The sequence below is a fragment of the Taudactylus pleione genome, unplaced genomic scaffold, assembly GCF_031769625.1.
Source record: "Taudactylus pleione unplaced genomic scaffold, aTauple2 ptg000653l, whole genome shotgun sequence".
In the NCBI taxonomy this organism is placed as follows: Eukaryota; Metazoa; Chordata; class Amphibia; order Anura; family Myobatrachidae; genus Taudactylus; species Taudactylus pleione.
The window spans coordinates 529,891-806,621 of NW_028285055.1; the positions used below are offsets into that span (position 1 = coordinate 529,891).

At 43.6% G+C, this 276,731-nt stretch overlaps 2 protein-coding genes across 5 annotated transcripts; one reads left to right on the plus strand and one right to left on the minus strand.

Moving 5' to 3' along the window:
- Positions 1–31,122: 31,122 nt before the first annotated feature.
- On the plus strand, positions 31,123–156,002 carry LOC148478444 (interferon-induced very large GTPase 1-like). 4 transcript variants are annotated; one of them, XM_088455391.1, is made up of 8 exons: positions 31,123–31,166; positions 37,810–38,033; positions 39,127–39,262; positions 48,732–48,947; positions 65,390–65,560; positions 70,399–70,674; positions 112,803–113,117; positions 150,717–156,002. In XM_088455391.1, exons 2-8 carry the CDS (start codon positions 37,848–37,850, stop codon positions 155,432–155,434), a joined length of 6,018 nt encoding a protein of 2,005 aa, XP_088311517.1. In that variant the 5' UTR covers positions 31,123–31,166; positions 37,810–37,847; the 3' UTR covers positions 155,435–156,002. The 4 variants fall into 4 exon arrangements, with proteins under 4 accessions (XP_088311517.1, XP_088311519.1, XP_088311520.1 ...); XM_088455393.1 differs by having other exon boundaries at positions 48,735–48,947; XM_088455392.1 differs by lacking the exon at positions 31,123–31,166 and adding an exon at positions 36,541–36,582.
- An 88,608-nt stretch (positions 156,003–244,610) lies between these two features.
- LOC148478445 (uncharacterized) lies at positions 244,611–258,485 on the minus strand. Its single transcript, XM_088455397.1, has 3 exons — positions 258,401–258,485; positions 246,552–246,875; positions 244,611–245,116 (listed from the first exon to the last, which is right to left on the minus strand). The coding sequence occupies exons 1-3, from the start codon at positions 258,483–258,485 to the stop codon at positions 244,611–244,613; spliced, it is 915 nt and encodes a 304-aa protein (XP_088311523.1).
- Between the last annotated feature and the right edge of the window lie 18,246 nt (positions 258,486–276,731).

The window sequence follows — 276,731 nt, forward strand, 5'->3', positions numbered from 1 at the left end:
GCTGAGAGACTGGTGCAGACAGGAGAAGGGCTGAGAGACTGGTGCTGACAGGAGAAGGGCTGAGAGACTGGTGCAGACAGGAGAAAGGCTGAGACTGGTGCAGACAGGAGAAGGACTGATAGACTGGTACAGACAGGAGAAGGGCTGAGAGACTGGTGCAGACAGGAGAAGGGCTGAGAGACTGGTGCAGACAGGAGAAGGGCTGAGAGACTGGTGCAGACAGGAGAAGGGCTGAGAGACTGGTGCAGACAGGAGAAGGGCTGAGAGACTGATGCAGACAGGAGAAGGGCTGAGAGACTGGTGCAGACAGGAGAAGGGCTGAGACACTGGTACATATAGGAGAAGGGCTGAGAGACTGGTGCTGACAGGAGAAGGGCTGAGAGACTGGTGCAGACAGGAGAAGGGCTGAGACACTGGTACATATAGGAGAAGGGCTGAGAGACTGGTGCTGACAGGAAAAAGGCTGAGAGACTCGTGCAGACAGGAGAAGGGCTGAGAGACTGATGCAGACAGGAGAAGGGCTGAGAGACTGGTGCAGACAGGAGAAGGGCTGAATGACTGGTGCAAACAGGAGAAGGGCTGAGAGACTGGTGAAGACAGGAGAATGGCTGAGAGACTAGTGCAGACAGGAGAAGGGCTGAGAGACTGGTACAGACAGGAGAAAGGCTAAGAGACTGGTGCAGACAGGAGAAGGACTGAGAGACTGGTACAGACAGGAGAAGGGCTGAGAGACTGGTGCAGACAGGTGAAGGGCTGAGAGACTGGTGCAGACAGGAGAAGGGCTGAGAGACTGATGCAGACAGGAGAAGGGCTGAGAGACTGATGCAGACAGGAGAAGGGCTGAGAGACTGGTGCAGACAGGAGAAGGACTGAGAGCCTGGTGCAGACAGGAGAAGGGCTGAGAGACTGGTGCAGACAGGAGAAGGGCTGAGACACTGGTGCTGACAGGAGAAGGGCTGAGAGACTGGTGCAGACAGGAGAAGGGCTGAGACACTGGTACATATAGGAGAAGGGCTGAGAGACTGGTGCTGACAGGATAAAGGCTGAGAGACTGGTGGTGACAGGAGAAGGGCTGAGAGACTGATGCAGACAGGAGAAGGGCTGAGAGACTGGTGCAGACAGGAGAAGGGCTTAGAGACTGATGCAGACAGGAGAAGGGCCGAGTGCCTGGTGCAGACAGGAGAAGGGCCGAGAGACTGGTACAGACAGGAGAAGGGCCGAGAGACTGGTGCAGACAGGAGAAGGGCCGAGACACTGGTGCATATAGGAGAAGGGCCGAGAGACTGGTTCTGACAGGAAAAAGGCTGAGAGACTGGTGCAGACAGGAGAAGGGCTGAGAGACTGGTGCAGACAGGAGAAGGGCTGAGAGACTGGTACAGACTGGAGAAGGACTGAGAGACTGGTGCAGACAGGAGATGGGCTGAGAGACTGGTGCAGACAGGAGAAGGGCTGAGAGAGTGGTACAGACAGGAGAAAGGCTGAGAGACTGGTGCAGACAGGAGAAGGGCTGAGAGACTGGTGCTGACAGGAGAAGGGCTGAGAGACTGGTGCAGAGAGGAGAAGGGCTGAGAGACTGGTGCAGACAGAAGAAGGGCTAAGAGACTGGTACAGACAGGAGAAAGGCTGAGAGACTGATGTACACTGGAGAAGGACTGAGAGACTTGTACAGACAGGAGAAGGGCTGAGAGACTGGTGCAGACAGGAGAAGGGCTGAGAGACTGGTGCAGACAGGAGAAGGGCTGAGAGACTGATGCAGACAGGAGAAGGGCTTAGAGACTGATGCAGACAGGAGAAGGGCTGAAAGACAGATGCAGACAGGAGAAGGGCTGAGAGCCTGGTGCAGACAGGAGAAGGGCATAGAGACTGGTGCAGACAGAAGAAGGGCTGATACACTGGTACATATAGGAGAAGGGCTGAGAGACTGGTGCTGACAGGAGAAGGGCTGAGAGACTGGTGCAGACAGGAGAAGGGCTGAGACACTGGTACACATAGGAGAAGGGCTGAGAGACTGGTGCTGACAGGAAAAAGGCTGAGAAACCGGTGCTGACAGGAGAAGGGCTGAGAGACTGATGCAGACAGGAGAAGGGCTGAGAGACTGGTACAGACAGGAGAAGGGCTGAGAGACTGGTACAGACAGAAGGGCTGAGAGACTGGTGCAGACAGGAGAAGGGCGGAGAGACTAGTGCTGACAGAAGAAGGGCTGAGAGACTGGTGCTGACAGGTGAAGGGCTGAGAGACTGGTACAGACAGGAGAAGGGCTGAGAGACTGGTTCTGAAAGAAGATGGGCTGAGAGACTGGTTCTGAAAGAAGAAGGGCTGAGAGACTGGTTCTGAAAGAAGAAGGGCTGAGAGACTGGTGCTGACATGTGAAGGGCTGAGAGACTGGTGCTCACAGGAGAAGGGCTGAGAGACTGGTGCAGACAGGAGAAGGACTGAGAGACTGGTGCAGACAGGAGAAGGGCTGAGAGACTGGTACAGACAGGAGAAGGGCTGAGAGACTGGTGCTGACAGGAGAAGGGCTGAGAGACTGGTGCAGACAGGAGAAGGGCTGAGAGACTGGTGCAGACTGGAGAAGGGCTGAGAGACTGGGGCTAACAGGAGAAGGGCTGAGAGACTGGTGCTGACAGGAGAAGGGCTGAGAGACTGGTGCTGACAGGAGAAGGGCTGAGAGACTGGAGCTGACAAGAGGAGGGCTGAGAGACTGGTACAGACAGGAGAAGGGCTGAGAGACTGGTACAGACAGGAGAAGGGCTGAGAGACTGGTGCAGACAGGAGAAGGGCTGAGAGACTGGTGCAGACAGGAGAAGGGCTGAGAGACTGGTGCTGACAGGAGAAGGGCTGAGAGACTGGTGCAGACAGGAGAAAGGCTGAGAGACTGGTGCAGACAGGAGAAGGACTGAGAGACTGGTACAGACAGGAGAAGGCTGAGAGACTGGTGCAGACAGGAGAAGGGCTCAGAGACTGGTGCAGACAGGAGAAGGGCTGAGAGACTGGTGCAGACAGGAGAAGGGCTGAGAGACTGGTGCAGACAGGAGAAGGGCTGAGAGACTGGTGCAGACAGGAGAATGGCAGAGAGACTGATGCAGACAGGAGAAGGGCTGAGAGACTGGTGCAGACAGGAGAAGGGCTGAGAGACTGATGCAGACAGGAGAAGGGCTGAGAGACTGATGCAGACAGGAGAAGGGCTGAGAGACTGGTGCAGACAGGAGAAGGGCTGAGAGACTGGTGCAGACAGGAGAAAGGCGGAGAGACTGGTGCAGACAGGAGAAGGGCGGAGAGCCTGGTGCAGACAGGAGAAGGGCTCAGAGACTGGTGCAGACAGGAGAAGGGCTGAGAGACTGGTGCAGACAGGAGAAGGGCTGAGATACTGGTGCAGACAGGACAAGGGCTGAGAGACTGGTGCAGACAGGAGAAGGGCAGAGAGACTGATGCAGACAGGAGAAGGGCAGAGAGACTGGTGCTGACATGTGAAGGGCTGAGAGACTGATGCAGACAGGAGAAGGGCTGAGAGACTGATGCAGACAGGAGAAGGGCTGAGAGACTGGTGCAGACAGGAGAAGGGCTGAGAGACTGGTGCAGACAGGAGAAAGGCGGAGAGACTGGTGCAGACAGGAGAAGGGCGGAGAGCCTGGTGCAGACAGGAGAAGGACTGAGAGACTGGTGCAGACAGGAGAAGGGCTGAGAGACTGGTGCAGACAGGAGAAGGGCTGAGAGACTGGTGCAGGCAGGAGAAGGGCTGAGAGACTGGTACAGACAGGAGAAAGGCTGAGAGACTGGTGCTGACAGGAGAAGGGCTGAGAGACTGGTGCAGACAGGAGAAGGGCTGAGAGACTGGTACTGACAGGAGAAGGGCTGAGAGACTGGTGCTGACAGGAGATGGGCTGAGAGACTGGTACAGACAGGAGAAGGGCTGAGAGACTGGTGCAGACAGGAGAAGGGCGGAGAGACTGGTGCAGACAGGTGAAGGGCTGAGAGACTGGTACAGACAGGAGAAGGGCTGAGAGACGGGTTCTGACAGGAGAAGGGCTGAGAGACTGGTGCTGACAGGAGAAGTGCTGAGAGACTGGTGCAGACAGGAGAAGGGCTGAGAGACTGGTGCAGACAGGAGAAGGGCTGAGAAACTGGGGCTGACAGGAGAAGGGCTGAGAGACTGGTGCTGACAGGAGAAGGGCTGAGAGACTGGTGCTGACAGGAGAAGGGCTGAGAGACTGGTGCTGACAGGAGAAGGGTTGAGAGACTGGTGCAGACAGGTGAAGGACTGAGAGACTGGTACAGACAGGAGAAGGGCTGAGAGACTGGTGCAGAGAGGAGAAGGGCTGAGAGACTGGTGTAGAGAGGAGAAGGGCTGAGAGACTGGTGCAGACAGGAGAAGGGCTGAGAGACTGGTGCAGACAGGGGAAGGGCTGAGAGACTGGTACAGACAGGAGAAAGGCTGAGAGACTGGTGCAGACAGGAGAAGTACTGAGAGACTGGTGTATATAGGAGAAGGGCTGAGAGACTGGTGCAGACAGGAGAAGGGCTGAGACACTGGTGTATATAGGAGAAGGGCTGAGAGACTGGTGCTGACAGGAGAAGGGCTGAGAGACTGGTGCAGACAGGAGAAGGGCTGAGACACTGGTACATATAGGAGAAGGGCTGAGAGACTGGTGCTGACAGGAAAAAGGCTGAGAGACTGGTGCAGACAGGAGAAGGGCTGAGAGACTGATGCAGACAGGAGAAGGGCTGAGAGACTGGTGCAGACAGGAGAAGGGCTGTATGACTGGTGCAGACAGGAGAAGGGCTGAGAGGCTAGTGCAGACAGGAGAATGGCTGAGAGACTGGTACAGACAGGAGAAAGGCTGAGAGACTGGTGCAGACAGAAGAAGGACTGAGAGACTGGTACAGACAGGAGAAGGGCTGAGAGACTGGTGCAGACAGGTGAAGGGCTGAGAGACTGGTGCAGACAGGAGAAGGGCTGAGAGACTGATGCAGACAGGAGAAGGGCTGAGAGACTGATGCAGACAGGAGAAGGGCTGAGAGACTGGTGCAGACAGGAGAAGGACTGAGAGCCTGGTGCAGACAGGAGAAGGGCTGAGAGACTGGTGCAGACAGGAGAAGGGCTGAGACACTGGTACATATAGGAGAAGGGCTGAGAGACTGGTGCTGACAGGAGAAGGGCTGAGAGACTGGTGCAGACAGGAGAAGGGCTGAGACACTGGTACATATAGGAGAAGGGCTGAGAGACTGGTGCTGACAGGAAAAAGGCTGAGAGACTGGTGCTGACAGGAGAAGGGCTGAGAGAGTGATGCAGACAGAAGGGCTGAGAGACTGGTGCAGACAGGAGAAGGGCTTAGAGACTGATGCAGACAGGAGAAGGGCCGAGAGCCTGGTGCAGACAGGAAAAGGGCCGAGAGACTGGTACAGACAGGAGAAGGGCCGAGAGACTGGTGCAGACAGGAGAAGGGCTGAGTGACTGGAACAGACAGGAGAAGGGCTGAGACACTGGTACATATAGGTGAAGGGCTGAGAGACTGGTGCTGACAAGAAAAAGGCTGAGAAACTGGTGCTGACAGGACAAGGGCTGAGAGACTGATGCAGACAGGAGAAGGGCTGAGAGACTGGTGCAGAGAGGAGAAGGGCTGAGAGACTGGTGCAGAGAGGAGAAGGGCTGAGAGACTGGTGCAGAGAGGAGAAGGGCTGAGAGACTGGTGCAGACAGGAGAAGGGCTGAGAGACTGGTGCAGATAGGAGAAGGGCTGAGACACTGGTACATATAGGAGAAGGGCTGAGAGACTGGTGCTGACAGGAGAAGGGCTGATAGACTGGTGCAGACAGGAGAAGGGCTGAGAGACTGGTACATATAGGAGAAGGGCTGAGAGACTGGTGCTGACAGGAAAAAGGCTGAGAAACTGGTGCTGACAGGACAAGGGCTGAGAGACTGATGCAGACAGGAGAAGGGCTGAGAGACTGGTGCAGAGAGGAGAAGGGCTGAGAGACTGGTGCAGACAGGAGAAGGGCTGAGAGACTGGTGCAGACAGGAGAAGGGCTGAGAGACTGGTGCAGACAGGAGAAGGGCCGAGAGCCTGGTGCAGACAGGAGAAGGGCCGAGAGACTGGTACAGACAGGAGAAGGGCCGAGACACTGGTGCATATAGGAGAAGGGCCGAGAGACTGGTGCTGACAGGAAAAAGGCTGAGAGACTGGTGCAGACAGGAGAAGGGCTGAGAGACTGGTACAGACTGGAGAAGGACTGAGAGACTGGTGCAGACAGGAGTAGGGCTGAGAGACTGGTGCAAACAGGAGAAGGGCTGAGAGAGTGGTACAGACAGGAGAAAGGCTGAGAGACTGGTGCTGACAGGAGAAGGGCTGAGAGACTGGTGCAGAGAGGAGAAGGGCTGAGAGACTGGTGCAGACAGAAGAAGAGCTGAGAGACTGGTACAGACAGGAGAAAGGCTGAGAGACTGGTGTACACTGGAGAAGGACTGAGAGACTTGTACAGACAGGAGAAGGGCTGAGAGACTGGTGCAGACAGGAGAAGGGCTGAGAGACTGGTGCAGACAGGAGAAGGGCTGAGAGACTGATGCAGACAGGAGAAGGGCTGAGAGACTGATGCAGACAGGAGAAGGGCTGAGAGACTGATGCAGACAGGAGAAGGGCTGAGAGCCTGGTGCAGACAGGAGAAGGGCATAGAGACTGGTGCAGACAGGAGAAGGGCTGATACACTGGTACATATAGGTGAAGGGCTGAGAGACTGGTGCTGACAGGAGAAGGGCTGAGAGACTGGTGCAGACAGGAGAACGGCTGAGACACTGGTACATATAGGAGAAGGACTGAGAGACTGGTGCTGACAGGAAAAAGGCTGAGAAACTGGTGCTGACAGGAGAAGGGCTGAGAGACTGATGCAGACAGGAGAAGGGCTGAGAGACTGGTACAGACAGGAGAAGGGCTGAGAGACTTGTACAGACAGAAGGGCTGAGAGACTGGTGCAGACAGGAGAAGGGCGGAGAGACTGGTGCTGACAGAAGAAGGGCTGAGTGACTGGTTCTGAAAGAAGAAGGGCTGAGAGACTGGTGCTGACATTTGAAGGGCTGAGAGACTGGTGCTGACAGGAGAAGGGCTGAGAGACTGGTGCAGACAGGAGAAGGACTGAGAGACTGGTGCAGACAGGAGAAGGGCTGAGAGACTGGTACAGACAGGAGAAGGGCTGAGAGACTGGTTCTGACATGAGAAGGGCTGAGAGACTGGTGCTGACAGGAGAAGGGCTGAGAGACTGGTACAGACAGGAGAAGGGCTGAGAGACTGGTACAGACAGGAGAAGGGCTGAGAGACTGGTGCAGACAGGAGAAGGGCTGAGAGACTGGTGCTGACAGGAGAAGGGCTGAGAGACTGGTGCAGACAGGAGAAAGGCTGAGAGACTGGTGCAGACAGGAGAAGGGCTGAGAGACTGGTGCAGACAGGAGAAGGGCTTAGAGACTGGTGCAGACAGGAGAAGGGCAGAGAGAATGATACAGACAGGAGAAGGGCTGAGAGACTGGTGTAGACAGGAGAAGGGCTGAGAGACTGGTGCAGACAGGAGAAGGGCTGAGACACTGGTACATATAGGAGAAGGGCTGAGAGACTGGTGCTGACAGGAGAAGGGCTGATAGACTGGTGCAGATAGGAGAAGGGCTGAGAGACTGGTACATAGAGGAGAAGGGCTGAGAGACTGGTGCTGACAGGAAAAAGGCTGAGAAACTGGTGCTGACAGGAGAAGTGCTGAGAGACTGGTGCAGACAGGAGAAGGGCTGAGAGACTGGTGTAGACAGGAGAAGGGCTGAGAGACTGGTGCAGACAGGAGAAGGGCTGAGAGACTGGTGCAGACAGGAGAAGGGCTGAGAGGCTGGTGCAGACAGGAGAAGGGCTGAGAGACTGGTGCAGATAGGAGAAGGGCTGAGAGACTGGTGCAGACAGGAGAAGGGCTGAGAGACTGGTGCAGACAGGAGAATGGCTGAGAGACTGGTACAGACAGGAGAAAGGCTGAGAGACTGGTGCAGACAGGAGAAGGACTGAGAGACTGGTACAGACAGGAGAAGGGCTGAGAGACTGGTGCAGACAGGTGAAGGGCTGAGAGACTGGTGCAGACAGGAGAAGGGCTGAGAGACTGATGCAGACAGGAGAAGGGCTGAGAGACTGGTACAGACAGGAGAAGGGCTGAGACACTGGTACATATAGGTGAAGGGCTGAGAGACTGGTGCTGACAAGAAAAAGGCTGAGAAACTGGTGCTGACAGGACAAGGGCTGAGAGACTGATGCAGACAGGAGAAGGGCTGAAAGACTGGTGCAGAGAGGAGAAGGGCTGAGAGACTGGTGCAGACAGGAGAAGAGCTGAGAGACTGGTGCAGACAGGAGAAGGGCTGAGAGACTGGTGTAGACAGGAGAAGGGCTGAGAGACTGGTGCAGACAGGAGAAGGGCTGAGACACTGGTACATATAGGAGAAGGGCTGAGAGACTGGTGCTGACAGGAGAAGGGCTGATAGACTGGTGCAGACAGGACAAGAGCTGAGAGACTGGTACATATAGGAGAAGGGCTGAGAGACTGGTGCTGACAGGAAAAAGGCTGAGAAACTGGTGCTGACAGGAGAAGGGCTGAGAGACTGGTGCAGACAGGAGAAGGGCTGAGAGACTGGTACTGACAGGAGAAGGGCTGAGAGACTGGTGCTGACAGGAGATGGGCTGAGAGACTGGTACAGACAGGAGAAGGGCTGAGAGACTGGTGCAGACAGGAGAAGGGCGGAGAGACTGGTGCAGACAGGTGAAGGGCTGAGAGACTGGTACAGACAGGAGAAGGGCTGAGAGACTGGTTCTGACAGGAGAAGGGCTGAGAGACTGGTGCTGACAGGAGAAGTGCTGAGAGACTGGTGCAGACAGGAGAAGGGCTGAGAGACTGGTGCAGACAGGTGAAGGACTGAGAGACTGGTACAGACAGGAGAAGGGCTGAGAGACTGGTGCAGAGAGGAGAAGGGCTGAGAGACAGGTGTAGAGAGGAGAAGGGCTGAGAGACTGGTGCAGACAGGGGAAGGGCTGAGAGACTGGTACAGACAGGAGAAAGGCTGAGAGACTGGTGCAGACAGGAGAAGTACTGAGAGACTGGTGTATATAGGAGAAGGGCTGAGAGACTGGTGCAGACAGGAGAAGGGCTGAGACACTGGTGTATATAGGAGAAGGGCTGAGAGACTGGTGCTGACAGGAGAAGGGCTGAGAGACTGGTGCAGACAGGAGAAGGGCTGAGACACTGGTACATATAGGAGAAGGGCTGAGAGACTGGTGCTGACAGGAAAAAGGCTGAGAGACTGGTGCAGACAGGAGAAGGGCTGAGAGACTGATGCAGACAGGAGAAGGGCTGAGAGACTGGTGCAGACAGGAGAAGGGCTGAATGACTGGTGCAGACAGGAGAAGGGCTGAGAGACTGGTGCAGACAGGTGAAGGGCTGAGAGACTAGTGCAGACAGGAGAATGGCTGAGAGACTGGTACAGACAGGAGAAAGGCTGAGAGACTGGTGCAGACAGAAGAAGTACTGAGAGACTGGTACAGACAGGAGAAGGGCTGAGAGACTGGTGCAGACAGGTGAAGGGCTGAGAGACTGGTGCAGACAGGAGAAGGGCTGAGAGACTGATGCAGACAGGAGAAGGGCTGAGAGACTGATGCAGACAGGAGAAGGGCTGAGAGACTGGTGCAGACAGGAGAAGGACTGAGAGCCTGGTGCAGACAGGAGAAGGGCTGAGAGACTGGTGTAGACAGGAGAAGGGCCGAGACACTGGTACATATAGGAGAAGGGCTGAGAGACTGGTGCTGACAGGAGAAGGGCTGAGAGACTGGTGCAGACAGGAGAAGGGCTGAGACACTGGTACATATAGGAGAAGGACTGAGAGACTGGTGCTGACAGGAAAAAGGCTGAGAGACTGGTGCTGACAGGAGAAGGGCTGAGAGACTGATGCAGACAGGAGAAGGGCTGAGAGACTGGTGCAGACAGGAGAAGGGCTTAGAGACTGATGCAGACAGGAGAAGGGCCGAGAGCCTGGTGCAGACAGGAGAAGGGCCGAGAGACTGGTACAGACAGGAGAAGGGCCGAGAGACTGGTGCAGACAGGAGAAGGGCCGAGACACTGGTGCATATAGGAGAAGGGCCGAGAGACTGGTGCTGACAGGAAAAAGGCTGAGAGACTGGTGCAGACAGGAGAAGGGCTGAGAGACTGGTACAGACAGGAAAAGGGCTGAGAGACTGGTACAGACTGGAGAAGGACTGAGAGACTGGTGCAGACAGGAGAAGGGCTGAGAGACTGGTGCAGACAGGAGAAGGGCTGAGAGAGTGGTACAGACAGGAGAAAGGCTGAGAGACTGGTGCAGACAGGAGAAGGGCTGAGAGACTGGTGCTGACAGGAGAAGGGCTGAGAGACTGGTGCAGAGAGGAGAAGGGCTGAGAGACTGGTGCAGACAGAAGAAGAGCTGAGAGACTGGTACAGACAGGAGAAAGGCTGAGAGACTGGTGTACACTGGAGAAGGACTGAGAGACTTGTACAGACAGGAGAAGGGCTGAGAGACTGGTGCAGACAGGAGAAGGGCTGAGAGACTGGTGCAGACAGGAGAAGGGCTGAGAGACTGATGCAGACAGGAGAAGGGCTGAGAGACTGATGCAGACAGGAGAAGGGCTGAGAGACTGATGCAGACAGGAGAAGGGCTGAGAGCCTAGTGCAGACAGGAGAAGGGCATAGAGACTGGTGCAGACAGGAGAAGGGCTGATACACTGGTATATATAGGTGAAGGGCTGAGAGACTGGTGCTGACAGGAGAAGGGCTGAGAGACTGGTGCAGACAGGAGAACGGCTGAGACACTGGTACATATAGGAGAAGGGCTGAGAGACTGGTGCTGAGAGGAAAAAGGCTGAGAAACTGGTGCTGACAGGAGAAGGGCTGAGAGACTGATGCAGACAGGAGAAGGGCTGAGAGACTGGTACAGACAGGAGAAGGGTTGAGAGACTTGTACAGACAGAAGGGCTGAGAGACTGGTGCAGACAGGAGAAGGCCGGAGAGACTGGTGCTGACAGAAGAAGGGCTGAGTGACTGGTTCTGAAAGAAGAAGGGCTGAGAGACTGGTGCTGACATGTGAAGGGCTGAGAGACTGGTGCTGACAGGAGAAGGGCTTAGAGACTGGTGCAGACAGGAGAAGGACTGAGAGACTGGTGCAGACAGGAGAAGGGCTGAGAGACTGGTACAGACAGGAGAAGGGCTGAGAGACTGGTTCTGACAGGAGAAGGGCTGAGAGACTGGTGCTGACAGGAGAAGGGCTGAGAGACTGGTGCAGACAGGAGAAGGGCTGAGAGACTGGTGCAGACTGGAGAAGGGCTGAGAGACTTGGGCTAACAGGAGAAGGGCTGAGAGACTGGTGCTGACAGGAGAAGGGCTGAGAGACTGGTGCTGACAGGAGAAGGGCTGAGAGACTGGAGCTGACAAGAGAAGGGCTGAGAGACTGGTACAGACAGGAGAAGGGCTGAGAGACTGGTACAGACAGGAGAAGGGCTGAGAGACTGGTGCAGACAGGAGAAGGGCTGAGAGACTGGTGCTGACAGGAGAAGGGCTGAGAGACTGGTGCAGACAGGAGAAAGGCTGAGAGACTGGTGCAGACAGGAGAAGGACTGAGAGACTGGTACAGACAGGAGAAGGGCTGAGAGACTGGTGCAGACAGGAGAAGGGCTGAGAGACTGGTGCAGACAGGAGAAGGGCTGAGAGACTGGTGCAGACAGGAGAAGGGCTGAGAGACTGGTGCAGACAGGAGAAGGGCTTAGAGACTGGTGCAGACAGGAGAAGGGCAGAGAGACTGATGCAGACAGGAGAAGGGCTGAGAGACTGGTGTAGACAGGAGAAGGGCTGAGAGACTGGAGCAGACAGGAGAAGGGCTGAGACACTGGTACATATAGGAGAAGGGCTGAGAGACTGGTGCTGACAGGAGAAGGGCTGATAGACTGGTGCAGACAGGAGAAGGGCTGAGAGACTGGTACATAGAGGAGAAGGGCTGAGAGACTGGTGCTGACAGGAAAAAGGCTGAGAAACTGGTGCTGACAGGAGAAGTGCTGAGAGACTGGTGCAGACAGGAGAAGGGCTGAGAGACTGGTGTAGACAGGAGAAGGGCTGAGAGACTGGTGCAGACAGGAGAAGGGCTGAGAGACTGGTGCAGACAGGAGAAGGGCTGAGAGACTGGTGCAGACAGGAGAAGGGCTGAGAGACTGGTGCAGACAGGAGAAGGGCTGAGAGACTGGTGCAGATAGGAGAAGGGCTGAGAGACTGGTGCAGACAGGAGAAGGGCTGAGAGACTGGTGCAGACAGGAGAATGGCTGAGAGACTGATACAGACAGGAGAAAGGCTGAGAGACTGGTGCAGACAGGAGAAGGACTGAGAGACTGGTACAGACAGGAGAAGGGCTGAGAGACTGGTGCAGACAGGTGAAGGGCTGAGAAACTGGTGCAGACAGGAGAAGGGCTGAGAGACTGATGCAGACAGGAGAAGGGCTGAGAGACTGGTACAGACAGGAGAAGGGCTGAGATACTGGTACATATAGGTGAAGGGCTGAGAGACTGGTGCTGACAAGAAAAAGGCTGAGAAACTGGTGCTGACAGGACAGGGGCTGAGAGACTGATGCAGACAGGAGAAGGGCTGAGAGACTGGTGCAGAGAGGAGAAGGGCTGAGAGACTGGTGCAGAGAGGAGAAGGGCTGAGAGACTGGTGCAGACAGGAGAAGGGCTGAGAGACTGGTGCAGACAGGAGAAGGGCTGAGAGACTGGTGTAGACAGGAGAAGGGCTGAGAGACTGGTGCAGACAGGAGAAGGGCTGAGACACTGGTACATATAGGAGAAGGGCTGAGAGACTGGTGCTGACAGGAGAAGGGCTGATAGACTGGTGCAGACAGGAGAAGGGCTGAGAGACTGGTACATATAGGAGAAGGGCTGAGAGACTGGTGCTGACAGGAAAAAGGCTGAGAAACTGGTGCTGACAGGACAAGGGCTGAGAGACTGATGCAGACAGGAGAAGGGCTGAGAGACTGGTGCAGAGAGGAGAAGGGCTGAGAGACTGGTGCAGACAGGAGAAGGGCTGAGAGACTGGTGCAGACAGGAGAAGGGCTGAGAGACTGGTGCAGACAGGTGAAGGGCTGAGAGACTAGTGCAGACAGGAGAATGGCTGAGAGACTGGTACAGACAGGAGAAAGGCTGAGAGACTGGTGCAGACAGAAGAAGGACTGAGAGACTGGTACAGACAGGAGAAGGGCTGAGAGACTGGTGCAGACAGGTGAAGGGCTGAGAGACTGGTGCAGACAGGAGAAGGGCTGAGAGACTGATGCAGACAGGAGAAGGGCTGAGAGACTGATGCAGACAGGAGAAGGGCTGAGAGACTGGTGCAGACAGGAGAAGGACTGAGAGCCTGGTGCAGACAGGAGAAGGGCTGAGAGACTGGTGTAGACAGGAGAAGGGCTGAGACACTGGTACATATAGGAGAAGGGCTGAGACACTGGTACATATAGGAGAAGGGCTGAGAGACTGGTGCTGACAGGAAAAAGGCTGAGAGACTGGTGCTGACAGGAGAAGGGCTGAGAGACTGATGCAGACAGGAGAAGGGCTGAGAGACTGGTGCAGACAGGAGAAGGGCTTAGAGACTGATGCAGACAGGAGAAGGGCCGAGAGCCTGGTGCAGACAGGAGAAGGGCGGAGAGACTGGTGCTGACAGAAGAAGGGCTGAGTGACTGGTTCTGAAAGAAGAAGGGCTGAGAGACTGGTGCAGACAGGAGAAGGGCGGAGAGACTGGTGCTGACAGAAGAAGGGCTGAGTGACTGGTTCTGAAAGAAGAAGGGCTGAGAGACTGGTGCTGACATGTGAAGGGCTGAGAGACTGGTGCTGACAGGAGAAGGGCTTAGAGACTGGTGCAGACAGGAGAAGGACTGAGAGACTGGTGCAGACAAGAGAAGGGCTGAGAGACTGGTACAGACAGGAGAAGGGCTGAGAGACTGGTTCTGACAGGAGAAGGGCTGAGAGACTGGTGCTGACAGGAGAAGGGCTGAGAGACTGGTGCAGACAGGAGAACGGCTGAGAGACTGGTGCAGACTGGAGAAGGGCTGAGAGACTTGGGCTAACAGGAGAAGGGCTGAGAGACTGGTGCTGACAGGAGAAGTGCTGAGAGACTGGTGCTGACAGGAGAAGGGCTGAGAGACTGGAGCTGACAAGAGAAGGGCTGAGAGACTGGTACAGACAGGAGAAGGGCTGAGAGACTGGTACAGACAGGAGAAGGGCTGAGAGACTGGTGCAGACAGGAGAAGGGCTGAGAGACTGGTGCTGACAGGAGAAGGGCTGAGAGACTGGTGCAGACAGGAGAAAGGCTGAGAGACTGGTGCAGACAGGAGAAGGACTGAGAGACTGGTACAGACAGGAGAAGGGCTGAGAGACTGGTGCAGACAGGAGAAGGGCTGAGAGACTGGTGCAGACAGGAGAAGGGCTGAGAGACTGGTGCAGACCGGAGAAGGGCTGAGAGACTGGTGCAGACAGGAGAAGGGCTTAGAGACTGGTGCAGACAGGAGAAGGGCAGAGAGACTGATGCAGACAGGAGAAGGGCTGAGAGACTGGTGTAGACAGGAGAAGGGCTGAGAGACTGGTGCAGACAGGAGAAGGGCTGAGACACTGGTACATATAGGAGAAGGGCTGAGAGACTGGTGCTGACAGGAGAAGGGCTGATAGACTGGTGCAGACAGGAGAAGGGCTGAGAGACTGGTACATAGAGGAGAAGGGCTGAGAGACTGGTGCTGACAGGAAAAAGGCTGAGAAACTGGTGCTGACAGGAGAAGTGCTGAGAGACTGGTGCAGACAGGAGAAGGGCTGAGAGACTGGTGTAGACAGGAGAAGGGCTGAGAGACTGGTGCAGACAGGAGAAGGGCTGAGAGACTGGTGCAGACAGGAGAAGGGCTGAGAGACTGGTACAGACAGGAGAAGGGCTGAGACACTGGTACATATAGGTGAAGGGCTGAGAGACTGGTGCTGACAAGAAAAAGGCTGAGAAACTGGTGCTGACAGGACAAGGGCTGAAAGACTGATGCAGACAGGAGAAGGGCTTAGAGACTGGTGCAGAGAGGAGAAGGGCTGAGAGACTGGTGCAGAGAGGAGAAGGGCTGAGAGACTGGTGCAGACAGGAGAAGGGCTGAGAGACTGGTGCAGACAGGAGAAGGGCTGAGAGACTGGTGTAGACAGGAGAAGGGCTGAGAGACTGGTGCAGACAGGAGAAGGGCTGAGACACTGGTACATATAGGAGAAGGGCTGAGAGACTGGTGCTGACAGGAGAAGGGCTGATAGACTGGTGCAGACAGGAGAAGGGCTGAGAGACTGGTACATATAGGAGAAGGGCTGAGAGACTGGTGCTGACAGGAAAAAGGCTGAGAAACTGGTGCTGACAGGACAAGGGCTGAGAGACTGATGCAGACAGGAGAAGGGCTGAGAGACTGGTGCAGAGAGGAGAAGGGCTGAGAGACTGGTGCAGACAGGAGAAGGGCTGAGAGACTGGTGCAGACAGGAGAAGGGCTGAGAGACTGGTGAAGACAGGAGAAGGGCTGAGAGACTGGTGCAGACAGGAGAAGGGCTGAGACACTGGTACTTATAGGAGAAGGGCTGAGAGACTGGTGCAGACAGGAGAAGGGCTGAGAGACTGGTGCAGACAGGAGAAGGGCTGAGAGACTGATGCAGACAGGAGAAGGGCTGAGAGACTGATGCAGACAGGAGAAGGGCTGAGAGACTGATGCAGACAGGAGAAGGGCTGAGAGACTGGTGCAGACAGGAGAAGGACTGAGAGACTGGTACAAACAGGAGAAGGGCTGAGAGACTGGTGCAGACAGGAGAAGGGCTGAGAGACTGGTGCAGACAGGAGAAGGGTTGAGAGACTGGTGCAGACAGGAGAAGGGCTGAGAGACTGGTGCAGACAGGAGAAGGGCTGAGAGACTGGTGCAGACAGGAGAAGGGCTGAGAGACTGGTGCAGACAGGAGAATGGCTGAGAGACTGGTACAGACAGGAGAAAGGCTGAGAGACTGGTGCAGACAGGAGAAGGACTGAGAGACTGGTACAGACAGGAGAAGGGCTGAGAGACTGGTGCAGACAGGAGAAGGGCTGAGAGACTGATGCAGACAGGAGAAGGGCTGAGAGACTGATGCAGACAGGAGAAGGGCTGAGAGACTGATGCAGACAGGAGAAGGGCTGAGAGACTGGTGCAGACAGGAGAAGGACTGAGAGACTGGTGCAGAGAGGAGAAGGGCTGAGAGACTGGTGCAGACAGGAGAAGGGCTGAGAGACTGGTGCAGACAGGAGAAGGGCTGAGAGACTGGTGCAGACAGGAGAAGGGCTGAGAGACTGGTGAAGACAGGAGAAGGGCTGAGAGACTGGTGCAGACAGGAGAAGGGCTGAGACACTGGTACTTATAGGAGAAGGGCTGAGAGACTGGTGCAGACAGGAGAAGGGCTGAGAGACTGGTGCAGACAGGAGAAGGGCTGAGAGACTGATGCAGACAGGAGAAGGGCTGAGAGACTGATGCAGACAGGAGAAGGGCTGAGAGACTGATGCAGACAGGAGAAGGGCTGAGAGACTGGTGCAGACAGGAGAAGGACTGAGGGACTGGTACAGACAGGAGAAGGGCTGAGAGACTGGTGCAGACAGGAGAAGGGCTGAGAGACTGGTGCAGACAGGAGAAGGGTTGAGAGACTGGTGCAGACAGGAGAAGGGCTGAGAGACTGGTGCAGACAGGAGAAGGGCTGAGAGACTGGTGCAGACAGGAGAAGGGCTGAGAGACTGGTGCAGACAGGAGAATGGCTGAGAGACTGGTACAGACAGGAGAAAGGCTGAGAGACTGGTGCAGACAGGAGAAGGACTGAGAGACTGGTACAGACAGGAGAAGGGCTGAGAGACTGGTGCAGACAGGTGAAGGGCTGAGAGACTGGTGCAGACAGGAGAAGGGCTGAGAGACTGGTGCAGACAGGAGAAGGGCTGAGAGACTGGTACAGACAGGAGAAGGGCTGAGACACTGGTACATATAGGTGAAGGGCTGAGAGACTGGTACAGACAGGAGAAAGGCTGAGAGACTGGTGCAGACAGGAGAAGGACTGAGAGACTGGTACAGACAGGAGAAGGGCTGAGAGACTGGTGCAGACAGGAGAAGGGCTGAGAGACTGATGCAGACAGGAGAAGGGCTGAGAGACTGATGCAGACAGGAGAAGGGCTGAGAGACTGATGCAGACAGGAGAAGGGCTGAGAGACTGGTGCAGACAGGAGAAGGACTGAGAGACTGGTACAGACAGGAGAAGGGCTGAGAGACTGGTGCAGACAGGAGAAGGGCTGAGAGACTGGTGCAGACAGGAGAAGGGCTGAGAGACTGATGCAGACAGGAGAAGGGCTGAGAGACTGATGCAGACAGGAGAAGGGCTGAGAGACTGATGCAGACAGGAGAAGGGTTGAGAGACTGGTGCAGACAGGAGAAGGGCTGAGAGCCTGGTGCAGACAGGAGAAGGGCTCAGAGACTGGTGCAGACAGGAGAAGGGCTGAGACACTGTTACATATAGGAGAAGGGCTGAGAGACTGGTGCTGACAGGAGAAGGGCTGAGTGACTGGTGCAGACAGGAGAAGGGCTGAGACACTGGTACATATAGGAGAAGGGCTGAGAGACTGGTGCTGACAGGAAAAAGGCTGAGAAACTGGTGCTGACAGGAGAAGGGCTGAGAGACTGATGCAGACAGGAGAAGGGCTGAGAGACTGATGCAGACAGGAGAAGGGCTGAGAGACTGGTACAGACAGGAGAAGGGCTTAGAGACTGATGCAGACAGGAGAAGGGCTGAGAGCCTGGTGCAGACAGGAGAAGGGCCGAGAGACTGGTACAGACAGGAGAAGGGCCGAGAGACTGGTGCAGACAGGAGAAGGGCTGAGAGACTGGTACAGACAGGAGAAGGGCTGAGAGACTGGTGCAGACAGTTGAAGGGCTGAGAGACTGATGCAGACAGGAGAAGGGCTGAGAGTCTGATGCAGACAGGAGAAGGGCTGAGAGACTGGTGCAGACAGGAGAAGGGCTGAGAGCCTGGTGCAGACAGGAGAAGGGCTGAGAGACTGGTGCAGACAGGAGAAGGGCTGAGTCACTGGTACATATAGGAGAAGGGCTGAGAGACTGGTGCTGACAGAAGAAGGGCTGAGAGACTGGTGCAGACAGGAGAATGGCTGAGACACTGGTACATATAGGAGAAGGGCTGAGAGACTGGTGCTGACAGGAAAAAGGCTGAGAAACTGGTGCAGACAGGAGAAGGGCTGAGAGACTGATGCAGACAGGAGAAGGGCTGAGAGACTGATGCAGACAGGAGAAGGGCTGAGAGACTGGTGCAGACAGGAGAAGGGCTGAGAGCCTGGTGCAGACAGGAGAAGGGCTGAGAGACTGGTGCAGACAGGTGAAGGGCTGAGACACTGGTACATATAGGAGAAGGCCTGAGAGACTGGTGCTGACAGGAGAAGGGCTGAGTGACTGGTGCAGACAGGAGAAGGGCTGAGACACTGGTACATATAGGAGAAGGGCTGAGAGACTGGTGCTGACAGGAAAAAGGCTGAGAATCTGGTGCTGACAGGAGAAGGGCTGAGAGACTGATGCAGACAGTAGAAGGGCTGAGAGACTGATGCAGACAGGAGAAGGGCTGAGAGACTGGTACAGACAGGAGAAGGGCTTAGAGACTGATGCAGACAGTAGAAGGGCTGAGAGCCTGCTGCAGACAGGAGAAGGGCTGAGAGACTGGTACAGACAGGAGAAGGGCCGAGAGACTGGTGCAGACAGGAGAAGGGCTGAGAGACTGGTACAGACAGGAGAAGGGCTGAGAGACTTGTGCAGACAGTTGAAGGGCTGAGAGACTGATGCAGACAGGAGAAGGGCTGAGAGTCTGATGCAGACAGGAGAAGGTCTGAGAGACTGGTGCAGACAGGAGAAGGGCTGAGAGCCTGGTGCAGACAGGAGAAGGGCTGAGAGACTGGTGCAGACAGGAGAAGGGCTGAGTCACTGGTACATATAGGAGAAGGGCTGAGAGACTGGTGCTGACAGAAGAAGGGCTGAGAGACTGGTGCAGACAGGAGAAGGGCTGAGACACTGGTACATATAGGAGAAGGGCTGAGAGACTGGTGCTGACAGGAAAAAGGCTGAGAAACTGGTGCAGACAGGAGAAGGGCTGAGAGACTGATGCAGACAGGAGAAGGGCTGAGAGACTGATGCAGACAGGAGAATGGCTGCGAGACTGGTGCAGACAGGAGAAGGGCTGAGAGCCTGGTGCAGACAGGAGAAGGGCTGAGATACTGGTGCAGACAGGAGAAGGGCTGAGACACTGGTACATATAGGAGAAGGGCTGAGAGACTGGTGCTGACAGGAGAAGGGCTGATTGACTGGTGCAGACAGGAGAAGGGCTGAGACACTGGTACATATAGGAGAAGGGCTGAGAGACTGGTGCTGACAGGAAAAAGGCTGAGAAACTGGTGCTGACAGGAGAAGGGCTGAGAGACTGATGCAGACAGGAGAAGGGCTGAGAGACTGGTACAGACAGGAGAAGGTGCAGACAGGAGAAGTGCTGAGAGACTGGTGCAGAGAGGAGAAGGGCTGAGAGACTGGTGCAGACAGGAGAAGGGCTGAGAGACTGGTGCAGACAGGAGAAGGGCTGAGAGACTGGTGCAGACAGAAGAAGGGCTGAGAGACTGGTGCAGACAGGTGAAGGGCTGAGAGACTGGTACAGACAGGAGAAGGGCTGAGAGACTGGTGCAGAGAGGAGAAGGGCTGAGAGACTGGTGCAGACAGGAAAAGGGCTGAGAGACTGGTGCAGACAGGAGAAGGGCTGAGAGACTGGTGCAGACAGGAGAAGGGCTGAGAGAGAGGTACAGACAGGAGAAAGGCTGAGAGACTGGTGCAGACAGGTGAAGGGCTGAGAGACTGGTGCAGACAGGAGAAGGGCTGAGAGACTGGTGCAGACAGGAGAAGGGCTGAGAAACTGGTGCAGACAGGAGAAGGGCTGAGAGACTGGTACAGACAGGAGAAAGGCTGAGAGACTGGTGCAGACAGGAGAAGGACTGAGAGACTGGTACAGACAGGAGAAGGGCTGAGAGACTGGTGCAGACAGGAGAAGGGCTGAGAGACTGGTGCAGACAGGAGAAGGGCTGAGAGACTGATGCAGACAGGAGAAGGGCTGAGAGACTGATGCAGACAGGAGAAGGGCTGAGAGACTGATGCAGACAGGAGAAGGGTTGAGAGACTGGTGCAGACAGGAGAAGGGCTGAGAGCTTGGTGCAGACAGGAGAAGGGCTCAGAGACTGGTGCAGACAGGAGAAGGGCTGAGACACTGTTACATATAGGAGAAGGTCTGAGAGACTGGTGCTGACAGGAGAAGGGCTGAGTGACTGGTGCAGACAGGAGAAGGGCTGAGACACTGGTACATATAGGAGAAGGGCTGAGAGACTGGTGCTGACAGGAAAAAGGCTGAGAAACTGGTGCTGACAGGAGAAGGGCTGAGAGACTGATGCAGACAGGAGAAGGGCTGAGAGACTGATGCAGACAGGAGAAGGGCTGAGAGACTGGTACAGACAGTAGAAGGGCTTAGAGACTGATGCAGACAGGAGAAGGGCTGAGAGCCTGGTGCAGACAGGAGAAGGGCTGAGAGACTGGTACAGACAGGAGAAGGGCCGAGAGACTGGTGCAGACAGGAGAAGGGCTGAGAGACTGGTACAGACAGGAGAAGGGCTGAGAGACTGGTGCAGACAGTTGAAGGGCTGAGAGACTGATGCAGACAGGAGAAGGGCTGAGAGTCTGATGCAGACAGGAGAAGGGCTGAGAGACTGGTGCAGACAGGAGAAGGGCTGAGAGCCTGGTGCAGACAGGAGAAGGGCTGAGAGACTGGTGCAGACAGGAGAAGGGCTGAGTCACTGGTACATATAGGAGAAGGGCTGAGAGACTGGTGCTGACAGAAGAAGGGCTGAGAGACTGGTGCAGACAGGAGAAGGGCTGAGACACTGGTACATATAGGAGAAGGGCTGAGAGACTGGTGCTGACAGGAAAAAGGCTGAGAAACTGGTGCAGACAGGAGAAGGGCTGAGAGACTGATGCCGACAGGATAAGGGCTGAGAGACTGATGCAGACAGGAGAAGGGCTGAGAGACTGGTGCAGACAGGAGAAGGGCTGAGAGCCTGGTGCAGACAGGAGAAGGGCTGAGAGACTGGTGCAGACAGGTGAAGGGCTGAGACACTGGTACATATAGGAGAAGGGCTGAGAGACTGGTGCTGACAGGAGAAGGGCTGAGTGACTGGTGCAGACAGGAGAAGGGCTGAGACACTGGTACATATAGGAGAAGGGCTGAGAGACTGGTGCTGACAGGAAAAAGGCTGAGAAACTGGTGCTGACAGGAGAAGGGCTGAGAGACTGATGCAGACAGGAGAAGGGCTGAGAGACTGATGCAGACAGGAGAAGGGCTGAGAGACTGGTACAGACAGGAGAAGGGCTTAGAGACTGATGCAGACAGGAGAAGGGCTGAGAGCCTGGTGCAGACAGGAGAAGGGCTGAGAGACTGGTACAGACAGGAGAAGGGCCGAGAGACTGGTGCAGACAGGAGAAGGGCTGAGAGACTGGTACAGACAGGAGAAGGGCTGAGAGACTGGTGCAGACAGTTGAAGGGCTGAGAGACTGATGCAGACAGGAGAAGGGCTGAGAGTCTGATGCAGACAGGAGAAGGGCTGAGAGACTGGTGCAGACAGGAGAAGGGCTGAGAGCCTGGTGCAGCCAGGAGAAGGGCTGAGAGACTGGTGCAGACAGGAGAAGGGCTGAGTCACTGGTACATATAGGAGAAGGGCTGAGAGACTGGTGCTGACAGAAGAAGGGCTGAGAGACTGGTGCAGACAGGAGAAGGGCTGAGACACTGGTACATATAGGAGAAGGGCTGAGAGACTGGTGCTGACAGGAAAAAGGCTGAGAAACTGGTGCAGACAGGAGAAGGGCTGAGAGACTGATGCAGACAGGAGAAGGGCTGAGAGACTGATGCAGACAGGAGAAGGGCTGCGAGACTGGTGCAGACAGGAGAAGGGCTGAGAGCCTGGTGCAGACAAGAGAAGGGCTGAGAGACTGGTGCAGACAGGAGAAGGGCTGAGACACTGGTACATATAGGAGAAGGGCTGAGAGACTGGTGCTGACAGGAGAAGGGCTGATTGACTGGTGCAGACAGGAGAAGGGCTGAGACACTGGTACATATAGGAGAAGGGCTGAGAGACTGGTGCTGACAGGAAAAAGGCTGAGAAACTGGTGCTGACAGGAGAAGGGCTGAGAGACTGATGCAGACAGGAGAAGGGCTGAGAGACTGGTACAGACAGGAGAAGGGCTGAGAGACTGATTGAGACAGGAGAAGGGCTGAGAGCCTGGTGCAGACAGGAGAAGGTGCAGACAGGAGAAGTGTTGAGAGACTGGTGCAGAGAGGAGAAGGGCTGAGAGACTGGTGCAGACAGGAAAAGGGCTGAGAGACTGGTGCAGGCAGGAGAAGGGCTGAGAGACTGGTGCAGACAGAAGAAGGGCTGAGAGACTGGTGCAGACAGAAGAAGGGCTGAGAGACTGGTACAGACAGGAGAAGGGCTGAGAGACTGGTGCAGAGAGGAGAAGGGCTGAGAGACTGGTGCAGACAGGAAAAGGGCTGAGAGACTGGTGCAGACAGGAGAAGGACTGAGAGACTGGTGCAGACAGGAGAAGGACTGAGAGACTGGTGCATACAGGAGCAAGGCTGAGAGACTGGTGCAGACAGAAGGGCCGAGAGACTATATAGTACAGAATATGCAACCAATCTCATTATAGTGCTTAGTTAATAAGATTAAACCATTGTGTTTATCCTATATAACATATTCTGCTAAATGTTAGAAGTAGAGATTGAGAAAAAATAAAGCATTTGTTCTAAATGATACCTAATTTCTACTGTTCCCTGTGTTCTATGCAGTGTGTCATGATTCGTTGCAGTACCACTCTCCTACCAGTGGTGCCTATTCTGAATATTCCAGCTTGCTCAGGGCCTGATTCAGACCTGGTCGCAAGCGCTGAGCGCTCGCAACTGGGTCGATGGTGGCCCACAGTCCCATATATATCCACAAATTATCCACATGTTTTCCAGAAATTGTCTGTAGGAGACAGGGCTGCCATCAGAATTGTGGGGCTGGTACTGACAAAATAGGCAGAGACCCCCCTACCGGGGTTGAGGCAAAGGTGGGCATTTGGTTTAGGTGGGCAAAGGGCAGGGAAGGCCGGCTGGACTGGGGGAGGGGGCAGGGCAGCTAAGTCAGGCTGGCTAGCTAGACTGGGGGGTTACAGGGAAGGCTGTCTGGACTGGGGGGGTGTAGGAAATGCTGGCTGGACTGGTGGCGACAGGGCAGGGAAGGCAGGCTGGCTGGACTATGGGAGTGGGGACGCAGGGAAGGCTGGCTACTGTGGGTGGGTGGAAAAGCAGACTGGCTGGACTAAGGGGGGGGCGTGGGGAAGGCAAGGCTGACAAGACTAGGGGTGGCAGGGAAGGAAGGCAAGCTGGCTGACTGGGCTGGGAGGTACAGGGAAGGCTGGCTGGACTGGAGGAGGGACAGTGCAGGGAGGCTGGCTGGCTGATCTAGAGGGGGCACAGGGTAGGGTGAGCATACCTGGGTCTTGTTGAGGTGGCGGAGCCTGAAAAAATTACCTTTCTTCTATTGGCCTCCTGGGTTGCGGGGTAGAAGGCCATTGAAGTCCACTGAGGACAGGGCCAGGGAAGGTGAGGAGGAGGATCCTTCCATCGGAGAGTGTGGATGATGCTGCTTATTGAGAAGGAGGGGTCTTTGCTAGACCATGGCAGAGACTGGATTTGCTACTGTCATCACTGATCAGGACCCCTGAGGTGATTGCCACCTACCGATTACTGCAAGTGCATTACCTAGCCACCGGAACTGCTGGGAAAAGTGCCCTGTGGTCACGGACCCTCTAGAAAGACTCGCACTGAGAGGACCTAAATTGAAGCCGGACTGCTGAAAAAGGGGCTTCATGGGGAAGTCTGCTGTTGACTGCCGGGGAAGAAGAGGTCAGCGCCGAGGAGGAGGACACCACAGTTGCACTGAAGACTGCCTTCAGCGTTGCCCTACCAACAGGACCCCAGTGTGGGATGTGACCTCCTGGAATAACCAACAGAAGGAGGTCATAGATGATCAGAGGAACCTGGAAACAGCCTTGCCCAGTGTAGCCTCGAGGGGTGGAATGGCTGGGTGATCCAATCCGTGATGCAGAGGCCATGCAGGATCATCCAAGGACAGACCAAAGATCTAGATCCCCTGGGAAGAGAAGCCAGACCCAAGTGACTGGATTTGGATTAAAGAGAGACGCGCATGTCATCACCAGGGAGCATTGCTGGCAGGGTGGGAGCCAGGGTTGGTATCAATATACGACAAAGGGACCCAGTCTCTGTCGTGAACCACCTGGGCCCCCTCTCTCTCTGGCCCGGGACTGGAGTCCCTGCAGTCCCCCCTGATGGTGGCCCTGGTAGTAGATAATTAGTTCTTAAATTCATCAAATGTCTGTGTGTAGGGTTTTCATATAAATCTCAAACTGATTAAAATGTTGTCTGTTGGATGGGTGTTCTGATTAAGTCTCAGCCCTCTTCACCTTTCCTTTCCACCTCCAATGTAATATTATGCACAGTATCAGGAACTTATAAGGACACTATTAATGCAGTTTAGGTAAGTGAAAATGTACTTATCCGTATAGTGTGATGCTCCTCTTGCTGGTCCTCTCAGTCCCGATGCTTCAAGTGGTGGTGTGTGAAGTTTACAGGCTATACCACAATGTACTGCATTGTGGTGTATCACCAAATAAACTGAATATGCACTCATGTTTAATACAACACATTTATTGGTACAATAGATGAGTTAATAACTCAAGTTACTGGTTCAAAAGTGGTCATAAAAAGTCTCTATTCAGAGTATATAGAGCTACAGTATATCTTACTGTTAATATTCTATGATGCAAGTAGGTAAGGGCATTTTCCAATGCATTTCATCCATTTTCCAGGTCACCCAGCAGGAGCACAGATGTACTCATTACTCACTGACACATGCCCAGGTCACCCAGCAGTAGCACAGGTGTAGTCATTACTCACTGACACATTCCCAGGTCACCCAGCAGGTGCACAGGTGTACTCATTACTCACTGACACATTTCCAGGTCACCCAGCAGGTGCACAGGTGTAGTCATTACTCACTGACACATTCCCAGGTCACCCAGCAGGTGCACATGTGTACTCATTACTCACTGACACATTTCCAGGTCACCCAGCAGGTGCACAGGTGTAGTCATTACTCACTGACACATTCCCAGGTCACCCAGCAGGTGCACATGTGTACTCATTACTCACTGACACATTTCCCAGGTCACACAGCAGGTGCACAGGTGTACTCATTACTCACTGACACATTTCCCAGATCACCCAGCAGGTGCACAGGTGTACTCATTACTCACTGACACATTTCCCAGGTCACCCAGCAGGTGCACAGGTGTAGTCATTACTCACTGACACATCTCCCAGGTCACCCAGCAGGTGCACAGGTGTAGTCATTACTCACTGACACATTCCCAGGTCACCCAGCAGGTGCACATGTGTACTCATTACTCACTGACACATTTCCCAGGTCACACAGCAGGTGCACAGGTGTACTCATTACTCACTGACACATCTTCCAGGTCACCCAGCAGGTGCACAGGTGTAGTTATTACTCACTGACACATCTCCCAGGTCACCCAGCAGGTGCACAGGTGTACTCATTACTCACTGACACATTCCCAGGTCACCCAGCTGGTGCACAGGTGTACTCATTACTCACTGACACATTCCCAGGTCACCCAGCAGGTGCACAGCTGTACTCATTACTCACTGACACATTCCCAGGTCACCCAGCAGGTGCACAGGTGTACTCATTACTCACTGACACATTCCCAGGTCACCCAGCAGGTGCACAGGTGTAGTCATTACTCACTGACACATTTCCCAGGTCACCCAGCAGGTGTACAGGTGTACTCATTACTCACTGACACATTTCCCAGGTCACCCAACAGGTGTTATCATTACTCACTGACACATTCCCAGGTCACCCAGCAGTTGCACAGGTGTATTCATTACTCACTGGCGCAGTTTAAAGAGCCACAGGTGTAGCTAATTATTTTACTTGTGATACTGTGAGGAGAACTGGAAAACATGCACTATTTTTTGTCCTGAGGATTGAGTTTGAGAACCTGTGATATGGACTAAACTCTGTTCCTTGTGAATCACACCAGCTGCAGACTGCAATCAGTTCTCTGTTCAGCAACTCCAGTTTCCAATATTCATTCTAACATTTGTCCTGTTGGTTCTGAGTTCTATTTTCTACACTGCCAATCAGTTTGGTTATCCTGGTACATCTTGGTAAGACCATATCCAGCTTCTTCAGTTATTACCTGCAATCTACACCTCCTGTATACAAGCTACCGGCTGCCATCAGTGTACTGATATTAAAGCATTATCTCAGTTATATCAGGACTATGGGCTCTATTTATCAACATTATTTTTACTAAAATAATGTGAAAAAGGGTGTTTTCACACCCTTTTCACATTATTTTAGTATCACCTATAGTTATTACAGGGCAATTGGAGTAGAATTCGTAAAATTCTACTCCAACCCCTAAGTATCACTTATTTTTAGTAAAGCAGATCGCATTTCCTATAACTGTAATGGGAAATGTGATCCGACCATAGTTACTAAAAATAAATGTGAAAAACATATCGGGGAAAGCCCTGTGATAATAATGCCACCTGGAGGTGGCGTTATCCAGGGTCTCCCCCAGTTACCAGACTCCTGGCCTGCTCTAACGGGGAGAGCAGAGCCGGGAGTTGGTCCCTGTAATCAGCTGTGTGGTCTAAACAGACCGCAAGCTGATTACTGTAAATAAAAGAAAAAAAAAATAGTAAAAAATAAATGTACTTACCTGACTCCAGGGACCGGTGATAGGGCCTCCGGTGATGTCTCCCCTCCGGTCAGCTGGTCTCCCACAGTGCATTGCGGCCCGGTCATCAGGTGATCGGGCCCCAGTGCAGTATGGGAGATCACCTGACCGGAGGAATGGAGAACATCACCTGAGGCCCGGAGCATGCAGGTAAGTGCTATTAAGGGAGGGGGGTTCGCGGGGGGGTCCGCGATCACGGGGGTGGGCTTAGCGGCGGGGGGCGGGGCTTAGCACCGGGGGGGGTAGCAGCGGCGACCGGTCGGCACATGCGCGGGCACTTGATCACTGTATTTTTTGCAAAAATACCGTGATAAGACTCCGGAGGGGATTCGCAGGAACAGAGCTTTATCGCAAGCTCTGTCCCTGCAAGGGATTTGTAGTATATCCCTGTGATATTGCCTGAATTCGCAATGCGAATACAGTCGGTAATATCACACTACAATCTGCATTCAATATGCGGATTGTAGTAAATAGAGCCCTATATGTTGTTATGTTCTTAGTTCTTCTGCTATTTCTGGACTTAGACCATCGCGACCATCGGGCTTGCGACGACACCCTGCTGTAGGGTCTCGCTGCCGCAAGCCCAGGAGTGATTTTGGGTCTATCAGAGCTAAAGTTACTCCCACTGACATCATTACTGATGTCAGTGGGGCCGGACTCAGATGGTAGGCGTTCCCATGGGAATGCCTCCGTCTGGCCGGCACGCCCACCAAAGAGGGCGTGCTGTCAGTCACCATCGACAGCACACCCCCTTTGGTGCGAGACCCCGAGCGATGTATTTCTCGTCGCTCGCCGGGTCTCACGCATGCGCACGATGGAGCTCTCTCCGTCGTGCGCATGCGCAGTCTCAAAACATCGACCCGCTAGCGAGCAAACTTTGCTCGCGAGCGGGTCTGAATGACCCCCTGTGTCTTGAACCTGGTATTGTGTGTTATTGCTTCAAAGGCTCCTGGCTCTAACCTTAATTCTGCTAATTGTTCTAAATATTTTGTTAAAACCAATTTTGCAAGTGCCCTGTTTTGTCTGCAGCACATTCCATGTGCATTTCTAAGTGCCTTTGATTCCGCCCTCAGCACAGTAGTACACTTAAGCTGGCCACACATCTAAAAATTATCTGTCCAACCAGCCAACTAGTTGATTGGTTGAAATGAAAATCTGGTAAGGAATACAATCAGCAATTTGCTCCCAAACGCTGGAAAATGGACCAAAACTGTTGTTTGAACAAATAGTTTAGATCAAACATTTAACAAACTTGTCTGACCGACCATTTTCATCTGTTTTCTGGCAATTAGGAGCAAATTGCTGATCATCATTTACTCCCATTCGTTACCAGATTTTCATTCCAACCAATCAACAAGTTGGCTGGTTGGATGTAAGTTGGTCTAGCGTGTGGCCAGCTTTAGTCTTTTATAGACTAATTCATGATTGATCATTGTTTTATCCTGTGTCTCTCATCTGTTATGTCCTGCACTGAACCTTGTATGTGTTTGTGTGAATAAACCTGCATTGCTTTATCTACATCTGTGGTACATCTGATCCCTCAGTGCACACCCACAAGGAGAATTTCCCTCTGGACTCCTGACAGTGAGCAAGGATTGAAAGTGATGATGTCAGAGAAAATTTTAATTAATAAAGTGCTGTTGAAAGTCTGGTCCATGGAATACCCAGAAGTGTCAAACAGTGCAGGTCAACTCATTAGTTTCCATGGGCAACATCTCCACTTCTAAAAACCCTCACTTTAATAAATATAAGTTAAATGCTTCTGTACAATGGACAAATCTCACAATTGTGCACTGACTGCACATGCATCTAAAACTACAAACAAGTTAGGCGCATGCATCACCTGTTGCATCCGAAATAGCAGGTGTCGCATCTTGAGTGGTTGGAGCCTAAAATAAAATAGGTGTTTCTGGGCTGCAACTGGGTGGTGACTATTCGGACACATGGAATAACTGCGGCTCCTGGAAGTGTCGTGGGCATGTAGCGTTACTTCATGCTAGTTTTAGGACCAGCTGAGATGCCTTTTTCTGACTGATCTTTTGCACCCACCATGGGGAGAGCACAAGGACAAATACTAATGATAATGGTTGCAACACAGTCTCATAAACAGTGGGTAGCCTGACTTAGATGTATGCAGTTGCTCAGATTTTCCATTCATTGTTCCATTAATGCTCTACAGCGCAATTGATACTAGGCGGTAAATTTACTAAGATTTGTGTTTGGTCGAGATGTCAATCTCGGGTGAGTTTAGGCATGTTTTTCATCTTGCAAATTTACTAAAGACAAACTCTGGTGAGATCGAAAACTCTAGTCGATGGTGAGTTGATTAGAGTTTTCATGAAAAAGATTCAACTCGGGAATTTACTAAGAATCGAGATTACAATCTTGGGTGAGATTGGAGCAAACTCACGTATAAATTGAAGTTTCAAACACTCCACCTCATGAGCTGCGAGTTTGGCAGAAACATACAGAGATCAGTGTGATTTGTGTATGTTTCTGCCTGTATACCTAATGTAAAGTGTTTTGTTTAAAAAAAATTAAAAATTACATAGGGTCCCCCCCAAAAGACATAACCAGCCCCAGACAGGATAGCCAGTCCTGGTTTTAAATATAGGTGAAAAAATGCATCGGGGTCCCCCTATATTTAAAACCAGCACCGGACCCAAATCGACTGGGCTGTAATGCCACAGCCAGGAGACCATATCACCAGGGCTCCATTGCCAAAGCATTCACACACCAAGCCAGTCAGCCCAAGCCGGGGATCACAAAGGAGTTAGGGACTCCTACAAGAAGGAGTCCCCCCCTCTCCCGAAAAACTAGGCTTGTGCTGAAGCACGGGACTCTCCCCGCACCCCTGAGCTGTGGGTATAGGGGTAATAATGTGTTAAATAGTTGTAAACTATTGTATTTTGCAGTGGAACTACAGGTGCCAGCATGCCTGCCCTTTGGCACTTGTGGAACTACAAGTGCCAGCAGGCGGCCGGCAGCCATACTCCCACTATAAAATAAATAGTTGAAAAACCACAGTACACACACACCGTACACAGTAAAAGTTTATTACATACACCGACCGATGTTCGCACAACTGCGCATGCGTACGGATTTTAATACTCATGCGCGAACCAGTCAGTGCAGCCGAAAATCGTTTGTTCGCTAAATAGCGAATGCCTGCTATTTTGAGTGACAGAAAGAGGCGTATGTGGGTGGTAACAGGGGAAGGTGCTTGAAAACGGGGAGTGGAAATCAGAACGCAGGCGTGCTTAAAGGTCAAAATGGGCGTTTTATGGGTGTGAATAATTAATACTGGAGCGTCATTGACCACGTCACTGGGTTATTTTATAGCCAGAACTGCTCGCAAATTTGTGGTAGCAAACACCAGCCCCAAGAATAGCGAGCAGTTCATAAGAATAGCGAGCTGTTCGATGTACTCGATTAATCTAATAAATAGCGGACATGAGGTATGCTGCGAGCGGCCAGGGGGCGTATTTTTCAACATTACGACCGCAAGTTTTGTTCGCTCGTTCAGACATAGAGGCGTGAACAGACCGCAAAGAGCGAACGGTTCATTTGAATAGCCAGCCCTTTTTGTTGAACGAACAACCGCAAATAGCGACCGGCTCTGAATCAGGCCCACAGTCCCGGAAATAATATCTGCAAATAGGATATCCAATAAAAATTTGTAGCATGATAGGTAATCACATGGGAAGCTTCCCTGTAGCATCAGAGGTATAGGCTGGAGACAGGGACACCCTTAAATCGTTTCGTTCTCTATGGGAATTTTTTCAGAAGGAATCAAGTTTGATGTTGTTAATATTATAAAATAACTTTGAAGAATAGAAAGCTTTGACAAAATGATACTTCCGTCCTTTGTAAATAATGTTTTTTTGCTTTAATTTCTTCTGGAATGGGCCAAGGAATGAAAAGAAGATGAACTTTACTTTATATGTGTAATAGAGAAAGTGAAAGCTCTTCTTGTATCTCTGAGATAATCTCAATTCCAGTTAAGGGCAGTCTGTACTGATTTGTTTTTGGAGGCTGATAAAACTTGGTCTCCGCCTCATCAGACAGACATTCTACATAGAGGAGTCATCTGCACAGAGCTTCCCAAGGAACAAGAAGAGAAGGTACATGAAACAAGATCTTCTTATGTATACTGATTTTATTCCTGAAAGGCTGATAACATGTAGCGTTCAGTGTAGTAACCACAGAAGATCGGGTTTGTACAAGTGTGAACAATCATATAGCTCTATTTATTTCTTCTTTAATCCGTTTCTTATTTGTAGCCAGAAAATTGATCAGGTATTTGGGAAACCTAGTATGCGCTTTTCACTTGTGATGTCATGTCTAATGTTTATTACTAGCAACAGTGTTATGTTATTTACTGAATGTAACTGGTATACAAGAACATAAGGAACTTGTTAATATTTTGATTCTAATGCTGGGCATACACTATACAATTATCTGTCAGATATCTGTCCAATCTGGCTGGTTGGAATGAAAACCTGGTAATGTATGGGAAATGATAAGTGACCATTTGCTCATGAACACTGGAAAACAGTCAAAAATGTTTGTGCATACAAATTAGTTAAATCAAACATATTTAACCAAATTGAACAATCGTTTTTGTCCCTTTTCATGTGTTTAGGACCAGATGGTCGAATCTCATTTGCTCCCAAACATTACCAGGCTTTCATTCCAACCAGCCAGATTGGACAGATATCTGACAGATAATTGTATAGTGTATGCCCAGCATAACCTTTAAGATTGCAATCTAACAACTATGTATCAGACATCATCGAAGTGTAGGTAAAAATGCAGAGCAAACAATGCCAAAATATTTCTGTTCTAGATATAGCGAGATTTATTCTGTCCGGAAGCATTTTTTGTATACATATTACGTTTACGTTGCAATTTAACTGGTACCCAAAAAAATCCAGATGAAGTTGAATGTGGACATATTTAAATGCTGTTGCTTACTTTTCTTAGCAAAAGTAATGGACCTATCTAGCAAAGGGTCAGTGCTCTTGTTTGGCTACAACTGATAAAATTACTCTATCCCACAGGTTCTCAAACTCCGTACTCAGGACCCCAAACAGTGCATGTTTTCCAGATCTCCTCACAGAATAGCAAATTAAATAATTAGTTCCACCTGTGGATTATTTAAAATGTGTCAGTGAGTAATGAGTATACCTGTGCACCTGCTGGGTGACCTGCAAAACGAGAACTGTGTGGGGTCCTGAGGACCAAGGGCCCGGTTCAGACCCGGACGCTAGACTTCGTTCTCTTGCAGCCGTAATGACGGGTTGTATGCAAATGCCACAATCGCACAACATTAGGACGCTTCGTATGTCTTAACATGTGATCGCCGGGCGATGTTAGATGCCCACCGGGCTGGAGTAAAGACACCCTCGTTTAGACGTCATCTCCAGGAAGTGTCTGAAAACATTGGTACCATCATGCGACATCAAACCAGCACACAGTGCATGAGGTAGACCCTAGCCTGCCGCAAGCACTGCGATCACCACTGTGTGTAAAACAGCTCAGTGACATGTATGCTGATGGTGCGTCTTAATTATACATGCACTAAAAATTGTGTAAAAACACCCAGCCATGCCTGTGTTTGTGCAAGCACACCCCTGTTCTCATAGACCTGCCTCAGCCACCACCCACACACGCCCTGTTCTGTCACTCAAAATAGCACTCTGGAAGTATGCTGAGAGCGATCATCACCCGATCGCAGTGACTGATTCACGCCTGCGCACTGCGACTTTTACGCATGAGCAGTTTGCAACAATCGGACAGCTACGAATAAACGCAGCCTAGCATCCGGGTCTGAATCGCCCCATAAGTTTGAGAACCACTGCTCTATCTGGATCCCAACACAGCTATAAATAGCCCACCTGTTAGGATCTGTGGGCCTGATTCAGACCCGGTCGCTCTGACAGAGTGCTCGCTCTGAATCAGGGCCGTGTTTTCTTTTTTTTTAGAATGGCCTCCTGGCTGCTCGCATAGCTGTGTGTGACCACCCACAGCTACAGCGAGCGGCCAGTATGATGGTCAAGACCATCACGACCATCGGGCTTGCGATGAGACCCTTGTGGTAGGGTCTCGTGGCCACAAGCCCCAGAAAGTTTTCAGCTTTAACAGAGCCGAAATCTCTCCACTGACATCACTTGTGATGTCAGTGGGGCCGCCCCCAAACGACATGCATTCTCATGGGAATGCCTCCATTTGGGAAGCCACCACCACGGCCTGCCCACCAAAGGGGGCGAGCTGTCACTCAACATCGACGGCTCGCCCCCTTTGGTGCGAGGCCCGGAGCAACGGAGTGCCCATCGCTAGCCGGGTCTCGCGCATGTGCTGTGGGCCACCATCCACCCGGTTGCGAGCGCTCAGCGCTTGCGACCGGATCTGAATCAGGCCCTGTGTTTGTTGTGGGCTTGGTTGGAAACAGGAGCAGACACCGGAATAGATTTAAAGGTGGGTTGTTTAATGTAAATACTAGTACACAAGCACAAGAATACACTGATTAACATCTGTGACCGAAGGAACAATAGTGATGCAATGAATGAATGTCCAGATCAGTGACAGAACTAAAATAAAGTCTTGATTACTGATGTAATTGTGAAGCTGAAGGAAAAGTCCAGAAAGTCAGTGGTAATAGCAGGGTAGGGAATCCAGGAATTCTGTTATAATAGCTGAAAGGGAAATCAGGCAATGTAGAGACGACGACTGAACAAGGTTATCCAGAAATGCTGTAATAGTTGCTGAAAGGGAAAGCAGGTAATGCTGAGATGATGGCTAAACAGGGTAATCCAAAAATGCATAGAGTTGACTGCGCGGGGTAATCCAGAAATGCTGTAATAGTTGCTGAAAACTCAGCATTACCTGCTAAGGTAATTGGGAATAAGGTTCAGGAAGGAATGTGTAGGTCTGGGAACTTCAGGTTCAGGGAGGAGTGGGTAGGTACTGTAGAAAGAGCAGGACTTGATCCACAGCAGGAAGCAAGGCAGGGTAGCAAGGTGCAGGTATGCAGGGAGTCAGGGACCAACCAGGAGTTAGGGCAAGCAACCGGAGCACAAGACTAATGTCAGGAGCGCAGAACCTCTCTTATAGCTGATGCTGAAACACACAGTAGCACTGGCACCTACAGGGAGCTCCAAACCCCCTTAAGTACCCAGCAGCAAAGCGTGAGTGGCTGGAGAGATCACCTGATGCATCAGGATAGGCCCACTATGTCACATGACCTGTGGCAAGATGACCGCTCCCATGTACCTGTGATGCTAAGACACTGCTAGACTTACCTTGCCAGGATGGCCCAACGCTGGCAGACCCCCGGGCACACACAATGCCAGTATCCACGCGCCAGCTCCCTCACTGGAAAGACCGCGCCACAGCTCCCCCACCGTCAAGGACTGCAAAAGCTACGCCATGAAACCCTGGTCATGACACCACCTGGCTGACATCAACTAATATCATAAGGATCATTGCTATACAGAGCAATAAGGACGCCACTGAAAGTGCAATGTATAGGATAAAGCATCTATATGTGAGTGTACCACATTACTTTTAATAGGACTTGCTGTATTTTCGGAATGGGATAGTATTGCCGACAGCTGCTGCCCAAAGGGAGGAAAACCTGACAGGTGGTACCCTCCCCTCTCCCCCCCTTAACCCTAAACCTCCTTTTGGAGTGCCTAGGCATGAGATCAAGACACGGACCTCTCTGCAACACACGGGAAGGGAAACAGTCACAGCCTGATGACGCTGGACACTCACATGTTGTGAGTGTCCAGCGTCCGCAGGCTGTGACTGTTTGTTTCCTTTCCCATATGTTGCAGAGAGGTCCGTGTCTTGCACAGGGAAGGCAGCAGCAAGAGCTCACAGTAGGTGCTCTCCCAGTCATCCATTTCTCCCCGTACATGCTGCACCTAACGGGATCATCAGTTTGACCAGCATGTACGGGCGATGATAGATGGAATAAAACGACCAGCGGGCATGCGCATTGCTGGTCGTTTTTGTCATTTACATGCCCGATTTGCGGGCGATTGCACGATAACGACGTCGTTATCGCCTGTCAAAATCGCCTCGTGGATACCCACCTTAAAAGGCACTTTGTTATCATTTGGTCTGATACAAAATAACACTTGAACATTACCTGCTGATATCTGAATGATTCATTTGTATCTACTGAAGTAATTCCGAGCTGTCTACATGGAGGACAAGTTCACTGCTTATTGCTGCAGGACGGTTAAGAGACTGGTGAAGGATTAATGTCTCCTGTAGAAGTTTGCAATATATAGTATTTCTGGTGCATTAGTAATAAGTCACAAAGGCTAAAGTATATACATTGTATAGCTTCTCTCAGTATTTATACTAGACTAAATATGCCGTTGATTGGATTTCTAACTATTTCTAATATCTGGTTCATCTAGGTTGATCTGGGGCATTTTTTTATACAATAAATACATATATATGATAACATTTTATATGTGTAATTTAAACTGGCAATTATTAGCTAAATACTCAGACATTGCTTCTTTTTGCTGTTGTTTTCTATCTCTGATATGTATGATACGACCTATTTTGATTCTGAAGCAGCACCTCATGCGATATCCCATTTCCTAAAAGCAGCACTTGGACAGGATAATTCCTTTTATCTACCATTTGATCCACAATTAATTACTGTTTGGATAACATTATAGCCATATGGCTATTTCACACCTGCTGTATTTGCCCAGCCGGCAAAGAAACAGACATTTTCTTGCCAGGTGTAGACTTTAATTAAACATGGAAGCAGGGTCATTTCAGACGGCACGGGCAAGTCAGTGGAGTATAGGAGACCACGTTTCCTTTCACTCACACCAGCCGGATTGTCTCAGCTTGCTGCTGCGCATTCCCAATGGATGAATAAAAATAAAATAAAAATTTAAAAACGGTTCAAAGCGGTTGCATGTGGAAGGTATTTATCAACAAGTCTATTACTCAAAATGAGTGATAAATGTCACTGTGTATCATAAATGATGCTCCAGCCAATCAGCTCCCAACTGTCATTTTTATAACAGATGACAGTTGGGAGCTGATTGGCTGGAGCATCATTTATCATACACAGTGACATTTATCACTCATTTTCATGAATAAACTCGTTAATAAATAAGGCCCTGAAAAAAAACGGCTATCCTGTTGTGAAATAGCCCATACACTCCTGATCTGACAGTTCTGTTCTGCCAACACGAGCATAACTAGACTATCCCAATTACCAGGCAGTTGGGGATGTGTGTCTGTTCGCTGCAGATCTACATAGCAGAGCAGATGTGAGCAGGTGTTATGTATACCAGGCAGTGGTGAGGATAGCAGAAGGATTGCTGTTGTCCTTGTATTAACATTATCCATGTTATTATATAGGCAGCTACAGGGAATTGGTATGAAATACCGTTGGCCGCATGGCCGGCGGTTCGATTCCCGTCAGTGGCAGCCCGACAGAAGCAGAATGCGACGCAGCGGAAGCCCAACAGCGTTGGAAATCCCGAACGTGGATAGGTAAGTATAGACTAACCTAATCCCCCTAACCCTCCTTAGGGGTGCCTAACCCTAACTTCCCCCCCAAGTGCCTAACCCTAATCCCCCCTCTAAGTGCCTAACCCTAACCACCCCCTTCCCCGCTGCCTAAACCTAAGTCCCCCGGGGGGGTGCCTAATCCTAAGTCCCCCCGGGGGTGCCTAACCCTAACCCTCCCTCCCCCTCGCCTAACCCTAACCCTCCCGGGGGGGTGCCTAACCCTAAGTCCCCCCCGGGAGCCCTAAACCTAACTCTCCCCCCCCGCGGCTGTCCGCTCGCGGCGCCCGGCATCACTACGATCGTGATGCCGGGCGCCCGTCTCCCGGCGACGGGGAAATGCGGGCGTCTACATCTAGACGCCTGGCATTTCACCCTTGCCAGGATAAGACAGTCGGGAAGCCGGCTGCCGGTATTTAGGCAGTCGGCTTCCCGATTGCCTCCCAGCTACAGTACCTCTAGAGACACACAGCACATATTATGCTAGTGAGAGTTACCTCCAGCACAAGTGCAGATTAGATTTCCTAATTAGACCTGTGGAAGCAGAGAAAGGGACAGTCACATGGGATGTGTCCGTGTCAGGGGAAGTGCCAGTTACTGGTTATGGGAAACCCTAGTGGAAAGGAAACACATTATGTAACATGATTGGAGGTTTAGTTTGAGCAGGTCCCAGCCAGTCATGTTTGGGAAAGAGAGCATCATGTGGTCAGCAGCACACATATTATTATGTGACACTTCTTCTGGCCAATCACACTTTTCTGCTGTTGAGCAGTATTGATGATTGCATTTCATAATGTGATTCAATTTAATACATCAATTAGACTCTGTTCTCTTAAGCAATAAGTTTTTGAAGTCAACTCAAGAAAATGATTGTCAGTTCCAGGAAATATCTAACTTTACGATATTTTAATGATGATTGTATAGTTTTTCCCTGTAGCGTAGCCCCAAACTCTGACACACCAATCTTGCCTCATCCAGAGAAACAGGAGGCAGCAGGGTTACTTAGTGGCAAAACAGTTGGTGTTCAGTTTTGCTTCCCCTACCACAACAGGGCATCCAACTACATTACTGCTAACTTGAAAGGTGGATGATGTATCTTAACCCCTGGACAAAGCAATTGCATCTGTCAGTTACAAAGCAGAGAAAACAAGGCAGGAAAGTAGAATAGGATGGTCTGCTTTGCTTTAATAACATTTATGCTTAACTTCGCAGGTGCATCTCACCTTCACTTCAGTGCTTGCTGAGGCTTCATGGACCAAGGAAAACGGCAGCAGACCAAGGCCAAGCATGGTAAATTTAAAAATATCAAGCGGGCCTGTCTTCCAAAAAAGACACAAACTTCAAAGCAACACTCTGGAAAGAAGACCCATGCTACTTCCATGGCAATGGCATCGTCAAAAATACACAAGACCATCAATCCGGATCAGGGAATACAGGTAGTAGCATTTCATTTACTCAGAATCCCCAACTCAACCCATCTTTTAGCTTCAGAACATAAACCCTAATAATCACACTAGTCCCTGTTCCCTGCTGTAATGGTGACCCATTCTGCCCTACTTCAGGGCTGACCTTGTGTGCAATGAGTATTGTCCTAGCTTGTCCAGTCCAGCCCCCACTTTATGGCCTACCACCACTGTTATGTTTGTGACATCAGACCTTGTACAATTGTTGGTTACGGAAACCCTCACTGACATTCCACATGCTGCTTGCCCATGTTATTTGTTGTCAGTGTTCTTCTCTACCTCTCTCATGATAAGTAACCATAATCTGCACCAGGGGCCTGATTCAGAGCCGAATGCTCTGAGCAGAGCGCTCGCTCTGAATCAGGGCCCTCCTCCATTAAAATGGAGCGTCCTCCTGGACGCTCGTATAGCTGTGGGTCACCACCCACAGCATATACGAGCGTCCTAAAAGATGGTCGCGATGGTCTTGACCATCGCGACCATCGGACTTGCGAAGGAGACTCTGTGGTAGGGTCTCCCAGCCGCAAGCCCTGGAGTGATTTTGGCTCTATCAGAGCCAAAATCACTCCCATTGACATCACTAGTGATGTCAGTGGGGCTGGCTCCAGACGGTAGGCGTTCCCATGGGAACGCCTCCGTCTGGCAGGCACGCCCACCAAAGGGGGCGTGCTGTCAATCAACATCGACAGCACACCCCCTTTGGTGCGAGACTCCGAGTGATGGAAAGACCGTCGCTCGTTGGGTCTCGCACATGCGCACGACGGAGCAGTGGGGAACATCGACCCACTTGCGAGCGTACTGCCGCTCGCGAGTGGGTCTGAATGACCCCCCAGGTTCATTAGCTCACCACACATGGATGATTCTCTATCACTTTCATCAACTGCCACATGATTCAGTCAGCACTTTTGCCACCACAGGTTCCATATCTTATCACATTTCATATACCTTTCCTGGAAATTACCCCACTTTGAGTTACTTTTACAACATCATTTTCCACCAGCATACATCGTCCCCAGGTCCCATAGGTAACCTATATAGTAATTCTAAGAATGTTTTGTTCCATCAGAGCACAGAAACTGAAGAAGCTAAACAACGATTGGTCACTGAGGTATATGCCTCAGGCAGCAGGACAACCAATCTAAGAGGAGAAAGAGCAACTATAACAGCAGAACTGAAACCAATTGTAAAGACAGTAATCACAGGTGAGCTTAAATTTGCTGCTCTGATATATCTAGTTAGCATTATAAGTATTATTAGCATATAGTAGTGTTAGTAAGGATTCAGGGGGTCATTCAGACCTGGTCGTTAGCGCCGATGCGCTCGGACCGGGTCGATGGCCCCCCACAGAGCATGCGCGCGCCGGTGCCGGCGCCGTCGTGCGCATGTGTGAGACCCGCTACGACCGACAGCGCCGGTCGTAGCGGGTCTCGACCCAAAGGGGGCGAGCTGTTGATGTTGATTGACAGCTCGCCCCGTTTGGAAGGCGGGCCGGGGGGTGGCAACCCAAACAGAGGCGTTCCCATGGGAATGCCTACTGTTTGGGGGAGGCCCCACTGACATCACTAGTGATGTCAGTGGAGAGCTTCCGGCTCAGACAGAGCCAGAAGCTCTCCGGGGCTTACGACAAGGGAGACCCTACCCTAGGGTCTCGTCGTAAGCCCCGATGGTCGCGATGGTCTCTGACCATCACAACCATCACCGGAGCGGTCGTTAGAGCTGTGGGTGTTAACCCACAGCCTAACGACCGCAACAGAGGCGGGCGGTCAGGATGCAAGTGGCCGCCCAGTTTCTGAGCGACCGCTTGCATCCTCCGACCGCCTCTGAATGAGGCCCTCAGACTCATCTGACTCAGAGCAAGCACTTCAAATTCTGAATATATTGTAGAAGTTGGAGATACAATGGTGGTTGGGGTTGTACTGTAGTCAGATTGCCGACAATGAAAATGTTGAAAATCAGAAGGGGGCAGCGTGATGTCAAGTCATGCCGACATGTTATTAATGCTGTCTACAGCACTGCAACCGTGTCACCTTTACAACCTTATACATAATGCTTTGCCATCAAAGTTGTAAAGCTGACATTGTTATAATGCTGACTATCGCTCTAGTAACATGTCACCATACTGGGTCCGACGTAACACTGTCCCCTTCTGATTGTTGACCTTTTAATCACCGATCATGCATAACGGGAATGCGCTAGGGGCGGGATGCGTTATGCATCGCATTCGGGATGCTATGCATCCTGCCACTCTTTGTATGCATGTCGGCATTAGTTACGCCGGTATGCATTGAAGAAATTCGCAAAGGACAGCTCCCATTCCTGCATCTCATCCTAGGACATGTACTCTTGTTCCAACATAACAAAAGATAGAGCAAACTCAGGAAAATTGTAATATACTGATGCGTTTTCATAATGACACTCAGAAAAAAAAGAAAATGAGTGAGAACACAACCTGACAAGTGGCTTAGCGGGATGTAACTATTTAAGGCATATTATCTCAGTACAAGATCAGAGCAACATGTATATGTCAAAATATATGAACCTGAGCCACACCAGTTACACAAGTAAACCAGGAGTACATAGGGAGTACATAGGGAGTACATAGGGAGTACATAGGGAGTACATAGGGAGTACATAGGGAGTACATAGTGAAGAAGTATGATGAAGCCTTTCACAGAAATAGGAACACAGGAGCTCATTCAGACCCGCTCGCTAAGATGCATACTCTCGCTGCTGCCGATGGCATGCAGTGTATATGCAGTGTGTGTGCAGTGTGCGCATACCTTAGCAAAAGTTCACAATGCACTTGCTCGCTGCACATAGACAGCCCATCAGAGTCAGTGACAGGAGAGGCTATTTGTACGTGGTAACAGGGGCTGGCCATTAAAAACAAGGGAGTGGAGGTGCAAACACAGGCGTGCCTGAGCATCTCAGAGGCGTGTTAGAGGTGTGCATAATTATAACACAGCATCATAATACACGTCACCTGGCTGGTTTATATACTTAGGTGATCGCAGTGCTTGCGGCAGGGTATGGTCAACCTCAAGCGCTGCGATAGCATCCGATGTTACCCGATGTACCGATGTTTGCTTACACTTCCTGTATATGACGTGCACAAGTGGGCATCATAAAACATGCTAGTGGGTGTCTGCATACACTATTGGATCGCTGTCTAAGAAATACTGGGCGTGTTAATGCATTGCCTACGCAATTTGCATACACATCGAGTGAGGTATCGCATCTAGCGAGCAGCTCTGAATCAGGCCCAAAGTTCACATAATTCAATTTCATACAAACCATACAATGCAGGATAAATGTCTACCAGACACCAGTGTAGAAACTACTCATCCATGCAATTTTATGATGCTCAGTAAAAATTGTGATGTTGGACATGATTGCTCTTCTGACATGCTGACTAGCTCTAGACATATGTACTTGTATAACTGGTATATAACATTGTGTGCCTCACCTTTCCAGGGATAATCAGGGTATGTCCTGTCCAGCTTGCCACTGTCTCCTTTGATTGACAAGTGGGCAGCTGCTAGTAATCACATTGGTGAACTGAATTTGTGTCTGTATCACACAATGTGGGTAATACCTTCACTTGGAGACAGTGGGCCTGATTCAGACCTGGTCGCGAGCACTGAGCGCTCACAACCGGGTCGATGGTGGCCCACAGCGCATGCGCACGACGGAGCCGGCTCCGTCGTGCGCATGCGCGAGACCCGGCTAGCGACGGGCAATCCATCGCTTCGGGTCTCACACCAAATGGGACGAGCTGTCGATGTGAGTGACAGCTCACCCCTTTTGGTGGGTGGCCCGGGGGGGGTGGCTGCCCAAACGGAGGCGTTCCCGAGGCAATGCCTACCGTTTGGGGGCGGCCCCACAGACATCACCAGTGATGTCAGTGGGAGAGCTTCCAGCTCAATTTGAGCCGAAAGCTCTCTGGGGCTTGTGGCCATGAGACCCTACCACAAGGGTCTCGTCACAAGCCCGCTGGTCGCGATGGTCTTGACCAACGCGACCATCACCATGGCCGCTCGCAAAAGCTGTGGGTGGTCACCCACAGCTATGCGAGCGGCCAGGAGGCCGTCTTTAAAAACAAAAGCTCGGCCCTGATTCAGAGCGAGCGCTCTGAATCAGGGCCAGTGTCCCCTGATTACACAGGTGGAATGGTTGGGACAAGGTGCTTGTTTTCTTTACGAGGCTTTCTCCAAGGAGAAGTCTCTGGATCTCACTGTGAGGTTGCTGCATCAAAAACTAGAGATGTTCAGATTCTTGGAATACGAACACACCTGAATTTAGGGGTTACGAGTTGATCTGAGTGCTAGCTCAGGTCTTCCAGCCATGTTGGAATTCCAAAATGAGGCAAAGCATCATCTTCCTGGAGCCAGATCTTGCATGTTTTGGATTGCATATAAAAGTCCCTCCCTTGTAATTGGGTGCCATTTCACACAGGAAACCCGATGGAGAGGATGTAGGACTGTGGGCTGGTGCAGGTAGGCATTATGGGTCTGATTCAGCATGGATCGCAACTGCAAAATCACATGCAGGCAGATGATTGTTCCCATCTGCACATGCGTATGCATCGCACTGCACATGTGTGAGTTAGCAGCGCAATCGCCTAGTGATCGCACATGCAGACTGAAAGCCATAACAATAATAATGATTGTAGGCATAGTGGAAGACAGGTGCAGAGATTGCTGCTAAAGAAAGTCATGTTGGAAGGTATGAATGCATACACACTTGAGCTCACCTTGATAAAGACTTCTGTAAAGCCAAAAAACGCATTGGAAGAGAGAAGGTGACTGATCCTTTATGTTCTTTCATAAAGGAGGACATTATCGCCGGAACCGCTACTATCGGCCTCCAGTCTTCAGGTCAGGTGATATCACATGTTTTTTTATCTTGAATCCCCGTGTTTGTCTGAATCATTTAGGATCAGTTCACCATTTTTAGATTTAATAAATCTTTTTTTTTTTTGTACATTTTTACGGACTGTTTGGCTTTCCTCTATTACACCATTGGTTCATGAGAGTATTGAAAATAGTTTATCTCTTTGAAGGACAGATTCCCTGACATCATAAAGAAACCGCTATATGATTTGAATGGAGATTATTCGTGTGAGTACGGATACCACTCCTATGAATTGCTGACCTATTATGGTGATGTTCTGAATTCCTTATTCACGCAGTGGACAAGAGCCAGTGTAAAAGATACCTTTATTATTCATCATTGTGATTGGGGAATGCTGCCTTTTCTATACATATTGGTATATGGACTTTCATCATACCTCAGCTGTTGAATTTATTCACTTATGGGTGTGTTGTGTTGATAGATATACTATACCATGAGCCTTTTTTCTGCATTTCTTGTTTTATGAGTGAATCGTGAATAAAGACACTGAATAGACTGAGGAAAATTCCTGTGGACCTATCTGGATACTTTACAGATTGCAGTAAATTTATTTGGATTGTCTGAGTATTGGTCTTTTGGACTGTATTATATGATTTTTTGGGTTGGAACAGGACTGAGCGCCGTACCTGTGTCTTATATTGTATATAAGCGTATGAAAGTTTAGGTGGTCTAGTTTCACAGGTGTCAGCACTGTTTGGTTTACGTCTTGGGATACATTATACATATATATATATATATAATTTTTTAAATAATATATCCTGTCAGCTTCTCTCTTCTACCATGTATGCATGGATGTTTATTAATATATTAGACAGATCCAATCTGTCTCCACATCAGAGGTTCCTTATTGGACTCTCACCAACTCATGCTTTAAATTAGAAATGAGTGGGTCTGGTTATCTGAGAACCGCACCTACCCGTACATTGCCATTCTGAGTCGGATCCAAGTTTTCTCGCCTTACTCTGATCCGAAAACAAGGCACAACTTCATCATCCCGCTGTCGGATTTTCGCGGGTTTTGGATTCTATAAAGGTGCCGGTGATCAGCACCATTTACACTTCAGCTGTGGAGAGTATACAGAACAGACATACTCTGTTCTTATCTGTTGTTCAAGTGACCCTGTCGGCCATACCGCAGTTTATCATCCACATATTTGTGACTCTGCAGGTGGTCCGTCCGCACTCCACTGGGGTGCTTTGTCATCCATAAAGGAGTGCTGTGTTAAATAAAATTAGCATTCAATGAAAAATAAAAGATCTTTTTTTCAGGGTTTTTTTTGTGTGTGCTAGCTACGCTATTATTGTTCGTTGACACTGCAGGCCAGACCGCAGTTTATCATCCACGTATTGTGACACTATAAGTCGTAGTGCAGTGTATTCTTATTCATAAAAAATATTATGACACTGTAAATGGTAGTGAAGTGTGTTATTATTTTCTTCTTATTCATAAAAATCTTGTGACACTGTATAGTAGGTCATTGATAATGCAGTGTAATATTTAAAATTGGTACAAATTGACGTGTGCTGTACCCCACTTCATTCGTGTTTGTTGATATGGAGAATGATCAGTTGAGAGGAGAGCAGGAACCACATACTAGTGCTGGAGCTGCTGCCAGTGCCACCAGTCATAACGATACTAGTTGTCTACATCATCTACTACAGCTGTAGGCAATTCTTTTAGAACCGACCAGATGTCAAAACTTGGTTGTATTGACTCATCTGCATCACCAGTGGGTCTATTGGGAAAGTTTAGTTTAGTTTATTCTCGGCAGATGCACTTGCTGGAGAAACTGAAGGAAAAGCCAGCGCTGCATCATGTGCCACTTGAGCTGACCATTTACTTACCAACAGCTCTTTGCATCTCTTCAGATCTGTGTCCATTGGGAAGACACAATGTATGACTTAAACCTAGGATCCAGCATGGTCACCAAAATGTATTGATCCGATTATAAGATCCTGACAACCCTTGGATCCTAGTGAAGCAAATAAAGAACTTGATCTAAAGTCCGACAAACTTAGCAGAATTACTTTGTTTCAGCTCTTCCTTCAGTTTCTCAAGCTGCTTTTCCAACAGTCTAATTAGGGGAATAACCTGACTCAAGCTGGCAGCATCCGAACTCACTTCAGGGTTTCAGCACTTTGCACAACATGGAAAGTATTTTCCACTGAAATTGAGTAAGGTATATTCCCCCTCCTCTTCATATGTCATAATATGCTGTGTAGCTTTGGATGACTTTTTGCTGTTCCTCCATCCGCTGAAGCATATAAAGGATTGCTTTCCACCTTGTAACTACCTCTTGCTTCAGATGGTGACCGGTCAAATTCAACATTTCCTGCAGGTGCTGCAATCTTCTACATGCACCAGCTGAGTGCCAAAAATGGCCAGAAATGTTTATAGCCACACACATCTTCTGCATGTCTCTTTAATTTTTAAAAATATTCTGAACCACCAAGTAGATTTTGTGGGCAAAACATGGGACATATTGTTCACCCATGCTCTCCCCTAGTCCCTCCTCCTCCCTCATAAATTTGATTCGGAATCAAAATTTTTTATTAAATTCACTACTAATCAACCCTTTCTGTCCCTGCCTTCAACTACAGTACATACATATCCCATCTTCCTCAGGCCTCTTTATTAGTGAAAACATTTGTTTCCTGATGTGCCATGTTGGAAGTTGAACTGCCACGTGTTTGTGCCACCCACTGCTGCCGCTTAGCTTAGTCAGCCAGCTAGCTTGGTGCTAATTTTGGGCCTAAACCGGATGAAAACAATATTGTGAGGTGGTCAAAATTGACTGAAAATTAGTGGAAATTAATGTTATTGAGGTTAATACTACTGTAGGAACAAAAAAAGCCCAATTTATGTGATTTTAGCAGTTTTTATAAATTTTTTAATAAAAATACAGATCCAAAACACGCAAGGTCGGTTTTGGCAAAACTAAATCCAGATCCAAAACCAAAACACGGGGGCAGCCGCACACCCTACTTAAAATGTGGTACGCACTAGGCTGATCTATTCCATTGTCTATGGTGTCCTGCTCATTAATTTGCAGATTCTGGCTCAGAGCACTTGGTGAATTATCTGCCCCTAACTCCTGAATGAGCACTTTTTGTCATTCTTCCACGAGAATTTAGAGTCTCCAGTGGCAGTGAGCAGCTGTTATTGGCAATTAGTGCAGCAGCTAAGAAATCTATCTTGCAAGTGTGGATACACCATGAGACCCCAACTATGGGCCTGATTCAGAGCCGCTCGTAAGCGGCCGCTCGTTTGCTCTGAGCGATGTTCGCACAACTGCGTATGGGTCATAATGCGCATGCACAAACCAGTCATTGCGGTCAGAAATCGTGCGCTCGCAAAACAGCGAGGGGCTGCTAATTTGAGTGACAGGATGAGGCGTTTGTGGGTGGTAACAGGGGGAAGGTGCTTGAAAACGGGGAGTGGAGATCCGAACGCAGGCGTGCCTAACGGTCAAAACAACGTTTAATGGGAGTGCATAATTAGTAAAGGAGCATCATCGACCACGTCACTTGGTTGTCTTTTATCCTGAACTGCTCGCAGTGATAGCGGGAAGAAAATCCTACCACAAGCACTGCGAGCAGTTCAGATGCCTTTCGATATTCCCGATTAATCTAATAAATACCGGAGATGACGTGTGATGCGAACGGCAAAGGGGCGGTTTTACAAAATAGCGAGCGCATTTTTCGGACGCTCGCTCAGACATAGAGGCATCAACACACTGCAAAGAGCGAGCACTCAATTTAAATATCCGGCCTCTTTTTTAGAACGAGCGTCCACTAATAGCGTCCGGCTCTGAATCAGGCCCCATGTCCCTTTTCAGAAATTATTTTATATTTTCTGAATGGAATGGGGAGAGGTTTCCATTGAGAAGGAGATTAGGGCTAAAAGATTTTTTTGAAATGTGGGAAATTTATCTAACGACCCTATCTGCAGATTGTTCATAGTTCTTCCTAGTATATTCTGTGGATGGTGGATGGTGATCCTCCTATTGCACTGTGATCTTGTAGGATGGGGGTGAATGAGCGAGGCTTGTTAATGACTACAGTATGTATATGTTTCTCAATTATTATCCTGTAAATATTGTGGACCCAATATTACTTGCTGTAATGTTTCTTTTCCACAGAAGGTATTTTTTCTTTTTGCCCACTATCCTCTATAAGAATTGAGTACACTAGAGAATTTTTGTTTTGATATAAATTTAGAAGCAATTAGATGTAAGAATATAATGGAAGTAGTATTTTGTTTTGCCAACTTTACCTAACTTTTATTATGTAACTTAAGGTTCGTATCCACTACACGAGAGTGGAACGACTGTACAATTACACCATTGTAATCATTCACCATCCTTTGCAGTGGATATTGTGCCCACACTGATTAATATGTCGTTCAGTGCAAGACACCCTCCCTCATCCCCGAAAATGCCCAACCTGTCTATCGGCAAGTAGGCCTGCATGTTCAGGCGATGACAGATGCCAGCAAAGACCAGTGGGAACACGCATCACTGGTTGTGGCCGGCATTTTACTGCGCGATTAATGAACGATTGAATGATAATGATGTTGTAATCATTCAGTCGCTCATTTTTACTCGTGTAGTGAATATGTGCCTTTACTCTATATATTACTGCCTAATAAGGCATATTGGGCCCTTACTTTAATGTTTCTTTTGTAATTTGTTCTGTATTATTTCTCTTGATCAGTGTATTACTAATTGCTTCATTAAAAATACATAATTTAAAAAAAAAAGGATTCTAATTATGAAGGCAGCAATCGGTGACCTTCTGATTGTCTAGAAGTAGGCCAATGGTGTCCATGTCTGCTGGTACTGACAATAACCCTGTGTCTCAGTGCACCAGGACACCTACCCCTCTTACAGGGTCCAGCAGTGCTGGCTTCCTGCAGAGTCTGTGATCTTGCAGTGGGTGCTGCAGTGATCTCTTGATAGCCGGTGGCAGTGCAGTGGACAGGGAGTCCCCTGTGGCCACCGGTGAACTCTCCTGCAGGCTTCCCTCATCTGGCATCTGTGATATGGTGGCTGCGGCTCTCATAGGGAAGCATGCGCGGCTCTGTGTATAATTTAAAGGCCAGGTGTGCTAAAGTGTGACATCACATTGGCACCAAATTTGAAATCCCTCCCTATATAAGGTTGTCTCTGAGCACTATTCAGTGCCAGAGTATAGGCTTAGTTACCATATTCCAGCGATTAGCCATAGCGCTTCCAAGTGCTGTACCCATGTGTTCTGTTCCTAGTTCCTGCTCTTCCTGTGTTCCATCCCTGGTTCCTGCCTGTGCTTTTTTCCTGCCATCCTAATGTCTGCTCCTTGACTCCATACCCATGCCTGACCTTCCTGTCCAGCTTCAACTGAATCTATCAGTCATCCTCCTGTCTATCCGCCTCATGGCTAAATTACTTTACCAGCTTCTGTGTATCCCAGCCCCATACTAGAAAACACAATCAGAGGTTTGTGACCTGTGTGTTAGGCACAGCGAAGCCCAAATCTCCTGGCAGGGGTCCCTGGTGAACACCACTGGCTCATTATACTCCATACCTCTGTACCTGGTCCCAGCCAATTTGGTAGCATGGGTTTTAATATCCATTCATTCCATCCGTGAAATGTGACACCCTGGTTATGTTGATCTTTTTAACTATATTCTATTTGATTGTATAGACGTGTTTTTACGTGGATTCAGGGCTGTTGTTGCTGCAGTATTAATCTATGTACCTATTGGATTTCTCCTCAGCAGCACCACCTCAATGGTTAGCTCCACCTGAACCGCTCCCAAAGCCAATACTCCCCGGCCGTCCTCATCGAGTAGGAGCCACGTTCAGCACCACCTTTGGAGATGGAAGGTCCTCGCACACACCCTTCTTTACACAGGGATCCTGGGATCAGCCACTCCATCACCACGCCTCTTCTCCATTTCCTGCTGCCACTCTGACGTCTACTTTCATCCACGGTAAGCCTCTTACTGCCTAACTCACGCACTCTGCTGTGTTTTCTAGATATAACCACCAGTCTCATACACTTTATCCTCCCACTTTTCCCATGTGAAACTCCCCTCCGCAGGGATAACAAAGACACCTATAAGCTTCCAGTCACAAGCCCTTTTAGTACATTATAATCAGGCAACCATGCTTCAAATGGTACCATTGTAAAGATAGCAGTTAGCCTATCTATTTTCATCTCCCAAATGCCTTAACACACACGTTCTTAAACTCGGTCCTCAGGACCCCAAACAGTGCATGTTTTCCATGTCTCCTCACAGAATCACAAGTGAAATAATTAGCTATAGTACACCTGTGGAACTTTTAAAACGTGTGAGTGAGTAATGATGAATACACCTGTGCACACTTCACTTTATTTAAATTTATCTACATATATATATATATATTATATAAAAACTGTTACATTTCAGTGTGTCAACTACTTGGAATCAAATTTATTTCAAGACCTTGTAGCTGCTTTTTAAATATATATTTATATTTGTACTCATTATTTTTATTTTTCTAGATTCTTTTTGTTTATCTAATTTTTCTTTATAATGAGAGTCTGAACGACTCCTTTTTTATGTACTGCATATTAGGTTCAATTTACATATATTTTTTATGCATATATTGTGCTGATATTCAGCTTTATATTCAATAAAATCTATCCTTCTTAACTATTGATGTGTGATATACTAATGTCCCAGCATAGGTATTAGAGCGCAGTATCTTTTTTTTGTGTATTTTTTCTTGTGAGGTTGACAATAACCTTTTTTATATATACTGGTGCATTACTACTTGATCCTCCTGCTCTATCAGTGCTGGGTTCTTTCTTTTCAACCTTCTGACCCTGACGACCTTCAGTCCATCGACCTTCATACCTGTCAACCTTGTTATCAGTCGACCTTTAGTGTGTCGACCTTCAGTCCCTGTCAACCTTTAGTATGTCTACCTTCTGACCCTGTCTACCTTCTGACCCTGTCTACCTTCAGTCCCTGTCGACCTTCAGTACCTGTCAACCTTGTTACTATTCGACCTCTAGTGTGTTGACCTTCAGTCCCTGTCTATCTATTGCCTGTCTTATCTTCCATTGTCTATCTAGACAATGTAGCCCTAATGACCAGATACTATTATAAACACCCAATTTGCATGACTGTATGAAAATGGATAAGAAGGGTTTGGCTGGAAAGAGAACAGGAGGTGGGAGAAAGAAAAGAAAGGACATACATAAAAGAGAAAACAATTCTGTCAGGAACCAATAGTAAAAGGAGTTGGCCATGGAGGAAAAAATATATACCAAAATCAAATAATATAATTTGAACATTATGAAAATAAATGTATATATTATAGGTGAACCTCGACTCAAATTTTAAGAGTCATATAATATGAAGATAGAATAATTTAACTAAAGTAAAGACAAATAGCATATAACATTCCCAGTGAGAGAAAACATTCCCTGAAAAGTATATTCATCCCTAAGGGGGAACATACTATCAATCGTAATATCTAAGAGAAAGATACATTTGCTAAACATAACAGTAAATGTATACGTATCTGTTGGTTATTGAACAATTAGTTAGTTAGAAGTAGCGGCATCCTCTGCTGTAGTGAAGTCCTTATATTCTTTGCCTTGAAAAATTCTCAATCTCACTGGAAACAACAATGCAAACTTCCTCTGATCTTGAATTAGTTTGAGGCAAGGTGGAGTCATCTCCTTGGGGGCTCTGGTCACCTCTGCAGAGTATTCCTGAAAAATTAATAAGCAGCAGTTTTTCCATTCAACACAGTTTAGTTTGCGGGCTGCCGACCAGATTATAGTCTTGTGTGCAGAATTGAGGCAGCAGAAGATGACAGTCCGAGGTCCTTTAGAATCGCTGAACGATCCCAGTCTATGTGCCCTCTCCACAGCAAAGTCAGGGATATCATTAGCTACCCCGAAAATTTGGAGTATTATTATTACATTTTATTTATAGAGCACCACAAGTGGTCCGCAGCGCTGTACATACAGTAAAGGGTACACAGATCATTACATTACAGTAACCAAAATATAAACAGTACACAAGTAACAATTAGCAACACAATTCTCCATACACCGTACAGCTGGGAAGGTGAAGGCTGTCATAGAAGTGCTAGAGACGAAAGTGTGAGACAGTGGGGAGGAGGACCCTGCTCCTAGGAGCTTACAATCTAGGGGTAAATCAGTGCAAAGAAACCTGGACAGATCAGGGCCTCTGAGGCTTTCAGGCAGTCCAACTATTCTCAAGTTATTTCTGCAGGAGCAATTCTCCAGGTAGTCCACCTTATTTAGAAGTTGATCATTTTGTTTCTGCAGTACTTGCATCTGTTGTTGCATATCGTAAATGGGCTGTTCATGTTCCCCAATTTTTGTTTCGTTAGTGACCACCTGTAGGTCCGTGGAAGCTAAATGTGCGTTAATATCTTTAATTGCTTCAGAAAATGTGGTTGCTTGTTGTGTCATTATTGGAGCCATTGTATCTTTGATTGCTCTGACCATATCTTCATACATTAATGGATAGGCTGGTGTTGATGAGGGACTATGAGCTTGAATCAGAGGCACTCGCTAATTGCGAGCACACGCTCTGAATCAGAGCGGGGAGTATTTTTTATTTTTCTCCTGTCTGCTCACTAAGCTGTGGGTGCCTGCCCACAGCTAGTGCGAGTGGGTAGGAGATGGTCGAGATTATCGCGACCATTGGCATTGTGAGTAGACACTAAGGTAGGGTCTCAGCACTCGCAAAGCTGTCTTGACTTCCTGCTCTAATAGATCACGAGTGATGTCAGTAGGGCCACCCACAAATGGCAGGCGTTCTTTCGGGAACGCCTCCGTTTGCTCAGCCACCACCCCTACCCACCTACAAAATGGGGCGAGCTGTCAAACAACATCGACAGCTGCCCCGTTTTGCTGCGAGCCCCGGAGCAAGTGAAGTTCTCACTCGCTACGGGGCTCGCGTGAACGTGCATTATGCACGCCGCACGTGCGCACTGGGGCACCATTGACCCGCTTGTGAGCGGGTCTGAATCAGGCCCTATGTTTGAGTGAAGGAGAATTTGAATCTGACAAGGCAGAATCAGCAGAACTTATAGAGCCCACAAAGTCAGAATCTAAATGTTCCATTGGTGTAGTGCTATCCCCTTTCTTGCCAGCTTTTGTACGTTGGGTTCTTGCTGGTGTGTATGGCATAATGAATTTATCCATATCCCCACTAGGTGGCATGAGAGTGAGATTGAAAAAGGACATTTGTATATACTATAGTCTGTATGCTCAATTTGATGCAATTTATCTTCTGTCAGTAAACTTCATACTAGAAATGCAGCATGGAAAACTTTAGAAATATACAGAGCAGATCTCTGTGAGAACACTTCATAGAGATGGTATTGGGGCCCCCCTTGCATTGAGCAATGGATCCTCCTTTATCACACAGAAATGTTTTTGAGCAAAGTAGAAAAAAAAAATAGAGGGTGAGAAAAAACAAAAATATATCTTGGCTGGGCAGCTGTATGGATGCTGCTATTAATCTAAGCCACTGAAGTCTGCTCCTCAAAATGGCCACCAGCGTCTCCTGTATCAGGGATGGGAGTGAGGATGTGTGGACAATCCTGAGTGTAGCCTGCCAGACTCAGCCGAGAAGATCGGCTGACAGTGATAACAGGGAAGTCCGGCGGAGTTAGGACCCGTGTATGGCGTTGGGAATGCGAACCGGCACTCCCCGTGCAGTGCAGGATCACGGTTCCAGCGTTCACGGCTGGGAGGCAGCAGAAGGCCCGATACCCGGTAAGTCACAGTGGCGGGGGATGTATATGGCACTGTTAAGGCAGGAGCAGCAGAGAGGGACTGCGGGATCAGGGTTTGTCTGAGTCTCCTACACGGAGCTCCGATCACCCGCATCTTCCCTCAATGGCGTCCAAGCCCCGCCCACCTAATCACAGCATTTTTAATGACATGAGATCTAAAGGGTGGGGGGCATAAAAATTAAACAGAATAATTAAGTAGATTGATGGAGGCACGTGGAAAAACAAATCTACCTAATGGGTCAGTCTGGACCTGCAACACAGTGAGATTCACATGTTTATGAATGTATACAGATACTGTACACTACAAGAATTAGGATAATAAGTAGAAAGACAGGACCATGTTACCCAATGTTTTCTTAAGGTTAGGAAATTAGAACCCTATTCAGATCCTTTAACACGTCATCTCCAGGAAGTGTATGAAAACATTGGTACAATCGGCTGACATCAAACCCATACGCAGTGCTTGTGGTTGACCCTAGCCTACCGCAAGCACTGCGAGCACGGCTGTGTGTAGGACAGCTCAGTGACATGTATGCTGACGCTGCATCTTAATTATGCCATGCCCTTATAAATGTTGTTAAAATGCACTGACACGCCTCCATTCGAAACTCCACACTCCCGTTTTCTTTGTCCTTCCCCTGTCACACCCCACAAATGGCCCGTTCTGTCACTCAAACTAGCAGTCTGGCTGTGTGCTGTGAGCGATCACCTCCCGATCGCAGTGACTGGTTCCTGCACGCACATTGCGTCTTTTAGGCATGCGCTGTATGTCAAAATCAGCCAGCTACATGCGAATGCAGCCTAGCGAGCGGGTCTGAATCAGGCCCTTAGTACAAATAAGATGCGTTTCAAGTAAACAGATTATATCTAGATTATAAGGGGTACACTTAGTAAGATTCTCATTTTTTACCGCGTTTTGCCACTTTTAAACTCGATTGGACTCTCTGAAATTCAAAAGATTTTAGGCTTTTTAAACACTCAAATTTACGAAGACTCGTGTTTTGCTGAGAGTGTGTTTTCCGATGGTGTATCTGATTGAGTTTCTCACCCAAGTTTGCAGTGTCTTGTCTCTCCTAAACTCTCCCAAACAAGCAGCCTTCACAAATCAGTGATATATGTGAAGGCTGCTTGTGTGTTCTACCTGTAAAAAAAAGTGTTTTCATTTAAAAAAAATTTAAGGTCTCCCCCAAACAGCATAACCAGCCACAGGCTGCTCAGCCAATCCTCGTTCCAAAAAATACAGGGAAAAAATGAGTAGGGTTCCCCCATATTTTAGAGACCAGCATTGGCCTGCTGAACCTGTCCTGGTTTTAAAAATAGGGGGAAAAAATTGTGTAGGGATCCTTTTATATTTAAAACCAGCACCGGGCTCAAATCCAGCTGGGGTGTATTGCCACAGCCAAGGCACCCTATCACTGGTTCTTCCCGGCCAAAGCATTATCACCCCAAGCCAGGGATCTCAGGGGAGGTGGGGTCACCCCAATAAAGGGGTCCCCCTCTCCTGATCACCCCAGGCTTACGCTGAAGCCCAGTGCTCTTTCCTGCACTCCTGGCCTATGAGTACAGGGGTAATAGTAGTGAAAATAATTATAAATTATTGTTTTTCATAGTGGAACTACAGGTGCCAGCATGCCTGGAACTAGAAGTGCAAGCAGGTGGCTGGCACCCATACCCCTGCTGTAAAAAATAGTTAAATAACAGTACACACACATCATAGATTTTACTACTTTATAACAAACACTTACCACACTCATACATACTTACCTGCTGCCAGATGTTCTGTCCCCTTGACCAGAAGAATTCCAATAGGTGTACCTGTAAATAAAAATGCTATCCTCACCTCCATCCTTGCGCTGGTCTTCGTAGTATCCCTGGGTCTTGACAAAACAAAAACGACACCCGGACCATGTTGGACATGTATAGGTATTTGTGTTATCACATAGAGCGCGGGTCCTTCAAATATGAGGGAACCCTACTCTTTTTTTTTTTTTTTTCCCTGAAATTTTAGGAACCAGGACTAGCTGAGCAGTTCATGGCTGGTTATGCTGATTAGGGAAGGACCCTACATTTAAAAAAAAAAAAATTAACTCTTTAGAGAAGAATTCCATGCAGAAACATACATGAATCACACTGATCTGTGTATGTTTCTGCCAAATTTGCAGCTCAGGAGGTAGTCTATTTGAAATTTCTATTTAGCGGCAGTTTGCTACAATTACACCCGAGATTGTAATCGCGTTTCTAAGTAAATTCCTGAGTTGTACTTTTTTCATGAAAAGTACTTCAGAGTTTGGCTGATGGTGAGTTTAATCAAGCTTGAAATCTCATCCGAGTTTTACAGTGAAAAGAGATAAATCTCTCCCAAACTCAACCGAGTTTTCCTTTTAATACATTTGTAAGTTGAAAAAAAATTGCTTAAACTCACCCGAGATTACAATCTCGACCAACATGAATATTAGTAATTTTACCCCTAAGACTTAACATATGAGAGTACTAGGGACCTCTTAATGTGGTAATTAATTCTACGGACAATCCAAGAACAGACCGTTACCCCCATAATAGAGTAAACTCAGATACAGAAATTGGAGAAGGAACAAGGAGGTACATGTGAGCTCCCAAGGAGTCAAAACAACAAACACACGGATGTTTACACATAAACCAGTAACAGCCAATAACAAAGCAAGAAAAGCATAACATGATGCTAGAAAAAAAATTATACAAATTCCCACCACTAACCACCTCCCTGCAAACCAGACCCAAACACAGTATACCTAGTGCCAAACTAAATGAAATTAAACTCTTACCCCACTACTAAGACTGGGAGCAGTACGGGTAGAGGAAAGAAAAACAAAAATAGTAAACGGGTGGCAAAATTTAAGTTGTAAGGACAAGCACCCTCCAGGCCCAAGGAAAGAGACCCTGCCAAACATAACAAAAATAAACATAAAAATTGTGCCAAATGGAACACTAATAGTATATGCAATCTAGAAGCAATAGTCAAAATATATTAATATACTGACAAAACAGCATATATAAGAATACAAGACTATACTCAAAGGCTGTCACGTCAGTCCGTTGTGTCATGGTGAGACTGCCATCTGTTCTTCAGCCAAGATGCTGCATTCCTGCGGGATTCAAAAAACTGTGTCCTCCCATCCACAACCACACAGAGCCTATATGGGAAGAGAACAGCATAAGAAAGTCCAAGTTCCCGAAGTTGCTACTTTTACAAACTGAGATATTGTAACTCAGGAAATATATCCACACTCTGTCCAATGTGTTCCAAGGAGCCTTTAAGATGGTCTTGATGGAGAATAGCATCTCTGTCATGAAAGTGCAATAAAAATATGTGGAGAGGCACCAGGTGGATGATTGTGAGTAGTTATATGGTGCGCTCACTTTATAGTATATTGAGTGGTAAAAAACATCTGCCAAATTACTGTATAAACCAGTCCTCCAAGAATTTTATGGGAGAAGAGCCTTCAAGTTTTTCAGGGAGACCAACAAAACATACATTATTAAGCTGGATATGGCCTTCAATGTCTGTGAGTTTCGATCTAGACACCTCCATTTGTGACTCAAGAGCAGAAGATATATCTTCCTTTCAGATGGACAGTAGAGTCCTCCGATGTAGAAATCCTAGTCTCGGCCTTGCCAACTCTCACCTGGAGTTTTTACATATCTTGGCGTAATAAAGTAACGTCCATATGAACCTTTGTGATTTTATCACACTCTCCTTTCAGCAGATGAAATAGCCTTCAGTAGCTGATGTATAGTGATTTCAGGTGGAGTAGAAGGGATCATATAAGAAGGGAAGGGAATGAGGAAAAATATCTGCACAGCTAATAATATATATTGTAAAACCCCTATATAATATTGGCTCTATGGGTCATACAATAACGGGGGTGCAGCCCTAATCAACTAAATTGAATCGTATGATAAGGAAAGAGATAAAGAGTTGTTGGTGGTGGGCACAGAGAAAAAAGTATATAGTAAAATAAAATGTAACTTTTATTAGTTAAATTCCTAAAAAAATATATTCCCTAATTAGAGGGAAAAATACAGTGAAATATAAGGATTAAAAATTGATATCAAACAAAACACACATATATGATAAAAAAGAAAGGCAGATCCACTGATGTATTGTTGTATGAGGTGTGACTACAACTAAATGAAAATATCGATTATAATATTTATCAGTAATTCTGATTGTTGATTCGATTGTTAACTGATTATTGATAATTCTAAATAAATCTAATTAATTCTTCATTGTAGATGCTATGTATATAAGCGGCCAGACAACCTCACTTTATAAACAGAATCAAGGTTATCACTTTATTATTACGTTCCGCTGATACAGAATGAATAGTAATAATATCATTACCACACATTTACATAGTGCATTTAACCGCAGTTCCCCAACTAATTGTCTTTAATATGGGTGAAGTGTCCTTCATAAATTACCACAAGAGCATATTGGCATACTTTTAACTTAATTGCTGGTTGTTGCCAGTCTACAATATGTCACAAAAACTGCTCAAACTACGCAGTAGTTCCCAATACTATAAATAAATGTCAATTGTTTAGCTCTAGTAGACAAACAATTAGTTGTATGTTAATCTGCAACAATCTATCTTGTTCCACATGTATCAATTTATTGATATATAGTACAATGTGTGCTACAGATTTCATAGGTGTTACACTATATTTGATATCATACAGCTACTCAGGGCATATAGCAAATTTGAGGATCTCAGTGTCAGCTCGTTGGCTCTAATGGTCAGACAACTGACTACATGCTGATTTACAGCATTGCATCTTGATCTGCAAACATCAACTTGTTAACATTGATATTAGAATAATTGACACTGCAATATGTTGCCCTGAGATAGACTAATCTAATCTGTGGTGTCTAACACAGTACATGCCACTACATAGCATCTGGTAATCAATTTAGTGTAGACATGATTCTCCCTTTAACAAACAACAAAAAACATGGAGCTGCCAGTAACGCCACGCCGACGCGCGCGTTTCACTGTAAGCAGCTTTTTCAAGGCTGAACCCGATTGTACAGCTCGGCCAGCTATTTATTCAAAAATGAAACTCCAATCATGTTAGTGTCCTATGTCACATGGAATCCCCAACCAATAGGGGATAATTCTCATCAGCAATCACATCTATTGTTACATGATCTATACAGGGGATCATTGAAGGTAGTACCAATCATGTGATAGGGATTCCATCCAATAGGAGGGGGAGTGTGTCCTTCGATCTATTTTGTAAACAAACTGTAGAAATGAGCAATCAGTGTATTAGCCGGTAAGTAAAATATAATACTAATAAGTGCATTGACAATCTGGATCTTGCAACTATCTACAGGTATCAATTGAGAATAGATAATATATAAATACTAACACTTCGAATAATGTTAATAGTCCACCTAAACTTGAAGCTGCAAAAACTTGTTCCTTAGTGTATTAATAAATGATTAATGTCACAAGGAATCCCCATCCAATAGGAAATAGTTTTCATCAGCAATCGCATCTGTTGTCATATGATTTATACAGAGGATCATAGACGATAGTACCGATCATGTGATCGGGATTCCATCCAATAGGAAGTGAGGTGTGTCCTGTAATCTATTTTGTAAACAAACGGTAAAGACGAACAATCCATGTAGTAGCCGGTAAGTGAAGGATGATACTAACAAGTGCATTGACAATTTAAATCTAACAACTATTTATAAATATCAATAAAGAATTGTGAATACTAACACTTAGAATAATACTAATAATCCACCTAAGCTTGAAGGAACAGCAACTTGTTCCTTAGTGTATTAATGAATAATGTGATGAATTTAATACCCTACCAAAATGTGAAGAAAAATAAAAGAAGAAAATATATATAAGTATTTAATGTGAGAAATTCCCTTTTAAATATAATGAAAAAAATGGGGAAGGAAGGGAAAGGTTTAAGTGAATCCTGAATATAATAATCACAAATAGGTGTATTAATAAAGCGCAAACATAATTTGTGATAATGAGTGAGAAAAAATAATAAACCAACTATAGTGAACAAAAAATAAATGTGTGTGAAAAATAGTGTTTGCTACTCTTATGAAATAATGACACGATAAAATTAAATTATCAGATGGATCATGATAAATAATTATATACGTAATATCTGTTATCAACATGTCCCTAATGTTAAAAAGATGTCAACAACCTCTAATTCAATTTTTATAATATCACATAAACATATAGCTAATAATTCATCTTTATTGATATTTGTAAATAGTTGTTAGATTTAAATTGTCAATGCACTTGTTAGTCTAATTCTTTACTTACCGGCTACTACATGGATTGTTTGTCTTTACCGTTTGATTACAAAATAGATTACAGGACACACACCCCTTCCTATTGGATGGAATCCCGATCACATGATTGGTACTACCTTCTATGATCCCCTGTATAGATCATGTAACAATAGATGTGATTGCTGATGAGAATTATCCCCTATTGGTTGGGGATTCCATGTGACATAGAACACTAACATGATTGGAGTTTCATTTTTGAATAAATAGCTGGCCGAGCTGTACAATCGGGTTCAGCCTTGAAAAAGTTGCTTACAGTGAAACGCGCGCGTCGGCGTGGCGTTACTGGCAGCTCCATGTTGTTTGTTGTTTGTTAAAGGGAGAATCATGTCTACACTAAATTGATTACCAGATGCTATGTAGTGGCATGTACTGTGTTAGACACCACAGATTAGATTAGTCTGTATCAGGGCAACATATTGCAGTGTCAATTATTCTAATATCAATGTTAACAAGTTGATGTTTGCAGATCAAGATGCAATGCTGTAAATCAGCATGTAGTCAGTTGTCTGACCATTAGAGCCAACGAGCTGACACTGAGATCCTCAAATTTGCTATATGCCCTGAGTAGCTGTATGATATCAAATATAGTGTAACACCTATGAAATCTATAGCACACATTGTACTATATATCAATAAATTGATACTTGTGGAACAAGATAGATTGTTGTAGATTAACATACAACTAATTGTTTGTCTACTAGAGCTAAACAATTGACATTTATTTATAGTATTGGGAACTACTGCGTAGTTTGAGCAGTTTTTGTGACATATTGTAGACTGGCAACAACCAGCAATTAAGTTAAAAGTATGCCAATATGCTCTTGTGGTAATTTATGAAGGACACTTCACCCATATTAAAGACAATTAGTTGGGGAACTGCGGTTAAATGCACTATGTAAATGTGTGGTAATGATATTATTACTATTCATTCTGTATCAGCGGAACGTAATAATAAAATGATAACCTTGATTCTGTTTATACAGTGAGGGTGTCTGGCCGCTTATATACATAGCATCTACAATGAAGAATTAATTAGATTTATTTAGAATTATCAATAATCAGTTAACAATTGAATCAACAATCAGAATTACTGATAAATATTATAATCGATATTTTCATTTAGTTGTAGTCACACCTCATACAACAATACATCAGTGGATCTGTCTTTCTTTTTTATCATATATGTGTGTTTTGTTTGATATCAATTTTTAATCCTTATATTTCACTGTATTTTTCCCTCTAATTAGGGAATATATTTTTTTAGGAATTTAACCAATAAAAGTTACATTTTATTTTACTATATACTTTTTTCTCTGTTCCCACCACCAACAACTCTTTATCTCTTTCCTTATCATACGATTCAATTTAGTTGATTACGGCTGCACCCCTGTTATTGTATGACCCATAGAGCCAATATTATATAGGGGTTTTACAATATACATTATTAGCTGTGCAGATATTTTTCCTCATTCCCTTCCCTTCTTATATGATCCCTTCTACTCCACCTGAAAGCACTATACATCAGCTACTGGAGGCTATTTCATCTGCTGAAAGGAGAGTGTGATAAAATCACAAAGGTTCAGATGGACGTTACTTTGTTACGCCAAGATATGTAAAAACTCCAGGTGAGAGTTCGCAAGGCCGAGACTAGGATTTCTACATCGGAGGACTCTACTGTCCATCTGAAAGGAAGATATATCTTCTGCTCTTGAGTCACAAATGGAGGTGTCTAAATCGAAACTTACAGACATTGAAGGCCATATCCAGCTTAATAATGTATGTTTTGTTGGTCTCCCTGAAAAAGCTGAAGGCTCTTCTCCCATAAAATTCTTGGAGGACTGGTTTATACAGTACTTTGGCAGATGTTTTTTACCACTCATGTAAATGTGTGGTAATGATATTATTACTATTCATTCTGTATCAGCAGAACGTAATCATAAAATAATAACCTTGATTCTGTTTATACAGTGAGGGTGTCTGGCCGCTTATATACATAGCATCTACAATGAAGAATTAATTAGATTTATTTGGAATTATCAATAATCAGTTAACAATCGAATCAACAATCAGAATTACTGATAAATATTATAATCGATATTTTCATTTAGTTGTAGTCACACCTCATAGAACAATACATCAGTGGATCTGCCTTTCTTTTTATCATATAGGAGTAGAAGGGATATCAGATGGAGAGGGCACATGCTGTTGAGGGGTGAACTGGGTCAGTTGAACCTGAAGTAGTGTGAAACAAATATCTCTAGCCGCACAATGATGGCGTTCTGAATTTGCTTGCCTATAGCTATGGAAGAAATGTCGACATTGTTAAGTAGAGTGACACAAGCTAGAACAACTAGTGTACTGCAAAGTTGGGGATATCCCAAAGTTTAGCAAGTCCAAAACAGGATTGAAACTGCAATCAGGATATACAGTCCTGCAAAGGATGGTACAGTGAAGTACATTTTTAGTATGTAAAAAGGTACTGCAGGGTAGATAGTCAGTATCTCATAAAGTATGAATGGAAAATGTACACCACAATATGAACTTCCAAGTTGTATACAATACAGTTCCACATGATAAAATTAGGCAAAACAAAGTCCAATATAATACAGGAGATTCAGGCAACCAGACTTTGAGGGAAACAAATATTTTATTTTAAAAAGGGAGCAAGGGAGAGACAGCATACCCTCTTGTGCAATATCCAATAAAGAAACAATGATGAAGATACAGTATTTGTAATCTCACAGTTGGCAATGTGAGGCAGGAAAGTCAGGGTTGTACCCCTAATGTAAGTTCCACTAGGGTAAAGATGTCATAGAAACCATGATTGTTGTCCCTCAGATGGTAAGATGGCACAGAAGAGCCAGGGCAGTGCACCTTGTGTATTCTCCAGTGAGGAAATGATGGTGTAAGTACAATGTTTGTAACTCCACAGGTGGTGGGAAGAGATACAGTAGAAGAGTCAGTGTAATCTCTCCAGCACAGTCAACGATGAGACAAATATGGTATCTAAGCAATATTTGTAGTCTCCCAAGGGAAGGATTGGAAAAAGAAAGAGATTCAGAGCAGCCCCCCAAGTGCAGCAGACAACGAGGGCCCAGTCCAGCACATGCGTGAAAGAGCAGATAGGAGAACTCGCCCCAAGGACACCAGCAGGATCATGGAGCCAATCAAGGAAGTCCCCATTCAGGCACAGGAGAGGCCAATTCCAGCAGATCAGAGTACCCCACCAGTAAACTGATACCAGCCAATGGGGAGTGACTGCAGTGTATGTGCACAGGAGCGGCCAGGATAGTTGAGGCACCAAATAGGAGGTGTACAGGGGGGGTTCAGGCTGAGCAAGATAAGTGTTCACAAAGCTGTAACTAGACTATTTGGTGCCTTGTGCCAGAGAGAGCATTGGCGCCAACCCCCCCATTTTTTAAATAGGGACACAAGAACCTGAAAAAGGGCCATGGACCCATTGGGAAGGTCCAGGGAAGAGATAATTAGCTACAAGTGAGAATGATAATAAGCAGGAAAATTCACAGGCCCAAACAGCGCCCCTTGTCCTGCTGTGCCCTGTGCTATGGAACTGATCGCACCACCCTAGTTACGGTGATTGTTCAGGATAGTTTAGGCCAGAGAGCATGAGGAAGAAGCTCCTTAGAAATGCCCATCCAGGCCAGGCCTCCTGACTTCAAAAATAAATCTAAATTGGTGGCAATCATTGTAGGTGTTCCCCCTATTTCGTCCTGCATTTCTGTATAGATCAGAGTTACCATAGGAATCTCTTGATACTCCAGTTGGGCTCTCTGGAAATAGTAACTACTAAATACTGTATCCCAAGTATGGATACTTTTGTTCACTAAAGCTGGCCATACACTACTGTATACCAACTTTCATGCAACCATTAAACTAGTTGGTTAGTTGGAATGAAAATCTGGTAATGTATGAAGCAAATGACAATCAATAATTTACTTTAAAATAACAGCACAAATAACTTGTATGACTTTATTATCTGAGGACTCCGGTAATCGCACATTCCCAGGTGCCGCATAGCAGCGTGGACCAGGTCTCCCCAGCCACACTCTGTCTTACCTGTTGAGTATATCCAGATTTGCCTGAGAGATCTGTTCAGCATACAAGCTGCAGCATGTGTCTGTGTTGCTGGATTCCCTTTCAGGCTGATTATGCACCCGAGAGTCCCTTTGTCCATGAGGTCTACAGAGTTTGCAATCCAGCCGGTAGTGTTGGACCTGAACTGCAGAGTTCATGTGGATATATTGTTTTCAGTCCTTAGTGCTTGCCATTTTCTCTGCATATTCACAGTGTTCCAGAGTTCCCTCTATAATCAGAGATGTGTGCAGACATGACAGTCAGGATCAGGTGATTAGCCAAACACCAACTAGAAGCCAGTCTACAATCAAATAATACTCTCAGCCATTCTTGGACAGCCTGGGGTATATAGGGAGCTTACTGAACACTGCCAGCGGTTTGTTGTTCTATCCAGTTGCAAGCTGCTAGAGTATTTTCTCCAGATTCTCCAGCATAGTTATTTCTAGTGCAGTTTCCATCTCCAGGCCTCCAGCTATACCGGATCAATCCTGGTGTCTAGCATTCCAATTCTCACCGAGCACTCAGTATGCAAGAGTCCAGTATCAGTCATTACCACACCACTCCCCTCTAAGCCACTCGACCACATGAGGAAAGGTTACATAAAGCCTCACAGCTTTTGGCCAGACCACTGAGATGTCACTCCAGCTATAACACTTAGGAGTAAATTTACTAAAATGACAGTTTTTAGAAGTGAGTTTTAGAAGTGATGTTGCCCATAGCAACCAATCAGATACTACTTAACATTTAACTAGCACCTCCTAGAAGATAAAAGCTAGAATCTGATTGGTTGTTATGGGCAACATCACTTTTAAAACTCACTTCTAAAAACTCTCACTTTAGTAAATTTACCCCTCAGTCCGGGTCCACAACCAAACATATCCATGACACCAGACATCTATTCTGTAGTATCCCTCTCTGTTTTCTCCATTCAAAGGTCATTCCCAGAGATGCTATTCATGCTTAGTTCCCTTATAATAGGCTTTTAGTTGTCTTTCTAAGGATCATAGCTCTTACATCCAATTGCTTTATTTAACAATTATGAATTATTTATTCCAATAATGAATGCTATAGATTATTATAGTGCTTTACAAATAAAATGTCCTCTGGCCATTTTAAATGTTGGTGCACATATATAGAAATTATTTAACCCAAATTATGTAGATTTTTTAAATTATATTCCATGAGTATTGTTGACATAAGTATTGTCCATCTGGAAGATACTTTCTATAAGTGTACTGGGAATGGGATTTCCCACAGTTTTCCTTACTTTGATATATTAAAATCCTGACTGAGGGCCTGATTCAGAGCCGGACGCTCTGACCAGAGTGCTCGCTCTGAATCAGGGCCCTCCTACCTAAACTTGGAGCGGCCTCTTGGACGCTCGCATAGCTGTGGGTTACCACCCACAGCTTATGCGAGCGTCCATGATGATGGTCGCGATGGTCAAGACCATCGCGACCATCGGGCTTGCGACGAGACCCTGTGGTAGGGTCTCGCTGCCGCAAGCCCAAGAGTGATTTTGGCTCTATCAGAGCCAAAATCACTCCCACTGACATCACTAGTGGGATGGGAACGCCTCCACTGACATCACTAGTCCCATGGGAATGCCTCCGTCTGGCAGCCACGCCCCCATCGACAGCATGCCGCCTTTGGTGCGAGACCCCAAGCGACGGCTACCCAGTCGCTCGCCGGGTGTCGCGCATGCGCACGACGGAGCAGCCTCCGTCGTGCGCATGCGCATTCGGGGACCATCGACCTGCTTGTGAGTGAGTCTGAATGAGACCCTGAGTTTACACTGAATGCAGGGTACTGTATGTCCATTTGATTTGTCCATTTCATGGACTCCTGGTGGTTTTTTTTCTGTTGCTCATTCCTATCCACTTAGAAGTTGGTGCTTAAAGTTATAAGTCCCACACATTTTATAAATGTCTCTCCTGGCTGGCTTAAGCTTCATTTGTGTTAAGTCAGGAGGCAAGTTACATTATCCTTTAGCAGGGTTTGATGGGTCCATTCAGCTGTATACAACCAGACTCCTTAGTATAGTTCCTGTAGTCCATCTGAATGTATAGACATGAATTTGATGTGGTGCCTCAGTATTAATCTTTGTACCTCAATTGGATTTCTCCTCAGCAGAACCACTTCCTTTGACAGCTCCGCCTGAACCACTTCTCAAGCCGATACTCATCGTTCAGCCTAATCATTTGGTAGCCCCCTGCGGCACACCCTTCTCCACACAGGGATCCTGGGATAAGTCGCTCCATCACCACATCACTTCTTTGTCTCCTGATGACACTCTCCTCACCGGTAAGCCTCTCACGGACTGACTCACACACTCTGCTGCGTTCTATAAATATATCTGTATCAGTCTCATGCTCCATCTTTTCCCACTTTCCCTGCATGAATCTCTCCTCCACAGGGAGAACGAATTGTAATAAACTGGTAATCACTCCCATATTGTACAGGTTGAGTCTCCCATATCCAAATATTCCGAAATACAGAATATTCCGAAATACGGAATATTTTTGGCATGACTGAGATAATAAAACCTTTGATTTTTGATGGTTCAATGTACACAAACTTTGCCTAAAGCACAAATTATTTAAAATATGGTATAAAATTACCTTCAGGCTGTGTGTATAGGGTGTAAATGAAACATAAATTTATTTCATGTATGTACACAAACTTTGCTTGAGCCACAAAATTATTGAAAAGATTGTATAAAATAAGCTGCAGGCTATGTGTGTATAAGGTGTATATAACACATAAATGCATTCTGTGTGTATATTGGGGTCCCATTCCCAAAATATTTCATTATGGAATGCAATTATTCCAAAATACGGAATATTCCATTATCCAAAACACCCCTGGTCCCAAGCATTTTGGATATGGGAGACTCAACCTGTATTAACTTTTCCTTCAACAGTCAAATGTGCACCAATATGATATCACAATTGTTGGAGAATAATCACTGACACAATCATGATCCTTCACTCGAACATTGAAGTGCCAATCTATCTTGGGCTGTGAACTTCTTGACTGGTCTCTCTTTCTTAATCCTTCCTTAATGTCTATATTTTTTACTTATTGACTCTTTAACTGAGAATATTTGATCATTCACATCCGTCCCTGCCCCAGTGGAGCTTACTGTACAATCTATAATTCCTACAAAACTAGAAAAGAAAAGATAGTATATTTGGCACACTGGAGGAACTATACTAATATATATTTCCAGTGATAAAGAATCATTAAATGTAATGTTACATACTGTATACAGTACTGGAGATCACTGCCAGACTAGTGTTTTGGTTTTGCTTTTGGATCAGGGTTTTATTTTTAAATAAAAAAAAAACAGCTAAAATCATGTAATATGGACCTGTTTTCATGCAATCCAAAACCCAAGTCGAGTTGAGCTGGGACTTGTCAGTTCTCAGGGAACCGGACCCACACATCTCATATACACACTATTGTTCATTTCTGTCATTATCCAATTCACCTAAAATTATGTTTTTTGATTTGTGAGAGGTAACCACAAAAACACAGGGAAATATCCACACCTTTAGCCTTGGGGGAATTGGACAAATGATCTCAGTGCTGTGAGACAGTAAATGCTAACCATTAGAACAACTGTGTTGCCCATGTGATGTCACTATGGTTTTCTTGGAAACTTTGAGCTGGTCTTTGTAGTAGGAGAGTGAATGAAGCTGGGCAGCTAAATGAAGCTCCTCATCAAGCAGATCGGTTACTGTAAAAGGGATGAGAGGAAAAATATGGAGCACAGTGGGAGTCCACCTTATGACCTGGAGATAACTGAGGCAGTAACTGGATCAGTCTCTGGTAGATAAAGACTGTAGTTGAGATAGAGACTGAATGATATGTCTGAGTGGCATGAGCACAGACTGAGTCTGACAGCTGAATGCTGGATCAGACAGGTGAATGTTGGGTAAACTGGAGGAGACTGAATCTCAGACACAAAGCTGCTCCAAGACGGTCACAAGACTGCCAAGGTGCCATTGATTTAAATGCATACTTGCATAGTGCGCAGTGGTTCCCAAGTCCCTAGAGATTGACGACATGTCCATGATGCCAAAGGTACTCGGAAACCACTCCACATGCACCATGCTGTGGCAGCCCTGTGTGGATGCCTGGAAATCTTCAGGATCAGAACCCGTCACAACAGGTGAGTACGATAGGGCTTTCACTCTGTGTGGCATACTGGGGACATAATATTAATACTGAAGAGGGCACTGGGGGGCATAGTATTTAATACTGGGGGCATAATATTAACTATGGAGGGTGCACTTTGGGACATTATATTTAATACTGGGGTCACTGTATGTATAATACTTATACTAGGGGCATTGTGTGGCATAGTGGGGGAGTTGTGGGGATTAATATTTAATACTGGAGCATAATCATTCTGAAGGGGGCTCTATGGGGCATAACATTTAATATTGGAGGCACTGTGGGGCATACTTTTAATACTGGTGATATTGTGTGCATATTAATACTGGGGGGCATTGTGTGGCATAGTGGGGGCATTGTTTGGTATACTGGGTGCACTGAGTGGCATAATGTTTATACTGGGGCACTATGTGGTATAATGGCAACATTTTGCTATGGGACCCCCATAGGTCTAGCTACGCCACTGGGTGTGCTGCATACCTTTCAGCTAAATCAGAGTCACTGAGGGTAGCAGCTTCATGGTAAATCCACAAGAGTAAATCCTTACTCCTCGAGGCTCCATTATATCCACCAGCACCAACATGAACTGTAGATTGGGCAGCCCCACTGTCTGAAAAAGGTAGGAACCCCAATGGTTGTCACGCTTGGTTATAAATGTGAAATAAAAATGTTATGAACTGTGTGGATTGCACTTGTATTTTAACTTTTGAATTGGTCAGGGAGTAACTGAATCTGAGTGGTGACTAAACTGAGTGGTTAATAGTGAGTGTAAGATAGTTTGAGAAGATTTTAGTAATTTTTAGACAGATCTGGTGAATTTATTTTGAGTCCTGTTGCAAGGTTAATGACAGGCAGGAAATATAGAAACCTAACCATGTGACATGCAAATGGCACCTAGCTCTGTATGTTCCTGAAAGGACCTAATTTCACATTTCGGAGCCACCGCTTAATTTTAAGAATTGTTAAGTGTAACATATGACTGTCACATAATAATTATTCTTTGAAGTATACAGGACAGGAAGACCTTTTGGTTAAAGTCAGTCAGAATAGCTCAGGTAACGAAGTCAGGAAATACTAAACAGTTTTGTCTTGCTTAGAACCCATCTGCCAGTTCATTCAATTATGGTAACATTGTTAACAGGACATGCATATTGCTCAGCCCTTTGTGTTTGTATCTATAGACAGTCAGCACCATAGGGGGTAAAGCAAATAGTAACCAGGCCGACATTCAGGTGTGATGTGATATGGCTGGATCAAGGATCAGTCATATTTGAGATGGTTTATGAGATAAAATTGATGTATTAGTGGTAGGTGGAAGCTGGGAAAATCATAAACACATAACTAGAATCAACATCCAGGTTGGGTGCGAATCTCAGATCACTGAGACATACAGTTTTAAAGATATAAGATATCTCAAGAAGGCACCATCACAACCCCATCATATCTATACTTTTATAATAGATAAAATAAGGACTGGTAAGATGAACACCCCACACAGAGCCGTAACTAGACTTTTTGGTGCCCTGTGCCAGAAAGAGCATTGCCCCCCCCCCCTATTTTTTAAATAGGGAGATAACTTCCAAAAAAGGTCCATGGTCTCATGGGGAAGGGTCAGGGAAGAGATAGGGGAGGCCAGGAGATGCTGGGGATAAAAGAAGAGGAAACTACAAGTGAGAATGATAATAAACCGGAAAATTGACAGGCCCGAACAGAGCCCCCTGCCCTGCGGTGCCCTGTACCATGGTACTGGTCGTACCACCCTAGTTACGGCCCTGACCCCACATTTTAGGTAATCTGTTCGCAGGAGAAGTTATTAGGATTATTCTGTTCTATGTGTAAAGGGATTTAGAAGCTAGCTGGGAGGTTCCTGTCCTCCAATTAGCTAATCCTATAATCAGAGCGGACTGGTATGACATCACCTTAGGTGTGATGCTCTTCTGATAAATGGGATTGAAGTCCTGGATTCTGTGTTCAACCTGAGGGGTCAGTGGTACATTTAGGCTTAACCTACAGTACTTGCATTTCTTCCTGTCCCTTCCAGGCATGTTAGCTGAGTGTTAATTTGTAAGTATTCCGTTTTTATTTAATATTGCTTGCTATAGATGTATGTACCTTTTGTAACCATTCTTTTATCTGTAACATTCTTTTTAAACATTGTACTCCTTTTTTGTAAATAAAGTATTCTTTATTAGTTTATTTCATATATGCTCCGAAACCTAGTCTTTGAAGAGATTATTAGTCTGCTAGGGTGACGCTACATCTATTGTTAAGTACAGGAAGCAGAGGGTGGGCTCAGCAAACTGTGTGGTCGTCTGTGACGCCAAGTCTGCGCAATTGTAGAGAGGTTATGCGATAACTGTGATAATTGCTAGAAGCAGCAAGCAACAGATTAACTGTGTGGGAATCTGGTTACCGAGTCAGTGCAATTATTGGGGTAATAGAGGACCAGTGGCCACTTTAAATCATTTCTATCGGTGGTGGCAGTTGGTAAGTAAGGTATTTATAGCAGAGGTGCGCCCCCACATCAGGGAAACTGTGTACGGTATATTATGGGTTAGACACTGGGGGGAGGGGGTTAGGGTTTGGCACTAAGGAGGGAGGTTAGGTTCAGGTAATAGGGAGGGAGGATTAGGGATAGGGGGAGGGTTAGGATACCTACCCTGTCAGGATGCCGGCATCTGTATTCTCAATGCCGGCATCCTGTACCCATTCCATTTATTTGTTATTTATTAACAGTTTATTATATAGTGCAGCATATTCCATTGCACTTTACAATTGGAAACAGCATTAAGAGAACAAAACTGGGTAGTAAGAGACAGACATAAAGGTAAGCGGTACATACTAGTAATGACAGTAATTTCAACTTTCAATTTCTTTTAAATCATTATTTTAATCAATACAAGTAAAACAATGTATACTAACAAACTAATCACTGGGTTTGTTAAATCTATATTTTCCAGAGGGCAAAACTCCGAAAACAATAACTGCTCTCAGCGAAGCCTCTCAGACTATTATACAATTGGCATGGAAAATAACAGAAGTGTATGAGGAGAATGTGGAGGGTTTGTGTGATGAGCTGGACTCTCTCCACCTCATTACTCCCCAGGAGTATATAGATCTGTATGAGGCTGTGACCCCAGCAGAGAGAGCTGACAGGCTGATATACATTATACTACAGAGGGGAGAACCGTTCTGTGAGACCTTCCTACACCATCTAGAGAACATCATTAGAGACAGTGAGTAACTTTTGTCATCACAATCACTTGTAATTCACAGACATTTCTCACAATGGCAGGGGTGGACTCAGGGGGTAGGCATGGGCACGTGACCCCTGTCATTCTATGGTAAATATCATTGAACATTATATGGTAATTCTCTATTGGTGCTGTGGGACACAGATGGGGACCACATATTCATGACCTCTGCATCCATGTTATTCACTTAAGCAGTATTGGCACTATAGGACTCCCATAGAACCAATAAGTTATAACTGAGTAATAGTGGGGCCAGCAGATTATTTCTGGGAAGGGGTAGTAGAGGGAAAATTGTGCAGTCATCTAAAAATGAAGAGCTTGTATGGAACATGCAGTATTTTCCATCACTACCGCTACTGCTCCCAATTCTCTTGTCCACCAGCAAAGTACATACTCCAGTCCAAAGTTGCCCTGTGAGCATGTGTAGGATGTGCGGGGGATGAGCAGTAAGTGGGGCCATGGCTTGGTGGGTGAGAAAATCCAGAGAACATGGCACTATTCCCTTTACTGCTCACACAAGGTCTGTTTCTGCATTTTCCCAACATTACTTTGACAGCCCCTATCAAATTATACATCTGCAGGTCTTGTTGTATTTGTATTATAGTGCCCATTGTGTAACTTTTTTCAGTTATGCCAATAATCATTGTTTAATGTGTATACAGAGCCTTGCCATAGTAGGAGAAATGTCGCAATATACAGATGTTTACAGTACATGTAGCCTCAATACAGCACACATCGTGACTTTCCTGGCATGAGTGAGCCACTAGGACCTGTGCAACACTGCTAGTGGCGGGTGTCTTTAGATACACCAGCAGACACTGCTAATACATTTGATATGTGACACTTGTATATCTGTGAGCACCTGAGTCTGGGCCTGATTCAGAGCCGGACGCTATTGGCGGACGCTCGTTCTGAAAAAGGGGCTGGCTATTTAAATTGAGCGCTCGCTCTTTGCGGTCTGTTGACGCCTCTGTCTGAACGAGTGAACGAAACATGCGCTCGCTATTTTGTAAAGATGCCCCTTGGCCGCTCGCATCATACGTCATCTCCGCTATTTATTTGATTAATCGAGTACATCGAAAGGCATATGAACTGCTCGCTATTCTTGTGGTAGCATTTTCCTACCGCAATCATGCGAGCAGTTCAGGCTAAAAGACAACCAAGTGACGTGGTCAATGACGCTGCTTTGTTAATTATGCACTCCCATTAAACGCCCGTTTTGACCGTTAGGCACGCCTGCGTTCGGATCTCCACTCCCCGTTTTCAAGCACCTTCCCCTGTTACCATCCACAAACGCCTCATCCTGTCACTCAAATTAGTAAGCATTCGCTATTTTGCGAGCACACGATTTCCGACCGCACTGACTGGTTGGCGCATGCGCATTACAACCCATATGCATGCGCAGATGTGCGAACATCGCTCAGAGCGAACGAGCGTCCGCTTACGAGCGGCTCTGAATCAGGCCCTCTGTACACAATGGAACTTGCAATGAAAAATGCTGCAGCCGCTACATTGTAGCACTTTGTGTACAGATTCAGAGTCTCAGTTGCAAACAGATATACAAGTCTCATTTATCAAATTATTCAGCACAGTCTGCTGGTGCTTCCTAGTCACATCTCATTGTAACTCGGACGCATTTTTGGCAAAAAAATGCATTAATTATGCACGGCGCTAGCAGAGTCTCTTGGGACCTGGCACACCGAGAGGGTGTTTTTGTTGTGACTGCAGAAAAGATGTGTAAGGATACATCTGTACTGTATGTCTCAAAATCAGCTTAATTCTGCCCCTGTGATAAATGGAGAGGTATGCCAATAAATTACTTGTGGTATCTTATGTGTTAATTTATTTAGAGGAATAATTCAATTTGCAGGCTATTTTCACCAGATGTAAGTAAATGAAAATCAACTGTAAACTCCTTTAATGCCACCTCAAGATATCTTTTACCTAAAATCCACTATCACGAGCCGTACATATAGCTTACAGTGCATCCGGAAAGTATTCACAGCGCTTCACTTTTTCCATGTTTTGTTATGTTACAGCCTTATTCCAAAATGGTAAATGTATAGTGTATATAGGAAGAGCTGCTACCAGGAAGACTATGAACCTCAATTATTTTCAATACGGTTTATTATTACATATAAATATGGCCATAGGTAAAACACATTCAAATAAAACACCATAAAACATCAATGACAATAGATTAAAAATACCCTGATGGTATCAATTACCTATCTCAGCATTCAGCTTGTAGCAGCAAATCTGCAGACAATCTCAAGCTACACAAAAATAGCTGTACAGTGAAGAAATAAAAATATGCTCCACAGTCCTCTGGATGTTTCTCCGTATTAGATCCAGACCACATATAAAGAGTCACAATCTGCTTGTACCAATGACCATTTGGTTTGGTCGGCAGAGAGATTTATAAAGCAATGCTTTCCATTCCTTATTCTATTTAGAAGGATTTAGTCATAGGCTTATGTGAATTCACAAGGTTTTCAGTTGTTTTATCCACTGTCAGTAAAAAAGCCTCTCAGCAAATAATATAGATCTTCCCAAGCTGTTTGAATGGGGTATGGACTCTCAGCCAGATACAGATATCTCAATGTCCTTAAACCAACCTTTTCAAAAAGAGGATCTTTGACAGAAATCCTATCGCCAATCAGATTGCGATACTCACTGAAAGTTCTCAATGCGGTTTCACACAATGCGTTGATCCAACAGAGCGCCCTGTTTGGTACGTGGAGATGTAGAATAAAGATACTGCAGAGCCTGTATCACATTTCCCTGCCTTGTGGTATACCCCAGTGGCTTCCTCAGACAGAATGGCCCCAGGTTTACTAATGGGGTTTTTTATACCTCCTTAATTTGATATAAGCAGCTCAATCAATATCTGCTGTGTCTGCTAGCACAGATTGCAGACTTTAGCCACACCCCTTCCAGGTGTGTGTTCCACCTGATGTCACACGTGCATTCCAGCAGCCATTTTAATATGTCACTTCCTGTTCTGCGTTCCACGTGTTGTCTCTTATACGTTCCAGTGGCCATTTTGTTTGGCTATCATCACTTTCTCTGATATACAGTCCACCCTTTTCATTATTTGTATTCCAGCTGGTAACTATTTATGTGTTCCAGTGGCTTTATCACATTGGTAATTCCCTACCACTAACTTAAAGTCTAAGCAATGGGCAAAAAAATTCTGACATAATAATAATATGGTAATAAGCATACATATATATGCATACTATAAATTCTATACTAATTGGGGAAGTATAAATATATATGATATATAGTATATTGATTATATATATATATATATATATATATAATCAAGTGTACCTGGTTGCATGTACACTCTATCTAAAATGAGAAATACATAAAAATAATAATTAATAAATAATTAACAATAAATAAAAATAGAAATGAGACACCAAGGTGTGGGGGGAAACTCCTCCAAGCTTTCATATCAAGATAATTAGACTCTGATTAAGGAATTTATCAGTACTGATGATAATCTATAGATTGTTAAGTTCAATAGAGTCATTGAGACCCTCTGGACTCAAAGTTTTTAAACTGTAGATCTAGATGGCCTCTCTTCTACATAATTGGTTAAACCTGTCTCCACCCCTTACAGTATTTTTAATTTGTTCGATTGCTTTGATTTTAATTTGGCCTATATTGCCTATCTGGCATTCTGCCATATGTCTATATAGAAAGTTTGTTCTAGAAATCATTAGTATGTTTCTCTTATGTTCCATGTATCTAATATGCAATTTTCTGGTTGTGCGACCAACATATTGCAGGCTGCACCCACAGTCCATGACATAAATGATATAATCTGACCTTTAGTTGAGAACACGTTTTACCCGGAATGTCTCCTTAGTTATAAACAAACTGAACTCAACCGTTTTTTTATTTGTACTTTTACACGTGAAACAACCCGTCTTGCCACATTGGTGGAATCCTAGCAGTCTGGCAGGGATCCACGTAGAGCCAATACTTTCACTTTTCATATTCTTCTTTTTAAAAAAATCTTGGGCTAGTTTTTATTTTAAGTTATCGGATTTCCTAAAGATCACATTGTCACTAAGTGATCCAGTGTTCTTAAGTACTTCGTCAAGTTTCAAAATATGAAAATTATTTTTAATACTCTTTTTGATTGCATGAGCTTCAGAATTATACTGCGTAACAAACATTAATGATATTTGTTGTTTCTAGTAGTTATTCTGTTCTTAAGAAGAGAGGGTCTGTCCATTCTTCCTACCTGTTCTATCGCCTGGTCTAAGAGTTCAACTGGGTAACCTTGATCGAGAAAAGAGTCTTTGCTTTACTTTTGTAGTTATCCAAGGATGAGCAGTTCCTTCTTATCCTTAGAAATTGTCATTTTGGGATATTCTGTTTCAATTTTGTGTGGTGACAGCTAGCATAGTTTTAAATATCTGTTTTGGACAACTTGTTTAATAAAAGTCTCTATGGTAATCTGTCCACCTGTAGCCGAGAGCACAATATCCAAGAATGTAATCTGTGTATTGTGCTCTGTGCTTGCAAATTTTATACCATAATTGCTACAATTGAGTGAACTAACAAAGTGCTTTACAGAATCTAAATCTCCATCCCAAACAAAAAATAAATCATCGATAAATCTACCATATAGGACCAGGTTCTCCCCACAGCTCTGCCATATATGGTCCTCCTCGAAGGATCCCATGAACAGATTGGTGAAGCTGGGGGCAAACCTGGTCCTCATCGCGGTACCACATGTCTGCAAAAAATGTGAATTTAACAAAAAATAATTGTGGTGCAGTATAAAGTGAATCAATGCCAAAATCAACTCCTTAAACTCATCAGTGATCATCTAATCTGATGTCAAATACTTATACACGAATATTGATCACACATTGGGATTATCAATAGTGGATAACACCTCCACATCACAAGTAATAAAACAATAACTTGATTTCCATTCTACATTCTCTATCATATTCAAAAGAATTGTTGTATCCTTATACATGATTTTAGAGATTTCACATATTTTTGCAAACAATTATCTACATAAGCTGACAGATTGCTTGTCATTGACGTCTACCCGGGGGGTTGGTCAATTACATGTATTTTGGGTAAAAAGAAAAACTTTGGGATGACCAGAAATTGTAAAGATAAAAAATTATACACATTCCTGGTAATCACACTCCCATCTAGGGCATCATCAAGCAAGTCTTTAAGCTTTCTCTTATAAGGTTCAGTCGGGTCCGACCTTTAACCTTACATAGAAATCCTTGTTGTCTAGTTGACGATATGCTTCCGTCAAGCAATCCTCAATATTTAGGATGATTATTCCCCCCCTTATCTGCCTGTTTGATAATAATATTGGGGTTCTCACATAGATTTTTTAGGGCTGTCCTTTGTTGTTTGCACAAGTTGTCTCTAATGAAACCTTTCTCTGCTTTTGTCACACATAACCTTAAACTGCTCCATTGTTGCTCTGAAAAATCTCTCTACAAAAGGTCCTCTATACTGTAAGGGATACAAATTTGATTTAGTTTTAAATTTATTGTACTGTAATAATTGGTAATCTATTTTAGGATCATATATTTTGACCCCTCCCATATTCTCTGCTTCTAGAGATTCTAATATTTCAACCATTTTCATCGTCCTTTTGGTCGAGGACTATTGGTACACCTTCTAAGCCTTCACTATTTAGCTTTTTCAGAGCAAAGTATAATTTCCTACTTAGAGTTCTAATGTACCTGTTTAAATCTATAAACAAGTTGAAGAGGTTGGGCTTAGACACAGGTGCAAAAATCAACCCTTTCTCTAATAATTTTATCTCATCTTCAGTCATTTTTTTAGATAATAAGTTGAAGATTCCTTTATTAGTTTTCTTTAGTTGAATTTTACAGTTTTTGTTGGTTGAACCCTTTCCTCTACTTCCCCTCCTTCTATATATCTTAGCCGTTTTGAACCCCATATTGGTTCTAGCTGGTTCCAACCCAGGTTGTTTTGGAACCTGTGTCCCTCCCCCCCAAAAAGATGATCTATCTTCCTTTCCATAATCAGTTGTTTCCTGGCTATTTTTTTCCTTTTTTGTCTGATATCCCCCCCAATCTTTTCTTCTTTCAAAGTCTGTTCTCCCTTTAGGGGACTCATACTCCCTGAAAATCTCAAATCTATTCCTTAATGTCAGAGGTGTATTGGGCCTAGATCTGGTTTGAGGCCAGTCCTCTCTAAATGGTCTACTTTCATATGGGTGTTCCTTCTTAAAGCTGTTCTTTATAGAGTAAGTGTTCCTTTGATTTCTCTGAGTTCTCCAACCATTTTGACCTTCATCTCTGAAGCCTCTAATATGGACCAACTTGTTCATTTTATTAAAAGAATGAATTTCCCCTCTATCAAAATCTTGTTTTTCTCTAGTCAGTTTATTATTTTTCCTTATAATGAGAGATTTCTCAAACTCCTCAATCTTTTTGTTTACCTTACTGTCTCTTTCTAAAAATGCTGGATCCTCCTTAAACCCGGTTAGTAAAGATAGTGTTTTGTCTATTTCTTCCTGTAGGTATTTTACCCTTGATTCTCTAAACCCAAAAAGCATGTTCATTAAATCTTAGACCATAAATCTAGCATCCCATTCCATTCTTTCCCAAAATGCATATTATCTTGAAATTTTGGTGATTTCAAGATCCTCAGACCTCTTGGGATGAGATCCTGATCCAGGTAATTTTGCAGCAAGATCTGATCCCACCAGTGTATAGTTTCATTGATGCATACATTTTCTAGGTAATTGAATAGGCCATGCATGTCTTCTAAATTCTCACTCTTCATATCTACATATTTTAAGGGATATATTTCACTTAAATAGATACATCTCTCCATTCTCTCTGACAGTCATTTTAGAGTAGCCATTTTGGTGATAGGCTGCCCGATGTAAAGCAATCTAAATATTCAATAAGAAAAAATACATGCACCTCGGTGCCTAATCAAACCAAATAATCAAAGACCATTATAAGAAAATAAAAAATTAAAATTATATATATAAATATCTCCCTCTGATCAGTCAGTGCTGCAGCTTCCTAATAGAGGTAAGTTGCCACATCTCTGATGAACAAAAAGTAAATGTATAGTGTATATAGGAAGCGCTGCTACCAGGAATACTATGAACCTCAAATATTTTCAAAACTGTTTATTATTACATATAGATATGACCATAGGTAAAACACCATAAAACATCAATGACAATAGATTGAAAATACCATGATGGTATAAATTAGCTATCTCAGCATTCAGTATGTAGCAGTAATACATTCATTTTGTCCTCAAAATTCATCACACAACACCCTATAATGACAATGTGTAAAACATTTTTTGAGCTTTTTACAAATTGAATAAAAAAACAACAACTAAGAAATCACGTATGTTTTCCCAGTCTTTGCTCAATACTTTGTTGATGCACCTTTGGCAGCAATTACTGCCTCAGGTGTATGTTGCCACAAGCTTGGCACACCTATCTTTGGGCAGTTTCCCCCATTTATCTTTGCAGGACCTGTCAAGCTCTATCAGGTTGGAGGGAAAGCATCGGTACACAGCCTTTTCAGATCTCTCCAGAGATGTTCAATCGGATTCAAGTCTGGGCTCTGGCTGGGCCACTAAAGGACTTTCACAGAATTGTCCTGAAGCCACTCCTTTGATATCTTAACTGTGTGGTTAGGGTCATTGTCCTGCTGAAAAATGAACAGTCTCCCCAATCTGAGGTCAAGAGCACTTTGGAGCAGGTTTTCATCCAGGATGTCTCTGTACATTGCTGCATTCATCTTTCCCTCTATCCTGACTAGTCTCCCAGTTCCTGCTGCTGAAAAACATCCCCACAGCATGATGCTTCCACAACCATGCTTCACTGTAGGGATGGTATTGGCCTGGTGATGAGTGGTGTCCGGTTTACTCCAAACATAACGCATGACATTCACACCAAAGAGTTCAATATTTGTCTCATCAGACCAGAGAATTTTGTTTCTCATGGTCTGAGAGTCCTTCAGGTGCATTTTGGCAACTCCAGGTGGGCTGCCATGTGCTTTTTACTAAGGAGTGGCTTCCATCTGGCCACTCTACCATACAAGCCTGATTGGTGGATTGCTGCAGAGCTTGTTGTAGCTCTGACAGAGTGACCATCAGGTTCTTGGTCACCTCCCTGACTAGGGCCCTTCTCCCCTGATCGCTCAGTTTAGATTGCCGGCCAACTCTAGGAAGAGTCCAGATGGTTTCAAACTTCTTTCATTTACAGATGATGGAGGCCACTGTGCTCATTGGGACCTTCAAAGCAGCAGATATTTTTCATTACCCTTCCCCAGATTTGTGTCTGGAGACAATCCTGTTTTGGAGGTCTATAGATAATTCCTTGGACTTCATGTTTGGTTTGTGCTCTGACATGCACTGTCAAGTGTGGGACCTTATATGGACAGGTTTATGCCTTTCAAAATCATGCCTAAATTAAATTTGCAAAAATCTCAAAAAAACATTTTACACATTGTCATTATGGGGTTTTGTGTGTAGAATTTTGAGGACAAAAATGAATTATTCTATTTTGGAATAAGGCTGTAACATAACAAAATGTGGAAAAAATTAAGCGCTGTGAATACTGTCTGGATGCACTGTACCTTTTAGACACCTACAGTAGGTGGCACTTCAAAGGTAATGTATGTACTGTACAAATCTATACAAACTTAAATATCAAGCAATACTGAAGAGAGAAAAAAATAGAGATGTCCACCGACTAGTGTGATTTCATTTTGGATCTTTATTTAACCACAATACCATTAATTTCCAGTAAATTTTGACCACCTCATGGCTTACAATATTGTACATCAATATTGTCCAAAGGCTGGCTGACTAAACTAAGCTACAGAGTAGTGGCAAAATACATGGCAATTTAAAAGACTATACCACATCTATGAAACATTGCCACACAGCAGTGGCAGACAGGATGGCAGGTTAATAAACTTAATGACCCCATAGAACCCAAGAATGTTTTCATTAACCAAGAGCTAATCAGAGGCCTGAGGACAGTACAGGGAAATGGAGGTGGAATATGTATGTAGTGGAAGGTCATTAAAAAAAGGAAGGATTGATTAGTTTAGTAAATTTTATTGTCTTCAATACTGTAGACAAAATACAGAATTATTGGGCTTATGTGGTATTATTCAGTAATACGCAACAGAAAAATTATTTGTTTACCATGGATAAGCAAAAAATCTTTCTGTTTGAACTAGATTTATTTAGGAGAAAAAACATGGTATTATTACAGTACATAATCAGACTCTTTGGTGTGCCTCATAAATGTACTACAAGGGTGTGTTACCCAATTAGGAAGGTGGGAGGGAGGAAAGAGGGGGGTAGTAGGGCTAGCAAGTCAGCCTCCTAATATTTTTTTGTGTGAGATAGGCTGATTTGGAGTTTGCAACTTTGCAGTGCAACTATTAATATTCTTGGCTTCTTATTTAATGCCTTGTCAGGAGACATGGGTTATTAACATTGTATTCTTTTTTGGTTAAAATGTTGGATGTATTTGTATGAAAACTTCATAGAGGGGTGGCATTTAGTCTAGGATGCCTAACTTAATAACTTGAAGAGTTAAACCTGGGCAACACCGAGTATTTCAGCTAGTAATCAATAAAACTGTTTATCCAATCCCCCTTAAAATACATCCCATAATTAAAAGAAAAGAGGTGCAAGATGGAATTGTCCTTGGGCCAACCCATGATTATATTGTATATTAAAAAGGACATTCAAAGTTTAACAAACCAAGCACTACAGTGACAGGGACTGCCACTTTTGTGGCTGAAGTGCTTGGTTTGTTTAGGCCACCATAAAACATGCTACCAGTGAGTTTTTTGGCAGTCCCATAACAGTGCTGTTAATGGTCTCTACAGTGACAAGATTAAATCATAATAGGCCTCGCCCTCATCAGTGTTAACATCATCATCACACAATATTAACTAATTCCCACTGGAATCCACCTTTACAGAAGTGTCTATACTTTTCCGTAGTTGGCTGTGTAGGTCTTTCTCATGGAATTTGTAGCTAATTTTTATGAACATCATCTTTTCCACATTTAGAAAGTATCATCCTACACTTTTTGCTCACAATTCCCAATGTGCTAAATACTCTTTCCAAGTACACACTGGAGGGTGGGCGGCTAAAGTAAAGCATTGCAAGTTGGTACAATAGGCTCCATATGCCTTTTTGTCCTTTCAGTAGTCAAAGAGACTGTCTGACATGCTCATTTGTACACTGTGATTAAAATAATCCTACACCATTCTATGAATGGTTACCATATCAAATTAAGTCAAGGTAGAGGTGTCACTAACTTGGGATAATTCTTTTAGACCTGACTAGATGTCAAAATGTTGTGTCACTTTACAGGAGAAATTTAAACATAAGTGTTTTTGAGTCATGTGCCACTTGAGCTGCCAACTTGCTCACAAGAAGCTCTTTGCATCTTTTAAGATCTATGTCAGTTGGAAATAAAAACATTATGTACAAATTAACCAAGGATCAAGTATGATCGCCAAAATGTAATGATCAGATTTCAAGATGTGACAACCCTTTTGATCCTGGTGAATCGAAAAAAGAACTTTATCTACAAGTCCAACTTTCTTTGCAGAATCACTTTGTTTACTTTCCTCCTTAAGTTTTCCAAGCTGCTTTTCCATTAGTCTAATTAAGGGAATCACCTGACTAAAGCTGGTAGTATATGAACTCACCTTATAGGTTACTACTTTGAATAGATTCAGCACCTTGCATAGCATTCTCTACTGGACTGGACAAAGGTAAATTTCCTCCTCCTCTCCCTATGTCATGGCTTGTTGTGTAGGTTTGGAAGGCTTGTAGCTGTTCCTCCATTCACTAAAGTATAGGGACATGTTCTGATTCAGCCAGTTATAATGCTCTCACAATATTTGTTTAATCATCATAAATGACAAATCCTGAGTAGTGTCCTTACAGGATAAGTCAATTTGCTATGACATCGATTAGTATTTCTAACAGGAAGACACTGGTATGCCTCTTACTGAAGCCGGTGATAGAGAGTAGCCTGTCTGTGAATGAGCTGGCATTTTGTGTTTACTGGTGCTGCCCACTCAGTGGGCTGTCAGTCAGGTATTCCCTTCTTCCGAGTCTTCCTGTCCTTCAGCCTCATGCTCAGACTATTCCCTTGCACTGGGATGACACTAAAAGTTGCCTGGAGATCGGGACGCCGGACCGGAGCACATGATGCTGGGAATACTGGCTAACTTTTTTGCTCTCACCTGTGGTTTATCCTCAATCACCTGCCTTGCTTGTTCTTTGGTTCCTTATCTTTATTAAGCCTATTGGTTCAACTCTGGCTATAGCGTATCTGTATGTGTCCATCCAGTTCTTGCCAGTCATGTCTACCTGTCTGTGCCTGAGTCTACCTGCAAACCACCATATCTTTACCTGCACCCTCACTCCTCCATCTAGAGACCTGTTTGTACCTCAAGCAGTGGGTGCCTCTGATTTGTTCTGTCTCTGCAGCCTTGCAGCTCATGTGGTTACAGCACTCCAACAGACCTTACCGCACTGAGCAGCCAGAGTTCAGCATGACTGCCACATCTTGCAACCAAAGTACACATCTGCTCTCAAGGCCACATCCAAACAGCCTAACTACATCTTGGCACTCGGGGCCGCATCCGAACAGCCTAAGTACACCCAGGCCCTCAAAGTCGCACAATAGCCCTCAAGGCCTTACCTTAGAGCCTAAAGTACACATCAGCCCTCAAGGCTGCACCTTGGAGCCAAAGTACACATTTGCACTCAAAGCTGCATCACGGCTCTCAAGGCAGCATCCTACAACTGATGTACACATTGGCTCTCAAGGACACACCACTCCCTCAAGGCTGCACCTTGCAGCCAGAGTACACATTGCCCCTGAAGGTCGCACCTCTGCTCCTCAGCCATACCTTAATTGATTTTTTATCTTGTACATCCCACCTTATCCTCATCAGTGTTACACCAGTCACATACATTCAGTGGTCCTCTTGGCAGTTCACAAGAGACCATAACAGTGGTTAAGTGAATAGTGGTTACAATTTCAATTTTGTAGGCCAAGAATTCATTTTTTGGTGTGTTTTTTTTATATCCTGGTAAAGGTGAGAAATTTATTTTCTGGTAAAATTAAACCAAGATGGAATTTGGTTGTGAGGGCACAGGACCTTAACTATCTGTCTAAAACTAGATGCAATAATGTCAGATATTGGATGCAGATGTAATACTAGCACAGCCATCATGGCTTCAGTGATCCGCTGTGCAACTGGATGGTAGTCATACTTGCTTCCTCTAGCAAAGGATTGTTTCACAGTCAATTGCTTTTTTAAAAATTAATGTACATCTTCTTAGTCCACTTCTGGGGTGAAGATTCACAACCAGCAGCAGCAGCAGGCTTAGCACTCAAGCATTCTTCTGCAGAATCCTGGATAAGGGCAGAATCGGTTGGCATTAGAAAATTGGATGCAGGACTACCTCCAACATTTAATGAGGAGATTGATTATAAAGGTGTTGGTGGTGGAGATTTCATGTGCTGGTATCTAGCTGAGAGAAGGGAGCTGGCTGATGCTGGACCACTTGTTATTACTTTTGCAGAATTTTCAGATTTTGCCAAAAAAATTACATACCAGGGAAAGTGTTCCTAGACATCAACTTACTATGGCTTTACAAATGCTACAGACGGCTTGACAATTGTCAGGATTTGGGTAAAAATGATTCCTCACATAAGAGGTGGATTTTTTTTTAGTTTTATATTCAGACATGACAATGGCCTTCTTATCACAGGCAAGAACTGCTTCTACTGGTGCCTCACTTACACAAACAACATCCTCATTAGTGCTGACATTAGCTACATAAGTATCCCCCTTATCCTGTTGCACTTTCTCAGTAGCACTGATTGGCCTGTTTAATTTTTACACCTCTTTCAACTCTGAGTAAGAAGGTGTTGCATCATCCTGTGAGGTGCAGTTGCATAAGCACCACTCACAAGTAAAGGCCAAGGCCTCGGGCTTTCCTTGCCACTGTCAATTATTTTCAAGAGGAAAAGAAGAAATCATCACTCTAAACTAACTAATTCTAAAACTTATGCTTTTATTGGTATGTAGTTAAATATCTTTTGGAGAATCGGTGAAATATTAAAAATAGCAGGGAATAAGTCTATGACTTATAGCATCTCGGCAGCAGCTTATTTCAAATTAAAGGAATTTATATTTGAGGTATTAAAATATCTATCCATATAATGGTGAATGGAATTCATGAGAATTGAAAACATGGTTATATAACAAACTACATACTTGGTCCTTAGGACACTGGTGCGGGATTTATGTATCAACAGTTTCCTTGTTACTGTGTCCGTTGTATGGCTTGTAGTCAATTCTACATTTTTCGTCGGGAAACTTTCCCTTTGTTATTAGAGGTGATGTTTTTTTTCTTTAACTTTGTGAAATATTGCTTTGATTTTAGATGCCCTATATTAAATCCTCTATGGCCTTTTGCACCGTATTTACAGTTGTGGAAGCTGAACTATTAGAATCATCATGACTGGCAACTGCAGCACTTGTACTTGTTTGCTGCATTTGCTCTTCTATCAACTGATCGTGACCCATATCGACTCACACATCTGATATTAATGGTGATCTGCACCCACTGTTATTTTATAACATTTACAGCACACTACCCACTGAACACAAATGCGTTTTACAAAAAAAAGGAAATTTATGTTTTTAAAACTTTTAGAAGAATGAAAGTACACACAGCACTGATATTCATGGTGGACTGCATCCACCATACATTATTTAATAATGTTTACAGTGCACTGCCCAGTGAAAACACAAGTTTTACAAACAAAATGTTTATGTCTTAAATCTTTTGGAAGAAATGACAACACACAGCACTGATATTAATAGAGGACTGTACTTACTGTATGATATTTTATGACCTTTACAGCGCACTGACCAGTGAACACACCCATGTTTTACAAAATATGCTTTTTGTTTTAAACTTTGGAAGAAATGACAACTTCACACAGTGCTGATATTTACAATGGACTGCACATACTATATATTATTATATAACTTTTACAGTGCACTGCCCAGTGAACAGACACACTTAAAAAAAAAAATCTTTTTTCCTTTTTTTAACAATTGACGACAACTTCACACTGCAAATCACACAGCACTTTCTTCTTTGGGTTCCATAGGGTCCAAAAAAATTACCTTAGGATGTAGCTGGAGTGATTAGGCACCAAACAGTCAACAAGCTATAGCTCCCAGGATGCACTGGGTCCTCCTCCATACATACCCAGCCTCTGGCTACAGAGTCAGTTTTTTTGCTGTTTGGTGCAGGAGCAGTCACCAAACAAATTTTTGTTTTGTTTTTTCTCCGATTGGCAGCGTGTGGACGGAGGGGAGACCTGAAGCAGCTTATCATCTATATAGACGATCATGCCACCACTTCGTCTTCCCCAGCCAGGCCGCAACTCTAGCATCAGGCTAGTACTTTTGGCGGGCCTAACCAGCCCAAGACTGCAACCGGAAAACAATGGGGACAGACAGGTATGGGGTTCCCTGCGGCCGCTGACGGGGAGGACCGGGTGTGGCAGTCTGTGCCTCCGGCAATAGGAGACCTGCTGGAGGATGCTGTTGTGCAGAGCCATGTGGAAACTGTATCCGGCACTAGGCCACCGGGACATGAGTGATCCTGACAGTCAGGGGCTTGATGGCGGTGGCCATGTCAGTGTGCCTGGTGGATCCATACAGCATGAGGGGAGGTACGCTATCCACTGGCGGCTCCTCCCCCGACCTGGATACTGGTTCTGTCATAAGATTTCCCACCTCCTGGGTGTTCCTCCCAGCCTTCATCTATATGTCGGCCAGAGATCACTCAGGTACTCTCGGTGGGTAGGTTCTCAGGAGGCTGGCTCAGTCTCCCTGTATTTATCTCTCTAGGGTGTCAAAGTTATACATAGCTCAATATACTACCAGACCTGTGCTGGTGTCATGTATGGCTATATGGTAATGGCTAAAAGAGCTTGGTGCATATGGTTATAATATATATATCAAACTATATCTATATGCATCGCATGTGACTATTTTGAAATCTGCTGTGTGTTATGCTGCCTTTATTTAACCCTCTGTGGCAGGTATGTATATTGGGTGTGAAACATTGTCACATTTGTACTCAGACTTTGCATATCAATAGAGATATTAGTATGTCCAAATAAACTGAAAGACAGGTGGCTGAGGCTCCTGTGCTGGTATCATGTATGACCTGTAAAACAGGGTTGTCCCCACAGGTTTTCCTACAGGATGGGTTATGTGGCCGCTGTGTCAAGGAGTCTCCACATCAGTCAAATTTACCAGCTTCTGGGCAGGAACCCCCCTGGGCTTCCTTTTCCCAGATTATGGCACAGGTTGTGGAGAGATTGGCAGCACCTGGGCCAGCTGCAATGATGGGGGTCTCGGCATTTGCAACCTGCTATGGTTTTCCCCCCGATGCATCTGTCCTGGTTGGACATGTATGCTAATTCAAGTCACAATGTGGCTTCATCATTAGCATCAGCTTTTCAGCAGCCTAAACAGATGATTTGGCCAGTACAACCAAAGTCCAGAAGGAGGTCGGCTTCACACACCATTCAACCTTCAGAGTCTGGTACATCTTCGGACAATGGGGGGATACACAGGGTTCATCTCAGGAATCATCCGCAGATGAGGAAGACCGTTTTCCAGCTGCAGATGTCCCTTATTTAATTAGGGCAGTCAAGGCTGTGCTAAACATTGACGAGGAGGAGCCAGTGCAAAAAAAGCCTCCAGGGTTTAAATGCCAGAGGGTTATAAAACCTGAGTTTCCCAAGTCTGAGCACCTTTCAAATCTCATGGGGGAAGCATGGAAATTGCCAGATAGGAAGTTCCATATTACAAGGAAGGTGGAAGCCTTATACCACTTTCCAGTGGATCAGTACACTAAATTGGAGTTTCCTCCGTCAGTGGACGCACATGTGGCACATCTAGTTGAGTGCCACATTGCCTATACCTTCTGCTTCCTTGCTTAATTGTCCCACAGATAGGCTTCAAGCTTCCTATCTTAAGCAATATTTTCTCTGTCGGGTGTGGTTACCCGACCGGCCATGGCTACAGCTTTGGTCTCTAAGGACATTTATGAATGGATGAAGACACTGGAAATTTCTCTTCCAGAAGCTTCCAGGGAACAGCTGACAATCATCTCCTATGTTAAGGAGGCAGCATCCTACTTGGGAGAGGCAGCTTTAGATGCGGGGATATTCTCCAAAGCATCAGCAGTTTCAGTGGTGGCCTGGAGAGCCCTCTGGCTGAGGAATTGGAAGGCAGATACAGGGTCCAAGAGTGCTCTGGAATCCCTTCCGTTCTCAGGGGACATTTTGTAAGCACAGAGTTGGACAAGATTGTGGCTACAGTGGCAACCTCTAAAATGGCTGGTCTACCTTTGGCATCCACGGTTAAACTTAAGCGGTCAGCCATTTGGACCTTTCGGCCACAAGGAAAAGCAAGAGGTCAGTCTTCCACCAGAGCCAATTCTTATAGGAAGCTACAGTCAAGGAAGTCCTGGCCAAACAGACATCCAGCTGTCGGGTCAGATGTCAAGCCTGCAGCTTGATGGGACTGCCTCCCTCTGCGGGATCCCAGGGTGGGAGGCTGACTTCTTCAGTATTCAGACGCCTGGCATCTTACAACAATGGATGCCTGGGTTCGGGAGGTGGTCTCCCAGGGGTACGCCCTTACGTTCCGGAGAAGTCCCCCACAAAGGTTTTTCAGCACAACTCCAGCAGCAGGTTCTGCGAAAGCCTTGGCCCTCCAGCAGGCTATACACTCCCTGCTGATATTGAGGGTTATAATCCCGGTTCCAGTGAATCAATGGGGAAAGGGATATTACTCCAACCTCTTTTTGATTCAGAAACCCAACTGGTCTCACCGGCCCATTCTAAACCTAAAAGGTCTCAACACGTTTATCAGGGTTCCCAGGTTTTGCATGGAAACTCTGTGGTTGATTATGTTGGCCATGGATTCAGGAGATTTCATGGTATCCTTGGATATCTAAGATGCCAATTGCACAATCCCACCAGCAGTTCCTTCAGTTTGCAGTCTTACAGGAGCATTTCCAATTTCAGGCACTGCCTTTTGGATTATCAACGACCCCTTGGGTGTTTACCCAGGACATGGCAGTGATAACGGCCTGCCTCAGGCATCAGGGAATCAGGATTCTGCCATATCTGGATGACCTGCTGATATCGGCTCAGTCATCACAAGAGTTGCAGCATCATCTCAGACTGACTGTAGCATGTCTACATAGACATGGGTGGATTGTAAATTGGAAAAAGTAATCGCTTATTCCAGTACAGCAGATGGTGCATCTAGGGGCAAGGTTGGATTTTCTGGTACAAAGGATTTATCTGCCAGAGGACAAGATTGCGGCTCTTCAGCTGAAGATATGCAAGATTCTTCTCAACCAATCAGTATCAATTCATGCAGCAATGCAAGTCCTAGGTTCCATGGTGTCAACTTTCGACATGGTGGAGTATGCCAAGTTCCACTCCAGACCATTTCAGAGATTAATACTTTCTCACTGGAGAGGGGAGTACGACCTAATAAAGGCACAGACAATCAGTCTCTCGCCAGAAGTGGAACTGTCCCTGTCATGGTGGCTGCAGATGGGTCGTCTCAACAAAGGTCACCCATTCTGGATTCCAGATTGGGTTCTCCACACAACCAATGCCAGCCTCCAAGGATGGTGTGCAGTGACAGGTCATCACAATTTTCAGGGAAAGTGGATGGCAAGAGAAAGTCTTCTGTCTATAAATGTCCTGGAACTAAGGGCAGTATTCAGAGCACTTGTTCAGGCTCAGAAAATATTAAAGGGCTGGCCTGTCCAGGTACAATCAGACAACACCACCTCAGTAGCCTACCTAAACTATCAGGGAGGCACATGGAGCCAGGCTGCCATGTTGGAAGCGTCAAACATTCTGTTCTCGGCAGAATGTCACCTCCCAGCAATATCGGCAGTGTTCATACCAGGAGTCCTAAATTGGGAAGCGAACTTCCTAAGTCGGCAAGATATACATGCCAGAGAATGGGCTCTTCATCCTCGGGTATTTCAGAACCTAGTGGATAGATGGGGTCTTCCAGAGGTAGACCTCATGGCCTCAAGGCACAACCACAGGGTTCCCAGGTATGGGTCTAGGACCAGGGATCCTGCGGCTGAATTTGTGGACGCTCTGGCAGTAAGGTGGAATTTCAGACTGGCATATCTGTTTTTCCTTCTTCCCACTGTCTACAGTAATACTGGTAGCTCCTGTTTGGCACAGACTCTATTGGATCACCGAACTGCAGAGTCTCTCCATAGACACTCTGTGGCCTTTTCTTCCAAGGCAGGACCTGTTTATACAGAGTCCCTGCCTGTATCCAGACCTTCCTCGGCTGTCTTTGACGGGATGGCTCTTGAGGCCTCCAAATTAAAGGCAAAAGTTTTTTCTGATTCTGTAATACAGACAATGTTGAAGGCATGGAAACTTTCCTCTGCCTGCATTTATTACAGAATTTGGCACTCATTTTTTTTGTGGTGTGAACTGAGGAAGTATGACCCTTAGATGTTTAGGGTCACTTTCTTTTTTTCAGGCCAGGCTGGACAGAGGTCTCCGTCTGACTGCTCTGAGGGTGCAGGCCTCGGCACTGTTGGTTTAGTTTCAGAGAAGGGTTGCCACCTTGTCTGATGTAAGAATATTTTTTCAGGGTGTTCTGAGGGTTCAGCCTCCCTCTGTTCACCCGGTAGCCCCGTTGGATTTGAGATTGGTACTCAGTGCTTTTACAGGCTCCTCCATTTGAACCCCTGAAATCCGTAGACCTGAAGTGGTTGACAGCAAAGACAGGTTTTTCTTCTATCTATCACTTTGGCCTGCAGGGTCTCTGATTTAGCAGCCTTATCTTTTTCGCTCTCCTTTTTTTAATATTTCATAAGGATAGAGCTGTTCTTCGTACCATTCATATGAATGATGAAATTGTGGTTCCGGCTTTGCAAACTTCTGGCCTTTCGGCTGGTGAAGCATCATTGGATGTTGTGCGGGCTCTACATATCTATGTAGACTGCTCTAGCTCCATTAAAAAGACAGATTCTTTATTTGTGTTGTATGGCTGTCATAAGCGAGGCTGGCCAGCTAATAAACAGACTTTGGCCAGATGGTTGTGTATGACAATTTCTCAAGCTTACTCACAAGCTGATCTTGTTGTTCCGGACATGGTTACAGCACAATGGAAAAAATTTCAGAAAACGCCCCTGCGCAAACAATTGAATCAGCAGCCCTTTTCAACAGGTCCCTGAGCATCACCCAACACTCAAATATCACAATGAAATACAAAAAATTGGAACCTGAAGGGGAGCGCTAAACACTAAAATATGGGAGAGGTCCACAAATAAAAGGAAATGGGTAAATCTACCACTATGGCCCTCATTCAGAGCCACTCGCTATTTGCGGTCGTTCGTTCTAAAACAAGGGGTGGCTATTCAAATGAACCGTTCGCTGTTTGCGGTCCGTTCACGCCTCTATGTCTGAACGAGCGAACAAAACTTGCGTTCGTTTTTTGAAAAAATACGCCCCCTGGCCGCTCGCATCCTACGTCATGTCCGCTATTTATTAGATTAATCGAGTACATCGACCAGGGTATGAACTGCTCGCTTTTCTTGGGGCTGGTGTTTGCTACCACAATTTTGCGAGCAGTTCTGGCTCTAAAATAACCCAGTGACGTGGTCAATGACGCTGCTGTTTTAAATATGCACACCCATAAAACGCCCGTTTGACCTTTAGGCACGCCTGCGATCGGATCTCCACTCCCCGTTTTCAAGCACCTTCCCCTGTTACCACCCACATACGCCTCTTTCTGTCACTCAAATTATCAGGCATTCGCTATTTTGCGAGCACATGAATTTCGGCCGCACTGAGTTGTTCGCGCATGCGTATAACGATCCGTACGCATGCGCAGTTGGGCAAACATCGCTCGGAGCGAACGAGCAGCGACTTACGTCCGGCTCTGAATCAGGGCCTATGTTCTCTGAAATGATGTATAGTCCTTTGCCTTCATTTCTCTTGAAGCTCTTTCAAAGTCCCTCCGAGATACGAGACATGTAAGAAAAAAATAAAGTAGACAGAACAACCAATGTGTATCTCTGTATGAAGGATCTTAAATGGTGTAAAAATCAAACGAAGTCCACTTGATCCCACACTATAAACTCATTAGCAGATGGTGAATCTTATAATTGTAAATAATAGGTCTCCTCTGTGCATACACCGTTATTTTAAAAATCTCCACGAAAGATGTCAAGATCTTAAAAAGGAGGCATACCCCACTCACTCTGGAGTCAATATATTTAAGTATATCAGGGTGTCTTTAATATTCATGCGTACCGTACTTGCGTGTAGAGAGGACGATACAATCACATCAAGGTATCTTTTGTGTGAATGGGCATTCCCCCCATTCCACAGAAGGAAGGAAAATCAATGTCCACAAAATTGAATGGTTCATAAAAAAATGTATTTATATAAAAATGCTATATAGATAAGATAGGCTACTGTATCCAGACATAACCAGGTATTGCAGAATGTAAAAACACAATTTTTACTCTCCGGATAGGTAAAAAAAGGTGTAATGATACCTATGCTGGGTTCCAATAAGCCCACCAATCAAAAGGTCCATAAATACAGCTACACAACCAACATGTTTCAACCCTGTGGGTCTTTTTCAAGGTTAAGTGCTGTATGTCATTTCACAATCTCTTAAATAGCCCTGGTATCTGGTAATTAAAAGGGGCGGGGCATGTCAAAACAGCCCGATTTCCCTGTGAATGCTGGAGCTACAAGTCCCAACTTTATATGTGGGACATAGCTAATATAATTACCTCTTTGCCAATAGGTTATCACCTTCTGTGAAGAAGGTGAAAACAATGTTTTCATCCACGCCGCTGCTTTGCGTTCCACCTAGAGGAATGCAAACACTTCCGGTATTGCTGTTTCCTGTTTTTCTATGTAAGCAACATTCGGGCTCTATTGTTCAAGGCTGGAGGATTGCGTGTCCGCTGTTGGAACACAACTCCATCTGGCCCTCCCGCTTCTGGTATCTCTATGTTCGAGGGGGATAATAGTTACAACGGGAGGTGATCATCTTCCAAACCATATATATGCACCCCAGAAAATAGATACAAAGTGGTGCTTGATGAAAATACAAATCTTAGAAATACATAAACACATAAATATACACAATAGGTACCAAATAAATAAAATAGGCATAATCAATATAAAAAGATTAAATCCAAAATAAAGATTTGAAAGTGAGAAACAGATGTTCTACATATAAAGGGTAATTCCATAGATCTGGAATGTATAACTAAAAGGAACTATAAGGTACAAAAATTCATATAAAAATGTTAATATATATATATTTACAAATCAGCAGAAATTATGGTAAAAACCTCGAAGTCCAAATTGAGCCCTTGGGATCAAGGGTCCCCAACTCAAAGATTGCCCTCATTTTGGCCTGAGCCAATTTCTCATCATTTTTTGCCAAGTCAACGGAACTGGTATAATCCCACAAAAAGTGGTAATATGGGTGGGATCCCTGTTATTATAGGTATCAAAATGTGCTGAAATATTGTGGATGGCAAGACCCTTTCTGATGTTGTGCACATGCTCACCCATTCTTTCCTTTACTTTTCAGGATATCCTCCCTATATATTGTTTTTTACATTTGCTTCTATGAGATTCACAAGATTTTTGCTATTGCATTTGATGAAGGAATTCATTTTATGCTTCTTTCCATTGGATGTTGAACAGTATTCTGTGATTGTGGTATGATCTGTCTTACAGGTTTTACACATCGAACACTCACCACATCTGAAAAACCTTTTTTTTCATGGTGCTCCATGTTATTATAGATGGAACAATGGAGACACTTTTCACTAGATCATTCCTTGTATTGTTTGGCCGGCGATAGACCGAAATTTGTCTATCTGCTATGAATTCCCTTTTCTCCTCATCTCTTTTTAGGATCCCCCAATGTTTGGCTATTACTTTCTCTACTTGCTGATATTGACTGTTGAATTTTGTTATGAAGGGTATCCCTATATCCTGGGGTTTCTTATTATTCTCTTTTACATCAATCAGTAGGAATCTATTACAGTCTAAATATTTTTTTAAGGACTTTTCAATATTGTCCTTATCATAGCCTTTTTGCAGAAAATGTTCTTTCATGGATATAGCTTGTGTTACGTAATCCTCTTTCATGGTACAATTTCTACGTACCCGATTAAATAGACTATTAGGGATGGAACATAACCAATTATTATGATGATTGCTCTAAAAATCTATATATGAGTTGCAATTCGTTGGTTTTATATAGGCTTTGGTATGTATCTTCCTGTCTCTAATAAAAATCGTTCGATCCAGGAAATTTACTGATTCTGAACTCTTCTGAAATGCTAATTTAATATTATTGTTGTTCATATTCAGATGGTCACAAAAGATGTTAAGGGATTCTTCACTTCCCCTCCATATAAATAAAATATCATCAATATATCTAGTCCAGAACACCAGATTTGCTCCTAGCTCATGGCCCTCATATACTTGAGATTTCTCCCAGAAGGCCATGAACAAGTTGGCATAACTAGGGGCGAACCTGGTGCCCATAGCTGTTCCATTAATTAGCATATAAAAGTCTCCAAACAAAAAAAAAATATTTAAGTATGAATTCAATGCTTTCCAGTATAAACATTTTCTTCTCTGAATCTAATTCTTCTAAATCCAAAAAATGCTTAGAGGCCTCTAAGCCCTACTGATGATTTATAATAGCATATAAGGACATTACGACCGCTGTTACGAGAAACATGTCCTGATCCCAATTAATCCCCTGCAAATTCCTAATAACCTGTACAGAATCTTTCAAATAGGATGGTGTTTTAATTACCACTGGTTGCAACAGGCTGTCCACATACAGGGACAGATTGGAGGATATAGACTCTATTTCTGCCACTATTGGCCTCCAGGTGGGTGGTGGCAATATTTGTGAATTTTTGGAAGGGTGTATAAGACTGGAATAGATGGTTTATTGATCTTAATAAATTTGCCATTTTTCTCACTTCGAATACCCTTCTCAATATAATTCCATACAAGATTGTCCAATCTTTTATTTATATTGTCAGTAGGGTTCCCTCTTAATTCCTTATTCGTATGGGAGTCTGACAATTGTCTGTGTATTTTCTGTTTGTAATCTAATAGATTTTGGATCACAACTCTTCCATCTTTATCGGCGGGTTTTATAACGATAGTGTCCAAAACTTTTAAGATTTTTAATGCTTCCCTTTCTAGTTTGGTCAGATTAATTCTAGTGGGTTTAAACATTGTCATCTCCAAATCTTCTTTGACTGATTTTTCAAAAGACTCTATCCAACAACCCTTTTTATGGGTCGGATAGAAGACAGACTTTGGTTTAAAGTTGGAATAATTGTAATTTTCTACTAAATCTTGATCTTTGAAAAATTTCTTTACAGTGAGTTTTCTCACGAACCTTTGTAGGTCTATGTATGCTTGAAATTTGTCAACCCGACTCGATGGGGCAAATTTCAGTCCCTTTTGTAGCACATGTGTTTCTGCATCTTTTAGAACATGGTCACTAAGATTGTAAATTTTCGTCTGATGTATCTCTGTCTGTTTGACTCTCACTTGATTCTACCTCTGAACTAATATTACTTAATTATTACTTAAATCTTTATCTCCTTTTTTCCTATTCTTAGTTTTTTTTTTCACAAGATCTGTGGGACCATCATGGGCGGTGCGACGGGGTGCCACTGCTGAACAAATTTGCAAGGCAGCCACGTGGTATTCCGTCCACACCTTTTGTAAAATGTTAAGCATTTGACACATTTGCCTCTCAGGATGCTTACTTTGGGCATAGGATTCTCCTTTCTACTGAGACACAGGAGCATCCCCACCCCTAGGAGGAACTGCTTTGGGACATCCCAAGGTAATTGCTGTGGACCTTATGGAACCCAAAGAAAATAAGAGTTATGGTATAACATACCTTTTGTTAACTCTTTTTTTTCCAAGGTGCATTGTTGTATTTCTATGATTCTATGATTCCCTCTTCTTACAGAGTGTGTCAGGAATGCAAGGGTACTTCCTTCCTTTTTAATTTTTGTTTCCAGCTTAGGCTTGATAACAAACTGACTTCCTGCAGTTTTAGTTTTTTGGTTTTTAAATTATTTTTTTTACACACTGCTGAGAATCACTGCACTTATATTATAGTAATGGTGGCACACTCCAAAAACTTTTGTGGCCACCAGTGTACACCAATAAAGGGTTAATGTGGCCCCTGTATTAGGACTCAGGAGCTCTAGGCTGCTCTGTGGGCAGTTAAGTTACAGCACCAGTATGACTGTGCAGTGCAACAATAAATGGTTAATGCCACAAAATCATCCATGTATAAAAAGGATGAGCCTCTGGGGCTGTGTGCACCAGTAAATAAATAATATAATGCTGCCTATATATAAGGAGGAGCTCTGGGGGCTGTGTGCATCAGTAAATAAACAATATAATGCCCTGTATCTTAGGAGGAGCTTTGGGGGCTGTGTACACCAGTAAATAAATAATATAATGCCCTGTATCTTAGAAGGAGCATTGGTGGCTGTGTACACCAGTCAATAAATAATATAATGCTGCCTGTATCTTAGGAGGAGCTTTGGGGGCTGTGTGCACCAGTAAATAATATAATTTTGCCCTGTAATTTAGGAGAAGCTCTGGTGGCTGTGTGCACCTGTAAATAAATAATATAATGCTGCCTGTATCTTAGGAGGATAACACTACTCCCTCTGAGGGTGTCTGATCTGGATACCCATCTCCCCTCCCCCTGCAGCCATGCTGGTGTCCAATATAGACACCAGCTCTGCTGCATTGTGGGTGTCTGTTATGCAGCAAACTGCATCCACTCACCTGGCTGTCTTCAACTGGAGAGTATGGCCGCATGTTTGCGGTGCCCCGGAGCTCTCAGTTCCAAAGATCTGCAGTGCAGACACAGCAGGGAGGGATCTTAATAGATCCCTCTACTGGCTGCAGTAGCTGAGCTGGCATCTAAATTGTCACAGGCTGCCATGTAAACAGCAGCATGTGAAGATTTTATGGGGCTGTATGCCATCTCAGTGTGGCGTAGTTTCTCAATCAAGTTCCAAAAAAAAGCTTTTTCAGAACTTGATCAATTTAATTTCTACATCCCCCATACTAAAGTATTGGGACTGTGAAAATTATTGAGGCTCAATTGTAACCAGGAGGTATCTGTGATATAACCTGCGTTACAATGATGAATGGAGCTGATTTAAATTATGGTGAATAGGGCCCTATAAGTGTGGCGCATGTCTAAAATGTATTATTTGTTCTGTGTCAGTTTTTGGAGATCAGTGGAATTTGAGGGCTGTACTGATATCGTAATGTCCACCCAGCCATCATAAGGGGTGCCAAGAGGGGGGGGGATACCGCCGCCCCTCCCAACAACCCAGCACATGCTGCTATGTGCTGGGCTGCAGCCCAGTAGTTGTGTTTCTTCAATGCCCCCTGTAGTTGTGCACCTTCTTCAATGCCTCCTGTAGTTGTGACCTCAGTACTAGCTCCCCCTCCCCGCCCACAACCCTGTGAAGAAACTTACCTGTCTTTGCTCCACGCCATCAGGGCTTCCGAGTCCCGTCATTGCAGGAATGGGATTGTAACGCCAGCAGCTGTTTAGCCATCGGTTCAAACCCCAACAATATGAGCCTGAAAGGAGGAAATCCCAACAGCCGAGGTAAGTAAAGCTAACCCTCCCCTTTTTCCCCTCGAATCCTGACCCTTCCTTAGTGGTGCCTAACCCTAAACCTAACCCTCCTGGGGGAGTGCCTAACCATAACCTTCCCCCAGTGGTGCCTAACCCACCCTTCACCTAGCCTAACCGTCCTTGGGGGATGCCTAACTAAGTCTCCCCTGGGAGCCCTCTAACCTAACTCCTCCCTGTGGCTAAGAGGACTTACCTCGGTTGGTCCCACATTGTCCTGGATTCCATCATCGGGATTATGATAGGCATCGTTATCTCAACGCCTATCATACATCCCACGCTGGCAGTCTGGCATCAGGATTGTGCCCAGCGGCCACCGGTCACTTATCTACATCCCCTGCTGGATCTAACTGGATCAAGCAGGTACGCAGGCTCCTCACATCGCAGGTAACGTCATGACGTCACTTGCACACTGAATCACTGGGAATGCTGGCCTCTGAAGCCATCAGAGGATTCAGTGGCCAGCATTCACAGTTGATTTTAAGTAAGTAGGCCATCATCTTAACAGCGGGAGCTCCACAAGCTACCAGTAGATCGCAATCAATCATTTGGCTGGCCCTGATCTGGAGAATGTGGCGGGGGACAAAGACAGTGTGTGGGGGCCCTAGGATGACTGCCCCTGTCGCCCTGCCTATAACACGGACCTGTACATAGTGTTGTATGTACAGTACAAAACAACCGCAAAGAGGGCCTGATTCAGCAAGAAATGAAGTTGACAATACGCATGCAATCGGTCGATTAATTCACATTGCATATGCATCACAGTGCGCAAACTAGCAATTGCATTGGGAACCGTGTTTGCAGAGGCTACGCAGACCCATCACAGATTGATTGACGGGAAGTGCCATTTGTGAGTGGTGACGGGGGTGGTGGGGCGAACACAGGCGTGTCAGTGCATTGCAACGCTGTTGCAGGAGCATACATAAATTATTCACTTCATGGCCACATGCAGCCTGAGGCCTCATAGCATGCGCTGAAGTTAGCAATTCCTGAGTGAGGTCTGACCTGCCTTAACTGTGCATATGGGTCTGATGTCACTCAATGTTATTGATGATTTCACTATATTGCCCAAGTATACGGATGTGAGCAAGGGGAAGTGGGTGTCCTTATGTTAGGCTGCGATCGTAATATGAATGCAAACATACATAGCGAGTGTATTAGCAGAATAGCGATCCTTGCTGAATAATGCCCATAGTGCACAGGAGAAATGCTTAATTGTATTCAATCCCTTAACAGGATATATTGTGCTGTTATTGCATAGTGTGTACACTCTGTGTTTTCTGGGATTTAATGAAATTGGGACGACCATTTGTTTGTTACATCCCATAGTGTGTACCCAGCTTTAGTCTTTGAAGAAACTTTGATCACTATTAGGCAACATTATATTTCTTATTGTGAGGCTAATTAACTAAGTGATACTGTAGTTTGTGTCACAGCAACTGTAAAAGGGACCTCTTATTGAGCAGGAAGCTCCCCACTGACGACATTGCTGATGTCAGTGGGGCCGCCCCCAAACGGCAAGCGTTCTGCCGGGAACGCCTCCGTTTGGCCTGCCACCCCCCCTGCCTGCCTCCCAAAAGGGGCGAGCTGTCACTCACCATCGACAGCTTGCCCCATTTGGTGCGAGACCCCTAGCGATGAAGCGCCCGTCACTAACCGAGTCTCGCGCATGCCGGAGCTGGCTCTGACGTGCGCATGCCCAGTGGGGGAACATCGACCCGGTTGCGAGCGCTCAGCACTTGCGACCGGGTCTGAATGACCCCCTATATCTTTTATTGTTCTTTTGTAATATATTTATTATGTATAGTGTTATTTAACTACATTAATATCACAAAGTTATGATGAAGGTATATTTTTGTTCTTATATATACATTCCTTTTAATTAATCTATTCTATTATCTCAGTCGATGTGGTATATTGATACATTTATTTCCTATTACATATATTTGATTATAGTTATTCATTAAGTTTTCTAACAATATTATAGTTTTAAATTTCATTTAGATGTAACTCTTCTTTGGAGCATGCACCACAAAAAGTTGCTATCAAATCAAATAAATTCCGTTAATTATATCCTTATTTTCTATGTGTTCAGTGCTTTTACCACATATACCATGGAGTCATTATCCATATGTCCTATATGCAGATCTTATTGTATACTTACCATTAATTTCTATCATTTCTAGGTTGGTGACATGAATCCATCATTATCTAATGTTAATAAATTATTTCTAATTGCTACTCCCATTTTTCTTCGTGTATCTTATATTACTAAAAGTAGTTTATAAAAATATATGTGCCAATACATCTTTTATAATATTTTATATAGTGAATATTTATTATGTGTAACATTTTTAAACCAAAATATAGTGAAATTGAATAAAGTGTAACCTACTAAAAGTAATAAATCATATTTATTCTGTTTATACATATTAAATATATAATATAGTATTCCTAAGAATAGAATGCAAATGTAAATATAATTTCTCTATATTCATTTTTAATATATTTAATTATGTGATTATAATTATTATAGTATTACAGTTGTTATATCAGCCAATTTTATAAAACTAAATGTGACAGTGTGAACATTCCCTCTTTATTCTTCAAGCCTAAAGTGTACCGTGTGTAATAATATTAATAAAATGATACAGTGCATTTGTCAACAAGGCAGAAACATGAATCTAAGATATAAGAAGGATATTATTAGTTACTCCCAGAAAGAGTGTTTTATATATATATATATATATATACCAAAGGACATAAGCATCCTAAATGTTGCGGCCTAGCCACCGCGGGCCCGCACCCTGAACCGTCGAATAAACACTTTCGTTTTTTCACCCATTTGGAAGTCTCCGGAGTGCTGCTTATGTCATTTAGTATATATGCAAGTTGTGATCTTCAAGAAGAGGGCACCTGGAGCAAGGTATAAGACCTACTGTGGTCTGCAGAGTGCGGGCTATATATATTTATATATATATATATATACATTGAATAAAGGGAAAAGGGGATTAGATGGTCATAGATGTAAGGGGAAATAAATAAAGTGAGATTCATAGGACATATGAATCAAGAATAACTGGAAACTATGGATTATAATTATTTAAATTCCAAATAATGAGAATAGAAGAATTTAGAAACAATTTACACTAAGGGACATTTCACTAAATTAACTATCACGTGATGCACTTCAATAGAGAAGTTATGTACTAATTTTTTATTAATATTATTACGCACAATTTTTCCTTTTCTTTTCCTTTTTAATATCAAGCACATACAATTTTTTAATATATTTCTCATGGTAAGGATATACACACGGTACACTTTAGGTGTGAAGATTAAAGAGGGAATGTTCACACTGTCACATTTAGTTGTGCAATATAGGCTGATATAAGAACTGTAACACTACAAATTATAATCAACTTAAGGAAATATATTAAAAATGAATAGAGAGAAATTATATTTAATTTTGCATTCTAGATTCTTAGGAATACTATATTATATATTTAATATGTATAAACAGAATAAATATGATTTATTACTTTTAGTAGGTTACACTATTCAAATTCACTATATTTTGGTTTAAAAATGTTACACATAATAAATATTCACTATATAAAATATTATAAAAGATCTATTGGCACATATATTTTTTTAAACTACTTTTAGTAATGTAAGATACACTAAGAAAAATGGGAGTAGCGATTGGAAATAATTTATTAACATTAAATAATGATGGATTCATGTCACCAACCTAGAAATGACAGAAATGGTAAGTATACAATAAGATCTGCATATAGGACATATGGATAATAATGACTCCATGGTATATGTGGTAAAAGCACTGAACACATAGAAAATAAGGATATACTTAACATAATTTATTTTATTTCAAAGCGAATTTTTATGGTGCATACTCCGGAGAAGAATTATATCTAAATGAAATTTAAAACTATAATATTGTTAGAAAACTTAATGAATAACTATAATCAAATATATGTAATAGGAAATAAATGTATCAATATACCACATCGACTGAGATAATAGAATAATAGAATAATTAAAAGAATGTGTATATATAAGTACAAAAATATATCTTTATCTTAAGTTTGTGAAATTAATTAGCTAAATAACACTATACATAATAAATATATTACAAAAAACAATAAAAGATATATAGGTCTACTAATAGGATCAGCTATGAATATAAATAACACTAATTGTTGGTAATTACACTACCTTTCAAAAGTTTGGGGTCACCCAGACAATTTCCTGTTTTACATGAAAACTGACTTTTATTTATCAAATGAGTTGCAAAATGAATAGAACTTATAGTCAACACATTGGCAAGGTTAGAAATAATGATTTTTATTTGAAATATTAATTTTGTCCTTCAAACTTTGCTTTCGTCAAAGAATGCTCCTTTTGCAGCATTTACAGCATTGCAGACCTTTGGCATTCTAGCTGTTAATTTGTTCAGGTTATCTGAAGAAATGTCACCGCACGCTTCCTGAAGCACCTTCCACAAGTTGAATTGGCTTGATGGGCACTTCTTGCGTACCATAAGGTCAAGCTGCTCCCACAACAGCTCAATGGGATTGAGATCTGGTGACTGCGCTGGCCACTCCTGACAGAATACCAGCTGCCTGCTTCTACCCTAAATAGTTCTTGCATAATTTGGAGGGGTGCTTTGGGACATTGTCCTGTTGGAGGAGGAAATTGGCTCCAATAAAGTGCTGTCCACAGTGTATGGCATGGCATTGTAAAATGGAGTGATAGCTTTCCTTATTCAAAATCCTTTTTACCTTGTACAAATCTCCCACTTTACCAGCACCAAAGCAGCCCCAGACCATCGCATTACCTCCACCATGCTTGACAGATGGTGTCAAGCACTCTTCCATAATCTTTTCACATGTTCTGCATCTCACAAATGTTTTCCTGTGTGATCGAAACACCTCAAACTTTGATTCATTTGTCCATAACACTTTTTTCCAATCTTCCTCTGTCCAATGTCTGTGTTCTTTTGCACATATTAATATTTTCCTTTTGTTGGCCAGTCTCAGATATGGCTTTTTCTTTGGAAATCTGCCTAGAAGGCCAGCATCTTGGAGTCACCTCTTCACTGTAGATGTTGACACTACCATTTAATGAAGCTGCTAGTTGAGGACTTGTGAGGTGTCTATTTGTCAAACTATAGACTCTAATGTATTTGTCTTCTTGCACAGTTGTGCACCTGGGCCTCCCACTTCTCTTTCTACTCTGGTTAGAGCCTGTTTGTGCTGTTCTCTGAAGGGAGTAGTACACACCGTTGTAGAAAATGTTCAGTTTCTTGGCAATTTCTCGCATGGAATAGCCTTCATTTCTAAGAACAAGAATAGACTGTTGAGTTTCACATGAAAGTTCTTTTTCTCTGGCCATTTGGAGAGTATAATTGAACCCACAAATGTGATGCTACAGATACTCAACTAGCTCAAAGGAAGGGCAGTTTTATAGCTTCTCTAACGAGCAAACCTGTTTTCAGTTGTGCTAACATAATTGCACAAGGGTTTTCTAATCATCCATTAGTCTTCTAATGCGCTTAGCAAACACCATGTACCATTAGAACACTGGAGTGATGGTTGCTGGAAATGGCCTCTATACACCTATGTAGATATTCCTTTAAAAACCAGACGTTTGCAGCTAGTATAGTCATTTACCAAATTAACAATGTATAGAGTGTATTTCTGATTAATTTAATGTTATCTTCATTGAAAGAAAACAGTGCTTTACTTTCAAAAATAAGGAAATTTCTAAGTGACCCCAAACTTTTGAACGGTAGTGTATGTCTATAACAATAAACGGCTAACTAACACGCTGGTTAGAGGACTCCGCGATGTCAGTCCATAGAGGAACCTATCAGAGAAGTAGACTGAATGGCAAATTCAAATTAACCAATAGGGTGCTCCGAGATAGGATAAAAGCAGGACACAGTAGGCGTTCGGGTTGCACTGCCTTGATAAAGCAGCCTTCTGGCAAAACGCGTGTTGGCCTACCACGCTGCCACTGGTCACAAGCACTATCAAATGCTATAACACCGTGAAAAAGTATACCTAACAATATAACAGTTTGTACTAAATACCGAACGTATATGGGAGTTGAATACAGTAGCAGTAGTATGACTATGCATTGCGGTGACAAGAATCAATAAACTGAGGAGGCTCGGCACCGTGTATACACAGGACTTGAGTGAATGCTGTGAATACGGGCATCAATAGCCACCTAGTATTATAGACACTATTTTTTTCCACCAGCTGATTTTGCTTAATAAAGGATAATTATTGAATAGAAAAATACAGTTACTAGAATTCCATTGCAGAGGAGTTATATTATAGTCTGCAATTGAAACATACTTGCTGAATAGTCTGTCCCAGGAGTGTCAGTGCGTAATAATATTAATAAAAAATTAGTACATAACTTCTCTATTGAAGTGCATCACGTGATGGTTAATTTAGTGAAATGTCCCTTAGTGTAAATTGTTTCTAAATTCTTCTATTCTCATTATTTGGAATTTAAATAATTATAATCCATAGTTTCCAGTTATTCTTGATTCATATGTCCTATGAATCTCACTTTATTTATTTCCCCTTACATCTATGACCATCTAATCCCCTTTTCCCTTTATTCAATGTATATATATATATATATATATATATATATATATAGCCCGCACTCTGCAGACCACAGTAGGTCTTATACCTTGCTCCAGGTGCCCTCTTCTTGAAGATCACAACTTGCATATATACTAAATGACATAAGCAGCACTCCGGAGACTTCCAAATGGGTGAAAAAACGAAAGTGTTTATTCGACGGTTCAGGGTGCGGGCCCGCGGTGGCTAGGCCGCAACATTTAGGATGCTTATGTCCTTTGGTATATATATATATATATATATATATATAAAACACTCTTTCTGGGAGTAACTAATAATATCCTTCTTATATCTTAGATTCATGTTTCTGCCTTGTTGACGAATGCACTGTATCATTTTATTAATATTATTACACACGGTACACTTTAGGCTTGAAGAATAAAGAGGGAATGTTCACACTGTCACATTTAGTTTTATAAAATTGGCTGATATAACAACTGTAATACTATAATAATTATAATCACATAATTAAATATATTAAAAACGAATATAGAGAAATTATATTTACATTTGCATTCTAGATTCTTAGGAATACTATATTATATATTTAATATGTATAAACAGAATAAATATGATTTATTACTTTTAGTAGGTTACACTTTATTCAATTTCACTATATTTTGGTTTAAAAATGTTACACATAATAAATATTCACTATATAAAATATTATAAAAGATGTATTGGCACATATATTTTTATAAACTACTTTTAGTAATATAAGATACACGAAGAAAAATGGGAGTAGCAATTAGAAATAATTTATTAACATTAGATAATGATGGATTCATGTCACCAACCTAGAAATGATAGAAATTAATGGTAAGTATACAATAAGATCTGCATATAGGACATATGGATAATGACTCCATGGTATATGTGGTAAAAGCACTGAACACATAGAAAATAAGGATATAATTAACGGAATTTATTTTATTTCAAAGCGAATTTTTATGGTGCATACTCCGGAGAAGAATTATATCTAAATGAAATTTAAAACTATAATATTGTTAGAAAACTTAATGAATAACTATAATCAAATATATGTAATAGGAAATAAATGTATCAGTATACCACATCGACTGAGATAATAGAATAATAGAATAATTAAAAGGAATGTGTATATATAAGTACAAAAATATATCTTTATCTTAAGTTTGTGAAATTAATTAGCTAAATAACACTATACATAATAAATATATTACAAAAAACAATAAAAGATATATAGGTCTACTAATAGGATCAGCTATGAATATAAATAACACTAATTGTTGGTAATTACACTACCTTTCAAAAGTTTGGGGTCACCCAGACAATTTCCTGTTTTACATGAAAACTGACTTTTATTTATCAAATGAGTTGCAAAATGAATAGAACTTATAGTCAACACATTGGCAAGGTTAGAAATAATGATTTTTATTTGAAATATTAATTTTGTCCTTCAAACTTTGCTTTCGTCAAAGAATGCTCCTTTTGCAGCATTTACAGCATTGCAGACCTTTGGCATTCTAGCTGTTAATTTGTTCAGGTTATCTGAAGAAATGTCACCGCACGCTTCCTGAAGCACCTTCCACAAGTTGAATTGGCTTGATGGGCACTTCTTGCGTACCATAAGGTCAAGCTGCTCCCACAACAGCTCAATGGGATTGAGATCTGGTGACTGCGCTGGCCACTCCAGACAGAATACCAGCTGCCTGCTTCTACCCTAAATAGTTCTTGCATAATTTGGAGGGGTGTTTGGGACATTGTCCTGTTGGAGGAGGAAATTGGCTCCAATAAAGTGCTGTCCACAGTGTATGGCATGGCATTGTAAAATGGAGTGATAGCTTTCCTTATTCAAAATCCTTTTTACCTTGTACAAATCTCCCACTTTACCAGCACCAAAGCAGCCCCAGACCATCGCATTACCTCCACCATGCTTGACAGATGGTGTCAAGCACTCTTCCATAATCTTTTCACATGTTCTGCATCTCACAAATGTTTTCCTGTGTGATCGAAACACCTCAAACTTTGATTCATTTGTCCATAACACTTTTTTCCAATCTTCCTCTGTCCAATGTCTGTGTTCTTTTGCACATATTAATATTTTCCTTTTGTTGGCCAGTCTCAGATATGGCTTTTTCTTTGGAAATCTGCCTAGAAGGCCAGCATCTTGGAGTCACCTCTTCACTGTAGATGTTGACACTACCATTTAATGAAGCTGCTAGTTGAGGACTTGTGAGGTGTCTATTTGTCAAACTATAGACTCTAATGTATTTGTCTTCTTGCACAGTTGTGCACCTGGGCCTCCCACTTCTCTTTCTACTCTGGTTAGAGCCTGTTTGTGCTGTTCTCTGAAGGGAGTAGTACACACCGTTGTAGAAAATGTTCAGTTTCTTGGCAATTTCTCGCATGGAATAGCCTTCATTTCTAAGAACAAGAATAGACTGTTGAGTTTCACATGAAAGTTCTTTTTCTCTGGCCATTTGGAGAGTATAATTGAACCCACAAATGTGATGCTACAGATACTCAACTAGCTCAAAGGAAGGGCAGTTTTATAGCTTCTCTAACGAGCAAACCTGTTTTCAGTTGTGCTAACATAATTGCACAAGGGTTTTCTAATCATCCATTAGTCTTCTAATGCGCTTAGCAAACACCATGTACCATTAGAACACTGGAGTGATGGTTGCTGGAAATGGCCTCTATACACCTATGTAGATATTCCTTTAAAAACCAGACGTTTGCAGCTAGTATAGTCATTTACCAAATTAACAATGTATAGAGTGTATTTCTGATTAATTTAATGTTATCTTCATTGAAAGAAAACAGTGCTTTACTTTCAAAAATAAGGAAATTTCTAAGTGACCCCAAACTTTTGAACGGTAGTGTATGTCTATAACAATAAACGGCTAACTAACACGCTGGTTAGAGGACTCCGCGATGTCAGTCCATAGAGGAACCTATCAGAGAAGTAGACTGAATGGCAAATTCAAATTAACCAATAGGGTGCTCCGAGATAGGATAAAAGCAGGACACAGTAGGCGTTCGGGTTGCACTGCCTTGATAAAGCAGCCTTCTGGCAAAACGCGTGTTGGCCTACCACGCTGCCACTGGTCACAAGCACTATCAAATGCTATAACACCGTGAAAAAGTATACCTAACAATATAACAGTTTGTACTAAATACCGAACGTATATGGGAGTTGAATACAGTAGCAGTAGTATGACTATGCATTGCGGTGACAAGAATCAATAAACTGAGGAGGCTCGGCACCGTGTATACACAGGACTTGAGTGAATGCTGTGAATACGGGCATCAATAGCCACCTAGTATTATAGACACTATTTTTTTCCACCAGCTGATTTTGCTTAATAAAGGATAATTATTGAATAGAAAAATACAGTTACTAGAATTCCATTGCAGAGGAGTTATATTATAGTCTGCAATTGAAACATACTTGCTGAATAGTCTGTCCCAGGAGTGTCAGTGATTTGCCGCCATGACAAAAGAAGCTAAAATTTCTTGTAGAGAAGATAACAAAGATGCATATATGTATCCAATAACTGATATTTAGAGGTTATTAGACAATAATAACAACAGCACTGTGACTGTACATTACTGAAGAATAAATTCTACATGAGCTGGTAGGACAATAAGATAGTGTGGAAGACAGCGGTTTCTCCATATGTCCTGGAAAAATAAAGGCATTTAATTATCACCTAAAGTACCTGATGTTGCATATCACTTATAGATTGGAGCATATATATTAGAGATGTGTGCACTGACATCCGTGTTTTGGTTATGGATCTGAATCTGAATTTGGATTTTTTTCCTTGGTGTTTTGTATCTGTATTTTTTCCAAAAAATGATATAAACAGCTAAAACCACATAATTTTGGGCCTGTTTTTGTTCCTACAGTATTATTAACCTTAATAACAATCATTTTCAGGCATTTCTAGGCATTTTTAACCACCTCACAGCTCACAATATTGAATTCACTATTTTTCACCAATACAGGCCAAAGGCTGCAGTGAGCTGGATGGCTAAAGTAAGCAACAGAGCAGCGGCACAAACGCACGGCAGTTTAAAAAAATATAGGACATCTATGAAACATTGCCACACAGCAGTGGCAGACAGGATGGCAGTTTAATAAACTATGATAATGTCAGTCGGCAATGCCCTAAATTGTGCCAAATGTAAGAAAAGAGGTACAAGATGGAATTGTCCCTCCCACCCACTGTTATGTGGGATATTATAAAGGACATACACAGTTTAACAAACCAAGCATTAGCCACTAGGACTGACACTTTCATGGCTGAACTCCTTGGTTTGTTTGGGCCCCCACAAAACATTTTTTGGAAGGACTACCTTCAATTATTAAGGAGGAGGTTGATGATGAGGGTGTTGGTGGTGGAGATTGCATGTGCTGGTCCAAACTGCTGGTAGCTGATACTGGACTGCTTGTTATTAATTTACAAATTATAATTTTGTTAAACAAATTGCATGAACTTGCTGCAAATGACGTAACAGGGAGGAGGTGCCTATATGGTTAATGTCTCTTCCTCTGCTAACTTTGGCTTTACAAATGGAACAGATGCCTTCACAACTATTGTCAGAATTTTAGATTAAAATAATTCCACACCCAAAATGTTGCTTTTCTGGCGTTCTTTTTATCATTAGCAAGAACTGCTGCCACTGGTGGCTGATTTACGCAAACCACATCCTTATCATCAACATCCACATCAGCGTCAGATAGGACACAACTTTCCCCCTCATCCTCCTTTTGCACATCCTCAACACTATCATCCTCATTTTTTATTATTTCACTATCTAATACTAGCACATCCGTCATGGCATCAGTGATCCGCTAAGAAACTGGGTGACAGTTGTTATACTTACTTCCTCTCTCTAAGGACTGTTTAATAGTCAATTGTTTTTTTAAATTACTTCTGATCACGAATGAGGATGTTGATGATGATGCAGATGTTGGAGATCGAAGGTGCTTAGATCCCACAGAGAGGGAGCAGGTAGGTGACACTGGACTTGTTACGTTTTGAGTTTTGGAACTTGGCGACATACACTTTGATATTTGATGAATGTGCTCCAAGTGACGTAACAAGGAGGAGGTTCCTAGGTGGTTTAGGTCCCTCCCTCTACTCACTTCTGCTTTGCAATGGTTACATATGGCTTGACAACTGTTGTCACACGTGAGAAGTGGATTTTTTTGTCTTTTGCCCCAGCATGACAACAATGGGCTTTGGCTTTTTCAATCCATGGGCAACAGCTGTTGCCTTACTTATACAAAGGACATCCTCGGCATCAACAACCTCATCATCAACATCCTCATCATCCTTAGCACCTTCCACTACCAAAATATCCTCCTCTTCCATGTGCAATTCCGCAGAAGCATTTTCACTGACTACATCTGCAAGATGTTGACTGCCCTTCCCCACATTTACAGAGGGCACACAAATGTTGGAACTTGGAGGATCCTCCAGTACACTAGTATTTAGGTCTGGCTCACACATGGCAACTGCGGACACACTTGCACTCTCCTCGGGGATTTGTGATTTTGATTTCTCAGGGCACACAGTTGTTTTTTCTGAAGGGCTATCAGAATCAGAACCAGCAGTCTTCATAAAGAAAGGCCAAGGCCTTATCCTTTCCTTGCCACTTTGTTAAGTAAATGGCATATTGCCAATTTTTTGTTTATTTAAAGGCAAATTTCCTTTAAATTTTTTTTCTTAACTTCAGTAAAAGTAGCTTTACCATATTGATGGCGTGACTTAAGCCCTGGGGCATGGGCCTTCATAGAGGATGAGGAAGTTGATGGCCTCGCACTGCTGGTGGCAGCTACAACATGTGGTTCTTGGCCTTGCTCTCCTGTTATGTAACAGCCCTCCATAGTTTCTGCGGTCTTGAAGCAGTGTCACAAGCACCAATAGTGTAGCCAAGGTGCGGTTACAAAATTCACAAACGTGCAGTTGTGCGCACACAGAAAAAAAATTTACAAAAAAATACACTTTTTTTTTTTTGCCGGTCCACAACTTGGGCCCAGAGCACAGATTGATGATGACTGGAGTCGGGCAGCACTAGGTTGCGTTGCCGACTTGCTAGATCTTGTGCGGCTAAGCCTAACACGCACAGACACCCAGATAATTATTTGAAAAAAAAGACAATGTTTTTTTTCCAGCTCCAGAACTTGGGCCCAGAGCACAGATTAATGACGACTGGAGTTGGGCAGCACTAGGTTGCGTTGCCGACTTGCTAGATCTTGTGCGGTTAAGCCTAAAACGCAGACCTACACATATATATAACACAAAAAAATATATATTTTTATTTTTTGGGGGGGTCCAGAACTTGAGCCCAGATGGATGCAGCAAACAGCACCAGCCCAGATGGATCAGCAACAGCCCAGATGGACACAGCAGACAGCACAATAACACCAGCCCAGAATGGATCAGCACCAGCCCAGGACACAGCAGACAGAACAGCACATCACCTCTCCATAGCCCTACACTACCCACCCTCCTTGTTCAGTCTCCACAGCCGGAGTGAAATGGCACCCGCCGTGTCCCTTATATATAGAGACGAAAGCTCGCGAGCCGCGAGATTTCGTATGTATGGTTTTACCTCGATTTGAGAGATCCGTGTAAGGCGGGAACATCCGAGCCGGCTTGGATCCGACTCTGATCTACAAAATTCGGGTGGGTTCAGATCTCTGTATGCATGTATATTTTTATATATATATATATATATATATATATATATATTATGCATGCATACAAAATATATATATATATATATATATATATATGTATATATATATTATGCATGCATACAAAATATATATATATATATATATATATATATATATATATATATAATATATATGTATATATATATTATGCATGCATACAAAATATCATAATCCAAGCCCAATATTGAATTATTAATATGGGGACACACCAAGGAAAGTGCATCAACAACTTTTCAGTAATCAGTATTGAAATATAATACGTGAAATAGACCGAAGACGTATGGCATTTTTAAACCACTTAAAATATATTGTTTTCTACATATGTATACACACTTTTCTTTGAACTCATTGATTTTAATCGTTATATATTTTATCTAATTTTGGACAGATATATTTTTTAAAACTATAGAAATAAGAGTTCTATTTTAGAATTAGGCCAGAGAATAAATTTTGCATACTATACTATATTAACCCAACAAGTGCATCAGACATTAGCCTTACCTTTTTCTTCTGTTTTTCTAATTAATGCAAATTATAACACTGTCAGGAAGCACCTCTACATGTACTGATTGAAAATAACAGCTATTAAGAAATATTGCTTAAGCTTTTGGGTTAATGAGAACTAACAGAATATCTTTTCTCTGAAGTAGATATATATTGGTGCGAGATCACTCTTGTTGGTTGTTTTGAATGACATGCTGCTGATGTTTGAGGGCAGCAGCAGGCATTGGTTCAGAAAATGGGGGCATTTATATTATTTTTTTATTATTATCCCTTACTTATATGGCACCACAAGGGTTCTCCAGTGCCTTACAAAGTACATAAAGAAATGAGCAAACAAGAAAACAGAACTAGACAATGCAGGGCAAGGACAAACTGCATAATTAGCGATCTTGGCACTCAAAAAAGGAGCAGGGCTTCAGCAACGAATTCTTAGGTGCCCTTGTTGGGAGTTTGGAGTAGACAATCGTCTGAGTGCGGAAAGGAGAAGCGCGAGAGGGTAGAGGGCTCTGCTCATGAGAGCTTACATTCTAAAGGGGAGGGGCAGACAGACAGGAGTGACACAGATGAGGTAGACAGGGAGGAAGACGCATGTAGCAGCGGGTTAAGGATGAGTGCTGGTAGGCTTTGATTAAGTAGTGGATCTTAAGAGCCTGTTTGAAGATTTGTAGAGAGTCTGATAGGGAGAGAGTTCCAGAGGTAGGGAGCAGCACAGGTAAAGTATTGGAGGGAGGAAGAGAGGCAGCAAGCTTTTGTTGAACAAAGTGGGTGGGCAGAAGTGTGAAGTGATGCCAGGAGAAGTTTCACTGCACCTGGCAACAGGGTTTTGCCAGATATTCTGAGTACCTGAGGGTCACTGAGATGCCCAATGTTCATGCAAAGGATAGGATACTGCATCTTTGGATGCAACAGCAGATCACGGAAGCCAGCAGCGGGTTTATTTTAACATAAGAGACCTCCTGCGGCTTTTGCATATTTTAGCACATCCACTACTGCAGTGCCTTTACTGAACATCTCTTATTCAGGCCCAGAGTAAGAAACTAGTACAGTCACTTGTTACGTCTGATAGTGGGCAGGTTGCATGACGCATCCCGCCACTCGCTGCATGCATGTCGGTGTCAGTTACTCCGGTATGCATAAATAATATTGCAAAAGTCCGCTATCTCTGTAAGAGCAGTCCTTTGCAAGTGAGGGACCTCTGGGTCTTTGACCCAGAAGTCCCTCTGGCATCCTTCTATGCACGCTATGGGGGATGCTCAAAGGGATCCGATCGGACACCTCCCAGGGGGCATCGCCAATAGAAACCCATAGGCTAAAGATCGCATTGCCCACCGGGTCCAAACTCTGGAATGTATAGGGGGGGTGTGGCCGCATCCCGCCCAGTATCAGTACAACACAAATCACATCTAATAATATTTAGGGTCAGAAATTTTGTGCTGTAGATATTAACATATCCAGGTTGCTTTGGATTTATTAGAAATAATATTATGAGAACTACATGAGCTTTGATTGCTCTTAAACAGTGCTAGAAGTGTGCCGATATGAAACGGTATGTCATACCAGCACTTCACTTCTGCACCTGACCACTGCTGGGACTGTCACTGTCTCTGCTCCGGTCAACAGGCTGCTAAAATTTGACTCCGGCTCACTCGTGGGACCGGCAGCCAATCGGGGCAGCTGGCAGCATTTTCAATTTGGCTCCAACAGCAAGCCAATCACAGCTCGTGGACTGTCAGCCAATCAGGGCTGCCTCTAATTGGCTGGGCTGAAGGTCTGCGAGCTGTATTTGGCTGATGGCTGGAGCCAATTTGAATATTCTGCCAAGGAGTGAGGGAAAACAGGGAGCCTGGGAGTGTCGCAGCCACTGCCAGGGCATAGCACAGCACAGTGAGGTGTGGATTGGTGCTGTGCAGTGTGGTGCTGTGGTGTGAGGTGTAGGATGCTGTGGTGTGCTTTTGAGGTTTATTGTGAGGTGTGGTGTGTGTACTGTGAGGGGAGGAAGTTGGGATATGTAAATATCGGTGGCTAAGGATTTGGGCCTGCCTAAGTAAAGCCCCCCTGAAATTTCCATATCCCCACTTTAAAATTTCCACTTCAACCACTGCTCTTAAAGGTCTCCAATGCTAAAATGTTACATTCATGTGTGATCAGCACAATTTTCTCTAAGTTACTAATATAAATATGACAAAAATGAATCACAATAAACTGTACACACTACAAATGACAAAACACTTCAGTTACAGCAAATAATTATGTGTTTTTATTTTTTTTCAGGCTATGACTCTCAGAATATGCTGTCCCCTATCAAAGAAGCTTCTGCGACTATTAAACGGCTGAGATGGAAATTAGTGGAAGTGTATGAGGAGAATGTGGAGGGTTTGTGTGATGAGCTGGACTCTCTCCACCTCATTAGTCCCCAGGAGTATATAGATCTGTATGAGGCTGTGACCCCAGCAGAGAGAGCTGACAGACTGATAAACCTTATACTACAGAAGGGAGAACAGGCCTGTGAGAGGTTCCTCCACCATCTAGAGAACATGATGACCAGGTTCCAGGCATTGTCTGATGTGTCCCAGCTCCTACCAGAAAGTGAGTAACTTCCCTCCTCACAGTCACTAGTAACCACAGACATATCACATTATATAAACATGGTCACTGGTTATAGAGAGATATACTATTATAGACATGAGAAAATATTTTCAAACTTGTATCAGTGAGAGGAGATTTGCATCTTATAAAATCCAGGGTTTAATATTGTGAATTTAAAGTCATAGGGCTTGATGCAGAGTTGTAGATTATTGCACAGCTGCTGTCTTTGGGCCTGATTCAGCACGGATCACAAGTTTGCACCTGGACGTTGCGAAATTATGCAAATGAATCTGATCGCAATGTGATATCGGCTCTATATAAAGTCGCCCACTTCCTATTACTTACATCTGCAATACCTTTGCAAATCTGCAAAAACATCAGTAACATCTGACCCATATGCACAATTGTGGTTGAGCTGACCTGACTCAGAAAATGCTAAACTTCCTGTCGGTATTTAGAGCTTTTTTGATTCTGAAGCAAATTTACGAGGGAGGAGGGGAGGCATTTACAAAAAATATTTTACTCATCCACATCAGTCCTTGCCCCAGAAGAATCCTTGAGCGCTATGCCTGCTGCTGCTGGGAGTGGATTTTCATCCCAGAAGGGGACCAGGAAGACTACAATTATACTTTAAAAAATAATTGACTATTAAATAATCCTTTGCAAGGGGGTCCAAGTATGACAACGGTCACCCAGTTGAACAGCGGATCACTGATACCATAACATCTATCCTGGTTTATATGCTGGTTACCCCAACCTATACCATCACCTCAGATTATACCAGCACCCAGGCCTATATCGTCATCCCATCCTGTGTTGTGTATAAATGTTAGATTGGGGATTCATTGTCCACTTTAGTGGATGTGAGCTTCATTCTCATCCATATCACCACAACCCCTACACATCTTCTGACACTAACAGTGATACAAATTTTTTTATGAATACACTGCATTTTCCACTTAGTATCACAATATTTATTATACACTGTGCTACCAATGATTATATTCAAAGTTGCACTACCAGTCACATAGGAGGCCATACTTGGCTAAAGAAACTGCATCTGCCATAGGGCTGGTGCAAGTTTTGATGGTGGCATCTAAGGATGCAGAGTGATGGAATGTCTTAAGATGGTGCAAGTGGGCATCCCAGTTGTTTCAAAATCAGATGTGGCATTGGTAAGATGCAGCAGAGTCTGTGTCCACCTCTGAATCAGGACCATAATCTTTAAAAGTTTTAGCACATCGTTAATTGGGAGGGAAATAAAATTGGTTGCTTGAGCTACAGTATAAGGATTCTCTTTGGAACTGGTGGAACTGCCGGCGGTTCAGCAGGTGTAGCGCACCTGAGCCTGCAGTGATGAAGAGGCCCACAGCTGGATGGCCTTAATATAGGACACACGGGGGGGCATAATAAAGAACATGTAGATGGAGGCTGTCATAATTAGAGATGTGAGGTAAAACTGAACACACCCGAGCTTAGGAGTTCCGGGTCTTAACCAAGAACTGGCTCTGGTTTTCCCACCAAACTTGGATCCCAAAATGAGGCGAAATATTTTCCCAGAATCAGATTTCATGTGTTTTTGGATTGCATATCAAGGATCTGAATCAGACCCGCTCGCAAGATGCTTGCCAAAAGGGTCCGGGTATGCAAATCAAGCGATCGCTCTTTGCGGCGTAAGGGCACCCTCTATATCTTAGTGAGCGATGGCATTGAGCGTACGCTGGTCTATAAAACCTCCCACCTGATTCTCGCAGCACACGTCATCTCCATTAAGTTGTTCAGTGGAATTAATATAACAGGCTATTGCAGTCATCTTGCGGGCTACAGAGAAAGGTGAGAGAATATTCTCTAGAGGAGGTGTGGACTATTTAAAATCAATTCCCTCTCCAGACTGCACTGTGGAGACTCTGGCAGCAGATTGAGAGGAGGTGGAATAAGTATGGATATACATTCTATTTATACTCCATGAATCTGGACAGTGAATAAATAGTATCGCTTGGATCTAGTAAGGAAGGTTGCAGAAACAACGCGGGATAAGCCATATGTGGTAACTATTAAAATTGATAAGTAATAAGCATGCTTAGTTACTAACATTGGATCCTACTAACCTTATTGGATTGGACTGAGATTACTACTAATTGAATTAGCCATTATTGGCAACAAAGGATTGTGATCAATTACTAATTAAGAGGCGTATTATATGATATATTGTCTTCAGAGATATTGAATTTCATTGGAATAGATTGAGATCATTCATTGACTGGAATTAATTATTGATTACAGGAGATCGTGATCTATTTAAATTGAGTGGTTATTACATATTGAATACTAATTATTAATATTGAGGGATTGCGGTTAATGTGGTTAAGTGGTTATATATCAAATGTATTGTTTTAAAAAACTAATATTCATTATGTGATAAAGGTATGTACGTGCATGTCTATTATATGGCCTTTTGGATTTAAATAATTCGAAAGGATTATTAACTTAATAAAAATATTTTTTAATAACATTGAAAATTCTTAATATATTATTTATATTTGAGCAGCGCCTCTTATTGTCTTTGTATCTCCAGGAAGTGTCTGATTAATTGGGAACATTGAGGGCCATCGGAGCTGCTCGGCACTTGTGGTTCCCCAAACCTACCCCAAGCACTGCGAGCAGTTCAGGCTAAAATACAACCAAGTCACATGTGTAATGACGCTACTTTGCTAATTATGCACACCCATTAAACTCCGTTCTGATGGTCAGACACGCCTGTATTCGCATATCCACTCCCCCGTTCACAAGCACCTTCCCCTGTTACCACCCACAAACTGCGCTATCACTCAAAGTAGCGTCCTGTCTGTGTACTACAAGCATTCAATTGCACACTGCAGATGCAAATTTGCGCATGCGCACTGCGACTTAGACGCATGCGCAGATGGGCGAAAATCGCTCCGAGCGAGTGCGAGATGCCCAGACACGCCTTTGTTCGCAGCACCACTCCCCCGTTCACAAGCACCTTCCCCTGTTACCACCCACAAACAGCACTATCTGTCACTCAAAGTGGCAACCAGTCTGTGTACTATGAGCGCACAATTCCTGGACGCAGTGACTGGTTCACGCATGCGGATTTTGAAGCATACGCAGATGGGCGACAATCACCCATAGCGTGCGTCCGCTACTTAGCGTCCAGGTCTGAATCAGACTATCTGTTCACAAACTTTACATATGTCTTAGGAGAGTCTAAGTGTGTCTATGACTGTTATGTGTGATAATGACTCTGAGGGTCTCATTCAGACCCACTCGCAAGCACTTCTGCGCTCACAAGCGGGTCGATGGTAAGCCCTGCGCATGCACAAGACCCAGAGCAAGAGAGAATTTCTCTTGCTCAGGGTCTCTCTACAAAAGGGGTGGCTGTCGATGGTGATCGACAGCTCGCCCTGTTTTGTATGCGGGCCAGGGGGTGGTTTCACAAATGGAGGTGTTCCCATGCGAACGCCTGCCATTTATGGGCTGCCCCACTGACATCACAAGTGGTGTCAGTTAGAGAGCTTCCGGCTCTGTTAGAGCCGGAAGCTCTCTGGGGCTTGCGGTAGAGGAGACCCTACCACAAGGGTCTCCTTGCAAGCCCCGATGGTCTTGACCATCGTGACCATCAACCAGGTCACTCGCTAGAGCTGTGGGTGGTCACCCACAGCCTAGCGAGTGGCCAAGAGGCCGGCACTTTTTACAGATGCAGCCGCCCTCATTCAGAGCGAGCGCTCGCATTTTGCGAGCGCCTCTGAGTGAGGTCCTGAGTCTTACATTTTTAACACACTAGTTGTAGAGAAGCCTTCTTCCACCATTTCCACACCCTCTTCAAATGTGGGTATTAGCTGCAGTAAAGATGGTGACTTAGAAATTGAGGATGATAATGTAGAAGTGCAGCAGGAGGATTAGGGGGATATTTATGCATCTGACACAATTGAGGATGTTGATGTTGAGAAGGATGTTTTGTGTAAAAGCAAGTCAGCCACTAGTGCCAGCAGTTCTTGCCCATGATAAGAAGGCCATTGTCATGCCTGCAAAAAAGCCACCTCTTATGTGTGGAATTATTTTTACTGAAATCCGGCATTTGTCAGACCATATGTACTGTTTGCAAAGCCAAAGTAAGTAGAGGTAGGGACCTTAACCATCTAGGAACCTCCTCCCTGTTACATTTGCAGCAAGTTCATACAATTGCCAATTCTTTTGGAAATTCTCAATAATCCTGTAAAATAATAACAAGCAGTCCAGGAACACCTAACAGCAGCATGGACAGTTAAACTATGCATGTCCTTTTTAATATACAACATAAGGGTGGGAGGGAGGGCCCAAGGACAATTCATTCGTGCATCACTTTTCATTATGAGCTTTGCGAAGACTGTCTGTTTGACAAATAGTGTTGTTTTGTATCTTGGGTGCTTTTTAACAGTGTTTTTCACTTCTCTAAATTTTTTTTATAGTAATCAATTGATCAATCAACCTATCACAATGCTTTACCAGCTTCCAATGAATAATCCATCTCAATTTACCTGTGCTGGCCTTGGGCCTCGAATCTAGTTCTTCATTAATTAAAACAGTCTACAGCATCATGTAGTTTATATTAAACTGCCATCCTGTATGCCACTGCAGTGCCACCCTATTCCTAGATGTGCTTTGTTTGAAGTTGAACTGCCATGTTTTTGTGCTGAACATTGCTGTCGCTTAGCTTAGGCAGCCAGCTAGTTTGGTGCAGCCTTTTGGCTTAAACTGGATGAAAACATAATGTGTGCTGTGATGTGGTTAAAATTGATTGGAAATTAATGCTATTGAGGTTATTAATACTGTAGGAACAAAAACAGTCCCAAATTACATGATTTTAGCTGTTTTTATAAATATAAAAAAAAACAGATCCAAAAATGTTAAGGGTTGTTTGGCAAAACCAAAATGCAAAGATTTATTAAAAAACAAAACCAAAACATGGGTGTTCGCATGCATATAAAATGATTGTCTTCTTCTTGAGTTTTTTCTTTACAATTGCTCAAAGGTTCTCAATTAGATTTGTATCTGGGCTGTTACCTGACCAGGGCCGGATTAATAGGGGGGCAACAGGTAGCGGTCATCCCGGGGCCCCCTCACATAAAAGGCCCCCATACAATGGAGCTCATTCAGACCCAGTCACTAAGCTGCATTTTCTTGCTTGCCAAAAGGGGCCGGGTATGCAAAGCAAGCGATCGCTCTTTGCGGCGTAAGGATGCCCTATATATCTTAGTGAGCGATGGCATTGAGCGTACACTGGACTATAAAACCTCCCACCTGTCACACGCAGCACACATCATCTCCAGGAAGTGTGTGATTAATCGGGAACATCAAGGGCCATCTGAGCTGCTCGCAGCACTTGTGGTAGACCAAACCTACCGCAAGCACTGCGAGCAGTTCAGGGTAAAAAACAACCAAGTGACATGTTCAGTGATGCTACTTGGCTAATTATGCACACCCATTAAACTCCATTCTGGCGGTCAGGCACGCCTGTGTTCACACATCCACTCCCCCATTCACAAGCACCTTCCCCTGTTACCGCCCACAAAAGCCATAATCTGTCACTCAAAGTAGCATCCTGACTGTGTACTGCGAGTGCTCGATTGTACATCATAGCCACTAGTTTGCGCACGTGCACTGCGACTTACAAGCATGCGCAGACAGCTAAAAGTCGCTCAGAGTGAGCGGCTCTGAATCGGCTTCATAGTTCTAAGAAGCAACCTGTCAGATGGCTGCAGATGCAGGAGTGGGTAAGTATTGTGGTTTTTTTTTGTGTAAGCAACTTCTCTACTGAGGGTATTACTCAGGGGCACTACTACTAGTGGGCATTACTCCTAGGGGCACTACCCAGGGTTGCATTACTACTGGGGTAACTACCCAGGAGGCATTACTACAAGGGGGCAGTACTGCTAGGTGGCATTACTACAGGGGGCACTACTGCTGGGTGCACTACTAATGGGGGAACTGCATAAGGGACACCACTCCTGGGGTTCTGCATAAGGGGCACTACCACTGTGAGCACTGCCACTACAGGGGCCATTGCATAAGGGGCACTACCACGACTAGGGGAACTGCATAAGGGGCACCACTACTGGGGGCATTGCATAAGGGGACCTGCTGCTGCAGGCATTTTATAAGAGGCACTACTTCTGTGGCATTATGTGTTTTAGGGGCACTACTACTGTGGGCATAAGAGTGATATGGTCCCCACTGCACATACCCCCATTTCATCCACTGTGTGTGTGTGTGTGTGTGTGTGTGTATATATATATATATATATATATACATATATATATATATATATATATATATAAATTCCATAGACAAAAAACCTTACATTTCATTATGTCCCATTAAAGCTGCTTAAACAAGATCTGAAAATTCACAAAACCTATTGATTTTCTGCCACTCAAACATCAAAAAGCAATGAAATTACAATAATTTAGAGTGACGCCTTAATGGACATGTTCCTTGCGCAATACAGATATGGTATGCCATCACACACTGTGGTTAAAGGTAGATTCAACACTCTCACAGAGTGAGATTGCTGTCACTCACAAAATGGTGGAGCTGCTATTTCACAGAATTGTGTGCTCATTGGAATACCCACATGCAGTCTATGCAACTGAGGTCAAAGCAGAGAATAGAGCTATGCAGATGGGATAAAAGTGGTGTGGATGGGGGAAGGAAACACAGCAGCGTGGATAGGTGAGACACAAAGGCGTGTAGAGGAGGGAAGATTAAGCAATACATGGGGGGTTGCCAAACCAATGCAGATGGGTGGAAAACAGTGGTGTGGATGGGGAGAAACAGAGTGGCATGGTTTAGGGGGACAGTGACGTGGATGGGGAAGAGAGTGGCATGGACATGGGAAGACAGAGCAGTGCAGATGGGCAAAGACAGATTGGTGCTGATAAGGGAATACAGACTAGCACAAATAGGAGAACACACAACAGTAGGGATTGGGGAAGACAGAGTAGTGCAGGTGGGGGGAGGAGAGAGAGTTGCACAGTTGGGGGGGATAGAGTGGTGTAGATGAAGGAAGAAAGAGTGCCACAGAGGAAAGGAAGACATCGGCGTGGCTTAGGGGAAGGCAGTGGTGCAGAAGGAAACAGGGTGGCATGGATGCAGGGCGGTGCAGATGGAGAAAGACAGATTGGTGCGGATGAGAGAACACAGACTACCATAGTTCGGAGACCACACAGCAGTAGGGATTGGGGAAGACAGATTGGTGTGGATGGGGAGGAAGACAGAGTGGTACGGGTGGTGGGGGTAGACAGAGTTGCACGGTTGGGGGACCAGAGTAGTGCAGATGAAGGAAGAAAGAGTGCCACAGATGAGAGAGAGACATCAACGTGGCTGTGGAGAAGGCACGGATGCAGGGCGGTGAGGCTGGGGAAAAACATTGGTGCGGATGAGGGAACACAGACTATCACAGTTGGGAGACCACACAGCAGTAGGGATTGGGGAATATATAGCAGCATGGAGGCATATAGGGGAAGAAAGTGTACATGCATAGAGAGTATGATATTTTTAAAAATAAGGGAGCTGAACGTGTATTCTAAATGAGATAAATGTATGCAGTGAGAAGGATGTTGGAAGTCAATGAGATTGTTTTGGTGATCAACTGGGAAGATTGTGGGCACTGAGTGGGATGTGGGAGACACATAACTGCTCAAACCTCAGTTGTATAGACTGCATGTGTGTATTCCAATGAGCACACAATTCTGTGAATTAGCAGCTCTATCATTTTGTGAGTGACAACAATCTCTTACTGTGAGAGTGCTGAATCTGCCGTTAACCACAGGGTGTGATGGCATACCATATCTGTATTGTGCAAGGAACACGTCCATTAAGGTGTCAGCCTTAGTGATCGTAATTTCATTGCTTTTTGAAGTTTGAGTGGCAGAAAATCAATAGGTTTTGTGAATTTTCAGATCATGTCTAAGCAGCCTTAATGGGACAATTGAAATCGTAAGGTTTTCTGTCTATGGAATTTCATAGCTTTTTTAAAATCTATTAACTATCAGGGTTTTGATGAGCAAACTGGGCCACCTGCAGGGAAGAAGGGCAACAAAATGGTACACTAATGCAGGTGGAAGAGGGGACAGCACATAGGAGGTTGGTTTGGGAGGTGCAGAGTGTGAGACGACTGTAGGTGTGTGGGGTAGCGGCAGCAGCAGTGGTGCAGTGCAAAGTGGGCGACAGAGGGCTCACTGGTAGTGCGTATACACCTGAGAAAATCAAATCAATAAGTCACAGATGGACAAATGCAGCAGTGTGATCTACGGATTGGTTAAAAAATGAATGTATACCATATGTCGAAGCCAGATGATTGACAAAGACAAAATCTGTTTACAATCGGAATCTGCACGACGCTATCTTGTGAATGGCAGACAAGATGCCATTTTGCGACTGATCGCTCATTGCCATTTTAAGCTACAACTCACTAAATAAGTACATACGGTGATGTTACTATGTAATATTGTGTGACTTTGCCGCACAAGAAGACCTTTTATAATCCTTCCAGAAACCATACCCTGATATACTTAAGCCCATCATAAAGATGACCTTGCATAACACATACCATGGTGAAGTACATAAACACATATGCGCACAACGCTAACTAGCGGCCATATTACTAATACTTACATACAACACAATCACATAAACAGGTTCCGCATTAATAAAGGTTATTACCCAAGGTTTTACTCGTATTTACAATACTGTTAAATGTAAGTTATATGATAACTATATTTTAGTACATAAGTAGACCGTGTTTGGTACCGTTCTAAACTACTGTGTCATTGCAGATCTCCGGTTCCATCAGTGAGGATATAGTAACTTGTGTCTGCGAATTAAGAACTATTAGAGTTAGGCATTAAAATGTACTATGTAATGTAGCCAGATTAGATTTACTGTGCAGCGGGAAAGTGGACACAATGGGCTGTTGGAGGCTGGATTGTGATTTCTGTACTGACCTATAAACTGTACTATAACAGAAGACGGAAGAAGAAGAACCAATGGGAACGTACCAACTTGCTATATTGTGTTGCTTATCTCGGTAAGGGTATATATGTGGGTGCTCCGTAACGGGACCCTCGGTCTTCCTGCGTTGCTGTTGACGGAGGTTTCATCTTGATGCCGGGATCTGTTTCCAGAGCGCACACGTATGTATCGACTGTACCTTGTGACTGTATGATTTACTTGCACTCATTGTATTAGATCACAGCGTGTCACTATCTGTACTTTTCTTGAATAATAATTTGTGTGTGTTGGACGACTGGCCCTGATTCAGAGCCGGATGCTCTGACAGAGCACTCGCTCTGAATCAGGGTCCTCCCTCCTTCTTTTTGGAGCGGCCTGCTGGCCGCTCGCATAGCTGTGGGTGACCACCCACAGCTATGCGAGCAGCCAAAATGATGGTCGCGATGGTCAAGACCATCGTGACCATCGGGCTTGCGACGAGACCCTTGCGGTAGAGTCTCGCTGCCGCAAGCCCTGGAGTGCTTTTGGCTCTATCAGAGCCAAAAGCACTCCCACTGACATCACTAGTGATGTCAGTGGGGCCGGACCCAGACGGTAGGCGTTCCCATGGGAACGCCTCCGTCTGGGCAGCCACACCCTTGGCACGCCCACCAAAGGGGGCGTGCTGTCAATCACCATACTCTGGGAGAACGTTTATTTTTCTGCGCAGGAAAAGTGTGTAACAGTGAGCATTTGTTGGCTTAGGGGGGAAATACGGTTCCTAAGGTTAGAGGTGTCGTATGACCTTTAAGCGTAAGGCGCAGGAGTTGGCCTAGCAGCTCGGTAGTAGCTACCGTTCTATACACATCAGCAGGTGTCTTTGTTGTAGGGTTCGGCTCTCAGTGTGATTGCAGCATTCAGTAATCAGTTAGGGTTATTTGAGCACTGTAATTGAAACGCACAGTTGTGGCAAACTTGTGATTGTGAGTAGAGGGTGGACAAAATCACTGAAAAGAGTAGGGATTATTGGAATTCCTACATGCTAGCAGTTGAAAGGTAGTCAAAAAGGGATTAGGTGCATGGAAGCAGCCTGGTTATTCTTCCATAGGTTTGTGGGCGCGTCCTGTTAAGACGACTACAGGTAAGTGAAAGTATCTTGACTGTCTTTCACTGGTTTAAATCTTTATTGAAAAACTTAGGGTTCTCCCAGGATGGAGGCCAAGCAAACAGTAGAGATGTTAGATGATTTACTGCTGTTGGAAGCGCCACTTGGGTCGGCACGGCATATTATGCATACTAAGTACGGTGTCTATGCAACTAGGTATTGTGATGTATGGTTTAATATGACTAGGAAGAGTGTTAGACCGTTTCCCAGAATTGGCAGCTTTGATAAGGAGATATTGAACAGTGTCCGAGAGAACATCCGTTTGGTGCATTCTCAAGTGAAAAAGATAAAGTATAACGATTGTTTAAAATTGCGGCAGCGCGAGAGGGACATGTGGATTAAGGGTGTGCACATGACGCAAACCAGCGTCGCAAGCACAACACAGGGCAAAGCGCATGTGACGCTAAACAGCATTGCGCACGCATTGCTCGATAGCACGCACCGCAAGGTAGCATTTCGGAAGGTAGTACCAGTAGTTCACATGCACCACCACCGCCCTATGCGGATGGAGGTGTAGGTACAGTCAATGTAAAAACCCATAAAAATGTAACAAGTAACTTACCCTCTCTTAAGCAATCACAAGGAAAATGTTTATGATGTGGATGATGAACATGTTGTTATGTCTGCCATTTCCCATGTTGTACACATTTTAGATGCTCCATCACAACAAGCACAAGTGGTGCCCCCATCTTCATCAGTGATAGTACAGGAAGTGTTAACATCCACTGCACCCATAGAGCAAGTTGTTAATTACATACGTAGCAGTAATAGATTGAACCCCCAGCCTGGTAGTTTGGTCAAAGGTAATCATGTGGCTGGTCTCTATCCCATCCGGCCAATAACTATTCCCAGTGGGAATGCGGATGTGAATGGTGTAATACCCACAAGGGACGTAGCAATGCACTGTCCTTGGACTAGAGCTGAGCTAAATTCCATAATCAACGATTTCCCTGACCCTAAAAAGGAATTACCAAAATGCCAAAAATTCTTGAAAAATTTGGGTAATGCCCACAAGCCAACTAATAAAGATTGGCGAGTGGTGTTAATGGCTTGTCTTCCTCATAATACCAACGTGAAAAAGTTTATCACGGATTGCGTATTGGACGGAGACGGTCCCTTAACCGACGAGGAAAATCAAGGTAACATTACCCGCATAATAACACAATTGGGTGTATATTTTCCAGTAGTAGTGAACTTGAGTAAAATTTTCACCATAAAACAAAAAGAGAATGAGTCCGCAGAAGATTATTGTACCCGAGCTCTGCAAGCTATCACCCAGTACACTGGGATAGAAGATATTAAAGATAGCACTCATTACAGGGAAATGGTCATCGCGGTGCTTATGGATGGTCTTAAAAACAATGTGAAGACCCGATTACAGACCTAATTACCCAGTTGGAGGGGAGTTACTGTAGACACACTCAGGGAGTCTGCTAATGAGCATGACAAAAACATCTTAAAAAATAGAGAGACCCAGAGCGAGAAGCTAATGGCTGCTAGTATTCTAGCTCTAGAAGGAATGAATGTAACATCACAGCCACCAAACACACAAGCACCTGAACAGCTATACGCCCTCATAAATCCCACTCAGCCACAAACACAACCCTATCCCACTTATCACACACAGCCACAAAGCCCATACTACCCTCAAAATCTTTATCCTCAGCCACCACATTCTCCTCAAACATCTTTATCCTCAACTGCAATCTTTCCCTACCTCTCAACCCACACAACAACCTTTTCACCCACCTCACCTACAAAGGTGCTTTAACTGCAACTAAGTAGGACACATAAGTAAGAGATGTAAGGTACAGAGGGTAGGACTCCCAAACCAGGTAGTACCTGAATATCCTGATAAGGGATATACACAGAACACAGGAAAATCCCAACGGTCACCCGCACCAATAGTAGCCTTAAATGCTGTATTGGAGAATTAAAGTCAGCGCTAGGGGTCAGGTCATACCTGTAGTCTACAGATAGTCAGGTTAACAGGAAGTACTAGGGAAGAACTGGCAATGATGGTTGATGTAGCTGGTACTATACATCCTTTTCTTGTAGACACAGGGGGGACCAGATCTGTGATAAAATCTCTAGCTAATTTACAGGTGACCTGTGAGACAATACCAGCAATGGGTGTAATGGGTAAAATGCTACATTCTCCTTTGACAGAACCTGCGGAAGTTACTATCAGTCCATTGCGTACCAGGCATTCTTTTCTCCTGGCTGCAGCAGCTTCTACTGACTTATTGGGAAGAGATTTATTGTGCAATTTGGGATGTTTCATTTATTGTACCCCTGATGGTGTATTTATAAATGTCCCAGAAAGATTTGCATATGAGGTGAGGGATGTGTTGGATACTCCCCAAAGGTTAATGTTTCATTCTACTGTTACAGGTAAAAATCCATCTCGGGTAGATCTAATGTTAGCCCAAATACCAGATTCACTTTGGACTAAGGATGGACAGGACACTGGATTAATGGCAAATGTAGCTCCCGTAATGGTAAATCTAAAAAGCGGTAGGCAAGCTCCAAAAATTCCCCAGTATCACTTAAAACAGGAGTTAGAATTAGGGGTTTATCCCATAATTGATCGGTTATTGCAGCAGGGAATTTTAGTCCGTACAGCACATGTAGCCAACAGTCCCATTTTTCCAGTAAAGAAGGCTGGTGGGAAGGGTTACAGGCTGGTACAAGACCTTAGAGGGGTTAATAAGGTGGTAGAGAGCCAATTTCCCATAGTGCCAAATCCAGCTGTCATTCTTTTGCAGATCCCACCAAACGCAACCCATTTCACTGTCATTGACCTCTGTTCTGCTTTCTTCTCTGTACCTCTTCATCCTGACTGTCAGTACCTCTTTGCTTTTACATACAGGGGGGTACAATATACATGGACACGATTACCCCAGGGTTTCATAGACAGCCCCAGTATCTTCTCCCAAGCCTTACACGACTGCTTACAATCTGTTCAACCTGCCAATGGATCTATTCTAATACAATATGTAGACAATTTATTGCTATGTTCTGATTTGTTTATGTCATGTTTAAATGATACTAAACTGTTGTTGCTTCATCTCTCACAAACAGGACACAAGGTTGCTAAGGACAAACTACAGCCGTGCCAGTCCAGAGTTAAATACTTGGGACATTGCCTAAACCAGGGGTTAAGACATCTGACTACTGATCGAATCCAAGCCATACAAAATATGACACTGCCACGTAACCAGCAGCAAATCCGTACCTTCTTGGGAATGTGTGGATACTGCAGAATGTGGATCCCAGGTTTCTCTATTTTAGCCTTACCTTTACAGGACTTAATTTCTTCCTCAAAACCCGATCGTGTCATACACACAGAGGAAACAGAGCAGGCTTTCCTTAATCTTAAGGATAGTCTGACAAAAGCTCCTGCATTGGAAATACCTGACTATGAGAAACCTTTTGATTTGTATTGTACGGAAGCTGACGGTTGTGCAGCAGGTGTCCTCACACAAAAACATGGTGATGCCAGTTGGCCCGTAGCATACTACAGTGCACAATTGGACACTTTGGCAAGATCACTCCCAACGTGTTTAAGAAGTGTAGCAGCAACTGCTCTATTGGTCAGTAAAAGTGAGGATGTGGTATTGGGCCATAATATGATTGTCTATACTCCCCATGCTGTATCTGCTCTGCTGAACTCTGCCCAAACCAGACACGTCTCTTCAGCTAGGTTCACCAAGTGGGAACTAGCTCTAATAGCACCTGCAAACATCACTGTTAAATGATGCAGTTCGTTAAACCCTGCAACATATTTACCATATGTGCCTCAGGATGCACAAAGGGTGGAGAGAGGTGAGTCACTGGCGGAAGGCGAGTTCTGCAGGTATATTGATGCACACGATTGTATGGATTATCTGAACCAGACCTTTACTGCAAGACCTGACATACGTGACACACCTTTAGAGAATGTGGATGTGACATTTTACACGGATGGGAGTTGTCATAGACAGACTGACACTGGAGAGTTATGTACAGGTTATGCTGATGTAAATGACAAAGACATCATAGAAGCTGCACCCCTTGGTCCTCCTCACTCAGCCCAGGTGGTGGAGTTAGTAGCACTAAGAAGAGCATGTGAATTGGCAGCAGGCAAATCTGCTAACATTTACACTGACTCCAGGTATGCGTTTGGAGTGGTACACAATTTTGGAGCTCTATGGCATCTGAGAAATTTTATGACAGCAGCAGGCACACCACTTGCACAATCCAGACATATAAAAGGATTACTGAAAGCAATTCAATTGCCTAGAACTGTGGCAGTAATTAAGTGTAAAGCACATACATGTGAGGAGGATGCAGTGTCACTGGGCAATAACAGGGCAGACAAAGCTGCTAAATGGGCAGCAGGTTTAAAAACAAATGTACCAACTGAACAAATAATGACGTTTCAAATGATTGACATGCAGAAATTAATTGAGATGCAAAATTTGTGTTCCATTCAGGAGAAAGCAGTCTGGAAGTCTAAGGGATGTGGGCAAGAGTCCTCTGGACTCTGGAGGAACGGACAAGGTAAGCCAGCGGCCCCCAAGGCGTACTACCCAAGCCTGGCTGAGGCAGCACACGGTCTGACTCACTTGGGAAAACAAGGTATGTGCAAATTGGTGAGGGCATACTGGTGTGCACCGTGTTTTTCTTCCCAAGCGGAAAAAAGAGAGCAATGTCCTGTCTGACCTGCTTGAGGAAAAACATTGGGAAAACAATCCCTACCAAACCATCCCACATTCCACCGACTGATGGTCCTTTCCAAGTAATACAAATTGATTTCATCCAATTACCACCCTGCAGGAATCTTAAGTATGTATTAGTTTGTACCGATGTATTTTCTAATTGGGTAGAGGCATACCCAGCTGCCACTAATACTGCTATGTTTACTGCTAAAAAGACTGTACTGGAATTTGTATGCAGATACGGTATCCCTAGAATTATTGAAAGTGATAGGGGTACTCATTTCACAGGTGACATCTTCCAGAACATGTGTAAGTTAATGGGTATTAATAGTAGGCTTCACACCCCATATTGACCCCAGGCCAGTGCCAAGGTGGAGAGAGTGAACGGCACTATCAAAAATAAATTAAGCAGGATCATTGCTGAGACCGGACTGGGGTGGCCAGAAGCATTACTGTTGGTCCTTTACAGTATCAGGACAACTCCTAGACCTCCGCTTAACTTTTCCCCCTTTGAAATTCTGTTTGGTAAACAACCTTATTTGATTATAAGTCCGCAGGAAGATCTTAAAGGTAACAATGAGGTCACTGTAAAGTATCTTAGAACAATGAGTAAACAGATAAAACAGCAGCAGCAGAAACTGAAATTGTTGTCACCTTAGATGCCAGAAACAAACTGTCATGATGTCAAACCTGGAGAATTTGTTATGATCCAAAATTTCTTACACTCAGGTTGTCTAGTAGATTGGTGGGAAGATCCGTATCAGGTGTTGCTGATGAGTACCACATCCTTGAAGGTGGCTGAGAGATACCTGGGTCCATTCCACTCACTGTAGAAAGGTCAACCAACCGGTGGAGATACAGGGCGGAGTCGAGGCAGATAACGAGGACATGTCGATCGCGAGCCTGTTCCGGGAAAGTTGAAAGGTGTGGTGAGAAATCTGAGCTAAAGAAATGTGTAGATCTTTGCTTCCAGCAATGGAATGGTCTGCTGTGGTCATCCTAGTTCTTTCTTCCAGAGCTTCTGTCATGATGATCTGTTTGGGGATATCCAGTTTCTGTGATGGAGGATGGATAACGGAGAGGGGTGCTGATGGCAACATTAATGAAGAGGAGTCTGGAGAAGGAGTAATACAGTCCCAAGGGCGGTATCTGACCAATCTTAGTACAGTAATTGTTAAGAGATTTGTAATACCTGAAACTCGGGGACAGTGTGAAGGTTTATCGTCTGAAGATTCCTGTATTTGTGAACTTTGTGGGTCCCTAGTTGATGAAAAATGTATCAAACGGTGCCAGCCTAAATATAACCCGTACTGGGGTGGGTATCCTTTAGAGGATTATCATAGCATGGTAGGCAAAGTTTTAAATCATATATAGAAAGGTAAAGACAAAAAGAACTCCTTGTATTTTGTTATCTATCTAAGAAAATAGATAACAAAAGGATATCAAATATTTAGAAAAGGAATTATACTAAAATTGAACCTTTATTAATACAGATCTAAAACCAAGCATAGACCAATAGGCAATAGTCAATCTGCAAACAAACAATAGTGAGAAAGTATTAAACCTGCAGATATATCTGCACATTAAATCTATTAGTACATGTACCAAAACCAGCCCATATCATAATGTTCCCTGAGCCAATATTGTAGCTACAGCGGCTGGTTAATAAGGCATGAATTGTTTAATACTATCTCAGTATTGTTTGTTTGCAGATTGACTATTGTCTATTGGTCTATGCTTGGTTTTAGATCTGTATTAATAAAGGTAAAATTTTAGTATAATTCCTTTTCTATATATTTGATATCCTTTTGTTTTGTTATCTATCTTCTTTTTCTTTTATTATCTGGGGCGTGCCTCATACAAGGAGTTCTTTTTGTCTACACCTTTCTATATACTATTATATATACTCCAGGGAGCACCCCCTGATTTTCTTCAACCCTATCCTGGAGATACTGCATGGTATTTACTACTGTGCAATTGTGTTTTCCCATTCCCCATTTCCCTTGCTTGTATAGTAAAGTTTTAAATCAGACTGATTGTTGGGTGTGCTCATACGTGCCTCAGGGACAGCATAATATAGGGTTGGTACCATTTCCATTGAATGTTTCAGAAATTTTAGAATTTCGAAAAGGGAAAGCATTGGATGGGAAATTTCTGATGTCCAAACCACCTCATTTTAAATTACACCAGTACCAAGTAGATAGATCACTCTTATGTTTGAACATCTCCAACCCCAATAAACCAGGGAGTTGGGAGGTAACTGGGAATAATCAGACGATGACCTTCTCACTAAGAGCGGACCATGTGCCTATGAATTATGATCTGTTACGCACAATTAGATGTAATGGGAGACACTTTAGGTATCGGTATACGCTTAGTGATACCAAAGAAATGTTTGGCAGGGTACCAGAAGGGCACTGTGCCAGGGTTATACAACCGGAAACATGTGTTAACCAGATGGGAGAACCTGAAATAGGATTATATGCTAGAGAAATGTTTTTAATGACTATGATGTTTTCAATCCCTTATGTTCTCCCTGATGACATATACTTTATATGTGGAAGAAAAGCATATAAGTGGCTCTCCCCGAGTTCAGAAGGTCTATGTTACCTGGGAAGAATACTCCCAGAAGTTATGACCCTTACACATGGTGAAATGCTTGGTATCCATAAAAACACACCATCTCCATATCTTCATACACATTATGAACATTGTGACAAAAGAAACATGATACCTGGTGACATACATACAGCAACACAGTTGATTAGTGAGACAACTGGTTTTCAAATTTTGGTAGCATTAGATCCCACCAGGATTGCTCGGGGTACTTTCAATTTTAGATATATCCAAAATCTTGCAAAATTAATAGACAATATCACCGAGATGTATGATGACACATTTAGGTACACAGGCCGGGAATTACAAGCTTACAAGAAAGAACTGGTGCAGCACTGGTTGGTGTTGAATTATTTAACAGCTGTCATGGGAGGGTACTGTGTGATATTGGCTACCCAGTTTGGTGTAAAGTGCTGCACATATATTACGAATAACAGTAGTGACCCCAAGGAGATGATAGACCGGAAGATGGATGAGATTCTACAGCTTAAATGGGAATTTGGATGAACCATAATGCTTCATTGACTGAAGTTGAAGAGAAGGTAGAGGTGTGGTTCACATGGTTGAACCCAGTGAAATGGTTCTCCGGTCTAGGAGAGTGGGTCCAAGAGCTTGTTGCTACAGTAGGTAAATTCCTGATCCTTATAGTGAGTGTCATCTTAGTAATTGGCTTATGTGTCAGATGTGTTCCTAATGTGTTGAAGTGCGGAAAACATACTAGGGCGAACCGAGACATTAAGATGACGGTGGTAAACAGCAGTGATATGGATACCAAGGTCAAGGAAGAACTGCATTACAATCCTGAGTTAGAGTGTATTGTATGACAATGTAAACTGAATTTGTGTGGTTGTGCATAAATATATCATTTATGTTATTTTAAGTCATCCTAGGTAATGCAGTCCCGATCACCCTTTCCAAACTTCCTTTATAAGTGAGATGAGTTCCCACATCCTGCCAATGGCCCCTTAAGGATCCACAGATGGCATATAAGGGTTGTTTTACCCTCCTGGAGACGCATTATCTAAATGGTTCAAATGACCAAACTGTGTCATACCATGTATAACATTAAACAGTATATTCTCATGCATGACTAAACAGATTCAGAATGGGTTGTGATAGCGTTTGATTGGCTATCAAAGGGTGGACTGTCGAAGCCGGATGATTGGCTAAGACAGAATCTGTTTACAATCGGAATCTGCACAATGCCATCTTGTGAATGGCAGACAAGACGCCATTTTGCGACTGATCGCTCATCGCCATTTTAAGCTATAACTCAATAAATAAGTTCATACGGCGATGTTACCATGTAATATTGTGCGACTTTGCTGCACAAGACCTTTTATAATCCTTCCAGAAACCATACCCTGATATACTTAAGCCCATCATAAAGACGACCTTGCATAACACGTACCATGGTGTACTACATGAACACATATGCGCACAATGCTAACTAGCGTCTTTTCCCCATATTCCTAATACTTACATACAACACAATCACATAAATAGGTTCTGCATTAATAAAGGTTATTACCCAAGGTTTTACTCGTATTTGCAATACTGTTAAATGTATGTTATATGATAACTATATTTTAGTACATGATATGTAGACTGTATTTGGTACCGTTCTAAACTACTGTGTCTTTGCAGATCTCCGGTGCCGTCGGCGGGGATATAGAAACATGTGTCTGCGAATTATGAACTATTAAAGAGTTAGGCATTAAAATGTACTATGTAATGTAGCCAGATTAGATTTACTATGCAGCGGGAAAGTGGACACAATGGGCTGTTGGAGGCTGGATTGTGATCTCTGCACTGACCTATGAACTGTACTATAACAGAAGACGGAAGAAGAACCAATGGGAATGTACCAACTTGCTATATTGTGTTGCTTATCTTGGTAGGGGTATATATGTGGGTGCTCCGAAATGGAACCCTCAGTCTGCCTGATTTGCTGTTGACGGAGGTTTCATCTTGATGCCGGGATCTGGTTCCAGAGCGCACGCGTATGTATCCACTGTACCTTGTGTATGATTTACTTGCGCTCATTGTATTAGATCACAGCATGTAACTATCTGTACTTTTCTTGAATAATAACTTTTGTGCGTTGGACCACAGTTCCAAAGTCTGAGAGCATTTATTATGGTGTGCAATTGTTCACAGCGCTGATTAGCGCCACCTATGGTCTAGAGGTTATAGGCAGGATTCTGTAGAGGTTTATAGGCAGGATTCTGTAGAGGTCATAGACAGGATTGTATAGAGGTTCAAATAGGCTATAACACACAAAAAAAGTAGCCTTACCCCCCTTAGAAAACAACCAGCCCAGGGCTTTGGAGCCCCAGTACTGGTTGTTCTACATACAGGGGACAAATGTAGGCAGTCCCCTGTTTTAAGCACAACCAGCACCAGGCTTTTGAGAACCTGTCCTGGTTGCCAAAATACGGGGGACAAATGACAGAGGGGTCCCCCGTATCTAGTGCAACCAGCACAGGGCTCTGAGCCGGTCTAGGTCTGGAAATAACTGGGGAAAAAATGCATAAGGCTCCCCTGTATTTCCCAGAACCAGCTCTGGACTCCGTCTAGTGGGGGGGTGATGCCACAGCCAGGGGAGCTCTTTCACTGGGCCCTCCAGCCGCAGCATCACCCCTAACCGCTAGTCAGCCCAGGCCAGGGATTCCTGGGGAGTTGGGGACCCCCCCAATAAAGGGGTCCCCTTCCTCAGGGCACCCCAGGCCCAGGCTAATAGCCCGGGGCTATCCCTGGCACCCCTGGGTGGTGGGTGCCGGGTTGATTATGTATAGTGTGGTGCATAAGAAAATATAAATATTGTCTTTTGCAGTAGTACTACAAGTCCCAGCAGGCATCCCCCGCATACTGGCCCTTGGAGAACCACAAGTACCAGCGGACAGGGCACTAAGGGCCTGCTGGTACCTATAGTACCCCTGCAAAAGAAATATTCAAATAAAACACAGACACCATTTTTAAATCTTTTATTTACTGGGACCTTCACCTGGAGAGTGACGGCCTTAAGCTCTTTTACATGGATGTCGCCCATCCAGGGCTTCTGCGGTGTCTTCACCTGGAGGGCGACGGTCTTAAGCTCTTTAACATGGCCATCACCATCCAAGGCTCCTGCGGCATCTTCACCTGGAACGCGGCAACCATTAAGCTCTTTTACCCGGCCGCCGCCTTCCAGGGCTTCCCGGCATCTTCTTTCTTCAGCTGGTCTTCTCTCCAGCTCCCCGGCTGACGAACTGATTGAACAGAGCTCGCGCTGGCTGTATTTAAGCTAGCCGAGTCACCAGGGTGATGACGTCGCGAGCCGTGATTGGCTCACGGCGGCCATCTTTGAATTTCAAAAATGGCGCCTCAGCGCCATTTTTGAAACGGGCACGCTCGGTTCTCACCATTGAATTCAATGGTGAGAACCGCTCATTGGCTGAGAGGCAGAAGGCTCGCGTCTCTCAGCCAATGAGCGTTCCTCACCGGGATTTCTGTACTGAAATGCTGGGCGGAGCTGTTATTCGGGCAGCTCCAGGTATCTTCGTTTTTTTTGCCAAGACCCTGGAATGTGTGCAGAGGACCTGATCCACGCATAGGAGGAGGTGAGTATGGAAATTTTTTTTACAGGTAATCCATTGGATTGTCTACTGGAGAAGAGGACAGATTGGCTTCAGGGATACATAGGTGAGTATGTGAGATAGTGTGTGCATGTGTGAGTACATGTGTGTGTGCATGTATGTCTTAATAAAAGTATACTTTTCTACGGTGTGTGTGTTTTTTTTCAATATTGCTTTTGCTGTGGAACTAAAACTACCAGCAAGCCCGTAATCCCCCATATGCTGATACTTGTGGTTCTCCAAGTACCAGCATGTGGGGGAGGCTTGCTGGGAACTGTAGTTCAACAGCAAAAGCCAATATTTATCTTTTCTAATGCACCACACTTTACATAATCAACCCGGCACCCACCACCCAGGGGTGCCGGGGATAGCCTTGGGCTATCAGCCTGGGGTGCCCTGAGGAGGGGGACCCCTTTATTTGCAGGGTCCCCAACTCCGCAGGGATCCCCGGCCTGGGCTGACTAGTGGTCAGGGGTGATGCTGCGGCTGGGGGGCCCGGTGAAAGGGCTGCCCAGTCTGTGGCATCACCCCCCACTAGACTGAGTCCGGTGCTGGTTCTGGGAAATACAGGGGGAGCCCTATGCATTTTTTCCCCCTGTATTTCCTGAACCAGGATTGGCTCAGAGCCCTGTGCTGGTTGCGCACAATACGGGCGACCCCTACGTCATTTGTCCCCTGTATTTTGGCAAACAAGACAGGTTCTCAAAAGCCTGGTGCTGGTTATGCTTAATACAGGGGACCCCTATGTCATTTGTCCCCTGTATTTAGCGCAACCAGTACTGGGGCTCCAAAGCCCGGGGCTGGTTGTTTTCTGGGAGGGGGTGGGGCCATGCCATTTTTTTTTTAAACACAGGCAGCTAGTCCAGGTTGTGCTGAAATGCAGGGAACAAGTGACATAGGGTTCCCCCATATTTAAGTACAACCAGCACTGGGCTAGTCAGAAACAGCCCTGGTTGCCAAACTACGGGTGACAAATGATGTAGGAGTCCCCTGTAAGTTGTGCAACCAGCACTGGGCTCTGATCCGATCCTGGTTGTGGAATTACAGGGAGAAAAAATTAGTAGGGTCCCCTGTAATTTTCAGGACCAGCACTGGACTATTTCTAACGGGGGCTGATGCCACAGTCAGGGGAGCCCTTTCACCGGGCCCCCCAGCCACAGCATCAACCCTTACCGCTAGTCAGTCCAGGGATCCCTGAGGAGCTGGGGACCCCCCCAATAAAGGGGTCCTCCTCCTCAGGGCACTACAGGCCCAGGCTGATAGCCCGGGTCTATCCCCAGCACCCCTGGGCGGTGGGTGCTGGTTTGATTGTGTTGTGTGGTGCATTCTAAAGAATATTTTCTTTTGCAGGTGAACTATAGGTCCCAGCTCGCCTCCCTGCATGCTGGTACTTGGAAAACCACAATATTGGCAGATAGAGCTGACTGAGGATTATAAGGGAAAACACCTTTTCTACTCCCTTGGGTTTGTTCCAATGGATTATTATGCCTTTTGGCCTTCATCAGGCCCCTAGAGAAAAATAAAACCAAGTGCTATTTGAGAAAGCCTATAGAAAAAGACTAGTATAAAAACAATGTATAAAAGCCCTTTTACAGACAATGTGAATGAGCGGTATCCCTCAGTATTCGATTGAATATAGTTTGTGAAGATTGTTAGCACTTGCCCTTACTATCCTTACCATTATGTTGCAAGTGGAATCTTCAGTCAATGTGCCAGACGCTTGGGATCTGGTGTTTGGTATCTTCTCGATATCCACTAGTGCCATGTGCCTTCTCTGTGGCGCTGTTTGATGACATCAGACGCCACTCTCCCTTGGATTTTCTTGTAAATACTGCTCTGCTCAATCCACAATGTTTAAAACCATTTTAGGTTCTTTATCAAGGATGGATGTGCTTGTCCATGACTGCTTTATATAGTAAAACAGGAAGGGGTAAAACCAGGAAGTCCTCAATGAGGTGGTATCCACATGTTTTTTCGAGTCTCCATTATTAAAATTTCAAAAACTGTAATAAGAGGTCTTTTCAATGCTTTCTCAGTGGTGATAGTCAAAAGTGTAAAAGGAGGGATGTATCTATGTATAATTGTAAGTTGGGGTTTAGATGGGTCAAATGAAGAAAATTCTACATAAAACTTTTACTTCTATATCTATATTCAACCCATTGGTTCAAGTGTATCTAAGATCCACTTAGTTTCAACTTTTTGTAAAAACGTTGAGATCTTCACCTCTTTAATGGTGTTCTAGGCAGTGGGCTCATACACTATGTGTCTTCAATCCTATCCTTATTTTATAGATATGTTTGGAGATTCTTGTTTTTATCTTACTTTTAGTTTGTCCAATGTATTGCAAACTGCACGGTCACTCAAGCAAATAGATTGATCCTTCCGTTTCACAAGAGATATTGTCTTTAGTTTTACATTTTTTTTTGTGTACTCTTTGATTGGAATTCCGGTACAGGTTTAGTTCAATTTGTGAGTTGTTTGCAGCCCATACATTTTGTACAGTGGTAGAAACCTTTTTTCTAATCTTTTGACTGTCCATCTCTATTGGTAAGAAACTTTTTGTCAAGTGTTGTTTTAAACTCTTGGCTTTTCAATATATAACTCTTGGTTTTGGAGGTATGAAGTCTTTTATTTCTTGATCAAGATGTAGCACGTGCCAATGTTAATTAAAAATCTTTTTTATTTCTTTATGGCTCCCATTGTATTGTGTCATAAATGTTGTTTGGATTTCTATTTGTTCTGTATTAGACGGTTTGTACGTGATTAATTTCTTTCTGTCCAAATTTGATATCTTGTCTTTGTTCATGATAACCGTTTTCCAAAACGTTTGTTTTTCAGTTCTTCACTGTTTGAGAAAAGTGGTATAATCTGTGCAATTTCTTCTAATTCTGCAAAATTTTCCTCCAAGAATATTTTTGATTCATCTTTTGTGATGGTTACTGTTAAATGGTAGCATGTTATTTCCATTACATTCTTTAATGTGTGTATTTTCCTGGGTATTTTCTGTGATGAAAATTTCAAGATCTATAAATATGATCTATGTGTTGTCCATTTTCATTCATGTAGTTTTTAAACTCTTCTAGATCTTCTTGGGAACTGCTCCAAAGAAAAGGTTTTATTTATTTATATATATATATATATATATATTGCCAGCATTTGATAATTCCTTGATATATGTTGTTGCTCCAGATCTATTGGTCCTCCCACTATGCCACGAAAAGATTGGATATAGTAGTCTCCGCCATACCAGTAATAGTTGTGGCGGAGGATGAAATCAATGTTATCCATGATGAAATTAATCTGGGTATTTGATCATTCTGATAGTGTGGAAAGGTAGTGTCTACTTGCTTGGCATTCTGCTTCATGCTCAATCACTGCGTATAATGATTTTATATCACTAGTGCACAGAAAAAAGTATTCTTCCCATCTCAATGTTTCTATCACTTGGAGGATACTCATCCTATCTTTAAGAAAGCTTGTCTGATCTGATACCAAGTCTTGGAGAAAGAAATCAATATATCTGGATAAATTGGATGTCAATAACCCAATCCCGGAGACAATTGGTCTTCCAGGTGGATTAGTAGGGTTCTTGTGGATTTTGGGGAGGTGATAAAATGTGGGGTTCCTCAGATGTTCCATATGGATAAATTCATATTCCATTTTTGTGACTATGCCTATTTTTAATCTTTCCTTCAACTGTGAGGTTAGTAGTCTTTGAAACTCTATTGTAGGGTCCTTTTTCAATTTCCTATATGAGTTGCTGTCTGACAAAAGTTACATGGCATCTTCTACGTAGGTTGACTGATTCAACACCACAACTCCTCCCCCCTTGTCAGCCAGTTTTATCACAATTTCTTAATCTTGTTGTAGTTCTTTCAAAGCCTCTTTTCCTTCTATCGTGAAATTTTTTGTTTTCAAATTTTCTGGCAATGCTTCAATGTCCTTTCCACCAACCTTTGGAAGGTTTCTATTTGTGCAGCCTTGATATGGGTAGGATAGAATGTTGATGGTGGTTTTAGAAGTGTGTATATACACTCTAGTGGAGGATGCTGTTTGTCTGGTGATGGGATCCTTTGCAAAAAATTAAACAGACTTTCCTTATACATTTTTGAGTGTCTATATACAAGTCATATTTACATTTGATTGTGGTGTGAATTTTAAGCCTTTTTTGAAGGACATTTGTTTGTTGTTTAGTAAGGCTATTTGAGCTTAGATTAAAAATCATTTTTTGTATCCACTTCTTTTAGCGTCTATTGAATATTCTTTATGACACCTCCTTTTGTTCCCCTCTTTCTATAGTTAGATGTCTTTTTCTGTTTGTATTTTGCTGAATCCAGTGGTCTCTCTTGATCCCAGATGTCTAAAACATCAGATTCCTCATCTTCTTGCCCCTGACTGATTCATTTCAGTGACTTATGAATGAGCTTCTTCAGCCTTATAAAAATTATGCTGCCACCTATTTGGATGATGTACTTATTTGCAGTACTCATTGGAGAGCACATTTGAGCCATAATCAGGCTGTGCTATAGTCATTACAGAAAGCAGACATAACAGTTAACTTTGGAAAATGTGCCCTGGGGAAAAAAAAGAGACCAGATACTTGGGTTACATGGTAGGCGATGGTTGTCCTAAGTCTTTGGTAAAAAAAAGGTACAGGTCTTGGAATACTGCACTGGCCACCACATAAAAGCAGTTGTGTTGTTTTCTGGGATTGGCAGGAAATTACTGGAGGTTTATTTCTAGATTCTCAATGGTGCCAATACACTTGACAATTTTTTTTAAAGAAATCTGCTGCAAAAAATCAGAAGCGATTTCCTGAGTGTGACTTAAGTTTTGATTCTTGCAAACAATTGCTTTGTAACAGCCAAATGTTGAAAGCTCCTGATTTCTCTAGGCAGTTCATTGGAGATACTTCAGTTTTACTTCATATGATTATATTTTGTAGTGGTTTTGGAGAGGAAAATAATAACTCCTGCACATATAAGTGTATATAATGAAAAGATTGTTAGCAGTGTTTTCCATATTTGATAGAAATATTAATAAAATGACATTGAGGGTGGTGCCTAATGACATCTTTTGTCACAATAAAAAAAGGAAAGAAAGAAAGTGTTGTACTGTAATGGTGCACCAAATTCAAAAACTTCACTTCTATTAATGTTTTATTAAAATTGTCCAATGAGGACAAAGACTAGCGAAATATTAAACAAAACAAAAAATAACATACAGTAGATAGAACAATAATAAATTACAATAAAGGGTTATTAAAAACCAAAAGTGTGTGTCGCTGTGTTTTTATTTTAATTAATATTGGAACTAATTGTACGTATACCTTGTGTCAGGGCTCAGCCGGGGATCGGCTCTCCCTTACCATCCCGGGTGGTCGAGCGGCTGTGGTGGAGAAGCTGAGTATTCTCCCCGCATGCAGTAGTCTGCGGGTGGTCCGGTGTCAGGGATCCCAGTTCCTGACATTGGCGCCGTCATGACAGTCGGCTCATGTGACAGTATCTTCATCCCAGGATAGGTGAGTAGTCAGCTGATGCTGTGCACCTATCAATGGGTTCCCCTGGTTATATATTTGGCCCACAGGCTACAGGAAGTAGCCTGAACAATGGTTGTCTCCTAGTGCTTTATAGTTGAGTTCCCGGTCCAGGTTCTTGCTTCATCGTGTCAGCAGCAGTGTGTACCATCTCTACCTGTGTGCCTCTCGTCTCTGGTGATTCTCCATGCAGCAGTGTGTTACCACCTCCACCTGTGTGCCCAAACGTCTCTGGTGATTCTCCGTGCAGCAGTGTGTTAACAGCTCTGCCTATATACCAAACATTCCTAGAGAAATCCGTGTCAGAGTGTAATTACCAGCGTGCTTTCTATACTACAAACATACTAAACATCATTATTGGAAGTATTGTTTAGTGCCTTATTCCAGGGCCCGTTATCTGTGTCTCCATTCCCACGGGGCTTGGGTACCTGGTCAAAGGACCGTGACCTGCTTACAGGGTGCAGCTAAGCCCAAATCCCGCTTGGAGGGGGTCACTGGCGAACACCATCCTGTGGGTTAGACTCCGCACCTTTGCCCAGGTATCGCCAACACCCAAGACCTGTGGATGAGAACATATATCCAGGCCCCCCGTCTCCGCTTCCTCCCACAACTAAGGCCTACAGTGCCCCATACTTCTGCTACAAACGTGACAGTTTGTTCAGGCCCAATGGAGGCTGCGGGGTATCAAGGTACTGGGTCCCTACAAGAGTTGACCTCTCGGATGGACAACCAAGAGGCAGCCCAACAGCAAGTGGCTCTCCATTCTTCCAGCTTCTCCGGCTGCAGCTCCTGCACCCCCTCCTCCGGTTCTTCCACAGGGGGCTCTGATACCCAAACCCCGCCTCCAGCTGGCGACTCCAGAAAGGTTTGACGGCAACCCTAGGCAGTGCCGAGGAGTCATAAACCAATGCGAGATCCATTTTGAATGCCTTCCGCAGAACTTCCACACTTTTCAGGCTAAGGTGGCATATGTGATCTCACTGTTAACCAGGGTTGCATTAGATTGGGTCTCCCCTCTATCGGAACGGGCTGACCCCATCATGTCCACCTATGAAGAATTTGTTTTGGCATTTAAAAGAATTTTTGATGAACCTGGTCGCTCTGCTTCAGCTTCTTCAGATCTTCTTCATGTACGTCAGGGAACTCGATCCGTAGGACAGTATGTAGTCCAGTTTCAGACCCTGGCATCTGAATTAAAGTGGAACGAGGAGGCCCTTAAGGCATCCTTCCTTCATGGACTTTCGGAGAGAATGAAGGACGAACTGGCCTCCAGAGATCTGCCAGAGTCCTTCTCAGATGTAATTTCCCTCTGCATCAAAATTGGCCTTCATCACCGGGAGCGATGGGCTAGTAGAGGAAGAGGTGAACGTTTTCAAGCTCATTCTCCTTCTACAAGTCAGCCATTTCCCTCTTTGGTTAGTGAGGAGGAACCGATGCAAGTCAATAGATCTAAACTCAGTCCTGCGGAACACAATAGACGCTTTCAAAATAAATTGTGTATCTACTGCGCTGCACCTGACCACATATTGAAGAATTGTCCTCTGCAGGTGGGAAATGCGAGACCCTGACTGAAGTAGGAAGCATTCAGTTGGGAGTCATTCTCAAGTCATCCCAAATATCAGATAGTCTTCTACAAGTGTCGCTTTCCCATAAGTCCAGGACAAGAAGGATCAAGGCCTTAATAGATTCCGGAGCTGCAGGTAACTTCATTTCACAAATGTTAATCCAGACTCTGGGTATCCCTGTAATTTCTCTACCTAATAAATTATTACTCTCTGGTTTAGATGGTAAAACCATTTTAGGAGCATCTATTTCTTTTCTCTACCATCCCGTATCTATCAAAATAGGATGTCTACACCAGGAAATGCTGGAGTTTTTTGTGTTGCCCGAATCCTCCTACGATCTAATGTTAGGATTGCCCTGGTTAAAAAAGCACAACCCTGTATTTGATTGACATAAGATGCAAATCCTACCCTGGGGTCCAAATTGTTTTCAGGAATGTTTGACCAAGGTAATTCCTGTACGTAACCAAGCAATGGTTACCAACCCTGCTCGGAAGTCCTCCTGTTCCGAGATTTCTAAAACTCCCTCTCAGTCCTATTTAACCGAGATCTATCAAGACTTCGCTGACGTGTTCTGTGAACAAGCGGCAAATAAACTTCCTCCGCATCGACCATAGGATTGTACCATTAATTTGCTTACTGGGAAGATTCCTCCATGTGGTCGTGTTTACCCCTTGTCCATTCCAGAGACCGCCGCCATGGCAGAATACATTAAAGAAAATCTCGCTAAAGGGTTCCTGCCAGGGCCGGGTTCTTTTTTATAGGGAAGAAGGATGGAGGGCTCCGTCCCTGCATGGACTATCGGGGCTTAAATCAAATTACCATTAAGAACCGGTACCCCTTACCTCTAATTTCTGTACTGTTTGACAAGGTCTGAGGGGCTCAGTTCTTCACCAAGTTAGATTTACGTGCTGTTTATAATTTAATTCGAATAAAGGCTGGGGACGAGTGGAATACCGCGTTTAATACCAGAGACAGGCACTTCGAGTACCTTGTAATGCCATTTGGTATTTGCAATGCACCAGCTATATTTCAAGGCTATGTCAATGAGATCTTCCTGGACATTCTCTATAAATTTGTTGTAATTTATCTCTCTGATATTTAGATTTTTTTCAGAGGATTTACAGAGTCATCATCGTCCTGTATGGGAGGTATTGTCCCGCCTTCGTGATCATTGCCTTTTTGGGAAACTGTCTAAATGTATTTTTGATCAAACATCGGTACCTTTTCTGGGACATATAATCTCCGGGAAGATTCTTCAAATGGATCTTGACAAATTAAAAGCCATTTCTGAATGGCCTCTGCCTACTTCAGTAAAAGCCACTCAGCGGTTTCTAGGATTCGCAAACTATTACAGTAGGTTCATTCCACACTTCTCTACATTGGTATCACCCATTACCTCCCTTACGAGAAATGGAGCCAATCCATCCAATTGGCCTGTTCCAGCGGTGCAAGCTTTTCAAAAATTAAAAGCTGCTTTCTCCAGAGCCCCAATTCTCTGCCAGCCCCAACTGGATAGGCCATTCACAGTGGAGGTTGACACATCCTCTGTTGGAGTAGGGGCGGTATTGTCTCAAATCGCCGAGGATGAGAAAACTCAGCCCTGCGGATTCTTCTCCCGTAAATTCTCTCCCACAGAGAATTAAATTATCGGCGACCAGGAACTTCTAGCTATGCGATTGGCACTGGAGGAATGGCGTTATCTCCTTCAATGGGCTAAATTTCCAGTTACGATGATCAGACCATAAGAATTTAATCTATCTGCAAACTGCACATCGGCTGAACGCCAGGCAGGCTCGATGGTCACTTTTTTTTCCTGGTTTAATTTGAAACTTCAGTTTCATCCAGATGTATTAAATAAGAAAGCTGACTCTTTATCACGCTCTTTTATGACCAAGTTGGAGGAGGAGGATTACTCACAAGTTCGCCCCATTTTTAACCCAATTGTCTTAGCTCCTACTCAAGCATTATCTCTGCCACCTGGGAAATTTTTTGTGGCCTCTAGTTTACGTAAAAAATTATTGACTTGGGCTCATGCATCCCTATTTGCTGGCCACACCGGAATCACTAAAACCTACTTCGGTCCTACTGGTGGCCCACCATGAAGGAAGATGTCAGGGAATTTGTTCTATCTTGCGTTAAATGCACTCAACATAAGACACCTTGTAGGAAGGTGATTGGTCCTCTACGCCCCTTACCAATTCCAGTTGCTCTATGGACCCATATTTTTATGGACTTTCTATGGACTTTATTTCTGAACTACCTCGGTGCAGGGGACATAACACTGTATGGGTGGTCGTGGACCACTTTTCTAAAATGGCACACTTTGTTCCACTAGTTGGTCTTTCATCGGCTCCCCAATTGACCAAAAGTTTTATTCAAGATATTTTCAGATTGCACGGTCTTCCAAAAGAAATAGCCTCTGACCGGGGTGTTCAATTTGTGGCCAAATTTTGGAGAGCCCTGTGCAACACATGTGGAATTAAATTGAAATTTTCCTTGGCCTACCATCCACAGACGAATGGTCAAACAGAAAGAGTTATTCAAGAGCTGGAGACCTTTATTAGGCTCTTTGTGTCATCCTCCCAGGATGATAGGGTGGATCTCCTACCTTGGGCAGAATTTTTTCACAATTATAGATACCACTCTTCCTCTAAGTCCACTCCTTTCTTCACGGTCTTTGGAAGACACCCTCGAATTCCAGATTTCCAGGATCTCCCACCAATGGATGTTCCAGCGGTAAACAAGGATATCCAGTCTTTTTCAGCCCTTTGGAGTAAGATTCACAATTCTTTAAAACAATCCTCAAAAAATTATAAAAAATTTGCTGACAGGAAACGTTTGTCTGTTCCACTGCTGAGAGTTGGGGACAGGGTTTGGTTATCCTCTAGGGATATTCAATTAAGAGTACCATCTATGAAATTTGCTCCACATTTCATTGGCCTGTATTGTGTCCTCAAGGTGATCAACCCAGTAGCTTATAAATTGGAACTTCCTCCTCAATTGAAGATTTCTAACACATTCCATATTTCCCTTCTACAACCTCTGGTGCTTAACTGTTTTCAAAATTCTTCCCCCAAGTTGCCTCAAGTAAGAACATTACAAGGTACTAAATTCGAGGTGGAAAAAATTCTGGACTCTTAGCACAGATTTAATACTCTCCAATATCTCATTGATTTGAAGGGCTATGGGCCAGAAGAAAGAACTTGGATCAAAGCCTCCGATGTACGCGCTCCACGATTAATTTGGAACTTCCATAGGAGGTTTCCGGATAAGCCTGATGGGTGTTCAGTACCCACCCTGAAAGGGGTGGTACTGTCAGGGCTCAGATCGGCTCTCCCTTACCATCCCGCCGGCTTCCTCTGACATCCTGTTCAGTTGAGCGGCAGGAGAGAAGCTGAGTATTATCCCTGCATGCAGTAGTCTGCGGGTGGTCTGGTGTCGGGGATCCCAGTTCCTGACATGGGCGCCGACATGACAGTCGGCCCATGTGACAGTATCTTCGTCCCAGGATAGGTGAGTAGTCAGCTGATGCTGTGCACCTATCAAAGGGTTCCCCTGGGTATATATTTGGCCCACAGGCTACAGGAAGTTGCCTGAACAACGGTTGTCTCCCAGTGCTTTATAGTTGAGTTCCCAGTCCAGGTTCTTGCTCCATCGTGTCAGCAGCAGTGTGTACCATCTCTACCTGTGTGCCTCCCGTCTCTGGTGATTCTCCGTGCAGCAGTGTGTTACCACCTCCACCTGTGTGCCCAAACATCTCTGGTGATTCTCCGTGCAGCAGTGTGTTACCACCTCCACCTGTGTGCCCAAACATCTCTGGTGAACCTCAGTGTAACCGTGTTTACAGCTCTGCCTATGTACCAAACATTCCTAGAGAACTCCATGTCGGAGTGTAATTACCAGCGTGCTTCCTGTGTCTCCATTCCCATGGGGCTTGGGTATCTGGTCAAAGGACCGCGACCTGCTTACAGGGTGCAGCTAAGCCCAAATCCCGCTTGGAGCGGTCACTGGCGAACGCCATCCTGTGGGTTAGACTCCGCACCTTTGCCCAGGTATCGCCAACACCCAAGATCTGTGGATGAGGAGAACATATATCCAGGCCCCGCTGTCTCCGCTTCCTCCCACATCTAAGGCTCACAGTGCCCCATACTTCTGCTACAGATGTGACACCTTGTTTGAGTATTATCATCTGGAATGTAAAGAGTATATAAAGGCATACAATAGATTGGGTGATATTACCTGTATGTGTCATGTAGGGATTTTGATTAAATAAGTGGAAAAATGCCACTATGAAATGTTACAATAACATCTGCTTGAAGCTGTCATTCATTATTCAGATACAAATAAAGGACAATTTGTAATATATATGTATTAGTATTTCTTCAATGTTACCCATGAAACAGTGTAGTCATACAATGTAGATAACAATAATACATACAGATTATTCTAATGATAGTTGTGATCAAAGGTTTGAATATAATTTGTATATTGCTATACTCAAAATAAACTGTCCACAATTAGCCTTATATTTGGCATATTCTTACATACTTAGACCTCACGATGTGCACAGACCCCTCTTCTGCTGTTATACTGCTATGTTGAAATACTGCTAAGCCATATTTGCCAACAGATGCACCCAGTTGGTGTTGCAGATCGTGGCACATACGTGCCCACGAATTGCGCTATGCACCATGCTACGATATGGTGTTTATGCGATCGCGGGAGTGTCTCCTTTCAAACCTATAGAGATGCACTCGCACATCCCCGATCGCGGGAGTGCGTCTTGATAGCACTGAATGGAGATGCTATTGCACATCCCCGATGGCGGGAAGGCATCTCGTGCCACACATGGCGCGATTTGCTGCACTATGAGAAACAATGCAGCTGGGCCTATCTGTACTCTGACAGAATCTGCAGGAGGCTCCCTCATTAGAGTAGGTACTACTCCTGCATCTCACTTACTTCCTAGTGAAGTGTGCAGAATGGGGATAATAAAACCAGAAATCTGTGGTCTAACAGGTGTGTGACCCACATCTATGATAGTCTAATTTGGCCACATCCCCTATTTAAATATGCGCATTCACACGGATAGTTTGGCTCTTCCACAGTCATCCCCCACCTGCATCTCCTCTCCGTGCTAAGCTGATGCTTTAACATTGCCATGTTACTGCTAAAAAACTACTGTGTTGCTGTGACTGCTAAATAAAGTGCAAAAGAGTTTATTTACAACTGTGAGAAAATTCTACTAGAAACTACCCCACTAAAAGTATAAAATATGCAGAGAAAAACAACAACGAATCTTCTTTTCTGCCACTGTTGTAAAGTAAAAAAAAAATCTCAAGAAAGAATCTATTCTTTAGTTTTAAGGCACAGTGGTAATATTTAAAGGATAAAACCTTATCCCCAAATTGACCTTACACAGGGACTGGCGTTGACAACATTTTGGAGTTATGGTATTGTAGTCCCTGGGTGCATCTGTCAATCATACTTTGTTTCCTTCACTTTCCGGAAAGCAGGTTATTGTTAGAGATGTGCGCCGACCACCGTGTTTTGGTTTTGGATCTCCCCTGGTTTTGGATCTGTATTGGTTTTGCCAAAACCTCACCTCCGTGTTTTGTTTTTCGGTTTAAGTTTTGGAGCTGAATTTTTTCTTAAGTCATAAAAACAGCTAAAATCACATAAATTTGGCCTGTTTTTGTTCCTACAGTATCATTAACTTCAATGACATTTATTTCCACTCGTTTCCAGTCAATTCTGACCACCTCACAGCTCACTATATTGTTTTTATCCAGTTTAGGCCCAAAATTTGCACCAAGCTAGCTGGCTGACTAAGCTAAGCGGCAGCAGTGGGCGGCACAAAGACATGGCAGTTCAACTTCAAACATGGCACATCAGGAAACCTGTTTATTATTCAAGAGAGGCCTGAGGGAGTTGGAGTATGTATGAGGTTGGGCAGGGACAGGAAAGGATGATTGGTAGTAAATTTAATTTAATTTTTTGATTCCGAATAACATTTTTGAGGGAGAAGGGGAGGGGGAAGAGGCATTTACAAAAAATTTTTATACATTCACATCAGTCCTTGCCACAGAATAATCCTTGAGCATGGCTGCTGCTGGGAGTGGTTTTTCTCATCCCAGAAGGGTACCAGGAAGACTTCTTGCAGTGCTTTCCACATGAGAAAGCATCTCCCAACCTGTACAGGGATATTAAAAAAAACATAGTTAGTGGCCTCAAACGTAAGATCTATGATTTAAGGCAGGGGTAGCCAACCCTGGTCCTCGAGAGCTCCCAACAGTGCATGTTTTCCAGGTCAACAACTGTAATAATTAACTCCACCTGTGGCTCTTTCCAAATGTATTGGTGAGTAATGAATACACCTGTGCACCAGCTAGGTGGTCTGGAAAACATGAACTGTTAGTAGCTCTCGAGGACTGAGGTTGGCTACCCCTGATTTAGGCCTTATGTTGTGTCTTTCTTGAGAGTCCTTCACCTGCTTCTGCGGCAAGGAGTGGATTTTTATCCCAGAAGGGGACCAGGAAGAGAGCTTATAAAAACAATTGACTTAAATAGCCCTTTGCAAACCTTCCATAAAGGCATTTCCCAACAAGTACAGGGACATTAAAAAAACAGAGTTAGTGGCATTCAAACTGCCATGTTTCCCAATGTCCACTTGACCATATTACAGATATGTGAACAAGCGCAACAGAGCATTAAATGCAACATTTCAGTTTAAGGTTTAAGATTTACGTTGTGTCTTACTTGGGAATTTTTGAGTGCCATGCCTGCTTGCTGGGAATAGATGTTCATCCCAGAAGGGATGAAGACATTGTTTTTTCTTCCCAACGGGGACAGATCTGAAGAGAAAGAGATACATGTATATTACTACTGGCAGGAAAAAGAGGCAATTTGGGGGTATATTTACTAAAGTTTCTAAAAACTAAAAGTGTTCATGTTGACAATAGCAATCAATCAGATTGTAGTTATCATTTCTCTATTGCTTTGTAGAAAATGATAGACAGGATCGGATTGGTTGCTATGGGCAACATGAACAATTTTCATATTTAGAAACTTTATTAAATAAATATACCCCTTGGAGGCCCTTACACAAAAAATTGCCTTTGCTTTACTTGAGCTGCCCACCTTCAGTGTGTACTCAGAAAGAGTTTTCAGCACAGCCGGGAACCTTGTCAGAGACTACTTCCCCAAAATGTTGGAAAAGATGTCCATCAAAATGAAATACAAAATCTACTAGAAAGACCTTTACCATCAATTACCTGCAAAATTACAGAGGCACCTGTAATGGTGGATTCCAGCGGGGACAAATTAATATTGTGTGAAGAAAATTATGTATACATCAGATTATACCATCACCCAAGCCTATATCATCATCCCATCCTGTATTGTGTATAAATTACAGCTGCGCTCCCTGTTAGATTGGGATTCATTGTCCACTTTAGTGGATGTGAGCTTCAATTTAGTCCATATCATCACCACACCCCCTACACATCTTCTGACCTGGGCTACAGGAGGAGCAGCTGCACTCTGGAATACAGTTGCATGGAGTTGCCCCTCTGACTCACTGAAAATCAGGTAGAGGGGCCATGGGTAGGGAGTAGGGACATTATAATCAGAGAACACAGTTTTAATTGATTTATTCCATTTGTTATACCATATCCTCTATTTTTTTTCTCCTTTAAAAATGTTTATGCAAATCTCAGCAGAGGCATTTGTGATGCTATGGCTTGCACACACACACACACACACACACACACAAACACACACAGAAAAAAAACACACTGATTGAATTAATTGTTTTGGGGACTTGGGAGGGAGAGCACCCAAAGGAGACAGCAGCCTCTTGATAAACAACACAGGCAACACCCCTGCACACCTACATTGCTGATAAGTGGGGCTAACAGGTGTGCAACCACACAAAAAAAAATGTGGTTTTATTTTTTTTAACACTGGTGGTGTTGCTGGCTAACACGCACACAAAAAAAATTGGTTTTTCTTCCACACTGGGGGTGGGTGAAGAGTACCCCTGAAAGAGGCAACAGAAGCCCCTTGACAGACAGCACAGCACCCTTATGCACCTACATTGATGACAGGTGTGGCTAACATGCACACACAAAAAAAAAAAAAATTCACACTGGGGGTGAAGAGCACACCTTATGGACAGAGTACCCCGTGGACAACACAGCAGAATAGCCAGCCTCTATGAATAACAGCCAGCCTCTATGGACTACAGCCAGCCAGCCCCTATGGACAGGACAACAGACAGCCAACGCCTATGGATGGACAGGACAAACTCAGTAACAAAAACAGCCAGCCCCTATATGGACAAAAACAACTATAGCCAGCCGTATGCACAGCAGCACTGCTCCCTCTCTCTTCACAGCCGGAATGAAAAATGGTGGCGATCGCAAGACCTTTATAGAATCCAAAACCCATGAGAATCCAACAGTGGGATGATTACGTTTTGCCTCATTTTCAGATCCGAGTCAGGCAGGAAAACCCGAGCTGACTTGGATCCCCTTAGTTCAGGTGAGTTCGGATCTCTGAGATCCAAACCCGCTCATCTCTTGTTATTGTTGGGCTATAACATCATAGCCTGCCTGAACAAAGGATCATCAGAAGCAGGACCTAACTGAGGGCCTGATTCAGAGATATACACTAACCTGATGGTTAGCACAGGTATCCGATGTTTAGGGTTCTGCTCATGTGCAGAATGGGTCCTGGAATCTTGCTCACAGACAAGCCAAGCTGCAGCATGATTGACATGCTGCAGCATTTGGGAGGGTGGAGCAGAGGCCGTGACTGGTTACTGTTTCCAGAAACAGAGGCATGTCACCCTCACTTCTGGAAAGAATGAGGCAAGTGGACACAGATTTCCTGCCCTTGCAAGTGACTAAATAATGGCCGGGCTGAGTAAGTCTCGGCTTACGCAGCCTGGGCGAAGGGTCAACCATTGTGACCATTGGTTGCGATGATGATCTGAGAAACCATTTATGGAGGCTGCACTCGGATCTCTCAGATGCAGCAAGGAGGTGCCTATTACTTAAAGATACATCCTGCTGCACTTACAATTTCTTGGACAGTATTGCACAGCCACTTCTGTGTCCATCTCTGAATCAGGCCCTGAGTCCATCCCAACTTTGTCAGGCCATACATCAGGTAAATACAATTTGTGAAGGACAATTTACTCTCATTGAAACCCATTTAAAAATATTTAAGTTTCTATATGTAAATTACTAAATATAATATTGTATGTCCAATTTAAACTACAAAGTAGATGAAAATGCTGAGCTACCTTACTGAAAAACTGCATAATTATGTACCTTTTATTATGTTAAACATTGTTTCATCATTTTAATATACACTTACATGCAATAATTTTCTTTTTCAGACAAAGTACAAACTTTTCATAGATTTCTGGAGAATGTAACTATACATCACCCAACTGTCTCAAAGCTAACCCTGAGGGATGTTCTAGAGATTGGGTCAGAGAACCTGGATGAGTCTCAGCCTCAGGACATAAAAGATATTCCCTGGCACTTTATAAGGAAGCTCATGGCCCTGAACAGAAATGCACTAAACAACCAGTTTGAAAAAATTCCACCTAACTCAGAACCAAATGAAAATAAAAATGTGCTTGATTTATCAATGATGGAAACAGAGGACGATTCATCTACATATATCCACCCCCTGGACATTGTGTGCGCTGTACTGCATTGCTCAGAGAGTTTTCTACAGCAAGAGATTGTATCAAAAATGTCCATGTGCCAGTTTGCTGTCCCTCTGCTGCTCCCTGCTGGTAATGGCCCAGAATGCACCTTCATGCTGTGGGCAATGAGGGACATTGTGAAGAGATGGAGACCTCAGTCATTAGCTGACAGTAAAGGATTCAGAGAAGAAAATGTTGTGAATATCTCCATGCCGGTCTTCTCCTTCGTAAAACTGGGGAAAAATAAACTATCCAAATCTAAAATCCTGAATCAAGTTCTTAATCCCCCTCGGCAACATCACGACTTTTTCATACATGAGAACATGGAGGGAGGAAATATTGAGAGGAAAATATCTGATGGGCTTGTGGAGATTTCCTGGTATTTTCCTTGTGGTAAGGCTGACGTCTTCCCAGAGCCCATCGCAGTGACCAACCTACGTGGTGACCTGGTGTCCAGCTGGGAACAGTTCACGTTTCTGACACGAGTCTCATCGGCTGTGTTTGTATTTATTGAGAGTATTAGTGAGAGAGAATTCAGACTGTTATCCACCTGCAGTAACACGGACACCGAGTATTATCTCATTCTTACTCCAAGTCCTGGGAAAAAAGTTACTACAGAGACTGAGAAGCACATAAACAATCTAATGTCACACCTAAAAATTAACAATACAAATGTTATTCTAAAGGGCAGCACAGCAAATGATGCAGCATTTGTGAGAAAGATACAAAACAACATTCAGAGTCTTTTAAATAATTGTCAAAAAAGACATTTGGTTAGAATTAAAGATGAGATACAAGGAGATTATATCTGTGTAGATGAGAACACGGCTGCATGTCAGCGTGCAAATGTCTATGCCAGGAACATCACCTCTGTAATACACGATGTGGCAGAGTATAAAAACCAAACTCTGAAATTACAGGGAGATCTGTGGAAACAATTGTCAAAAATAGACAAAGAACTTTGCAGAATGACGAAACAAGGCGGGAAAAATGCTCAAGATTATCGAAGTGACCTTATACAGCAAAAAAGTTCATTACACAAGAAACAACATGAACACGGAATTTCCGAAGGCATCTCATTGTTTATTAATGCAATTACACATTTGTCTCAAGTAGAAAAACATTATTTTTTGAAATGGATTAAATCTGAGCTGGATTCAATTGCCAGAAATAATATTTCTACACTGCAGTCTGAGTACAAGGAGAAATGTAACAATACATCATATAATGTAGAAGAACTGAAACAGCTAGATCAGAGAATCTCTGACAGCTCATTAGGAATTGAGCATTTCCTACGTGAGCTGGGGCAGGTTTATGAGGCTGAATGTGCAGTGATTAACAAGAAATTCTATGCTAATACAGAAAAACAATTTACAAAACTCCCAGGAATCGCTGCCGATCTTCTGCTGGATGGGTTCCCATTGGAACTGATTGATGGTGACGCCTCCAACATCCCCCTGCAGTGGATAACTGATGTCCTGACAGAGCTGGACACCAAGACAGGAAGACGCTGCAGAATGAGAGTAATAACTGTGCTGGGAGTACAGAGTACGGGGAAATCCACCCTTCTGAACACCATGTTTGGGTTACAGTTCCCTGTGGCCAGTGGGCGATGCACACGAGGAGCCTTCATGACCCTCATTAAGGTGAAAGAGACCTTCCAGGAGGAGTTGGGCTGTGACTTCATTCTGGTGATTGACACTGAAGGACTGAAAGCTCCTGAGTTGGCTTCTCTGGAGGACAGTTATGAACATGACAATGAGCTGGCGACACTGGTGGTTGGGTTAAGTGATATCACCATTGTCAATATGGCCATGGAAAATACATCAGAAATGAAAGATATATTACAGATCGTGGTCCACGCATTTCTTAGGATGAAAGAAATTGGGAAGAAACCCAACTGCCAGTTTGTACATCAGAACGTAAGCGATGTGTCCGCTCATCAGAAGAACATGAGAGACAGGAAAAAACTTCTGGAACAATTAAATGAAATGACAAAACATGCTGCTGAAATGGAGAAGAAAGGTGGAATTGCAGCTTTCAGTGATGTGATGGACTATGACCTAGAGAGACACAATTGGTACATTCCTGGGCTGTGGCAGGGAGTCCCACCAATGGCTCCAGTAAATTTTGGTTACAGTGAAAATGTTCATGAACTAAAAAAGTATTTATTTGAATTCTTAAAATCCCATCGGCTTGATAACAAGCAATGCCACATTCCTGAGTTTATTACATGGATAAAAAGTTTGTGGAATGCAGTTAAACATGAGAAGTTTATCTTCAGCTTTAGGAACAGTCTGGTAGCTGAAGCCTATAATAAACTGGCTGCACAATACTCTCAGTGGGAATGGGAATTCACCAAAGCCGTCCACAGCTGGGTGATCAGCACAGAGACCAGTATTAGGAATCAGTCTGTTGATAGACTGGATACAGAAACCTGCACTCAGTTTAAGAATGTTCTCCAACAGCTGCTACATGATGAAGAAAAGCAGATACTGGAAAAACTTGAAAAATACTTTGACAACAAATCTGACAATGTTCATCTTATAGAGAGATACAGAGAAGATTTCTTCATGAGTGTAAAGTTCTTAAAAAAAGATCTAGAAAGGAACGCACTCAGCAAGTTCAATGAAGCTGTTTCTATTCAGAAAGGCAAATTCAAGATACAGGATATTCAGAACACGTCTCAGAAGAAGATTGAGGCAAACATCACAGATCTCCTGAGATGCTGCAGAGAGAGTAACTGTGACCTGGGGCACATGGAAGTGAGGCAACAATTTGAAATCACGTGGAAAAAAACACTTGAAGATTTACAGATGGAGGAACTGAAAATACGTAACATTGACCAAGCAATGCTTCATTTGCTGAGAAATGATATGAGTGTAAAAGGTCCTGAGATAAATGAAATACTATCAAAAGTGGAGAGTTTAGTCGATTATAGCCACAGATCATTTAAGATGGGGAAAAGGTACATTGATATCTCTTGGTTTAGTCTAACACGTAATAATATATATGTTAGGCCAGAATACTATGATCACATAACAGATTTTGCTGATTGTTTGATTGATAAGTGTGATAAATATGTCACAGAGAAAGTGACATCTCCTGAAGACTATAATGACACTTACTGTCTGGAATTACTACACATGATCAATACTAAATTAGTGGAAGGAATCCGTAACAAGCTGCATTTCTCCTCTCAGTTTGAGCTGGACATTAAGCTTCTCATCTTTGGAAGAGCATCTTGGAAATTTCAGACGATGCACAATACCTTTATCCAAGAAAATGACCCAAAAATCTGCCTAGAAAAGTTAATGCCTACATATTTATCTACATTTGAGAGTATATTTCAGGAGAAAGACGAATGTCAGAACAGAGCCAAGAAATTATGCGAGCTTTGTCTGAGACCGGCACTAACAGAGTATATTCTGAGGCATCTTGGGGAGGAAATAATGGACGAGATACTAAACAGTCCTGATAAAACAATATTTATTAGCAGAAGTAATTTCCAGGTAACTCTGCTGGAGGAGCTGCTAAAGAAAAACACAGTCCAAAACTATGTGAAATACATTAATTCATATGAGACCTTTGTGAAAAATTGGATATTTGAGTACATTGCAGGAAAATATCAGAGTTCCCCAGCTGTAAATACTTTACAGGTGAATTTGTTGAGAGTGATCACTGGAAAAATAAAAGATGCTCTTAAAAGCAAAAAATGTTTAAAAATAGAAACAATTTCATCTTTTTTAGAGCAGTTTTGTGAATTATTCAAGAAAGAATTAGTAATATCACAGAATGAGATGCAAGTGGTCACTTTCCACAATACAGCAAATGTCGGGCAGTTCTCTGAGGACATTCTGTACTATCTCCCCACCATAGAGGAACAAATCCTTTCAGAGCTGGGATCATCAGACATTGAGACTGTACTTTCCAGGATCCCACTGAAGCCTCAGGATGAGCTGTGTAAGAAGATGATAGGATGTGGACATCAGTGTCCATTCTGTAAAGTCCCCTGTGAGAATGCAGGAGGTGATCACAAGGAGCATTCCGCATCTGTCCATAGACCTGATGGATTGGGAAGGTATAGATGGGTAAGAGATAAGACTTTGAGCATTGACATATGTTCTACTTCTGTTGTATCAAACATCAGATTTCTAAACTCAGACACAGATTGGAACCCGCACCCATACAAAGAGTACCGTACATATTACCCAGACTGGGTCATCCAACCTGACGCCAGCATCAAGTCTTCTGATTACTGGAAATACATTTTTGCTCAGTTTAATCAGCAATTTGCTGACCAATATAATGCAAAGCCGGCTGTACTGCCAGAGGACTGGGGGAAAATCACAGATCAACAAGCTTTAGAAAGTCTACAGGAAGCTTTTAATACCAAGTGACATACTAATTATATTATATTATATTATAATAATTATATTATATTAATCTTATCATTTATATAAGAAATTTAACTAAATGCTAGTGGGACATAAAGAAAATTTAAAAGAACTCAAATGCACCCTGTAATACAATAAATCATTTAATTCAGACAAACCCAAGGTCACAACAGCGATGCAAATATTGTCCACCTCTGAATCAGACCCAATCTTATTGAATTACCATGACATAAATTATCTAATTGGTGTAAAATACTTGTTTTATATCTGTTATACAACTTTCACACAGAATTTTCCCATATACCGGGCTTTTATCCAGCATTTGAGTGTTGGGTTGTTTCTTCAGTCCCGGCCTGAAGTCATGACATAAATCCTGTGCTATTTTTAAGCAGAAACTCAGTTCCTGAACCTCTTATTAACTTGCCTGGGCCAAAATGTATTCTAATAAGTTTGAATTTAAAAGCCCTTTTGAGAGCATTCATTTCTAAATACTATACATATGTATGTATATATATATAATGTGTAGATATATATATGTGTATATATATATATATATATATATATATGTGTATATATATATATATATATATATATATATATATAAAGAAATACAGCCCTCCAGCAGATAATGCAAACACCTAAGTATTTATTAAGACATAAGTCCAAAGCTAATATGCAGTGATGTTTTGGCCAACAAGTGCCTTTTTTTAAGCTACCAGACCAACTGCTAAACATCGATATATATATATGCACCATCTAATTAACAAACTAGTGCCAGCTGGCTAATTAACATTTTACTGTGGTCACAATAACGTAAGAGAAAACATCACCCATTACACCCACCATATTGAAATAACCTATACTGTATACATAGCTATTTGTGGACATCATTAGAAGAAATAGTGTGCTATTTCTTAAATATATCTTTTTATGACCAGTGATTTCCTTAATGCTTTACTTGGTTTGGATTGTTATTCTAGATTTTCTATGTTTGACACTTTTTTGGCTGTATGTATGTATTTTTGCCTGGTCTATGGAATTCACCGGCTTTCATGTTAATTTAATGGGTGATTAAGCTGTGCGCTACAGTATATATGTTGACCATGGAGATTTAAGTGTCATGTACATGAACACCTTCCAAAGGCACAGGTGACAGGTGGAAGTAGTTTTGTTAGTGCTCCTAAGTGTCTTACTCCTAGCTCGGATTCTGTGAATTTTTTGAAGTCTTCTCTGTTTATGGGTTACTCCACAACTAGTTTCCAAGGCTGTAATGACGCCGTTCCTGGTGTCCATTGAGAGCCTCTTACTGACACACTTTCCCCTTTGCTAAATTATCATAGGGGTTCTTCGGCAACTAGTTCCTGGACTCATGTACAATGCTGACAAGCAGTGTGTCTGCAGCATCCGGACTAAGGTACAATAACTACACCTTAACTTTGCCTTTATCATGTTTAGCAATTAGCTATGTCCTTACATGATGTTTTATGCAGCATACTATTTCTTCTATTGATGTCTACACATTGGTATGTATACTGTATATGTTTAATATGGTGGATGTAATGGGTGATGTATTCTCTTATGTTTTTGTGACCTCAGAAATATGCTAATTAGCCAGCTGGCATCAGATTGTCAATTAGATGGTACCTATAGTATATATCGATGTTTGGCATTTGGTCTGGTAGCTTGAGAAAGCGCAGTCAGTTGCCCGAAACGTCGCTGTATATAAGCTGTGGACTTATGTCTTATCAAACACTTAGGTGTTTGTATTATCTGATAGAGTACTGTTTTTCTTCTTTTTTATATTTTTTTTATCCTGGCACCCTAAGCCTATTTTTCCAGAAAAATAGCCCTGCATTAATCTGTTAATCAACTGACCTTCGGCTAATTCAGGTAAGAAGAATGAAAAAAGGAAGGTTCAAGAGCAGAGAGAAATCCCAAATGGTAGGCTTATTTCTCTGTGGTAATAGTGATCAAGTCTTTCCAATTTGTACTATGATAGAAGTGGTTTATTCACAATGTACATTTTCATTAAGCTTAATTACATATAATAATGCAAAGCTTTACCATAACTTCTGCAAGGCTTTTACCGTACCCAGTGTGCTTTAGCTGATAGGTGCAGGCATAATATATTATTTATGTGTCACCTGTGAGAGGAAAATATGAGATGTGTCAATTTGCTTCTGTAGTTTCTCTCTCTCTACCTGCCTGGAGAACAGACTGACAGGCCTTCGGAAAGACACAATTGCTGGTGAATGTAATTTTTTCTGTTTACTTTGTGATTTTGTGACTTGGACATTAGGTTCTTCCACCCACAGAAAGGGTGTTTAATAACTGCCAGATAAGCTGCTTAATAAAACTAATTGTGGTTACCAAAGCACTGGACTGGTGTGGTATTAATTGGCTGCTGTGCGTGACAAAGTGTTACTGTAATATATATATATATATATGGCACTCAGATATCTTAATTTAAAAAAAATCACAGATTGTATTCTAAAAAACAATCAAATATCCAATTATTACATCTGATGCTTGCTAAAAAATAACAGATCAGTCATAGATAGATGAAGGATCTTCTGAAAATTAACTTTCTTGAAGGTATCTTTAGAGATTTGTTTTCTCCTTCCAGCGGGAAAAATGAATATTGAAACAAAGCATTTTTCACCCAAATTGAGTTTTTCCTGAAAGTATACCCTCACACTAGAAAACAGCCAGACAGAATAGGCCCAAAAGGCAACAATTAGTACTTTAAAATGTTAAATTAACAAGTGTTTGACAAAAACAGCAATACATAGCAAGAGACTGTCAATTCAGCTTACATCAAGTGCGATGTTACATATACACTGTAACCGGGTTGTCCACTGTTGCACCAAATGATGTAAAGTGTATTATGATGGACCCCAAGAAATCAACCAATAATACCCATTGCATTTCATCCTTATAAGGACTACATCAGGGGTAAATCACAGCTTTAATACAAAATAACATTCAGTCCGAAATTAGCGACTGGATACACTTCTCATTCGGTCCCAAATACAATGACCGTATACAATTTTCACCTGATAATACTTGTTGGATATCAATCTCCCCAGAGACAACGGCTTTCACCTTCAAACTTTGGCTAGCAGCAAATCACAAGGTCCAAACCTCAGACATTGTGTGTGCATAGGAAAAACTCAATTTGGGTGAAAATTGCTTCGTTTCACTATCCATTTTTCTCCACTGGAAGGAGAAAACAAATCTCTAAAGATACCTCAAAGAAAGTTCATTTTCAGAAGATCCTTCATCTATCTATGACTGATCTGTTATTTTTAGCAAGCATCAGATTTAATAATGGGATATTTGATTGTTTTTTAGAATACAATCTGTGATTTTTTTTTAATTAATCATAATTCATCATCTTCATCTATCTATGACTGATCTTTAGCAAGAATCAGATTTTAATAATTGGATATTTGACTGTTTTTTATAATACAATCTGTGATTTTTTTTTTTAAATTAAGATCTGAGCACCTTCTCTTCTTATATGTTTACATTATCTCTGGATACCCATCTAACAGGGTGTCAATAGAGGGGTGTAGCAGGTACATTTACCGTGTCTAATATATTATTAATATTTAGCTTAAATTATGGGCATTTTGTGTGTATGTGTGTGTGTATATATATAATATATATATATATATATATATATATATATATATTATATATGTTATGGGTTGGTGGATTTTCCTTCTTTTGTTTGTATGTTTGTTTGTACCTACGGTTGCTTGCATTAATCTCATATGTCCGAAGCAAAATTGCTAACAGTTTATAATTGATATCTTAACTCACAAAGTTTTATCCTGAATCATATACCTTTGAATCATTAGAATAATTTAATTTCAATAAGACATTGCACACCAGATGTACTAAAGTAGAAATGTATATATATATATAATCAAATTGATGCTCATAAAGTCCACATACATAAAATATATCATAAAACAGTATTTAAACTTCACAATATTAGTCAAAATATAAAATATAACACAGAGATGAAGAGAGAGAAAGAGAGAGAAATAAAGTATGGGGGTGTGAGATGTGCGGGGGATGGGATGTCACATGTTCTATTATCCTATGAGGTTGTTCTATTATCCAAACCTCATGGTTCAAAGTTAAACTCCATTTTGAATATGAGAAAACTCCCATATGCTTTAGCTCTGTAATACCAACGTAATGCATCCAGTAATTCACATTCCTATGCAAATTGGATATTGTATGCCCGTTTGCTAACAAAACATGGTAATAGGGGAAATAGATTTTCAATGCTCTTTCACAGATGCGATACCTATTAGTGAGATGTGGAGCTGATCTCACCTTGTAGCTATTCTTGGTAAAAGGGACACCAATCTCACACACCACATCTGTGTGATATTTTCAGGGAAACATTGCATTATATAGTATTCCAGAATGCATAACATTAGCTGATTCCAATATCTAACAATATCATCTTAATGCAGAACTCACAATCGTTTCAGAATACAGCCAACATTCACTAGGCCGTGCTATTGTTCTGAACATGATTCAATGGGGGGGGGGGGGGAGAAGCACATGGAATCCCTTTGTTTAAACTACATGTGGGCAGCCATTTTGACAATATACAGCAAACAGTATATAGTACTATAGATGGTTGTGGTGAACTGTGCTGATCCAGGGTGTGGTGTTAGTGGGGGATAGTGCAGGTGTGATTTGGGGGGGAGGAGGGGGGTCTGTTCACGCCTCTATGTCTGAACGAGCGTACAAAACTTGCGGTCGTAATTTTGGAAAAAACTCCCCCTGGCCGCTCGCACCATACGTCATGTCCGCTATTTATTAGATTAATCGAGTACATCGAACAGTGTATGAACTGCTCGCTATTCTAGTGGTTGGTTTTTCCTACCGCTATCTTGCGAGCAGTTCTGACTATAAAACAACCAAGTGACGTGGTCAATGACGCTGCTGTTTTAATTATGCACACCCAGAAAACGCCCGTTTTGACCTTTAAGCACGCCTGCGTTCTGAATTCCACTCCCCGTTTTCAAGCACCTTCCCCTGTTACCACCCACATACGCCTCCTCCTGTCACTCAACATAGTAGGCATTCGCAAATTCCTTATTATATACCTACCGGTAGGTTGCTCGTGTGGCGAACGTTGCGGCCGGGATGATTGGAGGTGCGTACCATTCCTCCTTGTTCTGCTGGTTCAGTGGCTGGAACACAGGTGGTGCAGACTGCTTGTCAGGGAGGCAGGATAGTAAGGTTGGGTGCGGTGTCCGCACTTAAACTGGACCCGATGGTAAGGTTGCTCGCTGGTGGGTTGCAGCTGGGTTCAGGTGATGAGCGACCCTTCTCTTGGGGGCTGCTTGTTTAATGTGCTGTGGGCATGCAAGTGCCGATGTTCCAGGATGACCGCTCAGTATCTATCCAAGGGAGAGTACCGGTGGCTGAGGGTGCTGCCGGTGACCTGGTTAGGTGAACGTCCCTTGTACAGATAACTCTGTGAGAATGGTAGCGGCAGTGGGTGTTGTAGTTGTTGGGGTTGGAAGTCTTGTAATGGCGCACACAGCTCTGGCTCCGGATACCAGTAGCGCTGTGTCCTGTTGGGGGAGACAATGTCTGCAGGATCGTGGGTGTTTCTCCAACACATTTCAGCATGAGCCTTCTTCCAGGAGGTAATGTTGTACTTATGGCCTATTACAATATAATTAACCACTACAGAACTTCACAATAAACAGCATATATTGCTGTTTATTCACAAATCACCATAATGCTGTTTCACAGAATGGTTCAAAAACTCCATTATGAATCTCTTTCCTGCATGCTGCCCACTGCCCACAAACATTACTCTCTCTACAAACACAAAGTATAAACAGACTAGAGCACACTACATCATCTACTGTATGCTAACACCAATAACACAAACACACTACTGTACAAATCACTACATTATTAAACAAACCAAAGCATAATTAACTATCACCAATAAAACACATGGTTTCAACTACATTTCCCTGTAAGCCATGTGTGGGTTGAGGCACAAATATACTTTTCCATCATGTAGGAAAGAAGCCAGATTCTCCATTGGAGTGTTGAGATCCCATCCTTCTGCTTTGGTTGTTGCAATGTGAATGTCTGTGTCTCTCTGGCCTCTGGGCTCTCTTTGTGTCTCTGTGTGTGAACCTAATCGCCTTGTCTCCCCTGATTGGTGCGTTCATTTCTTAGTCAACTGAAACTAGTGGGGGTGATTCTAAACCTTATTGTGACGCTCATGCCCAGGTCTCTTGGCCACATGTGTTGAAATGTTAATTGGCTTGCAGTGTGAACTGGCTATATTATTATTATTTATTTATATGGCATCACAAGTGTTCCGCAGTGCCTTACACAGTACATAAACAAATAAGTAACCAGTGACTTACAATACGATACAAAGAAGGACATGTATAATAAACATTGCTATATCAGCGACCGTTACGCCCACATAAGCAGCCAAGTGTTAGTTGCCCAAGTGGGGAGTAAGAGATAAATTAGAGTAGGGAGAAGCACAAGGGGGTAGAGGGCCTGCTTGAAAGAGCTTACATTCTATAAGGGAGGGGCAGACAAACAGGAGTGACACAGATGGGGTAGGCGGGGAGGAAGGAAGATGTAGCAGTGCGATAGGATGACAGCTGGAAGGCTTTAATGAAGTAGTGGGTTTTAAGAGCTTGTTTGAAAGATTTTAGAGTGGTGCAGAATCTGATGGGGAGAGGGAGGGAGTTCCAAAGGTGGGGAGCAGTGCAGGGAAAAGCTTGGAGACGGGAGTGGGAGGAAGTAATCAATTGGCATGAAAGGCGGTGTGTATTAAGTGAACGAAGAGGGCGGACAGAAGAGTGAGGGGAGATGAGATCAGAGATGTAAACGGGAGAGGAATGGGTGAGGGCTTTGTAAGTGAGTGTGATAAGCTTGAATTGGGTTCTGAAATGGAAGTGGAGCCAGTGGAGGGCTTGCAAGAGCGGGGAAGCAGATGTAGAGCGTTTGGAGAGGAAGATGAGCCGAGCAGCAGCATTGAGCACAGACTGGAGAGTAGAGAGGTGGGATTTGGGGAGGCCAGATGGGAGGAGGTTACAGTAGTCCAATCTTCAGATGGCCAGTGAATGTATGAGTGTTTTGGTGGCATCCTGAGTGAGAAAGGGTCTGATCTTAGAAATATTCTTGAGATGGAAACAACAGGACTGCGAGAGGTTCTGAATATGTTGTTTGAAGGAGAGGGAAGAGTCCAGGATGACTCCAAGACAACGCACTTTAGGACTAGATGAGATAGTTATGCCATCTGTTGATAAAGAAATAGTGGGACATGATGTTATGTGGGAGGGTGGGAAGATGATCAGCTCAGTCTTAGACATATTAAGTTTCAGAAATCGCTGGGACATCCAGGAAGAGATAGCAGAGAGTTAGTTAGAGATACGAGTCAGTAGAGAGGTGGAAAGATCAGGTGAGGAAAGGTAGATCTAAGTATCATCAGCATAGAGATGATAATGGAGGTCAAAAGAGCGGGTGAGTTTACCTAGAGACGACGTATAGAGAGAGAATAGGTGAGGTCCAAGAACAGAACCTTGGGGAACACCTACTGTAAGAGGCTGTGGGGGGGAGGAGTCATCATGAGCGGAAACAGAGAAACGGTCAGAGAGGTAGGAGGACAGCCAGGAGAGAGCAGTGTCACGTAGACAAGGGAGTGAAGGTTATGCAGCAGTAGAAGGTGGTCCACTATGTCAAAAATAGCAGAGAGGTCAAGGAGAATGAGCAGGGAGTAGTGGCCCTTGGATTTGGCAGCAAGGAGGTCGTTGCTGACTTTTGAGAGGGCAGTTTCAGTGGAGTGGAGAGAACGGAAGCCTATATGTGTTCAAATGCTAATGGACCAACCAAGCTAGTTTCTGGGCCCTGACTATTACTTGAATAGGAATGTAATGATCAATATATATATATATATATATATATATATTAGGGATGTGCAGGCTCGGTTTTACTCAGATTTACTCGGTTCTTATCGCCACTTTACCGCAAATTCGGATTTATTATATTGGCTATCCAAAACACATGATAGGCGATAGCCAATAAAATGCCGTTTAAAGATCCGAGTAAATCCGAGTAAAACCGAACCCGCTCACCCCTAATATATATATATATATTTATATAATTAGTCCCAGATGATAAAACTCCTTAAATGAATAGGCTGAACCAAGTCCTTTGTTTATTCAGTAGGATAGAAAGACAGATAGCCTATTTGTTCTGCTCCAGTCAGCAAGACAACCAAGCTAACTATACAATGGCCACTGAGGGGATCCCACCCCCACAATGCAACACAATTAAATTAGAGATGTGCACAACCCCCCGTGTTTTGGTTCTAATTTATCATCATGTTTTGGTTTTAGCAAATCCTCCCTCAAGTGTTTTGGTTGGATTTGGTTTGGTTTTCGATTCCTTAATAATCGATAAAAATTGATAATTGATAAAATCATGTAAGTTGGACCTGTTTACATGCAATCCAAAACCAGAGTTTGATATTTAAATCCAAGTTTCAATTGACAACCGAACTGAGTCTCGGTTCAACTTGAAACCCCAAAGTGATCCCTAACTGCGTGTGTTCGTATTTCAGGAAAACAAACCACACATCTCTATTTCAAGTCGACTGAAACCAACTGAAATCAATTTTATATTTCATTGACCAAATTGCTGACCGGTTTGGGACTGGTTAATGCTTTGGTAAGGAGACCCCCATACAGTGTCCTCCTGCTATGGCATTACTACCGTGGCTGGTTCAGCCTGGTCCTGGTTATAAGAAAACAGGGAGAACCCCATGCCAGATTTTCCTTCAATTCTCCTGTACCAGGACCGGCATAGAAGTCTAGGGTTGGTTATGCTTTGCGGGGTGTCAGGCATGTCGTGTTTTTTAATTATTAAATTGCTTTTAACCCTAGGAAGCCTGGATAGATCTCAGTGATCTGTGCAGTGCTTCTCCCAAACACGACTGCCTCTTGCAGGTCAATTGTCTGAGTTATTTATCCATCTGTTTTTAGTACAATTTTTGTTAATTTTTAAATCCAACTGATAGTAACTTTGGGGATGCTGTAGTTGTTTATGTAAAAGTATCAATGTTTGGTCGGTATTTGGTTTTGGTAAGGATTTGGTTTTATAAACTATTTTATAGTCGGTTTTGCCTTTATTAAATCTCTGACTTGCAAAAATGAATGAAAATAAACCAAAATCAACCTTTAGTAAATATACCCCTGAGAGTGAGAGTGATAAGCAGTTTAAGAAAGAGACAGGCTTAAGGGTGTATTTACTAAGCATCAAAATTACCAAAAACCAACAGCAAACCAGCCCAAACAATAGACCTGTCAGGTGAGTTTGGGAGAAGCACTGCACATTACACTATGATCTGTGCAGGTTTCTTTAGATTGAAAGCTATTAAAGTGTTTAAAAAAGGGCATGTGGTACACCTTAAATCTATAACCAGCCTTGGACTCTTCATTCTGGTCTGGCAAAGGAAAAACAGGAAGGGTGTTATCATGGGATTCCACTTATTTTCCATTAACCAAATCCAGGCTGATTCAGATGAGGGGCTTACATTATAGCAGTAAGACAATGCAGCGTGGGGTCCTCCTACAAACAAGTCAGTAGCAAATTGATTACTGCGCTAGGTGGTAGATAGATTATATTAATAAAATCTCTTGATACTAAATCTGCTCTCTATTAATAAATATGAGGCCCATTTTAATAACACCATAATAAGTTTTATTTTGACTCACAATACTAAAAAGTATTAAGCAGTATATATCCACATACACAAAATCCAAATACTCAGTAAAAAAAAATAAAAAATGAAAAGTTGAAAATTAAAAAGTGAAGTATAAATGAATTGAGCTGAAAATAGCACTGGGAATTAGAGCCGTGCTCTTTTAAAGTATCAAAGCCACAGTTGATACAATATAAGTACAAACTCATTATCATGTGTCACTTATGTTTCTAGCTTAGCCCAAAGTATTTTGGATTCGTAACTATGTAGCAGTTCTTATTGGAAATAGACACGCTTTCTGTATGAGGTTGAAAATAAGGATATCTGTGTGTACTGTCGTCCCAGTGCACACTGTATGATGTAATTACCTCAGTCCCAACCTCAGTCTTTATCACTGCCGCTCAGCTGGTCTCCGTTAACCCAGTCTGATGTTAAACGCTGGCTGGCGTGATTAAGTTGGTATTTCTCCCCAACACTTGTCCTGCGGGGAAAGGCTGGAAGATATTTGCTGGAATAGCTGCTTTACTCACAGCATATGGATGGTGTCCTGCGGAGATGTTTGAAGTGTGATTGCGGAAACCACAGCTTTAAACACAGTGGTGCAGTGATGTCGGTATACAGAAAATGGTCCTTCCGGAGCAGCTTCTTGAATGAAGCATGCAGCAATGTCTGCTGGTTTGATATTATCAGTGGCTGGATTCAATTCCGGCTGGAGGCTGGATTAAAAGGTCAATGCGTTTCGTCCCTCTTTCCTGTCAGGGAATGACTGAAGACTCAGACCTCATGAGTCTCCTGCCAAAATGTAAAACAAATCTCAAACTGGTCAGACCGGGGACAGAAATACTCAGAAATCTGGGGCACCAAAAATAAATTTGGGTCCAACCTTTTCCAAGCACTCATGGTGGCTGTGGGGTTAATGTGCATAAAATACAATTCATCTTATTCTTTACAGTTGGACTATTGGTCACAGCAAGCCTGCCCCGACATGTTGGCACTTGTGAAACAACAAATGCCAACATACTTGGACATTAAGGCCCCACTGGCATCTTTAGTCCCACTGTGTAGAAAATATTAAAATAATGACATAGTGCAGACACTGGAGATTTGTAGTATTTAAAAATAAAAAATCCATGCTCACCAAGACATAGTCATCTTTGGTCCATGTAGGCATCCTAGGTCTTCATAAAACAAAAAAAACCCAAACCTTATTCACCAGGACTGGCATGTTACAATGTCCCTTTATTGTCTAGGGGGAAGCGTTAATTGGCTGAGAGGGTCATGGGAACTGAAAAGTCTAGGACTGGACCTGAAGTAGTTTTTTTCTTATCTTTATCATTGCTTTTAAACCTAAAAAAAATATACAGATAATCATGATCTTTGCAGTGCTTCTCTTTTCTTTTTGGAAGGCTTTGCCATTGTTTTTTTAGGTTCCATTTGCCGTAAAAAAACAACAGCATTTACACCTGCAGAATCAGACTGACATCGACATTGGGTTTCAATTAAAGTTGATTTATATTCATTGTTTGTATTTCCTTCAAAGTGAGGATTGCTGTCACCCAAGGGAATACTGTCAGGCTAGATGGGGCTATGGTACAAATCCAGAAATTATTCCATTCACCCCTTATTTTGGCACCAATAGAGGTATGTAAACGTAGAAGTTAGTCTCCTCATGGGGCCGGGTTTGACATTCTTCAGTGCACCTCTCATCTGATGCCCTGCTGCAATGTTCGCAGATACACCTAGCTATGGCTGTTAGGTTTTCGCATGGCCTTACCTGTGCAGTCACTATGGATATGTGTTCATGCTTAAGGATATTGGTGTGATTAAAATGAGTTATTGGTATTGTGTATCTACAAATAGTAACCTTACCAGTAGTATTGTTGGAACACAATAATGACCAACATGCAATACATCCCCACAGGTTCTTGTCTGGCTTGGGGCCTATGAAATTATATCTATTCATGAGTTTGAACACTAGTACTGCCCTTATTAACTTTCTTGCTATGGGAAGCGTGGATCCAGGTGTCACGGCCTGCATCCTTGACAGAGGTGGCTGTGGTCAGTGGGACTTTGTACAGACCCTCAAATCTTGGATCCAGTCCTTTCCTTACGTGTTTCTTTATCACTACCCAGTCTCCTGGTACCAGCTCATGGGTACCTTCAAGGGAATTGGGGTCTGTACTAGAGGAAAACACTTGGTGGTGTATTTTAGTTAGTTCGTTGTGAAAATATATAACATATGGGGCAGATATGGGGTATGGAATGCTTGGGTGATGCCTAAGAAGGGTATTCAATTAGAGGCAAAAAAGTCCCAAATTTTTCACCTCATTCTCCTGTTTCAGAGGCGAAATCATTCCGTGCACGTCCCCACTTTCCACCTAATTCAATTGCAAAAAAGGAAATAGGCGAATGCGGAACAGGTGAACAGTACTGAGAGAATTGGGGAAATCAATCTGTACCCCAGAAAAGTATGCACTAACATAGGAAATTAATATAGATGTGTACTAATAACCCTAATAAAACTATTTTGTGTACTTAAGTTGTGTAAATTGCTTGCTATTAGCGTCTAGGTAAACATGGTGAAGAATGGCACAAAGCTGTATTTTTGGTGAAAAAAGTAGTCCAGTCAAATTTGGGGTACTTGAAAATGGGTGCTGGCATATTTTAATGTCTCTAAAGTGAACTTTGTAAAAACATGAAAAATCCACCCGCTATATGCACCTGCAATCCCAAAAATACCTGACCCATCCTTGCAGCCCCCCAAGAAGCCTATTTTGCTAGTTTTTATGCTTGTCCCTCCACTTTTTACATTTTAACCCCAAAAATGACGTCTTTTTTGGGGTGTTAGGTTTTTTTTTGCAGATTTATCTTTTGGGGGGCTGTCACAAGGGTTCTGAGTCGTTTCCCCACATTTGCACCCCAAGATAAAGATTTTGCACTTCTTTTCACCTGCTACTGATTGGAGAATCTTTTTTGGCAAATTCAATGCATCGAGTTTCCGCTTAGGCAAAAATCATCCTGGAATTGAATTAGGGGAAAAGTTTTTAGGGAAAATTTTGCTTAAAAAAAAGGCGGAAATTGCTTTTTGCCTCTAATTCTCCACTTTCTGTGTCACCCCTGTCTGTCTGTCCCTCCCCTTTAGAATGTAAAGGGGAAGGACCTCTTCCCTCATATGCTTCTCTTTATATTTTCTTCTACTCCTTACTCCCCATAAGGGCATCTAACACTTGACCGCCAACTCCCTGCTGCTTATTTTGAGTGCTTTAATCGCTATTGTAGCATGTATATAAATTGTGCCCTTGTCCTGCACTGTAATGTACTGTAAGTTACTTGTTTCTTGTTCACTTATTAGTTTTATGTACTACATGTATGTAAGGCGCTGCGGAACACTTGTGGCACCATATAAATAAAGGATAATAATAATAATTTAATTCAGCCTTTTGTCTTTCAAAATGTGTTGTCAAATTTCTTCTTTAAAATTTGTGCCTCTGTCACTTTCTATGACCTCGGGTACCCCAAACCTACAGACAACTTTTGATAATCATTTTCTTGCAACTGTCTTGGGGTTGCAGATTAGCAAACACTATCTTTCAGGCCAGAAACTTAATAGGTCCACGCACATGAGGACATATTCATATCCTAAATTCTTAGGTAACTGTATAAAGCCAATCTGTAACATCTGGAATTGTTACAGTGTCTGCAGAGCACTTTTTGGAGGGACCCTGACCATTTTCCATGTGTTTTTTAGAACACATATTGTGCAACCAACTGCCAGTGCCTGCTCTACCTGTGCAAATCCAGGTACCATCCAGTATTTCTCTACTGTCCTGATCATTGCATCCCTGGATTGATGTGTTTTACCATGAAGTATTTGGGTCATTGCTGGGTAGAGGGACCATGGAAGGCAGTGCCTGTTCTCAAGTATCCATCCATTATCAGTCCCCCTTGCCCCCCAACTGCTGTCAACTTTCCATCTCTTTATTTGCAGCTTGTTTCTGTAACTGCTTTAGGAGTCTAAGGTCAAAGGCCCCTGTGGGTTCTCCGCAAGCACTACACTCACAAAAATGGGTTTTACCACTGCATTTTTAGCTGAGAGGTCTGCTAAGACATTGCATTTTGCCTCTCTAGTGTGTGCGCGTACCTTGACCACTGCTACCTTTTTTTGGCAACTGAAGAACAGCAAACAAATATCTAATCAACATGTTTAATGGGTTTGCCTGAATATCCTAGAAAGTTCCTATTTCCCATATTGGCCCATAATCATGAGCAATGCCGAATGCATATCTGGAGTCTGTGTAAATGTTTACTGTCTGACCACCTGCGTAAAAGCATGCTTCTGCTAAGGCCTTTAGCTCAGCTTCTTGTGCTGAATTACCTGGTGGGAGTGGTTCCTGGATCACTGCCTCTGTGTCTGTGCACACTGCATATCCTGTGTGGTATCTGGAACCATCTACAAAAAGATTTAAGTCAGCATTTGGATCTGGTATATCTGACATGTTTGGGATGTGTGCGGTCTCTAGCTTCATGAGTTCAGACAGTCATGGTCATGTGAAAGATTTAAAGTGGTGTATTTTTCTTCCTCTTTCTCATCACCACTTTCTATATCACTCCCTTCTCTCCTGTGACTTTTGCCCTCTTTGGACCCAGCGCCAACAGCATAGCTGGAGTCAAAACTGTACACCAATGTGATATTAGATGGTGTCAAGAGAGTCAAGAGAGCAACTTCATACTTTGTAAGTCTTGCAGCTCAAATGTGTGACTTGCGCCTGGTTCAGTAGTGACTCTAATAACTCTACGAAAAGCGGGTGTCCTAAAACATCTTATCCAGTAATAGTGCTGTGGCTGCCACAGCAGGTATACATAACGGGGCACCTCTGATCACTGTATCCAGCTGAGTGGAGTTTAATCTCACCCGAACACAATTCTTAGTAAATCTACCCCTATAAGTGTAAAGCTAACAATGCAATGTGATAGCCTTCACAAGTACAAGTAAATGTGAAGTACTATTGAAACCCTACACACATGGTAGTTGAGGGTTAAGGAGAAATAGAAGTGATAGGAATAACTGACAGTCAGAAAGTTAAAGTGTATCACAACAGCAGAACTAGCACAAGTCACATACAATGTGTATAAATATATTTACAATGGGCTCTGAATCAACTACACAAGCACACAGGTTGGTAGGATTTGAGCATTGTATAACCTGGCCCCTGGGGAGAGGTATACAGGGAGACTGGACCCAAACCTCATGAGACCAGCAGCTTCAGCAGAGCACTGAATAATGGTTACTGAGCATCTCATATAGGGTGGAGGGTAGAATGAGGAGCAGCTCAGAAGCAGTAAAGCCCTTAGTGAGGTGACAATATTAAAATTGAACCTCTATATACCCCTGCCTGTACCTTCTAAAATCCTACCTATAAACCTCTAAGGATGACGCTTAATTTGCGAATGCAGTCATACAGTAAATAGAGACTCCAGACTTAGAACATGTGGTTCCAAAGCACAAAGTATTATTCAAGTAAAAAGTACAGTCAGTTACACGCTATTGATCCAGACACAATTTAGATGCAAAGGAATTATACAGACCCCAAGTACAGTATACATACGCAGCGCATTCTGCTCCAGATGTTAGGCATCAGCAAGAAACCCCTCATCCCTCAGCATTCAGCAAGAATACTAAAGACCCAGTGTTTGAGCACAAATGTTTATACCCCCCCAGAATAGACAGGACAATAGAGAAGTTTGTTGCTGATGTCATTGGTTCCCAGGGAGGAAGCATCTGTTACAGAGAGTTTAACAGGCTGGTTCAAATAGACTCACCCAGCCTCTAACAACTGGGGGTCTCTGCCCTCCCGCCCTCATACAAAATCCTAACAGTTATACATTTTGTTGCTTCAAGCTTCTGCGGTCCATAAGTTGAGAATGCATGATGCGATCTCCACACTGATAATACCGGAATTCTATTGAAAGAGTACGCATCAGTACGAACCCAAACACGGCTTTCTTAGCATGTATAAAACCTTAGTTATCAAATATCTTTATTTCACAACATTTATACTAACTAAACCAACTTAATTCTTATACTTTAAAGCTTATTAAACCTTTTATGTGGATATGTAATGTGTGAGTATGCGGGGTGTGATGTAAAGACACTAGTTAGCTTCATGCGCACGCATCTGCCCCAAGTTTACAGCCAGAGTTTTCATACAGGATCTTATGCATTCGCTAATATGCGATTAGTTACCAGCGTAATTGTGCGTATTAATGTGTGTATGAGGAATGGTGCACTTAAATCTCACTAAGTGAACATCTAGCAGTGTGACATGCTGCGCCTGATAGTTCCACATGCCCCCTCTCTCAACAGCCCCCCCCCACCTTTCCCAGGCTTCAAAAGAAAAAACTCTTTATTCTCCCAGTCTCTTGTGTGAATGCAAATAGCCCAGCTACATGACACAAACCTAAGATAACACTCTAGTCTTTGAAGTTATTTCATTGCAGGAAGCTTGCTAATGTAAGGTGTGTATTCTAGCTGGGCCACCCGGAGTGAGAGCAGACACTATCCAGGAAGCTTATCTACACAAGCTAGTTGTCACATGGCCATTTGCTCTGTTCTAGTTAATGCAATCTAATTTTGACATACTGTAAAGCCATTTCTGAAATATATCCTTTATAATACTTAAAGTCATGAAATAGGCTTTTGGTGAATCGCCGTAACTTTTGGTGATGGTCACAGATAAATTCGCATGATGCTAATAGTATTATCGCCACATGTAATAAAGTGTGAGTGTATCTAAAATGGCGCTTAGGCGGCCATTTTGCAAAATGGCGTCTTGCCAGTCGCAAGATGGTGTCGCTGCGATTCAATTTTAAACTGATCTTGTCTCAGCCAATAATCCAGTTTCGACAGTGGGATCACCATCTGGGCTGGGGGAGGGGCTGACAGGGGAGAGGCTACCTACCCTGTGCTGTATTAACCCTTGGATGTGCTGGCCTCGTGAAAAATATGTGCCACCAGGTCCACGGCACCAGATCTAACTTGCCCCGGTGGTCCAGTGGGGGAGCGGACAAACCAGTCACTCCACTGCAGCACCATCTGGGCAGGACTGCCAACACACAATTCCCCACAAGAAGAGAATCACCTGACCCTGTGTCTCCGCTGCCCAGCTGCAGTCCCCAGTGGAGCAGCTAGCTAAGCCCCGCAGGCATCCTCCAAAATCACTGGAAAAGATACCGGTTTATGGCGATGGTGGAGGTAGATGGAGCAGCAGCACAGGCATGCCTAACACTACTTGCTCTCAAGTAAAATAAAAAAGCTAATAAATATAAAAAAGCTTGGGACTGCTGAAGCAGTCCCCATTAAAAAGGTGCAACTGTATCCTGCCGCAAAAAATTTAAAACTGTCTTCCTGTGGCTGGGGGCGGGGCATATGTGGAGGACCAATGCATACTGGGAGCTAAAGCTTAACTGTTCGGTGCCCAGAACTCTCCAACCACACACACCCCATGGTATCCCTGTGGATTCCTATGGACCCTGAAGAAGAAATAAGTGTCCGGGTCATTCATCAAGTGCCGAAAAAACATTTCTTTTGGAACTTGATGGTGTTACTGAACGCCACTTTCAGATTGCGTTAAACCCCGATAATCTTCACAGGCTGCTGTTTTGATGGCAGCCTGTGAAGATTTATAAGGCAACCACAGCAGAGGGATCTATTCAGATCCCTCCCTGCTGTGTCTGCACATGTGACCTGGACTCACTGAGAGAAGACAGGTGAGCCCGGGTGGAGAGAAGATGTGGCGGGGGGTGGAGGTGAATCATCAAAGATTGTACAGGGGGGTTTGGTGATTGAATACTCACGGGGGAGTTGATCAGACACCCGCAGGAGAGAGGGAATTTAGTGGTGATCGGACACCCATGAGTGGGACCACTTCGGACTCCTGCGGGGTGAGACTGTATCGGACACCTGCAGGGGGGGACACAACGGACACCAACGGGGGGGCCTGATTGGACACTGGAGGATGCGGGGGGACAGGAGGTGAGACATGCAGCAGTGAGGAAATCCTTATGGATACCTCAGCTGCAGGGGAATAGTATCACTTTTCTGTAAAACTGACTCCACAAAATAAGCAGTTTTTTGGAAGTGACACTTATGTTAGGGAGGCATGATGAATGCCTCCAAAACATCTTTTAAACTCACAGCAGTAGCTGTGAAGGGTGTGGGCAGCAATAATTACCCTGTCAGAGAGGCAACTGCTGGGGCTGCTGGATACAGGAGCGGCGGTCAGGAGTCAGAGAGTGTGAAGCCAGCATAGAGCAGTGTAGCAGCATCCTGAAAGTGGCCCCAGAGAAGCTGTCACCAGGGCTTGGAGCTGCAGCTGGCAGCTAGACAGCAAAGGGGGCTTGGTTAAGGAGATGGAATAGACAGCTGAAGGCCTTAAAAGAAGGCAGAGCAGCAGCCGGAGTCTGGTCCCTGTCCAAAAAGTGTGCTGGGTAAACTGTATAATACCAGCACCTGACACCACAATAGTGGGCAGACATCAGTGATAGTTAATAGAGATACAGTAATGGACTTCTCAGGGGACAAAACCAGCAGCAGCTATCAGCAGGGGAGCTGAATACCAGACACATACTGCTGTGGGTAAAAGTTACAGATTACCGGAACTGCAAGCAAAGCTATTTCGTCTATATACATAGGGTGGAGTAGTAATACTCCATTAAAGAGGATTTATAGTATAAGCCTTTGCTCTAAATGTAATTATCCACATTTACTACTATTGATGCACTACTATGGCGACAGCTAGGGAGTGATAGTGGCTCAAATTACTTACTGTATGTCCCTCTGCTAGAGAAATACCAGCTCAGTTATTAAACATCATATGTTAGCACTGAGACTTCAGCAGGAGTCACCACAAGAACCATTATCTATTATCTACAAGTATTAAAGTTTAGTCAGCATAGATAAATGACCACTTGGAAAATAGAGCTCACTTGAATTCTGGTTCAGCATGCACAGGCTGTCATATTTAAATGATGTTCCTTAGTAGCGGTTTGGAATTGAGACAGCTGTTTCTCTCTTTAATAGTTGCAAATTTGTTAGAAGAAATCATACATATAAATCTTATGAAGCTGCATGCAGGATAGACTTGGATTTAAAAGTCCTTTTAACACATACCTTCGCCCGTGCATGCAGGCCAACCTTGTCGATATTGACCAGGTGAGCCTGTTTACTATAGGGACCTGCGATCTTTGATCGCAGGGTCGTTATAGTAGTTGGGGGGTTGATGCATGTGTTGGATGTTCGATATCGAACATCCAACACATGCAGGACAATCAGATAACGATCGTTATCATTATCTGATCGTCTCCAAGTCTGACCATGTGTACCCTCCATTAGAGAGGATATAGCAAAAGTATAACTAAAAAAACAGCTAGCCAAAAGGATAGAAAATCTCTCCTTTATTCGAAGAAAATAGAAACCATAAAACCAGAAGTGGTTAGATTTGCTGGATATCTTTTGTACTGAATGGCGACTAATTCAATATATATTATGGAAACATTAGCCTACTGATGTGTCCACATACTGTACATTTATCCCCTTTGCACTACAAGTTGTGTTACACATAACGCGTGACTAGGTGGCCCCGAGCATCTTTTTACCTACGGTGATGACGAACAATTCATACAAGCAGCTTCTGCTGATTAACATGATATGCGGCATGCCTATATTCTGTGTGTGACTGCGGCTGTATCTGTGTGTGTAATGCTACGCTACAGTGTCACCGTAACGTACTGTGGCATTTTGAAAGCAGATACACCCGCACTTGCTCACAGAACATAGGCAGAAGCTGCTTGGGCGAATGAGATGAATTTGAATGTAAAAAGTCCCACAAAAAAGATGATTGGTGCAACCGAGTCATGCCACGGTATGGCACGATTAGAAGGGCTGTTTAACGTGCAAGAAGGCTAGATGTATGAAAACACATCTGTATAGCTACATTGGATCTGGATTTAGCCAAGGCCCTTGGACCGAAGATCTCAATTATTTGAAGACATTCAGCCAATTTGAAGGACATATTAGTCCAGAGCCATTTTAAGAACACTGCTAGAAAGAAATCAATAGCAAATGGATCATGTAGGTGTGGAGGCTGTAAGGCCTGTAATTATATGAATTTTACCACAGAATTTAGAGACAAATATAATAAGACAAATACTATATGTGATTACATCAATTGTAAAACACCAGGGTGGCATACTATATTACATACTGTAGATAGGACCACAGAAGGCCCCTAAAACAGAGAATACTAGAACATGTGGGCAGTATCAGAAACTCCAGAGCAAATCTTGAAAAGTACTATCAACTGACCTCTATAGCAAGGCACTTACTGGATCAACATCAAAGTAATCCCAATGGTTAGAAGGTGTACGGCATAGAGAAGTGTATCTAGGCATTAGAGGGTACAAGATCACCCAAGAATTGCTGAAAAGAGAAAGTCATTGGACCTTCCTGATGGGTGGATTGCAACCAACAGGACTAAATGAACACATTAATCATGGTGTATTTTTCAACTAATTCTATAGCCTATTCATTCAATATAGGACACTAGTATGTCCTTTTATGTATCCATAATATGAAGCTAATATCTAATTAGCTGCAATAAGCCATGGTTGTGTGAAAAGTTTACACTTGTGCTAACTTTTTGCCAAAAATGTGTATCGCGCTATTCTATTACTTTTCTCACATGTGAATTCTCCATAGTCAAAAGCCGCAAAAACTTTTCACCATCTCAGAGAAGGTGAAAAGTTATGCAAAATCTCTATTTTTGTCTAAATATATTAGGACTTGGTTCAGAACCCTTTGGACACCCCCTTCAGTGCTATACTGAAAAGCCACAAGAGGTAGCTTCCAGGGCTATTCAATTCATAGCTCAGTTTGGTCCGACAAAAACATTTATTTTCGCACCCTGAGGATGTGAGGAAAAATCTGACTAAAGTACTGGCTGCGAGTCTGTTTGCTGGCTTAGCGCGGTGCTAACAGCCTTGCGGACAGAACTTTACTCAGAGAATGCCGTTTTTTGTAATTAAACACCCAGGTTAAGGCATGAGAACCAGCATTCTCCAACTTAACTGCTTCCCAACCAAGTAAACAGCTTGCTATTTAGCATCTTGCTGAATTGAATTGCCCATTTAATGACAAATTAGGCAAAATTATTTTTTTCATTATCATAATTGGGCCAATAATGACATGTCATTTTTGGGGTGAAAAAGTAAAAACTTAGAAAATGGGTTTACATTTTTATTTTATATATTTTTTATTTTATTTAATTGCATCAATTACCAAATGAAATTACAATCTTGGGTGACAAACTCAAACAATGTGATTAAGTGGACAGATTTCAAATTATGTACAACAAATACAAGAAGGAAGTGGAAGAATTCGACAAGAAATTATTGAAAGAAAACGTAGAAAGTTACAAAGGGATAAAACAGATTACGCCCAGGAAAATGTTTTCAGATGGAGAAATTATTCACAACGAACCAGAAATATAAGTTCTGCTAATTACACCACCTCAGAAATAGATTCTTCTGGAGGTGAAGGTCCCTCAAATCAGTTAAATCATGACAGAAGTAGGAATTGTTTAGAGGGAACTTTAAAAGTAGCTCTGCCTGGTTTAGGGACAGAAAACCCAAGATTAGAAGGGGCAAGGGAAGGAGGAAGAAGAGAGATATGCAAGATTGTAGGGAGGAGCCAAAAGAATATCGACGCTAAGTAAAAGAGGATAATTTAAAAATTATAAATCTCAATCAATTTTCTCGACCTGACGATCAAGATAGAACAACAGGGCCGAATTACAACTGATATTTTTAGATAAAATACGGCTACGAATAGTATATTACATGCAACAAGTGCTCACTTACCTACTACGATCAGCAACATCCCAAAAGGTGAGTTTTTACGAATCAATTGGCACTGTTCAGATGAATCCACCTATAAGGAAAGAGAACATCAAGTATGTGAAAAATTGAAATAAAGGGGATACAGTAATAGAGCAATTAAATTTGCAAAATATAGTGTTAAAACATACACAAGAGATTCTTTATTAACCCCAAAAATTAGAACTCGTCAAGAAGAACCAGTTAGATTCATAAGTACCTTAATATCTAATGGAGGGAAATAAACACTATTCTACCAAAAAAATTGGCCAGTCCTCCAAACGAATAATGATTTGTCTAGAATACTTCCAGAAAGAGTCCAAATTAGCTGGAGAAGATCCCAGAATTTGAGGGATCGTTTAGTACAAAGCCATCTCCCATCTGAAAATAAATCTGAAATGGTTCTCAAAGTTGCAGAGAATGCAAGGCCTGTCAGTAAATGTCACCAAAAATATTATTTTACTACAGATACAGCAAAAAATGGAATATAAATACATATATTTTCGGTATAATGTAAGGATTTAGACACAGTGATGGTGAAGATTATATCCAATATGTATATGTGTGTGTATGTATTTGTGTATGTATATATATCTATGTATATGTATTGCGCTACCGATTCCAATTTCAATTAATGTCCTTATAGTAAGACAGTCCACGTGTTATTGGCGTTTTTCGTAGAATGCAGCCTTCCATTGAGATTTATATCACCACAAACGTGTTTCATCATAGGTAAGACTTCGCCAGTGATGTTTGGGCGTGCCTAGGATGGTGATGTGTACTAGCACTGTGTGTGAGGACTCCGTGGATCTTCACAGCAATACATCTATTGCGCTGCGGGTGGCTGCTGAAAAGATTTTCAAGAATCCCCGCTGGGTATCGGAGCCAAAGTCTGGCTTAGAGCTGAATAAGCAGTTAAACCGCAGTATCTGGAGTGACGGGCAATCCACAAGGCTATCAGGCCTTTTCGAGAGCTAATTATTGTTTACCTCAATGTACGTTTTTAGGAATTTTTTTATTACATAAAATTTACAATTTTACTAGGTCATATCTGGACCTTTTTCAACCCAACAGCATGTGTAGCAAACAATAGTCAAATGCACATAACGTACAGCCACAGCTCAAAGAACTGTCTTACCTTACCATCAGGGCACCCTAAATACCGGCATCAGTATGGTCAGCGCGTGCTCAATCTGGCGTGTACGCCAGCCCATGGAGTTGCTTTAAGTTAGGCCCACATCTGTACGCCTTAATCAGAAGGTGCTCAGTGTTCTTCTTCAACACTAGGGCCCTCATTCAGAGCCACTCGCAAACAGCAGTACGCTCGTTGCATTCCGATGTTGACTAACCACGCATGCGTCGGTGTTACACTGCGCATGTGCGTACGGCAGATTGCGAGCTTTTTATCTGTCGTTCCTAAAATAGCGTACAGGAAGTGACATGTCAAATGTGATTGACAGAACAGGGCGTTTTTGGGTGTTGACGGGGGTGGAGATGGAAAAACGCAGGCGTGGCGAGGCGTTTTTGGGGCGTACATACATTAGCAGATGCGAGCGTAAAATGTGTTCGGACCGTCACATACGTCACTGGAACATCCTCTTTCCCTTCAAAATGCTCGCACAGTTTAGGGTCTGGATTACTCGACCACATTGGCGATGGCCTTCTCCTCCGTCCCGGGACTCCACGATGTTGCAGCGATTAATCGCGGGTGGTCACAAAAGCAATTAGTGTTGTATTGAAAACCGGCTTGGTATGTGTTTGGAAAGCAGTTTATTGGGATAGCACAAAACCGTACGCAGGTGGAAATCATACCTGCTAATGTCAGGATTACACAATCAATTGGCGTACATTTTTGGGGGGTTTTTTTGGCCTCAATTTGTTGTTTATGGCCTATTGTGACAATAATGTCATCATGTTTTAATTAGCTCCCCCTTTTTTTTTTTTAATGTGCAATTTGCATCGTTATGTGTTTTTTTAAACGTTCCTTCAAGAGGCCTTTTTTTTAGACAAATGAAATGGTTTTTGGTGTCCTTTTTTGCCTTTAGGGCCAGGATTAAATGTAACCCATTTGTCCAATAATGTCACAATACAATGTCAGATTTTTTTCATAAATTTATTGTTTAAACACAAACCAATTGGCATAATATTTTTTTTTAGTTTTTCGGCCAAAGATACTTTTTATCAAAAAAAAAAAAACAATAACTGATAACATAAACGTACAAAAATAACTTAAAAACATTTCACAAGAAAGGAGAGGGAAGTTTTGACCAGAAAGGAATATGAGCCAAGCACAGAAGGAGTGTGGGAAAAGTCGCCATTGCTGTCACCGTTTTTTCGCCCGTTTGGATGGGGGAGGGTGGGCGCCAGACCGGGTCCGGGATGCCATCGGGCTGGCCTGTCCAGAGGCAGATGTTGTGGCCTCTGGACTAGGCACAGGGCTAGGCACATTTGGAGGATTGGCTGATGTTGTGCCAGAGGTGGAGGATCCTGATGTTCCGGCAGGAAGGGAGGTCGGCTCCACCATGTGCTGGCGAACGAGCTGCTCCAGGGCATCGGCGATGCGGATGTTGGCCATGGTATTTTCCGCCAGGGCCTGACCAATGGTCACGTTGGCCGCAGCATTTTGCTCCAGGGCCTCAGCCACCCGTATCAGACTGGCGTCCATCCTCTGCAGAATCTCCGTATGGAAATCCGATTTGAAATTGAGTTCTGTGAGGAGGCCCACTGCCTTCGAGGGGGCACGCCCTGGACTGGCTTCTGCAGGGTCCTCAGCCGGATGTACTGGTTCCTCCCCTGCAGAGCCAGCAGAAATTCTGCGGCCAAGGCTTCCCTCTGGAGCAGACTCATCCGCCTGTGTCTCTGTTGGAAAAATGAGAAAAGAGTCACATTAGAATCTACATATTGGCACAATAGCATTTCAGAGTTGGTGACATCACAATACTTACCTGGGCCAACATGAGGAGCCGCAAAGTCTGGCATGTCCGTATCCATGTTGGACACGCCAAACACCTCCACAGGCTGCACACACCCCTGTGCCAGCTCTTCTAAATCCGTCAACTCCAATGACACAGGGGTGGGACCCCCACCTGTCCCCCTTGCATGCCTAGCCCTGTCCGCGAGTTTTTGCTTTAGGCGATATTTGAAGTCGCCCCATCTGTGGGGAAAAATGGAAGCCATTATCCTTTGGTTTAAAATGGGGTTTGTTTTTAGGGGGGGCAAGGGTTTACTTACCGCCGTTTGACATCCCGGGCTAGACGGACATAATCACCCACCGTATTGACAGCAACGGCTACCTCTTCCCACATTCTCCACTTCTGGCTTAGACTCATATTCCTGTCTGCCTGTGGCAGGATGTCCACACACTTCTGGATCAAAACCTCCATCTCCTTTCTTGTGAAATGTGGCTGCCTTTTTTTTTTGCCCGCTTTGGCCGGAATACTGGGCCCAGCAGCCTCTTCCATGTCATCCTCCTCACCTATTTGTGTAAATTTACAGAATTCACAAAATCACAACTTGCCTCATCTTATGGTTCAACTTAATCGTTGATAGAAAATGCATGAAAGACTTACCGCCTGACTCTTGGGCATTTTTTCCCTGGTCTGTCGCCATGTCTGCGGTCCAAACAAGAAATACACCAGAATTTGAATGTGTTTTCGTGACGTATTTATACATGCGTCCTTATTTTGCGGCCGCATCATTGATTGTGCGGCCCTATGATCCCTCCTTAATTTGTGCGGGAAACAAAACACTATTTATGGCTTGGTGTGTCTCAAGTCGAGGTGGCGTTTTTGGATTGTTGGAGGTTATCTTGGCTGGAGTGTATTGATTGTGTAGAAAGGAGTTGGAGGTTGGAGAATCGTTTGTTGGTTAGATTTGCGTTTTTTTTTCTGTTATCTTTGTTGGTTTATATTTTTGGGACCTCGTTTGTTGATTTGGTAACTTTTGTTCAATTGTTGTTTCATTGTGTTTCGTATATTTTGTAATTTTTGGATACCTAATTTATTCTATTTTAGATTTTGTTTATTTTCGACCCCAAAGACCTTTTGATTTTGCATCTTAGATATTTGCTCTTGGTAAGTCCATTTTTTATCTTGTATTAGCGAACTAATTAGCGCATTTTTAGTAGTTACTCTTGTGACTTGTATTAGCGAACTAATTAGCGCATTTTTAGTAGTTACTCTTGTGACTTGTATTAGCGAACTAATTAGCGCATTTTTAGTAGTTACTCTTGTGACTTGTATTAGCGAACTAATTAGCGCATTTTTAGTAGTTACTCTTGTGACTTGTATTAGCGAACTAATTAGCGCATTTTTAGTAGTTACTCTTGTGACTTGTATTAGCGAACTAATTAGCGCATTTTTAGTAGTTACTCTTGTGACTTGTATTAGCGAACTAATTAGCACATTTTAAACAGCTTAATAATCATTCTAACTTTTTGATGGTTTAGCTTTCGCTTTTTGAGCCAACATTTCGACCCGTTTTGATGTACTGTGTTAAATGTCGCTTTGTGGTTTTGCTAAATGGGTGTTTGGCATATTTGAACTTTGGTCTAGCACAAAATGTATCCACAAAAATGCACAGAGTGAAATGTGTCAAGTAATTTTGTTGTTTATTTTCAGTTTGGACGTATCATGACAATACCCCGGCATGTAAGCAGCAATGGATGCTATCATCAAGCTAAGTTGTTTTAATATAGTTTTGGGGTGGGTCAAAAGCCTTACTTTAAAATTTTGGAATTTCAGGTTGATCTGGGGAGGATTGTTCTGGCCATGCTCCCAGAAGCCGACCAACCTCAATCTCATCCCAGGCGTAGGCATCGTAGGCATGCAAGGCCCCAGATATTTCTAACACGTGTCACCCTTTTTGGAATGCACGATGATGAGGTTTTAAGACGCTACCGTCTACCTCCCAAAATCATCATAGACACTCTCTCATTAATAGAAAGTGATCTTGAGCGGCAAATTGACAGTCCAACAGCAATACCACCACTGACGCAATTTATGGCGGTGTTACATTTCTGTGCCTCAGGATCGTTTCAAACAACGGTGGGAATAGTGGCGGGCATCTCCCAATCCTCCTTTTCCCGGATCCTGAGGGCAGTGATGGAGGCACTTTTCAAGCACCTCCATCATTTTATTCAAATGCCTTTGGATATGGGTGCCCTTAGTGTGGCCAAGGCCAATTTTTACCAAATAGCTGGCTTCCCACACATCATCGGGGTTGTGGATGGTACTCACATACCACTTCAGCCTCCAGCACGGCTGGAGGCAATATTTAGAAACAGGAAACACTATCACTCCCTGAATGTAATGGTGGTATGTGATGCCTCCCTCCAGATCCTGTCCCTGAATGCTAAGTTACCAGGAAGTGCACATGACTCCTTCGTCATCCGGCAATCAGGGATATGGCAGAAATTAACCAACCTACAAGCTGGTGATGCGTGGCTTCTGGGTAAGTGGAGACCTTTAGTACATAACAATGTTAAGCTTGATACACAGTGTTCCTGATGTTGTCTCTTATTTTTCACAGGAGACAGTGGATACCCTTGCATGTCCTGGCTGCTCACTCCTTATTTGGCTCCCACACCAGGCCCACAAAGTGAGTATAATTCCGCACTTACAGCCACCAGGCAAGTGGTGGAGCGCTGTATCGGCCTTTTAAAAGGCCGATTCAGATGCCTCCACCGCTCTGGTGGCGAGCTCATGTATTTGCCGGATATGGTGTCGAAAATTGTGGTCCTGTGTGGGATATTTCACAACATCGCCATAAGGAGTGGTGTCCCAATGCAGCCAGAGGATGCCTTACCTGAGGATGGCCCCCCCGAGGTTGGTCGGAGGTCAGTATGTGGGGGGGCCATACGCGATGATGTGGTGGCCAGATTTTTTAGGTAAGTTTGACCCAAACTACAGTGTTTATACCTAATGTGTTTGTGTTTGTTTGCGAACATCTAATTTATTTTTATTTTTTCACCATCTTCTGTTTGTTGACATAATCTTTGCCACTCCAACGCTCACTACTTCCTGCTACCCTTACCAAACCTGGATCTGGTGATTTTGTCCATATATTCTGGAACCCATATCGCAACGCCATGTTTGTGGAATCATGTTGGCATGGTCCTTCGTCAACCAGTTCTTGATTGTTTTTTTAAATTAAATATTTTATTTGTATGTGTTGTATTTGAGATTATCACTGTTTTTTGGTTTTGGGACTGACCACTTTGATTTCTCATTTAAGTTGTGAATAAATGTTTGGAGAGTGAAATGGTCTTCCTTTTTTTGGACGTTAACAGCAAGTGGAACCAGGTTAACACACCTTACAATTGACTAAGGGGTAATCCAGTACTGACACCAGTTGATGTAAACTGAAATATGTTTGCAGGTTCCCAACCCACACCAAAAGGAAGCCTGTCCAAACCTTTGGATTTTGAAGATTGGCCTAAGCAGCTTGCACACCAACTAGGAACCTGTAAAATGGCGAAATATCTAATTGACACTACACCCAAAAAGGGAAATGACATTGTTACTGTTATGTGTTTCTTGTGGCTGTTTAACATACAAATACAAAATACAATCTAACTTTTAAAAAATGGAAATCCGTGCAGGAACAGTCTACTTATGTCAGGGAAAACTATTTGTGTTTTAGAAAAAAAGAATGAGCCAGAACGTATATTAGAACTACAAAATTTATTTACAAAACGAATAAAAAAAAAACAAACTACTGGCGAAGGATGCCAGACAGCCGGTCAAGGGCCACAAGAAGGCCAATTACATGTTGCCGCATCTGGCCAACACAATCCTCCACCTCTTGACGACGCCTCTGTTCCTCTGTGGGTGAGAAAAGTGTGTGGATTAATAAAACAATAGGGAATCCACATTAAAAAAACAAAAACACAACGAAATCACTCCTAAACCGAAAAAAACAAAAAAAAACAAAAAGGGGGTGCTGGCAAAAATACAAGGCCTATGTACAAATTCACACAGGTGTGATATGTGTATGTTGAAATCAGCAGGAAGAGGTAAAGGCAAACTGCTAAATCACCAAAAGTAAACCAAACAAGCACGAATAAAGGCACGACACATGATTACATACAAACAGTTTGTGGTATAAAAAAAATGAGAAAGAAAAACATACCAGCCAAAACGGGAGCTCCGGAAGTCCCTCCATGTTCCTCCTCCTCGGAGCCTTCATTCCCCAAAGAACGGGGAGGGGTAATGATGGACTCCGGGGAGGGGGTAATTGGAAGAGGGGTGGGTGGAGGAGAGGGGGAAGTGGGACGGAGGGGAAGGAGGCCCGACAGTTCCGGGAGAGGGTCTGGGAAGGCTGGGGAGGAGTGGGGTATAGGGGAAATATTTGGGGTGGAGTGTTGGCTGGGGGTTGGGGATAGTGGCCGGGAACGCCGTCTGGCCGGACGGTGATGGCGTAGTCTTGGCTGTCCTCCTAAAATATGTCAAACAAATTGAGGTTAGTTTCTGGGCAAATCCGGGGCCCAAATTAAAAAAAAAAAACCAGCAACAAAAAACATGCAAAAAGGACTAGAATGAAAAAAACAGAAATAGAGGGAAAACAAGCACACGCTGATATGAGGACAAATAATTAATAGGACAGACAGGAAAACATGCACACGCAGATATGAGGACAAATAATTAATAGGACAGACAGGAAAACATGCACACGCAGATATGAGGACAAATAATTAATAGGACAGACAGGAAAACATGCACACGCAGATATGAGGACAAATAATTAATAGGACAGACAGGAAAACATGCACACGCAGATATGAGGACAAATAATTAATAGGACAGACAGGAAAACATGCACACGCAGATATGAGGACAAATAATTAATAGGACAGACAGGAAAACATGCACACGCAGTTTGCCCCACAAACACAAACATGAAAACCACAATACATAACACTTACTTTCAACGATCTGCATGCGAAAGCATGCCAGCAAGCAGGGCGTTCGCCGTTGCAGGTCTGACCACCTGCGCTCAAGCTGCCCGATGTTGCGGCGTGAACCCATCGACCGCAGGCGGGACCGTGCCTCCGCATACGCGGAGCGCTTCTGCCGGTTGGTGATGGGTGGAGGCTGGCTGGTGATCCGCCTATCCATCACCTCCGTAAGCACCAGCAGCTCGCGCCTGGTGAATGCGGAGGCTCTCATGATGGCAATGGAGTTTTTCATACAAAACATTTTTGATAAAGTGTGGCCAAAATTTCTGATTGGCTAATGTATTTTGGAAATTAACAGGAGCAATTTTATTGGTTAGTGTATGAGTCATGTGTTCAACAGGGCCAGAAATCTCTGGAGAGTTATGATAGGCTTGATGCAGTGACATGCGTTTGCAAATTTAAATAAAGAAATGAACCCCGGAAAATATGCGGGGATCCACAGCAATAGAACAATTGTTTAATTGTGGTTCACATGTTTTTTGAACAATAAAAGCGAATGTTCCATCCGTACGTATTCTGCGGGTAAACACAAACACGGACAAGAGTAAAGTTTCTTGCATTGTGTTGAAAAAAAAAAAACAATTAAGCTAATTGATACATTGATTGGCATGATACGATTGAGGGAGGTAGGCAGAATAAAGGAGCAGGTAATCGACATCTGACAAGGCCACTTCCGGTTTCACTTGTGCGTGCGTTCCCTTCAAGCCATTTCGGGGATGTACGCTCGCTATTTCGCACGCTCGTTAGTTAGAGGAGGGGTCGCCTGAGTTTAGGGAGGAATTTTAGATGCGAACGAAAATACGAGCGAGCCATTGAATTTAAATATTTTTGTACGTGCGCCCGCTTGCGAGTGGGTCTGAATGAGGGCCTAGGTCTGTTGCTTCAATTTGACAGTTGTCTTTGTAGGCTTTATGAACATCATGTGACTTGTTGTCAAAACGGCTGATAAAGATTATCCTCTTATTAGGGGCTACATCTTTTCTTGGAGATTTTGTTTTTATTCTATGCCTCGCTTTAGCTAGACACCTTTCAATTAACCTCCTATCATATCCAGTTTGTTATTCTTTCATCTGCTGAATCAGTTTTGGCTATGTTTTTATATCGCTGATCTCCCTTGTTGTTACTATGATATAAATCAGTGCACCCATTAGCGGTGCTCACATATACTTATACTATGCGTTCCACTACTTGGGACACAAGCCTCTGTTGCCGGGAGACACAGTGCAACGAGGAGGAAGTGAGATCACTTCCGGGCTGTGCATTCCACAGGTTGTGCGCTCCACAGGCTGGAGCGCACGCCAGATGGAACGCGTGCTGACCTGGCAATCCAACCCAGGTAACTTGCAGGGTTTAACACAGGAATGACCCATGAAACCCTACAGTGTAAATGGTGGTTTCCGGGTCACGATGTCCCGAAGCACGCCGCATGCCTGCTGATTGGCCTGCTTCAGTGGCACTTGGAGATGACATCATCTCCAAGCATACACTTCAATGCCGTAAGAGCTCGGTCACTGCAGACATGGCTCCGGTGTGAACGGCGCCGACTCAGGAATATCCTGGGTCAGGACCGGGGAAATTCCAGGTCTGATCTGGACTGGAACCCTGTTCCTACCTCCGGGTCAGACCCGGTATTTAGGTATAAAAGCGGTATTATTGAAAATGGATATATGGGAGCATAATACCCTTAATTTGTTCATATTAAATATGATAGGACATAATTTGTGGTAATATAAGTAATCCCCCTAGATCTGGACATGTTGGAACTATGCTATTATAATTTTATCACTATCTATAGGATGGAATGTAAGACTGCAATAGGATATGTGTGTATATATATATATATATATATATATGTTAATTCGGTTACTTAGAATGAGGCCTAATCAGCCACACACATCCCGGTGTTAATAGGCACACCATCCCAAAAGAGCTGCGCCGGTAGTAATACTATACTAAGTGGCATGACCTGATGCCACTTCCAAGTTTGAAAGGATACACTTACACAGTGTCGGACTGGGACATGAAGGGCCACACTGGGGGAATGTAGTGGTAGGGGCCCATGCTTAAGGGGAGTGGTCTTCCACCAGAGGGGGTGTGGCTAGCCACCACAGATGCTTGGATAACCATTAGGCAAATCTTGGTGTAGTTTCTATATAAGGGAACCAAGCCCCATGCTGATAAATGGTCCTGCTCCACCAGGTAACTGAACATCTAATAGAGTAGCAATCTCTAATTTGAGGTCTGTAACCTAACATCTAGAGGAGGTGGGTGGGCCCACAGGCAGTGGGGCCCACCGGGGATATCCCCTGTACCCCTGTAGGCCAGTCCAACTCTGCACTTACACGAGATTGGTGGGACAGGTAATCAGTAGTAACGACACTGCTCCGAAGCTGAAGAAAGACATGATTGGTGGAGCAGCTCATGTGACCGGAGGAACGCATGGTGATTGGCCTTCCATCCTTGATATAGCCATTCTGGACGGTGTGCTCTGGTTGCCTTGATAAAACTGTCATGCAGTGAAATATACGTCGGCGTTTGCAGAGTCCGACTCACCTCTGAAAATATATTTAAATCTATTATGTGACTGCACACTAGTACTTCTATATTCAGAACACTGGGAGAAAGTGTTTCTTATGTATGATGCAGCAAGATGAACCTTGAAAATGATTTATTACTAGGTACTTCCCAATAGGAGGGTCCGGCACCCTCCTATTGGAAAGTACAAATTGGAAAGTAAAATTTAAGATGTAAGATGTATGGGACAAAACAAATAGTTGATGATTCCCCATCATTTTATTAGAGAAGTGACCAAGTGCGTGCACAAATATTAGTGATGATATGGAAATTTTGTCATGGAATAATACCGGCTGCAAGGAGATAATATAGTGATGCTCTGTTAACAGAATACTACCAGACCGTATTTCCATACAAAAAAATAAAAAATCTTAACAGTTTGATTAGCTGATTATTATTACATTATAACACTAGCATATTTAAATTGATACAGTAATACTTTGTAGCGATAAAAGGATAATACTGTATGTTGATGTTAAAATGTTTGGTGGAAGTTGGAGATGTATTGGCATTGAAATGATAGAGTCTACCAATAAATATAAGATTCTGGGGGAGATGTATGAGGCCCAGAAGCGGTATCAGTGCACGTTAGGTGTGCTGATACCGCTTCTCCCTGATGTATGATCGGGGGTCTGGGTGGTAAATGACAGGGTCCCCTTGTCATTATCGGCCCTGCTATCCACAAGATAACAGCACCGATAGCCTGGGCCATGTACGAACAGTCATATCGACTGACCGTTCAGCCCACTGTACCTATTGTCATCGACAGCTACAGCCTGGCGCTAGCCTATCCCCACAGCAGGGACAGCGCTGTCCCTGCTGTGACGGCTGCCAGCTCCAGGCTTCGGTAAAGAGGCGAAGCAGGAAGCATTATAGCGGCACGTTAAGTGCCGCTATCATACATCTACCCCTCTGTATCTATATTGTTAGGAAAGACAAATAGAAGCTCTCATAAGAGCACTAAATACTGTGATATTCTTGGTGCAATTAAAAAAGTGTAAATATAATTATACTGTAACACTAATTCAAGATCTTTTTACTGGAGTAAAGGAGTATTAAATAAACATGTGGGTATATGTGTGAATAAACCATAATTATTTCTCATACAAGGGTAGGGGCGTAATTACCAGATTTAACCACTTCCCTATTCTAATAGCGCTATGAGATCTGCCAAAATAGGGTAATGGTGCGTACACACTGGGCGATTAAAGTGGACGACTGAACGATAACGATATCGTTATCGTTCAGTCGTCCACTTTATCGTCCATTTTTAATACAAAAAAGATGAACGATGACGACAACGCGCGTTCCCGCTGGTCATTCGTCATCATCGTTCATCGCGCTGACCTCGTCAGGTTGCTGCATGTCAGGGAATGGGGGAGAGAGCCCGGCGCTGAACGTTATCGCTAATGATATCGTTCAGCGGCTGTGCTCAATGTCATGAACGACACTGAGCACAGCCTGCCGGGGACACACTACACGATATCGCTCAGGGAGCATATCGTGTAGTGTGTATGCACCTTTACTTTCTCAAGGACACAATTCAGATCTTATTGTAGATATTGAGTGTCACTGATGCACAGCGAATGGTTAATTGTATTATTAAGCCTGGAATTTTCCCTATGTATGATTTCCCAGATATGATATGGGGTGTCTGATTCTCCCTATGGTCAGAGAAAACTGCCATGTTATGATCAGGCTTAGGGAGCAACACATATGTATATGTATTAATGGAAAATCAATGTCTAATATCAAGAAAAGGCAAATCCATATACTGTACTAATTTCTTTCTGGCACACAGATGAACATTTAATTTACTACACTTTAAGTATCCTAATAATATTAAATGTACGGGGTGAGACTGGATGAATAACATCTCCCATGTGTTCTGTTGTATGCATTCGGAAGGATAATGAATCCCTAATATATAAAACAAATTACCGCTATATGAAGTATAATAATAATTGATGAGGAGACGATTGGACCTTATATATATTTTTTATTGGATAGTATTTTCATATTTAGATAACTATATTTGTTTACATTTCACTGGTGAGGCAAGTCCACGCCCCCAAAATTGTTTAAATATAAAGAATAAAGGTTAAATTTGAAATAAGTTCATTTATTGTGCGCCAACAAAAAAGACAATCCCTTTTTCTCTCTTTTTTCAGTTCTATACTGTTACCCAGTGTTAGTTTGACATTTTTGGGGAGTACAGACTGTTTTCCTCATTTTAAGCTGTACTTTTCTCCATAACATCATGAATTGGGCGAACACCGCTTCGCATCTTTTGCAATAGGATTGTGCAAATAGTGTGGATACACAAATGGGGTGAAAAAGTTTACACATGCGAAAACCTTTTACGTCTAATTGGATATTGCCCTGTCAATTATTGAATAGCTAGCCAGTGGACTATTTGGATATGATCTTTAAACTGTGGGTTTGGATACACATGGAAACTTGACTTACAATTGTTGTGTACAATGTTACATTAGTAGAAATTAGGGATATTGAATTAGAACCTCTATACACTCCTGCCTATACCTTCTAATATCCTGCCTATACCTTATAATATCCTGCCTATAAACCTCTACTAAACCTCTATAAACTGGGGTTACAACACACACATTTATACCCTCACAGAAACAGACAACACAATAGAAAGGCTTGTTGCTGATGCCATTGGTTCCCAGGAGGATGCATCTGTTGCAGAGCATTTAACAGGTTGATTCAAATAGACACAGAACAGCCTCTAACAACTGGATGTCTCTGGTTTCCTGTTCATGCAAATCCTAACAGTTGGTCATATAATGTACATTTCGGTGCTTTAAGTCTCTGCGGTCCATAAGTTGAGAATGCATGTTGCGATCTTCACACTGACGATATCAAAATGCTGTTGACAGAGTGCCGATCAGTATAATATCAAACATGACTTACTTATCATGTATTAAACCTTAGCTACCAAATAACCTTTATTTCTCAGCAATTATAATAAATGAACAAACTTGAATCTTATACTTTAAAGCTTATGAGACCTTTTATGTGAATATGTAATGTGTGAGTATTTGGGGTTTGATATAAAGACGCTAGTTAACTTGGGGCAGATGCGTGCACATGAAGCTAATAAACAGCATTTTCATACAGGATCTTATGCATTCGCTAATATGCGACTAGTTAACAGCGCAATTGTGCGTATTAATGTGTGTATGTGAAGTGGTGAAAGATGCAATCGTATGAGGCTAATAGTAATATCTCCATATGTACTTAAGTGTGAGTTTACCTAAAATGGCGCTTGGGCGGCCATTCGCAAAAATGGCGTCTTGCGTTCTCATTTTCTAAAATGGCATCTTGCGGCCAGTCGCAAAATGGCGTCTTTACGATCTAATTTTAAGCTGATCTTGTCTCAGCCAATTATCTAGCTTTGACAAAATGTATGTGTTTGTAGTGTGGAATAGTGGTATTTATAGTGTTCACATTATTAATTTAAATTTTCCATTTAATGTGGAATGTTACGGTGGTCTTTGCACTGTCCAATTGATTTATTTATATTTATTTTGTTTCATTCATAACACAATTATTTTAACACTGTTTGTAAATGAATGATCATAATTCAATGAGGGGGCCGTGCGATCTCGTGAGATGGCGGTACCCGGAAGTCCCACAGAGCACTAGTGACTCCCGAGTGCAAACGCACCACGGGTCAGCTCTTAGCACTAGGATGCTAAGGGCTGGATCAGGAGCACTGGATGACATCATCAGTACACACTGTAAGATACATACGGGTAAGTGACTGGACTGGAGGGCACGGGATGCCGTCCCACCAAAGCAGACTACCCTGGCAGGACTCCCAACAATTGTGGACTGACATCATTCCCTGCAATTCTTAGGGGCATATCCAATTGGATACGAGGTTTAGCGTGGTAAAAACCTCGCGACCAATTTAGAAATACTGCGGGTATGCGCGCTCCCAATACTCGCGGTATTTAATTAAAAAAATACTGGTTGCGGGGTTTTCAGTCCTGAAAACCCTGTAGCGCATATTTTTTACTGTAAAAAAAAAACCCACTTACCTTACTGGGGGTTTCCAGTAGTCTCCACGGCTCCCCTCTCTCTTCTTACTGGAGAGGGGGTGCTGGGAGTCCCAGGGGCTGGTGGGAGGAGCAAGAGATGCTGGAAAATGTACTTCTCCCAGCGCCCATTCCGGGGGGGCCACACTAGCACTGCGGGGGTACACTGACACCGGCACACACACATACACACTTACGTACACCACACACACTGACATACTCACCCCTGCTGCAGAAGAGTCGGCTCCAGATGCAGGTTGAACAAAACAGCGCTGCTGGAGGTAAGTAATTAAGGACTAATTAAGCTAATTGGATACTTCCAATTGCTAAATTAGTCCTCAGGGGGGGTGCCGCGGGGGTGTCAGAGCAAGTGTCAGTGATTTAACCTAAAATCATCGATTTTAGGAAAAATCACGCTTGCTCAGGAGGTGTGTGGAAAAAACCTTCTGACGCGCGTTTAATAAAAAAAACCACGTACCTAATAGAATAGAGAAAAACCCGCACCTGCAAGGTTTATCCTGGTGTGGGTTTTTTGCTATTCTCACAGCATATTGATTATGCATAGGTTGAGTCTCCGATATCCAAAATGCTTGGGACCAGGGGTATTTTGGATAACGGAATATTCCGTATTTTGGAATATATGCATATCATAATGAAATATCTTGGGAAAGGGACCCAAATATACACACAGAATGCATTTATGTGTTATATACACCTTATAAACACAGCCTGCAGGTCATTTTATACAATATATTCAATAATTTTGTGACTCAAACAAAGTATGTGTACAGAAATTAAATCCAGTTATGTTTCATATACACCTTATACACACAGCCTGAAGGTAATTTTATACAATATTTTTAATAATTTGTGCCTTAGACAAAGTTTGTGTACATTGGACCATCAAAAATCAAAGGTTTCATTATCTCAGGCATGCCAAAATAATTCCGTATTTCGGAATATTTGGATATGGGAGACTCAACCTGTACTAAAGTTCTTTACAACAATCTGTGACTTTTGCTGGCACACTAGCATCCTGCATAAACTATCCAGTATCTTATCCAAAAAAGGCCATAATAAAATGAAATGGGTATTTACCAATTTTTGCAAAGAATTACTATGAGAGCTTGTTGCATGGAACCTAGGAAATAACTTCCTTAAACAGAGTTAGTTACGTGTGGGTTCAGACATTTTATAATATTTTTTGCAGAGATCCATAAAATACTGTGTCCATTAAAAATTGAGGAAATTGCAATGCTGACCAATGTGATTGGGACATCCAGTGCATCATACTGTCCAGACACAGTTGCAGCATATATGAATCAGCTAAATTTAATTCTTCTACCAGTGAGAAATCAGCGGTGGAAGAGCGCGAACATTATTACCGAGTGGTAAGCCAATCTAAGAAGATTGTCTACTGCTTTGATAACAAGGTATGTAGTAATAAAGGGCCTGTTTTAGATATGTATGCTATTACGATTTTCACTGTTGAGAGATTATCAACCATCTGTGCATTTAAAACAGCTGTAATGCGCATGCACGGAGATTGAATTGTGTCTATGGTTGAAGTGAGGATTCAATCGCAAGTTATTTACAGAAAAGACATTTCTGGCAGGGTCTGCGATCATTTATGCAGAAAATATGGCCTTGTCGTCTCAGGTACGGAGGCAATGTTGTGCGACCATAGACTAATGCTGGATGCACACTTGTCCAATCTTCGGTAGATCAGACTCCCAACCGGCTGGTTTGCCCAACATTAGACATGCCTGTAACCTCCGCCGACCGACCCACACACCCGATCCTGGTTGCCTGTCAGGTCTCCTGGTTTTTAATCATGCTTAAAAACTAGGAGACCCGACTGCTGACAAAGCAACCAATTTTGTACTATGTAGGCTGCAGAAAGACAGGACTGATCTCCAGTCACAGCAGCCCAACACACCATCGGCATGGTGGCAATGCGGGAACTCGCACCGATCGCCACTGCTGCGGGCTATGGCGGTGCAAGGGTGTATTTAGTGGAAGGTGGAAATATTAGCATTGAAATTATAGAGTTTGACAATAAATATAAGATTCTGTATCTATATTGTTAAGGACAAATAGAAGCTCTCATAAGAGCAGTGAATACTGTGATATTGTCAGGGTTCAGCCTAGGATCGGCTATCTCTCACCTCTGTGCCGGCTTCCCCTGACTTTTCATTCAGTCAGACAGCTGGTTCAGTGATGGGTGAGGTGCTGAACATTCTGCCTTAGGTGCTTGTGAACTTCCATGGTCAGCTGTGTGTGTTGGGGATCGGAGTTCCTAGCATGGGCAGTTCCTATCACGTGACAGCCTCCCAACCAATGGTAGCATGATCACGGTCAGCTGACGCTGTGCTCCAATCATCTGCTACCCCTGAGTATATATCCAACTCCAGAACTCCAGGAAGTTGCCTGATCAACAATTGTCACTCCTATGTGTTAGTAGAGTCTTGTTCCAGGTTCCCTTGGTTTCCACGTCAGCTCTTAGTGTTTCCAGTGAGCAGCAGTGCGACCAGCATCTCTGCCTGTGTATCAAGTCTCCAGTGTTTCCTGTGAGCAGCAGTGCGCCTAACATCTCTGCCTGTGTACCAAGTCTCCAGTGCTTCCTGTGAGCAGCAGTGCGACCAACTTCTCTGTCTGTGTGCCAATTCTCCAGTGTTTCCTGTGAGCAGCAGTGCGACTACATCTCTGCCTGTGTACTTAGCCTCCAATGTCTTCTGTGAGCTACAGAGCAACTTACATTACTGCCTGTATTATTGTTCGAGTGCACTCCGTGGTGCAAAAGTGCGTCTGCACATTACCAGTGTCTTTCTTGAGTGCACCCCGTGGTGCAAAAGAGCATCTGCACATCATTACCAGTGTCTCTCTTGAGTGCACCCCGTGGTGCAAAAGAGCGTCTGCACATCATTACCTGTAACTCTGTTGAGTGCCACCCCGTGGTGCAGAAGTGCGTCTACACACCATTACCAGTGTCTCCCTCGAGTGCACCTCGTGGAGAAGTGCTTCACCCCATGGTGCAGAAGGGCGTCCAGGCGCCAGAACCAGCGTCTCTCTCGAGTGCACCCCGTGGTGCAAAAGTGCATCTGCACACCGCTACCTGTGCATTCCTTGAGTACCACCCAGCAATGCAATGGTGTGTCAGCACGCTATGTCCTGTGCATCTCTTCAAGTATTTCTCAAGTACCATCTGTAGTGTATCTCTCCACTGTCAATTCTAGTGTATTTCAAGTGCCAATTCCAAGCACCTCACAAGTATTATCTCATGGTGTATCTCCCTTTGTAGTAGTGCCTTTGTTAGGCACTTCCCTTGGGCCACTGATATTCGAGTCTCTATTCCCACAGGGCTTGGATTCCTGGTCAAATGACCATGACCTGCCTGCAGGGTGCAGTTAAGCCCATATCCCGCTTGGGGGGGTCACTGGCGAACACCTCCCTGCAGGTTAGACTCCACACCTTTGACCAGGTCTCGTCAACATCCAAGTCCTGTGGATGAGGAGTCCTCATATCCAGGCCTCTCACTTCGAACTCTTCCAAGACCACAACCCCTCAGTAGGCGATTCCAGGACGTCAAACCTGACAGATTCTTGGTGCAATTATGAAGGTGTAAATATTATTATTACACAGATCTTTTTACTGGAGCAAATTACTATTAAATATATATGTGTGAATAAACCAGAATTACTTCTCATACAAGGGTAGGGGCGCTTTCCCGGAGATTTCTTCACAGCGCATGCACAAAACGCTGGAAAAATGGGGCAGCGCTGAGAGACCCGATGCGGGACCTCGGAGGGGTACGTTTTAAATAATATGGGTCCATATTATCTAAAACTTACCTGAGGTCCTGCGTCGTTTCACTCAGCGCTGTGGGAATTTTTCCGATGTTTTGCACATGCGCTGTGAGGAAATTGCGGGGAAAATGGTGGCCGCGCCATTTCCCTGGTGATCTGCATATGCACAGTAGACTCTGGGTGCACTCTAGTGCCCAGAGTCTACCGATTCTGCAGTGGCCGAACAGCCGCATCAGTCAGCTGCCTGCCACCAGGGTGAAAGGAGGAAGCCAGTGATGGGGAATGCACATGGGCCCCCCCCTCTCTAAAGATGCCCCTGTGGTGGCGGCATGGCCGCAGTGGTGGCGGGATGCGGCAGGCATGGCGGTGGTGATGGCAGGATGCAGCAGCTGCCCATGCTGGAAGTGGCTAGGTAAAATATTACCTTGTTACACAGTTCAGCAGCAGGTAATGGGGCAGCTTCCCATTTCAAATATGGCATCACGTCTCCATTTTTTAAATTCAGAATGGCTGCAGCGAGCCAATTGCGGCAAGCCAAGTCATCACACCACCTCCTTCATGATGCTTATATAAGCCAGGGGGTGTCAGTCGAATGGTGACGGAGGAGCGATGAAAAGCACCTGAAGATAGAAGATGCCGGGGAAGTCCTGGATGGGTGGCGGCCATGTAAAAGAGCTTAAGACCACTGTCCTCCCGGTGAAGGTACAGCAAAATAAATTATTAAAACATTCAGTGTTTTGTTTTTATTTTAATATTTCTTTTACAGGGGTACTGCACGTACCAGTGGGCCTTTAATGCCCCTCCTGCTGGTATTTGTAGTTCTCCAAGTACCAGCATGCGGGGGTGCTTCCTGGGACCTGTAGTTCCACCTGTTAAAGACATTATTAAAATTTTACGAATGGACTATCAACTCGGCACCCACAGCCCAGGGGTGCCGGGGATAAACGCAGGTTTCATCCCTGGCCTTGGGTGCCCTGCATAGGGGAGATCCCTTTATTGGGGGGGTCCCCACTTTCCCAGGAATCCCTGGCCTGGACTGACTAGAAAGTGTGTCCCTTGGCTGGGGCATTACCCCCTGCTAGTGGAGCCTGGTGCTGGTTCTAAAAAATACAGGGGACCCCTACTTGTCTTGCTCATCGCATTTTTAGAACCGGCGCCAGCTCCAAGAGCCTGGTGCTGGTTCATCAAATATGGCGGACCCCTACACGTTTTATTTCCTGTCATTTTTGATTCTGGGACAGCTCAAAGAGCCCAGGGCTGGTTATGCTGCTGTGGGGGGGAACCCCACACCATTGAATTTTGTTTCTTTGGAAACCTAAAATCCTGTCCCCATCCAATAATCAGGGTATTCATTTTCAACCTCGCCCTCTTCACCATTATAATTAATTACATTTATCAATAATAAATCCCCTTTCCTGCACAGCCAAATGTATGTTTTCAGCAGACTGTGTCAACAAACACATATTGGCGATCTCCTGACAAATTGGTCAAGTGAGTAGGAATGGATGTAGAATCTGCAAGCAGGTCTGCTGTAGGAAACAGTCTGATCTGCGGTCTGACCTGCAGTGGATTGGACAAGTGTGTGCCCAGCTTAAGGAAGTCTATATTTGCCTGTTCTGGGTCCGTTGCTGCGAATGTTTACACACTTGTGTACAGCTTCAAAGGCTCCGGTGGGCACCTCAATACAAGTTTCGGCAGCTGTTGCATTAGCATATTTTAGCTCTGCAGCAACCATACTGTACAAATCTGAATCAGGCTCAAAGACAGTCAATGCAAGAGAGAAATGTTAAGAAACAAAATTATATTGTACAGTCCTAATCCCACTTAAGTCTGAAAAAAGGAGAGACTGAAGGACCCAAAGAGGAATACATGGCTGGGGTTACACACTGTCTAAATATTTATCACAATAGTTACTAACATCTAGTTAATTTTTTTATGATTTATAAGTTTAATTAAATGTGTATTTATCTTGATCAGGTCTTCATTTTAAAACACTATTATCTTCTACAGTCACCTGATTTATAAAACCTAACACATTCATATCCTTTAGGATTACTCTGCAAATCGATACATCCTAGTGCCCTTATTCAATATCCAGATCCACATTTTATAAACAATACACCAATAAGCAGAGCCGTAACTAGACTGTTTGGTGCCCTGTGCCAGAGAGAGCATTGGCGCCCCCCCATTTTTTTAAATAGGACATAATATAGTGCACCTGAGAGAGGACCATGGCCTGGGGAAGGGCCAGGGAAGAGATAGGGGAGGCCAGGAGATGCTGGGGATAAATAGGGACATAATATAGTGCACCTGAGAGAGGGCCATGGCCTCATGGGGAAGGGCCAGGGAAGAGATAGAGGAGGCCAGGAGATGCTGGGGATAAATAGGGACATAATATAGTGCACCTGAGAGAGGGCCATGGCCTCATGGGGAAGGGCCAGGGAAGAGATAGGAGAGGCCAGGAGATGCTGGGAATAAATAGGGACATAATATAGTGCACCTGAGAGAGGGCCATGGCCTCATGGGGAAGGGCCAGGGAAGAGATAGGGGAGGCCTGGAGATGCTGGGGATAAATAGGGACATAATATAGTGCACCTGAGAGAGGGCCATGGCCTCATGGGGAAGGGCCAGGGAAGAGATAGAGGAGGCCAGGAGATGCTGGGGATAAGAGAAGAAGAAGCTACAAGTGAGAATGATAATAAACAGAAAAATTGACAGGCCCAACAGTGCCCCCTGCCCTGCGGTGCCCTGTGCCATGGTACTGGTTGCACTATCCCAGTTACGGCCCTGCCTATAAGGGAGTAGTTTGCACATCATATTCCATAAGCAATTTAAATCACATTACATTTTAATCACAACACTAAAAATGTACTCTCCAGTTTAATGAAATACCATTTTAGACATTTATTTGTCTCACTTTTTACGTTACGATATTGTTCCTTCTAATGAAACTGCAGACACATGCAGTGAAACTTGTTAAGGACTTATGTTACTGTTCTGATTATCTGCCACTCTGGGCCTGATTTTTGCAAGCAACGGAAGCTTGCTCACGCACGCACCCGGCCACTGCTAAAATATGCTAATGAACTCATATGCAAAGTAACCGCAGCACGATAAGTAGACATGGTCAAAAATAAAGAACGTTAAAAGCGCTCAAGTAAAGGTGCAAGTAAAGTGAAAATTATAGTGTTGTCCAATTGACATAAATAGTCACTTGTTTATAGTTCAACTGTTGTACATCCTTATTTTCTTTAGAGTCAGCAACCTGGTTTCTCCACTTGGTTTTTCACACTAATACCCCTCAGCATCAAAAGGCCATATAAGACAAAAAGAGGGGAGAATACATAGTGTAAAACCATAAAACATTTATTCAAAACAACATTAATAAAAAATAGTCGCGTACCATCCAAAGCCTTTACAGAAAGGCACAGTTTTAGGCATATAGGGGTAAATTATCTGCTCCCCCTATTTAAGCAATACCTTCCCACAGTCAGGGTAGATGGCAGCAACACAGGATACAGCACCAACGCGTTTCAACCCAAATAAGGTCTTTTTCAAGGTGTGTTTTGTTAAGAGAACTGACCAGGTTTTATACCCAAAGTGACTCCTCCCCTTCTTTAAGGGTTTTGTGTTGTACATCTCAGGTGTGTTGTTTATAACATCTGCGTACATTCTTATCCCTAAAGATAGACAGACTGCACTTCCTTACTGTGTAGTCCTCTCGTTTTTGCAGAATCCAAAAGTGCTCCGGATCGCGGATTTAAGCGGTGCGTTCCACGCCGTGGAACGCACAGTCGGTTGTATTTTCATGGTCACGTGGTATTGACCACGTGACACCGGCCTGATACCTGGAGCGCAGCATGTCTTACACTGCTGATGCTGCGCTCCAAAGTCTCGTGTGGAACGCAGAGGGTATATCTCAACTAGCGCTGCGTTCCAAAGCCCGCCGTGTCACGTGACCTGTGTCTCCTGTGGAGCGCAGCGGATTTATCTCAATTAGCGCTGCGTTCCAAAGCCCCTCACGTCACGTGATCTGTGGCGATGCGTTACAATAGGACTTTTGGGGAATCCCTTTGTTGTAGCTTCCCCGTATGTCCAATGCAAGCATATAAGATGAAATGATCGCTTCTTTACTAGTCTATACAGCGAGTATATATCATTACTAGTCCATTATAGTTAGAGGAATTTTGTTGGTTCAATTTCAAAGTATCTGTATATGACCCTTGATATGTCTTGTATTCCGCATAACAATACTATACCCAGTGGGAACACTGATCTACACTACCATTATATTATATCAATCCATTTCAACAATGAAGGTCACCTATACATCCTTTCATTGGATGGTACGCGACTATTTTTATTTATGTTGTTTTGAATAAATGTTTTATGGTTTTACACTATGTATTTTCCCCTCTTTTTGTCTTATATGGCCTTTTGATGCTGAGGGGTATTAGTGTGAAAAACCTAGTGGAGAAACCAGGTTGCTGACTCTAAAGAAAATAAGGATGTACAACAGTTGAACTATAAACAAGTGACTATTTATGTCAATTGGACAACACTATAATTTTCACTTTACTTGCACCTTTACTTGAGCGCTTTTAACGTTCTTTATTTTTGACCATACATACATCTGTGATTGGTGAATATCACATTGTTATTAGCTGCCAGGTGCAGCGTGGAGCGCGAACATTTATTTCTCTATTTTACGTATTCATCTTTTTCACCACATTTGTTTGCGACCATGCTGGGGTACAGGGACAAAAGGAAACTGTTAGTTAATGCTGTGTTTGATGTGGTGACTGATAAACATCATAATGATACAAATACTGTATTATTAGATGCAGATTTGGAAAGTGTTTTAAGAAAACTAGAGAGAGCACTTACTCTGGAAAGTAAGATTTGGTGGGAAATTGCAACTCTAGAGAGATATATAGCTAAAGATCTAATCCCCAAAGGATTACAAATCCAGAAACCATGCACATTTAAAACCAAAAATGATAATTTTGAGAAAGACTGGCAGATCGTTTTAGATAGATGTGCTTTTTCATTAATGGATCTTATTATTAAAGAGAGAAGATCAGATCTTGTGGAAAGTGAGAAACAAATCAATGAACTCACTGCACTCATAGATCCATTCAGAGAACTACAAGGAGTGTAAGGATCTAGAAATTGAAATGGAAACAAGAATTATACGCAGAGAAAAATAATTAATCAACTGGAAACAAAAGAAATATATTAGAGATAAGAAAGAGATACTTATCAATATGGATATAGAGAAAGAGGATAATCTTAGTGAGGGAGAACCTGAATCCCCGCAAGATTGCCCCATACACACACCCAGATTCCAATATACTCCCAATCCCAGGTTTACTAGAAAGAGGAATCTAGAGTATTACAAAAAGAATACTCCATACTATAGGAAGAAAAGGAGAGCATATAATGAAATAGATAGGAGATATAATAGAGAAGATAACTCTCATTTTCATGAGAAATTCACAGGTCAAACATTTAGGAGAGATACACAAGGAAGATATAAAGATAGATATATTGGGCCTACCCAAAAAAATTGGAGGAATAAAGACCTTTCCAAAAACACAAATATAGTTATTAAAGCTGCCAATAAGGGGTGGGGATTGTTATTTTGGACAGGGAATATTATATAAAAGAATCTCTCCGTTTATTAGGTGATGTTACATCGTATAAAATATTGGACGGAGATCCAACTAATATTTATCTAGAGGAACTGAAAACTCTGTTAAAGAGGGGTTTAAATGATAATTGTATTACCCTAGATGAATATAAGTATTTGTTAAATGACAACCCTAAAATTGCGACGTTCTATCAGATCCCCAAGATCCACAAAGATAACATTAAACCCCCAGGACGCCCAATAATCTCGGGAATTGGGTCTTTAACTTCAAGGGTCTCAGAGTATGTGGATATTTATATAAAAAAATATGTATCAAACATAACCTCTTATGTACAAGATACAACCCACATTTGCAGATTCTTAAGAATTTACAATGGAAACCTACATACAAGTGGTGTACAGTAGATGTACAGTCACTATATACTGCCATCCCCCACGATAAGGGAATTGAAAGTGTTAAAAACTATTTGAAAGATGACCCCGAAATAGGTGAAAAACTGGCAGATTTATTTGTGATTGTCTCAACTTCGTTTTAAAACATAATTATTTCACGTTCCTAGAGGGATAGTTTTTGCAGACCTGCGGAACAGCGATGGGCACGATTTGTGCCCCGAGTCTGGCAAATCTATACATGGGAACATGGGAAAAAACTCTACCCAGTCAAACGGGTTTTGAGTCAGTCATCATGCTGAAAAGATTTATAGATGACATACTCATTGTTTGGTGTGGTGAAAAAGAGGATTTTGAGAAGTTTATGAAAAATATTAATATAAACACGTTCAACTTACAATTCACTCACTCGTTCAATGAGAATAGAATAGAGTTTTTGGATCTTGTAATAGATACCACTAATTTTGAAACAACAAATTAAATTGAGACGTATACATTTTTTAAGAAAGTGGACTGCAATAGCTACTTGGTATTCTCGAGCTGCCACTTCCAAAAATGGAAATCCAATATACCAGTATCTCAGTTCTCCAGGTTGAGGAGAAATTGCTCAACCCTTGAAAAATTTGATGAGCAATCCGAGATTTATAACAACAGATTTTTGGAATGTGGGTACCCGCAAGACATGATAGAACACGCAAGATTAAAAGCAATGGGAACAGATAGGGGGGAGCTTCTGATTTATAAAAGTAAAAAAGAAAAAATGAAGGAGCCAAAGACTGATAAGGATTTCTTTTGTCCCTTTATCACCAACTTTAATAATGGGGCCAATGTAATCAAGAATGTCCTTAAGAAAAACTGGCACATTCTAAAATTAGACCCAATACTTGCTAATTATTTACCTACTGGTCCCAGTATGGTCTATAAGAGAGCTAGGAATATTAAATCACTTGTATCCAAAAGCAAGTTAGATCCGCTTATTAAACCAAATAGATCTGTTAAACATTTCCTGGGTGATATAAAAGGTTTCTTCACTTGTGGTTGTTGTAAAGTTTGTAAATTAGCTGAACGGGTCACAAATAATGTTTTTTGGGGAAAGAATTCGAGCTACACTCACCCCATAAAAAGTTTTATTAACTGTAACTTCATGTATGTTGTGTACATGATAATTTGTCCATGCGGTTTGAGATACATCAGCAAGACAAAAAGAGTATTGAAAATACGTATCTTGGAACACACCCGCAATATTAAAAACAAAATCATGAATCACAGTCTACCGAGACACTTTCAGGAGTGCCATGGAAGTGACCCAGATTTGTTGAAATTCAAGGGTATCGAAAGGATAAATATTAAAGATGTCAGCGGTGATCCTAACAATTATCTAATGAAAAGAGAAACTTATTGGATTCTAGCTTTAGACACGCTGTCGCCAAATGGTCTGAATGAAGGGATAGAAATTACTCCCTTCATACGTGACAGGTACTAACCCCCTTTTTTTGAGTAGTAGAACCTGTGGAAGTGGGTCCTTTCTCCTGCTATGTAAAACTGCATGTGGTTTTTTGTAAATTATGCCCCTTCTTTTACCTTACAAAAATTTACGCTTCAGTCTAGTATATTAGTTTTTTATAATAGTTTTTAATTAATGTTTTTTATGTTATTAATATTGTTGTATTTCATGTTTATTATTTGGGACAGTACGCTATATAGAAAATGTTTACAGTCATATGGCATGTATGAATGTTCTTTTAAACGTACAAATTCCATGATCCGGTAAAAAGAACCGAACGGAACCGAGTAGAACCGAGCCTGCACATCCCTAATATATATATATATATACACGTACACACAGGAACAAAGGAAGAACCATATTCTCCTGTGCAGCAGGAACATTAAGAAGAATTCTTTCTTGGAGTCACGCTTATTAAAGTTATAATAGATGAAATTAGTTTAAAACATAACTTTTACTAAATATACAATTAAAAGATAGGTCTTCTAAACACTCAAAAACTCTCTATTCCACAAAGAAAAAATTGTATCGGTGGTTCAGAGAGACATGGTAATAACCACAAAGCAATAAACACATAACAAAGATCTATAATAGAATAAATAGATACACATCATTGTGTTTCACAAACCCCCTTGAGTGCTTTTTAGGGAGAGAAATAGGTGAATTTGTTTGATATGCTTATTACTGTTATAAGAAAGAATAATCGTATCTCATATACAGTAGATCATAGAAGTCATAATTTGACCTGATCTAAAAAGCTAAATCCATATCTGTATACATCTATATAAATCTTTGTATACATATACCGGCATCTGGAACAATGAGTCTTTGATAATGAGCTTAATTGCTTCACACTCTCAATTAATCATCTTTAAGATGGCAGCATATTTCCCATAGTCCATACGTATGGTCATCATCATTCCTATGGTATTGCAAACAGAGGAAATGCACTCTTTAATAGTCAGTTACATTGAGTAATATTATCAATGGTTTATCTCCTTATCCTATCATCTCCTCTTATTTTGACATTTAGAGAATAATTTGTTATCAATTGTAACACAATTAAGGGCAATCCTGCTCAGCAATTTTAGATAGGCTTGATTCTTATCGCTTCTAATAACACCTTAGTATTTACGTAACTCCAATGAATTTATCACTATTTTTTATACAGTAGATGTGTGTAGTGTGCTAGAAGGAAACGTAAATCACAATCACACGTTCCACGCGCCGCTTCTGCTAACAATATGAAAAAACATTGATTGAAAAATGAGAGCACGTTGACGAGGTGTGTGAACTGTGTAAGTAAGGAAAAGGGGCTTCTGCTGCAGCTATCATGCTGTGCTTGACAAGTTGATATGAAAGATATTGCAGTGCAGCCTTTGCACTACAGCGGAGCCGTGAGAGCGCCAAAGATAATATAAGGTACCTGTATAGGAAGAGGGTGTGTGCTGAGGAACAATAGGGGGTTAACCCCCCCTTTTTCTTGGTATGACACCTCCCTTTCATGCACCTGAAGAGTACTGCCAGATTGATTTGATCAGTTGCCATTTTCTGTTTGTTGTTATGAGATGCATGAATGAGCCAGCATTTGGAGGGCATTTCACATCACCTTTTTATGTTTGTTTATTATTCATGTAATTTTTCACATATATTTTAACCCCTTAACACTTAGTAATTACTTGCACACTTCTATACTTTACACTGCACTGTCACTCTTTTTCCATTTTTCATGTGATGACCTGGGGGGTTCCTGGGCTAGACTTAATTTGGGGTGCTCTGCGCCCCGGACGTGAACTGTTTAGTGTAGGGACTGCTAGTGACAGATAAGCCTTGACGAGGCCTAGCAGCATCCCATGTATTTGCAAATGCATGCAACTAATATCTCTGAAATTCTATTACCATATAGTGTTCATATATTGTTGCTGGTATGGTTCAGTGTGCTGAGGAACAATAGGGGGTTATACCCCCCTCTCTTTTTTACTTGGTATGACCCCTCCCTTTCATGCACCTGAAAAAAGTACTACCAGATTGATTGAGCAGCTGCCATTTTTTGTTTGTAATATCCAAAGTATGCCAAACTACTACTATGTTGTAATTAATAGCCAAAATAGGAATATCAATGCCAGTTAATAAGGTGATCTCTGCCACATGACAATCAAGGTACATACTATGGTTAAAAAACAATTTAGTGTCAGCAAATTTGTATCCGGTATCAGCCAATATAAGCCCAATATAACCCCTGGGGTTGGGGAGAAAGAATAATTATATATATACACAAATATATAGTAATCGGCTGATTGATAGAACAATCCTCACACCAAAAAAATGAAGAAGATGATAAATAATCAAAAGATAGGAATCTCTATTCCCATAGAAGAGCGAAAAATATATTTAACAGTGAGACAGAGAAATAAATCCTGATTGTTCACATATCTGTATAGATCAGCTGGCAAGCAGATATTCATAGTAAATTGTACCACATTGTTTGCTAAAGATGAATGGCAGTTATACAGTATTTGCTGTGTTATACCTTAAAGGACATATACAACACAGTTTTATGATAACACTGTTCACTGAAAATAAATGGTAGTCACCTAGTGTCAGCTGTGTTATGCCTTGATGGGTGTGTATTATACACTGGCAGTGAAGGGGTAAATCCTATATGCTCTAGCAGTGAAAAATGAATAAATCCTGATTACAAAATAAGGCATGCTGGGTCAAAAATAACAAAGTTCAGTTTAAACAGTGGATAGTAATTTCTCCCTGTTCCCTGAGAAACCGTGTTGTATTAGAAAGAGCAGTCATGCCATATAAACAGTGAAAGGGTAAATCTCCATCATCGCAGTGCGCTCCAACCTGCAATACAAATCAAGCAGGGTATATGCAATATGCTGTACGAGAATACATAACCTGGTGTTGAGGTGTCCCGCTCTGCGCAGTAGCGGGAGCACCCTAGATCCGTGCCGACGTGCGTTTCGCCTCGTAGACTTGATCACGGGGGACCCAGCTCAAGGTATCTCCCAGTATGTCCGGTCTATGTACACCCATGTGTCCAATCAGGAGAGCCTGGGTAATAGGCATCTATCTCAGCCTATAATACATTGGTGGAGGAGGAGAGGTGGGAGGACTTAGGGCAACGGGAATCCCTGGGTGTGTGATCATGACAGGGAGAGACATATGAATAGGGCCTGTCAGCTGATGCAAGCTTCATCATCTCCAGTAGCTGTAGTTACAGACTGTTTGTAATCATACAGGCAGTCATATGATATATGTGTATTTAATAGTGGATGAGCTGATTATAATTAAGTATAGTAAAAATAATAATAAAAAGGAGGGATCTAGTACTGCATAGCAAAATAAAGTGGAAATGGGGAAAGATAAAAACCAGAGAAAAAGGGGGAAGGGGGGGAGGAAGAAAAGGAGGGTATGGTGTATGAAAATAATAAATAAAAATAATAAAAATAAAATTAAAATAATAAAAATAATAAAATAGGACTAAATATGAAAAATAATTCTAAAGAGAAATAAATATAAATAAAAACAAATTAAAACAGATAAACTGGCATTCATATATCCATCAGATAGAAAAATAATAAATGGTATAAATATTCTACATGAATTAATAATAATATTATTATTATTGGGATACAATAGACATAGTGATACAATTAAGGTGAATATTAATTCTAATACATGAAACAGTGAAGATAATTAAATAAAAAGTGAGTACATATAAACTCTAAATATATGGTGTGTTTATTATTAAGTGTGTAATAACTATTGGTGATGTTAATAGCAATATTCTTGCTGAATTGACCATGGTGAAAAGATTGATGTATATAAAAAGGAGAAAAAGAAAAACAGGGATAAAAAGGTGTAATGACAATTCATATAATAATCAAAGTGAACATATTGTGAATCAGTGAGAGAGTGTGTAGACCTATATATATATATATGTGTTTAAATCTTATTGCATAATAACAGAAAATTAAATTAATAACAACTTGTCTGATTAGAGGGAATCTACTGGTAATGGAAGATGAAAAATTATAAATATATATATATATATATATATATATATATATATATAAACAGTCAGGTCCATAAATATTGGGACATTGACAGAATTTTCATATTTTGGCCTCTATTCACCACCACAATGGCTTTGAAATGAAAAAAACAAGATGTGATTTAACTGCAGACTTTCAGATTTAATTTGAGGGTAATTACATTCAAATCAGGTGAACGGTGTAGGAATTACAACGGTTTCTATATGTGTCTCCCACTTTTTAAGGGGCCAAAAGTAATGGGACAAACTAAACAATCCTAAATCTAACTTTCACTTTTTAATACTTTGATGCAAATCCTTTGCAGGCATTTACAGCCTGAAGTCTGGAACGCATAGACATCACCAGACGCTGGGTTTCATCCCTGGTGATGCTCTGCCAGGCCTCTACTGCAAATGTCTTCAGTTCCTGCTTGTTCTTGGGGCATTTTCCCTTCAGTTTTGTCTTCATCAAGTGAAATGCATGCTCAATCGGATTCAGGTCAGGGGATTGACTTGGACATTGCATAACATTCCACTTTTTAGCCTTAAAAAACTCTTTGGTCGCTTTTGCAGTATGCTTTGGGTCATTGTCCATCTGCACTGTGAAGCGCCGTCCAATAAGTTCTGAAGCATTTGACTGAATATGAGCATATAATATTGCCCGAAACACTTCAGAATTCATTCTGCTGCTTTTGTCAGCAGTCACATCATCAATAAATACAAGGGAACCAGTTCCATTGGCAGCCAGACATGCCCACGCCATGACACTACCTCCACCATGCTTCACTGATGAGGTGGTATGTTTTGGATCATGAGCAGTTCCTTTCCTTCTCCGTACTCTTCTCTTCCCATCACTCTGGTACAAGTTGATCTTTGTCTCATCTGTCCATAGAACTGTAATGGCTTTTTTAGATTTTGTTTGGCAAACTCTAATCTGGTCTTCCTGTTTTTGTGGCTCACCAATGGTTTGCATCTTGTGGTGAACCCTCTATATTCGCTCTTGTGAAGTCTTCTTTTGATTGTTGACTTTGACACATATACATCTACCTCCTGGAGACTGTTCTTGATTTGGCCAACTGTTGTGAATGGTTTTTCTTCACCAGGGAAATAATTCTTCTGTCGTCCACCACAGTTGTTTTCCTTGGTCTTCCGGGTCTTTTGGTGTTGCTGAGCTCTCCGGTGCATTCTTTCTTTTTAAGAATGTTCTGAACAATTGATTTGGCCACACCTAATGTTTTTGCTATCTCTCTGATGGGTTTGTTTTGATTTTTCAGCCTAATGATGGCTTGCTTCACTGATAGTGACAGCTCTTTGGATCTCATATTGAGAGTCGACATCAACTGATTCCAAATGCAAATGTCACACCTAGAATCAACTCCAGACCTTTTACCTGCTTAATTGATAATGAAATAACGAGGGAATAGCCCACACCTGTCCATGAAATAGCTTTTGAGTTTATTGTCCCATTACTTTTGACCCCTTAAAAAGTGGGAGGCATATATTGAAACCGTTGTAATTCCTACACCGTTCACCCGATTTGGATGTAATTACCCTCAAATTAAATCTGAAAGTCTGCAGTTAAAGCACATCTTGTTTGTTTCATTTCAAAACCATTGTGGTGGTGAATAGAAGTCAAAATCTGAAAATTCTGTCAATGTCCCAATATTTATGGACCTGACTGTATATATGTATATATACAGTATATATATATAAACCATCCATATACATTATATCATTATATCAAAAAGGGACTATAGCTGTTAAATTCATTAAGTCCGTTAGGAGTAATTGTCCCGAGTCGGAAGATCCATTCCGTCTCTTTTCTAAAGAGGCTGTTACCTACATCCCCACCTCTTATTCCCATATTGATTCTCTCAAGACCAAATGCTTTTAGAGTATGTGGATTCCCATTGTGTTTTGCCAAAAAATGCCTTGCCACTGAGGTGATTTTCTTCATTTTGGTAAGATCTGAGCGGGCATTTCTGTTGTTGCCAACATGTTCAAGTATACAGAGTTTAAATGCCCTAGTGGTCATTCCAACATATCTTTGACCACAGTCACATTGCAGGCAATACACTACTCCAATGGCTTTGCAGTTCAGGAAACTTCTGATTTCAATCAGATTGTTATATCTATCCTTTACCACATTGGTTTTGAGGATATAGGAACAGGCCTTGCAACTTCCACATGGGTATGTGCCCATAAGTTTAAAGGTTTTTTTGGGGTTCAGTTCAAAATGACTGTGAACCAAATGGTCCTTGAGGTTCTTAGCTCTTCTCCAACTCATGGAGACCTGTGTCCCTAGATGTTGTCCTAAAACAGGGTCTGTTTGTAAGATCGGCCAATGAGTTTGGATGATTTTCTTCAATTCTCTCCATTCTCTGCAGTAATTGGCTACAAATCTAATCTCATCTGTTTACTTAGATGTATTTGCCTGAGGAAAGACCAAGGTGTCCCTCGTGGATTTGAGAGCCAGATATTTAGATTTTTTGATAAGCCGGTTACTGTAACCTCTCTTGCGTAGTCTGTCACTCAATTCTAGGCTCTGTACTTCAAAAATTTGGTCATCAGAACAATTACGCCTGAGACATAGAAACTCCCCTTTGGGTAGATTCAAGATGGTGGGTGGGAAATGACAACTAGATTTGTGCAGAAGACTATTTGTTGCTGTCTTCTTCCTGTGTAAAACGGTGATGATATCTCCATTATCATTCTTCATGACCTTAAAATACAAAAAGGTGATACATTCATGATTGATTTCCCAAGCCAGTTTAAGATTGAAGAAATTGTTGTTAAGAACCATCATAAATTCCAGAAACTTATCCCTACTGCCATTCCAGATGATCAGAATATCATCTATATAGTGTAACCATTGTTCGATGTGTTGTGTATACACATCGTTTTCCTCTGCAAACACCACCTCTCTTTCAATCAACCTCCCTTTTCCCCTTTCCCCTTCATTTATGACATCTATAATTTACACTTCACTGTCACCCTTTTTGTGTTATGCCCTGGGGGGCTCCTGGACTGGACGATTTTTGGGGTGCCCTGTGCCCCAGATGTGAACCCCCTTAGTGTTCGGGACTGCTAGTAACAGAGAAGCCATAACATGGCCTAGCAGCTTCCCATGGATTTGCAAATGCATGCAACTAATATCTCTGAATTTCTGTCACCATATAGTCTTTATGTATTGTTGCAGGTACAATTCAGTGTGCTGAGAAACAATAGGGGGTTAAACCCCCCCTTTTTTCTAATTGGTATGACCTCTCCCTTTCATGCACCTGAAGAGTACTGCCAGATTGATTTGAGCAGCTGCCATTTTCTGTTTACTGTCAGAGAAGTAGAAAGGAGTTCACCCTGAAACATTCTGTAGCCACATTAATATGTAGCTAATAATAAATTAAACTGAATAATTGATACAGTAGATATATATCTATATTTGTGTACCACACCTTAATCATTGGGATTAGCTGTCATGCAACCAAATGATCATATGGTATTACATATCTTAAATTATTAGTATACCGTATATATGTATGTACTGTATATAGTGCTAAATAATATATGGAAGATTTAGGAAGGGTATTTTAATAGCAAATTGTAATGTTATACATATGAATAAATTGTGAGGGGAGAAAATGCAGAAGCCACAGCAGAGGCTATTTACATGCAGCACAGGGGCTCGAGATGCCTCAGAAGGTACTAGAAATGGCACAAGCTACACTAGAGGCAGGAAGGAGAGGTGCTCGTGGCACCTGAGAAGGTGCTAGTAGTAATGGCACGAGCTACCCTTAAGGCAGGGCTCGTGCCGCTCTAAGAAGGGGTATATAAGGGAGAGAGCACTCTAAGTTGGCAGTCTTCGGTTCCCCTCTCCAGAGCGCACATCGTTGCTTACTGGCGCTGTCAAAAGCAGTGGCGCTTGGAAGTAGCGGTAGTGGCAGTGTGGGGCTGTCCTCTGAAGGTAGTGCTGGGTGCTGCCAATGCTTGTGTAAGCCAGCCAGGAGCAGCGCCGAGAAGGAGGTAGCAGTGTTGCTGTTACCCGACAGCTGCTAGTGGAGTGGTGCCAGCGCATATCTGTGAGCTCAGCGGCTGCAGTGCATCAATCTCCGCTGTTGTATGCTGCTGATTGGAGACAGGACTCGGGCCTGATTCAGACCCGGTCACTAGATGCGTACACTCGCTCCCAGCGTATGCAAATTCTGAACACACCCAGCAGGGCAGGCGATCGCAAGGCAAGGCAAAAGCATGCCAACTATGTCTTGGCGTGCGATCACTTTGTGTATGCAGATGCCCACCAGCCTGTGTTTAGACGCCCACTTACACACGTCATCTCCAGGAAGTGTATACAACCATAGGTACATCAGGTACCATCGGGAGCATTCGCAGCACTTGAGGTTGCCTTTACCCTACAGCAAGCACTGTGAGCACTTCAGTGTAAAAACCAGCCAGGTGACATGTACTATGATGCTGCCTGTTAATTATGCATGCCTCTGAAACAGCGTTGAAACACTCAGGCACACCTGCGTTCGCACTGCCACTCCCCGTTTCTACTGGCCTGCCCCTGTTACCACCCACAAACGGCCTCTCCTCTCACTCATTCCACTGGGCTGTCTTTGCTGGGCGAGTGAGCACTTCCCGATCGCTCGGACTAGTTTGCGCACGCGCACTGCGATGCATATGCATGCGAACATTAGCAAACATCACCAGCAACGAGCGAACGCTTGCTAGCGACCGTGTCTGAATCAGGCCCTCAGTTCAGTGAAAGCAGGTGACCTGTAGGCAGGGTCTAGACCAGGCATGTCAAACATGTGGCCCGAATAGACATTTTCTGCGGCCCCTTAGTGTGGGCTCACATATATATATAATATGCGACCCACACCCCTGCCACTATCGGAGCACAGCTCTGATCGGGCAGTGTTTACTTACCAGGCTGGCAACTCTGGGTCTCTGAAGCAATCAGAAGCTTCTGATCGCTTCAGAGGCCAGCGTTCCCAGTGATGCAGCGCGCGGGTGACGTCATGACATCACCTGCAATGAGCGGAGCCTGCATCTGCCGCTCTGGATCTAATTAGATCCAGTCAGCTGCAGCATCTGCGCGGGACGGCGGAGGTGATGACTGCGTGGACTGGAGCGGTGCCCAGCAGCCGTCGTGAAGAAAGGTAAGTACTGCACAGGTGAGTGGGGTCTGTTCTATACTGGGAAAGGGCACAACATAAGGGGCATTACTGAGGACACAACATAAGGGGCATTACTGGGGGCTCTGCATAAGGGGCATTACTAAGGGCATTACTGGGGGCTCTTTATAAAGGGGCATTACTGGATGTACTGCACAAGGGGCATTACTGGGGGCACAACATAAGGGGCATTACTGGGGGCTCTGCATAAGGGGCATTACTGAGGGCACTACTAAGGGCATTACTCAGGGCTCTTTATAAAGGGGCATTACTGGGGGCACAACATAAGGGGCATTACTAGGGGCTCTGCATGAGGGGCATTACTGGGGGCATTACTGGGGGCTCTGCATAAGGGGCACTACTAGGGCGCTACTAAGGGCATTACTTGAGGCTCTTTATAAAGGGGTATTACTGGGGGCTCTGCATAATGGGCATTACTGGGGGCTCTGCATAAGGGGCATTACTGGGGGCTCTGCATAAGGGGCATTACTGCTGCACTACTGGGGGCTCTGTATAAAGGGGCAATACTGGGGGCTCTGCATAAGGGGCAGTACTGAGGGCACTACTAAGGACATTACTGGGGGCTCTGCATAAGGGGCTTTACTGGGGGCATTACTGGAGGCTCTGCATAAGGGGCATTTCTGGGGGCCTGCATAATGGGCATTACTGGGGGCTCTACTAAGGGCATTACTTGTAGCTCTTTTTAAAGGGGCATTACAGGGGGCTCTGCATAAGGGGCATTACTGGGGCACTACTAAGGGCATTACTGGGGGCTCTGCATAAAGGGGCATTACTGGGGACACAACATAAGGGGCATCACAGGGGCACTGCATAATGGGAACTGCATAAGGGGCATTGCATAATGGGCACAAATTCAGGGAGCATTGCAAAAGGGGCTCTAATACAGGGTGGAATTGCATAAGGGGCATTGCATTGGTTTTTATTAATAATAAACCTTTCTAAATTGCATATAAGACTTTTTTTTCGTTGCAGCCCACACACTCGTATACCTTGAATAATCGGCCCGGTTGGTATTTTGAGTTTGACATGCCTGGTCTAGACGCTGGGTAAGATGCAACAGTAGCACTGACCCAGCACTCATAAATAAACTCCCTGGTGTCAAGCTGTCACCAGTGCATATAATCTGGGTGTGAAAGGTGAGTAGGAAGCAGACAGAGGGGTTTATTTACTAAGGTGCGGGATTTTAGAAGTGGTTTTGTTGCCCATAGCAACCAATCAGATTCTACTTAACATTTATCTAGCACCTTCTAGAAGGTAATAGCTAGAATCTGATTGGTTGCTATGGGCAACAAAACCACTTCTAAAAACCCGCACCTTAGTAAATATACCCCAGACAGTTAAATACACCATCACTAGCTCTACAAGTAAAAGAGCCCTTAATAATTTTAAGAAGGAGCAGCAGCTGTTCATATTATAGAATATACTCAGAATACGAGGCCTGAGGGGACTTCGGGGCATATGTATCAAAGCTTGATGTGAGATAAAATGTTGAAATATATATCACCAACCAATCAACTCCAAACTATCATTTCTTAAACACAACCTGCAAAATATAAGTTAGAAGCTGATTGGTTGGTGATATATATCTCACAATTTTATCTCACATCAAGCTTTGATACATATGCCCCTAAGAACATTGTATAGTCATGACTGTCCAAGCATATGGAGACAGAGTATGTTCCAGTTAGGCAGTGCAATTATACAAGTATTGCTACACTTTACTGCATCCCTGCAGGAGATTCAATTTAAATAAGGAGCTACAGTGTAACTACTTGTGATACAGGGAAGATATTTGTTATTAAATTCTATAGACCGAAACCATATATCTAAGTAATATCTACAACAGCAAGGGAAATACCATACCAAAGTAGGCATACAGCCTTGTTCTCTGGTTTTTGCAATTATAACCCCACAGGAAATTATTTTAATGACTTTTGGCAGGTATATATGTTCACAAAGATGATTCAACACAAGTACCTTATATGAACTTAACATTATCGCTGAAGGGAGTCAACTTGTATTAATTTATTGAATATTATTGACCACAATCTCAGCAAGATAAGGAGAGGAACAATTAAATGAGGAGGACAATTAAATGTACTGTGCTGGAAATAACCATTCAGGATCTGGACTACTAATATACATTAGTTCCTTGGCTCAATTTATATATCTAATTGTAATAATGTTTGTTGAAGGTTTATAATTAGTCATATATCTAATACTGTATGTTGTGAAAACGTAGTTCAATGTTTGTATGCTAACTTATGTATATGTAATTGTGTGTGTATATCCTTTAATTATATTCCTTTATAAAGGAAATTTGAATACTAAACAATTGTGTGTAAACTTACCTGGTACAGATAACGCGAGAATCCCAGCACGGTGAAGCCTGCAAAAGAAAAGAGACAGGTGGTAAATGTAAATCTATTGATGTAGTGTTATATTGTATTTGCATGCTAAGTATATGCCACACTATACACTACATTGGTTTTCCCAGGCAAAACTCAGATACTTCAGTTAGCTTGGGTGGAGGCACTTTATTGAGCTATTAATTAACTCGTAACCAGGGGTTACAATTCTGAGAAGACTGGTTTGTTGACATCTATGGCTGTAAAAGATTTACGACTCATTTTACTGTGGAAAGGGTGCATCATGTGCTCACTTGTACAGCTACCACCTGGCACCCTTCAACACACCTTTATTGCGAAGTTTCTGCATTAATAAGATAAAGAAACAGTACTCCACCTGGCTCAGACCAAGGAAATGAGAGAAATGGCACTTCTCCATGGACAAAAGTAGAGCACAGTTTATACCATTTAACCACTTGCCTGGCATGGTCGCATTTTTCAGACCACACCAAGCAGTGCGTTATCTGATTTGATCGCAATAATCTGACCAGTCAGATAAACAGTGAGGGCGGCTGCAGGAAGAGAATTTTCCGCAGCAGCTGCTCTCATAGGAACCTTTCAGTCCCTCTGCTTCCCGGCACCCTCCCCTGTGCTGACGATCACTGCTGATTGGTCAGCACAGCAGAACCCCCCACTCAGTGGCTGCAGAGATTAGCAGCTGCTGGGAAAAAGTAAATTAACCCCCTTCACCCCCTAAAGTGTACCTGGTGCCTGAAGCCGCTGTGAAAATGAAAGTCACAATGTTAACAATGTTCCAATGGTGGTGATGTTCCGATGTATGAAAAAAAATATTTTTTACAAATATAATTTTTTTTTAAATCATTTTAGATAAGTTGAAATACAGCTACCTGTCTCTATTGCTCACACAGAGAGCCCCGTGTGTAATACAAACCATAAGATGGGCTCATGTAAAAGCCTGGGTGATAAGCCGATAAAAAAAGGTTTGTTTGAAGGTGAATAATGAATGAGCAGTTGTTCGTTTGTTTTCACTGCTCACGCCGACAGCTTCGTGGGAGAAAGTCTATTAAAGGTATTATAATAACACTTACATAAGCACATAGTGGCTCATCTTAATTTTGTACACTGGCAGCCTTATAGGGGAAGTATATTTAAAGGAACTGTGTCAGTGTTATGTCTGAGATCTACGTGAATACAGCACCGTTAATATAACTACGAGAGTGAAATAAACTTTAAAGCACTGAATGAAACATACATATAATATGAGATCTGTGTATCATTTGATTATTATACTGTGATATTAAAGAGATATAAAAATACCACAGGTGGGTGCTATGTTTGGAGATGTGGTGATTTAATGCTCTGATTACCCATTCATCAGTAAGCTTTACAATATAATAAGGTCCAACTAATTGGAGAACTAGACAATATTTAATAGTGAGTATGTCACCTATTGGTGAGACTACTAATAATTCTCTGGTATAATTTACCCCGTGTTTGAATTACAAGTTTATATAGTTTAACGGATATTATACTTCTATTTGAGTGACAAGAGGTCCCAATGGGATATATTGAGCAATATTAATCAAATAGTATTTGATAAAATTAGTATTTTCACAAGCATCTAATTCAATATATAATAGAAGAATAATTTACTATAGATTGATATATTAGTGGGTATGATACTCTAGATTAATTTTGTATTTGTTATGATACGGGGGTGAATTAGAGGGTAAGTTTGATGACCGCCTTGAGGGTGAGTAATTCTTGGCTAGATGCGGTCGTGCTTGAGCTTTGAGAGCTGGGGTAATCTTGCTGGCTGTTGCCAGTGGGCATAGATGAGATGCAGCCTTTGGGCTGTGGAAGCAGCCTTAAGGGCTGGCCGGCTTTGGCGAGTTGTGGCCGGAGGGCCGAAGATGAGGTGCAGCCTTTGGCCTGATGAGTCCCTGACAGGATGTGCACAAAGATGTGGAGGTGTGACCAGTGTCACCGGGTTGACACTGGCGGAGGTATGCTAGGTTGCACACGTAAGACGCTGGATTGCGGTCAATGTCGCCGGGTTGACACTGGCGCGGATATACTGGATTGGCGCCCTTTGGATGCTAAAGTGCGCCCAATGTCGCCGGGTTGACACTGGCGTTGGTATGCTGAGTAGCGCACTTGAGGACACTAAAGTGCAGCTAATGTCACCGGGTTGACACAAGCCGCTGGACGCTAGCATGCACCCGGGAGTGCACTCTGAATCGCTGGGATGATACACGCGGCTGAAGGCAGAGGTGCACACCGTGCTGCCTGGATGACTCGAGCAGCACACAGCAGGTGTAATGCGGATCGTGCCGCCTGGATGGAACAAAACGGCACAGGTAATATATCACTACTGGAACAAACCGTCGCACCGGGTCTCGCACCAAAGGGGGCGTGCTGTCGATGTTGAGTGACAGCACGCCCCCTTTGGTGGGCGGCCCGGGGGGGTGGCTGCCCAAACGGAGGCATTCCCATGTGAACGCCTACCGTTTGGGGCCGGCCCCACTGACATCACAAGTGATGTCAGTGGAGAGATTCAGGCTCTGTTAGAGCCGAAATCTCTCTGGGGCTTGCGGCAACGAGACCCTACCACAAGGGTCTTGTCGCAAGCCCGATGGTCGCGATGGTCTTGACCATCGCGACCATCTTCCTGGCCGCTCGCTATAGCTGAGGGTGGTCACCCACAGCTATGCGAGCGGCCAGGATGCCGTTCTAAAAAAAAAAAAAAACTGGCTCTGAATCAGGGCTAGAGCGCAATCAGAGCAAGTCTCCCTTGATGACATACTACTGTGCACCTGGGCTTTGCACAGACAGGAGAATCAATGTGTGCACCTGTACTGCATACAGCAGGTAGTAATTAGTGCTTAGCCTCAGCAGCAATCAAGACTGGAACTGCAAACAATATACTGATACCACAGATCCTAACAGGAGGAAGGAGGAGACTTCAGCTAACTCTTGTCCGGGATTCACCCCGAACAGCATTGGCAGCGCGGCGGCTTGAGACAGTTTTGGATTTAACACACATATATATTATAACACTATTATGTGTATAACTTAGACACTGGACTGAGCACGGCTGTAGATTTTAGATTTTCTTTGTGATTTTTGCTTTCTTTATATTTTGCTGTGTTTTAAGTAATAATTAATAAAGATTATGTTTTAATTTAATGTATTGTAAGATAGTGTGCACTCATATGGGATTATTTTGGCTTTTTCTTCTTATGTGATGTGAAAGTTGAAATACATGTTTTTCACCTTATTCACTCAAAAAAAATTAAAATTTCTGAGTGTTTTTTAGATAAACATTTTGTCAGTTAAGTGGTTAAACAAAATATTTGGGATCTTCAATTACTGTATGCAATGCTTTTGCTCTCCAAATTGTGGGTGGTGGCTGATGCCGAAGATACATTTTGACTCTCCCAGGGAAGCCGTAGCATGGCTGGGCCAACATACAATATGGCGGGCCGGTGCCAGATTGCACCTTACCTGTAGATATTCTCTATTTGGGATTGCCTATTTTGTTATCTTCCTGTATTAAGCCTGCCTAATTGTGGTGTTTTTATGTATAGTATTGTTTCCCTGCATTCTAATGAAGATCCCTTAATGCTTTTATGTCAGTTAATCTCTCTATCCTCTCTATAGGGGGTAGGAATTCTGGGAGCCTCCTTGGCGCAACATATTCTCTCTCAGGTTATTTATTACATCTTTTTTTGATGTTCTCATATAAAGGGTCACAATTACCAGTCTTTTCTCCTTTATTAATACCACCAATGTTTTTGTTTTATCCTCATAAGTCTCCCTAGAGGACCTCTTCTCTTTGAGTAAATTTTTTTTGTTTGTCCCCCGCTAGCCTTGGGAGTTTTTTCTTATTTTAATTTCTCTCTCTTCATAGAGTAGAGTGGAGGGGGTTAGTTTTCTTTTTCTGCTTTGGTTTAGGGGCTAGGGATTTTTTCAGAGAATTAGGTATGCCTGAGTTGGAGGTTGGTATACAGGGATTCATGGGTTAAAGTTTTATGGTGACTGTGTAATATAGAATCTCCTTTATGTCCTGTGGATAGCTGTCTCCTTTATGTCCTATGTATAGCTGGTGGATGGTCATAGTGCCAATGCAGTAACGGGGATCACAGTGCTGGCTCTAACACATGTTTTACCTGACTGGCTCTTTCAGATACTGCATTGACATCAGAAGGGATTTTTCTCCTCATTAGAAGGTAACTTTTCATATATTTTCTCCACTTAACATCTTCCTTGCTCATTGCAGCTAACCGCTAATTTGGGAATTAATTCCCCAGCCAAGGTTTGTGGTGTCTTGGTTTACTGTTACATTCATACTGTGCACTGCAAACTATCCCCCTGACTCATTCACTGCCTACTAGCACACAACAGGACGGCGGTGAAACAGTTTTGAATATTTTTCACTTCACTATTACAAATTATTTATTGGTGCTCACTCATCATCTGGGAAAGAGGTGATTATCCCAGCAGAAAACAGTAGCCATATCTTCTTTTACTCATCGCTGTTAGGATCTGCAGTTTACATAACATCTTGATTGCAGTTCCCAGTCTAATGCTGCATACACACGGAACAACTTGAACAACCATAGGTCTCGTTGATAGATTTCCCTCCAACTTTCTGTAGTGCAGGTCAAACGATTTTGGTTGTACACACTGATAGATATCTATGATAGATGTTTCAGTGGAGCTATCTTTTTACAGGCAAATGTTTACAAAACCGTCCAAGTTGGCCTGCATGAATGAAAGACCATAGATATCGTTATCATTCATGCGGGAACGCACATTTTTGGTTGTTCAGGTTGGTCAAGTTGGTGACTGCAAAAAAGTGAACAATATGAATGATATAGTTCAAATCGCTCATAAAAGTCGTACCGTGTGTACGCACCATCAGTTGCTACTGGTACATTGCATGCTTTTCCTGTCTGTCTGTGTGCTGTTCTCATGTGTTCACTAATTACTGTCTGTCTGTTTGCAGTATCAGCTGCACACTAGTTAATTGTCCTGTCTATGCAGGTGTACATTAGTCTGTTATTAGGGAGGCTTGCAGGGCTTGCCCTGATTGGACCCTGTCTCTGTTAAATTACAGCCAGCCCTTCACTCCACGCCAGTGATAGAGTATTCGTGTTTCCGGTTCTGGCTTTGTCTCCTGTCACCCAGTCGAGCTCCAGTTCTCCTGTCTTTTATATTGTGTTATTCTGCTGTTAGTGTTTTCTCGGCGGCATGGTTCGCATACCTGTCCTCAGCCATTTGTGTCATCCAGGAGGCACGGACAGTACTCGCAGCCAAGCGTGCTCTACTTGTATCAACCCGGCGACACAGGCCGCACGACAGCGTGTTCAGTGCGCAATCCCGCGTACCAACGCCAGTGACTACCCTTCATCTTCCATATCTTTCCAAGCCGATTCAGCCCTCAAGGCTGCTGCACGGCCCAAAGGCCGCTTCATATACTATGGCCCACTGGCCACAGCTGGCCAAGATATACCAGCCCTCAAGACTGCTGCACGGCCCAAAGGCCGCTTCATATACTATGGCCCACTGGCCACAGCTAGCCAAGATATACCAGCCCTCAAGGCTGCTACACGGCCCAAAGGCCGCCTCATATCCTACGGCCCATCGGCCACAGCTAGCTAAGTAATTCCAGCTATCAAAGCTGCTTCATGGTCACATCTAGCCAAGAAATTCCATCCCTCAAGGCGGTAGCAGGACAATACCCAAAAGGGTCACGTACGTGGCATAACACTTGCCTTCGAAGATGTTCTATCACCCTATCATCCAATGCTTTTTGCAAAAGGGTGACACCAGAAACCACATTTACACTTAGTGTATATATGAGCCTTTTAAAATATGCCGCTATATCTACTATCTCAATACGGTAATTTCTTTTACCTTACCTTTAATGATCAATGAGGAGTACTACATGTATTGCAAAAATCTTCAATATTGGTGCCTGCAGTATATTGATATATATATATATATATATATATATATATATAAAATCTGTATTGGTATCTTGTTTAAAATGTTGCAATATTTCGCAAATATTTATTTTAAGGTATTTATACTTGGATTTGAGTCTGCCTCTGAAACTTACATTATACGTCATTATTTGCCCTATACCTTGGAAGTGTAGGTTGGATCTGGATCCCGGGCACCATGCAGTTAAAGCGTTTGCTCCCAGGATGCACTGGTTCATCCTTCCTATACCCCACCCCCCGAGTCAGAGGCACCTTAGTTGGAAAGTAGCCAAAGGGCGGAGGAGGATAAGAGAGAAGGAAGACTGGCACACACAAGAATCACACTCTCACAGAGAAGGAGATGGGAAATGGGTGACCAGAAATATAGCCCATATGAAGCCAGGTGCATCAGGGCGGGTGCCCTGTGGACCCTATGGACTTCGAAGAAAGAGTTAACAAAGGTAAGTTCTTACCATAACTCTCATTTTCTTCTTCAGGGTCCATTGGCTCCACAGGGAGACCTTGGGGATGTACCAAAGCAGTCCTTTTAAGGGTGGGGACGCTCCTGTGCTGAGAGGAGAATTCGGCACCCAAAGGAAGCATCCTGAGAGGCAAAGGTATCAAATACAGAGAACCTTAGAAAGGTCTGAAAGGAAGACCACGTGGTCACCTTACAAAGCTGAACAGCTGAGGCACCACTGTGAGCCGCCCATGAGGGGTCCACAGACCAAGTAGAATGAGCAGTAACGGAAGCCGGATCAGGCAGGTCTGCCTGTGGGTAAGCCTTTGAGATAGTCATACAATGTTTATTTATTTGCTGGTCATCCCGTCTTGTGAAATCCATAGATTTCCGAAGGGAACTGGTACGGTGCACAGAAATCCTGAGAGCCAGGACCACATCCAAAGAGGCCTCACCAGCTGAGAGGTCTGGTGGCTGAAAGACCGGTACTATCGTTTGCTGTTTATAATGAAATGAGAAACCACCTTAGGAAGAAATTCAGGGAGAGTGCAAAGCACAGCCCTATCCTGGTGAAATATCAGAAAGGGGAGACAGGAGAGCGCCCCCAATTCTGACACCCTCCTGGAAGATGCAATAGCCAGAAGAAAGAGAGTCTACGCTGTGAACCACTTGAGTTCTACAGAATCCAGGAGTTCAAATGGAGGATCCTGGAGGGCACGAAGAACTACTGACAAATCCCACTGAGCCACTGGAGGGACAAAGGGAGGTTGAATCCGGAGTACACCCTGGAGGAAGGTGAACATCTGGTAATGGAGCAAGTCTACGCTGGAACCAAATGGACAGAGCAGAGACATGCACTTTCAGTAAAGCAAGGTGAAGTCCAAGGACCAATTCAGCTTGAAGGAAGGCCAGGACTCTGGAAATCCTAAACACTTGAGGATCGTAGCTTCTGGTACGCCGCCATTGGATATATGTACGCCACACTCTGTGGTAGATCCGAGCAGAGGCTGGCTTATGCGTTCTGAGCATAGTGTTGAATACAGAGCTAGAGAATCCTTTTGACCTCAGGAGGGATGTTTCAAGAGCCACGCCATCAAAGACAGACGACCCAGGTCCAGGTAAAGGCAAGGACTTTGAGATAACAGGACTGGACGTTGAGACAACAGGAACGGAGTGTTGATGGAGAGACTTTGAAGATCTGAGTACCAGTAACGTCTGGGCCAAGCTGGAGTCACCAACAGGACAGTGTCTCCGTCTTGTTTGAACTTCCGAAGAACTTGAGGAAGAAGGGGGACTGGAGGGAATAGGTACACAAACTGGAAGGTACACTTCACTGGTGCGTCTATCAAGGATGCCTCGGCATCTCATGTTCTGGACCAGTATACTAGCAATTTGTGATTGTGTCGGGAGGCCATGAGGTCCAACTCTGAGAGGCCCAATTGGTGCACTAGGAGTTGAAACACCTCTTGGAGAAGCGACCATTCCCTGCGATGAACGTAGTGACAGCTGAGGAAGTCTGCTTCCCAATTGAGAACTCCCGGAAGGAACACTGCAGAGATGGCCGGGAGGTGACCCTCGGTCCATGTCAGAATGCGTGACACTTCTGTCATTGCTGCCCGACTTCAAGTGCCTCCTTGATGGTCGATGTAAGCCACTTTTGTGGCAATGTCGGACTGAACCTGTACACGTTTTCTATGAAGTATGTGCTGGGCCAGGTTGAGGGCCCTGTAGACAGCTCGAAGTTCCAATATGCTGATTGGCAGGGTTGAGTCGACCGATGTCCAACAGTCCTGAAAGAAGCGCGGACCGGTCACTGCGTCCCAACCTGGGAGACTGGCGTCCAATGTTAGGATTACCCAGTCTGGGAACCAAAAGGTTAGATGAGATGTCTGAAGCCACCAAGATAGAGACAGACGCACCTCTGGAGAGAGCACCATCATCTGAGCTTTGATCTGATGGTGAGCATATTCCACCATGTCGAAGGTGGACACCATGGATCCCAGAACCTGTATTGCTGAGGGGATCGACACTCGGCGACTGTGGAGAAATCTGCGCACTCGTAGTCGATGTGTCTAATGTCAGAAAGATTCTCTTGTCTAATGTCAGAAAGATTCTCTAATCCTGAGAATCCAGCAGGGTTCCCCCAGATTAATCATTCTCTGAGAGGGATTCAGGGAGGACTTTTTCCAGTTGATTAACCATCCGTGCTTGTGACGGAAAGCAATGGTTAACTGCAGATGGTGGTGAAGCACTTCTGGGGATTCTGCTAGGAGCAGGTTGTCCAGATATGGCAACAGTCGGACACCCAGATCACACAGGTGGGCTGCCATGATAGCCATAATTTTGGAAAACACCCGTGAAGCTGTGGATTGTCCAAAGGGCAGAGCCTGAAATTGGAAGTGTTGCAGTATAGCAAACTGGAGATATCGCTGATGTGAGGGCGCTATAGGTACCTGTAGGTACGCATCCTGAATATCCAGAGATACCATGAAGTCCCAAGGCTCCATAACTAGGATGATGGAGCATAGGGTTTCCATCCTGAACCTGAGTACCCTGAGGAATTTGTTCAAAGATTTGAGGTTGAGGATAGGTCGATGAGACCCATTCGGCTTCTGAACTAGAAAGAGTAGAATAACCAGTCCCTCACTGAGATTGTGGGACTGGCACAATTCCCCCTGCTTGCAGAAAGGACTATACTGTAAAGCCCTGTTTAGGTCTAAAGGAGGGTCTATGTAGAAAAACTGGTGGGGAGGCCGTCTGAGAAATGAGAGGGCGTACCTGTTAGAGACCACTTCTCTTACTCAAGCATCCATGGTGGTTTGACACCAGCACTGGCGAACTGAAGAAGTCGGCCTCCCACTCTGGGATATCCCAGAGGGAGGCCCGTCCCATCAGGCTGAGGGTTTATCCTCGGTTTTTGAAGCAGGGCGTCTGGTGTTCCAGGTCTGCTTGGTACTGGGTTTGGTGGCCCTAGTGAAAGCCGACTGCCTAGGAAAGGACTAACCTTTAGGCTAGCCCTGAGGACGAAAGGACTTAAATGATGTAGTCTGAGGCCTAATAGAAGTAGTTGCTGAAGGTAGAAATGTAGTTTCTGATGCTGCCAACGTGGTTAAAAACTTGTCAGGGACTGAGTCATACCAGATCTCCCCATTGTAGGTTAACCCTTCTAGGCCTTTCTCGGAATCCACATCTGCCTTTCATGAGCGTAGCCACAGGGTATGGCGGGCAGGCACAGCCGCGGCCGAGACTCTGGAGGTTAGGAGACTGGCATCCACTGTCGCTTCACCAATATAGGAAGCAGCATCTCGACTGTGAGCAATGAAAGACATCTGATCCCTAGAAGCATCTGAGGGAAAAAAGTCTTCAAGTGCATCAGCCCAGCTCTCTGTAGCTTTAGTCACCCATGCAATAGCCATGATTGGACGGGAAACATCCCCTGAAACAGAGTATATCGATTTCAGGCAAGCTTTCACTTTCCTGTCCATAGGAACCCTCAAGGAAGTAACCCTAGGAATAGGCAACTTAGTGCTTTTAATTAAATGCTTAACATGTGAATTCACCGCAGGGGGTGTTTCCCATTTTGCACAATGAGCAACAGGAAAATAGGTTAGTATGAAACCTCTTACCAGGCGATTGCCAAGCTGCAGCCATGAGTTCAGCTAGATGATCCGATAAAGGGAATTCTGCTGAAGCTACTTTCTGTCATTTAAACAGAGTGTGCTTGGATATAGGGGCTGGCTCGTCATCTTCTATTAATAAGATGGATCTGACAGCTCGCACCAAGCAGTAATAACAATTTCTGACTGACTCTCATCTTCCTCCAGAGGGGAGTCAGGGTTAGAGAGATCAGCATCTGTGACGATAACAGGACGTGTAAAGGATTTACTGGATAGAGCAGTGAGTTTCAACCGCTGTGCCACGGCACACCAGTGTGCAGCGAGCGGTTGTGAAGTGTGTCGCATGACCGCCGGGCACATTATACAATAGCATGCCCAGGCTGCCGCTGAGCTCCTCTGGGAGGCTCAGGCGTGACCAGGCCATGAACTGTCTAGACGCGGTGGCGTGACATCGCAGGTCACGCACGCCGTGTTGCCCGCCTGCCCACTCCACCAGTGACCCAGCCAGCTCTGCCTGCCCCGCTAGTGGCCCAGCCAGCTCTGCCTGCCCCGCCAGTGGTGCAGCAGTTACCCAGACAGCTCTTCCCGAGGGCCAGTGACCCAGCCAGCTCTTCCCACCCGCCCCGTGCCAGTGACCCAGCCAGCCCATACTGCTCGCAGCCAGCCAGCCCTGTGGGGTAAGCCAATCTGTGTTTGTTTGTTTTTTCTTTCTGTGGAGAGCAATGTTTTTTTTTTTCTCTGTGGGGGCCAATGTGCTTTTCTTTGTGGAGAGCAGCGTGGGTTTTTCATGTGGGAGACAATGTGATGTTTTGTTTTTTTACTGTGGGGCCAGTAAATGTTATGTTTTATACCTCTGGGGCCAATGTAGTGTAGTTTGTTCCTGCAGGGGCCAATGTAGTGTGTTTTGTTCCTGCGGGAGCCAATGTAGTGTGTTTTGTTCCTGCAGGGGCCAATGTAGTGTGTTTTGTTCCTGCAGGGGCCATTGCAGTGTGTTTTGATCCTGCAGGAGCCAATGTAGTGTGTTTTGATCCTGCAGAAGCCAATGTAGTGTGTTTTGATCCTGCAGGAGCCAATGTAGTGTATTTTGTTCCTGTGGGTGTTTGTTCTTTCATAGGTTGCACATGCCGCATCGCCGGATGGTGTGTCTTGGCAATCTTAAAATTTTGCGTAGTGTGCCTTGACTTGAAAAAGGTTGAAAATCACTGGGGTAGAGGTTTCCCACCTTGCAACATGGTTTGAAAGGCATGAGATGTAGCCTCAGGCTCTGTACTGAGTTAGAGTACGTCTACCCATGGTGGTACAGGAGGTACCTGTATCGCCTGAACCTGATGTGACAACCCCAAAGGGGGCATTACATCCTGCTGTGATCCAAACAGTGGTCCAAAATAGTGCGCAGTACCTGAACAAGGAGCCCAGGTTTTATATATATATATATATATATATATATACACCTGCAGCCCATAGCCTGCCTGATAGCTGTATTGGGGCAGATGCATGTTAATTCTCCAGTCTTTGCTAGATATAGCTGCAGAGTAAATGGCACACAATATGGATGGTACTGGGTATAATGCAACCACCATGTATGTGCGATACTAGTAGGAAGCAATATACTGGTCCTGTCTTATGCCTGGGTATGCTGCAGGAGCACACAACCCAAATATGGCACAGTGCATATGTATGTGACAAAACCTCACAAATACTTAGGTCTATAAATGTGAAGCACAGAAAAACCCCTGAATACACCTGTATGTTAAGGTAATAGTTCGAGAGAAAAAACACTGGTCCTGACTGATGCTTGGAGGCCACTGTCTAAGTATGCGACACACTGGTCCTGTCTGACACTTGCGTAAGCTGCAGGAGCCCTTTGCCTAAATATTGCACAGTGCAGCACACAACAGTGTCAGACTTCACAAATATTAACTTTTATACATATATGAGGTAAAAGAACCACCTTAACTACAATTGTACTAGGGCAGAATAAGAGGTATAGATATATGCTGACAGTTAGGAATAAAGACACAGACAGGCAGCACTAGCATAAGTCACATACAATGCAGATAGTATACTGCAAAGTGGCACTACAATCAACTGCCCAGATTCAGTGTCTGGGAAGGCTATAGTGCTGCATACCTCAACCCAAGGGAGAGGTATGCAGGGGGGATTGGACCACGCGCAGGGTACATACAAAACAAGCGCAGGGTATGGGAGGCCTGCGTCCACCTCAGCACCTCTGGTCTGTCCCCTGAGACCGCAGGCAATGACTGCTAATACGCGGGTCACCTTGTCCCCATACATCTAGTCACAGTCTGGGAAGTCCACGGGGCCCGGCTAGCACATACCCTGGGGTCCCGCCGAGATCCCAAGATCGGTAATGGCGTCTCGGCGCCGGCGGGGTGACGGAGCTGCAGCACAGATGTCCAATGGACAGTCTGAAGACAGTTAAAAAAACTCAACAATCAACTCATAAAATATCTTTAAGGGCAATTAAGTAGCGCTCTGCGTTAACAGTGACACAGCTCCGGCCGGGCACCAACTCAAACTGAGGTGCCTCTGGCTCAGGGTATAGGAAGGAAGGACTAGTGCATCCTGGGAGCAAAAGCTTTTACTGCGTGGTGCCTGGGATCCAGATCCAGCCTACACTCCCAAGATCTCCCTGTGGAGCCTATGGACCCTGAAGAAATTTAATATACCTGACACTCTTCCTCCTGTTGCAACAGATTGGATATTTATATCCTATATATTTGGACATAGGAGCTCATTCAGACCCGCTTGCTAAGATGCATGCTCATGCTGCTGCCGATGGTCTGCAGTGTGTATTGTGCGCATGCATCGTAGTGCGAAAGTTCACAATGCATTCTCTCTCTTGCTGCACATAGACAGCCCAGCAGTGAGTGACACAGGAAGCCGTTTGTAGGTGGTAACAGGGGCTGGCCATTAAAAATGGGGGAGTGTCTATTCGATAGTTATTACATCTCTGGCAAATCAAATAAATGGCATATTTCCTGAAAGAGGTTAAAACAATACAATCATGTATTGATACATTCATTTGGAACATTGTGTCTAAAATGGAGCTACGTACATTCTAATTTCAAATGGTTTTTATTTTCTCACATTGTGGATCTATTTACTCATTGACATTTTTTAAAGATCCCTATGTAACTTGTGCAAATGAACTTTTAAAAATCAAAAGGATTTATTTTATTAATTTCCTTTTGATGTGGAAACTCATTATTACATTTCATAAATATTTTATATATTATCTGTATTTTTTTGATGATTATGTTCATTTTTACTTATGGTGTATGTCCATGTGCTTTTTAGGACCACAAGGGTCAGAAGAATATGTTGTGTGAAATAAATATTGTTTATTTATCTTTTTAAATTTTTGGAGCACATTTCAAATTATCTAAATATATATATATATACACACACATACACCTCTACAGAGCTGTCTATTTATCTTTTTATTTAATGTTTTCCATAATTACGTGTTTCATTCTATGAGAGTACCTCTCTGTATTATTTTTTTTTGACTATGCTATCTGTATTTGTTGTAAGTACAAGGCTTTGGGCACTATCCAATTAGCCCCGATCTTTGTGTTAGATATAATGTACTACCCGGTGTTGCCCGGGTTTAAATCTTAAATTTGTTTTTTTTATGTGATATCATCCAAATCCATCCAGTGGAAGGCCCAGAACAGGCTACCATCTTTCTTTGGTAATTGGATACAGGAATGATTATTCCTGAAACCAACACCCTTTATGGCCTGATTTAAGTCCATATATTTCTGTCTGTCGGCCGTCATGTTGGAAAAAATCTTCTCTGAGTTGAACCTGAGGTGCTGATAACAACTTTTTTCTAAAATGTCTGGTACCACTTGTCTGTAGAAGACATCCTCCACTGGTCTCTGAATGACAGTAAACAGGCACCTACCCAAAAAATCTCTGGGTGTATGCCCCCCCCCCCTCACATCAAACAGACTTGTCCTGGGATTTGAGGTCTGTAATTCCTGCTTTTATCTGACGGACCTAGATTTACCTCTGACAACGAAGCCTATGGCCGAGGGAAACTGCTCCTTTCCTTGAAAGGACGGGTTAGTCTGAAGTTTAGAAGATGGGCAAAAAGCCCTATTGTTTGTTTTAAAAGATTTCTTCAAATGCAAAAAGCAACTCCTCCTGTAGCCTCAGAAATTAATTTATCTAATTCAGCACCAATTAAAAATTTACCATCAATTTTTTAATTCTGCATCCGCCTCCCATGCCTATAGCCATATTATTCATCTGACAACCAGTGATAGTCCAGATATCTTAGATTGAATAACAGAGGTGTGTAATGCAGCCTCACCTAAGTACTCTGCTCCTATAGTTGTTCCGCTATGAATAACTGAGATTTAGATGAAACTGTCTGGATACCATTTACCAAGCTTTTATATAGTTTTGCTACCCAAGCAGAAGCCAAACTTGGTCTTAGTGTATCACCCACTGCCAAATAAATATATTTGTGAGTACTCTCACATTTCCGATCTGCGTGATCCTTAAGAGAGGCACTGTCTGGAATAGGGTGGGATGTAGCTTTAGACAATCTAGCTATAGGAACATCTACTTTAGGAGATTGTTCTCTATGCACAATATCACTATCTGGGATTCATAGAGGGAAACCTGCGTGGTACCTGGAATTTCAGGTCAGGATTTTCCCATGGTTCATCAGTTATTCCACACAATTGTTAGGAAAACACAGATTTTTATTTTTTTTTGGACCTAAATAAATCAGTAGGCACATTGTCCTAATATTATAACTTAAATCGAGAACCTGACAAACTGCTTTGTTAAATCATTTACATCCTGTAGACCAACACTGTCTTCAATGAATGATACTGATTCATTTATATCAGAATTATACAATTGACCATTTTCTTCAGATTAGACTTTGGACTCAGAAACCCTTTTCACGCTCAATACAATGGGTCTGATTCAAAGATGGACGGAATTGCAAAGACCCACCCAAGCGGCTGTTCAATTCCATTCATCTAAATTGCTAATGCAGCAAGTGCATGTAGGAAACTGACACCTCCTTGCTGCATCTGTGATCCCAGCCTGGAATCACCACTGTCGACGCCGGATGATTGGCTGAGACAGAATCTGTTGAAATTAAAATCTGCACAATGCCATTTTGCGAATGGCAACAAGACGCCATTTTGCGAATGACCGCACGCCATTTTTAGCGAATCCCACAATATCAGTACATACGGCGATGCTATTATTTAGCGTCGTGCAATTCCCACGCAATAGAACAATGTTAAAAGTCCTCATTATATAAATACATACATTTACTAAAACATATAATATGAGCAACCCTGCAAAACACGTACCACGGTGTACTTCACAAACACGTAGACGCACAAACGCTAACTAGCGTCTTTTCTTAATATCCTTACACTTACACACTTACATAAAAAGGTTCCCTAGCATTAAGGTTAATATCCAAGGTTATATTCATTATTAATTATGTAATAAAGTGACTGTATTTATGATCTCAGGTTTAGTACATGATAAACAGACCCTGTTTGGTGCCATTCTGAACCACTGTTTATTTGCAGATTTTCGGTTCCATCGGCCTAGAAATCGCAACATGCGTCTGGGAATTATGGATCACAGAGAGATAGGCATTGAAATGTACTCTGTTCATGTAAAGTAATTAGCCAGTTTAGACTTGTTCTTCGGCGGGAAAACGGACACAAAGAGCTGTTGGAGGCTGAACTATTACAATACAAACTGACCTATGAACGGCATAGTAACAGGAGAACCAAGAAGAAGAACCAATGGGATTATGCCAACTTGTTCTATTGTATTGCCTATCTCTGCAAGGGTTTATATGCAAGCACCCTAAATCTGCTAGTCAGTCATCTTTTCTTTGCTGTTGACGGAGGTTTCATAGTTGATGCCGGGAATCTGGATTCAGAGCGCATGCGTATGTATTTGACTGTACCTAGTGATTGTATAATCTGTGTGCGCTAATTGTATTTAGATCACAGCGTGTAACTATCTGCTTTTTGGTGAATATCTTTTTGTGCTTTGGAAACACAATCAAAGTCTGGAAAGCAATTATTTCTTGTGCGACTTCTAACGCTAAATAGCGACATTTAGGGTGTATAGATAGGTAGGAATTCATAGTTGGGGGCTCGTAGTGAAATCATGCTACCATTCACACGGTAACACACGGTTATCAATCTCTCAGCAAAGGGTGGAGGCACCATATGCAGGAAAGAACGCATTGTGCCTTCGATTACCTGCTACCACTTTGTTGCTGAGACCGCTATCCATTATTGTGTGAGTTCAAGGAGCGCTGATTAGAATCCAGGAACCAGGAAGGAAAAAGTTTGTTTTCCTTCGCTGATAGAATTTCATGTTAAAAGAGGAAGTTGCACAGTAGCGTAAGGGTAATAATACGTTTTGTGCAGCGGTCGCATTATTGTGTATGCGACTAGTCGCTCAATAGCGTATACATATTTCCTGTATTGCTGCCGCGTGTTTAAACAAAGCCGTTGAGATTGCATTGTGATTTTGATAGCATTGTTTTAAAGATCTTAGTCGGTGCTGCCATATCTGGGAAACATTTATTTTTCTGCGCAGGAAAAAGGTGTGTAACAGTGAACATTTGTTGGTAGGAGTAACATGTTCCCTAGCTAGGGGTATCGTAGGACCCTTAGGGGCTAGGCACCTGGTGTCGGCCTAGTGGCTCGGTAGTAGATACTGAAGTCTATACACACAGCAGATGTAGTTGTTGTTTTGTGTTAGGTATCGGCTCTCAGTGTGATCGCAGCATCCAGTGATCAGTTAGGGTTATTGGGCATTGTGATTGAACCGCACAGTTGTGGCATATTGTGATTGTGAACTGAGTAGTGGTGGACGACATCACTGAAAAGGGTAAGTGTTATTGGAATGCTTATATTCTAGCAGTGCAAAGTACTCGAAAAGGGCTTAGGTACGTGGAAGCAGCCTGGTAATTCTTCCACAGGTGTGTGGGCGTGGCCTGTTCACTCATCCACAGGTAAGTGAAAGTAGCCTTGACAAACTTTCACCGATTTAAATCTCTATTGAAAAGTTTAGTGTTATTTTCCCAAGATGGCAGCCAAGCAAACGGTAGAGATGTTAGATGATGTGCTGCTCTTGGAAGTGCAGATTGGTTCGGCACAGCATATAATGCATACTAAGTACGGTCCGTACGCAACTATGTACTATGTACGTATGGTTTAAGATGCCGAGAATGAGTGTTAAACCTTTTCCCAGAATTGGCAGCTTTGATAAGGAGGTATTGAACAATGTCCAAGATAGCATCTGTATGGTGCACTCTCGAAAGAAAAAGATAAAGTATAATGATTGTTTAAAGTTATGGCAGCATGATGGGGATACATGGCTTAGGGGTGTGCATGCGACGCAAACCAGCGTCGCGTGCACGATGCAGGAAAGTGCACACGCAGTGCTAAACAGCATTGCGTGCACACCACGAAATAGCGCGCACGCACAGCAAAGTAGCGTTGCGGAAGGTAATGTCAGTAGTTCACGCGCATCACCACCGCCCTATGCGTATGGGGGTGCAGGTACAGTCGATGTAAAAACTCATAAAAATATAACATGTAACCTGTACCCTCTCTTAAGTAATTATAAGGAACATGTTGATGATGTAGATGATGACCCTGTTGTGATGTCCGCTCTCTCCCATGTTGCACAAATGTTAAATGTACCATCACAGCAAGCACAGGTAGCTGCCTCACTAGTACCAGAAATGGAGGTAGCCCCACCTGTACAGGAAGTATTAACCCCCACTTTAACAGTAGCGGAGATTACTAATACCGTACGTAGTAGCAGTAGGCTGAACCCTCAACTAGGTAACTCGGCCAAAGGTAGCATTATGGCAGGCATACATCCAGTCCGGACAATAACTGTTCCCAATGGGAATCCGAATGCGAATGGTGTGGTGCCCACAAGAGATGTAGTGATGCATTGTCCTTGGACAAGAGCCGAACTAAATTCCATAATGACCGACTTCCCTGACCCTAAGAAGGAATTAGCAAAATGACAAAGATTTGTGAAAAACTTGGGCAATGCTCACGAGCCAACCAATAAAGATTGGCAAGTGGTGTTAAGGGCGTGTCTTCCGCACAATACCGACGTGAAAAAGTTTATCACGGATTGCGTTTTGGAGGGAGACGACCCCTTAACAGACGAGGATAACCAAGGTAACATTACCCGCATAATAACTCAATTGGGTGTATATTTTCAGGTAGTAGTTGTACCCGAGCTCTGCAGACTATCACCCAGTACACTGGGATAGAAGATATTAAAGATAGCACTCACCATAGGGAAATGGTCATCACAGTATTTATGGATGGTCTTAAAGACAATCTAAAGACCCGAGTCCAGACCTCTCTACCTGGATGGAGGGGAGTTACTGTAGACACACTCAGGGAGTCTGCTATTGAGCACGGTAAAAACATCCTCAAGGAGAGACCCAGAGCGAGAAGCTAATGGCTGTTAGCATTCAAGCTCTAGAAGGAATGAATATACCATCACAGCCAGACACACATGCACCTGCACAGCTACACACCCTCACCAATCCTGCACCACCACAAACACAGCCCTACCCCACTTATCACACACAACCACAAAACCTATACTACCCTCAGCCACTATATTACCCTCAAAATTCATACCCACACTCACAATCTTTCTCTACTGCCCAACCCACACAACAACCTTTTCCCGCACCCCACTCACGACGGTGTTTTAACTGCAACCAAATGGGACATGTAATTAGGAACTGTAAGGTGAAGAGGGTAGGACCCCCTAACCAGGGAGTACCTACATATCCATATAAGGGATATATGCAGAATGCAGGGAATTCTCCACAGTCACCTGCTCCAATTGTGGCCTTAAATGCTGTATTGGAGAGGGAGAGTCAATGATAGGGGTCAGGTCATACCTGTAGTCTACAGCTAGTCAGTTTAACGGGAAGTACTAGGGAAGAACCGGTGATGATAGTTGATGTAGCTGGTACTAAACATCCTTTTCTTGTAGACACAGAGGCTACCAGATCAGTGATAAAATCTCCAGCTAATTTACAGGTGACCAGCGAAATAGTACCAGCAATGGGTGTAACGGGTAAAGTGCAACATTATCCTTTAACCAAATCCACAGAGGTTACTATCGGGCCATTGCATACCAGGCATTCTTTTCTCCTGGCAGCAGCGGCCCCTACCAACCTACTGGGAAGGGATTTGTTATGTAAGATGGGATGTGTCATATATTGTACCCCTGATGGTATATTCTTAGATATCCCAGAGAGAATGGCACACGAGGTGAGGGATATATTGGACACTCCCCAAAGGTTAATGTATCACGCAACTGGTTCAGGTAACAATCCAACTCAGGTAGATCAAATGTTATCCCAAATACCAGGTTCACTTTGTACCAAAGATGGACAGGACACTGGATTGATGGCAAATGTAGCTCCCGTAATGGCAAATCTAAAAAGCAGTAGGCAAGCTCCAAAAATTCCCCAGTACCCATTAAAACAGGAGGTAGGGGTGTATGCCATAATTGAGCGGTTATTACAACAGGGAATTTTAGTCCATACAGCAAGTGTAGCCAACAGTCCCATCTTTCCTGTGAAAAAGAGTGGTGGGAGGGGTTATAGGCTAGTACAAGACCTTAGAGGGGTTAATAAGGTAGTAGAGAACCAATTCCCCGTAGTGCCGAATCCTGCTGTAATTCACATGCAGATCCCACCAAATGCAACCCATTTTACTGTCATTGACCTCTGTTCTGCTTTCTTCTCTGTACCTCTTCATCCTGACTGTCAGTACCTATTTGCATTTACATACAGGGGGTACAATACACATGGACACGATTTCCCCAAGGTTTCATAGACAGTCCCAGTATCTTCTCCCAGGCCTTACACGACTGTTTACAATCTTTTCAACCTGCCAATGGATCTGTTCTAATACAATATGTGGACAATTTATTGTTGTGTTCTGATTCGTTTATGTCATGTTTAAATGATACTAAACTTTTATTGCTTCATCTCTCGCAAACAGGACACAAGGTTGCTAAGGACAAACAACAGCCATGCTGGTCCAGGGTAAAATACTTGGGACATTGCCTAACCCAGGGATTACCACATCTGACCACTGACAGAATCCAAGCCATACAGACCATGACACTGCCGCAGAACCAACAGCAAATCCGTACCTTCTTGGGAATGTGTGGATACTGCAGAATGTGGATCCCAGGTTTTTCTATTTTGGCCTTGCCATTACAGGACTTAGGACCTCAGAGTTGATCGCTTCCTGCAAGCGATCGCTCTGAATGAGGGCGGCTACTTACTTTTGTAAGTGCCGCCTTCTGGTCGATCGCTAGGCTGTGGATGACCACAGACAGCTCTAGCGACCGACCAGGGTGATGGTCGTGATGGTCAAGACCATCGGGGCTTACGACCAGACCCTAAGATTGGGTCTGGGCACTCGTAAGCCCCATGGAGCTTCCTGCTCTGATCGAGCAGGAAGCTCCCCACTGACATCACTGATGTCAGTGGGGCCGCCCCCAAACGGCAGGTGTTCCATCGGGAATGCCTGTTTGGCTGGGCACGCCCCCTGCCCGCCCACCAAACATTTGCTGCGAGACCCCTAGCGACGGAGCGCCTGTCGCTAGCCGGGTCTCGCGCATGCGCACGATGGAGCCGGCTCCGTCGTTCGCATGCCCAGTGGGGCACCATCGACCCGGTTGCGAGCACTCAGCGCTCGCGACAGGGTCTGAATTACCCCCTTAGTCTCTTCCTCAAAGCCCGATCGTGTCATACACACAGAGGAAACAGAGCAGGCTTTCCTTAACCTTAAGGATAGTCTGACAAGAGCACCTGCATTGGGAATACCTGATTATGAAAAACATTTTGATTTGTACCGTACGGAAGCTAATGGTTGTGCAGCAGGTGTCCTCACACAAAAACACGATGATGCCAGTAGGCCCGTAGCATACTACAGTGCACAATTGGACACCATCGAACACTGCAGTATGTTAAATCCAGCAACTTATTTACCATATGTGCAACAGGATGCACAAAGGGTGGAGAGAGGTGAGTCACTGGCGGAAGGTGAGTTCTGCAGGTATATTGATGCACATGATTGTATGGAATATCTGAATCTAACCTTTACTGCAAGACCTGACATACGGGATACACCTTTAGAAAATGTAGATGTGACATTTACACGGATGGGAGTTGTCACAGACAGACTGACACTGGAGAGTTATGTACAGGTTATGCTGTGGTAAATGACGAAGACATCATAGAAGCCGAACCTCTAGATCCACCTCACTCGGCCCAAGTGGCGGAGCTGGTGGCACTAAGAGCGTGTGAATGAGCAGAAGGCAAATCTGCTAATATCTACACTGACTCTAGGTACGCCTTCGGGGTGGTACATGATTTTGGTGCTCGATGGCGTCTGAGAAATTTTATGACAGCAGCAGGCACACCAGTCGCACATTCCAGACATATAAAAGGACTACTGACAGCAATCCAATTGCCTAAGGCAGTGGCCGTAATTAAGTGTAAAGCCCATACATGCGAGGACGATCTGGTGTCACTGGGCAAAAACAGGGCAGATGAAGCTGCCAAATGGGCAGCAGAGTTAAAAGTGAACATACCAATTAACCAAATGATGTTTCAAACGATTGATATGCAGAAATTAATTGAGATGCTAAATTTGTGTTCCATTCAGGAAAAGGCAGTCTGGAGGTCTAAGGGATGTGGGCAGGAGTCCTCTGGACTCTGGAGAGATGGACAAGGTAAGCCAGTGGCTCCCAAGGCATACTACCCAAGCCTGGCTGAGGCAGCGCACGGTCTGACTCACTTGGGAAAGCAAGGTATGTGCAAGTTGGTGAGAGCATACTGGTGTGCACCGGGTTTTTCTTCTCAAGTGGAAAAGAGAGCAATGTCCTGTTTGAGCTGCTTGAGGAAAAACATTGGGAAAACAATCCCCACCGAGCCATCCCACATTCCTCCGACCGATGGACCTTTTCAGGTAATACATAATTGATTTAATCCAATTACCACCCTGCAGGAATCTCAAGTATGTATTAGTGTGCACTGATGTGCTTTCTAATTGGGTTGAGGCATACCCAGCTGCCACTAATACTGCTGCGTTTACTGCTAAGAAAATAGTTCAGGAGTTTGTATGCAGATACGGTACCCCTAGAATTATTGAAAGTGATAGGGGTACTCATTTCACAGGTGATGTCTTCCAAAACATGTGTAAGTTGATGGGTATTAATAGTAGACTTCACACCCTCTACCAACCACAAGCCAGGGCCAAAGTGGACAGAATGAATGGTACTATTAAAAATAAATTAAGTAAGATCATGGCAGAAACTGGACTGGGGTGGCCAGAAGCACTACCACTTGTTCTCCACAGTATCAGGACAACTCCTAGACCCCCTCTCAATCTGTCCCCCTTTGAAATACTGTTTGGTAGACAACCTAATTTGATTATAAGCCCACAGAAAGATTTGAAAAGTAACAACGAGGTAACTGTAAGGTATCTTTAAACAATGAGTAAACAGTTAAAACAGCAACAACAGAAACTGAAATTGTTGTCACAAGATATGCCAGAAACAAACTGTCATGTTGAACCTGGAGAATTTGTTATGATCAGAAATTACTTGCGTTCAGGTTGTTTGACAGACCGGTGGGAAGGTCCATATCAGGTGTTGCTGACAAGTACAACTTCTTTGAAAGTGGCAGAGCGAGATACCTGGGTCCATTCCACTCACTGTAAGAAGGTCAACTATCCGGTGGAGAGACAAGGCGGAATCGAGGCAGATAACGTAGACCTGTCAATTACGAGTCTGTTCCGGGAGGGTTAAAGGTTACAGTGAGATACTTGAGCTAAAGAAATTTGTAGATCATTGTTTTCAGCAATGGATTGGTCTACTGTGGTTATTTTTGTGTTTTCTCCCAGAGTTCTCATTATCCTGGGTTGTTTCGGGATCTCTTGTTTCTGTGACGGAGGACAGAGGACGGAGAGGGGAGCTGATGGTGATATCTATGGAGTGGAGTTGGGAGAAGGAGTGCTAAACCAACCGGGGGAGTATCTGACCAAACCCAGTACAGTAATTAAGAGATCTGCTATGTTGGAAACTTGGAGACAGTGTGAAGGTCTATCGTCTGAGGATTATTGTATTTGTGAGTTTTGTGGGTCCTTAATTGATGAGAAGTGCATCCAGCAGTGCCAACCGAAGTATAACCAGTATTGGGGTGGGTATCCTTTAGAGGATTATCATACTATGGTGGGCAAAGTTTGAAACCAGACTGACTATTGGGTGTGTTCTCATGTGCCTCAGGGACAGCATAATGTAGTGTTAGTGCCATTCCCATTAAATGTCTCTGAGGTCTTAGAACTGCAACAAGGGAAGACGCTGGATGGAAAATTGCTTAACACCAAACCACCTCATTTTAAACTCCACCAGTACCAAGTAGATAAATCACTTTTAAGTGTGAACATCACCAACTCTAATAAACCAGGAAGTTGGGAGGTGACTGGGAATAACCAGACGATGACCTTCTCACTAAGAGCTGATTATGAGCCTATAAATTTTGAACTGTTACGCATAATTAGGTTAAATGGGAGACACTTCCGGTCTCGGTATACATTAAGTAACATCAAAGAAATGGTTGGCAGAGTACCAGAAGGGTACTGTGCCAGGGTTATACAACCAGAAACATGTGTTAGCCATATGGGAGAACCTGAGATAGGATCATTTGTTAGGGAAATGTGTTGGATGATCATGATGCATTCTATTCCTTATGTTCTCTCCGATGATGTATATTTCATACGTGGAAGGAAAGCATATAAGTGGCTCTCTCCAAGTTCCGAAGGTTTGTGTTATCTGGGAAGAGTACTCCCAGAGGTTATGACCCTTACACATGGTGAAATGTTTGGTATTCATAAAAACACACCATGACCATATCTTCACACACAGTATGAACATAGAGACAAAAGAAATATGATACCTGGTGATGTACATAAAGCCAAACAGTTAATTAGTGAAACAACTGGCTTTCAAGTCTTAGTCGCATTGGATCCCACCAGAATCGCTCAGAATACACTAAATTTCAGATATATCCAAGATCTTGCCAAATTAATAGATAATATCACCGAGATGTATGATGACACATTTTAGGTACACAGGTAAGGAGTTACAGGCCTACAAGAAAGAACTGGTGCAATACAGGTTAGTTTTAAATTATTTAACAGCTGTCACTGGAGGGTACTGTGTGACCTTAGCCACCCAATTTGGTGTAAAGTGTTGCACATACATAACAATACTAGTGACCCCAAGGAGGTGATAGACCGGAAGATGGATGAAATTCTGCAGTTAAAATGGGAATTTCGGAAGAACCATATTGCTTCAGTGGCTAAAGTAGAGAAGGTAGAGGAATGGGTCTCTTGGTTGAACCCAGTGAAATGGTTCTCCGGTCTAGGAGAGTGGGTCCAGGAAATGGTTGCTAATATAGGTAAACTCCTGATCCTTATATTGGTTGTCATCTTAGTAATTGGCGTATGTGTCAGGTGTGTTCCTACTGTGTTGAAATGTGGAAAATGTAAAGATAAGGTAAATCAAAGAAATGAGATTATGATGGTGGTTAGAAGTAACAACATGAATACTGAGGTAAATGTAGGACTGCATTACAACCCTGAACTAGAATGTACCATCAGATGATGTATAGATCAAGACATGCATGAAATGTATTAAGAAATGTTATTTTTAAACATCTTAAATAATGTAAGTCCCTGTTCCCCTTCAAGACTTCCTTTATAGGATAGGTGCATCCCCACATCTTTCCCATGATCTCCAAAAATCCGCGGTGTGCGTATAAGGGTAGTTTTTTGTCCCTCCCAGAGACACATTATTGATAGTTTAAGAATCGCCTTGTGCCATCCCATAATATAACATTAAATGTCATAGTGTAAGCCTAAATTAATTTTAAAATCAGAGTGTCATAGAGTGTTGTTTGCTATCAAAGAGTGGACTGTCGAAGCCGGATAATTGGCTGAGACAGAATCTGTTCAAATTAAAATCTGCACGACGCCATTTTGCGAATGGCAACAAGACGCCATTTTGCGAAAGGCCGCACGCCATTTTTAGCGAATCCCACAATATCAGTACATACGGCGATGCTATTATTTAGCATCGTGCGATTCCCACGCAATAGAACAATGTTAAAAGTCCTCATTATATAAATACATACATTTACTAAAATATAATATGAACAACCCTGCAAAACACGTACCACGGTGTACTTCACAAACACGTAGACGCATAAACGCTAACTAGCGTCTTTTCTTAATATCCTTACACTTACACACTGCACACTTACATAAAAAGGTTCCCTAGCATTAAGGTTAATATCCAAGGTTATATTCATTATTAATTATGTAATAAAGCGACTGTATTTATGATCTCAGGTTTAGTACATGATAAACAGACAGTGTTTGGTGCCATTCTGAACCACTGTTTATTTGCAGATTTACGGTTCCATCGGCAAGGAAATCGCAACATGCGTCTGGGAATTATGGATCACAGAGAGATAGGCATTGAAATGTACTCTGTTCATGTAATGTAATTAGCCAGTTTAGACTTGTTCTTCAGCAGGAAACCGGACACAAAGAACCTGTTGGTGGCTGAACTATTACAATACAAACTGACCTATGAATTGCATAGTAACAGGAGAACCAAGAAGAAGAACCAATGGGATTATGCCAACTTGTTCTATTGTATCGCCTAACTCTGCAAGGGTTTATATGCAAGCACCCTGAATCTGCTAGTCAGTCATCTTTTCTTTGCTGTTGACGGAGGTTTCATAGTTGATGATGGGAATCTGGATTCAGAGTGCATGCGTATGTATTCGACTGTACCTAGTGATTGTATAATCTGTTTGCGCTAATTGTATTTAGATCACAGCGTGTAACTATCTGCTTTTTGGTGAATATATTTTTGTGCTTTGGAAACACAATCAAAATCTGGAAAGCATTTATTTCTTGTGCGACTTCTAACGCTAAATAGCGACATTTAGGGTGTATAGATAGGTAAGAATTCATACCATCATGACCGATGGTTGCTCCTTTGGCCAGGCTGCAGAAACTGAAGCGTGTAATAGCCTGGCCCTTTCCTGGTCACTTGCGAGGCCAAAAAATCTGCATCCACCGATGCAGACCCTCCCAGAAAATGGGGCTGCACGCCCCCTTTCTGCCCCCAAACGCAGCATGTCAATCATCTACACGAACCATCAGGTTAATGAACATCTCTTACGAGACACAGGCCCAGTAGTGTCCAACAATTTTTCAAAAGAGAGATGTCCTTTCTATGCCCAGGGCTGTCCTTTCCATGGTTCTGGCCCAAGATGGTACCTTCCTATGTGACACAGTCCTAGATCCCTCTGAATGATTGCCATTAGTATAGTATCCTGTTCAATCTTATATAGAGTGGGCACCCAGTTAATTTTTTGTTTAATCAAAATGTATCAATTCTTCTCTCATAAAAGGAGGCTATAGACAGTGCAAATAATCTGAACCAGGTTGGCTCTTCCACTGAGCTATCTCAAGTTTCTTGACACCGATTCGGTATTTCATCACAAGCTGTACATTTAGCATGCATGTTCCCTTCTGGCAGCTTAACCTGACAACATCTGCAAAAATTATGACTACTGGACTACCCTCTTCTAGACTCAACTTTAGCAGTATTCCCTTTTATGACATGTTCCCCAGGATAATACAAACTAACAGTATAAATACTGATGTACCACAGTTTATATACAAAACACAATTTTCAATAAATATCTGAGTAAAAATAGAACATTTTTCAGATATTTATCTAAACTCCCACATGGAGTTTCTGAGGAAGGAGGGAGAAAGTAAGGAACTTTGTAGTCGTTATCAGCAGATCCACTCTTCAGCTGCTGGACTGACCCATCCACAGGATTGCTCCTCGTTACTTCTGGGGACTACACCGAGGTATCTCCCACCACCTCTGCCCCCTCCTTTTCCCTGATGCTCCCCCCTCCCCCAGCACCTGCTCTGCTGCTGCCCCGAAGAGCCTGCGGTCTCTGCCATATGTAAGGACAGGGTTACAGTCACACTCCACCCAGAGACCTGAGTCATAGCGTTAAACTAAGGGAAACCAGAGGGACAAACAGCTACAACAGAGAGGAAAAAATATATATACACAACAAGCTAACTCAGTACTGACTTACTCCTTCAGCACTTTTATAGATCATTAAGAGCTGACGCTTCTATGCCACACTAACCCCATGGTCATGAATGTCACCCAGATGAAGAAAATAAATATTTAAAATGCTTTACAGAAAAGATTACAGTAAAAAATGATAAGTACACATGCAATCAAAAATAAAATAAAAGTGAAAATAACAAAAATCATCTTGTCTGAAGGAATTACTTTTGCTGCCTAAAGATAGCATGGGAAGATGTGGATAATACCAGTCTGGACTTGACCCCATAACACTTACCCATAGTCAAACTTATCCACAGGGTATCTGAATATTTTCCCCTGGTGGGCAGTGTAGATACTAACATGAAGCGGTACAAATCTCATAGATGTTAACTCTAGGGAGAAAGAAAATAGTCCAAACCCTTTTTTGTTTTAAGTCTCTTTATTTTTAAAAAATAGACAAGAGAAGAATCAAATATTACAACATGATGTAGATTGGGTAAGATGATACATGATCAACAAAAGTAAGAGAGTCCAAAAATAATTTTTCAAAGGAATTACAGTACATCAGAAGTAATGTGTAACTGGTTGGGAGCAGGTGGGGAGTGGATGGTTAAGATGAAGGTGGAAGGGAGTATAGGAAGGGGGTAGTAGGAGAGAGATAAGGGAGGGATTAGCAGAGACTGGAGGAGCGAACAAGGGCGATGCGTGAAAGGCCTTTGACCGGTCAGCAGGAACCAGGCAAGGGCACCCAATAATGTGTGAACTATGGGGTCCAAACTACATGGAACTGGTCGCTAGTGTTGTTGAGAATCCATTCGGGACACAAACCAGATCCAATTCAACGCCTCGTTTCGCGGGGAGTTTGGTTATACAATTTCCAATTGCGCACTATTTGGTACCTTGGAGAGCATGCAATGCGAAGTATCAGTTTGTCAGTATATTTGGGAGTGTGGTGGTGGGGGAGGCAGATCAGTAGGTGTGCTGGGTCAAGAGATGACAAGTGCCCCATGACATGCATTATGAGGGTTTTAATCATGGACCAAAAGAGGGTGAGGGCAGGTGGGGGTAGAATCTGAGGCTAAAATTGAGCAATAGAGATGAGATATGGCGTCTCTGTCTAATGGGTGACATGTGCAGCAGCGTTCAATCAGGGAAAAAATTCTAATGAGGGAGGTCAGGAAGACAGAACAGAGTCCAAACCTTTTTTTATTCTATAACCTACCCATCAATACACTGGGTATATATTCCTGCATTTTCATAATATATCTCATAATAATACACTTACAACATTAATAAACTTTACTTCAGAAAATAAATTAATGTATTTTCACTATATGTTAGATCTTGTTTTGAATCCTGACTGGACCACCAATTTTTTACACATCTCGAAATATGACAAGATTCACACTTTGGGGCCTATTCATCATGACATAATTATCACTAGTGAGAATTATGTCTTACACTTGCTGCGGGTTTAAAAAGTTTGGAGGCCTTCCTAACAAAAGTATTACTTTTGAAAAGCTGCTCTTTTTGTGGAGTCAGCTTTTCGGAAAAGTTATACTTTTCCCCATGTAGCTGATGTATCCATAAGGATTTCCTCACTGCTGCATGTTTCTATTCCCCAGCTGTGTCTCACCTCCTCCCCCAGTGTCCTCCGATATCCCATCTGGCCACAATCCCCCATTTCCCCAGCGCACTGATGTCCGATCCCCCCTCGCATTCTCTCCCCCTGACCCACCTGTCGGGGAGTCCAGGCCACATGTCTGCAGTGCAGGGACGGCTCTTAATAGATCCCTCTGCTGTGGCTGGCATGTACATCTTTCACAGGCTGACGTGTAAACAGCAGACTGTGTAGATTATCAGGGGCTGTACGCCATCTCAGTATGGTGTTCAGTAACACCAAGTTCCGAACACAAATAATTTTTTGGAACTTGATGAATGACCCAGACACTTAATTTTCACCTGCTTTTGTAAAAAGTGATGATGAATAGTCCTTTATTTTGTGTGTATATCCCCCACTGATATCACAACTGCTGGCTTTTTCTTAATTCATTACCTCACTAGGGGAAAATGGACTTTAAATGCACAGCTCCAAGTCTATCTGGCCAATTGTGGCCTGACACTGTGTGACATTCTATACATCACATGTGGATTATAAGAAAAGATTAGATTTTTTTTTTATACCATATTCACTTAGGACAATGCCCACTTTCTCTTAATTTGACTTGGCCTTAAGAAACTCAATCAGGAGCTGAAATTCTGAATCACTAGAAGAAATTTGGATTCTTCGATCTGCATGGCCTACTTTAAGGAAAGAGAAAAATGGGCTGGGACAACACAATTATGTTTAAAAAGGAATTCGATCACATTTGTCCCAATTTATTTTCACTCCCTGAGAAAAGCCAATTTGTTTATTATTATGAACAAGGCAGACAGGGATGACTCATCAGCCAGAAAGATTAGATCATCTGCACAGAATGCAATCTTCTCTTCCCTCCGAGAGCCCAACAGACCTCAAATAGAATATTCAGCCCATATAGCACAGGTGGGAGATTCATATTAGAGGTTCCCAGCCAGTGGTGCATTTTTTTCGTAGGAGATTAGTAATTGTGGTTTTAATTTTTGATTTGTCTTTCACTGTTAAAGTGAATTTGTCACGGACTTCCTTTATTATGGCATTTCGTAGGTTTACTGGTATGGCCCTTTTACCCCCATATCCATTAAAGTTGGTAGTTCCAACCCATTTTTCATATACCGTATAGGGTATGAAGTGCTGGAACAGAAGGGATGCATATTTGTATGGCTGGTCTTTGTGATATTCTATCATAACTTTAATTTCCTCATTTGACAGTGGGGACAGTTCTAGGTCAGGTAGTGGTTTTCCTCTCGGTGGTACTGGTTTTCCCCGAATGCGTTTGTTTAATGTTTGCGTGACAGATGGTTGACCATTGTGAGTGTTGTCAGTATTACTTATGATTAAAGCCCTTCTTGCAGTGGAGTGCTGTGCTGTTGCTGGAGTAGGAGAGTCTTCTGTTGTGGTAGCTTGAGTAGTGTCACCAACTATAGAGAAATTAATGGTTAGGTGTGACATGGAAGTTTTTCTGTCCAAAATGTCAAAACTAATACTTCACTACTGACCTTGCAACATTTATGTCTTAGGAACACACAGAAGATGTGTCATCAACTAAGTAGTGCACATGTAATGAATTATCAGCTAAAATTTTTACTTGTATTAATACTGTTTAAACTTGGGGAAAAAAAAAAAAAAAAAAGATACAGAACCAGCAAGACCATTTATAACAAAATCAAGTGTATAAGGGCAAGTATTTTAAAATGTACAAAAAGTGAAAATAAGAATGCCAGCTGGTGTCCCTTTGATTATATCAGTTAATAGATTAAGAGACCTCACAGTAAATATACTAAGAATCATGTTTGGGTGAGACTAAACTGGAACAGGTTCCCACAAACGTGTTAGTTTTCCCAGACCAAGTTCGCAAATTTACCAGTAGAGTTTTGCAAAATCGTGTTTTTCAATGGTGATGGCAAACATGTTTTGGCTAAAACTCACATGACAACACACACGAGAATGAATGCATCATCCTAGAAACATGTTGATTGAAGCACTCACATCATGTACACACTGCCTAAGCATATAAAAATGAGGGAATTGGAGGCTCAGATTAGTTCAATTTTTCCCGCCAAATTTTATTTTTATTTTTTTCCCGCCAAAAAATAGGTCTCAGAAAGAGGCAAAACGTCATGTTTCATGGACTTTTGTCCAGGAATGATGATGTTTGTCCATGAAAGATGACGTTTTGCCTTTGAGACCAGATTTTTGGCGGGAAAATCCAAACTAATCCGAGTCTGCACATCCGTAATAAAAATGCCAAAACAGCTCAACTTTTGAGGGTTTTGTTGGATGGAAGTTGCAAAGGGACAGTGAGGAGTGTGTTTAGTAATGTAGGAGAGTTTTTGGCTACTGGAATTGATTGCTGCTTGAGGTGTGGAAATTGTTTTGTGCTTATTTATTGTCTTCTTTGATTGTTTTTTCTTTTGTCCTGTCAAGTGTTTTGTGGATAGTATGAGAGGTTTGTGTTAGTTTGTTTTTTGTGTGTGTATAGGGAGGGTGATAGGAATATGTCCAGGGCAGAGGAGAGGCAGGAAGAGTGAGGTGGAGGAGGTTGCATCTCAAGAGGTCCTATTGAGCAGTACAGGCTCCTGTAACTGAGAAGGAGCCGGCATTTTGGTGCCACTCCCTCCACTTGCTGTGGCCCGCACCACAATAGTTACGCCACTTGTTCTTTTATGCTGGCAGGTCACAAGGGTCTTTTTCTTCTCATTCTTTTATGTTCAAAAGATTGTAAAACCCACCCTAGCACTAGGAAGGAGGATTTCATAGGCAATAAACAAACAAAAAAATTAAAAAAGTGGTTGAAATTAAGGTCATACTGTTAGCTAATTTACTACACAGACAGCCTGGTGAATTGGTCCTTACCTGCTAACAGAAGTAGATTATTCTCACCACATTGAAGATGCTTTTTAAGTTCCAGACTGGCCTGACGCTCATCGATCTCTCTCAACACATCCACAATTATTTCAGGTGCTTCATTAACGGTGTAATGATTGACTATGCAATCAACCACCTCATGTACATCTTTCTCTTCTAATTTACCAAAGGGGATTGGGTTATTACCAGAGTCAGAAAGTCTTCTTATGAATTTCTTAAAAGATTTCTGACTAAGGTTTTCCAGACTCTGCAGCAAAAGCTCCTTTATTTTTCCTTTATCGACTTGGTACTTCAGAGGAGTCTGTGGCTTTTCTGATAAGAAAAACAAAAAACAGAAATTCATTTTTATCACGAGAAAAAAAAAAAAGTCATAAGATTATAGTCAGTGTTCTCCCCAGGCTGTTTTTTGCGGGTGCAACTCCTGACAAGAAACAGCCTACCACACGGCACTTGGGAGCCTGCAAGAGGGGACAGTATCTGGGAGCTGTAGAAAAAAAAGGACCAGATCCTACAGACAATGCAGCTTTTTCATAATCAGACAACTGGGCCTCTAATAAAAGAATATATAAAAATGTTATTTCAAGTTTAAATCATTATAAGGTCAGGGTTTAAAACATTTTAATTATTGCGAAGACCCCCACCCGGCTACTTCTTGATGCCACCCGGCTGGAAAAATTCTCTTTGGAGAACATATAATAATTTTTTTCCATTTTACTTGCCACACTTTGTCGTGTTTATCTTGGGGTTAAATCGTTTTCTTACGACTAATTTCATATACTGTGCACGAGAAGCTTATATGCACCAAAACCATTGATTAGGTGCTTATTACCATAAAGGGTAGTATTTATGTTTGACAGTGATGCTTCTTGGGAGTAGACAGCACCCTATTCTAGCCTATACGTCCTAAATGTCATGTCCTTCATCCAAGGACAGAGATACTGAAGTGGATAAAATTTAAACATTTTGTTAGGACCAATTATCTGAGTAGTATGCTGCTATCATTTATTTTATTTGTGTTTGAGCTTTAATACACTGGCATACCTGACTCATTAACACTTTAATTGTGTATCCAACTAACTGCACATATGTTGAATACATACCACTCACACAGTACAAGCCTGAGCCTGTAATATACCAACTTTCACTCCAATCACAATATAAATGTCTAAAAATCCAGAATACTACTCAGCACTCCAGTGTGGCTGTCAATCACTCTTGTTTCCATCACACAGCAGCTGCAATCCACTCATAATATACAAGCCAGGACCATTCTACACCAACCTGCACTCCACTCATAGGACATATCTCAGACTCTCCGGTATATCTGCCTAAGCTTCCCTCATACCGCACCTACAACCCACTCATGTGTCCTGATTCCGAGGTGAGAGTTACATTGTAAATTCAACTAACCTCTATGATAAATGCAAACTGTTACAGCCTATCATAGATTCCGGCTGCCACTTCCGGGAGGGGACAGCCAGATCGGCAAAATCGGAGGGCGTGGCCAGTGTTTGTGGGGAAAGGGAGAGGCGTTGGAACACAATCATGTAATTTTGGCCCCGCTCCCTCCACACAATGCCAGGAATCCTAACAGCGTAACCACTTTCTGAAGCACAGAGCTAGTTACCTTGCTTTAGCACGAGTTCATCGAGATAGTCCATCTAGTGCACAATAAGTTCCACACCTTCCTCAGGATAAGTCACCACACCTGTGTGTGCAAAAAGCAAAACGATACTTAGGGTTTACATGTCACATCACTGTATAACCTTCCACCCCTCTAATATCACCACTTACAATTAAATATTTGTTCCTCCTAAAATACAGTTCAGTTTTCACTTCTTTACATCTCAACACTATCATACCTGGCAGGTTTAATGCTGGTCAAAAATGTGATACCCTTATCCCCAGTACCCCCATCTGCACTCCCTTATATCACCCTCCACTCACATTCCCACATACCTCCCCCACCTCACCTCTTACACCATACCTGCCCTCCCTCATATCCCTGGCCTCCTTTCACCTGCCCTCCCCTATATCATGCTTCATTACTCCCTCATATCATGCACCATACGTTCCCCCACCTATACTCCTTATCATGCACCATACATTCCCACACCTATACTCCTTATCATGCACCATACGTTCCCCCACCTATACTCCTCATCATGCACCATACGTTCCCCCACCTATACTCCTCATCATGCACCATACGTTCCCCCACCTATACTCCTCATCATGCACCATACGTTCCCCCACCTATACTCCTTATCATGCACCATACGTTCCCCCACCTGTACTCCTTATGCACCATACGTTCCCCCACCTGTACTCCCTCATATCATGCACCATACGTTCCCCCACCTGTACTCCCTCATATCATGCACCATACGTTCCCCCACCTGTACTCCCTCATATCATGCACCATACGTTCCCCCACCTATACTCCTTATCATGCACCATACGTTCCCCCACCTATACTCCTTATCATGCACCATACGTTCCCCCACCTGTACTCATATCATGCACCATGTTACCCTACCTGTACTCCTCATCATGCACCATACCTTCCCCCACCTGTACTCCTTATCATGCACCATACGTTCCCCCACCTGTACTCCTCATCATGCACCATACGTTCCCCCACCTGTACTCCTTATCATGCACCATACGTTCCCCCACCTATACTCCTTATCATGCACCATACGTTCCCCCACCTGTACTCCTTATCATGCACCATACGTTCCCCCACCTATACTCCTTATCATGCACCATATGTTCCCCCACCTGTACTCATATCATGCACCATGTTACCCTACCTGTACTCCTCATCATGCACCATACGTTCCCCCACCTGTACTCCTCATCATGCACCATACGTTCCCCCACCTATACTCCTTATCATGCACCATACGTTCCCCCACCTATACTCCTTATCATGCACCATACGTTCCCCCACCTGTACTCCTTATCATGCACCATACGTTCCCCCACCTGTACTCCTTATCATGCACCATACGTTCCCCCACCTATACTCCTTATCATGCACCATACGTTCCCCCACCTATACTCCTTATCATGCACCATACGTTCCCCCACCTGTACTCCTTATGCACCATACGTTCCCCCACCTGTACTCCTCATCATGCACCATACGTTCCCCCACCTATACTCCTTATCATGCACCATACGTTCCCCCACCTATACTCCTTATCATGCACCATGTTACCCTACCTGTACTCCTTATCATGCACCATGTTACCCTACCTGTACTCCCTCATGCCCTATACCTGCATTCCTTTATTTCCCACCCACCCCCTGCAATCATAAAATGCCCCATACCTACCACCTGAAATCCCCTATATCATGCCCATACTTCATTACTCCCCTCCTCCCCTCCATTGTATTACTTCTCTCTCCACAACATCGCACAACCCTCCAGAATTATTGCATGTACCTGGGCGGCAGCAGCAAAAGCCGACACTAGGACTCTCACCACGCAATCAGCAGAAGGATGTTTTTTTTGACTGAACAACAGAGAGAAAGATTGTCGCCGCCCACCCTCTCTAATTGGCTACTAACCAACAGGATAAACATCCATTTCTGATTTCCCGCCGTCCACTCTGATTGGCTTACTTTTGCATCATCATCTCGTGGTTTCCCGCCCTGCACTCCAATTGGCTTGAAACCAGGCCAGGCACGTCACATCCATCTCGTGGTTTCCCGCTGTCCACTCTGATTGGCTACCTGGCTGGCACTCCCATCCCATTTTCTGTCCTGCACTCTCAGCCTATGTACGCCCCGCCGCTGTAGTTACACTATATATGTACAATGTAACAAGTTCCTGTCAGTGTAGTTAAGTGAGAAAGTTGAGGTAAAACCGGTTCGGACTTTTCTGGTATATGCTGGTGAGGATCTGTGTTAAGTACCTCCCGACTCCCCGTCAGAAGGATGTGACAGCCTGGCTCCCCGCACCCTGGCCTGCAGCTGCCGCTGGACTGACGGGAGACTATGTTAGCACAGCGGCTTTGTCTGTGCGCTGCTGTCACACTGGTACAGACACTGTGCAGAGCCTCCTCCTGCTGCTGGGCCCTGACGGATGGTGGAGCACAGAGATGGCTGGTGCTGCCAGGGGCGCCGAGAGAGGGGGTAGGGAGTGGATTACTAATTACCCGGGCTTGCTGAAGGGGCCCAACGGGGGTCCAGCACCGCCCCCTCCCTCCTACATCACAGCAGCCCGACATACCTTGCTGTGTGCTGGGCTGCAGTGGGAGACTGTTCGCGGCTGATAAGTAGCAGCTGCAGCAGTCTCCTATGGGGTGAGCGATTGCGGCCCCATTGGCTGTGCGTCGGGCTGAGGGGCTCACAGCGCCCCCATCCGCACCATATTTATTAAAAGGAGGTCACCTGGGCCCGGCATGCTTGGGTGCTGCTGAATGTACTTGTCTATGTGATGCTGTGTACACATGGTACGACAGTGACGATCGTTGTCTGATCGTACTGCATGTGCTGGATCGAGCATCCAGTACATGCCTGCTTGCACAGATGACGGTAGTTTGTCGTCAACGACCATACGTGGACGTGATGTTTATGCATGGGTGGGGGAGTAATTCATTATTTTAATAGTGGGGGTATTTTATTATAATTATTGGGGAATGGGGTGATTCATTATTATAATTAATACTTACCAGGGGGCGGGCAAAGGGTAATTTATAATATATTATTACTTAATTTTTGGGGTGTAACCCTAAAGCTTTGTAGACATTAGACAGTATTTTGAACGATTTGCCAATTCCGTCAAATTGTAGTGTGTACGCACGATGTGCGCTCCTGCAACTTTTGCCTATTGCAATCAATTCTGCCAGCCGTAATGGGTCGCCAACCAGATGATTAAACACTAGATGATTAAAATGAGTGATTGAACTATATCAATATCATTCGCTAATCGTTTGAACAGCTTTTGAGAATTTATTCTTTTAGACCTCTATCATCATGCAAACATGCTGGTCAACCTGACGATATGATTGATTGTGACTGCACTGAATGACATCGTTCAGTGTGGGCACCCTGCAGTGTAGTGAACGATATCGTTCAGTCTTTTCACTGTCGGGTAGTGGATACCCGCCTTTAGTGTTCATTTTATGTCTGGCGCAGGGCGCCAGACTTAGAGAAAGGGCACATCAGTGTGCACCAAAGGCGCGTGTGTCCAAAAAGGGGTGTGTTCAATGAAAAGGGGACATGTTTATAATGTGTTCCACTATTCGTCACACTTGGGCGTGCCCGGCACTTGTGGACTTCCCAGGCTGCCCCCAAGCGCTGCGATCAGTGTGAGTGGATGCTGGGGGCATGTACCCGGCATCCATTTACCTCCAGTGACTGCTACACCGCAGTTTTTCCCACCCGTGGAACACTGCGACCTGCGTGTGAGGACGGCACCTGCAGGCTGTGCCGCGCCGGAGGGCTTGCTGCTTTTTGCCCTTTAGAAAAAGATCGCTACAATCTGATATAATCAGAACATATAATACACGTCACAGAAATGATACAAAGTAAAAAAATCACATTAGGTTGGTAACAATGTTATGTTTGAATTAGAAACTGGCAAGTGACAAGTTCAAATGCAGCCCATCTGCAGTTATCGTGTCATCCAAAGTAATATGTAAAAAATCAGAGGTAGAAAAAAACATATATAAAAAGTTAATATGTAGCAACCGGTCACAAGTTAATTAGTGAAAAGTGGCTTATATGTCTGAGCTGGCGTCCCAGCACAGACGCTTGCTAGATCACACCTTCATATATATCCGGTGCCAGCTTCTATCTGAGATTGTTTCCACAGGTAAGCTGTGAGCCGGTCAAAGTTCCTGTGATCGTGGCGAAGGACACACACCGCTCACTTCTCCAGGATATACTGTGAGCCGGTCAAAGTTCCCGTGATCGCAACGCCGCTCACCACTCCAAAGTGTGTAGGGCAGTCTCTTGTATGTCCAGGCACCTGCTCTGGCTCTTGCATGTAAAGGCAGTACCCACTACCTAGGATAGTGGTTGTTTGGAGGCAGAATCTCTTGGTTCGGGCAATTGACTGCTGCTACAGTAGTAGGTATGTTAATGCATCTTGTCTCTGCTCACCTAGAGACACTTTCAAGATAAACTTTTTATATATATATTTTTTCTATATGTTTTTATATGTATTTTTGGCATTACGTGTGAATAGACACACGATCACTGCAAATGTTGGGCTGCATTTGATCTCGTCAGTTGCATCAGTTTTCTAATTCAAACATAAGAATAACATTGTTACCAACCTAATGTGATTTTTACTTTATCTTTTCTCTGACTTGTTATGTGTATTAGATGTACTGATTATATTTGATTATATCAATTTAATTAAATATATAAAAAATTATTTTTTATTAACTGAACTTGATGCATTCTTGCTAATTGGGCTTTACTAAGCCTAAAGGTTCACATAGTTTTGCCACTCACAGATATGTGATATTGGATCATTTTCCTCAAAAATAATTGAGCATGTTTAATTATTTTTGTCTCATTTGTTTGATTTTGTTCTCTTTATCTACTTTTAGGACTTGTGTGAAAATTAGGGATGTGCAGGCTCGGATAGGTTCGAATTTGCACGCCTAGTTCGGATTTTTCCCTCCAAAAATCAGGTCTCAGAAAGGGGCAAAACGTCATTTTACTTGGACAAACATCTTCCATGGACTTTTGTCCAGGAATTATGATGTTTGTCAATGAAAGATGACGTTTTGCCTCTTTCTAATACCCGATTTTTGGAGGGAAAAATCCGAACTCGGCGTGCAAATTCAAACCTATCCGAGCCTGCACATTCCTAGTGAAAATCTGAGGTAGTTTTTGGCCAAATTTCAGCAGTAATATAGAAAATTCTGAAGGTCTCACAAACTTTCATACACCACTGTAGGTAGTATAAAATAATCAAAATATTGTGAAGATAAAGTTTATTTAGCTGGTACGTTCATTATTGTGTGTAAACCACACATATATTTGAGCACTGTTAGACACAAAGGGGCAAATGTATGAAGCTAGGGAAAGTGATAAAGTGCAGAATGATAAACGACCAACCAATCCGCTCCCAACTGTCATGTTACAGGCTGTGTTTAAAAAATGACAGTTGGGAGCCGATTGGCTGGTCACTTATCACTCTGTACTTTATCACTTCCCAGAGCTTCATACATCTAGCCCAAGGTGAGGTATTGTCTTCAAGAATCTATTTTGCACTTTTCCAATATATTAAAAATGCGTGATGCTGTATATTATAATCCCGGTATATTTAAATATTATCTTCAGTGGGATAATTTATAGAATCCAACTGTGCACAGATCTCTCTTAAATTATAATAGACATGAAAAAAAAAGGAATAAGGTGATGTTGTATTACTAATAATTGTCTTACAATTATCAATGCAGTTCAGGCTTAATTTACTTAAAGGTATTACATATGTGTGAGGTTCTGGTTTTGTTGTGGACCTGGGGTGGTAATAGGAGCAGACACTGAAGCAGATTTAAAAATAAACGTGGAGCTTTTAATGAGTGGCTTAACAGACATGAATGTGGCAAAACAGAGAGTCCGGGTTTAGCACTAAAGTGCACTTGGGAACTGTAGTGATACAATGGGAAAAGGTCCAGGTAGTGATAACAGAAGGCAGTACAGTATTCCAGGTTTTGTGGAGCTGAAGTGAATGGCAGGCTGAAGTGATAATGTCCAGAGGAAATGTAAGTGGAGGCAGGGTAACAGCTGACACATGTACTCAGGCAAAGGAGAAGCAATAGGAGGAGGCAGGGGATTCCAGCAGGGTGTGGAGCAGGTCAGGTAAAGCAGACTTAGGCAGAGATCCAATAGGCAGGCGGACAAGCTCAGGAACTCTCTCAGCTTGCGCTGAGAAACACGTTGCACTGGCAATGCAAGGGAGCTCTGAACACCCCTAAATACCCAGTGCTAAGCCATGACTGGTCAGAGAGTGAGCATGTGACACGCCAGGATTGGAAGATAGGTCACATGGCCGAAAGCAAGATGGCGGCGCCCATGCCAGAGCAGAACAGAAGCACCGCCAGGCCTACCCAGCACAGAGTGACAACATGCCCAAACAGGACCACACACAGCCAATGCTCCCCGCCAGGCACCACCACCAGACGCCCCCCGCCACAGCATCCTCACAGGTATCACCCGCCGACCACCATGCCGAGAAACCCTGGTCGTGACAATATTCTTGTATATTAGACACAAAAATCTGGTGATACAGACTTAGCAAAATAATTGTCAATAAGTCTGGATCCCAATTCCCCTATATCTCCTATATTGACAAATCCTCCATCAGTGTATGTACTAGGAGTATATAATATTGAATGGAATAGGGGATATGTCTGGTAACATTTCACATATAGTTATATTTCATATGTGAAGTGCTTGTTCAACTTCAAATCATTTTGGGCTGTTAATTACCTTTATGGGCCTTATTCAATTAGTCGCAATAAGCTGAGATCTGCGAAAAAGTATCGCCGATTGCAACTTTTCGCTACTCGGAAACTTATCTCCGTATTCAATTCCAAATACTTTTCGCGTACGCAGAAAGTCAATGCAATGTAATAGGCGAAAAAGATTCTCATCTGAAAAGCAGGAGAAAAGAAGTGCATTTTTATTATTTTGGGGTGCAAAGGTGGGGAAACCACTCAGAACAAGTGAGTAACACCCCAAAAAGTACTTTGAATTTGGAGGCAAAAAAGTACAAAGTGGGGGTACAAACATAAAAAGTAGCAAAATAGACTTTTCGCGGTTCTGCAAGTATCGGTGAGCTGTTTTTCTACTTCAGGGTCCATAGGGTATCCACAGGATACCTTGGGGTATAGGTGATGGCTTCGGGCACCATAGAGTTAAGTTTTCAGCCTCCCAGGATGCACTAGGGTCCCCCTCCTATACCCCGCCCCCGACCCAAGGCATCTCAGTTTCGTTTGCTACCCAGCCGGAGTCGGACGCACCTGTTAGAGATGGGCTAAGAAGAGCCCCTGAAGTTTTCTTCAATGCAGCTGTGGCTGCACATCTGGAAGTACAGCATGGACAGTCATCACTGACTTCCATGCTGTCTCCTCTACACCCTGCCGGTACTAGAACGCCAGTACTGATCCAGGGATGCTGGTAAGCATCTGGGGTCACAGCTAGCGGTGACCCCAGATGTTTGGGATCATGGCCGGATCCAAGGGGGACAGCAGGTAAGCAGCGGGGTCCCGCGGTGGGTCCCCGCTGAAATCTGGTCCAAAGTCCCCAGGCAGGGGGCTCCCTGGGGACTGGCTGCAGTGTGGAGCCAGGTACCTAACATGCGCTTCCACTACCCCCCTGGGACAGCAGACTGCGGTTGAGCGGTAGCGCTTCGGTGTCCAAGGGGTTAATTGTATACCAGGGGAGCGCGCCTTCCCCGCTGCACACAGCCCTCTCTGCACTGTGCTGACTGGCCCTGTGGCAGCACTCCTCCCCCAGGCCGGCCTCCTCTATGCTCCTCGGTGGCCATCTTTACAAGTGCATGGTGAACACTGCTGGAAGCTTGGAAGCGGTGGCATCGCGGTCTGGGTCCCCCAGCATACCTCTCCGTTTGGTTCAGGTCTGTGTATGCAGCACTGTGTCCTACCAGGCTCTGTGTCTGCGTAGTTGATTATCAGCGCTGTTAGTGCAGGAATTAATTTTCTTTGCATTGTATGTGACTTCTGCTAGCTCTGCTGCATGTACTTTCATTTCTACTGTCAGCCTTTTCACTGTCCCTGCTAAAGCCCTTGCAGTGCGGTGATTGCAGGGTGGTCTCACACTATACTACGAGTATCAGTGAGAGGGGTCACATACCATCATGTCTGAGTGACTTTCCAGCTTTTGTTTACTACGTGCACGGTACCTATAGCGGAGTGTTATTTATTGACGAGGCCAATTACTGTCACGGCTCCAGTACAGGAACCGCCCTGGGCTTGTTTCGCCAAAGCGCTTCCAACCCTTGTGGGCCAGTTAGCTCCGCAGCCTGCCTTCCCTCAGATGGCATTGTCCCAGCAGTCGGTGGTGTCATCACCCATGCAGGGTTTCCCGAGACAATTGATGGTACCCCACAGTCTCCCTATTTCCCCTCCTCAGGTCTCTCATGAGCCTGCGTGGGTTAATTCATTGACAAGCTCTGTACAGCATTTGTCGAACGTGTTGAAAGGGGAGTCTGTGATGCGGCCTCACAAGCGGCCGGTGGCGTCTCTGTCTGCTCCTTATGAGGATGACGACGGGACGTCCGATGATGGGGAGATTCTGGATCTTTCTGACCAGGAACCTCCCCGTACTAAAGAGTCGGACGCTAAGTCTAAGGTTTATATTCCTGGCCTTATCCGTGCAGTCCGCACTGCTTTAGTTATTGAGGATGATGAGCCTCCGGTATCAAAATCCAAATATGCCTTTTTCAAGGATGTTAAGGGCGATGCCACAGTGTTTCCTCTTTCGGGTCAATTAGTAGACCACTTAGAGGAGGCTTGGAAACATCCAGGCAAACTGTATCAGCCTCAAAGGCGTTTAGCAGTGGCGTATCCGTTTGCAGACAATTATTTTGCTAAGTGGGAATCCCCGCCACAGGTGGATTCACATGTGACATGCCTGGTCCGAAGTGCCACGTTGCCCATGCCCTCTATGTCCTCCTTAAAGGATGCCACGGACCGTAAGGTGGAAATCTGCCTAAAGTCCGTTTATTCCCTTGTGGGGGGGCAGCTATGCCGGCTATGGCCATTTGTTGGGTAGCCAGAGCTATGCAGCGCTGGGCAGATACTTTAGAGGCGTCTTTCGTTTCCGACTGTTCGGCTGAACAGACCGAGTTGATAGGCAATCTCACGGATTCGGCCACTTGCATTAATGAAGCAGCTTTAGATATCAGTACCCTGACTTCACAGATTTCTTCGGCTGCTGTGGCGGCTCGTCGCACCTTATGGTTGCGATCTTGGAAGGCGGACGCTGATTCCAAAAAGGGCCTGGAAGCCTTGCCATTTAACGGATTAGTCCTATTTGGTCCAGATCTGGACAAAATTTTAGCCACGCTGGCGGCAGCTAGATCGGCATGTCTCCTGTTTGCTGCAGTTCCTTCCAGTTCAGGTACATCGGCCTTACAGGGCCCAGGGTAGGCCTAAAACACAGTCCTTTCCCCGACAGGCTGGCCCCAAGAAGTCGGCCAAGCCCCGGAAGCAGGCCTGGAGTACCAGACATCCGGCCCCTAAGTCCGATGACAAGCCTGCGGCCTGACGGTCCGGGCCTCCCTTTGGGGGATCCCAAAGTGGGAGGCCGCCTGCTACGGTTCACCCAGTGTTGCAAAGTGGGAGGCCACCTGCTACGGTTCACCCAGTGTTGGTCGGTAACCACGACAGACAGTTGGGTTCACGAGGTGGTTTCTCACGGGTATGCCCTCTCCTTCCAGCACAGGCCCCCATCCCGATTCTTCACCATGGGTCTTCCATCAGACCAGAACAAAGCCACGGAACTGCGGAAGGTTTTGCACACTATGCTCCAGGCTGGGGTTATAGTGCCTGTTCCTTTTACCCAGAGGGGCCTGGGTTTCTATTCCAATCTGTTTTTGGTGCAGAAACCCAATGGGTCGTACCGTCCGATCCTCAACCTCAAAGCACTCAACAAGTCCTTGCGGGTGCCGAGGTTTCGGATGGAGACCCTACGGTCCATCATTCTGCCGCTGGAACCTGTGGATTACATGGTGTCGTTGGACATACAGGACGCTTATCTGCATGTCCCTATTTCGTGCCATCAACAGTTCCTCAGGTTTGCAATCCGAGACGATCACTTCCAGTTCCGGGCGTTACCTTTTGGCTTGGCGACTGCTCCACATGTGTTCACGAAGATGATGGCGGTCATGGCGGCTTCCTTGTGGCTGCAGGGAGCCTGCATGTTGCCGTACTTGGACGACTTACTGTTGGTAGCAGGATCTCCAGAACTCCTTCTATACCATTTGGATCTGACGATTGCAGTACTGCAATGGCACGGCTGGTTGATAAACTGGCAAAAGTCCACCCTAATCCCGTCTCAGAGGATTCTGCACCTCGGAGCCTTGTTGGACTCCAGTCAGAAGAGGATCTTCGTGGTGGGGGAAAAGATCTCTGCCTTGCAGTTGAGGGTGCCCAGTTGTCTGCAGAGTCGCCGTGTGTCTCTTCACTCGGCAATGAGGTTACTGGGCTCCATGGTGTCCGTATTCGACATGGTGGAATATGCCCAGTTTCACTCCAGACCTCTTCAGCAATTGATCCTGTCCAAATGGAATGGACTGCCTCAGAGTCTCAAATCCCAGATGATAGTGCTCACTCCGGAGGTTCGCCTGTCCCTTGCCTGGTGGTTGCAAACGACCAATCTCAACAGGGGTCATCCGTTTTGGGTGGCGAACTGGATCCTGTTGACAATGGACGCCAGTCTTCAGGGCTGGGGAGCGATCACGGGTCCAGACTTGTTCCAGGGCATCTTGGAACTCCGCGCCGTTTTTCAATGCTCTCCAGCAGGCCCATCGGGTTCTCCAGGGTCATCCCGTGCAGGTCCAATCGGACAACGCCACCACCGTGGCCTACATAAATCAGCAAGGAGGAACCCGAAGTCGGGCGGCACTCATAGAGGTGTCCCGCATCCTGATCTGGGCGGAGCGCAATCTCCCGGCCATATCAGTGGTATTCATCCCAGGAGTCCTCAACTGGGAGGCCGACTTTCTCAGTCGCCAGGACGTTCATCCGGGGGAATGGTCTCTGCACCAGGACGTCTTTCAACTTCTGGTGGACAGGTGGGGTCTTCTAGAGATCGACCTCATGGCGTCTCGGCACAACAACAAGTTGCCGGTGTACGGGTCTCGCACAAGAGACGAAAAGGCGTCTCTGGTGGATGCTCTGTGCGCACCTTTATGCAAGGTGTTCTGCGAACTCAGCCACCATTTGTTCCACCGGTGGCGCCTTGGGATTTGGCTGTGGTCCTGAGGGCTCTTCAGGGACCGCCGTTTGAACCACTGGGCTCAGTGGATCTTAGTTTTAGCTGTTAGCCATTTGTTTTCCTTCTGGCCATTGCTTCGGCCAGACGTGTTTCTGATTTAGGGTCTCTCTCTTGTAGACCCCCTTTCTTGATTTTTCATGGGAACAGGGCAGTGCTGCGCACGCATCCTGATTTTCTTCCCAAAGTTGTTTCCCGTTTTCATATCAATGAGGAAATCGTTGTGCCGGCTTTTAACTCACCTGGCCTTTCAGTGGGTGAGGCCACTTTGGATGTTGTGCGGGCCTTAAGGATTTATGTTAACCGCACTTCTTCGTTTAGGAAGTCTGATGCCTTGTTTGTCCTCTATGGCTTCCATAAAAAGGGTTGGCCTGCTTCAAAACAAACTTTGGCAGCCTGGATCCGTATGGCAATTTCAGAAGCTTATCTTCAAAAAGGCCTGCCGGTTCCATCTTCTGTGAGGGCTCATTCCACTAGGTCTGTGGGTCCTTCGTGGGCAGCTCGACGTGGTGCCTCTGCAGTCCAGATCTGCAAGGCGGCCACGTGGTCCTCTGTCCATACCTTTGTGAGGTATTACGCGTTTGACACCTTTGCCTCTTTACCTTTGCTTCCTTCGGGCGGCGGATTCTCCTTTCAGCACAGGAGCGTCCCCACCCTTAAAGAATACTGCTATGGGACTTCCCCAAGGTATCCTGTGGATACCCTATGGACCCTGAAGTAGAAAATATGAGATATGGTAAGAACTTACCTTTGTTATCTCTATTTCTACGAAGTCCATAGGGTTCCACAGGACTCCCGCTCTGTCGCACCTGTGCTGCAGATGGGCTTTGCTCTGGTCACCAGTTTTTCCGTCTCCCTCTGGTGAGAATGTGATTCTTGTGTGTGTCCAGATCTTTTTTCTCTCTCTTCCTTCTCCTCCTCCGGCCTATGGCTTGGTACATAACTGAGATGCCTTGGCTCGGGGGCGGGGTATAGGAGGGGGACCCTATTGCATCCTGGGAGGCTGAAAACGTAACTCTATGGTGCCCGATGCCTGACGTCATCACCTATACCCCAAGGTATCCTGTGGAACCCTATGGACTTCGTAGAAATAGAGATAACAAAGGTAAGTTCTTACCATATCTCATATTTTTTGATTGCAGGTGCATTTTTTAAAACTTCAATTTAGCGACTTTAAAATATGCTTGCACCCATTTTCAAGTACCCCAAATTTGAAAGGACTACTTATTTTCACCAAAAAATACTGCTTAATGCTATTCTTCATCACTTGTGCAAAGATGCTAATTAGAAGCTATTGACACAACTTAAGTACCCCAAATAGCTTTATTAGGGCTATTCGGGCACATCTAGATTGATCCCCAGTGTTAGTGCATTTTTTTGGGGGGTGTCAGGCTGATTTCCCCAATTCTGACAGCACTTTTCGCCTGCTTCACATTCAGCGGGTCGTGTTTTCACATCTTTTGGAATTGAATATGGCAAATAGCGGGGGCGCGCACATAATGAATACGGCCCAAAATATTAAATTACTTAAGTCTAGTATTATGTCCATGATTAGTCTATATTCAGGCCGCTGCTAAATCCTATTGTCCACAAAGGGTGCAAGTTGCCGGCAATGGCACCGCATCTCGCAGCCCGCTCTGAGCCCAAATTCGCACAATTTTGCTGGGAGCCCTATGGGACTGCGAGCAGTTTTGCGCAAGTTCAGGCTGCCGTAAATTTAGGCTGTTGCCGCGTTGACTCGCACCTGCAAGATCATCATGAGTAATTGGATTGACCCCATAGATTGTCCGGACTTTATTATGTTATTTATTGCTACACACTGATTCTGACTAATTTCGTATAGTCTAGATAATTAGTGGACATTCTACCTTCCTAAATATCCCTTTGATAATCCAGCAATTAATGGGGTATATACATTTGGGGTTCAAACCTTTGTATATTAAATGCTGCTGGGTTTTTTGCAGGTTGTTTGGATGAGCGTCATACCCCTTTCAGACTAGCAGTAAAATTCCAGTTTATTGCAAGTGAACCTGGGATTTTGCTTAGTCTGAAAGGGTCCTTAAAAAAAACACCGGGTCGAGCCAGCATTTCAACCCGCGTAGTTAGAAGGGTTGAACCCGGGATCTACCCGGGCCGCGGTGCAGAATAAATGGGTAACCCAAGTCATCCGAGACGGTACCCATTTACAGCATAGGAAGAGCCGATGTGGCCAACTGGGGAATAAGCCACCTGTCTGAAAGGGGTTGAAGTCGGGTCGCATCCAGGTTGGAGCAGCATTCAAAATCCTGTGTACGAGCTGGCATTTTGATCTAAAAGGTGTATAATTTTAGGGTAAATGTCTATAATTATATGGTTTATGAAATATATATTACATTCATTCCTCACAATTCTCTTGTATTGGTTTCAACTAGGGATGTGCAGGCTCGGATAGGTTCGAGTTTGCACGTTGAGTTCGGATTTTTCCCTCCAAAAAAACGGAACTCAGAAAGAGGCTAAACGTCATCTTACATGGACGAACATCATCATTCCTGGACTTTGATGATGTTCGTCCATGTAAGATGACGTTTAGCCTCTTTCTGAGTTCCGTTTTTTTGGAGGGAAAAATCCGAACTCAATGTGCAAACTCGAACCTATCCGAGCCTGCACATCCCTAGTTTCAACGTATTCCTTATTTATTACCAGTTATTTATATAGCGCACACATATTCCTCAGCGCTTTACAGAGAATATTTGGCCATTCACATCAGTCCCTGCCCCAGTGGAGCTTACAATCTATATTCCCTACCACAAGTACACACACATACTTACACACTAGGGTTAATTTTGTGGGGAGCCAATTAACCTACCAGTATATTTTTTGGAGTGTGGGAGGAAACCGGAGTACCCGGAGGAAACCCACGCAAGCACAGGGAGAATATACAAACTTCACAGAGGCAGGCCTGTGGTGGGAATCGAACCCATGACCCCAGTGCTGTGAGGCAGTAATGCTAACCATTACACCGTCTGTGCTGCCCTTAATAAAAAATCATAATTTTACTTTGAAATTATCATTGCAGTGTAGTATGTTTACTGCTGTCAGTGTTATGAGACTTCAATTATGTTTCATCATTTGTGCTCATTGATTCACTCTATTACACTGCAGCAGTATTTGGTAATAATCGTGTTCGCTGCTATCTCAGTTTTGTTAGGCTACAATCGTGTATCACTTTAAAGATTTTTTGTATTATTACAACTGTCACACAAGTTTACTTACTGACCAGATGTCCCTGGTTTTATTAGTACATTCAAACACACATCCTGATTCAGAGATGGATGATAATCCAAGCGCAGCTGGGATTTCACATGGACTGCTGCTTCAAAAATATGCAAATAGTTCCTAAGCTTACCCGAGCTTAGGGATACCCACTACTGCCTTCTCATCTGTGTCCGACATCATGTACCAGCAAAAATATCTGTAACATAGACCAGCCATGCAGCCCTTGCAGCAGGTCCTACTTGTCTCAAATACAGCGGCTCTCCTGACATGCTGTGAGCTCTCATGCTGCGTAGAAGATTGCAATGACTAATTTATGCATGCCCATGTAACAGCATCCAAACAGTCAGACTGTTATGATCAGCAAGGAACCACCGTGTAAGACCCCCTAGAGTCAGACTGGCGAGGTCTTCTGCCAATAACAGCTACCCGCTGTTCCTTTGGAGCTGGTGATACACATCAGTACTTAGGTGGTCACCTGGTCTTAAAACTCAGGTCAGTAGGGGCTTACACTGCAATCCTGGTGATCAGAAGATGTATGCAGCTGGTGATGATAAACGGTAATGTGGCAAGTAGAGTTGAGATGCGGCTTTGGTGGCAAGTTGTGACCTTGAGGATCGAGGTGCAGCAGTCATGCCAAGGTGCAGCCTTGAGGGCCGAAGTAGGGCACTGATGCAGAGATGCGACCTTGAGGGCCATGGTGCAGCACTGGTGCCGAGGTGAGGGCCAAAGTAGGGCACTGATGCCGAGATGTGGCCTTGAGGGCCATGGTGTGACTTAGATGGCAGCAGTGCCACTGAGGTGTGTGGTTCGGCCTTGAGGGCCGAGGTGCGAGTTCGATGGCAGTGGTGTGGCCTAGATGGCCAAAGTACAGTACTGGTGCTGAGGTGCGGCCTTGAGAGCCATTGTGCGACCTGGAAGGCGGTACAAGAAAACCGAAATGCCACCTAGGTAGATAAGGTAGTTAGGCCTCAGGCAGTGCTGCAGATGATGGTAATGTGAGCAGCAGGCATAGATGACTAAGACAGAGGAGGTAGTTGCCACTGAGAGTTGTGTGCTGTGGATGCGTCAAGGCTGCAGACTGAGTCTGATCCAAAACCACTAAGACGGTCAGGTACACAGACAGGGCAGTCCAAGACATAAACTGGATACCGGCAGACAGTAACAAGTATTCACAAACGAGGTGTAAACTATCACTGGCGATGTGGTGCCGGAAAAGGCGGACTAATAAAAGATCCTCCACCATTGAGCTGTGGGTGCACAGATGATTGACAGCTGTATCACTGCATGTCTATCCGGCAGACCCAGCAGCACCTGCGGCTCTCCGGCGTCTTGGTCCAAGTTCAGCGAACATGTTACCTGGTGACCGGGGAGGTAGTCAGACTCTGCAGCCAGAGGATACAGCGTGATATTAGCAAGCTGCGACACATCATCGGACACTAAGGAATTGCTACAAAAGCTACTATGCCATTTTCTGGAGTATATTTGAAAGATGCCATGTTTTTGATCTTTCAGTGAAATTAATTTATGTGGATTTGCGATATAGATGTGACTGGTGGAAAAGGAGAATTAGCAGGGTAATAAAAACAGTATGTTAGGCAGCTGAAAAAATTGGAGATATCAGGGTAATAAAAACACCCATGATTAAGTCAAAATATTTATGAAACGCATTGGTCTTTTAGAATTAGTGATTTTCAGCAGAAAGCTGTATTTCTATTGATGTACAGAATTTTTAACTTATAAATAAATTTTATTGGCTTTGCTAAGACTGAAAGGCTGCTTGCTATGTGTTTGGTGAGCTTGGTGTGAGAGTCCTATTTCAGAAGAAGACCTAAATATCCTGCTAACCCAATAACCTGCATCTTATAATAGGATATAGAACTGCCTTTGAATAAGTGGTGAGCATCACTGGACAATATTTACAATAAGCCATATCTATCTATCTATCTATCTCTCTATACAATATATATATATATATATATATATATATATATATATATATATATATATATATATTTAATATTCATTTAAGGCAGCACTCCCATATGCAATCACAACTTGTGCCTGGTGCCCTCCGTAGGTACCCCCAAGAGGGTCCAGCATACAAATCATAGCACTCAGTATGATCAAGGACTCAAGCGTAGGTAAAGTTAATCACCAGCATTTCTATAGTATTTAATGTATCATCATAAGGGTCCAGCAACATAATAAAAAATAAGCTCACCTTATATCCCATTCCACCATGTTCATGCCCATGACTGCAGATTCCCGAGGCAGACGCTGCCTGGTGACATCACAGCCGTGACCCGTCACCGCAAGCCCTGGCATCAGGAGACGCGGATGTGGTGCAACCCATGGATGCCACGCATGTCATCCACTGTCATGGAGATAAAAGTGACACAAACAGCATTTATAATCGCCATAACATTAAATACAAAATTCACATAAACATATACAGACAATACAAAGAATCGTATTGAAAAACTAATACATAAATCACCTAATATTATGATTACCAGTGACCACTCTTGGTAAGCCATCTAGAACCCAGGCTGAGGTCTTCTGCCACTAACAACCACCCGTTGTTCCCTTAGAGATAAATCGTTCACCGGTACTTAGGCGGCCGCCTGGACTTACTGCTCGGAGTAGTAGAAGCTTAAAGGAGTGTCAACTGGAATCTTGAGAAGAAAAGAAGGAGTTTTGTGCAGGAAGAGCAGATAATATTGTTGGAGAGCTGCAGCTTGGGAGCCGATGGTTTGAAGTATGCTAAATGTGCAGGTAGTGTGCCAATGGTGCAGCAATAGCCGTTAGTAGACAGTCAATGGTAATGCTGTGGCTTGGAAACCAATATGGCAAGTGGCCGATGGTGCGGCAAATGTGCCAATGATGTGGCTTGTGTACCAATGGTGCGAAAATAGCCGTTGGTAGACAGTAAATGCTTATGCAGTGGCTTTGAGAGCCGATGGTGCGGCGAGTCTGCGGATGGTGTGGCAAATGTGCCGTTGATACGGTTTGTGTGCCGATAGTGCAGCAATAGCCGTTGGTAGACAGGAAATGGTAATGCTGTGGCTTTGAAAGCAGATGGTGTGGCAAATGTGTAGATGATGCGGCTTGTGTGCCGATGGTGCGGCAATAGCAGTTGGTAGACAATAAATGGTTATGCTGTGGCTTTGAGAGACGATGGTGCGGCAAATGTGCCGATAGTGCGGCTTGTGTGCCAATTGTGCGGAAAATGTGCCGATAGTGCAGCTTGTGTGCCGATAGTGCGGCAATAGCCGATAGTAGATAGTTGAAAGTAAATGCTGTGGCTTGGAGAGCCAATGGCAGGATGGAGGTGAAGGTGCAGCTAGGAAGCCGTAGAAGAAGCTGGAGATATGGGGACAGCACAAAATCTGTAGGTGCGGCAAATGTGCTAAAGATGCAGCAAATGCCAATGGTAGAGGAGTAAGTAGTTGGTGCTGTGGCTTTGGGAGCCGATGGCAGCACGGTGGTGTAGGTGCGGCTTGGAAGCCATAGAAGAAGCTGGAGATCTTAGAATAGCACGGAAGCTGTAGGTGCGGCAAATGTGCCAAAGGTGCTGCCAGAGCTGATGGTAAAGGAGTAAGGAGTAAGCAGTTGATGTAGGTGCGGCTTGGAAACTGTAGGGAAGCTGGAGAGCTGGAGGTAGCACGGAAGCCACTTCAGGAAGGCCGAAATCTGCAACACGAGGAAAAACAGAACGCTGACCATATAGCCAAGCCAATGCAACGCACGGATACGCTTTAGTCCACAAGGAAGCAAAATTCCAGCATGTACAAATAGAGGGATGCACTAATCACGCTGCACTGTGGATGACATCACTTCCTGAGGCGTGCCGATTGCCTAGTGACAGTAGAAACTGGAATAACCCCGTCCTGACTGGGTAACCCAATAAACTGCTCGAAGGAGACAAGTCGTGACTGTGACTTGTAACACATACAGAGCAGGTTAGGCCACCATCAGGAAATCCAAAAAATTGGACTTTTGACACATTTTTCTCACACCTTCGGAGGCTTCAAGAAAAACTGTCACTGCCGTAGCTAATGGGCGTTTATCGGAGAAACAATTGAATTGCTCTGATAGATGCCCATTGCTATAGATGGCCAGTGGGGAGCACACGCAACAATTGAAGTGCCCCTAACAGAGCACAATTATATATCAAATATAAGTGATGGTACCACATCTTGAAGTGTTTATCCAGGTTATCGGGACAAGACCAATAGATCAAGATAATACTTAAAAATGCATATTTCTAAATCCAAAATATACCGACCTCAAAAATAAAAGGTACCCTAAAATTTACTTCACAAAAAGTAATGTAAACCTAAATTTTTATTTAAACCCTTGGAAGATAACAACCCTAATCGATATATACAGCATGAGTCGCACTGTAAGAATTTGAACGATTCTCTTTTCATAATGATTCAGGGATATGATCGATGATCATGTATCTTAAAGCCGCCAAGTTGTCATCGCAAAGTGCCTTACGACTGGCTGGTCACTAGTTCCTGCTGAAATTGCAGCCCTAATGGCCGAGCGACGTAGGGCCATCTTTTCCCATAAAGTACGGTGCATTTTCCCCACATAGCACAGCCCATTTACTGGTACCTGTACAGCTTAAACGATATTGGATGGAATATCTTTTGCCACTACACAGGTAACAGAAAGTGTCAATAGTGGACATGTACCTACAAGTAAAACAATTGAAACATTTAAAACAGCCATTTCGCCATCTAAAGAAATGGTCAGATTCCTTTTTGTTTAAATTAGAGATGTCCGTCTTCACTACCCAGTCACGAATATTCTTGCGGCTGTAACAGGGCATGATGGTCGTATCACCTAAGATAAGGTTATCATCAAGTTGCAAAATAGGCCATAATTTCTAATATCATTACTCATGTCTTTGAAATGATTTACCCAGGGCAGGGCAGGCATTTAGTCTTACCCTTTTTGTGACTTGATTTTAATAACTGCTCATGGGGAATATATAAAGCATGTTCCTTAGCAGACAGTAGTAATTATTTATCATAACGTCTGTCCAAAAATTTTGTTAGCAGGCTATCTATCTTAGTAATAGCAACATTGATATCACTACAGATTCTCCTTGCTCGAATGAATTGTGAATACGGCAGCCCATATTTCAACAGTTTTGGATGGAAACTGCTGGAATGTAAGAGTGCATTCCTTTCTGTAGGCTTGCTATACAAGGATGTAGATATAATACCATCTGTATGACAGATCTGTACATCTAGGAAGTTAACACAAGCAGGATCAATCGAATAAGTAAACTTCACAGGGCTAGACGATGCATTGTGCTCCTCCATTAATTGAACAAAGCCTTCCTTAGTGCTAGACCATATAAGGAAGAGGTCATCAATGTATCTTGCATAAAATGCAAATTGGGCAGTTACCTCATCCATTAAAAAGAAAATATAATTCTCAGCCTGAATCATATATATATAAATTATATATATATAAATTATATATATATATATATATATATATACACATTGGCATACGATGAGCTACATTGGACCCCATCGCACAGCCAATGAATTGAAGATTTTGAGGGGTATTCAATATGGGAGCGAGAAGTCCGTGCTGGACTTTTTGCTCCACATCGGAGATTTTTCAGGGATAAAGTATTGGGCGCGCGCCCGCTTTATCCCCGTATTCAATATAAAATCTACGAAAACGGGACATGGCAAAGTGGGATTTGCGATAAACTACGAAATTTTCCTGGAAAAAATTGTAGGACCCCCCTAAAGTTGTAAAAACATGGGGGATCACTATGGGTACCCCCGTTTTAGCCTGCAAATGAAAGTCGGGGATTTAAATAGCCGCAGCAGGTGTTTTTTTCCCGACATTGAAGAAGTGTTGCAGAAGAGCACTTAGGTTATTTTTTTTGTTTTTTTAAGTGGTCCCATCAAATTTGGGGTACATGAAAATGGGTACTAGCATATTTTTATGTCCTTAAAGTAAGTTTTAAACTATTCTGCAACTATGCACCTGCCGCTAATAGCCTATTCCAGAATACACCTGCCGCATACTTGAAGAATAGCCCTGAACCTATTTCCCTATTTTTAAACACTTTTTTTCCCATTTTTTTTTTCACCCCAATTTTTACATTTATTTTTTGGGGAGTCCCTATTTTTTTTTTTTTTTACACAGTTCTTTTTAAAATGTCATTCCCAGGGGTGCAGGCTATTTTTTTTAAGCCTGCACCCCTAAACCCCAATTCTGCTTTTTATTTCGCCACCTATTCAGTGGTGAAAAGTTATCCCCGTTTTTTTTCAAAGACTTTTCGAACCTGCGTAAAGTCTTTGAAATTGAATACAGTGTAAAACGAAATCTGCGATAATGACGTCATAGGTGCGAAAACATCGCAAAAACTGAGTTTTCACACCCATATTGAATACTCCTCATAATCTGCTGCCGTGCAGAAAATAATTGCATGTTAGAATCATCCTGAACAAAGCTTACGGACATCAGCAATCCCATCACTATTGGGAATAATCATGTAGAGGTTAGAGACATCCACACTACATGACCAACAATCACGGAATCCTACACATCGCTTTCAAACTATTAAGAAACGCAGTTGTATCAAGCAAGTATTTAGGATGTCCCTTGACGCAAGGCTGCAATAAAACATCTAGGTACACAGAAGTGCATTGGAATAGAGAACCCCAAGATAATAGGGCGATCCGGGGGCTATCCAAACTCTTATGCACCTTAGGTAGCATGTAAAGAAATGGTGTGATAGGATGTTTAAGAACCAAAGCAACACTTAAATCATGAAAAATTAACCCATTAGATGCAGCAAGTTGAAGGCACTCAGACAGTTTATTACTAAAGATTACAGTTGGATAAGAATCAAGTAATCTATGCACAGAATTGTCACTCAAACTCCACCTTGTAATGGGCTAAATCCTAAACTACCACCGTCCCACCTTTATCAGCGGGCTGTATTATGATGTCCATAAACAATGACAGATCCTTCAGAGCCTGAAATTCAGGGGCCGACAAATTATAGTACAGTATATTCTACATTTAAATACATTTTTCTGCACCGCAATATTCACCTCCTTTACCAACATATGATTAAACATTTTAATCGAAGTGTTATTGGAATTAGGTTCGAAGGTGGATCTCCTCACAAGTTAAGTAGAAAATGCACCAAAAGAATTAAGCACCCTTTAGGGGTAAACACAAGGGCCAAGAAATCTGCCCTAGGCGTAATTTTACCAGAAGAGGTGGACAGTGGTAAAGGAAATGCACAAAAGCCTCCTTTTCCCAGGAGGTAATATTTAACCTGTCTTCTAAACCTCTGATAGAAACAGAAAATGAAGTACTACAAAAAGGTCTAACCTTTGTGCACACCACTAATTTTGATCTTTTCATATGGAAGACCGAGACATTTAAATTACAGAGAAAATTGAAGTTATGTGATTTTTTTTGCATCACATCCAGAGTCTTATTCCTGAGACTGATTACCTGAAGAGTTACAAAAAATGTCTCCTAGATCTAGTTGCGACCCACAATCGAACAAGGCATCAATGAAAACCTTTGTCAGACTAGTTGAAACTGAGGTGTCCAAGGATACTCCTAATACACGGAGAATGCACCCTAATCTTAATTAGGTAGAGTTTGGGGTACTACAATCCCTGAGCAGGTGGGAGGATATTACTATAAGACCAGCTGAAAATGAGGGTTCTGTGTGGTGATCCAGGACCTTATTGATGATAAGTGTGAAATTGAGCAGCAGTTGAGTGATTATAACACCTATAAACTCCAATCCCAGGAGTTTATGTGTTTTAAAAAATAAAATGATTTAATCTTACAGCGAGCTGTAGATAACTCTATCATTTCTAAACAGATTATGAAAGCCCTCAGGGTAGAACACCCCAAATACATTACTGAACATTGTATCTAAGGTACATAAAATCTTAGAGATAGGGTAGACCTATCATCTCAGCCCGGTGGTCTCTCTTTCAAGCTATTTCTATCTATTTAGATACTTATTTACAGCCATGTGTCCAAGCAGAAAATATTATTTTTAAAAGAAACCACTTCATTGTTAATTGCCCTTAACAACTTCAAACATATACCAGAGAATTGCATTTTATGCAGTATTGATGTCAGTTCCTTATATAACTGTATTCCACATTCCTTGGGAATACAGGCCACTAAAAAACTCATCCCGAATAACCCTCTGTACAAGGGACCGGATATAGATTTTTTTTGTGAATTATTGGAACTGGTGTTAACTCATAACTATTTATTTTATGATGGACAGTTCTTTCTTCAAACATTGGGCTGTGCTATGGGTCCAATGTGGCCCCATTGTACGCCAATTCATTCATGTTTGAAGTGTAGAACAAATTATTTTGTGTCTTCTATTATGTAACATTTACTATATTATGCCTGCTACATTGATGAAATTCTGTTAATGTGGACAGGTGACAGAGAACACTTTAGATCCATACTTGATGGGCACAATGGGAGTGATAGCCCAGTTAAACTAACCTACTGTATATAATGGACAGGGTATCCATTGATTTTTTTAGATATCGGGATTCAAATTATTACCAACCAACTGAATTGCTGAGAAGCCATTGCAGAATAGAATCATATGGCCCAGAAGGTATAACACCAAAAGTCATATTATGAAAAAGTCCATTAAAAAGTTTTGGCCTATCATTTCAATGGAAAGGGAACTAACCACCCTTCAAAATAAAAAAAAATTCATGCCTTGTTTTTTTAGAAGCAGAAATATAAGGGATTTTGTTGTGCGCCCTGACATCAGTAATTTTAACATACACAAACCCAAAATGTTTTTTGGCACTCCAAAGAAGGGATGCTTTAAATATGCGAGTCGTATAACCATTAAACATCCCCTATCAAGTCGTACTTTTAAAATACATCATAGGGTGAGTTGTACCAGTCGTTTTGTTATTTACTGCCTGTACTGCCCCTGTGGCAAGGTATATATAGGCAAGATGGAACACCAGTTCAAAGAGAGGATGGCATTGCGCAGGTATGCTATCCATGCAGCCATCTTCTCTGGTACTAGCGAGCTGCCCTTGGCCAGGCATTTTGCCGACATGGGACAGTCAGTCACATCTCTGAGACACAAAATTTTGGACCACATACCTCCTACCCTTAGAGGAGGGGACCGTGGCAGGTTATTATTGCAGAGGGAAGCCAAATGGATATTCCTGCTAAATCATTTAGCACCATTCAGTTTACATGAAACTATGGGTCTCCATTGCTTTTTATGAGTATTTTGTTATAGAGCTTTAGTGTATTCTTAAATTTACTTTTTCTTAGATTAGGTCTTAGATTCATTGCATTATCTAATTATCTTGCTCTTTTTACATGTTACCACTAGATCGCGGTGTTGCATTTATATAAGGCATAACATATTAGTAACTGAAACACACAGGACAAGATAATATGGAATGCTCACATTAGACGTTAATATGGCATTACATCACCACCTGCTTCAAAGACAGCTCAGATTTTCGGAGGCATGCTATCAATATGACTTTGGATCACATTCATATCGCATTGTGCCCATTCCAAGTCGTCCTTCAATGCAGCCAAATTCGAAGGGTGTTTGTGTTTCTTCTTTACAGCCCATTCCAACATGTCCCATTTTTTCTCAATAACACTGAGATCTGGGGAATAGGAGGACCACGTAAGATGTGGCACATCAGTCTGGTGCTCTGCAAACCAATCCTGCACAAGCCTAGCGCGATGGACTGTACAGTTATCATCCTGAAGCAGTGGATCCACGAGATGGTCTTTATCTTTCAGAAACTGGACAAATGGCAAATCTGCATGATCCAACAATATCACATAATCCACCGCTTTCATGTGATTGGACACCTTGACTAAGGGTCCATCTCCAGCACTCGAAATACACCCCCAAAACATGACACTTCCACCTCCTTTCTGCACAGCTTATTGGAGACAGTCTGGTTGTAATGCTTCCCCAGCCCTCCTCATGACTCTGGAGCAGCCATCATTGGAATATAAGCAAAATTGTTGTACAAACTCCTAGTGGCACAGCAGTGCTGACATTTCCACAAGTGTGCGGCATAAAATGCACAGTCAGTTTGTTATCCAGAGACACCTCTTTCTGGAATGAGACTTGCAGTTCAGTGATGGTTTTATACAGTGCCCTGCAAACCCAACTGTTCATTTCTAAGGCATGTTATCACTGCATGAGTGCCTCACATCCCCGCAGAACAATGTAGGATGTCGCATGGACTGGCACTGACTTGCACACCAAATGATTTAATCATTTATTACACACTCAGTTACAGCTCTCGATCCATGGCAACTACCGTATAGCATTTAGTCAGCCAAACAGCGACATCTGTTGGGCAGAAACTTATACTACACTCTCTGGCTTTTCCAGCACTTCAGTATGTTACGATGTAACTTAATATGCCACAGCATAGTGCGGACTAGCAGGGCGCGCTACATGATGTATGGAGCAAAGATGTAGCAGGACACATCTGTATAAAAAAACAAACAGGAAAAAAAGTGTCCACACAGACCTTGAGTCTATTCTTATATTTTAATATTGTGATAATCATCTATTCCAATTCATATAATATCAATTAATTTTGATGGACAAAATAAGCCCAACTATGTTTAAGGTGGAGGTGCACCCAGGAATAGAATAAATCATTACATGGAAAAGGAAGAAGAAAGTATTCCTATAAGGGCACTCACTGGATAGATTGTACTCTAGATAGCTGAAGTCTGTCTAAACATATAGAGGTCCAGATAGATGAGGTAAAGGAACACGTAACTTTTATTAATATCTATAATAATACATTTTGTGGCGCCATATAAATAAATGATGATAATAACGATAATAATAATAATAATAATTCACAGTGAGTGTTGCTGAGGACCTGACTCTAGGACCCAGAAGCAGCTGTAGCCCAGGGATTTGAAAGTTAAGGCACACATCCACTAATAGACATTAAAACGACTGCACGATTATGACATTGTAATCGTGCAGTCGTTTGTCAGTCTGTGATGAGCCTGCACTGAGCGATCAGACGTTCAGTGTAGGCACATTAATCATCTGCAAACATGCTGATCCTGACGTTATCATCAGGTTGTCCAACATATTTGCCCGATGATAGATGTCTAAATGGCCAGCGGGAGCGTGCATCACTGGTTATTTTAGACAAACGATAACAATTTTCAAACGATTTGCGAACCATTCAATCGCTCGATTTAATCATCTAGTGGATGTGAGCCTTTAAACTAGAGAGAGAAGGGAGCAAAGGAGGATCTAGCAACAGCCAGAGAATACTGACAAAGGGAGAGAAATGAAACTGAAAGTTGTTCTCATTTCTCAGAAATTATTTAACTTCCAGATAAACCACCAGTCTGTTCCTAATATGATACTACTCGCTGATCAAATCTGGGCTTAGCTTCCAGCTATAGACATTGTACAGTTTAACGAGGAGACCTGCACATGGAGCTGCTGGAGACTACACACAAGAAGTGAAGGTAAACTGATTCAGATACTCTAATGTGTAAATGTAATGTGAGATGTTAGACACATGCTGGGTACAATGTAATAACTGCAAATCAGCCTTGTAGTGTGACCTTGTGAACAGCAGAGTATTACTCCTGCTTTAATGCATGTAGCACACAAAGAAATAATCTCCTAGCCGTAATAAACCCAACTATATACTGTATAGTAATGGACTCTATATTTACCCAGCAGCCAAATTAAAGGATGCCAATTCCAGGGGCAGACAGGATTTTTACAGGAGGCGGGGGGGGGTTACTGGTGTGGGTGTGTGCGTATATATAATATATATATACATATATATATATATATATATATAGGCACAAACACGCACATGTCAGACATACATTGCACACACAAACTTATCTATCTTGCAGCAGCTGCAATTCGTGGGGCAATAGGTATGGAATCGCAGACCTTCTCCCTAGTGACCCAGGCATTACAATACTATGACTTGTTGCTCACGGAGTAAAAATAGTCATGATTTTTTTGGTATACCCGAATGTTACTAATTTAGGTGAGCCGCCTAAACCTATGTTATTAGGACCCCCGAAAAATGCATTCTTTATATTCAGGGGCATAGCGTTTAGCCACTCCCTCAAACACACAGCTTTTCCATTCAGTAAGATCCCCACACACAGGGCCTGATTCAGAGCCGCTCGCAAAAAGCGAGCGCTCTCTCTGAATCAGGGTGGGCACAAGTTGTTTAAGTTGCGGCCTCCTGGCCGCTCGCATAGCTGTGGGTGACCACACACAGCTTATGCGAGCGGCCAGGTAATGGTCGCGATGGTCAAGACCATCGCGACCATTGGGCTTGCGATGAGACACTTGCGGTAGGGTCTCATGGCCGCAAGCCCCAGTGGACTTCCTGCTCTAATAGATCAGGAAGTCCACCTACTGAAATCACGAGTGATGTCAGTAGGGCCACCCACAAACGGCAGGCATTCCTGCAGGAACGCTCCATTTGCCCAGCCACCTCCCCCCCGCCTTCCAAATGGGGCGAGCTGTTGATCAACATCAACACTTGCCGAGACCCAACCTTAGGGTCTCGTCGCAAGCCCCGATTGTCGCGATGGTCTTGACCAACGCGACCATCACCCTGTTCGGTCGCTAAGCTGTGGGTGGTAACCCACAGCTTAGCTAGCGACCAGGAGGCCGCACTAAAAAAGAGAAGCGGCTGCCCTCATTCAGAGAGAGTGATCGCTTCTTGTGACCGCCTCTGAATGAGGGCCATAGTGCCCCTGATTCACATTACTCCACACAGTAGTGCCCCTTATACACAATTCCCACAGCAGTAGTGTCTCTTATGCAGTGCCCCCAGTAGCGGTAGTGCCCCTTATGCAGTGCCCCCAGTAGTAGTAGTGCCACTTATGCAGTGCCCCCAGTAGTGGTAGTGCCCCTTATGCAGTGCCCCCAGTAGTGGTAGTGCCCCTTATGCAGTGCCCCCAGTAGTAGCAGTGCCACTTATGCAGAGCCCACAGTAATGTCAGTGCCCACAGTGGTAGTGCCCTTTATGCAGTGCACCCAGTAGTAGTGCTCCCTATGCAATGTCTCCATCTCCTCCAGCCAGTGGTGGGCTGGGCCGGGGGGCAGGGTGCCATATGCCACCCGGGCTGCAGCGCCATGTGGGCCATGGGCAGTCTGTGTCACTGTGACACAGCTGCACCGCGTGTGTAGCACTGACCGGACGGAGTTCGGTCAGCGCTACACAGTGACAAACACACAGCCGCCAGTGCCGGAAGCTGTGTGTTTGTTGTAATTAGCAGCCAATGAGAGTCTGTCAGACTTTCATCGGCTGCTGCGCCCACTGCCGGACCCATCTTCTGGCTCCCGCAGTGGGTAATGGTAGAGACGTCATGATGTCATGATGTCTCTCCATAATGCAAAGCAGCCCAAGAGGACGGACAGAGGAGATGATAGCAGCGGCGGGACCATGAGCAGGAGCGGGGTTTCAGGTCATTTCTTTTTTTACGTGTCTCTCTACTGGGGGGTGGGCTGCTACTGGGGGCACTACAAGAGGGATTACTACTGGGGGCATTACAAGCGGGAGGACTACTACTGGGGGCACAGCACGGGGCAGATTACTACTGGGGGCATTACAAGGGGGGGACTACAAGGGGGGGACTACTACTGGGGGCATTACAATGGAGTGTACTACTACTGGGGGCACTACAAGGGGAGAGCACTACTGGGGGCACTACAATGGGGATTACTACTGGGGGCACAAGGGGGGGCTACTACTGGGGGCATTACAAGGGGGGGATTACTACTGTGGACTTTACAAGGGGGGGACTACTACTGGTGGCACTACAAGGGGAGGACTACTACTGGGT

Bases quoted from the DNA above. Each gene is read 5' to 3' on its own strand.
- LOC148478445 (XM_088455397.1), bottom strand. From the start codon at position 258,485: ATGCAGGCTCCCTGCAGCCACAAGGAAGCCGCCATGACCGCCATCATC. The intron at 246,876-258,400 runs GTAACGCCCGGA...TTTTCTTATCAG, and splicing joins AGCAGTCGCCAAGCCAAAAG to AAAAGCCACAGACTCCTCTG. The intron at 245,117-246,551 runs GTAAGGACCAAT...ATTTCTCTATAG, and splicing joins TAATCTACTTCTGTTAGCAG to TTGGTGACACTACTCAAGCT.
- LOC148478444 (XM_088455391.1), top strand. From the start codon at position 37,848: ATGGACCAAGGAAAACGGCAGCAGACCAAGGCCAAGCATGGTAAATTT. The intron at 39,263-48,731 runs GTGAGCTTAAAT...ATTTCTCCTCAG, and splicing joins TGTAAAGACAGTAATCACAG to CAGCACCACCTCAATGGTTA. The intron at 70,675-112,802 runs GTGAGTAACTTT...ATTTTTTTTCAG, and splicing joins AGAGAACATCATTAGAGACA to GCTATGACTCTCAGAATATG.